Source organism: Nipponia nippon, unplaced genomic scaffold (genome assembly GCF_047370975.1).
Source record: "Nipponia nippon isolate SJK-2023a ecotype South Korea unplaced genomic scaffold, ASM4737097v1 scaffold_5, whole genome shotgun sequence".
In the NCBI taxonomy this organism is placed as follows: domain Eukaryota; kingdom Metazoa; phylum Chordata; class Aves; order Pelecaniformes; family Threskiornithidae; genus Nipponia; species Nipponia nippon.
In genome coordinates this window covers 82,380,708-82,636,104 of record NW_028262369.1, presented here as the reverse complement: position 1 = coordinate 82,636,104, position 255,397 = coordinate 82,380,708, and the positions used below count along the sequence as shown (strand labels likewise).

At 62.6% G+C, this 255,397-nt stretch overlaps 13 protein-coding genes across 35 annotated transcripts; 7 read left to right on the top strand and 6 right to left on the bottom strand.

Moving 5' to 3' along the window:
* The first annotated feature begins 6,168 nt into the window (after positions 1 to 6,168).
* On the top strand, positions 6,169 to 11,882 carry DES (desmin). Its single transcript, XM_009462121.2, has 9 exons — positions 6,169 to 6,809; positions 8,587 to 8,647; positions 8,850 to 8,945; positions 9,034 to 9,195; positions 9,287 to 9,412; positions 10,136 to 10,356; positions 10,490 to 10,539; positions 10,714 to 10,796; positions 10,946 to 11,882. The coding sequence occupies exons 1-9, from the start codon at positions 6,256 to 6,258 to the stop codon at positions 10,985 to 10,987; spliced, it is 1,395 nt and encodes a 464-aa protein (XP_009460396.1). The 5' UTR covers positions 6,169 to 6,255; the 3' UTR covers positions 10,988 to 11,882.
* A 2,072-nt stretch (positions 11,883 to 13,954) lies between these two features.
* On the top strand, positions 13,955 to 53,922 carry SPEG (striated muscle enriched protein kinase). 4 transcript variants are annotated; one of them, XM_087731914.1, is made up of 43 exons: positions 13,955 to 14,841; positions 26,143 to 26,182; positions 27,510 to 27,544; positions 27,978 to 28,067; positions 28,317 to 28,512; positions 29,823 to 31,354; positions 32,377 to 32,520; positions 33,212 to 33,394; positions 35,026 to 35,240; positions 35,518 to 35,606; positions 35,807 to 35,988; positions 38,075 to 38,335; positions 39,632 to 39,790; positions 39,928 to 40,117; positions 40,264 to 40,493; positions 40,672 to 40,791; positions 41,172 to 41,276; positions 41,388 to 41,594; positions 41,722 to 41,845; positions 42,242 to 42,414; positions 43,207 to 43,319; positions 43,530 to 43,698; positions 43,782 to 43,875; positions 44,238 to 44,438; positions 44,600 to 44,660; positions 44,842 to 44,919; positions 45,079 to 45,251; positions 45,357 to 45,383; positions 45,624 to 45,776; positions 45,991 to 46,033; positions 46,129 to 46,197; positions 46,354 to 48,544; positions 48,656 to 48,808; positions 48,881 to 48,997; positions 49,081 to 49,248; positions 49,523 to 49,645; positions 49,838 to 50,002; positions 50,194 to 50,878; positions 50,969 to 51,208; positions 51,281 to 51,504; positions 51,898 to 51,973; positions 52,225 to 52,374; positions 52,623 to 53,922. In XM_087731914.1, exons 1-43 carry the CDS (start codon positions 14,433 to 14,435, stop codon positions 52,828 to 52,830), a joined length of 10,365 nt encoding a protein of 3,454 aa, XP_087588040.1. In that variant the 5' UTR covers positions 13,955 to 14,432; the 3' UTR covers positions 52,831 to 53,922. The 4 variants fall into 4 exon arrangements, with proteins under 4 accessions (XP_087588040.1, XP_087588038.1, XP_087588039.1 ...); XM_087731912.1 differs by having other exon boundaries at positions 28,317 to 28,698; XM_087731915.1 differs by lacking the exon at positions 13,955 to 14,841 and adding an exon at positions 22,469 to 22,743 and having other exon boundaries at positions 27,515 to 27,544; positions 28,317 to 28,698.
* Positions 53,923 to 54,562: 640 nt separating this feature from the next.
* GMPPA (GDP-mannose pyrophosphorylase A) lies at positions 54,563 to 59,458 on the top strand. 3 transcript variants are annotated; one of them, XM_087734115.1, is made up of 13 exons: positions 54,563 to 54,706; positions 54,782 to 54,879; positions 54,954 to 55,057; positions 55,441 to 55,633; positions 55,804 to 55,863; positions 55,996 to 56,126; positions 56,263 to 56,277; positions 56,897 to 57,031; positions 57,188 to 57,285; positions 57,441 to 57,487; positions 57,584 to 57,676; positions 57,768 to 57,936; positions 58,027 to 59,458. In XM_087734115.1, exons 1-13 carry the CDS (start codon positions 54,577 to 54,579, stop codon positions 58,125 to 58,127), a joined length of 1,374 nt encoding a protein of 457 aa, XP_087590241.1. In that variant the 5' UTR covers positions 54,563 to 54,576; the 3' UTR covers positions 58,128 to 59,458. The 3 variants fall into 3 exon arrangements, with proteins under 3 accessions (XP_087590241.1, XP_087590242.1, XP_087590243.1); XM_087734116.1 differs by lacking the exon at positions 56,263 to 56,277; XM_087734117.1 differs by lacking the exon at positions 54,782 to 54,879 and having other exon boundaries at positions 54,594 to 54,706.
* A 711-nt stretch (positions 59,459 to 60,169) lies between these two features.
* LOC104010086 (rac GTPase-activating protein 1) lies at positions 60,170 to 65,055 on the bottom strand. Of its 2 annotated transcripts, none has more exons than XM_087732595.1 (16): positions 64,913 to 65,055; positions 64,584 to 64,786; positions 64,363 to 64,499; positions 64,091 to 64,169; positions 63,833 to 63,886; positions 63,132 to 63,209; positions 62,671 to 62,794; positions 62,259 to 62,401; positions 61,888 to 62,049; positions 61,647 to 61,742; positions 61,374 to 61,575; positions 61,189 to 61,294; positions 60,917 to 61,049; positions 60,739 to 60,841; positions 60,506 to 60,623; positions 60,170 to 60,431 (listed from the first exon to the last, which is right to left on the bottom strand). In XM_087732595.1, the coding sequence occupies exons 1-16, from the start codon at positions 64,995 to 64,997 to the stop codon at positions 60,380 to 60,382; spliced, it is 1,875 nt and encodes a 624-aa protein (XP_087588721.1). In that variant the 5' UTR covers positions 64,998 to 65,055; the 3' UTR covers positions 60,170 to 60,379. The 2 variants fall into 2 exon arrangements, with proteins under 2 accessions (XP_087588721.1, XP_087588722.1); XM_087732596.1 differs by having other exon boundaries at positions 62,671 to 62,791.
* A 44,041-nt stretch (positions 65,056 to 109,096) lies between these two features.
* On the top strand, positions 109,097 to 138,471 carry ASIC4 (acid sensing ion channel subunit family member 4). Of its 2 annotated transcripts, none has more exons than XM_087733673.1 (10): positions 109,097 to 110,326; positions 133,245 to 133,389; positions 133,561 to 133,688; positions 133,779 to 133,938; positions 134,383 to 134,439; positions 134,537 to 134,690; positions 135,087 to 135,178; positions 135,501 to 135,580; positions 135,926 to 136,030; positions 136,302 to 138,471. In XM_087733673.1, exons 1-10 carry the CDS (start codon positions 109,751 to 109,753, stop codon positions 136,419 to 136,421), a joined length of 1,617 nt encoding a protein of 538 aa, XP_087589799.1. In that variant the 5' UTR covers positions 109,097 to 109,750; the 3' UTR covers positions 136,422 to 138,471. The 2 variants fall into 2 exon arrangements, with proteins under 2 accessions (XP_087589799.1, XP_087589798.1); XM_087733672.1 differs by lacking the exon at positions 109,097 to 110,326 and adding an exon at positions 132,407 to 133,003.
* Positions 138,472 to 144,021: 5,550 nt separating this feature from the next.
* CHPF (chondroitin polymerizing factor) lies at positions 144,022 to 149,820 on the bottom strand. Its single transcript, XM_087731916.1, has 4 exons — positions 149,451 to 149,820; positions 147,349 to 147,913; positions 146,971 to 147,153; positions 144,022 to 146,480 (listed from the first exon to the last, which is right to left on the bottom strand). The coding sequence occupies exons 1-4, from the start codon at positions 149,759 to 149,761 to the stop codon at positions 145,218 to 145,220; spliced, it is 2,322 nt and encodes a 773-aa protein (XP_087588042.1). The 5' UTR covers positions 149,762 to 149,820; the 3' UTR covers positions 144,022 to 145,217.
* A 2,833-nt stretch (positions 149,821 to 152,653) lies between these two features.
* TMEM198 (transmembrane protein 198) lies at positions 152,654 to 156,722 on the top strand. 4 transcript variants are annotated; one of them, XM_087734027.1, is made up of 5 exons: positions 152,654 to 152,692; positions 154,745 to 154,998; positions 155,106 to 155,681; positions 155,905 to 156,113; positions 156,575 to 156,722. In XM_087734027.1, the coding sequence occupies exons 2-5, from the start codon at positions 154,809 to 154,811 to the stop codon at positions 156,719 to 156,721; spliced, it is 1,122 nt and encodes a 373-aa protein (XP_087590153.1). In that variant the 5' UTR covers positions 152,654 to 152,692; positions 154,745 to 154,808; the 3' UTR covers position 156,722. The 4 variants fall into 4 exon arrangements, with proteins under 4 accessions (XP_087590153.1, XP_087590154.1, XP_087590152.1 ...); XM_087734028.1 differs by lacking the exon at positions 152,654 to 152,692 and adding an exon at positions 153,182 to 154,129; XM_087734026.1 differs by lacking the exon at positions 152,654 to 152,692 and having other exon boundaries at positions 153,182 to 154,998.
* Positions 156,723 to 158,152: 1,430 nt separating this feature from the next.
* On the bottom strand, positions 158,153 to 174,762 carry OBSL1 (obscurin like cytoskeletal adaptor 1). Of its 4 annotated transcripts, XM_087733999.1 has the most exons (27): positions 174,653 to 174,762; positions 172,340 to 173,437; positions 171,301 to 171,570; positions 170,826 to 171,086; positions 170,180 to 170,485; positions 169,769 to 170,053; positions 169,392 to 169,667; positions 168,983 to 169,255; positions 166,416 to 166,688; positions 165,768 to 166,043; positions 165,414 to 165,686; positions 164,799 to 165,074; positions 164,293 to 164,568; positions 163,928 to 164,203; positions 163,381 to 163,662; positions 162,319 to 162,594; positions 161,906 to 162,181; positions 161,555 to 161,821; positions 161,125 to 161,394; positions 160,776 to 161,042; positions 160,232 to 160,498; positions 159,753 to 159,865; positions 159,437 to 159,590; positions 159,174 to 159,335; positions 158,920 to 159,024; positions 158,524 to 158,790; positions 158,153 to 158,280 (listed from the first exon to the last, which is right to left on the bottom strand). In XM_087733999.1, the coding sequence occupies exons 2-27, from the start codon at positions 173,376 to 173,378 to the stop codon at positions 158,273 to 158,275; spliced, it is 7,074 nt and encodes a 2,357-aa protein (XP_087590125.1). In that variant the 5' UTR covers positions 173,379 to 173,437; positions 174,653 to 174,762; the 3' UTR covers positions 158,153 to 158,272. The 4 variants fall into 4 exon arrangements, with proteins under 4 accessions (XP_087590125.1, XP_087590128.1, XP_087590126.1 ...); XM_087734002.1 differs by lacking the exon at positions 165,414 to 165,686; XM_087734000.1 differs by lacking the exon at positions 158,153 to 158,280 and having other exon boundaries at positions 158,525 to 158,790; positions 159,174 to 159,312.
* Positions 174,763 to 176,016: 1,254 nt separating this feature from the next.
* On the top strand, positions 176,017 to 178,387 carry INHA (inhibin subunit alpha). The gene is made up of 2 exons (XM_009462115.2): positions 176,017 to 176,442; positions 177,128 to 178,387. The coding sequence occupies exons 1-2, from the start codon at positions 176,076 to 176,078 to the stop codon at positions 177,859 to 177,861; spliced, it is 1,101 nt and encodes a 366-aa protein (XP_009460390.1). The 5' UTR covers positions 176,017 to 176,075; the 3' UTR covers positions 177,862 to 178,387.
* Positions 178,388 to 179,651: 1,264 nt separating this feature from the next.
* Positions 179,652 to 183,638, bottom strand: LOC104010083 (gap junction gamma-1 protein). Its single transcript, XM_087734035.1, has 3 exons — positions 183,516 to 183,638; positions 180,031 to 181,238; positions 179,652 to 179,902 (listed from the first exon to the last, which is right to left on the bottom strand). Exons 2-3 carry the CDS (start codon positions 181,211 to 181,213, stop codon positions 179,895 to 179,897), a joined length of 1,191 nt encoding a protein of 396 aa, XP_087590161.1. The 5' UTR covers positions 181,214 to 181,238; positions 183,516 to 183,638; the 3' UTR covers positions 179,652 to 179,894.
* A 6,528-nt stretch (positions 183,639 to 190,166) lies between these two features.
* STK11IP (serine/threonine kinase 11 interacting protein) lies at positions 190,167 to 210,026 on the bottom strand. 4 transcript variants are annotated; one of them, XM_087734015.1, is made up of 24 exons: positions 209,773 to 210,026; positions 209,475 to 209,621; positions 207,291 to 207,365; positions 206,884 to 206,979; positions 205,857 to 205,964; positions 205,578 to 205,649; positions 204,459 to 204,588; positions 204,172 to 204,275; positions 203,442 to 203,531; positions 202,320 to 202,361; positions 201,650 to 201,841; positions 201,259 to 201,340; positions 200,785 to 201,150; positions 200,413 to 200,603; positions 199,354 to 199,464; positions 198,361 to 198,556; positions 196,372 to 196,866; positions 194,784 to 194,899; positions 194,496 to 194,593; positions 194,126 to 194,304; positions 193,804 to 193,888; positions 193,237 to 193,319; positions 191,479 to 191,705; positions 190,167 to 191,154 (listed from the first exon to the last, which is right to left on the bottom strand). In XM_087734015.1, exons 1-24 carry the CDS (start codon positions 210,004 to 210,006, stop codon positions 191,014 to 191,016), a joined length of 3,660 nt encoding a protein of 1,219 aa, XP_087590141.1. In that variant the 5' UTR covers positions 210,007 to 210,026; the 3' UTR covers positions 190,167 to 191,013. The 4 variants fall into 4 exon arrangements, with proteins under 4 accessions (XP_087590141.1, XP_087590142.1, XP_087590143.1 ...); XM_087734016.1 differs by having other exon boundaries at positions 201,645 to 201,812; positions 209,773 to 210,025; XM_087734017.1 differs by having other exon boundaries at positions 209,475 to 209,677; positions 209,773 to 209,972.
* A 38-nt stretch (positions 210,027 to 210,064) lies between these two features.
* On the top strand, positions 210,065 to 245,134 carry SLC4A3 (solute carrier family 4 member 3). 7 transcript variants are annotated; one of them, XM_087734009.1, is made up of 23 exons: positions 210,065 to 210,121; positions 215,581 to 215,721; positions 216,945 to 217,101; positions 220,576 to 220,910; positions 221,371 to 221,513; positions 222,101 to 222,312; positions 228,259 to 228,410; positions 229,045 to 229,225; positions 229,778 to 229,913; positions 230,017 to 230,191; positions 230,606 to 230,705; positions 232,520 to 232,704; positions 234,822 to 235,035; positions 235,344 to 235,565; positions 235,896 to 236,044; positions 237,472 to 237,666; positions 238,114 to 238,320; positions 238,938 to 239,027; positions 240,611 to 240,777; positions 241,177 to 241,430; positions 241,766 to 241,935; positions 242,417 to 242,590; positions 243,350 to 245,134. In XM_087734009.1, exons 2-23 carry the CDS (start codon positions 215,668 to 215,670, stop codon positions 243,425 to 243,427), a joined length of 3,750 nt encoding a protein of 1,249 aa, XP_087590135.1. In that variant the 5' UTR covers positions 210,065 to 210,121; positions 215,581 to 215,667; the 3' UTR covers positions 243,428 to 245,134. The 7 variants fall into 7 exon arrangements, with proteins under 7 accessions (XP_087590135.1, XP_087590136.1, XP_087590137.1 ...); XM_087734010.1 differs by lacking the exon at positions 210,065 to 210,121 and adding an exon at positions 210,232 to 210,323 and having other exon boundaries at positions 230,609 to 230,705; XM_087734011.1 differs by lacking the exon at positions 210,065 to 210,121 and adding an exon at positions 210,232 to 210,323 and having other exon boundaries at positions 235,956 to 236,044.
* A 561-nt stretch (positions 245,135 to 245,695) lies between these two features.
* Positions 245,696 to 247,315, bottom strand: LOC148052362 (uncharacterized). Its single transcript, XM_087731500.1, has 2 exons — positions 246,212 to 247,315; positions 245,696 to 245,869 (listed from the first exon to the last, which is right to left on the bottom strand). The coding sequence occupies exons 1-2, from the start codon at positions 247,313 to 247,315 to the stop codon at positions 245,696 to 245,698; spliced, it is 1,278 nt and encodes a 425-aa protein (XP_087587626.1).
* Between the last annotated feature and the right edge of the window lie 8,082 nt (positions 247,316 to 255,397).

Sequence of the window (255,397 nt, the reverse complement as noted above, 5' to 3'; positions counted from 1 at the left end):
TGTGGGCTGGGTGGGTGGAAGCTGGGCACAGCCGGGAGAGGCTGGGGTGGGAGCCGAGGGGCAGGGACAGGCTCCCCAGGGATGGCCACCCAGTGCTGCCCCGGGGTGCCCTAACTCTGGGCACCGGGTGAGTAGGGGGTGCCCCAAAACGGCTTGGCCCACCCGCAGCTGTCCCTGCGCTGCCCAGGGGTGCAAGCACACAGGGGAACATGCACGCTTCCCAAAGGCTGGGTGCCTTTGGGGCGAGTTGCTGGCGTAAGCCAAGTTGCAGCCCCCCCATCCTTGCTGCTCCCCCGCCTTGGCACTGCTCGGCCCTCACGGAAAACAAGGCAGAAGCCCTTGGTGCCACGTTGGGGACCGATGCTCCTGAGTGATGCGGGAGTTGGCACGGCGGCAGGGCAGCACCCCAGCTGCCTGCCAGCCCCAGCAGGGGCACAGCCTGGGCACATCTAGGGGACAGGATCCCTGGGTCTCACACGGATCAGGGTGGCTCCTGCCCTTGGCTGTGTCCCCTGCATGGGCTGGGTGCGGCAGTGGGGTTTTGAGTTTCCATCAGCGCTCGTGCATCGTTTTCCAGGAGGATCCTGTGTCTTCCCGGCAATGGGTGTGCAGCCTTAGGAGGGACGTGGCAGCCTGTGAGTGCAGCATGGGGCCCAGGTGCTCGGTGCCAGCCAGATTCCCAGCTCCTGAGTCACCAGTGTGGGCACCCTGTTAGTCAGAGATGCTGTCCGTGTCCTGGGGACTGGAAACTGGCGGTCCTGTTGCCCCGACCCTGGGACCTGCCGTGCCGGGAGCTCACGACAGCTCTGGATTTACGGTCCCAGCCCCCAGCACCTGCCTCTCCCCCCCGCAAAAGGGAACGAGCACCCCCACCGCCTGGCACCCCGCAGGCAGACAGCTGGAGGGTCTCTATGTCAACCACACCAAAACACAGGGCCAGCGCCCCGCCGAGATGAGAGCAGGCTGGGAGCAGGCACCCAGCACCCCAGCCCGGAGCTGGGCCACGCACGGCCCCTGCCCAGCGCCCTCCTGCCGAAGGGACATGGGTGCCAGGCAGCCGTCCCCCCACTCCTCCTGTCAGCATCGCCCCCCGCTGCTGCAGGCACCCCAGGGCCGGGTGCTGCTGGGTGGTCCCCAGGCCATGCCATTTGGGGACATTTGCAGCATGAGTGCCTGGAGCCCGTGGCCCCTCCAAGCCTGGATCGGGTGGGTACCCATCAGACGCGGGTGCCCGGGGCAGATGGGTCCCGGTGGGGTGGGTGCGGGAGCAGGGGGTGCCCGGATCCGGGGCGGCCGGAGCGGGGGGTGAGTGGCAGGGCCGGGTGTGGCCCTTGCCCAGCCCCGCAGGCGCGAGCAAAGGGCAGCGCCTTGGCATGCCGCAGCTATTCCCGGAGCAGCGGGGGCTTCCAGAAAAAGCTCCTGCTGGCTATTTCCGGGTGGGCTCTGACTCACCCCTGGCTGGATGCCGGGGGCTGCACAGCACCTGCCGCGGCCGCCCCCCACCCTGTCACTGCACTCCTGGGAAGGCACTGCTCCCGTCCCCATCCCTCTCTGCCCCACAGACCCCCCAGTGTAGCAGGGAGCCCCCAAAACGGCACCAGCTCCTCCTTGGGGTGCTTGCACGCGTGTGCCCAGGGGTGGCTGGCAGGGGCAGGACCGGTGGGGACAGGGCACTGTGCCCCTTCCCGCGTCCCCTGGCAGCCCAGGGTGGGGTGCTGTGCAGGCTTTGCTCCGGGAAGCGTTCCCTGGGGTGGTGGGTGGCTCTGGGGATGAGCAGCCAGAGCTGAGCCCTGCTGGAAGGGGTTAATGGAGAAATGGCCCAGGGCAGAGCCTGTAAACACAGCGGAGCTCCAGGAAGTGCCGCCTCCTTCTCCCGCTGCCCGCCAAGCTGCCTGGATCCCCTCCCTGCCCGCCCTGCCAGGATGAGCGCAGGGATGGCACCCATCGTCCCCCCCCATCCCGGCCCACGTGTCTGAGCATGGGAAAGTGAAATCATTGCCCGGGCATTGCTGGAGGCTGAGCGAATGGCCACCATGCCTTACATGAGCCGCCAGTGATGCAGCGGGTAACCGCTACCTCATCTCACTGGTATGGGTGATGCTGTCGAGGCCTGCGGGAGGGCAGACAGACACCCCAGCATCCTTGTGCACCACGAGGGTGGCCAGTCATCCCTACGTCCACATGGACCATGAGGGCAGCTGGGCACCCCCAGCATCCCTGTGGCTACTGGGGCAGGTGAACGTCCCCATGGACCACGAGGGCAGGTGGACATCCTCAGCCTGCCCCTGGGCTGTGGGGATGGGTGAACACCCTCAGCATCCCCACAGATTGCAGGGATAGCTGGAGATGAGTGATGGGGGCAGGTATACGCCTCGAGCATCCACATGGAAACAGACGTAGCTGGTCTTCTCCAGCATCTACATGGCGCTGGGGGCAACAGTTCACCCCAGCATCCTCATGGACCACAGATGCAACAACTCACCCTGAGGACCTACATAGACCCAGGGGGCCAAGCAAACACACCCCAGCATCCATACAGGTTATGGGGGATAGCTGGACACCCCCAGCATCCACGCATGCCACGGGGCAGCCAGACACCCCCAGCATCCCTGTGCCGCTCGGAGACAGGCCAGCATCCCCAGCATCTCCATCACCTGGGGACACAGGGGTGGGGACCAGGGGCAGCCAGACGGGCTGTGCGCCCACACTGCTGGCCCTGAGCCCTGGGGTGGGCGAAGGCATGGGGGCAGCTGGGGTGAGCAGCAGGTGGGGGCTGCAGCCTGTAGGGCACCCACCAGTTCCTGGGACCCCAGCGGGCCAGGCTGGGCTGCAGTCCAGGCAGGGAAGGAGAACTATCTCCTATTTAGACAATAGCACGCACCCTGAGTCCGTCAGCGCCGGGGAATGGGCCGCATGGTCCTTCCCTCTTAGGGTAAAGGCGCCTGGGAGGCTCATGGCTGTAAAAGGAGCGGGATGGAGGGAGACGGCCAGGGGCCAGGAGGGAGGGGGATGGACACCCTCACTGCTTCATTCCCATCCCTCCGCTCACCCCTGAGCCCAGGCCAGGCGTGAGCGGGGCGTGGGGGCCCCGGTGGCAGGGTACGGGGCTGAGGAAGGGCTGGCACCCCATCCCCACATCCTGCCCGGCTCCAAGCCCCAAGACGCCCGCAGTCTGGGGAGGCTGTGCCCGGCTCCCGGGGCGGCTTAAATCCTGGGGGAGCAGTGGGGAGGGAGGGCCGGGGAGGAGGGGCGGCCGCAGGATGCAGCTGGCTTTGCTCACAGGGATGTCATGACCGGAGGGAGTTGTTTGACGTTCCAGCTCCCGACGCCTTCCCGGCAGTCCCAGGACCTGGCGGGAGCTGGGGTTGGGCCAGTGTGGGGGCTTGGGAGCCGCTTCCCAGGCTCCGTCGGTCTGGGTCAGCCTGGCCTGGGACAGAGCCGCAGGGAGGCTGGACAGGACAAGAGGCACCCGTGCACTGCTGCTCTCCGCAGCCTCCTCGCTTTTGCTGGCAGGGACTGCTCGGGGCCACGTCCCTGGGATGGGACTCTGGCAGGGTCCTTGGGTCCTGCTCTTCACCCCCTGCTTCCCGTGCCGCCGGGTCCCGCATGCAGACGGGGCTTTCCTAGGAGGCTGTGGAAAGTCCAAGGCGTCCATCCACCCTCTGCCAGACACGGGGCCCCTGCCTGCACAGAGCCATCCCGGAAGGCTGTCACAGCGGCTGAGGAAAGGCCACTTGAAACAGTTTGTCCTAGAGTGGGGTCAGGAGGATGCTCCTGGTTAACCCCTCTGAGCCGCTTCCTCTCCTAGCTGCAGTGCCCAAGAGTGCATTTCCCCTCCCCGGGGCACCCCAACCCTGCACCTCCCTGCTCAGTGGGATGGGGATGGGGACAAGGCTGGCCAGGACTCTGGGGGGGTTGCATCACTGCAGCCCTACCTGAAGCACTAGGGCAGGGTGCTGAGCACCGCTGGGCATGCCACCCCTGGGGGCCCATCATCCCCACACCCCAGCTAGCATGGCAGTGGGATGGGGTCACGGAAAGGGACGGCTGAACAGTACGGTTGGCACTGTGCTGGCCCCGACCCCTGGGGTCCCCCACGCTGCCGTGGGGACCCACCTGCCCTTCTGCACCCCAGCCAAGGGCTGGCATGCCACCCTGCCGGCACTCATGGGGCAGGCAAGGCACACGTGCAGGGCTCAGGGATGCGCTGGGTGCGCTCGGAGCAGGGCCAGGAGGAAGGATGCTGTCTGTTTTTCCATCTTCTCTCCCCCCACACCCCACAAGCCCCCCTTCCATCCTTCCCCCTGCGCTGGGATGAAACAACCCCATCTGGAAATACCTTCCCTTTTAAAGGCAGGCTCCTCCAGGCAGCGTGCGCCCTCCGGGAAGCCGCTGCATTACGCTGCATCCAGGCGGCTGGGAAGGGCTCCAAGGATGGGGGGCTTTGGAGCACCAGCCTGGATACACAGCATCGAGCCTCTGCCCACCTGCATGGCCACAGGGCCCAGATCTTTGCTGCCCCCCCCCCCCCCAAGTGGCAAGGGAATGGCAGGGAGCAGGCAGAAGTGCCTCCCAAAGCCGGGGCAGTTGAGGATGCTGCTGTGACCAAGCCCAAGCCTTTGCTGTGCCGGTGCCATCAGGGGCGAGCCCTGGCACCGCTTGGCATCTGCGTTGCAGCCAAGGGGACGGGAGGTGCGGGGCCAGGCAGGGCTGAGCACTGCTCCTGCTGCTGAGTCACCCGGTGCCCGGTGGCATGACAGTCCCCTCTGCCAGGGCCCCCAGGGGCAGAGGCACTGGGGCTGTGCCAGCTGATGTCAGCCAAAACAGCCCGGCTTGGGCAGGGCTGAGGGTCACCAGGTGTGCTGGTGGGCCTGGGGAGGACGGGGTGCTGCCCAGGCGAGGGGGACCCCCCTGAGGGCGTCCCCCAGCACAGCCCCCCTCCATCAGAATGTCCTCTTTAGCTGGCATGGGTTTGTGCGTGGTCCCGGGGGTCCCTGCCCTGGCCCACTGCTTGTCCAGGAGGTGAGAATCTGCAGTGGGGGTCCTGGGGTGAACTGGGATATTCCCCATTGTGGGAAGTTTTGGGGAGCTGGTCTGGGCTTTCTGCTCCCCAAAGTATTGCCAGGCCAAGGGGGAGGCTGAGGAGACAGGGCAGAGCCTGCAGCACCCCGGGATGACCTGGGGACCTTGTCCTGCTCTCGGGGTGATGGGGACCAGGTAGGGGCTGGGGCTGCTCCGGGCGGGGTCCCTGTCCAGCTGTGCTCTCTGTACGCCTGGTGCAAGAAGGGTTAACAGGGTGCCTCCCCCGGCTATAAATACCATGTATGTCCCACGCGTATGAGCTGGGGAGGCTATTTTGGTTGGGTGCCTGCTGCTTCAGGAATGTGCCTGAGCGAGGACCTGGGGGGTGACGTCACCGGGACCGCTCCGGACCCAGCACCTGCTCGGGGTCACTCAGCAGCACCCCAAAACCACCCAGCTCCGGGCTGGCTCTCAGCCCCCCGAATCAGAAAGGGGGGTTTGGGTGGTGGGTCAGCACAAGCACACTCAGGGCAGGGGTCCCCCCCACATCACCCCCTCCCGAAGGCCCTTCCTTGCCCCCTCTCTGGGTCAGGGGGCTGGAGGCTGGCCCCACATGGAGAGCTGAGCCTGGTGCTCTTGCCGTGAGGTGGGTCAAGGCACCATCGGGGACATTTTGGGGTGCTCAAGGCCAATTTGGGGACTGTGGCCACCAGGCATGGGATCTGGCTCAAGGAAGGGTGAGTGAGGGTGTGAAGGGCTGAGTCCCCTTCTTTTGCCCCTGGTGTCAGCCCTGGCTGTCTGTCTGTCCAGGCCCCCCGTGGGTGGCACTGCACCCTGATGGGGGTCTGGGCAGTGCTGGGGGGTTCACCACCAGCATGGCCCCCTTCGTCCCTTCACACCCCCAGGGATGGGGCAGTGCGGTGGGGACCGGGGGGGAGGCTGATACACCGGTGGGGTCTGGGGGTGCCCGGGGTTCCACAGGCATTGTCATCATCCGCCCGGGTGTCCGCAGCCCAGCAGTGCGGGCAGGTGAGGGGTGGTGGGCGGGGGCTGGCAGCCGTCCCCCCCGCAGCAGCATCCCCCAGCTGCCCGGCAGCAGGAGGGGCGAGTGATGTCAGCAGGATACAAATAGCGGCAGCGCGGGTCCCCTCCCGACGCCTCGCCGAGCTGCCGGCCGCTCGCCAGCCCCGCCGCCTGCTCCCTGCTCCGGCCTCGCCACCCCACGCCGCCGCCATGAGCCAGTCCTACTCCTCCAGCCAGCGGGTCTCTTCCTACCGCCGCACCTTCGGCGGTGGATCCCCGGTCTTCTCCCGCGCCTCCTTCGGGGGCAAGGGCAGCAGCGGCAGCTCTGTCACCTCCCGCGTCTACCAGGTGTCCCGCACCTCAGCCGTCCCCAGCCTGTCCAGCTTCCGCACCACTCGCGTGACGCCCCTGCGCTCCTACCAAAGTGCCTACCAAGGTGCCGGCGAGCTGCTGGACTTCAGCCTGGCCGATGCCATGAACCAGGAGTTCCTCCAGACCCGCACTAATGAGAAAGTGGAGCTGCAGGAGCTCAACGACCGCTTTGCCAACTACATTGAGAAGGTGCGCTTCTTGGAGCAGCAGAATGCCCTCATGGTGGCCGAGGTGAACCGCCTGCGGGGCAAGGAGCCCACCCGTGTGGCCGAGATGTACGAGGAGGAGCTGCGGGAGCTCCGGCGTCAGGTGGACCTGCTCACCAACCAGCGGGCTCGTGTTGAAGTCGAGCGCGACAACCTGCTGGATGACCTGCAGAAGCTCAAGCAGAGGTGAGGAGGGGCCCCAACGTGCCCCTGTGGGTGTCCATCCCTGCATCTCCATCCCTAGGGATGGGCAGTGGCAGAGCTTGCCCTGGCAGCCCCTTGGGTGCTCACTGCTGTCCTTGTGCCCCATGCTCGGTACTCATTGTGTCCCCACTCCTCTGTCCCGCTCACCCTGTCCCCTGGGGTGGGAGAGCACCCCGGTCATGCCTTTTGCTGGGTGCACCCACCTGCAGGGCATTTTGGACAGTGCCAGGTCCTGGCATGGTGGCTATGAGTTTTGGGAGGGAGAAGGGCACCCGTGACCCAGTATACCACTGCTGGGTGCTCCCCGACCTACGGTGTGGGGCAGGTGGGGGGCAGCTGGCCCAGTGGCATGGGGCAGGGTGAGGGAGGTGCCCACAGCCTGGGTATCTCAGCAGGGCACTCCGGACGGCCGCTGCCAGCCCTTGCCAGGCACCCAGGCAGCACCCAGTGGGCAGGGCGGCTTCAGCAGCAGGGGTGTCCCCTGCACCCTCCCTTGCAGCGGGGCCGAGGCTGGGCTGTGATGCCATGGGACCCCAGAGCTGGGGGGCTGGAGTGCCCCCCGCCCCGGGGTCCCCATCCCAGCTCACGCTGGGGAGGGCTGGCCAGCCCATGGGTGCACTGAGCCTTGCAGGATGGACAGACGGACAGAGCCAGCCAGGCAGGCGGAAGCGGGGGGGAGGATGACCGGGGTGGGGGGGCGGGAGGGGTGCTCCGCCAGCTCCGGAGGCGAAGGAGGGAGAGGAGGAAGCGGACACACTTCCGCAGGCCAGGGATGCTCCAGGCCTGCTGTGGGTGTCCATGGCGCCCTGGGAGCAGCGGGGACCCCCAAGGATGCCACGGGCCTCGCTGGTGGCGGGGAGGGGGCTGGGGCCAGGGGGGAATAGCCAGAGGGGCGGCTGGGCTGAGTGACCCCCCAGGACTGACCAGCGTGGTGGCACCCGGCAGCAGCAGCGGATGCTCGGTGAGAGCTGCTTGTTCTGATGCTGGTCTGTGCCTTCCCTCCTGGCCTCTGTGCCCCGGGGACGCTGAGTCCCCATCTCCTGGGGGTGACACAGCCTGCTGCCTCCCCCTCGCAGCCCCAGCCTCTGCCCCAGGCGGCCAGCACTGGGGTGCCGGTGGGGCAGAGCCCCTGATGCTGGGAGGCTGAGGGATGGCGGCACAGAGGACCCCTGAATGTCAGGGGAGGAGCAGGGCGCAGAACAAACGGGTGTCAGGTTCCCATCGCCCCGTGTGCCAGCACCGCCTGGGCACCTCCTTCTCTTCCCCGCCGCCTTCGCCTGACCAGCAGCCCGTGGCACTGCCCTCTCCCCTGGCACAGCCCAGCTCCCCAGCCCTGACCTTGGGCTCACACCCCAGCAGTCCCCGCTCCATACCCCCATCCCACAGCACTGCTGAGACCCGCCTGTCCTCCTGCTGTCCCCAGGACAGCTCAGCCAGTGGCCATCCCTTGGGCCCCCGTGCCGGATCCTGCACCCCGTCCCCCCGGCTGCTGGCCACTCTGCCCTATAAGGGCCGGGGCAGCGCGCGTGGCACTGAGCTGACCTCATGCCTTTGTGCTCTCTCTGGCGTTGACTATAATAGGGAATGGGAGGAAGAGCCCCTGGCCCCACGCCAGCCTTCCCGCTGCCCGCTGGGAATGCAGGACAATCTGCCGTCTTTCCACCGGGCCATGCTGGGCTCAGGGACAGCAAGGGGGGACATCGCTGCCGGGGGACGGGGCTCCCTCTGGGTGTCCCTGACCTCCCCTCTCTGCCCTCAGGCTGCAAGAGGAGATCCAGCTGAAGGAGGAGGCTGAGAACAACCTGGCTGCTTTCAGAGCCGTGAGTACCTGCCCCACCATGCGGCGTGGGACCCCCGCCTCCCCTCCCACCCCCATCTCCACCTGGCAGCCCGGCCCCAGCACCGGGGCATGGCCCTTGGCACAGCTTTGCACCCTCCAGCCCCAACGCGTGGTCCCTGCGCTCCCCCCATGCCCCCAGGGGTGATCACCCCCCCACTGCCCCTCACTCTGTGTCCCCCCAGGACGTGGACGCGGCCACGCTGGCACGCATTGACCTGGAAAGACGCATCGAGTCCCTGCAGGAGGAGATCGCCTTCCTCAAGAAGGTGCACGAAGAGGTAGGTGGAGGGCGGCCCCATTTCCCACGGGCACCCGTGGGGCCAGGCGATGGAGCGGGTGCCCTGAGGTGTTGCCTTGTCCCTTCAGGAAATCCGGGAGCTGCAGGCTCAGCTACAGGAGCAGCACATCCAGGTGGAGATGGACATCTCCAAGCCTGACCTGACGGCTGCACTGCGGGACATCCGTGCCCAGTACGAGAGCATCGCTGCCAAGAACATTGCCGAGGCTGAGGAGTGGTATAAGTCCAAGGTGTGGGAGGCGGCAGGCTCCAGGCTGGCCCTGGCGTGGTGTGTCCCGGCCGTCCCAGTGGCCATGCCCGCTGACCCTGGCCTCTCCCCAGGTGTCTGACCTGACACAGGCGGCCAACAAGAACAACGATGCGCTGCGGCAGGCGAAACAGGAGATGCTGGAGTACCGGCACCAGATCCAGTCCTATACCTGCGAGATTGATGCCCTCAAGGGCACGGTGAGCCATGGGCAGCGTCAGGGAGACCCCCAGCCTCCATGCAAGGACCCACTGCTTCAGGACTGCTTGGAGACCTCTGGGACATCTCTGGGTTGGGGGGCTCTTCCCAGCTCTCTGAGTTGCTGCCATGGGGGGACTCGTCCCTGAGATTTGGGCCGTGCCTCCCCCAGCAGCAGTCTGGGCCTCTGCAGGGTGTTTTGGCAGAGCCCCCGGGGTCAAGGCGCAGATTGGAAAAGGTGCCCCAGCCCGGGAGGCTCCAGGCAGGCGGGCGCAGTGCTCAGGGTGTCTGGTTGCAGGCTGGGAAGGTGGTTGCAAACAAACAGGGCACCACAGTCCCACTTCAGCATGGTCACGGTTACAGGAACCAGCCAGCAGCCACCAGTTTGGCAGTGCCACCCCCGGGCAGCCGTCCGGTGCTCCCGTGCCTCTCCGCGCCCTCCTGCTGGGGTAGGATGGCTTTGCTGGGGGCCTGGGTAGGTGGGCAGAGGGTGCTGGGGTTGTCCAGCACCTGCCCAGCTTGCCCTCACCAGACCCTGCTGCCCAGCGCTGGGCAGATGGAGGGTGACGGCTGCCCACCATGGTCCCACGTCAGCTGGACCCAGCTCAGGGCTGACCATGGCCCTTGCCAGGTCCCTAGGACCCCCTCAGCACCCCCAGCTGCCACCCCATGTGCCCCCTGACCCCTCCGGGTCTCCCCCTTGCTGAACCCCCCTGTCCCCCCAGAACGACTCGCTGGTGCGCCAGATGCGGGAGATGGAGGAGCGCTTCGCGGGGGAGGCCAGCGGGTACCAGGACACCATCGCCCGGCTGGAGGAGGAGATCCGGCACCTGAAGGACGAGATGGCCCGGCACCTGCGTGAGTACCAGGACCTGCTCAACGTCAAGATGGCCCTAGACGTGGAGATCGCCACATACCGCAAGCTGCTGGAGGGCGAGGAAAACCGGTGAGCGGCAGGGGGGCAGGATGAGGTGGGGGGACCAGCAGGGTCAGCTGTTTTTTGGGGCTCCCACCCCATGAGCAGCTGCCTGAGGGCTGGGGCTGGCTGGTGCTGAGCTCTCCCCTCTGTGTCCCCGCAGGATCAGCATCCCCATGCACCAGACCTTCGCCTCCGCACTCAATTTCCGAGGTGAGCATCACCCCATGAGGAGGGGGGCCTGGGACGAGTCCCTGGAGGTCCCCAGGGTGGGGGCAAATCTCCTTCCTGGGGGGCTGCAGCCAGGCAGGCAGGTTGGGGACCCACGGATGTGCCCCCATGCCACACGTCCCCACGGTCCCATCCCCTGTGTCCTCCCGCCTGCAGAGACCAGCCCAGAGCAGCGCGGCTCCGAGGTGCACACCAAAAAGACCGTGATGATCAAAACCATCGAAACCCGCGACGGGGAGGTGAGCGCAGGGCAGCACCGGGGGTTGGTGGGGAGGCAGGGGGGGCCGAGCACGGTGCCGGTCCCCATGCTCGGGGCTCCGGTGCTGGCATGGCATGGGGCTCCGGTGCTGGTGCAGCATGGCATCTCACGGTGCCTCTCTCCGGGCAGGTGGTGAGCGAGGCGACCCAGCAGCAGCATGAAGTACTGTAGAGGAGGCTGCTCTGGCAGCCCACTGGCACCTTCTGTCCCTGCCTCCGTCCTGCCGCCAAGCCCCCCTCCTGTCCCCCACCTCGCCCCCCGGCACTGCCCAAGGGGTCCCCCCCGCGCAGCCACCTCTGGGCCCCCCGCAACCCCCGGGCTCTCTCCTTCAGCTTCGGAAGGCTCGCTCTGCTTTTGCAGCTTTGCAGCGGCAATGCCAGCGTCAGGATCAGGCCCGGGCCGGGGGGGTGGCAGGAGGGAGGGAGGGGACAGGCAGGAGGGGCTGGGGGGAGCAGGTGGTGGCCTGGGCCAGCTCCCCGGAGAGCCGGACGGTCCCAGCAGCGGGTTCTGGATCCCCCCGCAGACCCCTCCCCGCGCCGGGCACGGGCTCGGGGTTCGTCCTGCGGGAGCAGGGACCCGTCACCCCCACACCGGCACCGCCAGCCTCCCCGCAGCTGGCACTTCTCCGGGTGCACGGTGGCGATGCCGGGGATGGGGAGAAGCGGGGTCCGGGCTGAGCCCCCCCCCATTCTCCGCCTGGCTCGGAGCCAGGGTGCTCCCAACCTGCATCCCCCCCCCGGCCCGGGGGGGCTGGGGCCTTGCTCTCCCCCCGGCCCGAGAGGCAGCCCCATGGGGCAGAGGAGGGCAGCGCCCGTCCCCCCCATTGCGGGGACCCCCAGCAGCAGGAGGCTGCGCGGGGCCAGGCTCGTGAGCCGAGAGGGTACCCGTAGGTGGACACAGGAGAGAGGAGGAGTGAGTGAGTGGGAGAGAGGGGGGAGAGAAGGAGAGGAGCCAGAGAGAGGCCCGGGGGCCAGGGCAGGCGTCCCCACCCCTCGCCCCACCGCACCCCCACCCTACCGCGTCTACGTGACTCTTCAGGCGGCTGAAATAAACAGCGGAGCATCAACCCCTTCCTCCTGGCGCATCTCTGGGGCAGGGATGGGATGGGGTGGTGGGGAGGCGGCACCCGGGGGGGCATCGCACGGGCGAGGGTGGATGGGGGGGCCAGCAGCCCCCCGAGCCGTCTTATCCCTAGGCTGCTGGTCCCCCCAAAACATGTGTGTCCCTCACACTGAAGGTGCCCCAGAGCACTTTGCTGCCTGTGGTGGTGGGTTTCCCAGTTGCGCTGGGTGGGGGAGCCCTGCTGGGGCTGGGGGCAGTGTGAGCAGGTTTGGAGGGGCTCTGGGTGACCGTCCCTTGTCCCCCCCATCCACCCAGGGCCTCACACCATGGCCCGGGTGGCTCTCAGCCCCACAGCCGCCCCCTTTCTGCCCTCACCCGGGCCAGCCCTGCCTCAGACCCACACCTGCCTGGGACCTCGCCAACCCTCCCCGCCATTGCCACCGACCTGCAAGCAGAGCCCCCCTCATCCCAAATCCACCTCCTCCCCGGCACCCCACAGGCATCAGCCCCACCACCCCACACCTGCCCCTGCCCCAGGCTCAACCTCCAGCCTCAACCTGCCCCCTACGCCCTCTCCCCCCAACACATGTGCCCCCCTCCCTGTGGTCAGGGTGTGGGGGTCTTGGCTTCAGCTCCTTCACCCCAGTGATGGGGGATGCAGCCGGGGAACCCAGAGTCGAGCATCCCACGGGGGAGAGAGATTCAGGGCTGCTCTGCCCCGGGAGGTGTTGGAGGGTCCGCACCCCGCTGCCAGGCAGCAGAGCCCTGGGAGGGCAGTGGGCTTGGCAGGAGGTGGCATTTTTAGGAGCAAGGCAGGTGCTGCTGCAAGCAATGGGGACGGGGCTGGGGGGTCCCTGATGGAGAGGCCAGCATGGCGAACCCCAGTTTTGGCTGCGGGACCGGCCAGGGCCCGGAGGGGCGGGGGTGTTGGATCTCAAGGGCTGTCTCCAGCAGGTGGCCCTGTGACATCGAGGACAGTCCCCAGGGCTTGCCCTGGGGAGGGACAACACCTCCCTCCCTGCCCCACCCAGGCTGGCTGGGCCAGGGCTCTGCCCCTGGGACTGGGGGGGACAGGCAGGGCACAGAGCAGCCCTTTGCCCGCAGGGCAGCACAGGCAGGGAAGAGCCCCCCAAGCCTCTCATGGGCTTCTCCCCCAGCCCCCAGAGACCCTGGGGCTTGCTCAGCTGCTCTGCAGCCTGGCTGTGGGTCTAGCAGGGCATGCCGCTCCCGCCTGCCCCAGCCACCCAAGCCGGAGGGATCCTGGGATCTTCTCCTCGCCGGTGATGCTCCACTGATGCAGGCACCCTTGGGCCAAAGCCGGTGGAGCTGGTCTGCAGCCGGGAAGCAGCGTGCCGTGTCGGGAGCTGGTCTGCAGCCGGGAAGCAGCGTGCTGTGTCGCTTGCGTTCTGCTCACCCAGATTTACAGCCCCCGGCGAGGGCGGCCAGGGCCAGGTGCCGAGACGTGTGCCATCGCGCTGGGAGCCGGGGAAGCCCTGCCTTGCCCGGGGGTGGCGAGGCAGCATGAGGCACAGGCGGTCCCTGGTCATTCGCTGCGTGGAGCGCAGTGTGTGGGAGCTCTCATGGGGCACCCCAAACCCAAACAGCAGGGTGCTCCTGCTCCAAGCAGGGCTTGAATGGGTGGCTGGCTGGGACCCACACTGCCCAGGGCAGTGAGGCAAGGTGCTCGGTGAGAGAAATGAGGTTTCGCTGTGTTTGGATTTGGGGTAAGCAGGGATGCAGGGGTCCCTCCCCCTGCTGCCTGCCTGGGATGGGGCAAAGGGGCCCTGCGGGGCTGGCTCCTGCCCGGGGTCTCGCGTTGCAGGAAGCATGACGGTGTCCTTTCCCTCCACATGCCACCAGGGTCTCTCTGTCCCGATCCGGTGTCACTGCCAGAGAAGGGGAAGGGGGGGAGGAAGGTTGGGTCCCCCCCGAGCCTCGCTGCTAATATGGAAAGGTGCTGGCCCCTTTCTATCTTTGCAAGCGGAGCTGGGCTGCAGGACCGGGGCGGCGGGCGCGGAGAGGGGGAGCCCGGCCAAGGAATGTGACATATCAGAGGCAGCTGCCACTTCGGGAGAGGGGGCAGAGGGAGCGCAGCTCGCCAGGGGCCGCGCAGGACAGGACGGGCGAGGGGGGGGACGCCACGGCCCCAGCGCCGGGACGGCTCAGCGAGCGGCCGGCACCCGCGGGACTCACACCCAGGCCGGCGGAGGAGCAGGTGCCGAGGCGCTGGGCAGGCTCAGGGTCGAAGCGGAGCATGGGGTGTGGGTGCCGCACTGCACCGGGCGCTCGGTGAGTGGTGGCTCGGCAAGCAGCAACCCGAGCCCCTGCCTAAAAATAGCCCCTCGCTTGCCCACGGCGCTGCGACCTTCGGGGCTGCAGCCGGCGGGGGGGAGGCACCGAACCGGACAGCACCTGGACCGGGGGGCCACCTCTGCCCCAGCACACCTGGCAGGCACCCAGCACCCCCGGGCTGCGGGCAGGGGAAGAAGAGGGTCACGGTGCTGCCGGCCCGGGGCGGCGAGTGTCGCGGGCGTGGGCAGGGGAGCTACAGACCATGCACCGAGCACAGGGACGCGGCGGCACGAGTAGGGCCGGTGGGGAGCCACGAGCAGCCCCGCCGAGCCCTGGCATCCCCCCGAAGCGCGCCAAGGTCACGGCGGAGCCGGGGGCACCCGAGGAGGGCCCAGCTCGCCCGGTGGCACCATTTTTTGCACGGAAGCTGAAGAATGCGGCAATCGGCACTGGCTGCGACATCCGGCTGCGGGTGGTGGCAGTGGGCAACCCCCAGCCCAGCCTCCGCTGGTACCGAAACGAGGAGCTGCTGGCCCCACGTGAGGAGGAGTACGGGACCCTCTGGATCCGGGATAGCAAGAAGGAAGATGCCGGCGTGTACACCTGCATCGCTGAGAACGAGCGGGGAGAGGCCATGACCAGCGCCGTGCTGGCCATCATTGACATGGAAGGTAAGGGCGGCGTGGCCACTGGCACGGCTGTGCCGGCACAGCCGTGGGCACGGGTTTGCTGAGGATGGCAGCAGTGCTTTGCAGGCTCCCACTGCAGCGCATGCATGGCACCAGCCAGGGCTCGGCTTTGCTGCGCGTGCCCCACTGCAGGCTGGGGTGCCCGGTGCTGGCAGTGCCGGGGCAGCTCTCTGGCCTGGAGCAAGCATGTGGCTGCAGCACCCACTGCCAGGCCAGGCAGGGTGCCAGGGCCGGGCATGGAGGTGTCAGGAGCATGTGATGCCAAGCCTGCTTGGGGCAGGAGGAGAGAGACAGAAAGAGATGGGGCTTGGGTGCACGGCACCAATGGTACCACCCTCCGCCACCGCCGACACGGTCCCCGGTACCCCCCGGTGCCCCTGCACAAGCCACCCCCGGGCACCAGTTGCCCGTGGGCAGAGCTGCCCCTGGCATCACCATCACAGCTGTGCCAGGCACTGGGGCTGCACTGGGAGAACTGGGACCAGTGGGAGGAGCCTAACACTGCTGGAGGTGGGGCTGTCAAGTGGGTGGAGCCAATGCCCTGAAGTGGGCGTGGCCTGATGGTTAATTAGCAGGGGTGGAACCAGCTTTTGCTGGCCCCTTAGAGCCCTATGGCAGCCCCTCTGCTCATCGCCGCTGGGTGCAGCAGCCGGGCATGCTGCTCTGGTGCACAGGGAGTGCATGGGGGCTGCTGTGGGTCCTTGCATGGGTCAGCCTCATCCTGCAGAGGGGCTAGGCAGGTTTGGGGCCACCTCCCTAGGGCATTGCAGACCTGGGTGTTGGGGAGCGTGTGGTGCTGGCTGGTGACACTGGTCAAAGATGCAAGCTGTGCTGTCTGTGTGGGGACAGCGAGGGCAGGGAGCGAGGGAGGCGGTGCTGAGCCCCGAAGCTCCAGGGAAGGAGCTGCACCTGGGGCTTTGCAGCAGGAGAGGCATGCTGGAGATGCTGCGCCTTGAGGGGGGGACTGGGTGGCAGTGGGGGGCAGAAGGACCCTTTGCAGTGCTGAAGGGGAGCAATGGAGGAAGAGGAGGTGTTGCTCTGTGTGAGCTGGGAGGCTGGAGGAGTGGTGTTTGGAGGGTGGAGGAAGGTGCATGTGGTGCTCGTGGGCCTGGTGGGGGGAGAGGGGGAGCAGAGAAGTGTGCAGGAGGGGTCCTGCCCTGCAGCGGGTCTGCGCGGGGTCACTGTGCATTGCACCTTTGGGGACCATGGCACTGTGCAGTCGGATGCATGGCGCTGAGTGTACAGAGAGAGTGGGAGACGTGCACTGCCCCACAGGGCGAGAGCAGCCTGTCCTGTGGGGCTGAGGGCAGGGGGAGACCCTGTTCTCACACTCCAGTGTGCAGCAGCACCTGTCCATGGCACCGCCGGCCCGCGCCCCCCGCCTCTGCCCAGCGGTGCAGCACCGCCTGATTTCCCCAGGTGCCCGTTCCTGTAGTGCTGACGCACTCGTCCCTGCTCCCGATTCCCAGCTGCCGGCCCTCGCTGCTGCCTTTCTGGAGCAACTGAGGGAGGGACGGAGCAACCAGAATTGCCTAATGCTCAGGGTGAATGTCACCCTGCCCCGGGCATTCCTCCTGGCAGGTGCTTGGCCATGGGTGCACCGCCATCGAGCAAAAAGCCGGTCCCAGACAGAGGTGCCTCGGGAGCCACCCAGGCTCCAGGGCACCAGGCTGGGCGACGAGCGTGGCAGCCCCTGGTGTGGCTTTGCCCTTGCCCCAGGGCAGAATGATTTCTGCAGTGTGCAGCAGCAGTGCACAGGGAGCACCGTGTCCTGCTGGGTGCTGGAGAAGGGTGCTGGTGTGGAGGTGATGGGATGTGGTGGGGGGTCCAGCCCTACCGCCTGGCCCCGTTGCAGGGCTCTGGTTGTTCAGTGTTGTTACCCCGAGGCCATTTTCTCCATGCTGGCAGCTGAGCGGTGAGACAGGTCATCGTGCGAAATGGAGGAGCCGTGCCACTGCTCTGCACCCGCCTGCCCTGATACCCTGCCAGGACGTGTGCTGTGGCTCGCCAGCCTCCAGCATGGAGTCCCTGGCTGCTCAGGGGCAACCCGTGCTCCCTGCCGAGACTCAGCTTTCCAGGGACCATGGAAGTGCCACTGGTGTCTGTGTCGTCCCTGTGCCAGGCAGGAACACCCCATCCTTGCTCCCTGGGGAGCCCTGTGAGCTGGGTCATCGGCCAGTTACAGGGCAAGGGGGATGTGTGCAAGGTCCCCGGGCAGGATAAGGTCTTTCTCTGGGCTCGGGGTCCCGGCCCCCAGTGTCTGGAGGTATTGGGGTGCCCTTGCTCCGCTTGCCTCTGACGGGTCATGGTCTCCGGTGGGCCCAGAGCCCGGTCCTCCACCTTCTCTCCCCGGCGCACGGGCCAGGCTGCAGCTCTCTGTGGGGCCAGCATCAGCTCTTCCCAAGGTGGCTCAGGTCGCTGCTGGTGGGGTGGGGGGACTCTGTGCTGCCCAGCTCCACGCTCGGCCCCGGCAGCTCCTCCTGCTCCAGCTCAGCATTCCCCCTTGCTCGCACGAGCCCGATTTAGCTCCTCTAATCCCTTGCCCTGAATCTGTCGCTCCATCCCACTAATGATTTTCTCCTGCTCTTCTCCCAGGTCCCCCGAGTGCGTCAGTGCCTGGTGTGGGGAGCGGGGAGAGCACATGTGGGTCTGGCCAGGCAGCCGGGCGCAGAGGCTCCCAGGGGCACGCCGTCCCTGCTGTGTCCCACCGCTCTGCCCCTCTCCTGCTGCAGGTTCTCCCTTGTGCCCTGCTCCACGGGAGCAGGTGGGGTGCATTGGCCCTTCTCACACCAGCACCAGGCTGGTCCAGGGGCTTCCCAGGTCCATCCAGGGACCCTCCAGACCCTCCCAGCCAGCCCTGGTCCCCACCACGTCTCCATCGCCCCCAGGCTCGCTAAAGCCTGTATCACCTCTCAGCTGCATCTCCTGAATTTTTTCCCCGTAAACCAGATTAAATCACCTCTTAAGAACCCGAGCTAATCTCCTTTTAGAGCCCAGCCCTCCCTCGCAGTGCCAGTGCTGCCTGATCCTCCCCGCAGGGTCTGCTTCTTGTTTCAAGGTTGGATGTGTCCGTCTTAGGCTCCCAGTGCAGGGTCTTGCTCCGCTCGCCTCCACCTGCACTCAGCAATCAAACCGTCTTGGAACCTTTCCTCTGCCCAGGGAACAGCCTGCACCCGCCTGGATTTGAGGGCAGGGAAGGGGGCAGGAGCTGCCTGTGCGTGGTGGCCCTGCAGGGCCCCTTCCCGTCCGGCCCAGAGTTACAGCGGGGCAGCGTGGGCGTGCTTTTGCAGCTGGTGGTGCACGGCGATGGCAATGGCACCCTGGTGGGTATGGCTGCGCTGACAGTGTTCCTGGTGGCTCAGCACCTCTGTCCATTTATCTCAGTGCCTAATTTTAGTCCCTTGCTTTGCAGCACCATGCCCATATTTAATGCCAACTGCCCCTTCCCTCTGGAGCCCCTGCCAGCCCTGCTCAGGGACTGAGCGGGACCTAAAGCCTCCCTTTGCCACCTCCTCCCTCCTGTGGGACTCTCTGGGGCTGTCTCAGTTTCCCCTTGCTGCCTCTGGCTGCCCCCCAGCCCCGGGGCACAGCAGCATCTTGGAGGAGCTTGGGATGCAGCAAGGCTGCCATGCCCCACCGTGGGGTGGGCACCGTGCCTGGCTGTGCCACCCCGGGTGCTGGTCTTAGCTGATGCAGGGACAGGTCCCTGGGGCTGGGCAGTGCAGGGGGGACGGGGCTGGACCTGGCCCTCAGGATGCCCGCAGCCAGCAGGGCCGGCGGGTGGGCTGGCTGTGCAGCCACCAGTCCCCAAGCCCAGCCATGCACCCTGGGGCTGTGTCCGTTCCTTGGCCCTGAGGGTGGCACCGGGGCCAGCCCACGGGCAGCTGCCGGGGACCCGAGCTCCCAGCTCTGCCCCCAGACACCTGGGCAGGGGGCTGGCGTGGTGGCCACGCGTAGCGGGCCCCCGTCCCGGGGCGCTGCAGACCGGGAGGGCTGCTCCCTGGTGAGCGGAGCGGTGGGTGCAGCTGTCCAGTCAGTCACCTCCACCCCTGCCCTCTCGCCTGCTGCCCAGGGGGCTATTTTTGCTGAGGAATGTGCCGTCCCCTCGGATTCTGGCGGGCTGCAGGGCTTGTGTTACAGGCGAGAGGCTGGGACCCAGGCCTGCAGGCGGGTAAATATAGCACCGCCGCTTGGGGCTGCGTGATGGGGCGACAGCCTCTTTCTCCTCCTGGGGCTGCCCAGCGCTCCCCGTGCCCCTTCTGCCTCCCGACACCGGGTTGCTGGCTTGTGCCCGGGCACGGTGGCACCGGGAAGGGGCTAGCTGCTTCTGCCCTGCTGCCTGCACTCTTGTCTGCTTCCCCCTCACCCTCTGCTTGCAGCCCCTCAGCCCCAGGCAGGGGGGATGCTGGGAGCGGGGCTGGCAGGGCAGGGACAAAATGCCTCCTGCCATCCTGCTCCGTGCCCAGGCACCTGGAGCCAAGGTCACATTGCTGTCCTGTGTCCCCGCGTCCTCCACCTGCAGTGGGCACTGTGTGCCTGGGCATCCTTCTAGTGATGGCAAGGGGAGGTGATGCTGGGGAGGGCACCTGGGGTGTCCCTGGCCCTCGGGAGAGGGGTCACAGCAGCGCATTGCTCTTCCCCAGGGCCAGAAAGCTGCTGTGGTGCTCCCCTGCCCTGTGACGAGGGCCATCCCGCTGCATTTATTTCCCCCTGGGGACAGGGCTGGGGATGGTCCCTGCCTACCCAGGCTCCCAGTGCATCCCCACCTCCCGCAGACCGTCCCCAGCAGCTCCAAGGAGGCACAAACACATGAAAGATTCATGCCCAGACCTCCTCCTACCCGAGACGGCTGCATGCACCCGCCGCCATCAATTATTCAAGCACCGAGACAAGGGGGCTGATGGCCAGGGCCGGGTGGCCGGTGCCCAGCCGGTGCTGATGTGCAGGGGCAGGATCTGTGCAGAGCTGCCAGGGAGGCCCAGCACGGTGTGGGGAGCCGCTGCTCTCTGAGCACCAGAATTGATGCTGCATTTTGAGGCAGTGTTTGCTATCTGCTTTGCTCGGGGCCGGTGTGTGTCCAGCAGGCGAAGCTGGAGCTGGGTGGCAATGGGCCCACCTGCTCCAGCTCTGCCCCTTGTCCATGCCACTGCGACGCTGGCCCCCGTCCCCTGCCCCGTGTCGCTGTCCTGCAGAGGAGTAGGGCAGTGCCAGGGCTGCCCCCGGGCTAGGGCAGGGCAGAGGGGCCGCCCTGGGTGCAGGCTGCCCTCACCTCCCACCAGGCACCTGCAAGGACTCTGGCTTTGCCCTTGCAGGGGGATTTGCAGGTGCCGCTGCCTCTGGAGAGGACTTTTGGGCCCCGCAGCAGGCGCAGCCCCTCAGAAGTGACCCAGCTGCTCCCAGGGTGCAGCATCTCTAGGGCAGCGCAGAACCGCCCCTGGGGCTTTTGCTGAGGGATGGCTGAGCGGCAGAGCCACAGTCGCAGGGAAAGGCTGTGTGCCCGGCCAGCCGGGAGCCATGGCTGATGGGGCAGCAGACGTGGCAGTCAGGGGATACCCAAATGACTGCATTTTGGCAGGGCACATGTGGTCCCTCCCTGGGGCCAGCGCTGGGGCTGTCTCTGCAGGTGCTGTAGTGGCAGCACCCTTGCCCTGGCACCACCGCGTGCCAAGCCCAAGCCTTGGTGCTCCTTCCTGGCATCCCTGATCAGGCTTTTGTCCCACTTGAGTGTGAAAAAAAGGCACGGGCTGTGCAGGTCTGCGGCAGGACCATAGGCATGCATAGCCTGGGTGACAGCACCTGGCAGGGAGACCCTGGGTGCAGGGACCCTGGCAGACATGAGCCCCACAGCCCACCCCTTTACCCAGCCCTGGCTCAGGGGTACCCACCTCTGTCCCCACCCAGGACTGGGGGGCCCAGCAGAGTCCTCTGGCTCTGACAGGAGATTCCCTTAGTGCCAGCTCTGGCATTCGTGGGACCCGCCTGACGTGCGGGGTCTCCACGGAAACCCCGCAGCATCACTCGAATTGTGGGACTGTCAGAAATGTTGTATAAACAGCTCCTTTTGTACTGGGTAATTTGCAAGTTATTATGGAGCCATGAAAAGCCTCACGTTGGGAGTCATGGGCTGGGAGGGGAAGCAGAGAAAAGCTGCTGGAGCTGCCAAGCTTCGTGGGGAGCGTGATGCCTGTGTGCAGCCCCGCGTGGGGCGGCCAGCTCCCCAGGGGACAGGTGAGCAGCATGGGGACAAGCGCTGGGTGGGGAGGCCTCCAGCAGCGTCCCCACGGATGCTCTGCAGTGGGAGTGGGCAGTGCGGACAGCCGGTGGGGCTGGGACCTTGGCAGCTTCTCCAGGAGCCTGGAAAGGGGGCTGATGGGTGCTGCGGGCCTCCACGGCTTGGTGAGCTGGTGATGCAGGGCACCGAGAGCTGTGGGGGGCACGGCAGGCAGGAAAGACCCCGCTGAGGCTGTGGGGCTGGGACTGCCCCTCCGGCTTATTTGCAGTGTCACCCAGGGAACAGGGACAGGCCAGCAGGGCTGGGGACACTCGGCTGTGGAGGGCATGCTGGGGTTGTGCCAGCACCCCAGGAGCACTAGTAGGTCGTAATGGCCCTGACCAGCCCCACCAGGGACCCCCACCCACAGCTTCTGCCCACACCCCGGGAGCCCCATCGCAGCTCAGTCCTGGACACCCAGTCCTGACCTGGGCTGTGCCGCGGGTCCTCGCCCCAGCACGAGGGGAGGTCTTGGCTGTGTCACGCAACATGGACGGGGACGATGGCCTACCTCGCCAGGTCAAGCTTGCATCCCCACCAGCCACAAAGCAGTGATGCTAGCCCAGGGCTGAGCAGTCCAGCCCTGCCATCCCGCGTGGGTCTGAGGCACCTGCGGAGCAGGGTGCAAGGTCTGCCTTACAGCACTGGGTGCCTGGGGCTGGAGGCTGTGTGGTTCGCAAGGGGGGCTCATGTGGTGGCATGGGCAGTGCCGGGGGGCTGCTGTGAAGGACTGTGCCCATATTAGCTCTCATTTGCATGCAGGCGGGTCAGCGGTGCTGGGACACACACCCGTGTCTTGGTAAGGGGACCTTTCTGCATCGCCGATGGCTGGAGGATGTGGGGGACTGAGCGGAGGCTGGCAGAGTGCTGGTGAGCCTGGATTTTGGCTGGGCAGTGCCATGGCACGCTGCGTCTGTGCTGCTGCGTGCAGGGCTGTGGCGGTGGAGCTGCCCTGGTTGGGGGGCACTTCGGGGGCGGTGAGCGGAGGACAGGGTGCGCAGCGCTGGCGTGGTGTGTTGTGTTATTCCTGTCCCCGTCGGGGTGCGTGTGGGAGCCGCGGTGCTGAGCACGGGAGAGAAGAGCAGCCCCTGCCCCGGGCGGCGGGGCAGGACGGACCGGTGGCAGGGGGCAGCGGTGCAGCCGCATTGCTGGGCCGGGGGCTCGGGCCCCTGGGTGCCGTGGAGCCAAAGCCAGCGGGGGGGAGGACGTGTGCCCGCCCCAGCCGCGGCCCCCCCCGCCCCGCGGCTGCCCTCGCCCCCCGCCACCTGTGCCCTGCCCGTCCCCCGCCGCTGTCACTGTGTGCCAGGGCTGGCGGGGAGGCGGAGGCGGAGGCAGGCGGGGGAAGGATGGAGGGAGGAGCACTCCAGTGATGCTTCATGCTCACAGCTCCAGCCCTCCCGGGAGCCCAACCTGGCGAGCCCCTTCCTCTCCCTCCGCCGTCCCCGGCTGCCGGCGGCGGAGGATGCTCGGAGCATCGCTCGCCCCCCCGGCGTGCTGACAGCGGGGACCCCGCCGGGAGCGGGCTGGCGTCCTGCCGGGCCTGAGCCGGTGTGACCGGGCCAGCGGGGCTCTGCAGAAGCATGAAGAAGATCTGGGTGAAGAAGCGTTTCCAGGTAAGGGCTCCGGGCTGCCGCGCCGGGGGTTGCCGGGAGGAGGGGGCAGTGCCGGGGAGCGGGAGCGCATCGGGATGGGGATGGGGATGGGGATGGGAATGGGAATGGGGATGGGGATGGGGATGGGGATAGGGATGGGCATGGGGATGGGGATAGGGATGGGCATGGGGATGGAGATGGGGATGGGGATGGGGATGGGGATGAGGATGAGGATGAGGGTGTTCCTCCGGCCCTGCCGCTGCCACCCGGGGCTCCCCAGGGCTTCTCCCATCGCCGGCTCCAGCCCCGCTTGCAGAGCCGCCAGCTGCCTGCCTGTCCTCGCCAGCCCGGGCAGGAGGGGCAGAGGGCAGGTGCTCAGCACCGCCTGTGCCAGCAGCAGGGCTGGGACCCCCGCCGGGGGCTTCCCCCCATGCCACAGCCTCCTCCCTCTGCCCTCTGGAGCCGGGGCAGCAAATGGAGGCTGCTTCATGGCTCCCTCCAGCCCCGCTGCCGGTGGTCACAGAGCTGGAGACAAGGCTTTGCCTGCGTCATCCCCTCCGCGTCAGGAGCATGGCTGGCACAGGCACAGCTCCTCCGCGGGCCCCGCCGCACGCTCCGCTGCCGAGCAAGGAACAAGGACGTCACTTGGCCTCGGCGGGGAGTGGAGGATGGGGGGCATCCTTCCAGGAAGCCCCCTGCCCCTGGCTCCCCCGGGGTGCACAAGCCCACCCCGTTGCTCCACCCAGCGCGGGCACGTAGTCTCGCTGCTGTCACCCTGCCTGGTGGCCCAGCAGGGGCTGGGGAGGGGCTGTCACCCACAGCCCCTTCCCAGGGGTGTGGGATATGCCGGGGGACACAGGTCCCCAGGGAGGCTGGGAGCCAGGCGGGGGGGTCCCTCTGGGGCAGGGTGGGTGGTGCTGCCTGGCTGCCCCATCTGCCCTTGGGGGCAGCAAGCCCAGGGGCTTGCCCGTGTGGTGGGGCAGGGTCCTGCTCCACTGGCTGAGCATGGGGGTATGGGGACACCCACAGCCTCTGTCCTTCCACACCAGGCAAGCCACCCACTGCCTCCCCACCTCAGCCTGTCCCTGCTCCCTGTCTGCCTGTCTTTGCACCAGTGGCACCAGAGCCATGTGGTGCTGGGCTCCACGTGCCAGGCGGTGGCAGGCAGCACGGGCTGTGCTCTGCGGCCCCAGGAGCCCCTTCTACCCCCTGACTCCCCTTGGCCCCATGGCCATGGCTAGGGATGCCCCGTGCCAGGCCCAGGGCCAGTGCAGGACCCTGGCCCAGGCAGGGTGGATCTGTGCCTGGCACGGGGAAAGGAGGCAGCGCCAGCTCTCACCCGGCTGCCCCATGGCGCTGATCCCAGCCAGCCCTTCTCCCCACCCTGGGCTGGGTGGGCACAGAGCAGGCTCCTGGCACTCCCCCACTCCTTTTCCCAGGGTGCAAATGAAATCCCAGGCAGGGAGCACAAACCCTGCTCTCCGGCTGGCCCCTTCGCCCAGGCCCTAGCCCCACAGTGAGCCCCAAGGTGCTCCTGCCCCCTTTCCACCTTCTTGCTCGGGGGGGACCCTGCATCACTTGCTCGCTGCCGAGCAGTGGGGGGGTGCTGCGCCCGAGGTGGGTCTGGGCTGCAGGGTGCCCCAATCCCACGGGGACCTGTTGCAGGGCAGAGGGGAGGGGGCTCAGCCACCCCATAGCTCTGGGCGATGGAGCCCAGCCCAGGCCCACTGGGTGCTGCCACCATATTTGATGGGGAGCTGATGGCGCCAGTCCCTGGGGAAGCCACAAGAGCACCCGATAATGGCACTCAATTGCATTTTCATTTTTTAATGGGGGAATTATCCGCCGATGGTGCAGTTAATCACTCATCTATCTTTCCCTGGCCTGGAAGACGGGCTGCCAGCCAGAACGAGCACAGTCAGCCGAGGAGGGGAGGTGAAGCCTGGCTCAGCCTGAATACAAATGTGTCTCGTGCAGCCGCTGCCCTCTGGCCAGCACTGCATGCAGGCAGGGGGCACACGGGAGACCCCGAGTGCTGCCCACAAGCAGGGGCTGCCGCTGCAGTGGCAGCGGCTTTGAGGTGTGTGAAATAAGCCTGCTGCCCTTCCAAGGGCAACTAACTGCTGGCCATGCCTGGCTGGCTGTCCCCGGGGTTGGCTGTCCCCAGGGCTGGCTGTCCCTGGGGGCCGTCTGTCTGTGACCCTGCCTGGGAGCTGTGGGGAGGCAGGAGGGCCTGGCAGAGTGAAGGGCTTCAAGAAAGCTGGGTTGTCCAGCCCTGGGCTCCACGCTGGGGAGACAGGGCATGGGGTGTCAATGTCCTGGGGAGACCCCGTCACCCAGACTGGCTGGGAAGGATGCTCAGTCCTGGCAGCCCAACCCTGCCTGTCTGCACCCTGCATCCCCGCTCCTGCCTGCCTTGGAGATCACCCCATCCCTCAGCTTCCCTGGGAGATGGCGGCGACGCACGCCAGGCCTGGCAGCCGGCTCGCCCTCGGCTGGTCCCTCCCTTGGCAAGTGGGTGCCTGGCCCTGGGCTGCGGCGCAGAGGGCAGCCGAGCTGGCAGCGAGCTCCCAGCGCCTCCACCCCGTGCTCAGGTCCTGCCTGCCTGCCCAGACAGTGTGGGTGAGCGTGGCTCCCACGCCTCCAGCCCCACGCAGACGGGCTGGTCCCATGCTGCTTGTGCCAGGCAGCCTCTCTCGCAGCTGGCATGGCCTCCGCCGGGGATGGGGGATGCTGTCCCCGTGCTGGGCCGGTGCCCGTGGCGGTGTCTGGGCCAGTGCCTGGAAGATGCTTTGCTGGCCCGGTCCCCATGCTGGCGCGGGAGGTGGCTTTGAAGGGGCTGCGGAGCATTTGGGCACCCGCCCAGGCAAAGACCTTGCTGCAGGCGGTGCTGGCTGCAGGCAGCAGTGCCGGGGCAGTTGTGCTGCCCAGGGCTGTTGCTCCCCGGGCACGGGCAGCAGCATAGGGCTGGGGTGCATGGTATCACCCACTGGGCACGGGCAGTGGCGCAGGGCTGGGGTGCACAGTGCCATCACCAAGGGATATGTGTGCATGTGAGTGTGTGTGTGCACGGCTGGGCATGTGCTACACGTGTCCACCTACACCCATCCACGGCTGTGAGCGCGGGGGTGTGTGCCTGGGAGTGTGTGCCGGTGGGTACCCCGGGGGCGTGTGCCTGTGGGTACCCCGTGGGCGTGCAGCCGGGGGTATGTGTGTGAGCGGTGCTGGGTGTGCCCTGCCAGCAGGAGGGTGTGAGCGGCACCACGCGTGCTGTGCCGGTGTGTGAGCAATTGTGGGTGTGAGCGGTGCCCTGATGGGATGGATGGGCGCGGGTATGCTGTGCCAGCAGCGTGCGTGCACGCGTGAGCAGGCGCGTGGCACCGTGCCGTGGGTAACGCTCTCTTCTCTTTTCCTTTGCAGAAGACCGGCCACTCGCGGCGCTTCGGGCGCTTCACGCATGGTGCGTTGAGTTACCAGGACCCGGCTCCCCCCGCCGCCCTGAGCGCGCTGGGATGGGGTCCAGCCCCACCGCCATGCCCAGGGGGGCAGCGAGCAGAGGCTGGGCAGGGATGGGCTGCAGCTTGCCAGCCCCAAAACAGGGTCCCGGTCAGCCAGGGACTCCCGGTGTCCCCCACGAGGCCAGGCTCCTCCTGGCCCCGCAGCTCTGGTTCCTTGGGGACTGCCAGGCTGTCATGGCCGGGCTGGGGAGCCTGGTATGGTGGAGTGCATGGGGCAGCTGGCAGTGTGCCGGGCTGCGGAGGGGTGGCTTGGAGTAGGGGGGGGCAGCATGGCCCCCCATCACCCTGTGGCAGTGCAGCGGAGGGGAGCAGTGGTGGGGCAGGGGACGTGTTCCTTGCCACAGGGGTCTGTTGCGGCAGCTTGCGAGGGCTTGAGCAGTGGTGGGAAGGAAAGGTTGGCCCTCCCTGGCTGCATGACTTCGGCTTTCCTGGGTGTTAGGTGTTAGGGTGGCACTGATCTGGCCTGCCTGCGTCCTGCCCGTGGGGGGGCTCTCACTGATGCTCTACCCCGAGCATCCCTGCTTTATCAACTGGGGCTGTGCTCTGGGGCATGGCTGTATCGCGCAGCACTTGCCACCGGTGGGGTAGGAGATGCACGTGTATGTGCCAGAGGGAGGGTGCTTGCACATGGACACACATGTCCGCGTGCCCCAGCACCTCCAGGAGCACCCAGCTGGGGCACAGGCTGGGGGGTCTGGCCTCAAGCTGCAGTGCCCCGCAGAGCACGGGGATGTGCAGGTGCTGCGGCGGTGAGGCCAGCCCATGGAGCAGCTCCGGGGACAGGAGGTGACTGTCCTGCAAGCAGGATGTGGCCGTGGCACGTGGAGGGGATGGTGCTGTGCACTGTGCAGGCAGGACAGTCTGTGTGCAAGGAGGGTCTGTGTGCAGTGCCAGAGCGGCGTGCGGTGAACATGGGGGCAGAGTGGAGAGGCGGTGGGGAAGTCTGGGGGAGCCAGACATGTTTCCATGCCCCATGGGCACCTGGCACCTGCCATGGGGCCGGGCAGGGCATGGTGTGCCCCTCGTGGGATCCTGAGATGGGCAAACGCCCAGTCCTGGCCCCATCCTCGGACCCGAAGCCCGTCACAGGGTGCCAGGCTCTCCGAGCCGGGACAGCCCACCCAGGCGCTGCCCTGGCAGGTCCCTGCCCCATGGCAGCGCGGGGAGATGCTGGGGACAAGGTGCCTCCCTGCTGTCCCCCGCGTCTCCGCAGGCCGGGCCGATAACCGGGTGTTGATGTCTCTCTCTCTCTTGCTGCCCCTATGGAAGCGAAGTTTTCCGCTCCTGCAGGAAACAAAGCTACGGTAGGAAGACCCCCGCCCGATGCCAGCCCCATCCCTAGAGCGGGCCCTGTGCCCCAGCCTGCCACCCTGCCCCATCGCTGCCATCATCCCCCTGCCCTGCCTCCCTGTCCCCACACCACCTCCGCCAGCCGCATTCCCACTGCCGGCACCGTCTTCCTCCCATCATCTAACAGCGCTCCTGCCCGCTTTGCCTGCCTTCCCCTGCCTGCCCTTGCCCTGATGGACTTTCCCACCCCTGGTCCTGCCTTTCCCTGCTGGCAGCTTATCCCTGCAGGTCACGGTCATGCCCCCCGCCCCGGCGCTGCCTCCTCCCGGAGCTGCCTGGGCACTGCTCTCCTGCCTCTGGAGCCGGTGGGTCTGCAAGGGGCAGTGCCAGCCTGGCCTGCTGTCCCCGTGTCCCCTCACCCCCTGTTCTCCCCCCACCCCTCCCCAGACTCGGAGACGGGCGAGGATGAGCCCAGCGATCCCCAGGTGACGCAGCGCAGCGAGCTCCAGGATGAGACGGCCTTCAGCACCCCCACGGGTGAGCAGGGGACACCCGGCTGGCACCGAGCCTCGGCACCAACTGCCGCGCACAGCCCCCCCACAAGGGCTCTGCTGGCCCAGCTTTGGGGGTCTCCATGGGAGGGGGGGACTGTGGTCCACCCATGCAAAGGGGAGAGGGCTCGGGGCAGCCTGCTTGGGACACCCCATGGCAGCTCAGCCCTCTTCGAGTAGGGTGCTGGGCTTGTCCCTGTGGGCACCTGGTGTCGGCTCACCCCTCTCCTTCCAGGTGGGTCTGACACTCTCGTGGACGCCTCCATGAACACAACGCCGACCTCGGTGCTGGCCCTGTCGCAGGCAGAGGAGCGCTCCAGCTGGTCAGGCAGCCAGCAGACCGTGGTGGAGAAGGAGACGGACGCCAGCCTCCCCGCACGGGGACCCTACCTTCGTCCTGCTGCCTGGCAGCAGCCGCAGGGAACCCCAAGGCAAGCAAACGCGCCGACTCCGCGCGGCGCCGAGGTCCGGCACCTGGGCGTGGAGCCACTGGTGCGGGCATCACGGGCTAATCTGGTGGGCACGAGCTGGGGGTCGGAGGATAGCCTTTCAGTGGCCAGCGACCCCTATGGCAGCGCCTTCAGCCTGTACCGAGGACGGGCGCTCTCGCTCCACGTGTAAGTAGCAGGGGGAAGCGTGCGGAGGGGACATCTCGCTGGGGCCATCTCCTTCCAACCCCCGCAGCCATCTTCTCCCCTCCGCCTGGGCTTTCTTTGCCTTCGCCATGCCCGGATGAGGAATGGGCGCTCTGAGCAGTAGGCAGCCTATTCCCGGTGAGGAGGTGGGAGCAACCTGGGCCAGGGGGGTACAGGCCCTTGGGTAAGGGGGGGACATGTGGAGTGGGGTCCCTTTCTGCTGTGGCCAGGTTGGGGCTGGGGGTAACCCCTGCACCGCTGCACGAGCTGCAGCATCCCACCCGCAGGCTGTGCCGTGGGTGTTCCCCCATCCCACCCAGCCCCAGGGGCTCTGCGTGGCCCGGGGGGTGGGGACCTGGGGGTTCAGTACAGCCTGGGACACCCGCTGGCAAGGCACTGCCACCTGCAGTCCCCACCGCACAGGGGTGGCAGCAGGGGCCAGGGACATGCTGCCTCCCCAGGACCTGCTGACTTGCTCAGAGCCCCCGTTCCTCCCTGCCACCTGCGATGCCCATCCCCTCAGGCCTGCTCCTTCAGCCTCCATCCCACCCCTTTTTTTGTTCGAGGCTGCTTTTTCCACCAGAACCTCATCTCCACCTTATGATTTCTGCACCACGAACGCCGAGCCCCCCTGGGGGCAGTGGGGTGGGGGGACGTGCCTGCAGCAGCATGTGTGGGGAGGGGGGCTTGTATCCTCGGGGACCCCCTCCGCCTGGCGGAAGAGCTCGCCTGTGCCACGCTGCCCCAGCACGCCAGGACACCCTGGCAAACTGGGGCACTCCCTGGCCCTCGGTCCTGTCTGCATGGCGGCCCTGGGGAGGGGACTCGCTGGGTATCCCAGCATCATGGGGTACCCCTGGGCAAGGGGACACCGCTGTGTCACAGCAGCCCAGGGCTCTCATCCAACCCAGCTGGCTCCTGGTGGTCTCCAGGTGGCTGGATTCACTTGCCGGGACCCCTTGAGGCTCCCTGGTCCTGGGGCTGCCCTGGCTCCCTGCCCCCCTTGCCGTGCCCCATTGGGCACCGTGGTGCGGGCTGGGAGCAGGGATGCAGCCAGGCGGTGAGGGTGGGCTCTGAACCGTGCTCCTCTGTCTCTCCCCTTGCAGCAGCATCCCCCAGGGGGGCTACCGGAGAGATGACACCCACAGCGGCCCTGTCTCTCCGAAGCCCGGTGCTGAGCCCCCAAGGTCCCCCGCTGCCCTGCCACTGACTGCCAAGCCACCCATCCTCCGCTCGCCATCTCCCCGCGCCGGCCCGTGCCTGCCGGCGCCCGCCGGCGCCGCGTCCCAGCCTGCCGCCCGTGGCCCTGGCGTCCCCTCCTTCACGCCTGTGACCCCCCGCAAGAAGTCCTCGGTGCCGGCAGAGTACCAGGACACCGTCCCCGAGGAGTACGAGGAGAAGATCAAGAAGCCCAAGTCCTCGGGGTACTCACAGGGCAGCACGCAAGAGTCCCGTCCCGCGACACCAATGAGCGACGCCTCCGGCCGCATCTCCGTCCGGGCATCCCCCAAGCTGGTGCGTGCCGGCTCCAAGATCTTCGAGAGACTGCAGTACTTCGAGGAGCGGCGGAGGAGCCTGGAGCAGGCAGACAGCCCCTTCCCCGCACACCCCTGCCTGCCCTTGCGCAAGACGCGTTCCTTCGACCAGCCCGGCTCCAGCTCCCGCCGTGCCAGCACGCTGGGCGGCTCGCGGGAGGACGTGCGGGAAGGCGGCCGTTGGGAGTCAGGCAGCACGGCAGCATGCCGGCGTTTGGCCTTCCGGCAGAAAGCCGCATCCTTCGACGAGCGGGGCAAGTTCGCCGGCCGTGTCTACGCCATCGAGCACAAGTTTGCAGAGGAGCTGACCCGCATCAAGCGGACGGTCTCCAAGCAGCAGCTGCGGCGCTCCCAGGAGCTGTGCAAAGCCGGGCTGCCCCCGGCCCCCTCGCCCCCGGCGGCCAGCGAGCCCACCGCCCCCCGTGCCCCCCGCACCCCTTCCTCACAGGGCGCCGGTGGGCGCAAGGTGCTGCTGCCGAAGACCTTCCCGCCGGCGGAGAGCACGCATGTCATCCAGCACCTGGCACTTTCCAGCGTGGCGCTGGTGGGACCTGATGGGGACCTGGAGCTGGGGGGGCAGCGCGGCAGGAAAGCCCCGGCGCGGGGTGGCGTGGTGGCTGGTCAGCCCAACGAGGCGGAGGATGCGGGCGCCAGGAAGGGTCCGCAGCAAGAAGGCACTGGGGAAGTGAAGAAGAAGGAGCAGTGGCCGTTAGCGCAAGCCACCCCACAGGGACGGGCAGCCCTTTCGCAGGCGGGTCCCGCCGAAGGCAGCCCGTGCCCGGACGGGGGCCCCGCCAGTGGAGCCCGTGCCCCTGGGGCAGTGAGCGAAGCCCTGGCCGCCCGGCTGGCCGTGCCCCACGGGCTGTACCGGCGGCCAGAGGCGCCCGTGGAGGTGCGGTTCCTGCCCTGGGCGAAGCCAGGGATGGAGCAGGAGGCTCGCCTGGAGAGGAGCTGGGCAGGGCAGCATGGCGTGGGCAGGGAGGTGGAGAGAAGGCAGATGAAAGTGTCGGAGAAGAAAGAGAGTGGCCGGACGGCTCAAGAAGGCAGGAGCATGCGGAGCAAGGGGAAGGGGCGGCGAGCCAGGCCCACCTCTCCGGAGCTAGGTAGGGGCAGGGCTTTCTGCCCTCCTGCGGGCACAGAGCTGGCCCAGCCAGCCCCTGAGTGGGATGGGGGACCTCCAGCCTGCCCCTGGGAGGCGTGGGGAGCCCAGGCTGTGCCAGAGAGCACAGGGATGGGGTGGGGGGACACAGCTCTGGAGGCTGAGGATGTTGGCACCAACCAGTCCCATAAGACAGACCAGCCTGGGTACCAGTTTGCTGGGCCTTGAGGTCATGACACTTGCTGATGTCTCCGTCCCTCCTGCCTGGCATGGGAAGGATGCAGGGTGCTGACCTCTGGCATCCAGCCCTGGCTGGTCCCAGCCCCGCTGGGGCACAGGGCACCCATTGCAGCTTGTCCCGGCTGGACCGTGCTCAGTGCTCCGGGCAGGGCGTGCAGCCCAAGCGTCCCCAGGGGATGCTGCGGTGGCTTGGCCAGGGGAGAGGTGCCCGGCACATCCCAGCACGCAGAGGTGAGACCAGACTGCATTCGGGCTGGGAGCTCCTTCCAGGCTCCGCTCTGGCCGGAGCGGTGTCAGGCCCATGTGCCTGAGGTTCCTGGCGCAGCCCCAGGACTCTTGCCCATGTGCTGGGGCCATGGGAGGGGAGGGAGCTGGGAGGCCGATGCCGATGTGGCAGGGCAGAGCAGCCAGCACCCCGTGGGGGGCGGGGGGGAGCTCGGAGCGGCGGCTGCAATGGGCTGTACAACCCTCCTCCTTCCACATCCCGCTGTCGCCTCATCCCTTACGCTGTACGGGGATGTACAGCAGGCTGTACGCTCCCTGCCCCGTGGTCCCCTGCCTCGTCCCGCTGCAGGTACTGTGCTGTAGTGGCCCCTGATGTGGCCCTTTCCTCTACTGCACGGCCTGGGGACCTGCTAATGCCCCAGCGAGGGTGAGGGGCATGTGGTGGCAGGGATGGGCAGAGGGCTGCGGGGCCCCTGCTCTGCCTGCACGCAGCCTGGCATGGCACAGGACCCGCTTGCTTCACCCCGCTGACAGCCACGGGGTCCATCTCTCCCTGTCCAGAGTCCTCTGACGACTCCTACGTCTCAGCGGGTGAAGACCCCCTGGAAGCCCCCATCTTTGAGATCCCCATCCAGGACATGGCGGTGGCCGTGGGGGCGGAGGTGCTGCTCAAGTGCATTGTCACAGCCAACCCCCAGCCAGAAGGTGAGCAACCGCAGGGCTGGGGGGGTCGGGGGGTGCGAGCGTGGCAGAGGGGCTCTCTGCATGTCTGCGTCCCACCCGCTGAGCCGTCCCTACCCGAGCTGTGCAGAGTGGGACACACTGCCCCAGGCTGGGTGTCTCAGGGAGGTGATGTGCCCGCCCCGGGAGCACCCTTTTCACCCTGCCTCTCCCCAGGCAGGAGAGAAGTGCTTGGGCAGGGTGCGGGCAGGGTGTCCGCCGTTCCCCCGCGCTGGTCTGGGCTGTTGGGAGAGCGGGAGCGGGGCCGCAGAGCGCTGTGCAGGCAGGGCCGGGTGATGCTCTGGGCTGCTGTTGGGTATCCCGGGGGCAGAGCCCCAGCGCCCGACGCAGGGCTGATGGGCTGCGGGCATGCTGTAGCCAGGACGTGGGCAGGGACAGCTGGGCAGCCAGAGCCGGTGCCAGCCGCCGGGGCCGGGCAGAAGCGAAGCGGCCTCGATTCCCTCCTCCAGCCTCCACTGGAGGGCAGGAGGATGCCAGGAATCCGGCAGGAGCCAGGCTCTCTCCGTCAGAGGCCGTGGGAACCCGGGGCTGCTCCCCATGGCAAAGGGGTCCCCACGCCAGGCAAGGGAGCACTTGGCCTCACCGGGACCCTGCACAGGCCCCGGGGGGAGCTTGGGCTCTCCTGCCCACGAGTGACCCTCGCCTCTGCCGGCAGTGTCCTGGAGGAAGGACGGGGTCCCGCTGCGGAGCAGCACGACGCGGCCCATCAAGGCGGAGGGCGAGCGTCATACCCTGCTGGTCAGGAGTGCCCGGGTAGCCGACGCTGGCCTCTACACCGTCACCGCGGCCAACGAGGTGGGAGCGACCTGCTGCAGTGCCATCCTCAGCGTGCGGCCCGGTGAGTGCCGGCGGCCTGGCGGTGGGAGCGTGGCCGGCGGTGGGAGGGCCAGCGCCGCGGCAGGCTGGCTGCCAGCTCGGCCGCTGCTGTCACTGGGAAGAAACCGGCTTCCTTACCCTACAAGGCTCTGTCTGAACCAAAGCAGCTGACGTGCTCCCGGCAAGCACGGAGGGATCCTGCCGTGGGGGGGAGCGGGGTCAGGCTGTGAGCATCTCCAGGTGCCCAGCAAGTAGCCCAGTGTCTGGCCTCCCCCACACCTGCCCCGCTAGCCATGGGGATACCCCAGCCTGCCCTTCAACCCACAAACCGTGGGGGTATACCCCTGCCTCCAGCCTGCAAACCATGGGGACACCCCTGCCTGCTCTCCACCCTGCAAATTGTGGGGCTACCTCTGCTCTCCAACCTGCTAGCTATGGGGATACCGCTGCCCCACAAGCTATTAGCTGTGGGGACACCAGCCTGCCCACCAAGCTGCTAGCCGGGGGGGTAGCCAGCCTGCCCTCCACCCTGCTGGCCGTGGGGCACCCACCCCGCCGCAGCCCCACGGCGCTCCCCATCCCCAGAGCGTCCCTGGGGAGCGTGCAGAGCCTCAGAGCTGCCCGGGGGGCTGGAAGCACCCAAAAAACCCCACCCGCTGCGTGGCTCAGCGGGGCCGCACGCCCAGGGGCAGCAGCGGCCGGGCAGGGCCGGCCCGGGTCAGGGCGGCGGGGGGCCGGGAAGGGGCCCGGCAGCCCCCGGCCCCGCGGCGGGCCCTCCCCCGCGCTGCTGGCCCAGCCCCGGGGGCCGGGCGGCGCTGGGGCGGGGAGGGCTCAGCGGGCCGGCGGCGCCGGGGGCTGGAGGCGCGCCCGGTACCGCCGCACGGGCCCCGGTAGCGGCGGCGGCGGCTCGGCGGTGCGGTGCGGCGCGGCGCGGCTCGGCCCGGGGCGGGGGCTGCCGGGGCCGCGCCCCGCGGTGAGTGCGGGGGGCGGCGGGGGGATGCGGGAGGGCGCGCGGGGGGCAGCCGGGGGTGGGCTCTCCGCCGCGGGGCTGCCCGCGGGCACGGCGGGGGCGCGGGGGGGGCGCAGCTCTCGGCCTGCACCGGGCAGCCCGCCCGCCTCCCCCGGGGAGGGGGGGTGAGGGAGCTCCGGCAGCCGGGCTGGAGCGGGGCCAGCGCCCCCAGCGCGGCGGCCGGGCTCTGCCCGCACCCCTCGCCGCTCCCCGCCTCGCACAGCCGGCCCCCGGGTGGGCTCCCCACGCAGGCGGGCCCGGTCCCCCGGGGAGCGGGCAGGCGGGCGGGGGAGCGCAGCTGCCAATGTCACCTTCAGCCCTCGCCGGCTCGGGGCAGGGGCAGCCATCCCGGGAATCCGGGCGGCTTAAGGATGGGAGCGCGGGCTGCTGCGCAAGAGCCACTTGAGCCCTGCTGTCGCCTTGCGGGATATCGCGTCCCCTTATCGTCCCGTGGAGTGCTTCTCACCCCCTCCCCCTGCGCGGCCCCCGCACCCCTTCGCTGCTGGCTGCTGCCGAGCTGGGATGTGGCCTGGGATGGGTGTCCCCGGGCACCCCTGGGGTGCAGGGTGGTGGGGAGGGGTGTCCTGACCCGCCTGCCCGGCTCTGACTGCTGCCAGCTCCTTACCCAGCCTCTCCTTTGCTAGCCCCCCCCGCCGTGGAGCGGCATGGGAGCTTGGCACCCCCTCTCGGCCAGGCCAGCCCCATCACCTCGGACGAGGAGTACCTGAGCCCCCTGGAAGAGTTCCCCGAGTCCGGCACCCCCCAGCACCGACCGGCCATGAAGCTGCAACCTAGAGCCGAGCATGGGGCTGCCCACGGCTCTCCGGAGAGCACCTTCAAGGCTGCACCCACCTTTGAGGTGAGCCGACACCCCCCCCGGGCCCTGGCAGAGGGGGAGCAGTGCCCATGACCACAGCCCAGTGGTGGTCCCCGGTGCCAGGAGGTGCCGGATCAGGCCTTCCTGCCCCCTGATCTGGGGTGCTCCTGGCACCTGGGCAGCTTCCACCCCACCAGCTCCCCTGGTACTGCAGGGCTGCTGTCATGCTGGGTGACACATAGCCCTGGGTGCAGAGGTGGGGTTGCATGGGCCTGGGTGCAGGCGGGTGCTCGCTGCTCTCTGACCCCTGCTTCTCCAGGTGTCCCTGTCGGACCAGTCGGTGCTGGAGGGGCAGGATGTCAGCATGAGCGTCCGCGTCCGTGGGGAGCCCAAGCCCATCATATACTGGTGAGTCCTGGTGCTTGCTGGGTCACAGCTGGGCAGGGAAGGAGGGGACAGGCATGGTGACCTCCCCATTTGGGGATGGCCAGCTCAGAGCTCTGATGCTGAGCAGGGTTGGGTTTGGAGGAGCGGGGTCTTTTGGGGACAGCCAGGCTGGGCATGCAGGGCCAGGCGTGACCATGCCGCTGTGCCCATGTCCCGAGCAGGCTGAGAAACCGGCAGCCGGTGAAGTACGGCCGTCGGCACCACGCAGAGGAGGTGGAGGGGGCACGGGGGCTCTTCACGCTGCACATCCTGGCGGCGGAGCGCACCGACACCGGCTTCTACACCTGCAAGGCCGTCAATGAGTACGGCACCAAGCAGTGTGAGGCCAAGCTGGAGGTCAGAGGTAAAGCTCCCCGAATGCGTCCTCGCTGGCCCCAAGGGGCCAGCTGGCTCCAGTGCCCTGCATGAGCTGTGTGGGGAAGGGGCCACTGCAGACCCCTCCTTGGCGGTGCTGTGGGAGAAGGGGGCGAGCCACCCTGCCCTTCCCTGCCGCAGCGCAGGTGGGTGCAAGCTGGGAGCAGGAAAGTGGAGCTGCGTGCCTGGGGCTGCCCTGCTGCCCCGTCCAGATGTGTGGCCCCATGGCCCTGGGTCCCACTGCCCAGCTGTGCCAGGGCCCCCGCTGGCCGGACCCAGAGCCTGCTGCTCCCCGCAGCCCAGCTTCACCCCACATCCCTCTGCCCCCCCACGTGCCCACTGCTGGGGCTGGGTGCTGCCCGTGCGCAGGGAGGGCTTTTGCCCTTGGTGGCCCTGCAGGGGACATGTCCCCCCACCATGCCGTGCTGACAGCTCCCTCCCTCCCTGTCCCAGGCAGCCTGCAAGCTGTGTGCCAGGCATAGGGCAGCCTGGAGAGGTCCCCCTGACCCGTTTCCAGCAATAGCCCATATGCATGGGACTGGGCTGTCCAGCCCCCTTCCCTTGCCGTCCCTCCCCAGCCCTGCTGTGGTCCTCCTAGGACCCCAATATATACGTGCAAATGTGGGGGGGCTTGGGACTGATAGCCAGGCTCTGCCTGGCATCCCCCGAGGCCAGGGAAGGAGCCTGCGGGGACGAGTGATGCTGCCTCCCTCCTCTTGTCCTTCGCTGTGTGTGCCCTGCTCCCCCCAGCCCTCCCCGCTGACGGCTGCCTGAGCCCCCTGGGCTGCACCCATCCCGCCCCGGCCTTGGCTGCACTGCTTGTACCCTGCTAGGATCCCGCTCCCAGCCTCCAGCAAAGCGCAGCGGCACGGGGGTGGGAGCGGGAGCCAGCCCCATGCCCCACGGCCGGCAGGAGCTGGGCTGCAGGGGCGACGGCCCAAGCCCCGGCCCCTCTCCGGGGGCTCGGTGGGTGGCTTCACGCCTTGGTGCACACTCACACCCCTCGTGCCGGCGCTGGTGTATGCGTGCGTGCGTGCGTGCCGGCCCCGTCGCTGCTGCACTAACCCTTCCGCTTGCTGACTGCGGTTTTTGTCTGTACGCAGGGGGAGTACGATAAGGGGGTGCATCTCTCAGAGCCGCGGCCACGGGGCTCTTAGTTGGACACCTCTTAGGCAGTGGACCTCACCTTGTGTTATTACCTTCTGCTCCATCCGCCGCCTCGTCCTGGACGCACCGCGGGGATGCGCGGGCCCTCGACTGCGGGCAGGGGCTCGCCGGATAGCTGGGGGAGGCATAACCAAGGCAGGGCGGGGGGAGCAGCGGGGAGCACCAGGCACCCCCTCAGCCGGGCCAGGGCGGCCGTATGATGCTGTCTTGTCTCTTGCTCCGCCCGTTTGTCCCTGTCTGCGTGTCCTGCTGCTCCTCTCCTTGCTGCCCAGGGAAGGGGAGCAGGGAGCTGAGCCCACGGTCGCTGCCGTGCCGGCCGGGGCTGTAGGGAAGGGGCTGCGGTGTGGTGGCAGCTCTGCAATGGTCACCTTGGAGCGTGGGGGATAGGAGACCCCGGGGACCCCCATGGGGGAGCACCCTGCCCCAGCTGCAGGGCGGGAGGGAGAGCATTGGCCCCTTTGGCTTCGTGGCGGCCACCCAGGTACTGTCCGGGCCACCGCGAGATGTCCCTCGCAGCCCCAGGGCTCGGGGTCCGCCCAAGAACCCTCTGGCTCTGGGTCTCTTCTCCCCGGGGAGGGGGCTTGGTGGGAGGGTGGGCTGCGAGGCCGTGACCCTTTTTTTTTGTAGTTCTAATAAAATCTGTTTGGTAAAGCGCTGTGTGGTGTGTTCCTGGCACGGACACCTCCCCTCACCCCCGGCCCCCTCCCTGGCTCAGCTCTGCTTTCCACATCTCGACCCCCTCCTGCCCTTCCCTGCTGCACTCCCTGCCCGCCGCACCGGGCCCCCTCCCCGCATGCCCCCCTTTCCCCGCACGTTCCCCCTCTCCATCCCCGCCACCTCTCATGGTTGCTTTTCAGTTGCTGAGACGCGTCTCTCTTTCTTTCTCTCTCTCCCCCCTTCCCGGGCAGCTCGCCCCGAGTGCCAGTCCCTGGCCATCGTGGTTCCCCTGCAGGACGTGGTGGTCGGGGCGGGGGAGCTGGCACTCTTTGAGTGCCTGGTGGCTGGCCCTCCAGACATGGACGTGGACTGGCTATCCCGGGGCCGGCTGCTCCAGCCCGCCCTGCTCAAATGCAAGATGCATTTTGACGGGCGCAAGTGCAAGCTGCTGCTCACCTCTGTGCATGAGGACGACAGCGGGATCTACACCTGCAAGCTCAGCACCGCCAAAGGTAAGAGGCGGTCACGCAGCTCCCCGGGGGGGGTCTCGCTCGGGGCTTGGCCATAACGAGGTGCTGGGGACGGACAGTCCCCCCCTGCCCATGGGTTTGGGGCTCTGGTCCCCCCGGGATGTCACTGTGAGTGCTGGAGGTGGGGGCCACGGGGACAGGGAGTGGTTGCTGCCCCAGGAGCTGGGAGCTTTCCCCGGCTGGGAAACCTGGTGTGCATCAGTCCCGGGGCTACAGTACCCTGAGCCCTGCAGCCCCGTCCCATCCCACTCAGCTCCTCCGCTGGCGTGCCTGCAGCCCCAGAAATGTAGGGAGATGCATTTGCACAGTGGCTGCACCAGCTGGATGCAGCCCTGGAGCCCAGGTCTCCCTGTCCCCTGGCTCCAGAGCCTCCGGGCACCTGGCTCTGGTACCGACCTCTCTGCTGGCCTGGGAGGTGGCAGGGGCAACGGGCAGGGGGTCAGGGCCACCCAGCCTCTCCCACCAAACCATCACTGGTGGCAGCTGAGGAAGAGCAGCAGGACCTGGCATCTGTCCCATGGCTCCAACATCCCCCTGTGCCTGTGCATGCTGCACACAGCCTCTGTCCCCCGCAGCGGCGCAGGGACAAGGGTCCCTTTCCCATTCCCCAGCCCGTCTGGGCAGCCCCTCGGCAGTAACCCAGGCTGTGGTGAGTGCAGGCGGCAGCGGCCTTCCCAGCACCCTGCAGCTGGTGCCCGTGCGTCCCTCCATGGAGGAGGCTGTATGGCTGCGGGGATTTGAGGGCAGCAGCAGTTTTGGGGGCAGGGAGGTGAGGCTGTGCCTGAGCATGGTGTCAATGGGTGGGTGACGACACCATCGTTGCAAAGTGGTCCCAGCTGCAAAGCCTCTCACCTGGAGCACCCAGCCTGCGCCTATCCCCATGCTGCCCCTGGGTGCTGCATGTGCTGGCGCTGCCTGCTTCAGCATCACTGCCCTGTCCCCAGGGGGCTAGGCCAGCTGTGATCCCCTGTGCTACGGGGGGACAGGGCATCCTCTGGCCCCACCTTGCTGCTGCCATCTGTGCTGCTGTGAGGGGAGGAAAGAGGCACCCTGCCGCCAGCAGAGCCCCAGCCCTGGGCACTGGGACCTTGCACACACTTGTGCTCCCCCTGCCCCGTGCAGGGATGGAGCCTGGCACCCAGCACACCCGGGCTCAGCCCCAACGTTGGCTACAACCACGTCGGCTGCTGGGGCTGTAGCCGGGGGGGTCGCAGGCTGCCTCCTGCCCTGCACACACGCAGGCCGTGCAGGGCTCATCCCTACCCACTCTCCTTGCAGACGAGCTGACCTGCAGCGCCCGGCTGACGGTGCAGCCCTCCGTGCAGCCGCTCTTCACCCGCAAGCTGGAGGACGTGGACGTGGTGGAAGGGCGAACGGCGCGTTTCGACTGCATGATCAGTGGGACTCCCCCTCCGACGGTCACCTGGACCCATTTTGGTAACCCCCAAGCCCAGAGAGCTTGACCAGGGCCCTGCAGGGAGACCTCTCCCCATCCCCTTGAGGGCTGCACCCAAGGACTCGTGCCCAGCCCAGGAGGGGTGCTGATGCTGATGCTGGTGTGTGACTCTGTGCAGGCCAGCCGGTGCAGGAGGGGGAGAACATGCGGATTCAGCGGGACAGGGGGCTGCACTCACTGGTCATCGTGCACGTGGGCAGCGAGGACGAGGGGCAGTATGCGGTGACTGCCAGGAATGCCCACGGCCATGTGGAGTGCTCTGCCGAGCTCTACGTGGAGGAGCCGCGGCCGTCTGCTGCCTCCCAGAGGTAAGAGTTGGGGGTCTCCGGGATCTGCATCCCCCCTGCTTGCTCCCCCCTGGGATTTGGGGGACAATGGGCTTGTGCAAAGCCTGGAGTTGGGGCTGGGCTGGGGTCACTGTGCTCCCGCTGTAAGCGTGTGTGGGCTCTTGCAGCTCCAAGCTGGAGAAGATGCCATCCATCCCGGAGGAGCCGGAGCAGGCGGAGACGGAGGCAGAGTGCTTCACCATGCCCGATTTCCTGAAGCCGCTGCACAACCTGGACGTGGTGGAGTCGAAGGAGGCTGTGCTGGAGTGCCAAGTGGCCGGGCTGCCCTACCCCTCCATCACCTGGTTCCACAACGGCTCCCGCATCGACAGCACTGATGACCGCAAGATGATGCAGTGTAGGGCTCCCTGCTGCCCTCCCTGCCCCCTTGGGGTCCCTCCACCCGGGGCAGAGGAAAGGGGGAACACCCCGGGAGGAGGCATCACCCCCCAGACCTTCATGCCCCATGAGGCAGGGAGGGGAGCTCTACGCACATGGCTGGCGGGGTCTTACCCGTGTCCCCCGTTCCCCCTCAGATAAGGATGTCCATCGCCTGGTATTCACGGCCGTCAGCCACGCGCATGCTGGTGTCTATAAAAGCGTCATTGCCAACAAAGTGGGGAAGGCCACGTGCTACGCACACCTCTACGTCACCGGTAAGTGGCAGCACCGGGGATGTGCAGCCACTTGCTGCCACCCTGCCAGGCTGTGCCCTGGGGCTTGGGGTTGGTGGCCTTGTAGCGAGGTCCTAGGGTGACAGGATCACAGGGCAGTTCAGGCTGGAGGGGACCTCAGGAGATCTCTAATCCAATCTAAAAGCAGGGTCAGCTGTGCAGTCCTCACCTTGCGGGGTCAGGACCCATCCCTGGACCCCCAGGTCCCACATGGGACTTGCTGGCAGCCCCCGCCAGGGAACCAGTGAGGGTGGCTGGCGCCGTCCCTCTCCTCCAGCCCATGTCTCCCGGGGCGTAAGGCAGATGCCCCGAGGAGCTGTGGCAGTGGCTGTGCTCACACCCCTGCCCACCTCCACACGCAGACGTGGTGCCGACCCCCCCGGACGGGCCCCCCACTGTGGCCTCGGTGACCGGCAGAGCCATCACGCTGACCTGGAACAAGCCCAAGTGGCTGGACACTGCCATAGGTGAGGGGGCCAGGGCTGGGCAGGGGCTGGGCAGGGCGTGGGCAATGCTGTGATGGAGTGCGTGGGCCAGCCCAATGCCGGGGGCTCTGCACCGACCCTCTCCCCCTGCAGACCCCAAGTCGGTGACCTACCTGGTGCAAATGCAAGTGCTGGGCACGACGCAGTGGCTGGTGCTGGTGGCCGGCGTGCGGGACACCACTTACACGGTGCATGGGCTGACCAAGGGTGCCCAGTACCTCTTCCGTGTCATCACCGCCACCCCCAAGACCAACAGCAAGCCCTCCCCGCCTGTGGGGCCCGTGCAGCTCCTGGACCGGGGTGAGAGGGGCAGTGGGGAGGGGACAGGTGGCTGGGGTGGAGGGGCTTCTGTCCCCGGTGGGGTGGTAAGATGGCCAGGGCTGGGCAGCATGGGGTCCGGAGGTGGTGTTGATGATGCCTGTCGCAGGTCCCTACCTGGAAGAGGCCCCAGTCATCCTGGACAAGCCAGATGTGTTGTACGTGGTGGAGGGTCAGCCAGCCTCCATTACCATCACCATCAACCACGTGGAGGCCACCGTCACCTGGAAGAGGTAGGACGTGGTGCTGTGCCCGTTGCCTGCCCCATGCACAAAGAGGGGCTCCTGCACCAGCTCCTCGTGCAGCCCGTGGCGGGTGGGGGGTCCTTCCCTGGGGCTGGGCTGGGCGTGCACCCAAGGGTGATGTCCAGGGCTGTGCAGAGCTGCATGAGGGGGCCTTTTTTTGGGGGGGGGGTGCTGTCTGTGGGGTGCTAAGGGTTGAGAGCCGTTCAGGAGGCAGAGCTAGCAATGGGGTCTGAGCTGTTTGTGGGGGCTGCAGGGTGGGAGCTGGGGCCGGGGCTGTCTGCGGGTCAGGAGGTGGCCATGGGGCTGTGGGGTGGGAGCTATGGATGGGGCAGTGGGTCTGGGGCTGCCTGTGGGGCTGTGATGTGGCAGCTGGTGTGCCCGCAGGGGCGGGCAGGTGCTGGGGGAGCAGGAGGGCATGTGCGAGGTGACGATGCCGGACGACGACCAACACTGCCTGCGGCTGCTTCACGTGGGCCGGGGGGCCGCGGGGCCGCTGGCCTGCGAGGTGAGCAACCGCCACGGCACTGCCCGCTGCACCCTCCGCCTCCGCCTCGCAGGTAGGTGCCCCCGCGCTGGGGGGCTGTGCCCCTCTGCCGGGGGGTGGCATTGCCCTACGGTGCTCCAAGCCTGTGTGCCATGGGGAGGGAGGGGACATTGCCCTGCAGGGTGGCACTGCTCCACAGTGCCCCATACCCATGTGCCATGGGGGCACTGCCGCATAGCATAGCACTGGCCCTCAGTGCTCGATTCTCCTGTGCCATGGGAATGCTGCTCTATAGGGTGTCAATGCCCCATGGGGCTGAAAACCCCTGAGCCACGTGTTGGTACTGCTGCCCAGTGTCCTGTACCCATATCTGACTTGGGTAGAAGTGTCCCACGTGCCCCGTGACTATGTGCATGGGGTGGCACTGCCCCATGGTGTCCCTCAGCCATGTGCCATGGGTGGCACTGCTGCAGGGTGTCCCATACCTGTGTATAATGGGGTGGCACTGCCCACAGCGCCCTATGGCCAAGAGCTGTGGGGGACACCTCCACAATGCCCCACAGAGGTGTCACGGGTGGCACTGCCCTACAGTACCCCACATCCATATATAATGGGGAGATGCAACCCCACAGTGCCCCATGCCCATGTGCCATGAGTGGCACTGCCCCACGGTGCCCCACACCAATGGTGGCCTGCCCCGTAGCATCGCGCTCCCGTGTGCATTGGGGTGGTGCTGCCCCATGGTGCTCCATGCCCCTGTACTGTGGGCTGGCACCTCCTCGCAGTGCCCCACAGCCATACACCCCGTGCCAGTGGCATGGGGGTGGCACTGCCCCGTGGTGCCCCATGCCCCGTCTCTTGGCAGAGGCACCACGCTTTGAGTCCATCATGGAGGACATCGATGCCCAGGAAGGGGAGACGCCGCGCTTTGCTGTGGTGGTGGAGGGGAAGCCGCTGCCGGACATCATGTGGTACAAGGTGGGCTGGGACCCCCCACTCCCTTCCTGACCCACAGGCCCCCCAGACCCACACTCTCCACTGCCTCACCTGGGTCACTGTGTTGGGGCTTTGGGGCTGCGTTCACCCCCGGTGATGCAGGATGCACCCCATGCCCCATCCATCGGGAAAGGGTGGCGGGAGCTGGTCAGGGACGGGATGGGACCCCCCTGATGCCCCTGCCACCCCCAGGACGGGGAGCTGCTGGAGGAGAGCAGCCACCTGAGCTTCGTGTACGAGGACAACGAGTGCTCGCTGGTGGTGCTGGGCGCCACCGAACCCGACAGCGGCGTCTACACCTGCACGGCCAAGAACCTGGCCGGGGAGGTCTCCTGCAAGGCAGAGCTGGTGGTGCGGGCAGGTACGGCCAGCCAGCCCCCTGGCCCAGCAGGGCAGAGCCTGGGTGCCCGGCTTGCCCCCCGCCAGCGCCTTTCCTTCCCCCAGCCCAGCCCCCTGCCGATGCCGCCATGGAGGAGGAGGCACTGCACAAGGCGCGACGCCTGACTGACTACTACGACGTGCACGAGGAGATTGGGAGGTATGGGGCCACCGGGATGGTGGGCAACAGGGCAGCCTGGGCACCACAGGGACAGGGGTGCTGGAGCCAGGCTGCACCCCGGGGCTCTGTCCCTCAGGACTGAGCTCCGTGGTACGCCAAATCCTGATGTGCTGGGGCTGCTCTCGGCCATCGTTGGATGCCCCGGTGCTGGCTCGGGGTGGGGAGCTGGGGCAGCCGGAGCAATGCCAGGCCTGAGGTCTCTCCATGGGTGGTCCTGGAGGACTGCCGGGGCTGTGGGCAGCTCCTTGCAGAGCGGGTGCCTGCCCCAGCTGCTCGGGGAAGGGGAGGTCTCCTGCTCCCCCACCTTCTCATCCCCCCTTGCCCCCATTGCTGCGTTGCAGAGGGGCTTTCTCCTACCTGCGGAGGGTGACGGAGAAGAGCAGCCGGCTGGACTTTGCCGCCAAGTTCGTCCCTGGGAGGACCAAGGCCAAGCAGTCGGCACGCCGGGAGCTGCACATCCTCTCGCAGCTGGACCATGAGCGCATCGTCTTCTTCCACGACGCCTTTGAGAAGAAGAATGCCGTCATCATGGTCATGGAGCTGTATCCTCTGGGCACTGCTCTGGGAGCAGGCGGCCTGGGGGATGAGGGGAGGCTTTTGCAGGGGATGGGTGGGCAGAGCGGGTGCAGAGGAGCTGGGTGCCTAGGAGGGTGCAGGGCACGGCGGGGGCATGGAGTTTCTGTGCTCCTTGACCGGGACCCAGCTGCGCCAAGGAAGAGCTGCTGGACAGGATGGCGAGGAAGCCCTCGGTGTGCGAGTCCGAGGTGGGTGAACCTTGGGGAGCAAAGTGATGGGGGAGGGAGGGAGCCTGGGGACACCGGGGTCTATCCCAACCCAGGGACGTGCAACACTTATTGTATCAGGCTACAAAGGGGGCTACAGCCCATGCCCTCCTCTGCCCAGGGCCATACTCGGGGTGCCCACCCTCCCTCTGCTCTCTCGCAGGTCCGGTCCTACATGCGGCAGGTCCTGGAGGGGATCTGCTACCTGCACCAGCACAGCGTCCTGCACCTGGACATCAAAGTGAGTGCGGGGCTCTCCCGCTCCCTCCTGCCCCATGCCCACATGGACGGGCTCCTGCCGCGCTGCGGGGGGCTCGGTCCTGCTGATGGGGGACATCCCTTCCCTGCGGGGAGCCCCTGCCTCCTGCCAAGCTCCCCTCCGCCCCGCGCTGTCCTGTAGCCAGAAAACCTCCTGATGGCGGATTCGAGCAGCGAGCAGGTCCGGATCTGCGACTTCGGCAATGCACAGGAGCTGACCCCCGAGGAGCCGCAGTACTGCAAGTATGGCACCCCCGAATTCGTGGGCCCCGAGATCGTCAACCAGAGCCCCGTCTCCAGCGTCACCGACATCTGGTAAGGGCAGCCGTGGGGCGGACTGTGGGCTCCCCACGATGCCGGGAGGGACGGGGCACCCCGGAGGGCTCGTGCTGTACAGTAACCGCGCTCTTCCCTCTGCAGGCCCGTGGGGGTCATCGCCTACCTCTGGTAAGTGCCCCGCTGGGCCCTCATGGGAGGGACCCCCTTCCTGCCCCCTTGCCGTTGCAGTTCTGGGGCTGCGGCCATGCACATCGCTCCTTGCAGACTCAGCCTACTCCCTGGCTGCTCCTGCCTCTGCCCTCCCTGTGGCACCCGGGCTGGGGTCAGGGGTCCTGTCCTCAGTCCCCCGTACTTGCCATGCTGTTCCCCATGCCCCCTGGCCCGATGACAGTGTCCCCTCCTTGGCAGCCTGACGGGGATCTCCCCCTTCGTGGGGGAGAACGACAAGACGACGTTGATGAACATCCGCAACTACAACGTGGCCTTCGAGGAGAGGATGTTCCAGGGGCTCACCCGGGAAGCCAAGGGCTTTGTCATCAAAGTGCTGGTCAATGACAGGCTGTGAGTGCCACGGGGTCCCCAGCCCCCACCCCTCTGGCATGAGCCTTGTGCTCAAGGGAGGGTGGGGACCCCCGTGCATCGGGGTCCCCGAGGGCAGGCTGGCTGCACAGCCCTGCCGGGGTGCAGCACGGGCAGCCAGACCCTCCTGCCCTTCCACGGGCTGGCCAAAGCCCCCCAGCCCAGGTAGTTCTCACCCAGCGGTGTTGGTTCACAGGAGACCCAATGCGGAGCAGACCCTGGAGCATCCCTGGTTCAAGGTGAGCCTGGACAGGGACCCAGCGCCTGACGGCAGCGGGGTTCTCCTGAGCCTGCTGTAGGCTCCGTGGGACACCGCTGTCCCCTCGCCCTGCAGACGCTGGCCAAGGGGAAGGTCATCAGCACCGACCACCTAAAGCTCTTCCTCTCCCGTCGGAAATGGCAGGTGAAGGCAGGAGCTGGGGCAGGAGGGGGGCGGGCGGAGCTGTGTGCTGGGCAGGATGGGGTGACATGCCCTGGGCAGGATGGGGTGATGTGCACTGGGTAGGATGATGCCATGCAGCCTGCGTGGGCCTGATCCAGCCCTCTCCGCCGGCTGCAGCGCTCGCAGATCAGCTACAAGTGCAACATGGTGCTGCGGCCGATCCCGGAGCTGCTGGAGGACACGTCCAACCACCTCTCCATCGCCGTGCCCCGGCACCTCAAGGAGTCGCCGGCACTGTCATCCTCCTCGGACTCGGACGACCTGGACGAGCTGCCCTTCATCCCCATGCCGCACCAGGTGGAGTTCTCCGGCTCCCGCATGTCGCTCAATGAGATCCCCACAGATGACGAGGCCATGGGGACACCTGAGGGGCCGCGGTTGGAGGCGGTCACGCCGGGGGACGTCTCCGCCATGGAGTGGCAGAGTCAGGGTATGGGGAAGCCCGGGGTGGCCCTGGGAAAGCGGCCAAGGGGCACCGGGCCACGGCGGCCATGCGTGGAGGCAGAGGCACCTGGCTCCTCCGATGAAGAAGCCCCCGAAGCCCAGAGGCGGCCGGAGTACCCCCGCAAAGCCATGAGGAAGGGGTCCAGCCTGGAGTCCCCGGGGAGCGCCCGGCGGGGAGAGCTGAAGAGGGGCGGCTCGGCTGACAGTGCCCTGCTGCTCCACCAGCCCCCGGGGACCGAGGAGGGGGCTGAGGTGGGCCGGGACCCCCGCCGGGCCCTGGCCAAGGCGGCCTCCATGGAGCTGCCGCGGCGGAAGGGGACCTGGGGGGAGGACGATCACACCCAGCGCCTGGAGCTGATGCGCCAGCGGCTGCTGCGGGGCGGCCCCGGGGACGGCAAGGTCAGCGGCCTGCGGGGTCCCCTCCTGGAGACCCTGGGGGTCGGTCCTGACAAGAAGGTCCCGCGGCCGACCCGGTTGGAGCCACCGGTGCCAGCAGTGCCACGGCTGGTGCGGGCAGCCTCCAGCGAGGCCACCTCACCGCGCCTCCTCCCCACTGAGCACCGGCTGCAGAAGAGCAGCTCCTTCAGCCACGGGGACGCCGAGCCCGTTGTCCGGCACCGCCGCTCTGGCGCGCCCCTGGAGATCCCGGTGGCCCACCTGGAGGCCCAGCGGCTCAAGGAATCCCCATCACTCTCGGCCCTCTCTGATGCCCGGCCTCCAGTACCACCAGACGCCCCCGGCCCGCCGACACCCTCCGTGGTGGAGACCGCTGTCCCCCGAGCTCCCGCTGCCAGGGCTGCCCTGGGGAGCAGGCGCATCCCTGAGGAGCGCAGCCAGCCCGGGGCCAGCATGGCCGCCACCACCATGGGGAAGAAGCCCACAGCTGGGGGGCAGGAGGAAAAGACGCCCACCAAGGCCGCTGGAGCCAGCGGGGAGGGGGCTGCCAGGATGGGAGCACCCACCACACCACAGCCCCTGGCTCCCAGCACCCAAGCCCCCAAAACGTCTTCCTACGCCAAGGTCATGCAAGCCATGGGAGCTGTGCGAGGCGGGGAGCCAGCCACCGAGGAAGCCCCCCGGTCCCCGCCGGCCACCCCCACTGAGCCTCCCCCAGCAGCACCAGCACCAGCACCGGCATCGAGGAGGGAGGCGAAACCCGATGGCTCCTCCAGCTCCCTGCTCATCCAGGACATCGACTCGGAGGAGGTCTTCGAGGCCAAGTTCAAGCGGGGCCGGGAGTCATCGCTCAGCCGGGGGCTGAAGCTCCTCACCCGCTCCCGCTCTGAGGACCGGCACCTGGCTGGCCCCCCAGCCACCGACGAGGGCATCTACCGTCCCACACCGGCTGGTGTGCCCTTGGAGCTGCGCAGGGACCGGCCCACCGGGCTGGCAGCCAAGTCCATGTCGGTGCAGGACCTGCACGAGGTTGAAAAGGACAGGGGCTTCCTCCGGAGGATGTCCGTGCTCCTCAAGCGGACCCCGCCTGCCGAGAGGAAGAAGAGCAGGGGGCAGGATGGAGGCAGTGAGACCCCAACCAGCGGCCGCCGCTTCTCCTGGAGCCTGGCCCTGGGTGGCTCCAAGGAGCGGAGGGACTCGGAGAGCCTCAAGTCGGAGCCAGTGGGTGGTGGGGAGAGCGATTCGCCAGTGGTGGCCGTGCGGAGGAAGATCAGTGCCACGATGGAGCGGGTCTCTGCCCGGCTGCGCAGCCTGTCGGACGAGCGGCCGGAGGGCGAGGGGCCCGGGGAGCTCCGCCGTGCCAGCTCCGAGGGGGAGAGCCTGCGGCCAGGGCCTCCGCCAGTGCCTGCACCCTCCTCTGAGTCCCTGCGCTCAGAGGGAAGCACCCGCTCCTCCGTCTCCACCAAAGGTGAGCGGCAAGGGGGGGTTCCACTGGCACCCCGTGGCCCAGCCGCCCTGGGTGCAGCGGGCTCAGCCACCCTGGCTTGGCCCCGCTCTCAGCTGCCCCGGGTGCCCGCAGGTGGGGGTGAGAGCCAGAAGCGGTCCCGCTGGGAGCGTTGGGGTCTCTCGCGGAGCAAGAAGGAGAAGGTGGCCTCCCAGCCCAGCATACCCTCCAGCCTGCTGCGGGAGGAGGGACCTGCTGCCGGCCGGCCACACGCGCCCAGTGAGTCGGGTAGGTGCAGCCCCGGGACAGGGTGGCAAGTGCCCGTCGCTGCCCCAGCCTGACCCCCGCTCTGCTTTCCAGATTTCCCCCCTGTTTTCCACATCAAGCTGAAGGACCAGGTGCTGCTGGAGGGCGAGGCGCTGACCCTCTGCTGCCTGCCCGCCGGCAGCCCGACCCCCAGGATCATCTGGATGAAAGGTGGGGGGCTGCCTGTGCTGCCTCGGTGGGTGAGCGCCAGGGCAGGCACTGTAGCATCCCTCACCTCTGCTCCCCCCCCACAGACAAGAGGTCCCTGCAGCCGGACAGTGCACTGAACGTCGTCTCCTGCAAGGACGGCCGGCAGATGCTCACCATCACCAAGGTGTCCAGGAAGGATGCGGGGCTGTACGAGTGTGCAGCCGCCAACGCCCTGGGCACGGCCATCAGCTCCTGCACGCTAGCTGTGGCACGTAAGGATGCGAGGGAGGGACCTCAGGGGACAGAGGTGCTGTCCCACGGGGGGAGAGCATGTGCCAGGCATGCACCCCGGGGCTGGGGACCGGTTGGAGCAGGTCACTCGATCTCCACATCTGCAAGAGACTGGAACTTCTGAGGGGGGACAGGCTGGTTTTACCCGGGCACCTCCAGCATGTCCAAGCCCACTTGTGCTGTCCTCACCCTGCAGCAGCTCTGCCCTGCCCCTGGCTGAGCACCCAGCCCACCCAGATGTCTGTCCCCTCGCAGGGCTGCCCGGGCGGCCGGGCACACCGGAGATCCCCCAGAAGTACAAGAACACGGTGCTGGTGCTGTGGAAGCCTGCGGAGAGCAAAGCCCCCTGCACCTACACGCTGGAGCGCAGGCTGGATGGTACGTGGGGCTGCCTCCCATTCCCCAGGAGCTGCATCCAGAAAGATGGGCTCACACAGGGACACCAAGCCAGGACAAAAGTTCCCAATGTCCTTGCTGTCCCCTGGGGCTTGGCAGGGTCCTGGGTGGGGGATGGAGGGCTGCCCCCTGCCCGCGGTCTGCCCTCATCTCACCTTGCCCCTGTGCCGGCAGGAGAGCACGAGTGGAAGATCGTCAGCACCGGCATTGCCGACTGCTACTTCAACGTGACGGAGCTGCCCCCCAGGAGCACCGCCAGGTTTCGGGTGGCCTGCGTCAACAAGGCCGGGCAGGGGCCCTACAGCACCCCCTCGGGGAAGGTGCACCTCGATGCCGCAGGTGAGCGAGCCCTGTCCCATGGGGTGTGGGGCAGCCGTGGGGCCAGCTGTGGGGCTGAGCCCTCTGGGATGCTCTGGGGGTCCTCGAGTCCCAGGGGATCTTCACTCCAGGGGTTTGGGGAACAGGGTGCTGCTTGCACCCCGTTCCTGGCTTACCCACGCCTGGCTCATACCTCCCTTTGCTCCTTGCAGATGCCCGAGCTGCCTCAGCCAAGGACATCGCTGTCCCTATCCCCGTCCCCATCCCCGAGAAGGTGGCTTCCAGCCGGTCAACCCAGACACCCGTGGGGCAGCTGGAGCCACCGGCTATGGGAGCCACCCCCACCACGCCACCCCGCAAGCAGAAGGGAGTGGTGCAGAAGGCAGATGGGGCGGTGGAGGCGGACGCCCCCCCCGGGGTCCTCCAGCCCCCTGTGCCCCACGAGGAGGGGCCACGGCCGGACCCCGAGCTCCCGCCTGACATCACCATCTGCGTGCCCCCGGAGCTGATGTTCACCCCGCCTCGGACTGTCACCTCGCCCCCCACAGACACCCCCGCCCGGGGCTCCCCTGTGCCCCCCACGGACACATCCCCCCCACCTCGGTCTCCATCCCCTTCCAAGTTCTCCCCTGTTTCCCCAGTGTCAACCACCCCCGGCTCAGCCCCCACGCTATCTCCCACCCCCAATGCTGCACCTGCGCGGAAGATGCCCCCCTACATGGTCACCTCCTTCGTCTCCATGCCCCCCACGTCGTCCTCCCCGCAGGAGCCCCCCGTCACTGCCCCATCCTCCAAGGAGCCCCCGGCTGAGAGTGGGACCCCGGGGGCAAAGGACAGCACTGCGCTGCGGCAGGGCGTCCCCCAAAAGCCATACACCTTCTTGGATGAGAAGGCGAGGTGAGGAGCAGTGGGATGAGATGCTCTGCTGGGGGTGTCACCCCCGCAGCACCCCACGCTGGGGATGCTGAGCGCTGCCCTGTGCCGCAGGGGCCGTTTTGGGGTGATCCGTCTGTGCAAGGAGAATGCCACAGGGAAGCACTTCATGGCCAAGATCGTGCCCTACGAGGCGGAGAGGAAGCAGAGCGTGCTGCAAGAGTATGAGATCCTCAAGGCACTGCACCACGAGCGCATCATGGCCCTGCACGAGGCGTACATCACCCCCCGCTACCTGGTGCTCATCTGTGAGAACTGTGCCGGCAAGGAGATCCTCTACAGCATCGTGGACAGGTATGGGTGGGCGTGGGGCTGCTGGCAACGGCCGCTGGCACGGGGCCACCTGCTGATGTCATTTACCCCCAGGTTTCGCTACTCGGAGGACGATGTGGTGAGCTACGTGCTGCAGCTCCTGCAGGGCCTCGAGTACCTGCACGGCCGCCGCATCGTGCATCTCGACATCAAGCCGGACAACGTTGTCGTCTCGGGCATGAACGCCCTCAAGATCATTGATTTCGGCAGCGCCCAGACCTACAACCCCCTCGTGCTGCGGCAGCTGGGGCGGCGCGTTGGCACCCTGGAGTACATGTGTGAGTGGGGCACTGGGCGTGCGGTGGCATTAAGACAGGGACGGGGCATGCTTGTGCCTGAGGGGGGCTTGGGACTGGGAGGGGGAGCTGAGGTGTCCTCAGGGAAGCTGGGGGGTCTTTGGGGCGCTGGGGGCATCTACTGAGGGTTTCTGTAGGATTGCTGGGCTCAGTGGGAGAGCTTGGGTGCTGTGGAGCAGTTGGGGTATCCTTGGAGGTGCTGGGCTCTGTCAGGGTATTAGGGTGTCAAGGAGGGGTGCTGGAGGGTGCAATGGTGGGGTGCTGGGGATGCTGTGAGTGCTGGAGGTGCTGGGGGTGTGGCAGGTGCTAGCAATGCTGTGGGTGCTGGGGCTGGGCCCCCCAGTGCATATGACAGCCCTGCTCTCCTGCCCGCAGCGCCAGAGGTGGTGAAGGGTGACCCGGTGGGCTCTGCAGCAGATGTCTGGGGCGTTGGCGTCCTCACCTACATCATGTAAGAGAAGGAGCTGGGGGCACGAGCACCCTGAGGTGTAGTCAGCCCTACCCAGGGCTCAGTACCACGGGGGACAGCAGGCTGGTGGGGGGTGGGGGGTGCTGTAGCCCTGCAGACCCTTCCCAGCTGGACACAGGGATCGAGGCCCTGGGCAGCTGTGGCTGTTCCAAACCAGGGATGGGTGGGTAGGGGGTCCTGGGTGCCCTCCCACCACTGACCCCCAGCCCCTGCCACCCCCTTCGCCCTCACAGGCTCAGCGGGCGGTCACCGTTCTTTGAACTGGACCCCATCGAGACGGAGAACCGCATCCTGGCAGGGCGCTTTGATGCATTCAAGCTGTACCCCAATGTCTCACAGAGTGCTGCCCTCTTCATCCGCAAGGTCCTCGCCGTCCACCCCTGGTGAGTGCCCAGCCCAGGCAGGGACAATACGTGGCCCTGGACTGCGACCATGACCGGGCCAGGCGGGCAGCTCCCTACCCCACAGGGACCCTCCAGGCATCATCAGTGGGACCCTGGGGTCCATCCCTGTTCCTGGAGAGGGCTGGGACCCCCTGCGTGTTGCAGGGCAGGGGTGGTGGCCAGGTTTGGGGGGGTGCAGCGGCGGTGGGCACCCCGCGGACCCTGACTCGGCACCGCCCCTGCCCCAGGAGCCGCCCCACGGTGAAGGACTGCTTTGCCAACGCCTGGCTCCAGGACGCCTACCTGATGAAGCTGCGCCGCCAGACCCTGACCTTCACCACCAACCGCCTCAAGGAGTTCCTGGTGGAGCACCAGCGGCGCCGCGGTGAAGCCGTCACCAAGCACAAGGTCTTACTCCGCTCCTACCAGGGCGGCCAGCCGCCAGGGCCGCAGTAGCCAGTGCCGCGGCCGCGAGGGGCCGAGGAGCCAGAGGAACATTCCAGGGGCCGCGGGACGGGGCGGCCGAGGAAGAGCCAGGACACGCCGGGATGAGCCCATGGACCTCATGTGCTGCTGCTGGGGATGCTGGCGGCCGGCATCTCATTTTAACGGTGCTGAGGGAGAGAGGAGGTGCTGCCCCAGCCGGCCCAGCCGTAGGGTCCGGCAGCGGGCAGGCGATGGGAAGCCTTGCTGGGAGGAACGGAGAATGTGGCAGAGGGTTGAGGGAAGGATGGGATGGGGATGGGGGGGCCAAGGGAAGGCCCAGAGAGGAGCGGGAGAGCCGCCAGCACACCGGCCAGCCCTGGCCACATGGGTCCCGTCAGCCGTGTGCCTTACGCCGCAGCCTGCAGCTGCCCCCAGCCACGGCGCGGGGGTCCCTGCGCTCCCCCCGGTTTGCACGCCAGCACCCGAGGACTGCGGCTGCTCCAGCGGTTCCTGCAGAGAGGGGCCTGCTCACAGTCCCCCGCCAGCCGGCACAGCCCCGGTCCTCACGGCTGGGAGCAGGGGCCGCCAGCCCCCCGCCTTCCGCTCCTCCCAGCCCCGATCCTGGCAAGCGGGTTTGCAGCCCAGGACCGACGCCGGTGCCTTCCCTGGGGCCGTCGGCTGCTCCCCAAACCGGGGCGGCCGGGGCGGGGGGGAGCAGGGGGGCACCCATGTGCCATGCACACCTCCTGCGCCTGCTCAGGCCCACGCTGCTCACGCTCCACCCGCCCGGCTCCGGCCCTCGCCCCGCCGCCCGCCCGCCTCTCCCCGGCGTCCCCCCGCGCCCCTCGGTGCCACGGCACAGCCGAGCCCCGCGCCCCCTCCCCGGCTGGCGGCAGGGCGCTGCGGCGTGGCCGGGGTGCCCTGGGCAGGGGGACGGGGGCAGCGGCTGGGCACCCGCCTTCCAGATGCTGCTGTAGCGATTAGGGCTTTATTTATTGACTTTGGGGAGAGGGCCTCTGCCCGTCCCCGTCCCCTCCTCTCTGCCGGGCTCCGGAGTCGCCAACGTCCCCGTGGTTTGGAGCAAGCAACGTGCCAGAGCAGCAATAAAGACCCTGAGCAGCCGCTCCCGTCTCCGTGCCTCGCTGGGAGGGGACGGGGAGGCTGGGGCAGGCGCCTCGGGAGGGTCCTGTCCCCAAATCCAGGCACCCGAAGCCAGGAAGGCTTCCAGGAAGGCTGGGAAGGGTGTGGGAAACTCGGGGGGAAGGAGCCAGGAGAGCTGCGAAGCGCCGGGGCGGGCGGCTGACGGGGCGCTCACGTCATGGAGCGAAAATACCGGCTGCCAGAGGGCCCGGCGGTGGCACGCTCCCCACACACCCCTATCCACGCACACGTACCACGCACACCCCCCCCGCACACCCACACACATACACACCCACACCCTCCCACACCCCCACGCACACAACCCCCCCCACGCACACCCATACCCCCCCACACCCACACCCCCCCGACACCTCACACCACCCACCCCCTCACACCCACCCACACAACCCCCCCCCCCACACACACCCACCCACCCCCCCACACCCGCCCCCCCCCGCCCCGCCTCGCGGCGCTGCTGCAGCCGCCCCCGTGCGGCCCAGCGTGCACGCGCCCGCCCGTGCCAACGGCCCCGGCCCCGCACGCCCAGGGGCGGGCACGCGCAGGCGCCGCTCCCGCCTCCCGCCGCTGCGGCGCCCCCTGGCGGTCGGCGGGCAGCACCGCCCGGCGCGATGACGCATGAGGGGGGCGAGGGAGCTGCGCGCTGACGTGTCGCAGCCACGTGTGCGGAAGCGGCGGCGGGGCCGGGGCCGGAGCGGAGCCGCGATGCCGCTGAAGGCGGTGATCCTCATCGGGGGCCCGCAGAAGGGTAAGTAAGTGCGCCGGGCCCGCGGGGACGCCCCGCCGGCTTCGGGCCCCGCCGACCCCGCTCTGCTCCCGCCAGGGACCCGGTTCCGGCCGCTGTCCTTCGAGGTGCCCAAGCCGCTCTTCCCCGTGGCCGGGGTGCCCATGGTGCAGCACCACATCGAGGCCTGCGCCAAGGTACGGGAGGGCCGGGGCTGGGGCGGGCCGAGGTCGCGCTCCCCACGCTGCCCCATCCCTCCCTCCCTCCCCAGGTGCCCGGCATGAAGGAGATCCTGCTGATGGGCTTCTACCAGCCCCACGAAGCCCTCAGCCGCTTCTTGGTGTCGGCGCAGCAGGAGTTCAAGATCCCCATCAGGTGGGCAGGAGCCCCCCCGCCCCCGGGGTACCCACGGTGGCACAGCCCCGCTCCGTCCCGCACCCGCCTTCCCCGGGCTGCAGCCCCCAGCCAGGGCCTGGGCCTCGGGCAGGTGGGCCCTGTCCCGGCGTGGATGGGCACAGCTAGCCTCCCGCGTTAGTTCTGCCAAATCTCCTTGCCCCGGGCCCTGCCTGAGCTGGTTCCTGCTCCAAAGGTGCTTCTCCAGCCCAGCTCCAAGCTGCCACTGCCTCCTTCCCCTCTGCCAACATCCACGTGAGCCCCGCTGCTGCCTGGTCGCTCCAGCCCTTCCCTGCCCTGCTGCCGGGCAGTGCCGCCAGACCCCCGCTTCCCTAAGACCTCACTTTTCCCTGCTTGGCTTGCAGGTATCTCCAGGAGTATGCAGCGCTGGGTACGGGTGGTGGCATCTATCACTTCCGAGACCAGATCCTGTCGGGTGGTGCTGACGCCTTCTTTGTCCTCAACGCGGACGTGTGCTCAGAGTTCCCCTTGCAGGAGATGCTGGAGTTCCGGCAGCAGCACGGGGACGCGCACAGCTTTGTCATTCTGGGTACCACAGTGAGTGGCAGTGCTGGGGAGCAGAGGAGCAGCAGTGTGCTGCTGTGGGCTTGTCGAGAAGCCAGTAGCTGCGGCGGTAGATGGGTCGCTGGGTGCGAGCTCTGGGTCTCACCTGCTCTGCATCCACCTGCCTGCTGCTCCACCGTGGCTAACACATCCTTGCTCCACAGGCCAACAGGACGCAGGCGCTGAATTACGGCTGTATCGTGGCGAATGCGGACACGCAGGAGGTACTGAAGGGCCTCGGGGAGCCGGGCACAGCGTGGGCAGTGGGTGCCATGTGTTCCTAGCGTGCCACAGAGGGTGTGACGCTGGCCACAGGGACTGCACCCCGGGACTCACATCTCTTCCCTCGCCTCCAGGTCCAGCACTATGTGGAGAAGCCCAGCACGTTTGTCAGTGAGATCATTAACTGTGGCATCTACCTGTTCACACCTGCCATCTTCCAGCACATTGGCGAGGTCTTCCAGAGGAACCAGCAGGAGCTAGTGCTGTGAGTGCCTCTCTCTGCCCCGGGTCCCTCCCACCCCACTGTTTCCTGGGGCTGCAGCGGCACGCTCATCCTCCATTCTTTCTCTATCTTCTTTCCTCCTCTGCCATCACTCACTTGTTTCCTGGTCCTGCACAAGCTGTCCTTACCTTGGGTAAGTCTCCCTCTGCATCTGCACTGGCTGCTCTCTGGGCTGGATCGTCCCTGGCAGTAATGCATGCTTTCCTCCCTGCTCCAGGCTGCTCTGCAAGGCTGCTCTTTCCTCTGCTCCCCTCCTGGCCTGCTTGAGACTCCCCCTCTCCCTTCCTCTCCTCCCACCCCATCTTCATTGAGCTCTGGACAAGGGGCTGAGCAAGCCTTTCACCTAGGAACGCTCTGCTCCCACCTCCAGCTCTCTGAAGCAGTAGCCTGTCACCTGGCATCTCCACCACCACCCAAGCAAAAATCCAGCTGTGCAGGGCTCTGGAGCGGGGGCAGGATCATAGGATCCATTGCTCTTACACCCACCTGGACTGGGTGGGGCTCTTGCACCATCAGCTTCTGGCTAAGAGCTTGTTTCAGCTGGCAGAGCCCCATCCCTCTGCTGCTCTGGGGCTCAGCGGGGCTGGGCAGGCCTAGCCTGGCAGCTGGGGCTGTCCCCACCTTTGGGGAGAAGTGCATGGCTAGGAAGGAGTCCAGGATCACCAGAGCCCCCAGATTTGGGGAGGGTAGCTGCTGGGTCCCTGGCTGAGGCTGCGATGGGGGTGGGTGTCTAACGGGCCTCTCGCTTGCAGAGAGGAGAGCTCCAATGGCTGGCAGCGTGCAGAAGTGATCCGGCTGGAGCAGGACGTTTTCACGGCCTTGGCTGGGAGCGGCAAACTCTATGTCTACAAAACTGATGGCTTCTGGAGCCAGATCAAATCAGCAGGGTAAGGGCTGGGGCATCGAGCGGTCCGTACCAGAGATAGGAGAGGAGGGTGCCCAGGCAGGGCCCTGTGGGTGAGTGGGGAGTGCTGAGTTCAGACCCTCCTCTGCCCTAGCAGTGCTGGAAAGGTAATGACAATCGTTTGCTTTTCCTCCCCCAGCTCTGCTATCTATGCCAGCCGCCTTTACCTGAACCAGTACAGCAAAAGCCACCCCGAGAGGCTGGCCCAGAACAAGCCCGGAGGCCCTGTCATCCGAGGTACCCCTCTGACACCCCCCACTGCCTTGGGGGCTGCCCACGTGGGGACAGGGCTGCCTTGGGAGGAAGTGGGACCCCCGGGCAGGACGTCCCCGATCCAAGAGGCAGGTGCTCCTGCTAGCTGCCTCTCCTGACTCGGCTGCCTTGTGTTGCAGGGAACGTGTACATCCACCCAACGGCCTCCATCGACAGCACAGCAGTGGTGAGTGCAGACCCTGGGGACTCTGCAGCAGGGTGATGCTTGGGGGTGCTGAGGGTGCCCTTGTCCTGACCTTATCGTCTTCCTCTGTCCTAACAGCTGGGCCCTAACGTCTCCATTGGGGAGGGGGTGACGGTGGGAGCTGGCGTGCGTGTGCGAGAGTCCATCGTCCTGCATGGTGCCTCACTCCATGTAAGCAGGGTTTGCCCGAGGGTGCGGGTGTCAGCCCCTACCCCTTGCAGGGAGGCAGCAGCACCCTTCATCCCCCTCTCCTTTGCCCCAGGACCACACCTGTGTCCTCAATACCATTGTGGGCTGGGACAGCACCATTGGGCGCTGGGCCCGGGTTGAAGGAACGCCCAGTGACCCCAACCCCAACGATCCCTATGCCAAGATCGACAGCGAGACCCTCTTCCGGGACGGGCGCCTCACGCCATCCATCACAATCCTGGGTATGTCCTACCCGCACCCAGCTGCCCCGGCCCTGTGCAGTGGGGCAGAGTCTCTCCCCTCCTGCTCACCCACCCATACTCTCCCCGCAGGCTGCAGTGTCACCATCCCCGCTGAGGTCGTTATTCTCAACTCCATCGTCCTTCCTCACAAGGAGCTGAGCCGCAGCTACAAGAACCAGATTATCCTGTGAGTCAACTGCCCACTGGGTTGCAGCGGGGGGCCAGTGCCAGCCCCCCACTCCCTGCTGTGCCCCACAGCAAGAGCCTGTGCTGGGGCTTCACCTCCTGGGAGGTTCCCAGCGCCCCCAAGAGGGGTAGGTGCAGGCCAGGAGCCCTGCAAGTGCCTGACTCCTACTCCAGACAGACATTAAAGCTGGTGAGCATCAGCCTTGCGTGCTGCTTCTCTTGCAGCCCAGGGACCAGCCCTGGGGCAGGGTGAAGGCTTCAGGGACAGCACATGGCCCTTGCAGCAGGCTGCGTGCCTGTGCAGAGCCCTGGGCTGAGGCTGTTGAGGGAGTGCTTGCTGCCTGCAGCATCTCGTGGAGGTCCTGAGCTTTGGGTGTTTCTCCACCCAAGGGCACTACCAGCACAGTCTCGCCACCCCTCACTGGGCTCTCCCTGCTCTGCAAAAGTTGCTGTCAGCAGCTCCCTGGAAGGGCTTGACCCATCTCAGAGGCTAGGGAGCTTTGAATACGCCTGTCCTGCATAGGCAACTCGCCCTGCAGGAGCCGGTTGTGAGGATCCCAATTTCAGCAGCGTGATTGCAACAGCCTGAGCTGGGCTCCTGCCTACCACTGGGAAAACAGAGCAGCACCAAGCTGTCCTAAGGGCACTGGCACAGGAGGGCTGGGTTGGGCAGGCAGGCTGCTGGCCCTGGAGGGAGCTGCAAAAGCACCCCTTCCCCAGCACCCCTGAGGGCCCAGTATGAGCCAGGAAAGCTGCCAGCCCTGCCGAGCCTGCTCCCATCAGGCTGAGACCTGCACAGGCTGCCTAGGCAGGGCTTACAGTGCCGGCAGCAGGCCCCTGCCACCCCGGTGGGCTAACAGCGTCCCCTGCCCCAGCATGGCTGTAGCTTGGGGGGGCTCTCTGCATGTCTTCCCTCGCACCCAGCCCTGTCTGCAGGGCACCAGAGCAATCAACTTACATGTGTGCAGGTAGCAGAGATCTACCACCCTGCTGTGTCTGAAAAAACCCTGTTTTTATTGAAGGCAGCTCCCTGCTGATCCTGGCACAGTCTATGATAACCAATGCTGCCCTTTATCCACTTACCTCCCTCTCTTCTCCTCTGGTTTTGGAGCTCTGTGCTAAAGCCCTGCACTCTGCCGGGGGCCCAATCACGCCTCTTGCCTTCAGTGAGGCACTGCATTAGGGATTCTCCATCCATCCGGTAGCACCCCAGTTTGATTTGCAGTAAATCCTTGCTCCCAGCTCTGTGCCTTCCTGTGCCAGTTCCCCTGTGGTCCTGGGCAGGGATTAGCTGTTCCCTGGCTTTAAGCACATTAAACTCCTTCAGTTTCGCCTCTGCCTTGGATGTGCTAATTTCCTTGCCCGCTGGTGAACACCCCTGTGCTGGGGGAAACTGCACCAAAGTACTTGCTTTCAGGATCGTACATGAATTTTCTCCCGTGTCCCACATCTGGCCTGGGTTTTAGTACGGACAAAGGTTTCTCAGCCCTGTTGTGCAAGGCCCCTTTTCCCAAAGCTCCCCTTGTCATGGCTGTCCTTTGTGCAGAGTTATCAGGGGGGACAAGCCCTTCCTGGGCCCTTGCTCCATTACAGCCTCCGCCAGCTTCCCCCTCTTGGAGGGAATGCGAGCTGTGCATCCCAACCCTCCTTGGGCTTTACAGCTCCCGCCCAGGGGCTGGAGGGTAGGAAGGAGTTAAAGGGGCCTCTGCTGAGGTGCCAGGAAGTCTGGAAATGCTTTAAGGTTGTCCTGCCCTCAGCAGCAGCTCCTCTGATTACTTGAGGCCAACATCTGGGCTGAAAGGGGGGGGCCTCTCATATCCTGGGTTCCAGGGCAGGGAGAGGAGGGCTTCAGCTAGGGCAGGAGGGGGCCCTCCCTGCCCAGCAAAAGCAGGGGTTTTGGGGAGCACTGCTCACCCTTGCTGTTCGTACAGCTCCTGCCTGCTGCCCAGCCAGGCTCTGTCATGGCAGTGAGCCCCAAACCCTGGCACCTGACAGCAGCAGGGAGGAACAGACAGCAGCCACAGCCAGGCTTGTTTTGCTGCAAACATTTAATACAAACCAGGTCCTAAGTACAGTGCTGGGGCAGCGTCCCCGCCACCGCAGCCGAGCTGAGCCAGCCCTGCTCCCCAGTCCCCAGGGAAGCAGAGCAGGGCTTGGAGCCCTGCACCACCAGCCCACAGGCAGCTGCCTGGTGCCGCAGGCTTCGTTCCTCCTCTGGTGCCAGCTCTGTGCCCTCTGAGAGAGCCACTGCCGCAGGCTACACCGGAGAAGGGAAGAACCGACCCACCTTCCTCGGGGCCGGCCCCTGCCTGCGTGGGGAGAGATGAGTCAGGGGTGCAAAGCGATCTCCCCTGGGCCCCCCACCCACGGCAGCAGCACTCACTGGGGCCGGGCAGCTGTGCCCACGCAGCTCCGCAGGGTGCTGGGGAGGCAGCAGGTGCCAGCTGGGCTCAGCTGGCCTGGCTTGGGCTCTGGGGAGGCGATGGGGCGGAAGAACAGCTCTGTGGGACAGAGGAGGGGGATGGTCATCGCACCCCAGCCCAGCCACAGGCACCCAGGACCCTTCAGCAGCCACAGGGCAAGGGCAGGGAGGGGGCTGGGGCTCCTGTGCCTCACCACGTTCGCCCCCCGGGGCTGGTGTCGGCACCAGGTTCTCCTGCTCCATCCCCACGAAGGCTCTCCAGAAGTCGGGCGGCAGTGAGAGGAGCCGAGCCACCACCTGGGCAGGGAGGGATGGAGGATGGGGATGCCAGCAGCACCCGGGGTACACCCCACACCTTGGGGACCCACTCACCTTGCACTGCCGCGGTGTGTCCTCCATGATGGCGAGCGGTGTGGGGTTGGCTGAGCTGTGTCCCACCAGTGTGGGACCAAACACGCGGGACAGGTTGAGGATGTCCATCTTGCAGTCGGGGCTGCGTGACACCCTGCGAGGGGCAATGGACAGTTTGAGTGTGCTGCTGGACCAAGGGGCCCCTCATCCTCAGCTCGGCTTCCCAGCTCTGGGCGGAGAGCCAGGAGATAGGGACAGACCCACGGGAGCCCGTGCCAGGGCAAGCCCCTCACCTGAGCAGGTGCAGCATGAGGAAGGCCAGGGTGTCCCTGTTGGCCGGGGGCAGCTTGCTTACCACGTGGCGCAGGGCTGTGCCGCAGGCTGCATCGTCCGGGATATCTGCAGCAGCACCGCAGACAGACCTGTTAGGGGAGGAGCAGCCCCTTCCCACTCCCCCGGGCTCGGGACCCCCGCTCACCAGCAGCCCGCAGGAAGGCAGGGTGGAGGCTGAAGGTGACCAGCGGCTCCTTGAGCCCCCGCAGAAAATCCTTGAGCACTCCGCACACCACATGGATGTCAGCCACACTGCCGAGGGCGGGCAGTGCACCTCTGGCCCGCAGCAGCCTCCGCTTCCACTCCCGCACCAGCTGCTCCGCACCCGGCACCCGGTACAGCCCTGTCTGGGGCGTAGGGAGAGGGGCTCAGCCCCCGGGGACCGCAGCATCGCCACCCCCACCGCCCCGGCCCCTACCTCCGTCAAGCCTCGCGTCTCCACCTCGGTCACACACTGCACCACCAGCGCGGGCACCAGGGGCGGCGTGGCGGGGGCGAAGTCAGCCAGCATGCCCTGGGGAGGAAAACGCCAATCCGCTCTGCGCCCGCCGCCCGGCCCTGCAGCCGGGGCGGCCAGAGCCCCAGCATCCTGGGGCCGATAGCCTGGCAGCCCCACCAGGACATGGAGGAGCCCCCAAAAACCGCTGTGCCTCCCTCACCTCGCGGGGCCAGGCGTGGTGATGAGGCCGGGGCGTGCAGGGGCTGGGGCACTGCTCCCGGCACTTGGGGTGCAGCAGCAGCTGGCACTGGCGGCACTTGACGGCAGCTTTCCCGAAGCGAATGCGGGAGCCGCAGACGCTGCATGGCTCAGGGCGGATCACCTGGAGAGGGGGAACAGTCAGGGCCCCCCCTTCCTGCAGGTACCCAGTACCGCTCCGTCATCCCGCCCAAACCAGCCCCCACCACCTTCATCCATTCCCCATACAAGTAGAGCTGGGATGGGGGGAATGGAGGAGAGCTTTACCCCCTGCCCAGACCCACTCCCTTCTCCACAGCAGCCAAGAGGAGGGAGAGAGGCTGGGGCACCCACCGTTTTGGAGGTGAACTGGTGCTGGAGTGGCGGGAGGCCCCGTGGAGGCGAGGGGAACAGGGCTGGCACTGGCTGCCCCACGGAGCCGCCCTCGGTGTGGCTCTCCTGCCCCAGGACACGGCAGCTCGGATCCTCGGTCGGCTCTGCAGAGAGAGGAGGCAGTGGAAGAGGCCCCGAAAAGCCAACTGCCCCAGCTCCTGGCTGGGATGTGGGGAGGCTTCCCACATCCCAGGGAGCCCCTGCAGCATCGCAGCTGCCCTGGGACAGTGGCATTTAGCATGCCCAGACAACCCCAGTACCCCCATGGTGGGGACAAGCATCCCCCAGCAGATCCCCTCCCTCCCCCATGACAGCAGCACCCTGAGGCTGGTCCCACACCACCATGAGCCCCCTCCCCAGCCCTTCCCATGACCTGCACGCGTGGAGACACGGTGTCCCTGGCGAGAATGGCGTTGTGGCACTAAAGCAGCGGGCAGGAGGCTGCCAGCAGGGCCCGGGACCTCATCAGGAGGGGGCACGGGGGGAACACTCGCCTGCTGAGATGGGGGACAGTGAGAATGAGCCTGGCTGCAGCTCCATGGTTCTCCCAATGTCTCTCCATGAGCTCTGCTCTGCCTGCTCCGCATCCCTGCGGTCCTGCACAGCCCGGGATGCTGTCACCATGGGTAGAGGGGGGATACAGGCTGCGGGGCACTGGTCCAGCACAGCCAGGGATACAGTCCCCACTGGGACCAGGGGGATACAGGCTGCAGGGCACAGGCACCCAGAGGGGACAGCTGAGCACCCCCAAGACCCCACAGCACCCACAGGACCAAAGGTTTCAGTGTTGCCTTCTGGCAACACCCTGCCCAGGGCACTGGGGTCCCTACTCACGGCGTTGTGGGGTGCCACAGAAGACCGGTGCCGCTTCGCCACCACTACAGGGCCGATCTGAGGGGCCAGGGACACACGCTGTGGACAAAGAAAATGGGGTGAAGGGTAGGCAGCGACCCCCTCCCTGACTCTGTCCCCCCACCCCAGAGCACCCAAGCCAAGCGGTCTCAGCCCCACAGAAGGTCCCAGTCTCACCCTGCCCCCCAGCATTGCCTGCCCCACACCAGGCACCCTGGGGACCCATGGGCACCCAGGCCCCCCATCTGGGTCAGAGCCAGCCCTGGGGCTGGGGTGGCCAGGCCAGGCCTGCAATGCAGAGGTGTGAGCGGAGCGGGGTGCAGGATGCCTGCACGTGGGGATGAATTATTGAGGAGCCCGGCTGGGCCACGGTGGAGGGTAATGGAGTTTCTATTGATCGCGGGAGGTTTGCTGAGAGATGACGCTCCCAGCCCAGCATCAATAAATTAAACCCCCTGCCAGTCTCCTTGCAGCCTCCCATGTGGGGATGGAGAAGTATCTCGGTGCCCTAATCCTGCGTGGCCCAGGGCGAGCACCCCAGCCCAGGCTGCTGACCTGTGTGGGCAGAGGGTCCCATGGGCACAGTGCAGGAGCAGAGCCGAGGGATCCTCACCCACACAGGGGCACAGACCCCACCCCAGCACCAGCCGCCAGGGCTGCACATCCCAGCATCTCCCTCATACCTGCCTCTCCTGGGCTTTGCGCTTCAGGGTCCGCACCACCGTCATATCGACATCCTGAAAGGCAGTGGGGAGGCCGGGGGCTGGCAGGGCTGCATGGGGCCAGGGGCACCCCCAGCATCCGTGCTCCAGCTCCGATGGCAACCTGCCCCCACCCATGGACATGCAAAGGGGCTGCCCCACTGAGGGAGTGGAGCAAAACCAGCCCCTCGCTGCTGGGGAGAAGCCAAACCCTGGGACTTGCAGCGGGTCGCTCCTTACCACATCATCCTCAGTGCGGTCATAGCTGATGTCTGAGTGGGACAGGAGGGACTGGCACGACTCATCCACCGCAGATGACCTGCGGAGCGAGCTGGGGGTCAGCCCGGCTAGGGCAAACCCCCCTGGCCAGCACCTACTCCTGGGAGCCTAGAGCTGACACCTCTGCGGAGCCCAGCCAGCCCCTTGAGCCCAGCAGAGGTGAGGGGCGGAGGGGCACAGCTGAGCCCAGGGCTGCCCGAGGGGCTGGGGTGAGGACCATCAGCCCTGCTCACCTCCTGCCCGGCGTCAGGGCCGCCCCGAGGCGCCGGCCGGCCAGGGCGCTGAGGACAGAGCGCTGCTCCCCGCTCAGCACCCCGCTGCCCCACGGCTCCCGCATCAGGGACTCGAAGACCAGCTGAAGTTTGCGCTCCTGCAAGCAAAACGGGGTGGCAGTGAGCGGGCTGGGGTCCCTGCAGCCAGCCCCGTGGGGTACGCCTGCGGCCAGCCCTCAGACCTGCTTCTCCAGCTCAGCCTCCGCCCGGTGCCGCTTCTTCATCTCCACCTCCACCTGGTTGCGGGCATGCTTGAGCTTCACCTCCAGCGCTGCCCGCTCGGCCTCCACGCGGGCCAGCTGCTCGCGGGCCCGTCGCCCGTCCTGCTCCAGGCGGCGGCATCTCTGGCGCGTCGCCTCGAAGCACTGAGCGATCTGGATGTAGTCTGGGGGGCAACACAAGCGAGCGGCCGGGCGGGATGGGGGGCCGGCCCCCGGCTCCCCCAGCCCCCGCTGGCAGCAGGGCCGGGGGGTCCCGGGGTGCCCCAGGCCGAGGGGCTGCGAGCACCCACCTTCCTCCACGCTGCCGCCGAGCTCCAGCAGCTGCAGCGCCCGCTCCAGCCGGGCCAGGAGCCGCCCGCAGCGCTGCCGCAGCATCCCGCCGCCCCGGGACGGGGCGGGACCCCCCGCAGCCCCCCGCAAGGGGGGAGGCAGCACGGCCCCCCCTTCCCACCCCTCCCGGGGACCCCCCCGCAGCTCCCGCCCCGCGCTCTCCCCCCACCGCCGCGGCTCCGCCGTGCGCTCCCGGGTCGGCGCAGGCTCCAGGGGCGAGGGGCCCCTCCCGGCCGGCCTATGTGGGCCGGGGGCCGGGGTGGAGCCCGGCCCGACTCCGCCTCCGCCTCCCGCCGCCACCGGGGCCCGGCCCGACGGCCCGACGGCTCCCAACGAGGGGGGAGCCCTCCCGGGACCCTTGGGCGTGGGGTGCCCCGGGTGCTGGCTGCAGGGCGAGTGCAGGAGGAGGGTGCTGGGTGGGGGTCACCTTTTGGGGTGGGGTGCCCTGGCAGCGGGGGTGCCAGATGGGAGCGCTTGAGGGGTGCGGGTGCAGCGGGTGCGGGGTGCCTTGGGGATGCAGGGGCGTCGGGCGGGAGCACCGGGAGGGGTGGGAAGGGGGGGCCCAGCGCCCCCTCCGCTTCCCGAGAGCGGCGCGGGTGGGAGCCAGAGCAGCCGCTGTCCTTGTCCGCTGTCCTCCACCGCTGCGCCCCGCATACCAAGCGGCTGGCGGCTGCCCGCGGCGGTGGGGACCCCCGGCACCGGGGCTCCCGGCCGGGGCCGTGTCCTGCAGATGGAGCCACCTCCCCGCCTCAAAGCCCGGCCGCTGCCCGCCGCTGCGGGGGGGCCGTGCCCCGCGGGGTCCCCTGCCCAGGGGCTCCCGGCCCAGCCCCGGGGCCCCTCTCCCTGCCGCGGCCCCCAGGTCCTGGTGGCCCTGCGTCCCCGCGGGGGCTCCGGGCGGGTTTGCGGGGGGTCCCGGTGAGCGGCAGCTCCCCCTCCTCGATGCCTGTCCCGACCTGCTGCGAATACCGGGAATAGCAGCAGGGCTGGCGGCAGGGCTGGGCGTGCAAGCCCCTGCACACACACCCCCACACCTGCACACACATACACACTCGCAGGCCCCTCGCCTGCCTCTGACCTAGAGAAGGGGTTTTTGCACCCCATGGGCACATGGCAGTGTCCCCCCAGCACCCCGGTGCCTCTCGGGGGCAGCTGCAGGTTCAGCTGTGCCAGTCCCACACAGGGCCCAGGCAGTGACAAACCTTGCATGGGGGAGCACCCCCACATCCCAGGGAGGTGCCTGAGGTTCTTGGTGAGAGAATAGCCTGGGCTTATCCTGGGCGATAGGGTCTGGGCGGCACAGACCCCACCCCGAGGGCTGAGGCTCGTCAGGGTCATTGCGAGGATGTGCAGTGCTGGGGACACCGGCTGGGATGCTGCCTGATGGGGTGCTGATGCCCTGGGCCCCAGGCAGTCCCAAGGCAGGGTGCCCCTTGGGGACATTGCCCGGCAGGGTGCTGGGACGGGCTGGAAGCACCCCGGTGGGGCTGAGCTCTGTGTTGTGCTGGTGCACGGGGAGCAGAGGGTGTTTCTCAGAGAAGCTCCTTCCTCTCAAGGTTGAATATGAGTCAGGTTTTGGAGCGACTTTAATTACTGCTGGATCGATAGGCTCGGCACGGCCAAGCAAAATCCAATCACAGCCCTGGGGTCCTGCCTGCTCGGCCCTCCGCTGCCTGCTCAGCCCTCGCTGCCTGCTCAGCCCTTGCTGCCTGCTCAGCCCTCCCTGCTCAGCCCTCCCTGCCTGCTCAGCCCTCCCTGCCTGCTCGCCTCTGGGGAGGCACACACTCCCTGCCTGCGGGTCAGCCCGGCGCCTGTCAGCCCAGCACCCAGCCCCAGGAGGTGGGATCCCATCCTGCACATGGAGCCAGCATCCCGCTTGCTCAGCCCTAGCAGGGGCCACACATCCCCTGGGGCAGGGAAGCAGATGGAGATGCCTCCAGCCTTGCAGGACACAGCCAGTGCTGCCCGGGGGACCCCACGCACCCCTGAGCCCCTTCTCTCACCGGTTGCATGGAGCAGGTTTGTGGCTCCTGAACCCCCCCTGCACCCTGGGCACAAGCCTGGGAGCCCCCAGGAGGGCAGAGTCACCCTGGCATCAGGTGGGCAGCCCCTCTCATGCCCAGGGATGGGTGGGGGGCACTTGCCACTCACTCTGTGCTCCCCCCTGCCTGCTCCCCCCTTCCCAAGCCACCCCAGCTTGGCTAGGCGCTGCATAAATAGCTGTTTGTGTCTCTGCTCGGCCCCTGCGTGGGAAATAATATCGGTTGATGGAACATAATGCCCTGCTTCACATGTTCAATTTTATCATTTTCCGAGGCAGGCAATCTTCGTTTAAAGCTGAATGGGCTGGGGAATGTTAATGAAGCACCGGCGCTGCTCTGCACCGCGCTTTATCTCTTCAAGAATAATTTGGGTGAGCTTGGAAATAGAGTTCCCAGTCCCAATTCAAGCGGCGGCAGCACCACGCCGATAAAAGTGTAATTCCTGGCCAGCGCGTGGCCCTGAATACATGACAACTTAACCCTTGGGGCCCCGCTGGGATGATGCTGCCCGCAGCTGCCTGCCTGCATTGGGCCCGGTTGCCCTGCGTGTCCAGCACCAGCCTGGGTGCTCAGCCCAGGCAGGATGGGGTCTATCACTCTTGCTCGCCAGGACCGTGGAGTGAGGCGTGCAGCCCGCGGAGGAGAGATAAGAGGGCAGGAGCAGAGCTGGAGGAAATCAGTCTCCCTGGACAGACAGGACCCCACAGGCGGATCTGCAGCAGCGCCAGCCTGCAGGGTGACCAGGGAGGGGGGCTCTGCCGGGAGAGGGATGCCCCAGATCCAGGGATGCCCGGGCACTGGGGTTGGGGAGGGATGGAGAGGTGAGGAGCCTGGGAAAGGTGCAGGGGCTGGGCTGGGGAAGCTGACTGAAGGGAGAGGGCAGGGGAGATGGGTCGAAGGGAGCAGCCCCACACATGAGCATCCCACCCCAGAGAGACCAGCAGAGCAGGGCAGGCGCTCACAGGCCGAGGGCACATGCCTGCCCCGGTGGCTGAGTGAGGGGCTCTCCCAGGAAGGGCCCTGGGCCCCGCTGCTGACTGCGGGAAGCAAGGTGAATTTGCAGGAGGTGTTTGCTGGTCCATGGAAGGAGAAATGCAGGTTAGCAGGAGCAGCAGCTTGGACCCCAAGGAGAAAGCCTTCGGTGGTCTGCCTGGTCCTGCTGAGCCCAGCCATGGGGCTGGCTCCAGCTCCCACCAGCCATGCTCTGGCAGCGGGTCCCTGCACAGGGCGACCCTTGGGTGCTGCCCTCCCCGTCCTGTGTACAGCTCCCTCAGGCTCCAGACGCAGCAGACGGCTGTGCCCGGGGCAGAGCAGCACCCTCCAAGTGATGGTCCCCACATCCTGGACCATCCCACCCTGAAGATGCTGGGCAGGGGACGCCTTGGCCCAGCGAGGGGTCAGCAGAGCCCCTCAAGCACCAGCCTGGGCCCCCTCCAGCAGGATGGCAAGTGAGTGCTGGGATGGACCCTTCCCCTGGGAATGAGCAGGGTGGGCAGGTTTCCAGCACCGTTAATCAGGGCTGCGAGAGCTGGGATTAATGTGTACTCCAAGGCTCTCCAGTCCCAGCTGTGATCCAGCCCTCTGCTCTCAGCCAGAGCCGCCTCCACACGCTGAATTATCAGCCTGAGTAATTAAGTGGAGAGCTTTGTTTTAATGCAGACATCTGATGCCTTCGCACCGAGGAGCACAACAACTGTCGCGGGTGTTTATGCTCCGTGCAACACATCTGGCTCACAGGGAGAAAATCCATCTCTGCTGCTGTGCAAGATTAAAGGGAACGCGGCCCGGGTGCGGAGAGAGGAAGGACAGCTCGGCAGCCAGCGTGGCGGGCAGGATTCGGCCCCGAGCATCGCCCCGCCAGCTCCTTGAACCCCGCCGGCAAGAGGCTGTGGTCTAGGGCTGCCCGGCAAAGCACCCATCCCCTCCGCTCCTCAGCGCACAAGGCAGCACAACGCGTTGAGAGATGAGGGCTAATTACGGGCTCAGAGATAAACGGAAATAGGGCAAAATAAAACATGCGTTTATCAGAGGTAGATGGTGCCTGGCTCACCTGATACCTGCTGCTGATAAGAGAGCTGGCTTTCGGGGGAGGAGGGATGTAGATCTCAAACCAGCCGCTGTGCCACGGAGAAAATTGTTGCTTTGCACAGATTAAGGGATTAGCACCAGTGCGAGGCGCTGGAAAGAGGCTGGTGCGGGAAGGAGCCAGGCTGCGTGGAGAGAGGAGATAGCGGGAAGGGAAGAGGCTGCTGCTGGGACCCCTGCGGATGCGCCTCATTTAATAGCTTCCTCTGTCACCCTGAAAGTGGGGGGTTTGGGGAGATCCGCTGATGCCACAAAAACACAGGTCTTTTCTCTCCGCTCGGCCCCCGAACCACTGGTGCTTTGCTCATCACACCCACTTGGGATGTCTGGATGGTCTCACAGATATTTAGTCTCTTTTTTATGGAGCAGCTTGGCTGGCCAGGCACCGGGGTGAGCTGTGCCTTCGCAAGCCCCTTCTCCACCCGCTTGCCCTGGCGTCTTGCGCCTCCCCGGGACCCCATCACTTTGTGAGCGCTGGCAGCAGCAGGACTCCCTCGCTCGCTGCCCCATAGCAGGGTTGTTTCCGTGAGAGAGCCTGCCATTGCCTCCGGCACCTCCAGCCCCGGCTCCTCGGCACCGCCGGGACAGGGGAAGGGCTGCCGGGGCCGAAGGGGATGGCAAGAGGGGACTCCTGGGTGAGGGGAAAGGCAGATCCAGCCGGGAATGTAACTGCTGCGTGCGGTGCTCCCAGCGTGAGCATCAAAGGAACCCTGTCAGGAGAAACTGTTTTCAAGGAGAAACGCTCCAGGTGGTTTCCAGCAAAGCCCACGCTCTGGGCTGCTCCCCCGCTGAGAAAAACATGTCAAAATTTGGCCTGGGACCTCTGACCCTGCGCTGATCTGGCCGAGGAGCAAATGCCATTATGGTTGAGTGAAGCCGCCTTGCGGAGGCTCGTCTGGCTCATCCGGCTCCCCGCGGCGTTGGGCAGCCAGGGCTGGCACAGCTCTGCTCCCTGGCAGGGCTGCCCATAGGGACTGGGTGCTGGGAGACGCTGCTCCTGGGCATAGGGACACTCGAGGGCCTTTGGCAAAATCTGGTGACAGAAATGGAGCTGGGGAAATTTGGACAAGCAGCGCAAAACCAGCCGGCTCTCAGGCAGCCCAGAGTAATTTGAGACTGGGAAATTCGAGCTGAAGCAGCAGGGGCCGCGCAGCCACCTCCAGGCAAGCAGGCTGATTTATTGCCTGTACCAAGCCGAAATTGCCGCCCATGCTGGGCAGAAAGGCAGGACCAGATCCCCCGCCTGGAGACGTTCATGGCAGAAGATCAGAAACACCATGCAAAGGAGACACATGGGAACAGCTTGAGACATCCCAGCCAGTCGTGCCTGGCTGGGCATGACCGCTGCCCACGCTCGATGCCGCTTCCCAGCCAGAGCTCTGCAGGCAGAGCCCACGGCAGGAGCAGAAGCACCCTGAAGCTGCAGGATGGCCCTGGGCACATGGAGGTGGTGGCCCTGAATGGGTGCAGCGGGGGCACTGGGCTGGCTACGGGCACTGTCTGATGAGGACTGGGCATGGGGCTGCATCCAACAGCTGGTCCAGATGTGACCCCAGTGCTTCTGGCACAGCCGCCGCAGGAGCCAGGGTACAGAGCAGGAGCTGCGGTATGTTCACCTGGAGTGAGAGAAGAGGGGCTGCCCCCGCCGGCGCTGCCCACGCTGGTGTCACTCGATGCCACCACATGCTCCGGGGCTGCCCCGTCCCCCTCACCTCCCGACGGTGCACCCAGCCCAGGCTGGGGATGGCTGTCCCTGGCAACTGGAATGAATTCCCTGAGATGCTATATCAAATGCTTTAATAAAAGCCTGATATATCACACCTCTTGTCTCCTCTCCATCGATTCATTTAGCAATTTTACCCAAAAAAGGCAATCAAGTCGGACTGGGCAGATTTATTCTGTGTGAGCTCTGAGCATATCTTTATTGCTCCCCGTTCCCTTGCCCTCGAGGTCCTCAGAAGCATTTTTCTCTTAATATTTGTTCTATTATTTTACTAGGGATGAAGCTCTGTTGATGGGCAGTAATTGCCTGGACTGCCCTGCCTTTCTGTGATAAAGATTGGTACCTTACTGGTGGCTGCCTCTCGCTACCCTGCTCTCCTGTCCTTCCTTGGCAACATTATTGACTAGGAAAGTTCATTAACAAGCCCCGTAATGACTGCAGCCGCACCAGCCCAGCCCACGACGCTAACCTCTCCTGTGGTTTCCCTTGGTGCCTGCTTGCACGAGGAGACGTCGCAGGATGTTTTCTGCACCTCCGGAGCTGCGTGGGTGCCTGAGCCACTTCTAAAACCCTGCTGACTCCCCTCGCTAGTGGATGCTGTCCCTGCATCGGCTCTCATCCTCCCTGGTTTTGGGGACCAACCCCTCTGGGCAGGCTGTGTTGGCCAGGCAGTGCAGGGGAGGTCTAAGTCACCAGTGGTGGAGAGATTTTGGGGGGTCCTGGGAGCATCCCTGAAGCCGCCTGGCCCCCCGGCAATGTTTGGCTCCCCTGCACCGGTGTTTGCTCTGCTGCCTGCCGTCCCAGCGCCGGCAGCCTCGCGAGCCAGGCTGGCGCTGAGCCAAGCATGATGCCGGGATTAGGCACTGCCTCCTACAAATGAGCTGTTAATTATCATAATCTGGTAATTGAGAAAAATCTAATTATGCAAAGCTAATGGATTTAGAGCTGTGCTGGGGAGCACAGGCCAGGGGAGCGCAGCTGGGCAGGGCCAGCATCATGGGCCGGTGGCTGCAGACACCGCAGGGCCTTGCAGCACCTTTTGCTCCACTCTGGGGCCCCGCTGGGCGCCCGACCAGGTCCGAGCATCTGCAGGAGAGAGCCCAGCCCTCTCACCCCTCTCCAGCCCCACGGGGCCTGGGCACCACCTCCTCCGTGTGCCTGGGCATCCTCGCCTCTTATTTTCCCACCTTCCCTCCTGGGAGGTTCCTGCGCCCAGTGTGGGGAGCAGTGTGGGGAACGCAGCCCCCGCTCCCAGCTTGGGCATCCTCCCTGATCCTGACCTGTCCTCCCTGGCCCCACGGGTGTGGTTCTGCTCTGCGTCTCCGCTCTGCTTCCACTGCCAGCAAAACAGCACTGCGGGATCTGCCCAGGTGGGTGCACGGGTGGCGAGCCTGATTGGGAAAGGCAATGTCTTTTACTAGACCAGCTGAGATGGTTCAGAAAGGGAGATAAGCTTTTGGGCACATGGGTGCTTCTCAGTGCTTGCAAGCAACTGTTTTCCTCAGCTATATCGCTGGCCTCATAAAAGATTTTTGCCTCTTCCTGCACACCTTGAGGGCGAGGGATGCTGAGCTGTGCCAGCCCCAGCACCACACCAGAGCTCCTGGCCTCGAGGTAGTGCCACGTCGGAGAGCATGGCAGCATCCCCGTGGTGGCATGCAGGTGGTACCAGCACCCGGCGCTCCCCTGGGGTCTGTGTCACTGCCCCCCGAACGCCCTGCCACCCCCCACCCTCGCCCTGTGCTCACAGGAGTCTGACCCCTCACAGCTTTTGGGGAGCCCAGAGGAGGTGCTTGAGCCCAAGGGTGCATGAGCTGTGACAAGAGTGACGCTCAGCACCTCGGCTCATTGGCCAGCCCGATGTCTCGGAGCTGTGCTCCTGCAAGGCTGGTGCAGAGCTTGGGGTCCCCCCACATCCCCGCGGCCAAAGAGCCATTGTCCCCCAAGATGCACCTGCCCACTCACCTTTCAACATTCAAGAAGTGATTGGACAACGCCCTCAGACATATGGTATGATTTTTGGGGTTGTTCTATGCAGAGACAGGAGTTGGACTCGAAGATCCTTGTGGGTCCCTTCCAACTCAGGATATTCTATGATTCTATGATTTCCTGCGCCCGGGGCCATGCAGCCCTGCCCAGACGGCTCCTATATGCCTGGCAGGGGGATGTGAGGAGTTTGCCCACCTCTCCCTCCCTGGGGAGCCCACTCTAAGTGCACAGAGATGGTGGAAGTGAGCAGGACTCCAGCTAATTGCCTACACCCCCGGGGGACAGGCAGTGAGAGTGCCCTGAGCTTTCCGGGATGTTTCAGCCTCTGGCTCCGGTTCCTGCAGGATGCGGCGGTCACTAAGTACTGTGGTCTCAGCACTTAGCGAGCTTCCCGCTCGGGGCAGGGTGCGGGCAGCACCACGCCGCACCGGTCCCGCCCCGGCACTGGCGCACGCTGCCTGCCGCACAGCCTGCCCGCCCGTCACCGTGCCGGCCATCCACTCCTCAAACCTCCTCCAGTGCCTTGGGCTCAGTGCGGAGAGGCAGAGCCGGGCGGCAGCATGTGGCTGGAGGAAGCCCGGAGGCCCCCCCCAAGCCCCTGGGGTCCCCCCCGGCCCTCGGCAGCCCTTCCCACGGGGGGCTGCCCCACCGGGCACCCAGCATGCGATGCCCCGGCCCCGCAGCAGCGCCCGTGCAGCCTGGAGGAGTTTGCCGTCCGTTCCACGCTCCATGGCATCCAGCACATCTTCCGGCACCAGCGCTACACCGCCCGCAACCTGCTGTGGCTGCTGGCCTTCCTGGGCTCACTGGCCCTCCTCATCCACGTCTATGCCAAGTGCGTGGGCTTGTACTTCCAGTACCCCCACAGCACCCAGCTGGAAGAGGAGATGGCACGCAGCAAGATCTTCCCCGCCGTCACGCTATGCAACCTCAACCCCGCCCGTTTCTCACAGCTCTCTGGCCACGACCTGTACTGGGCAGGGGAGATGCTGGGTCTCCTGGATGGGGCTGGCCGGCCCCTGGTGCTGGAGAGGGCGGAGAGGAGCAGGCTGGAGGCTCTGCTGGGCACGCTAGCCATGAACGAGGAGGAGAAGAGGCGCCCCTTCGACCTGGAGGAGTTTTATGGGCGCGTGGGCCACCAGCTGGACCTGGGCGAGATGCTTGTCCACTGCATGTTCAGCGGTGAGGAGTGCAATGACAGCGACTTCCAGACGGTGAGTGCCCAGTGGCAGGACGTCCCGGGGGGCAGGGAGGACTGGGCATGGCCCCTGTGCCGGCACCGGCAGCTCTGGGCACTGCTGGGGTGATGACAAGGGGATCCTAGCCCCCAGTGACCGGGGATCAGGGAAAGGGAAAGCTGCTAGGGGCCAGTTTTTGCAGGCTGTGAGGCTGCCTGGTTTGATGTGGGATTTGTCGGGGCTGGGGCAGAGCCCCGTGCAGAGCAGGGGTGCGCTGGGCTGGGCTGGGCATGCTCCAGCGGGGCTTGTGCCGTGAAGCTGGGCTGAGAGGCACAGGGAAAGGACGGGTTGGGGAGCCCAGCCCTGGGACTCGCCCCAGCTGGCTCACTCCCAGCAGAGGCAGGCTGTGACCTGCAGCCTTGCTCCAGCCCGGCCGGGAAGCCTGGCTCCTTACCCCTCCCGCAGGCTCCGGGGAGAGCCGGGCTCCCGAAGGCTTGTGGAGGGAGGGAAGGCAAATCCCTGCCTGGAGGGCTTTGCAAGGGCACATCCCGTCCTAACAGAGCAGGGGCCAGGGGATGGGCTGCATCCAAGCAACAGCATAAGTGAGCAGAGGGAGGTACAATCCTGCCCTCCCAGCCAGCATGGCGAGATGCCTGCGGGCACCGGCACAGGGAGGTGGCTGAGCTCTCTAGCATTATCGGAGCCGGAAGAATTACAAAAGCTCATGAAAGTCCCAGGGATGGATGCCACACAAGTGCCCTTGCCTCAGATGCTCTGCACAGGTTTGCATGACCCCAGCTCAGCCAAGGATGAGGGAGAGTGGTGGGTGGCTTGTGGGGAGCCTGCAGCCTCCCTCGGGCACCGAGTGGGTGCCCACCGCCGTCGTGCTGGGCTCTCATGGCTGGTAGCCTCTGCTGGCTTGGCAGATGCAGAGCTGCGAGTCGGGAGGGTCCCTAATTTAGCGTGACGGCTCTGCTCATTGCACTAATGAGAACAAAGCGGGGCTGCCGTGCTGGGCCCTGCGACCAGGTGTCAGGCAGCTGGCGGGAGGCACAGCCGCGTGCCAGGAGAGCGCCGCCGGCAAGGGGGGACCCGCAGCCGCCTATGCGGGCCAGCTCATGCAGGGCCGTGGCCACAGCCGGGCTCCTGCCACCGTGTCACCCTCCATTGTCTCCCCAGGGGCCGCGGAGACCGTGGTGCCCATGCAGGCGCTGCAGGGCTTGGGTGCATGTCGTCCTGGTGCGCCAGAGCCAGGCGGGCATTGCGCGGGGATGCAGGCAGGGCGGAAGCGATGCCCGGGGTTGCAGGCAGGGCAGAGGCGATGGCCAAGAGGGAGCCACCTTCTCCCTCCTCTCCTCTTTGCTCCTGAGTCAACAGCTGAGGATTACAGGGCTGTAAACAAGGGGATCAATGGTGCTGATGGGAACATTTCCTGGTAATAGCTCCGGCCTGTAAAACACAGAGCAGGGGGAGGAAGGGGAGGCTCTGCTCTCACAGCTGTTAACCCTTCCCACCCGCAGCCATGTGCTGGCTTCTTGGTGGCGAGGGCTTGGGCTTGGGCTTGCTGGGGCTGGGCTGGGTGCCCCAGGCCAGGTGAGGGCTGGGTGCTGCTGTGCCCCAGGGACACGAGTGCCAACGGCTCCAGGGCTATTGGTCACCCTAGAGACCTGGGTGACCAGCTGCAGGCCAGACTGCTGTGCCTTGGCTTGGGCAAGCACCCTGAGCCGCTGGGCATGCAGCAAGGTCAATGTCTGCTCAGTGGTAGGATGCCAAGCCAGCGATGCCGGAGGAGGCGTTTTGACCTCTGTGGCTGCGGGGCAGCTGGCCTGTGCTGCTCAGAGATGGCTGTGAATAGGCAAGTGTCATCCTAGGGAGGAGCTGCCAGCACCGATGGGAAACGTTAATGCCATCTTAGAAGGATGCTCAGCCCTGGTCCGTGGTGCATGGGAAGATAGGAGCTGCTGCGGGCAGATGGAGAGGTGGGAACAGCTGCTGCAGCATCCCCTGGCTCCTGAGTGGGGCAGAGCGTGCCGCCAGCCCTTCCCAGCAGCCCGAGCTGCAGGGCTTCGGGCACGTGAAGATGCTTCTTTCTGCTGGTTGCAGGGGAGGACACCCAGGCGAGCAGAGAGGGGTTTCCTTCACCTTTCTCGCATCTCTACTGGGGATCCTAGCCCTGCCTGTTCTTGTCACTACCATCCCCCTGGGAGGAATGCGTCCCCGAGCAGGCTCCATGCTCGGGCACCGGCCCTGCCCCAAGCTCACCCCCCGGCCCATGCCACAGCTGCCCACCTCGCTGCCAGCCACCTTGCTGCTCACCTCCACGTACAGGCAGCCCTGAGAACGCCACAGTCCCGGCACACACGGCTGGCTGTCCCGTCGCCCTGCCATCAATGCCTGCGTGCGCCTGCACGTGCCCCTGCCTTGGCAGGACTCCCCAGGGCGCTGCCCTGCACACACACGGCTGCACCACTGCATGTCACACTGTCCCTACAGCCTGAGCAGGACAGCAGGCGGTGAGTGCCTGGCACTCGAGCAGATGCCTGCATCCCTCAGTGGGCACGGCCTGGCCACGGTGCCCTCCACCCGCCCTGCCTGGGGCTAGCAGGTAAATGTCAGCCTATTTTTATCTGCTCCCCCACGGGGCGGCTGTTCCTTCCATTCAGATGAGCAGATGTACCTCGATTTCCCATCCCGCTGGGGAGCAGCGTTAATCTCCCTGAAATTCACCTTCCCTGCTTCCAGAGCTGCCCTCCCTGGGGCTGGGCAGCAGGGGATCATGGATTAATCCTCCCAAAATGAGACAGGCTGCGGCAGGCTCTCGGTGTCACAGCTCGGCGGCTCCCGAGAGCATCACCTGTGGGTGGGGAAGGCCAGCTCCCCCCTCCAGGCTGGCAGGGGCTGCCTCCTGCCTGCGGCTCAGCCAGGCTGCACGGGGCCAGGCTGGCTGCGGAGGACGGAGAAGACAGTAGGGTGGAGCGGGGATGTGCCACGGGGTTTGCTCGGTGCTGGCTTACTGTGGGACTGGAGACACGGGGCTTGGAGGATGACCCAGGCAGCATTGAACAGCATCAGTGCAATGTGTACAGCACAGGTAATGGGGCTGCAGCTGAAACACCCCCAGCAGGCCCTGTCTCATATAATTATACCTGTTTCCAGTGGTTTTCCTGGTGAGCGCAGTCCATGGCACTGCCGAGGGGCTGGTGTGGCGGCCACGGCCGTGCGCTGAGTGATGGTGTGTGTAATAGCAGGGCTGGCGGGTAATAGCAGCCTTGGAGTCCATCAACAACCCCACTCCCTGATGGATGTCGCCCTCCCCTCTCCTGGCACAGCCTGCGATTAGTTACAGCAACGCCTGCCGCTCTCCGGCACCGGTAGCGCCGGGGCTTTAGGCAGGACCAGGGATTGCTGTCCAGGTCATCCTGGCACCCTCGCCTTCGCTCCCACCTTCGTGCCTCAGACGAGAGCAGATATTTTAACGTTCTGTTATTAGTTTTACCCCCTTAAATTATTGATCCGAATTTACAGCCAGAGCTGCCAGTTTAATGACAAGCTTTCTCAGGAATCAGCCTGGGATCCTGCACAGAAGATTGGGGGCAGAGGGGAGGATGGGAGCGAGAGACAGCCAGGCTGGGGGCACGGCGCAGGGCTGGGCATGGGAGGCAGCACGGTGTGGGGCTCCCCGGCTACCCCGTTCACCTCCCGCCTCTGCTGAGCTGTCTCAGGATGATGCTCTCATGATTTCCTCCATGAACACCGAGCCCAGGCCCTTTCTTCCCGGCTGGCAGGTGCCAGCAAGCCCTGGGCAGCCAGCAGGGACAGCACTGCTATCTCTGCCGCCCAGCCGCTGCCTGGCTGCTCTCACCCTGCGGGAGCATCTGTGCTCGAACTAACCTCCGTGAATTATTTAAAGCATCCCTGGGTCCCATGAGAAGATGATAACGTCGGAACCGGGGGTGGATGGGGAGCTGGGGGTGCGGAGTGGCTGGTGGGGAGCTGCTCCTGCCCACGCTCGGGGTCTGTGCCACCCCTTGGATGGGTCCCTCTGCAGCCGGACTGGCCTTGGGGACAGGGCTGACCCCTCCAGAGGAGCCGGCATGGGGCTGCAACCCTGGAGCTGGCAGGGGGGATGTGCCCGATACAGGAGAGGAGCGTGTTGCCCCTCCTGTGAGCACCCAGGATTGTCCCCAAGGGTGCAGGCAGGCAGGCTGCGCTGGCAGGCAGGGAGCTGAGGCAGGCAGAGGTGACAGGGCCAGGCAAGGTGCCCTGGCGCGGGGGTGGCACAGCGGCAGGGAGGGCGGGAGGGGCACGCAGGTGGGGAGCCCTGGGCCCTCTTGACGCTGATTGCGGATCTGCCTGGCAGGGGATGCGGAACCTGCCGAAATAGCGGATTTAATTATCTCCGCGGAGCAGCGGGAAACCAGCAAGCGGGGAGGGGGTGCGAGTACACAGGGCTGGGGTGTCTCGGAGGGGGGGCAGCGAGGGCTTGATCTAGCAGGGCTGTGCCCCCCACAGCCTCCAGCCCCACGGCAGCCACCCACCGCTCCCATGCCAAGAGCCCCCCTCCTGCCTCCCCTCCAGGAGAGGCACAGCCTCACGTTGTGGAGCAGCCCCCCCAGTCAGGGTCCCCATGCGGTGCTGGGGACCCCCTCAGCTGTGCAGCCCCCTGCAGCCCCCTCCCCAGCCCCAGCCCCTGCTCAGTATGCTGCACGCTCCCTCTGGGCACTGGGCAGGAACTCTTCATTTCACACATCGTTTCCTGCTGCTGCTGCAGAGCCACCCGCAGTCCCATCCCCGTCCCCCCTCGGCTGCCCCCCGTCCCCATCCCCTGGGCATCAGCCCCTCGGCTGGCCCCGGGACTGCTTGGTGCACCCTGCCATCCATGAGCCCTTGGCACTGCCTGTAGCCATCACACCCTGTCCCTTGGGCACCGTCCCTTTGTCACCACCTGCCATCCCCGTACGCTCAGCACTAATCCCTGGCGCCATGCCCCATCCCCTCTGTGCTGTCACCTTATCACTGCCTGCCACCCCCTGCCCTCAGCTGTGCTCCTCCCACCTCCCCCCTCTCTTTGCCAAGGGGTGCTCCCCACTGCCAACCCAGCCAAACCGCCCCTGATCGCTCTGCTCTGAGCCCCGGCCGGGGAAAACACTACTCTTCTCCTGAGAGATGGCCCCTCGCATCCCGTTTCCCCTGGCCTCTGTTCATTCCTCATCAGAGGGGTTTCTGGTGTCCCACATCCCACCTGCCAGGTCCCATCCTTGGGGTTTTACAGCACCTACCAACACCGGCACTGGCCTGGCCCAGCTTGGGTTCCCCTGGCACAGCCCCGGCAGCCAGCCTGCGCTGCCCCTGCTCTGCTGCCAGCCTTGCCCCGCTGCCCAGGTCCTTCCAACACAGCCCCTTCCCAACACCCCAGGGGCTCCAGCTCCCTTGCACACACTGAGAGCAACTGGGACTCCCGCTAGACCGGAGCCTGCTGCTGGGCTTTCTCGGTGCTGGCTGCGGGGAACCCTGCGAGGTGCAGCCACTGGGACCCCCAGTCAGGGGCAGGGTGGGCAGGCAGCGACACGGGGACTCTGCAGGTGGCACCTGATACAAGATGTGGGCCAAAGACAGGGCTGCAAGGGAGCCTGGGGAGCAGGGTCCCCACCAGCCAGCATGGACCTGGGGTGCTCCTTATTGCCCCAGCTGCTGCAGCACAGAGGGGTGCCCGGCCCCAGGTGTCCCCAGGTCTGGAAGAGTTAACAGGCAGGGCTGGCTTGCCCGACTCACCACGCAGGAGGGGCTGGAAGGTGAGGGAGCAGCAGGAGCAACCAGGAGTGATCAATACCGTGTGCTGGAGCCGCGCGCAAATCGCAGCTCGGAGCCATAAATCTCCTTCCCGTCACAGGCGATGAGGATGAGAGGGGAGCTTATCTCCCGGCTGCGGCGCTGCCAGCCACTCCTCCTACACGCGCCCGGCTGCGTGCCACCGTGGGACCGCGCCAAGCCGGCCGGGAGCTGCAGCCTCCCGCCTCGCTGGGCGCCCCGTGGCTTCTGCAGGGTGGGTGGTGGGTCAGTGGTGGGGAGGCTGGCAGCTCCCGGGCACAGGTAGCGCCGGGCTGCATCCGCAGGGAGCGGCTTTGTGGGAGCAGGTGTGCAGGTTTGGCCAAGGGCTGGAGGCCGGGGTGATGGGCTGGCTCTGGGCGAGACATCCCAGCCCTGCTGAAGCCGCCCTGGCTCTCCGTCCGCTCCTGCCAGCCGCCTGGGATGACTCACCCAGGGCGAGTGAGTCACCTGCCAGCCCCCGCCCCAGACCCGGCCACCTTGGCGGCAGGGCTGGGCCGCAGCAGCATCCGCTGCTCTTCCTCACCCACCCGCTCTTCCTCACCCTCCCCTCGGCACAGCAGTGGGGCTGTCGCTGCTCAGCTTTCTGCAAGGAAAGAGCAGTGTGGGGGACGTCCAAGGGCTTGGGGATGAACAGACAGCACCAGGGACTCGGCAGGGTTCCCAAGAGTGACTCCAGTGCTCTGCGTGTCCCTTCCCGAGCCAGATGCCGGCTGACCCCCATTGGAGCACTGAATGCTTCAGGCAGGCTCGGACCACGGACACGTGGCAAGCAGCCTGCCGCTGGCGTCTGGCCGGGATCAATTTAATCCATCCAACCTGAGGAAATTCAGCTCAGCCAGTTCTGGAAAGCACCAGCGCCTGGAGCAGCAGGCAGGCAGGCAGGCAGGCAGGCAGGCGGGCAGGCAGGCAGGCAGGCGGGCAGGCTGTGCTCGCCACCCCATCCGACGGCCCTGGCCAGCCTCCAGCTGCCCCGGTACAGCATGGCTGGTCACTCGCTGGAGTTGAGGTGGGGCCAGGGCTGCTCTGGCTGCATCCAGCTCACCGCCGGCTCTGTGCCAGCATGCTGCTGCCCAGAGCATCCCCCAGCTGAGCCAGCCGATGTCCCTGTGCCCAGAGGAGGGCACACATGCTGCTGCTTGCACCACTGCACGTGAGTCCAGGGGCTCCTGCCAGACAAAGCCCAGCCCTGTGCAGGCAGCACTGGGCAGTGGTGCCCTGGCCAGGGGACGACCAGGACTCATCACTGGGCGCTGCCCGGACCCAAGCAGGAGGGAGTCCTGGCTGCCAAGGGCTGGCAGCTGCCGCCATCATGCCCGAGAGCCCGGGCTGGCATGGGTGATGTGTCACTAGCCTAGTGTGGCATCAGCCATGAGCTGAGCCCCTGAAGCAGGCAGGGGTGGATGCCAGGACCCTGTGCCTCCCCAGGATCTCCCAACCAAGCCTGCACAGGAGCAAAGGCTGTGCAGTCAGCAGCTGAGCCAGGACTGATATATTGATCCGGCATCCATAGGGGCGGGAGCTGGGAGGGGCTCAGGCTTTGATCAGCCTCCCGCAGATGAGCAGACATCAAAGGCTGGTGCGTGGGCAGCGGTGGCCTCCCTCTGGGACAGCGGGGAAATCTGGCTGCTGTCCTGCTGGGCACGGCCTGGGCTGGGGGCCCGGATGCCCACAAGGAGCTGGGGCTGGGCTTGGGCAGAACTGGCACCCCCACCCTTTCTGGTGGCGCTGGGGAGGGGAAAGGGCTGGCAGGGGCCAGGGCATCCCTGGATGAAGCTTATCCCCAGGGAGACATGGGTGCCACAAAGATGGGCAGTCAGGCTCCCTCTCCATGCTGCCGGCACTGGGCCATCCGCCATCCCCAGGAGAAGCAGCAGACCAGGCTGCAGCTGCATCCCAGGGGATGACGGGCAGTGGCGTGGGGCAGCGTGGGCCCCATGGCTGTGCCCAGCTCTGCCCCAAAGGTGGAAGATTGGGAGAGGTGAAGGGAGCAGGGCAGATGTTAGTGCAGCTGCTAAGCAGGGGTGACAGGTGGGATAAACGAGCCCGGGCTCTCCAGGGGCCAGTAAATTAGAATCAATAGGAAGCAGGAATCATTTATTTGTTTGATATCGCCTGTTAATTAACTGGGCTGATGTGTGTGATGGGGAGCGGCAGGAACCCCTCCACCTGCTCAGCTGGTGCCAATACATGGGGGCTGGGAATGGCGTGGGGGAGTCCCGTCCCCACCAGCGCAGCATCTGTCCCCGCTCTCAGCAGTGGGGTGGGACGGGGACAGGAGGGGACGGCATGCAAGAGGTCCCTGCAATGGGGCGCAGAAGGGCACAAGGCGGGGAAGGGGCATGCACGGGGACGCCGTGTGGCTGGGGGGCCAGCAGTGTGCATGGTCCCCTGGCTCAGCATCTCCTCCCTGCCCGGGGAGCCTATGGAGAGCAGGGGCTTGGGGCTGCAGGGAATGCCAGACCTTGGCTCCTGCAGCTCCCTGGCTGCTGCGGCACTGGCATGCGCCACGTGCATGCTCTGCCAGCCGAGTGTGCCTCAGACCAGGGCCACCTCTGCGGGCTGCCTCCACCTCCTCCCACATCTGCCCTGTCCCCAGAGCAGCTGGTGGCTGCCCCGGCAGGGCGGCTGGCTGGGTGCTCGCGCACGTGTCACCCGTGCTCCCGGCACATGTCCTTGGCCCTGCCTCGTCTGCGTCGTGCCGGGCTCGCACACGTCCTTGGCAGCTCCGGCGGGCGCAGCTAGCTGGAGATGCATCCCAAGGCAGCGGCGCTCTCACTGGGGTGCAGGCGAAGAGCTGTACCTGGGCCCCTGCCAGCGGGGTGCTGTGCTGCCCCGGCTCCACAGCCCTGCCTCAGCCCCCCGGCCCCAGGCAGCACCATCACATCCCTCTGTTTTTTTTTTAAAGAATAACATTTCTGCTAAATACTTTAATCAGATTAGTAGCAGTGTGTCTGCAGTGCTGTTAAATCAATGCTCCCCAACACATCTCGGCAGCTAGAAATCAATTACTGTTTAAGCTGTGCCTTGGTCCCTGGCCTGCGATCAATATGGGAGATGTATTACTCTCCCAGAGTCTTTCCCACTAAAAACCTTTCATTTGTATAACAGGAGCTCAGGCAAAGTGCCGATGCCCTCCCCTCCCACCTGCTCCCCGGGGACCAGGCAGCCCCATCCCAGTCCCATGTTGGGCGGCTGCTGGGGGTTACCTCGCTCGGGGGCTGTGTGCCACTAGGTTACGACAGCCCCTGCTCCACGGGGAGATATGCAAGACTGGGCCAGCACGAAGGGGTCCCCCACACACTGGGGTGGCAGGTTAGAGACCCAGGGGCAGGAGTGCCTGGAGCCCCTGGGGTTGCCTGGCCCCTGCTGCAGCGTGGCTGGATCCCCTGCCTGCCCCAATGCCTGCTGCCCTGGCTTCTGCCCATCACTGCGTCCCCCACCAGGGCACTGCCAGACCCAGGCACCCCACAAGGAGGGTACCACCACTCCCCCTCGTGCCCCTGCCCCAGAGCTTTGCCCCTCTGCAGCACCCTTTCCCCACAGGGCTTTTTCCCCCCTCCTCCATCCTTGTCCCATAATTTGGAGAGTGAGCTCCATTATTCATGATAACGATCTTTAATTAGCTGTGAATATTAATGACTTACTCTGTAATTAATCATGCTTTGCATGCTGGGGAGGGGGTAGCTCCCACCACCACCATGGCTAAGTATGGGTAGGGAACCCGCTCCAGCGGTGGGGGCAGCCCCGGGGTCCCACCCCACCCCATCCCAGGTGAGATGCGGGGCTGGGGGAGGCTGCGTGGGGTGCTGAGCTGAGACCCTGCATGTGGGGCAGGTGCCACCACCCTGTCCTACTGCTTTGGGGTCAGCACCCCCACCCACCCCATGTGATGAGGGGGAGAAACTGGCCCTCCATAAACACACTGGCAGCTTCCCAGCTGGGGATCCAGCCTCCTGCCCCCAGGTCCAGGCTGAGGGGTGCTGTGAGGCACAGCAGGGTGCTGCTCTCCCCCTGCTCCCTGCCCTGGTCCTGCTTTAAGAGCTGGGAGCAACCTGGGCTGTGCTGGGGTCATATCCCCCCACCCAGCTCCTGGCAGTGCCTGGTGAGGGATGAAAAGTGGCTTTCAAGGCATCACGTCCTCTTCTCCAGCAGGCTCCAGGCTGGGTCCTGCCCGGAGGCTACCAGGCCAAAGCACCCGCCTGCGCAGGGCAGGTCTGCATTTGCCGAATCCCAGTCTCACCCCTACGCAGCTGCGGTGCCCTGCCTGAAGCAGGCAGGCATCATCCTGCCCGCAGCTCCCTGCACTTGCTGCCGATCTGCCTGGCGCATCGTCTCTCGGCTCCTGCTGGCAGGGAATTTGCGTAGTCCCAAATCCTGCCTGGTCACCCCAAATGTGGCTCTCACCTTCCCTGCAACGAGGGGAAACTGAGGCACTGGGGCTGGCAGTGCAGGGAGAGCCCCTACACTGGTCTCACGTGCCTGTTCCCATCCTGACACAACAGGGACGTCCCAGGTGCCGGGTGGGAGTGCCAGGGTTGGGTGCCCTGGCTGCCCCGGCGGCGTGTGGTGAGCGGAGGCGCCCGCTGCCCGCTGGAGACCCCCGCCTGCCCCCGCCAAGCACTCCCCCGAGGGCAGAGTTTGCTTAAACAGAGACAGATTTAACTATTTCCATTACAGCTAAATGATGAGGCCCATAAACTTTATGGCTCCGTGCGCGCGAGAGCGGCTCTAACGGCCTTCGCCATCTGGAGGAGACGGCTCCGTGGGGGACTCGCCGCCCGCCTGCCCGCCTGCCGCCAGGACCTGTGCGCCGAGCCAGCACCTTCCCGGCACCAGCAGCGGCGCGGGGCTGCCAGCACCTGCGGGTGGTACGATGCCGCTGGCTCTCCGTGCGGGGCTGGCTGTGTTTGACCCCGATGTGATCCTGCTGTGGAGCAGATGCGCTGGATGCAGAGGTGGCCCGGCTAATACTAGCGCTTGTGGGGGTCCGCAGCCCTGCCTGCGCCCACACTGCAGTGGGGTGATGGGAGGGCACCCCTGAGTGCCTCTTCCTACCATCCTCTGCTCCACTGCTCTGCAGGGGTGGGCTGGGGGTAGGTACTCGCTTTGGTCCTGCCTGTGCCTCCAAATGCTGTGGCCTCCAGCACGGTCCCCGCCACTTCTCTGCCGGTGCTGTGCTGCAGGATCCGTCCCTGGCGGGAGCAGGCAGGCTGCCCAGCGAGGCCGTGCTCTGCACGCCCGACCGCCCCTGAATAGCCCCGGCCTGATGCCTGCTGGCTGCTGATTGTGGCAGGGACGCAGGGGGGGCCATGGGGTGCCAGCACCAATTAGCCCCTACAAAGGGCTGCTGGTGGTATCGCTGCGGTCCAGGCAGGGTGCTGCGGGCATGGCCCTCTCCTCTGGAGGGGTGGAGGGATGGACGGGTGCAGGTGAGGACACACAAACCATCGCCTCCGTGCTGCTCACCCCTGATTTTTGTGGCTCTTATGGCAGCACCTCCATGGCACAGAGCATCACCCCATGATCGTGGGCCAGGCTTGCTATGGGGGAGCAGGAGCAATGGGAACATGGCTGCATGGCCACCGCCGGCCAGGGCAGGAGGGCTCTGGGGCTGCTAGCAGCTGGCCCCCGCGCTGTGAGTGAGGGCTGCTGGCATGGTGCTGCAGCAGAGGATTAGGTTTGGTGCAGGGGAGCTAGGCGAGATGCTTTGAAGTCTCATGAATATGAATCAGTGGCTTGGGGCGGGAGCGGAGGGTCTACGGCTAATCTCTCTCTTGCCATGGTGACAGGTGTGACAAACAGCGTGGGGGCTGGCAGGCAAGGGCAGGGGGCAGGCAGGGGACAAGGGATGGGGCTGCCCTGCTGACACGAAGGGCAGCGCTGGCGAAGGGGGGCAGGTGGCTGGGGTGTGCTGGGGTGCTGCACCCGGGGCTCTGCAGTGCACCCCGGGGAGCCTCCTCCATCCTCGCACCCGCCCCAGCTCCCTGTCCCCTCACCCCGGCAGGTTGCTGTCCCCAGGGATGCTGGCACCCCTCCAGGCTGCGGACCCCAGGGCAGAGGCGGTGGCGCGGGTACTGGCAGTGGCCGGCTGGCACAGTACGGAGGGTGCCCGAGCTTGCCACCAGCGGCCAGGCAGGGAGTGCAACAGATGCAGGATGGAGCCCCTCGGGGCCAGCCGTGCGGGCAGCAGGCAGCCGCCTCAGCTCAGCCCTGCTGGGTGCTTGGGCAGGGGTGCAGGTACAGCTGGGGCTGGGGGGGCCACAGGTGGGGAAGGGACCCACCCTTGTCCCCAGCTCATCCCACCACCAGCCCAGCCCCCATATGAGCTGTTAGAGCCCCCACGGGTCCTGGACAGCTCGCATCGATCCAGGCCCCGGTGCCATCTGCTCGGCGGTGCTGTGGCCCTGCCTGCTGTACCCCGGGCTCCATGGAGATGTCATGTTTGGGTCCGCTCCTCCTGTGACAGCCTGAAGCCCTTGGTGCTCTCCTAGGAGACAGTAACTAGAGCGGACGCTTGCTTCTAGCAGGACGTGACTGGGGCTTGCAGAAGAGTCTCAGAGATCAATTTGGAGGTTGTTTTGATGCTCTCCTGGTTGCAGGATGGTGGCGGCAGCTGCTTGCTCAGCCCAGGGGACCGTGCGTGGACAAGCACTGGCTGGCAATGCACGGTGGGGCTCAGCGAAACTGTTTGGGCTCGTATGAGCCACAGGGCAGGCTGTCAGCTTCACAGCCCCATGAAGGCTTCAGATGCTGGCAACGAAGCTGCTGTTTGCTCCAAGAGGTGTCTGGAGCTGGCCTTTCCCTTCCAGCACCCATGGCCTGGGATGCTGTGCCTCCGGGCTGGGGCAGAGCGGTGAGCAGGGGATGCCATCCTGGTCCTGAGCGCTTGCTGGAGGACAAGGAGGGGAGAGCGAGGGCTGGAGCGACATCACGGCAGGAAGACAGACAAATGCAGAGCAGATGTTTAATTATCAGCACAGTGTTCTTGGATCCCTGGAAATCTCTGCATCCAAATGTAGACGTTTTACGAGAGCATACGCTTCTGCTGAGAGCTGGAGCCGTAACAGAGTGCGCACAAGCCGGCCGCCCCACCTTCCAATGGACCCTGTATCGCTGGGGCTGGTGCGGTTTGACTCTGCTGGGGATAGGGCACCTGTGGGGCTGGAGCTGGGCTGCAGAGAGCCACCAGGAACCACGTGCGGCTCTCAGGGACAGAGCTCTGCCGCGGGCTTGCAGCCCCAGAGGCACAGCCCTCCGTCCATCCTGCCGCATCCCGCTCTGCAAGGACTCGCTGGGATGCAACGGCTGGCCCTGGCACCCTGCCGGGAGCCTGGCCAAGCACAGGGGCAGGCCAGGGCTGGAAACTGCCGCCTTCTTATGCCCATCACCTCTCACAGCCAGTCCTTACTGGCCCAGGCAACTTGTAGACATTTCTTAAAGTCCTTTGAGACCTTTGAGGTCTCTGTTTTACACTGTAAGAATTGCTGGGTGTAGGTGTGTGTGTCATCCCTGCGGACAGGCTGTCTCTCCTGTATCTCACATCCCTCCCGTGGCCCTTGGCTGCTCTCCGGCACGCCTGGAGCAGGTGGAGGGCTCTGTTGTCAGCAGAGCAGGAGTTGAGGGAGGCACAGGCAGGGCAGGCAGCAGAGCCACCCAGGGCTCTGGGCTGGCCCGAGCTTTGCACACCGCTTGCCTCTTGGCTGCTGGAGGAGTTGGAAAGGCTGCCTGCCCTGCTGCGGGCCATGTGCCGCTGTAGGTCGCTTGAGACAGGCATGTCCCTCCAGACACCCCAGCTTGAGGCTGCAGCCAGACGTGGGGCTTGTCTCCAGCCCAGAGCCCAGTGGCGTGTCTCTGTAGTAGCATCAGCCGGGCAAGGGCTGGCTGAGGGCAGCCCCGGTCTCCCTGCCTGGGCACGCGGGCATGGCAAACCCAGCTGGGCCAAATAAAGGAGTCAGCAAGAAGAAACAAATACAGGCTGGTTCTCACCCACAGGCAGGAGTTAGGGGCACTGGGGCAGAAAGCGTTGAAGACCCCTCTCTGGCATCACCGCAAGAGACCTCTGCAGCCCGGGGGAGCCCCCCCCAGGGCTTTGCCGCAGGAGCGGGTTCGGCACAGGGGCACTGGGCTTCCCTGAGTGCCCCCCGCCAGCCCCGCAGAGCTGCTGGAAAGATGCCGGTGCTGAGGGAGGGATTTCCAACGGTACATCAGGGATGCCGGCGGTCTCTCCCCAGCGTGACCGGCTCATCCCTGGCAGCCCAGCCTGCCTTCCCTGCTCTGCAGTCGCCGCGTCCCCTGAGGCTGTAAACATTTTGGATTCCCTGACTCGCCTGCTCAGGCACCTTGCAGATTCAGGGCATGTTGCTGTCTTAAAACCTATCAGGTTTCCTGTCACCTCCCAGGGCCCATGAATCTGCGGGCTGGTGGTGGAGCTGGGACTGAAATGACCCTGCGGGGGAGCAGCTCTGCGCACCCCTCGCACCACCTCCAGCTCCCAATGCGGCTCCTCAGCCCACAGGTTTATAATTGCCCCCAACCCACGGGAAACTGCTCCATCCCCACAGCGGGGAGAGCAGTCCCCAGCATGCTGAAACCGGCTGCTCTTCCCCAGCTCAGCTGGAGCTTCCAGGGACATCCCCGGCATCAGGTACCACCTCCAGACGTGGCTGGTGCCATGCCCTGGCTGCCAGCTCTGCCGGCAGGCTCAGAGCTAGGGCAGGCAAAGGGCCCATCACTCCTGCCAGACTAATAATCCAGGACTTAGAGGCCGGGACATTTTTCTTGCCACTGTCACACCACTTGGACATGCTGGCTGTGTCCCTGCCCCTGGGGAGGGGGGAATTAGCGATGCCATGATTGCCGGACCCCCACTGGGCAGCGGAGAACACGGGCTACATGCACAGCCGACAACCCCAAACCCTCATAAATCTCCCTCGCATGGCCCATGGCTCACCTAAGTAGATTTGATTTGTCAAATATTAAAATTAATTTAGGATTGAGAGGTGGCCTGTGTGCGCGCTCTGCTCTCCTGCCTTCCCCCCGCCGCCACCTCTGCTCCTGCCCAATGCATCATCCCCAGCCCCGCGCTTTCGCCCCAGCTGGGGTGCCGGGAGCCGGGATAAATCATCCTGCCGCCGCGCTCAAAGACGAGCCAATTGCTTGCTCGGCGGCAGGGGATCGCAGGGGAAATCACACCGCGTGCCGCCCGCTCCGTGCCGGGGGCGGGGGAGACGCCACGCTTAGGCAGAGATTTATTTATTTGATTTTACTGGGCTGGGATTTTTTTTTTTTTTCATCTCTCAAACGCTCGCCAGGGAATTGCAGCCCCTGGAATATTAATGCCACGCTGGACGCCAGCTCGTTAAAATGTCACCTGGCTGTAATTTCTCCTGCGCTTATTATTCCCCTGGGACCACAAGCTCCCATCCCTCCCTGCCCGCGGCGGTCCCGGCACGCGGGGCAGCCCTGCCCGTCCCCTTTGCCGCAGCACGAGCGCTGCTCCATCGCATCACCCGAAATGTTCCTGGCCCTCTTCCACCACCGCAGCAGTGGGCTGCACCGCCTCCGGCATCTCCTGCTGAGCCGAACCCTGGGGACCGATGCTGGGAGAGCCCCGTGCCACGGGCCAGCACCAGCGTGGTGCAAACCCAGCCTGGCCAGCATGAGGATTGAGGGGTGCCGGCGCGGGCAGGGGTGGGCCAGGCAGGGGGTCAGGCAGCGGGCAGTGCCGGCGCGGGCTGGGGGCAGGGTGGCACGGGGAACAGCTGCCTTAAGGAAACTTTGGCTCAGTTCCTGCAAATTAATGTTTTTTTCCCAAACAGTTTCCCGGCGCTAAGCGCGACGCGGGGAGCAATTATCTTTAGTGTCGATGTTATTACCATAAAAATTGCATTGAGGACTTTTCTCCTCCGATTAGAAAGTTAACGATCATCACTGCCTTCATTGTTCCCCGCACCGTGCTTGCTCTAATAAAGAGTCTGTGCACTTTACTTTTCACTTAGCATGAAAATTACCCAGCTGCTGCTGCGTGCGCCTGTGCAGCCCCCGCGCTCGCCTCCCAGTGACGGGCCCCTGGCAGGTACCGGTGGGGAGCAGCCGCCGGCACGCCGGGGACAGCCGGACTGACCTTCGACCTTCGGGCTTCCCCGCATGGTGGGGGCCGGGGGTCGGCTTAGGGCGGGGGATGCCATGGGAGCACCTGAGGGATGCTTTTCCATGCGCTCTCCTCCAGGGATGTGCCATCAGCAGTCACTGCCCATGCCCATCTGCTGGGGATCCCCGGCCCCCCAAAACCCAAATCCGCTGGGGATCACCCTTGCTCCCCTCGCTGAGGGCTTGGAGTCACTGGGATGGGTCCAACCTTGCTGTGGTCGCTGTGTGCTCTCCCCGGCACCCAGCATGAGCCTCTGCCACAGCTCTCCATCCACAGCCAAGCCAGGGGTCCCTCCTGGCCACAATCCTGTTACCCCTCGTGGGCCGGGGGTGCGGGGTGAGCCCTGCCGCTCCCAGCTGCTTGCCTGCCCCAGCACGCAGGCAGCACTGCATCGCTGCTCGCAGCGAGCCAGCACCGTGCCTGCCTGTGGGCATCCAGGCTCCGGCATTCGCCATCCATCCCACCGGCTGTGATTTTCACAGGGAATATTTGTATCATTTTGCTCAATACCAGCGTAGCTCTTTAAATTCTCCAAGTGCTGTAAAAATCTTAGCTAATCTTCAGAGAGGTTTTTTTTTCTGAAGCTCTTCATTACTCCCTAATTGTTCAAACTTCTCTTCTTTTCCTTCTGATTAAAAGCAGATTTTAAAAGTGCAGTTCAGTTTCTCAGCTATTTTCAAGTCAAATGGATTCCATCCCCCTCTCCATGTATTAATAACCTGTTCTCGTGCATCCCCCAGTGAGCCAGTAAAAGCCCTTCTGAGCAGAGACAAGGTGACAGCAGCGCTCCGGAGGGAGCGATTGGAAGGGGGTTACAGCTTGGAGGGAGAGAGATCCATCCATCGAGCTATCTATCATCCACCCCGCTATCATCCATCTACCAGAGAAATAACATTTGCAATTCCGCTTTAGCTCTTCCTAATAATCATTAATATTTTTTTTTAACGTTCCCAACCAGTAGCAGGAGGAGACGCGGGGGTTTGGGGCAGCGCCGCGGGGTTTGGGGAGGGGGTGGGAGCGGAGGAGGGTACGGTGGGGTACTGGGAGGGGTGCAGAGGCTGGTGTGTCTGTAGGCTGGTGTGTGGGATGGCTGTAATGCCGGGAAGCTGGATGAGGGGAAAGCAGGAGAACCCAGCACTGGTCCCCAGCACATCCCGCAGCAGGAGGGAGCGCGGGCCGGGCTGGAGAAGCATCTTTCCAAAGGGATTGCAGGATGCGGGGACTCTGGGGGTGAAGTGCAGGTGTGGTGGTGTCCTGGGCTCTGCTCCTGCTTGGCAGGGTGAGCCTCGTGCCAGTCCTGGGTGGTCACAGACAGCACCCAAAGGCGCAGCGTGCATCATCCTCTCACAGTCCCCTGGGACCGGTCCCAAGGACCCCCGCTCCCTCTGGCTCCTAACGCCGGACCCCCCTGCAGAGCCGTGGCCCCCAGCCCGGCTGGCCTGCCACAGGAGACAGGGCAGTGATGGATTGCAGCACTTACACATCTTCCCAAGGAGGAAATGCCAGGTCCTGCAGGGCTCTGTCAGCTGTCGGCAGGACCGCGGCCCGGATGCCAATTTCTGATGAGTGACGCAGAAGGAAGGAGGGGGAATCCCAGGTGCCACTGCCCAGCCCGAGTGCTTCTTCCCTCTCTGGGACACCTTCGCTCCTTTTAGTTACCACCACACAACCCGCCTCGGGCAGGGGCAAAGGCCCCGTAAAGCACCTGCACTCATCTGGAGGTGCTGGGAGGAGACCCCAGCACAGCCCAGGGGATGAGCCGCCACAGCTGATGGTCCTGCTCTCCACTGGGCTTCAGACCTGCCCTGAGGTTGGTTTGCACCAGCCACTTGCTCCTCTTAGACCATCATCCCCCAGTGCCAGTGATGATAAAAGTGTTAGAGCTTGTGAGCCACCTTTTTGGTCACCAGGGTCCCTCAGACCCAGTCTAAGACACGCCTCTGCAGCTCTGAGCTTCGGTGTCCTCCTGGACGGGCATGCGGGAGCCCTGCACCCCCAGTCACGTCCGTGGCAAGTCCAAGATGTCCCCTGTGCCCCACTGGAGAGATCTCCTCTTCAAAGGTCTCCTCATCCCTCTGGAAGGCTCAGGCCACCCCTCACGCTTCCCAGGGAGCAGTGTGGGACAACCCCAGGAAGCCAATGGGGCCGGGAGGTGGCAGAGCCAGGGGAGGTACCAGGGGCTGGCACCGGCACCTGGGGGAGGCTGCAGGCAGGGTCCCCCATGCCAGGCTCAAACCTTTAGGAGATGCCAGCAGGCTCGTGGCTGTGGCTATGTCATGGGTGGACCGATGCTGGTGGCCCAGGCACAGGGAGAGCCGCTGTGTGCCGGGGTGCCGGCGTCCCCTCGGCTGGCCTATCCCGGCAGATGGCAGCAGGGACGCGCCACAGCCTGGTAGCGCATGGGGACCTGCCTCGCGCCCCGACCTTGGAATAATCTTCAGTAGGATTAAGAGCTTAAACGTATCCGTGTAATTGCCAGGCCCCTGCTGAGCTGGAGAGAGTGTGAGTGCCAGCACAGGGAGGCAGTGCCCAGGCGTGCCTGCTGCTGCTGCCACCACCGTGGGCACCGCTGGGAGCCACCACCCTGAGCATGATGGACGGTGCAGGCGGGCAGCTCAAGAGGAGAGGGCGCTTGGTGTGGACAAAGGAGGACACCAAGTGTGCAGAGCCCTGGGTGAGCTGCCCACACCTCCCCAGCATGGCCTCAGCCCTGCAACGCCATGCAGGGTGCTCCTGGGCACCTCTCCAGCCACCCTTCCAGGCACCCCTCTGGGCACCCCTCTGGCACCCACCAGCCTTGCACCCAGGGAAGGACGCAGGGCTGCTCCTGTACGTGCCTTGAGGAATAAGGAGGGCTCAGCCAGGACGCCGGCGGCCGGGGGAGCGTGTGTGTCCTGCCGGTCTGAGCCTGCCTGGGCGGATGATCCGGAAGGACTCATTCCTCTGCCCGGGAGGAGTGGGGCGTGTGGCTGGCAGTGTCTGGATCTGTAGGGTGCTCAGTGTGGGTTTTCAGCACCCATCAGCAACCAGAAGACATTCAGGGTTGGCAGAGGTGCCAGGGGGTTTCAGACACCCCCGAGGAGCACCCAGGTGCTGGGCTAGGGGCACCCGGGGCACCCAGGGTACCAGCGTGGCCCCTGCCCAGCCGTGCCGGGGGGTGCCAGCACCCTGGTCCCGGCCTGTCCGGCTGGCACAGGGCTTGGCACAGAGCGGGGAGCTGCCATCCCAGCCCCCTCCCTATCTGCCTAATGGTCCCTGACATTTAAATGAGATTTAGTGCTCAGCCCGATGCTGAATATTCATGAGCCCATGCGGCCCTGACAGCCCGGCTGGGGCTGCTCTCATGATTAATAATTTGTTTTTCCCTTTACTGTAAACCTCACCTGCACTCGCTGCTTGCTCCGGCTCCGCCAGCCCTGTCGCTGCTGGGGAGCACCCATACTCTTGCCCAGGGGGTCCTTCACCTCCCTGCCTGATGTGGGGCACCCACTGCGGGGCCCAGCAGCCCCCCAGGGACCCAACCAGGGGGTAAGCGGCACTGGCCAAGCACCAGGAAACCTCTTCATTGCTCCAAGTGGGCCAAGCCCTGGGCAAGGGGAGTAAGCATCCTGCCTGCTCCTGCCCACTCCTGCCTGCGGAGGCAGCCCCGGATACCTGCCCTCCGCAAAGGAGCCCTGGGGATCCTGCGTGGGCCACCCCAGGGATGGGTCTGCTGCCCACAGCAATGCTGTCCCTTGCCCCCTCCCTGTGCCCTGGGCTGGGTGCAGGCATAAGCCTGTGGCGGTGGGTCCTGGGGTAATTCCAGTTGCCCCCAAATAGAGACACCCTGGAGAGATGCAACCAAGTCCTCCTGCTGCTTGCATGCTGGGCTCCATCTCCATTGGCACCAGCCCAGACGGTGCCGAGGCTGCCGGGCTCTCCCAGGCGGACAGGCAGTGGGTAGGCAGCCTCCAGCTGCAGCACAGCCCGCAGCCCATGAGCCCAGCATCCGGGACCTGCTTTTGGTGCTATTTGCCTGGTTTGTGGCAGGTGCAGATGCTCCCACTGCAAATCTAGCATAGAAGTGCCCAGCCCCGCCTCGGACACCCTGCCCTCCCTTGCGTCCGTCCCCAAGGTCACTGGTCCCAGGACCCTTGCTTCCCATCTTTCTGCCTGCTGGCTGCGGTGTGGAGGTGTGTGCCATGGCACAGCCGAGCAGGACCAGCCCCAGGGACATCCCATGGGACCTGGAGGGAGCCGGGGGGCCAGGCTGCCATCTCCCCTCCGGCTCAGCAGCTTGGCTCCAGCAGCTCTGCGCAAATTGCATAAATATTCATGGCGAACCGAAGGAAATGTGACTGTCCCGGCTGATTACATGCGCCCATCCTGAAGGCTGCGGCTGCTCCCCAGGTACTGCTGGTCGAGCGCCTGCCGCATGGCGAGAGGCGGCGGGGGCACCCCGTGCTGCCCACCTGCAGCATGGCACTGGCACGAAGCTGCTGAGACCGCGCACAGGGCTGGAACAAGGGCTGCGGGCTGGGGACATGCTCATCCTCACCCCTTCCACAAGCTCAAGCCAAGGATGAGGCTTTTCCAGAGAAGGTCCCGAGACACCCAGGGCTTTTCTGGAATGCCCCACCAGCCTCGCTACCGGGCTCAGGGACGGTCCTGAGCGCAGCCCTGGGATGCCTGCTCCCTGGTGACATGTCACACCCACTTTGGTGACCGTGGCACATTCAGTGCTGCCTCCGCTCCCGAGTGCTTTGGGCAAACGTGGGCAGGGAGCGGGACACAGCTGCTGGGAGGAGCCCTGGGAGGCAGCCCGGCTGGGATCCCTGCACACTGCAGAGATTAATCCCCCGCAGACCTGAGCAAGGTGCTGGGCTAATAGCCTGATTTATTCCTTCCCGTCTCTCTGGAGCACGCGAGGTTCCCCACTGTGTCCTGAACGACCTCAGGCATAATACCATGCACAATCCTATTAACGCCGCCCTGCCACGCGCTCCCTGCTTAGCGCCGCCACTTGCCAATGCAATTTCCCCATGATATATGGGAAAAATAATTGAACTATATTTGAAAATATATTGAGAATTACGGCTCGCACCCGGCGGGATTTATAGGGGCCATATTTCACAAAACCACAGTCCCGCACACCGAGGCGCCCAGTTCTCCCAGGGAACCGGAGGAGAGACCTGTGATCACGGCGGGTGATGCACGGGGCCAGGCAGTGGGGAAACTGGTCCCACCACACTCGTGGGGCTCAGTGCCTGCCCACGGGAGTCGGTGCAGGGCACAAGGGACAGCCCTGTGCCCTGGGAGCAGGTTAGGGGTGCCACGGGAACAGGCATTGGGCGCAGCAGGCACGGAGCACCCAGCTGTGCCGGGAGCTGAGGCGGCAGCTGCAGCCGCGGGTGCAGCCATGTGGGCACGGCTGCTGCCAGCCAGAGCCGGGCTGAGCTTAATCACCTCCCGGCGGGAGGGAGGAAACGCTCCTGGCATCACGCTGCCTGCTCAGCTGCACGGCTCTGCTCACCATGCCAGGTGGACAGTTAGCCGGGTGCTGGCATCCCCTGGCCTGCCGCAGCGTGCCCCCTCAAGGGGCTGGTGGCTCCCCGGCCAGGCCAAACCTGGAGGTTTGGGAAGGGAGGCAGGGAAGGGGCCAAGGGCTCTGTGCAGAGCTTCGAGACCTGCAACCCCCCACAGCCACCTCTCTAACCCCTCTGGCCCTGACACTGCCCTACCTGCAGAGCGGGATTTCCCTGTCTGGCTCTGGATGCCCGATGCAGTGACAGTGGCTTGGTGCCCAGGGGACACGTCCCTTCCCTCCTCATCCCCAGCCCTGCCTCCCACCCACCCGCCCTGCTCCCTGTCCACATGCCCCAGGCACCCCTGCCCCAGCCCTGCCGGCCCGGGTTGCCATGCTGGGCACGTCCTCAGCACCGTGGGTGCTGCCGGCACAGGTGCCGCGGGGAACATTAATCTTTAATTTCCTGTCAAAGCCTCTCGCCGGAGGGAGCAGCGCCTGGCACGGGGGCACAGCAGATGCCTGCTGCAATCGGGGGGCCAGCAGGCAGGCTGCCCTGGGGCATGGGGGGCTCAGCTGGGGCACCCAGCCCTCCGCCGCATCCCGCAGCTGCGCAGCTCCATGCCTGAGGCGAGCAGTGGAGCGGCGGTGGCAGATGTGTGCCTGCCCACAGGGAGGAAGAGGACGGAGGCAGTGATGCTGCCCAGATGAAGAAGCTCCCCCAGGGCCGCCGGCTGCCTGGGCTGAGCAGGGAGCTGATGCGGGGGGAGCCCACCCTCTCCCTGGCCCTGCCTGACCCGACTGCCCTCGTAGCCGCCCCTGCAAGGGGAGCAGGCAGGGATGGGGCGTCTTTGTGAGCAGCTCCCAGGACCGCGGGGCCGGAGACCCTTCATCCCTGCGGCCCATTAAAGGGATCCCAGGGCATCGCTGTCTGGAGGAAACTCCCGGCGTGCCCTGGGGAAGGGGAGCTATAAATAGCCTCCCGGCGCAGGGCGGAGGGGACTGTTTGGGAAACCGCTTTGTGATCAGGACAAAGAAGAGGCGTCTTTGCACTTGCTCTTCATTAGCTGCCTTCCTCTGGCTGGCCGGGCCAGGATGCGCTCGCATCGAACGACAGCAGGATGTAGCTGCCGGTGTCAAGGACGCGAACAATAAGGGCTTTAAATAGCAGCGCTGCCTTTGAAACCCGCTCGCCTGCGCCGCAGACAGAGCCCGGGAAAATTGTGTGGCGCGAGAAGACGGGGGATGTGGAGTGAGGGTGCCCTCGCCCCCGGGAAGGGTCCCCCCAGTGCCACGGCTGCTGCCTGTGGGCAGGCGGTGCTGTGGCCGGGACACAGGGATCCCTGCCCAGGAGCGGTCTGGGATGCCCAGGCAGATCCATCCTGGCCCCTCCAGCAGCTCCCGGAGCAGCAGAGTTCAAAGCTCCCCCTGTACGATCCCCTGCAGCCCTGGGTGTGCAGTTAATTAGCAGCACCTCCCTGCGCTGCCAGAAAAGTGCCCCTTGGTTGCTGTCTGCTTTCCTCTCCCTCTGGCTCCAGGGCTCTCATCTCTTCCCGCCTTCCTCCAGGAGATGAAAGCCCCACGGGGGCTGCCAGCGGTCGCGCCCCAGTGCTGGGCACAGAGGCATCTCTTCACCTCCACCAGGATGAGCCAAACAGCCAAGCGGCGTCCGGAGGTGCCGGCAGGGATTTGGTGGCACATGAGATGGGGACAGAAGGTGCTCTGCTGTCTCGGGGAGTCCAGCTCCAAGCTGTGCTGGTGCAGGAGGGTCCCAGCCCTGGGTCGGACACGGGGTTGGGCACCTGGGAGCTGCACATCAGGCTGATGGAGAGAGATGGGAGCCGGCAAGCCATGTGTGGGCACGTGCGTGTGCACGGGGGGGCCCGGCTGCGCGTATTAGCGGGCCCTTAAATCAACATAGCACTTCAGACAGGAAGGAAATAGGCTTTGCCGACGGCAGGAGAGGCACTTGCTTTGTGCACATTACAGAACATCAGGAAAATGTCAAATTTACATAAAAATGATACAAACTCATTGGAAGAAACATGCATCCAATTATCGGCCCCAGCGCTGGCACGGCTCCGCAGCCAGAGGCTGGCCGGCCGGCTGGTTGCAAGGGACCCAGCCCCAGGGCACGCATTTCATCTCTGGGTGTTTAACATCAAAGCAACAAACAGCTCCAGCTCTGCTGTCCGCCCTGCTCGCCCACTCGCTCCCGCCGGCTGCCACGCAGCCCGGGCACACCGGGTGCAGGGCAGGGGTGGCAGTGCCTGGCTGTGGCTGGGTGGGGGTTTGGTCCTGCTTCTGCCAGGGCATGGTGGGGACGGGGCCATGCAGCTGCAGCATCCCTGTACAGCAGGGGCGTTGGGGGAAGGTGGGGGCACCGCTGAGCAGCCCGGAGTAGCAGGGATGGAGAGCTTGCTTATGCAAAACCCCTCGAAGATTTTGCTGGCGTCAGGGTGGGACCCTGTTCCTGGCTCTGTGCCAGGCTGTCCCAGTGGCCCCTTCCCTCCCTCCTGCTCCCGCCCTTCCCAGAGAACAGCCACCGGCATCCTCACAGCTGGGAGAAGCCACATCTGACACGTCCCTCCTGCTGTAGCCCCACAGCTGGGCAGCGTGGGCTGGGCACGACAGCCTGCATATTTGCCCTGGGGCTGAGGGTACCCAGGGGGACAGGGGCTGGACATGGGGACACGGGCAGGGGTGTCCCCAGTGGGTGTCCTCCAGCCATGCCCGCTCCCTGCCTGTGCTGGCATCCCACCCCACTACCCAGGATTGACGGCCCGTCCTGCGGCCCCTTCCCGGCACACTGAACGCTACGTTTCTATCCCTGCCGCCCACCGGGATTGATGTCTCACTGAGCGCAGGCAGGGCCATAATTCACGCCCAGGAGCTGGGCTCTCAGCTCGTTACTCACTGGGCACCGTCACCACGTGAGTTACGGCTCTGCCTCGTGCCGGGACACCTCAGCCATGAGGGATCAGCGTGTGGGGGGACACAGCTGAGGTGGGGCTGGGATGGGAGACAAACCTCTCTGAGCATCCCATGGGCTGGCAACCCCAGCGCACCCACGTGCGACCCGCCGGCCGCCTCCATCCCTGGCAGCGGGGCAGGAGGTGGGCACACGTGGGCCCCGAGGAGGGGTGCTGGGGTCCCGGCCAGGGGCGGAGGGTGGCACCGCAGCCGGGATTCCCCGCACCGCACCCACCGGCTGGTGCCCAGGCTGTGGTGTGGCGGGGAGGCTGATGAGCTGTTAATTACAGGTGCTGCTTGGCTGGTGCAGCGCGTCTCTGCTGTTCGGCTGGCAGAGCTGTGCGGCGGGTGACACACTCCATGATAAATTGATATCCCGTTTAGCATCAATTTTCCCTTCTCTGGTGGCAGACAGCTGTGCTAATGGGATGGGACAAGTGAAAATGAAATAACAGGCCCTGAGCACACCGGCACGCGCCGCACCACTGGCCTTCCTGCACAGCTGTCGTTCCCCGAGAGACAGGCGGGACCCCACGCACCCCACGGTGGGGGAGCCGTGGGGCTGGCAGCCTGCAGGCAGGGCTGCTGTGTGCCGGCTGCACGCGGCTTGCCGGGTTGCTGTTGCACACCCAGGACAGGTTTGTGACACGCAGTGTGGCAGGGCTTGGTGCCACCACCAAGCCCGGTGCTTGCAGAGCACGCAGTGCTGGGGGGGAGCTGCTCGTTGCAGTGGGCTTTGAGGCGGGCGTTGGAAGAGGGCTGGTTGCAGCGTGCCCAGCTCTCAGTGGTCAGCGCGGGGGTGCCTGGTGTCTGCATCTGTTTGGTGTTTGCAATGCATTTAGAGGGTGGTGCCTTGGCACGTTTCCTATTTAGAGCGCAGCACACAACAAGGAGACAGAGAAGCATTTGGTTGGCATTCAGTGCCCATGCTATGTTGGGTATTTGCAACACACACAATGCCCGAGCTGATGTGTGCAGCACCCCCAGTTCCCGCGCCAGGTTTGGTGTATGCAGTAGCCCGTGGCACTCTGTACCCACACTCGTAGAGCTCTTTTTGGGGCACTCAGCACCAGCCACACTCTTGTTATCAGGAGCATATTTGTCCAATTGGTGCCTGCAGTGTGTTTGCAGTCATGGTGTGTGTAGTGCTTGATGCCCACGGTTTGATTGATAATTGCAGAGTGCTCAGCACTTAATACCTGTGGCATCGTTGTTATTTGCACAGTGCTCGCACTCAGCGTCGGCAGTGCTTGGCACACATGGTGTGCTCGGCGTGTGGGGCCCACCGCCACTGGTGTCTACAGTACCTTCAGCGTTTGGTGTCAGCTGTGATTTCATGTTTGCCAAGCACTCAGCAATCTCTGCAGGCACCGTTTCGTATTCAAGGTGTGCCCGGCGCCTATTAGATTTGGCATTTGCAGTGTAGTCAGTGCTCGTGCCGCCCTGCTCTCTGCGGTGTGCTCAGTGTTTTGGTCCCCGTGGTGTGATCAGTGTTCACAGCGGACTTCTGGCACTGTGGCCGGTGCTCGGTGCCAGAGCTGCGTGCAGCGCTTGCGGTGGGCTCAGCCTGCGGCGCCCGCGGTGTGCTCCCGCTGCCTATGCGCTCCCCGCTCGCTCCCGCAGGTGTGTGTGCTTGCTGCTTGCCTTGCATCCAGCCCACAGCACCTGACGCACTGCTCGCTTGCTGTGTACTTTGCGATCGCATCCCATGGTGTGGTCGGTACAAGCTTCCTGATGCTTTTGCTATTTACAGAGCTTGTTGCACAGTGTTGGTGGTGTTTCTGCTATTTAGCCTGTGCTTGGTGCCAGATGCCAGCCCGCTTTGGAACGGCAGCATGCTCTGTGTGCGCTGCTAGCTCAGGCGCTCGCATTAGCAGTGCCATCAGCCCATGCTTTCCCTGCCGAGGCTCGCTCGGCAGCGCACTCAGCAGTCACAGCCTGCCGTACATCCCATGTTCACAGCGCAGCTTTCAGTGCCCGTGGCACACGTGGCACTGTCGGTGCCCTCAGTGCTCGGCGTCAGCCACCTGTTTGCAGGGAGCTGGCACTTGGTGCCTGAAGGCATTACATTTGCAACGGCTCAGCTCACGTTTGGGATCGACGCTTCCAGGATGCTCAGCAGTCAGATGCTTTCCCTATTCACAGCGTGCTCAGGATGAAGCCCAGCGAGGTGTTAGGCATTTGCAGCATGTTCCACGCTTGGTGCCAGCAGCGTGCCCGGGTTTTGCAGCACACGGGGTGCTGAAGGCACCCGGCTCCGCAGTGCCTGGCACGGCACATGCGGCGTGTTTGCTGTTAGCCATGTGCTCCGCAGCAGGCAGTACCCGCCATGCTGCTCAGCGCTCGTGGCCCATGCTGGGGCTGATTGATGCGGTGTGCTTGGCAGCCAGCTGTGCACTGTGTCCATGGTGCGCTCAGCCCCAGGGCCCGCCGCTGGGCTGGATCCCAGCCCCAGGAGCTGGGCTGTGGAGCTTGCATCGGGACTTCCCAGCGGCCTCCTCCAAATCCCTGCTCCCCCCTTTAGTCCGGCCACCACCTCTCTGCCAGCCGCTGAGGGGCAGGGGCAGACCTGGGCTTGGCTCCCAACCCCTTTGCCCAGCAGCCCGGAGAGGGCAGGCGGGGTGCCCCCACCGCACATGCCATTGGTGGGGCCATGGCATTAAGGTTGAGGTTTTAATCACACAGATGTCAGGAAATGGGGAGCGATGGTTCCCATGGTAACGCTAACTCTGCCCCTTGCCCGCGGCATGGCGGCTGTGCATGCACTGGGCCGTCATGGGCACCATGTTGCTGAGCTACGGCTGCTCGGGGACCCATAACTTCCAATCTCCTGACTTGGGTGCATTTAAAACCTCAGCCCTATTGCTGTGCTGAGGCAGCTCTGCTGGCAGTTTATGGCTCTGTTGGTTTTAGGAAAGGCAAACAGGAGGCAGGAGCCGCCTGGGCGAAGTGCTGCAGATGGGGCAGGAGGAGCAGTCCAAGGCTGGGAGGAGTGGGAGGGTGCTGCCTGGGCACTGGGTGCCGGTGGCTGCAGGGGACAGTGCAGGACAGGGCCAGCCAAGCGTGAGGGAGCAGCTGAACGATGTCTCTCGGAGCATGAAGAATGGATCCGCACGCTCCGCTGGCTGGGTAGGCTCCCATCCGGCTCCTCACATCCCTTAGGGCGAGGACCAAGATGGAGGAGCCCTGGCCGGTGGGTACGAGCCCTGCTGCCCAGCGTGAGTGCTGCTGGGATGCCAGCGCAAGCATCACCTGCACCCTGCACTGGGCTGCTCGCACGCTGCACCTCTCCAGAGGCACCCAGAGAGCCTGGTGATGGGCTCCCCATCACTGTTGTGCTGGGCTCCAGCCCTGGGGCATCCATCGCCCTTCTGCTCCCATGCCAGCGCAGGACAGACCTGCTCCCTGGGGCAGGATCAGGGCTGTTCGGGGTGGGATGGGGCTCTCATCCTCCCTGTGCACCATGGCAAGGTTGCATCCAGCTGTGCCATATCTCTCTGGTGTGGCAAAGCTCTGGGCATGTCCCCTTGGCTATGAGATGCCCTCCCAGCTGTGCCAGCTGTGCCCATACAGCTGTGTTCAGCAGCACCCCTACCTGTGCATGCAGCTGTGCACGCCAGCATGCCAGCCCTGATGGGTGTGCACCAGGGTTGGCACTGTCAAGGCAGGACAGGGACACCCGGCAGGTACTCGGGGTTGCACACAGTGGCTGGTGCTCACCCCAGCAGGGAGCCCAGTGCCATGAGGGCCTCCCACTACTGGGAGCAGGGTGGTCCCCCAGGCTCAGCCCAGTTCATCCATCCAAGCATCCATGAGTCAGAAACTGACGGTAGGCTGCCTTAGGGGCTCATGCTTCTCCCAACTCCTTTTCCCCTGGAGGTCTCCTGGCCTGCCTTATGATCAGGGAGGACTGTGGCCAACGTGGGCTGCCCACCTTCCAGTCACCTTTGCTCGGTTGTCGCCTGGGAGGAAGCAAAGCAGGGAGGGTGCCCTGCTCACAGCAGGGCCAGGGGAGGCTTGACCATCTCCTGCAGCACTGGCTGGAGCATCTCCCAGCCTCAATCCTGCCCTCCCTGCGTAACTGCTGCAGCTCCCATAATGTATTCATCCCAGGGTGCCCCGGTACAGCTGCAATATCATTATTGGAGTTTATTACACCATTAGCTTTAAAGTTTTATAAACCACCAGGCAGGTGACAAGTGGCGGGGGGGGGCTCATGCTGCAGGCAGGGGGGCTGTGCAGGGATAGCGCTGGGGACCATCCCAGCAGGGTGCTGAGCCCAGTTTCCCCACCATTGCCGGTGATTTCGCCAGTGGTGCAAACCCAGCGGCATCCCAGGCACGTGCCCTGCTGCCGAGCTGCTCGGAACAGCGCAGCCACGTGCCAGCCTGCCCGGCTGCCCTGCTCAAGATGGCAGAGAGCAGGGATGATCAACCAGCTGCAGCAGTAAAAGGCTATAAAACCAAACGAGTATCTCTGCATGCAGCAGCGATGGCTCCCGGGACGCTCTCCCCTTCCTAACAGCGGCGAGAGCAGGAGGCACTGCGTTCACCCCAGTGCCCTGCACTCAGAGCGGGCGCTCCTGCTGCCACGCAGCCACTCTCCGGTCACGTCTGCGACAGCCTTTGCAGCCGCGGGGGATGCTCTGAGGGCGGCAAGGCCGTTTCCTCCACTCCTCCCGCCCAGGACCGGAGGGCCGCATTAGCCGAGCCTGACCTCCTGCCGGTCATGGGCCAGCAAGCACCGCTGGACCTGGAGCCTGGAGAGCGGTGCTGGGCTGGGCATCCTCCCGGGCACGCTGAATACCCTCCGTGCTGAAACATGTGCCCATCCCGCTGGGAAGGGGGCTCTGCTTTGCTCTTCTCCACGGATTTGGGAGGCTTTTAGATGTGTTTTCTCTCAGTGAGGATGTTTGTGTGGTGCAATCAAGTGGCTGGCTCTGTTTGGGGGCGGTTTGTACTGACAGGGTCAGAGCAGAACACGGATAGGGGATGCTGGTCACTGCTGCTCCTCTTGCTTTCAGCCCAGCAGAGCCGGGGCGGTGCAGGTCCGTGGCACGTTGGGTGTCTCCGATGGATACCAGGAGCGGGGGCTGCTGTGCACGAGTGGGCAGCCCACAGCAGCCGCTGCCTGCTGCCTCTCCCCGGACACACGGAGAGGGGCTGGCTGGGATGGGCGCACAGCTGAGCATCGCTGCGTGGAGGAAGTCAGGAGGGCAACCAGCAAGGTCTCAGCTGCTCCCTGGGGTTAAATACCATGGAATCATCCTAGGCCCAGCACAGACCCTTTTCTCATTATCCCATTGAGAGTCCATGGGATCTAACCCAGCTCTGATGTGGGCAGACATTGTCCTCTCAGCCATCGCAGATGTTCCTACACCCAGATCCTACTGAAACCCACACCTTAAATTCCTGGAGGCAGTACCCCAAAAGCCGCATAAACCCAGCATTGTTTTTCTGGCAACAGCAAAAGGTGTCCAGGGCACCTTGTGTGAGCTCGCGCACACAGCTTACAAAAGAGACTTCGTAATTGAAGTTTTGCGCTTAATGAAGGAATAAATTGAATGGGAGTGTTGTCCTTAATTGGGGTGTTGCATTAATTAAGGTATTGCACTTAATTGGGGTAAAGTGTTTAATAAGGTATTGTGTTTAATGGGGGTAGTTTACGTAAATGGGGTCAGTGCGTTAATGGGGTGCTGCATCGCCGATGCATCTGCCGGCCCTGGCAGACGGTGTCATCTGCCGCTGCGGGCTAAACCGGGGAGCGGCTCCCCCCACGTGGGGGAGCCCAGCCCAGCCACCGCCTGTCCGGGGGACCGGGGCCACCAGCGAGGCTGGTCTGTGCCGCTGGAGCTGCCGTCCTCCCCATCCCAGCACCATGCAGCTGGTAACGGTGTTCATAGCAATGGCTGTGTTCCCTGCCCTGGTGTGTACGGCTCCCTCCCGCCATTCCCAGCCCCGCTGCTCCCCATGGGCACAGGAGGATGGTGCAAAGGTTTCGGTGAGTGGGGTGCAAGCAGCATTACCGCTCCCATGGCTGCCCCGTGGCCAGCTCCACGGCAGGCAATGATGCCCGTCATGCTCATAACACCATCACCAGCCCTGCTCTCCCGTAATTGGAGTGGATGTCTTGTCATCCCACATCTCCCCACAGCTGAGGTGCTGGCCACCCTCGCCGTGGAGCCCGACCTGCCAGGCAGGCACCGGCAGTGTGACGGGGAGGCCAGGGAAAGAGGCTGTGCTTGTTAAGCCGATGTGTTTGCAAGGGTCTCGGAGGATCCGACCGGCATGAGGCAGAGCCGAGCGCTGTGGCCAGCTGAGCTCCGCAGTCATGTTTCCTTCAATTAGATCAAAATTAATGATCGCCCCAGATCCACTTCCCTCTGGGTGCGGGGCTGCAGCCAGCGCCGGCTCCAGAGTGTGTGGAGCTGGCGAGGAAGACGTGGCAGCCGGCTCACAGGCTTGGGCTGGCGGCAGAAGCACCCAGCAAGCAGGATCCGGGTCCCGGCCAGCTTGGACCAGGAGGGCATCAGGTGGGGGCTGCCTGCTGGCAGTCTCCCCTCGGGCAGGTCCCTGCTGCCTGCCCGGCGCTGTAACCATCCCATCACCTGTGTCCCCCACCCTCCCGGGCTGCCCCCGCCGCAGCACCCTTCGGTGCCCCTGGGCTGATCCCCTGTGCCCACACCAATGAGCCTCAGCCCTGCAGGGTGGCCGGGAGGGTGGGCTCACCGCAGCGGTACAGCACCGGTGCCAGAGCGTGGTGGGAGGTCAGGCGCTGGTAGAGCAGACAGTCGATCCATCAGCTCCGTGGCAAGATAGAAAAATCTCCACCAAACCCTCACCCTGAGAATAGAAACTGTGTCTGTGTCTTGGGGGGATGAGTCATCACGAGGGTGCTGGAGGGCACCACGGTGGGATCAGTCCCACCAAGAACCCCTCCAGGCTGTGGGCTAGCTTCTCCTGTGTGGAGGCTCCACCTAACCCCTGCTGTCTTCTGCAGTGTGTCAGGGCCCTGATGCTCTAGAAAGCCCCCTCCTGTTCTCACAGCAGTTATTTTGTCTACGGATGCAGCCTTTTAGCCTCCTCTGCTCTCGCCCAAACCCCCAGTGCCTCCAGCCGGTCTCCAGCACTGCTCTCTGTTATTGCTATCCTCTCTACTCTTTCCAATTAGTCTGGATTTTTCTTGACGTTTCGTCCTGGACCAGGCACAGGGCTCCCGCCGAGGCCTCGCCGCCAGCAAGCGCTTCAGATGCCTTGCGAATGATGCTCCTCACACAGCCTTGAGCAATGTCCTCCTTTCTGCCGAGCTCAGTGCAGTTACAGGGCAGCCAGACATCCCATATTACACTGGCAGATCCCATATCCCAAATGAACAAGGCTTCTCCCGTTTTTTCCTAGCTCCCGGCTGCTTTTCCAAGCAGCTGTCTGGCTGCTGGGCATCTGGAAACGCAGCTTGTGCACACACGGATAACTGCACCTGCACAGCGCGTGCTGCCCGGGGGGGTCCGACACTCTGCACGCCTTGTTTATCCGCCTGGGACTGTCCTGGGTGTCGATGTTAAACTCGGACAAGCCAATGCTGCTGCCCGCTGCAAAGCCAGGGCTCTGCCCTGCCCTCCTGCCTGCTGGGCAGCCTTGCCCTCTGGCTGCTCACCCTCCGCTCGCTGGGCAGATTTGCTTCCCGCCCCAGCCCAGCTCTTGGCGCTTGTCCTTTTGAATTGTATCTGATTGTTTTCAGGCCATTTCTCCGATTTGTCAACATCATTTCGAATTCCAGTCCTGTCTTCCCCAGCGCTCGCAGCCTTCCCCCGTCATCTGAGCACAGCGCGTGGGCCCTGAGCCAAGCCCCTGCCACTCAGCATCCCCCCGGGGTGGGGGATGCGGGGGCAAGCAGGGGGGACCCCCCTTTCCCGATCTGCTGGCAAGCCCTTGGCTGGCTCTCCCATCCTGTTGGCTCGCTTGTGCGGTGGCTAGTGAAGTTGGCACTCCGGAGCCCAGGGCATCGGGCTTCTCCTGGCTGTTAGCATCGAACCCAAGGGCTGGATGTGGGAGCATCAGTGGGCACACAGGCTATGCAGCTGCTCGTGGCCGGGTGGAGGGGCAGACAAGCCCCACTGCATGCCACAGAGTCCCTCCTCGTGGCCTCGTGCCCCCCATGCGCAGGTGTGCCCTGCTCAGCCACAGGTGGGAGGCTCTGGTGCAGAACTGTGAGCCGCAGATGTGCTGCCAAGTGGCAGCACTGGCCATTCCCAGCTGCTGCCGCGCTCGCCGCCTTGTCTGGTCCCAGGAGAAAACAGTCCCTGAGCCCTGCTGCCTCCCCCCCCAGCCGTGCTGCTTCCCCACTCCCTGCACCTCCAGCCCAGCATCTCTCCAGGCGTGTCCTCTCCCTGGGTGCCGGTGGTGGCGAAGCCACAGCCCTCCCCACTCCACTGCAGGAGGCCTTCAGCCGCAGCTGGGGATGGGGCTTGTGCCTTGGGTGCTACTCACTTAGGCAGAGCTTGATCCCAGCCCAGCCTGGCTGCACTTCAGCCCTGTGCCTCAGGTCATCCGGCAAGGGGATGAGCCCCCAGCACCCCTCTGCCCTTGTCGGGTGGCCAGGCAGGACCAGGGCACAGCAGGGGAGGAGAGGCAGGAGAGGAGGGAGGAGAGGACATCTCTTTGGCCGCACAGGAGAGGACCATGCTGTGGGGAGGGTGCTGAGAGGTGTCCCCAGCCCAGGTAGCAGTTGCTAGCGGAGCAGAAGATGCTTAGAGAGAGCAGGGGTCTGTGGTCCCTGTGGTGTGGGGGCCAGGGCTGTGCAGGGAGCCGAGAGACAGTCCCGATCGCGTGCCACGACTGTCCAGCACACAGAGGACATCAGGCTCCTGCTGCTCTCACACTCACACAGCTCGGTTTGCCCTGTGCCTCAGGGTCTGCGCTTACAGGGCAGACCTGCCGGGCAGATCCTCCGTGCCCTCGCACCCCTCGCCACCATGGCACTGAGAGACGCAGGCAGGGATTGCTCACCAGGCTCTGCAGAAGAAAGACCAAATGCCAGCCACTGCCTTGCACTGCAGAACCTCCTCGCCACAGGATCAGGCCCTTGCTGCCCACAGTCTTTGCAGGGCCAAGCAGCCCCTGCAGGGCCAAGCATCCCTGTGGAAGCAGCTTGTGGCTTGTGGCTGTGTGGCTGGGGCCACCCGTGGTGGCGGCGGCGCTTGAGTCACCGGCCCAGCCTGCTCCCCACCATGCCTCTCCGAGCTGGGGATGCGGGGCTGGCACGTGCACACCGCATCCCCTGGGCAGGGTGAAGCGGGCGGCTGGGGCTGTGTGTGCTCCCTGCCGGAGGCAGCCTATCATGCTGTATTGACCCGCACAGCGGCAGGAACATGTGTGCCATGCACAGATCGATGGGAAGATTGAAGATGTGTGTGCACTTGCCGGACGACTGGGGAAAGCTTTGCCGTTGGCATCGGCAGCGCAGTGAAGGTCATGCTGACCTGCGGCGCAGTCCCCAGGGAGAGGCGAGGCCTCTTGTCGAGCTCATGGGCGGCTGTCTCATCACTTGTCCTCCGGGGACCCCGGCTTCCCAGCCAGGCACGCACCTCTCCAGCAGAACCATGTCTCCTGGGGGGGGTACCCGGTGCTGGGCTTGTTCTGGAGGCAGGGAGCTGGTGTTTTCCCCACTGCCGTGCCACTAGGCAGGGTCGCAGAGGGTTGCTTGACTTGTGGGTGAGGGGTCCGGCTCAGCCTTTCTAGCAGAGCTAGACCTCCATCACTGGCTGGGGAAACTGAGGCAGGAAGCTGGGAGAGATCGTGACTTGCTGGCAGAAGGTGCTCTGCACGGGGAGCAGCCAGCCCCAGGCGCGCGTGGCTCTGTGGCTGGTGCCGCAGGGTGACCCCACCACCTCATCACAGCTCTGACCCCGCCGAGCGACGCAGGCAGAGCCCCCGCTGCGGGCAGGATGGGGCAGGAGGATGCCCTGCTGCCCCCGCTGCCTCTGGGGCAGCGCTGCCACGGGAGCCGGGTCCTGCGTGGGGCTGTGCCCAGGGACAGAGCGTGCAGTGGAGGGAGCAGAGCCAGACCCGAGGAGGGGCAAGGGCTCTGCAGGGTGGGAGAGGGCGAGGGAGACCCCGGCTCAGCCTTTCTAACAGAGCCGGTCACCGCCCGCGGTGACCCCGCTTCTCCAGCGGGGAAGGGGGCGGCGGACACGGGGGTGGGTGGCGGTGCTGCCGCCCTCCCGGCTCCGGGGCAGCGGGGAGCGGGGACGGGCGGGGAGGCGCACCCCCGGCGCCCCGTCTTCAGCCCCGCTCCGGCGGCGGCTTGCCGGCCGGGGCTCGGCGGGACCGGGACCGGGACCGGCGGGGCTCGGCGCTCGCCGACGTGGGGCGCGGCGGGCCGTGGCAGGGAGGCGGTTAACGGCCAGGGAGCCGCCGAGGCAGGAGGAGTCCGCAGGCGGGCGAGCAGGAGGGGGCCGCCGGGCGAGCTGCCCGCAGGCTCGCCGCCCCCGCCGAGCCGCGCCGAGCCGCGCTCTGCCCCGGGGCGCAGGGGCCGGCGGGGCACGGCGGGGCGAGGCGGCGAGCGCGGCGGCGGCGGCGGCGGCGGGGGGCAGGCTCCGTGCCCCGCCCGCCTCGGCGCGGCACGGCACGGCACGGCGCGGCGCGGCGCGGCGCGGCGCGGCATCGCACGGCGCGGCGCGGTGTGGAGCGGCTCGGCGCGGCATCGCAGGGCACGGCGCGGCTCGGCGCGGCGCGGCGCGGCTCGGTTCCGCTCGGCACGGCACGGCTCGGCACGGCTCCGGCAGCTCCCGAGCCATTCAAACAAGTGGCTCCGGCAGCACTTCGGAGCCGGGGCTGGGGAGAGGGCGCAGCGCGGCTCCCTGCCCCGGAGGCGCCGGGCCCTTCACACTGCCTCTTTTCTCTGGCGCTCGCTCTTTATTTGACGATGAAATAATGTTGACATGTCTTGAATTATTAAGTATTCCCTGGATTTTATTAGCACATGATGCCTAAATGCTGCCTGTGTCTGCTGGGGTCTTAACCAGAGAGGAGCGAAGGAGAGAGGCAGAGAGACAGAGCGAGGGAGAGGAGAGAGAGGGGTTTTGGACAGCTGTATTTGTGCTGATAAGCGAAGGCACAAGGAGACGATCGACTAGTGAGGCAAGAGGGAAGCGGCGGCTCGGAGCTGCTGAGAGGGGCTGCGCTTCCCTCCCGAGACGGCTCGGCCCTCCCGGCGCCGTGCTGGGGCTTGGGGGGGACCCGAGCCCCTTCCCAGCGCCTGGCCGGGCTCTCAGCCGGTGCCCGTGCCAGGGTGCAGCTCGCTGGCTGGGCACACCGGCCGCGCGGGGCAGATGCCGATTGAGATCGTGTGTAAAATCAAATTTGCCGAGGAGGATGAGAAGCAGAAGGAGAAAGAAGAAGGGGATAAGGAGAGCCTGATTGAGGAGCCCGCCCGGCCCCGCTCCCGGGACCTGGCCGCCTTCGCCAGCACCAGCACGCTGCACGGCCTGGGACACATCTGCAGGTCGGGGCGGCTGGGCGTGCGCCAGACCCTCTGGGCGTTTGCCTTCCTGGCCTCGCTCGCCTTCTTCCTCTACCAGGCGGCCAAGTCGGCACTGCTCTACCTGGAGCACCCCCACGTCATGGCCCTGGACGAGGAGGCCATCCGTGAGATGGTCTTCCCCGCCATCACCATCTGCAACATCAACCGCTACCGCCACTCGGCACTCACCGACGCTGACATCTTCCACTTGGCCAACATGACTGGGCTGCCCCCCAAGGACCGGGATGGCCACAAGGCCACGGACCTGCTCTACCCTGACCCCGACATGGCCGACATTGTCAACCGCACCGGCCACCAGCTTGACGACATGCTCAAGAGCTGCAACTTCAGCGGCGAGAACTGCTCCTCCCGCGATTTCACTGTGGTGAGTGCACGCCTGGCTCAGCTTCCCCGGGGGCCCCCGCCAGCGCCGGGGGCTCCCACCCTGCCGCACCTCGCCGGAGCAGGGCTCCCTGGCTCGCTCCGGCTGCTGAAGTTTGCATCTCTGTCTGTTTGAGTTTCCCTCCAATTTTCACATGGAGAGAGAGAGAGGATCCTCCGTGGGAGCTCTCGGTAGGGCTCTGCGCCGCAGGAGCAGGCTGCCGGCAGGTCCGTGCCGGAGGGGCTCGCAGGCAGGAGCCAGGGCGGGGGGAGCGGGGCTCAGCGGTCCCCGGGGTGGGTGTGCAGTGGGCAGGGGGAAAGTGGTGGTGTAGAGCCCCGCTCCAGCCTGCCCTTCCCCCTGGGCTGATGTGCTGTGTCGCAGGGTGCTTTGCACAGCGAGAGTGGATGGGGGGGTGCTGAGACCCCTTTGCACATAGGGGAGCCCTCCTGCGTTTGGGGGGGATTGGCGCTGGGATGCATGTGAATCACGGAGGCTGCCAGCATTGCATACGCGTGTGTGTGCACACAGACACACCGAGCGGTGCCACTCCCGAGGCATGGCTATGGCCAGGCGAGCGGGGGGCTGCCCGCTCGCTGCCTGCGGCTTGCGAGCAGGGCCTCTTCCCAGCGGCGTCCTGCCTGCCCAGGCAGCGAGCTCCCGGCCGGGCGCCACCGGCGTGCAGCTCTTGCTAATATTGAGCCTGGAATCACAAATCCCCGCTGTGGTTTGGGAAAATAAATGTGCTGAATGGGCGGAATACCTGATGGGACCCTTTTCAGACCGTAATGACTCTGGAAATGAGCCGCTGCTCTCCTACGGCTGCCAGGGGCTACTGCTCGGCTGGCTCGCTGCGCTCCCAGGAGCAGTGCTGCCAGCCGGAGCCCGCTCCGTGCTGGAGAGGGAGATGCGATGCCATGGGCTGTGCGGGATGTTGGGGGGGGGGGGGGGGAGACGAGGCTCCGTGGGGCTGGAAATGGCTGATGCAGCATGTCCTGTTTCACTTCATGCCCATCGGTACGCCTGCTCGCTGTGCAGGGTGATGCTGTCCCTGGGAAAGCGCAGTTTTGGGGGGCCTGCCCTGTGCGGGGGGGTGGTGTGGGGCACTGCGGTGGATTGGGAAGGAGCAGGGGCAGTGGGAGAGCAGCCCCACTCCTCCCGGGGTTTTGCTGGGCTCTGTGCCTGCTCTACACCGGCTGCCTGAGTTTGCTGGGGAGAAGTGCGGTTCAGCAGGGCTGGGAGCAGGGAGCTCTGGTGCCGGACAGTCCTGCACATGGCTCGGCCACGCTGGCTCCAGCCCCGGGGTCCTCCTGGGGGATCCTGCACAGCTTTGGCTTGCGGGGGAGGCAGTGAGCCCAGTGCTGTGCCGGGCAGCGGCACGGCATGGCAATGGGATTTGGCGTGTGCTGAGCCATGCTGCGAGGCTGGCAGGGCAGAGCTCAGGCGGATGGAGCTGGGTACAAGCTTCCCGCAGCGTGGACACGGTGTGTGGCGTGCGCCGTGCTGTGTGGCAGCAGAGGGTGACTGCCAGGACAGTCATCGGGACCCGGTTCCTCAGTGGGTGGCTGCACAGGACCAGCTGGCCTGCCTGCCTCAGCTGCCTACGGGTCTGCCCTGGGGATGCCCGGGCAGCCGGGCTCCGGTGTACCGGCGCTGTGCACTGGAGCAGGTTTCAGGCATGAGGATGGTTAGTGCCAGCTGACTCCTGGCCACTGACCCAAGGAAGGGGAGCCCAGGGCTTCTGCAGCCTCCACCCCCCTGTCCCCAGCTCAGCCCTCCAGCCTGGCCTTTGAGGCATCAGCAGAAAGGGGTGCCCCCATCACCTCTCACTTGCCTGGAGCAAAGGGGTGAACGTAGGGCAGCAGAGGCTGCAGGGCATGGGTGTGGGGAGGGATGGGGGCAGATGTGACCTCCCTCTGCTGCATACCGTGTCCCAAAGCCTTGCCAGGCAGCAGTGGGACCTATCGAGGCATCACATCATTTGCAGCTGGAGCCTCCTACTCCCATTCCCCGAGCTGAATCGGTCCCTCGTGCTTCCTCCTGGGAACGATTCAAACACAGCGCAAGCTGCTTGGCAGGCAGGTTGAGTCCCAGCTGTGATGTGTGGGCTTGGGCGCTCCCGTGCCTCCCAGCTGTGGCCCCAACGCAGGGGCACCCGGGCTGCCCTGCACCCAGCTGTCATGTGGCAGGGAGCTCCAGGCTTCATCGGTCCCAGTCCTGGGGCCCCATGTGTGCCTTTATGTTCGGAGAGCTCTTGTACCCCTGCTGCAGTGGGTGGATACGTGAGTCGCAGCATGTCCCAGCAGTGATGGAGGGCTCCCAGGCTGCAGCACATCCCAGTGGGGCAAGTGGCCTGGGGTCCCAGGACGCCCAGCCCATAACGAGCAGCCCCTGGAGCAGAGGTCACGTCCCGAGGGATGCTGGAGAAGGAAAAGAGCTTTTCCTGCAGCCGTGCTTGCAGGAGTCCTTCCTTCCCTCTGGGCACGAGGTGGACTTCATCCAGAGGCTGGAAGTTTTACGGCACGAGGGTGGCCAAGCCGTGGGGCCGCTGCCGGCCAGCTGCCTGATCGGGAGCAGGAGCAGCGCCGAGGCTGGAGCATGTCCCCTCGCACTGCCGCTTGCAGCCTGTGCTCACATGGTAAATAACTCGTGCGGATCCTTTAAGTAAGAGCCGCGAGTGGTAAATTATCTTCTCCTATTTAACGTCACAAATCCACATTCTTTATGGGATAGCAAATTAAGAAACTATGGGGGAAAAAAATCCCCAGCGTAAGCATCTTCCGTGTAATAAAGCCCGGCTGGGTTGTAAATCTCCCCACGCGGCAGGGACAGCCCTGAGCTGCAGCAAGGCTCCCCTGCAGCCCTGCTGACAAATGTGCCCCCTGCGTCGGCTGCCGGAGGGTTGTGCCAGAGCCCCGGCGAAGCCTCTTCCGACCCCTCGAAGCCGTGCCGTGCTCTGCAGCCCCCCGATCCCTGCTCTGCTCGGGGGTGCAGGGCTGGGCTGCCCCTGCCCGGTGCCCACCAGCACGCTGCCCGGCGCCTGGGGGAGGGCGGTGGGTGCGGAGCCCTGCCGGCTGGGTGAGCACAGCTGCGGTGCTGAGGGCGTGAAGCATGCGGTGCCGGTGCGGGAAATCAATAGCGCTCTTTACGTGCCATTAAGCAGGAGGTTGGGAAGCGTCCCCACGGGGCTGGGGCTCTTCTATGGCAGGTGGTTTGCGCCTGCCCTTGCCACCATGGCTGGCACCCCGGTATGGCCACAACCTGAGGCTGGTGCTGGCCACGTCAGGGGTGGGGGGCACTGTGGGAAGGGAGAACGGTGCTTTGGGGACAGGGGGGATGGGCAGCTGGGGTGGGCAGGGGTCTGGGGGTCACAGGAGGAGGTGCGTGGAGATGGTCCCCCCGGCTGGCAGCAGCATCCCGCCTGCTCGCCGGCAGTGTCTGCGGCAGGAGGCTCCGCTCATGGCCGGGCGGGAGCTGGGTGCCTTTTTCAAAACCACATCCCCTGTCAAAAGCCTTTTGTTTCTGATCTGTAGCTGCCGAAGCCAGTCCTGCCAGGGCTGGAGGCTGGAGGGGAGTGGCGAGGTTGCTGAGAGCTGGCAGCATCTCTCAGAGCTGGCACTGGCCCCGGGTCTTCAGGCAGGGTCTCCCGCCTGCCCCAGACATGGGTGGTGCAGGGGGTCTCCCCGGCACCCCATGCAGACCCTAGTGGGGGGGAAGCCGAGACAGGGAGAGCATCCTTGGCTGCACCCCACATGCACCCCAAGAGATCCTGCGTGGAGGCAGCAGGCTGTCGCCCCTGCCTCCTCCCAGCAAGGCTCTGCCTCCACCCCCCCTGCAACCCGTGCCGCTCCCGATGCGGGGACTCTCTCTGACCTTTCTGCCAGAACTGTACTTAATAAATGTCACATTTTCAGCCTATTTTTACGCTGGGTAAAAGAGCTGGACTCGTTGCTCCTCACCTGCCCTGCCCCACCTGATGCCTGCTCAGCCCCCAGCATTCACCCACCCCGTTTCCCTCTCCCCCTCCCTGCGAGCAGGGGGCTCGCCGGGTACCCCTCAGCCGCTCACTGGGCTCCAGGCACTGCAGGACCTGCCTTGGCCAGGGCACAGAGGGGCTTGGCGCCAGGCAGTGCCCTAAGGGTCCCAACGCAGCGTCATCCCTGCTGGAGGGTGGCATGGCTGTGGCTGTGGTGGGTGTCCTGCCCATGGCAGGGGCTGGCTGGGCTGAGGCTGGCAGTGTTGGCACCCAGGACAGCCTGGAGCATCCCTCGCCAATCCCATGCCTGTGAGCTGCCCAGCCATGCCCATCTGGGTCACTGTGCTCTCTGCTCACCGGATCCATGTCCTGCATCTCCAGCCCAGTGCCTGAGACACCTCCCCAGGGGCTCGCAGCCCATCCGGAGCCCCCCATCCTCGCCGCCCTGCCGCTGTGCTTGTGTGTCCCCAGATCTGTGTCCCAGGTGGTGCAGACATGCCGAGGGTTGGTCGTGCTCCCGTCCAGAGTGGTGGCAGCGGCAGCTCCGGTAGTTACACATGAGCCGCCCGGGCACGGCTCGAGGCACTGTTTGTGCCAGAAAACAGGGGACTTCAATGCAATTCGTTGCCATTTAATTTTACACAATTCCTGCTGCTTAATCCACTGAGAAATGCTAATTTATACAATTCACGTCTAAAAATAAATGTCAGTCCAGCAGCTCCCAGCAGCGGGTAGCTGCTCCCACCAGCCCCCGCCAGAGCCTTGCGTGGGGACCCCAGCGCGGAGCCCAGCCCGCTCCCAGCCAGCCGGGCTGCTGCTCCTCGCCCCACGGTGCCTGGGCTGCGGCAGCACATGGGTGGATATGGGGGTGATGAGGATTTGGGGTACCGAGGTGGGACAGTGAGGGGCTGGCTGAATTTAGGGGTGTCACCACAAAGCCCCTCAGCATGGTGGGTCTCAGGGCAGCGTGGCAAGGGGACACTGGGTGTTCTGGCAATCCGGCTGTCTTTTGGATGACTGGGGAGGTGTGAGTAGCATGGGGCTCCTGAGGTGTCTGTGGGACCCCGTCTGCCCTGTGGTTTCCCCCAGGAAAGACAAGCTCAGCCCCACGTTCAGCTGCACCCCGGGCTGTGGCTGGGGGTGCACAGGGCAAAGGGCTGGTGTGGGGCCACCTGGGCTGCATGTGGAGGGTCCAGCTGTGGGTCAGGGCAGCCTCCGCCTGGCTGGCAGGTATTAATTGGTCACAAAGTGCCATTAATGAATGTGAGAGCGGAGGGAAGTGCGCATCCCGCCTGCCTGGGGAGCGGGGATGCATCATTAGGTCCCTAAGGAGGCTGCTCTGCAGGGGACAGGGAGGGGGTCGGATCCTGCGGGGAAGTGGGCCCGTGGCTGGGAAGAGCCCGTGCTCAGCTCCCCAGACCCCCTGGCTCTTGCCCCAGTACATCTCCATACCCCGCTGTCCTCCTCCCCAACCCCACCAGCCCTTACACCTCGCCCCCATCGCCTCCCCTCTCCCACCCCTTTGCTGGGCAGACCCCATGCCACCCCCATTCGAGTGGGGTGGCACCGGCACCAGCAACGACACCGATGAGTGGGTGCCGGAGCAGCGGGGTAAGCAGGGAGGGCCGTAGCCATGGGTGCTGGCTCCCCACAGGTGGGGGCCGAGGCGGGGAGCAGGGGGGTGCGGAGGCGACGCGGCGGGGGAGCGGAGATGCTGGAGGAGCCGGCGGCTTTCCCACCGTCTCCCTGATTGAGATCGGATCACTGTGAGCATAAAAAAGCTCTCTTCATAATTATATTTAATGAATTGACTTTAAAAGCTCTTACGCTCTTATCTGGGTAATTTAATATCACACACTTAATAAGCCTGTCTCCGATACAGGGGGGAGCCAGCGGCCAGGACGCCCGCGCCTGGTGTGGCTCCCCAGGGACATGGGACGTGCCATGAGGCCGATCCCACATGCTGGGCTGGGTGGATCAGGAGCACTGCCATCCCCCGGGGCCAGGGCACTCGTGGGGGTCTGTGGAGCGGTGCCCCCCCAGTGCTGCTGGCTGCAGAGTGGGGTGGGCACCTCGGGCAGCTGTGGGAAGGATGGGGCCAGGGCACCCATGGGGGATTGGCCCCGGGAGTGGGTGCTTGCTGGTGCATGGGGCTGCAGGGCTGTGGGGCCATGGGACGGTGGGGACACAGGGCTGTGGGGCTGATGGGGTGCAGGGTGACTGGCTGGGGTGGGGGGTGTTCGTGGGGTGCATTGTGGCTGGCTGGGCATGGGGGCTCTGGGCATGGGGCAGTGCTGGCTGGGGTGCAGGTGCCCTGTGCTGGCATCGTGGTTGGATGCCATGTGGCACTGTGGCTGGCAGGGCATTGCCGTGACCCTGTCCTTGGTGCCAGTGTCACCCGTGGCAGGGGTCCCACAGCCAAGCAGCACTGGGGGCAGCCACGGGGCAGAGTGCACTGCGGGTCCCAGTGCCACGATGCTGTTGGCTCCCTGTGTCCCTCTGGCTCAGGCCACCTGCCCACCTGGGGTAGCCACGGGGTGGCACAGGGGTAAATGAAGGCTTGTCACCACGATCTCTGCAGTTCTGCCCCCCCAACTCCTGCGCTGCCAAGCCAGGGTGCTGGCTGCCTCCCTGCAGGCAGGCATTGCTGCAGCCCCGGCACGAGTCCCGGCCCCCCCATGACCCATTGGTGCGTGCACGCGGACGCCTGCGGCAAGCCGGAGGGGCAGGCTCTGCCATATGGAGCTGGGGGGCCCCAGGGACCACAGGAGCCTGTGTGCAGGCTGGGACTGGGACCTGTGCCCTGTGGCCGTGGGGGCAGCCACCAGCATCCCCTGCACCAGGCGCTCCCTGGGCAGCGGGGTGGAAAGCCACCAGTCGGGCTCGTGTCCCCTGCATGTCAGGGCCAGAGCTGCTGGGAGCCCGTCAGTCCCCCCAGCCTGGCACCATGTCCCCAGTCACTGCGCTTTTGGGTCCCTGATTCCCACGTGATGGAGGATGGAGTGGCACCTCCCAGCATCCCTGCCTGTGCTGCCCCAGGACTCGCAGCAGGGACAGGGAGGGTGACAAGGACAGGGTGTGTGACACTGGCCTGCGGCCAGCCATCCCCCAGCGCTGGGGTGCCTGGCAGTGCCGGCTGCCATGCCGGCACTCGGTGCCAAGGCCAGGCAGGCTGGAGGGAGGCGCGTGCCAAGGCGGCGGGGCGGGGGACGAGGACACAGCTGCCACCTGGCCCTGCGGGGGGGATGGGGCAGCCCCGGGCGGCGTGGGGACCCCGGGCTCCCCGCCGGCGGCGTGGGGCACGGGGCAGCTGTGGCGGGTCTCCCTCTGTGGGGGAGTGCCTGGAGCAGGAGGTTTACGGAACTGCACTAAGTGACGCAAATGGTTTGAAGCCCATAAAGAGAGACGGTTTTATGTAAGACGACTATATAAAGCTCTGCTGTTCTGCCATTGATGAGATATAGGCCTTTATTTATAGAAGGCAATGTTTGCGGTGCGAGCGCTGAAAGCCAGCCAGGGACCCGCAGATAGGGCGTCGAGTCATTTCACATGCAGCTGCCGTCGACACTGTTCACACATTAAAGAAAAAAATTAGCAAGTTTGCAGCCAGTCAGGTGGAAAAAACAATAATTGTCGAAAACCGTATTTCCCCCTTTTTCCAATAACAAATAGCTGGAACGCTGCTGGGGAGGCTTGGGCTTGCGCCGGCCAGGCTGGGGGATGGAGCAGGCAGGGGGAGACAGCCAGGGGTGGGAGGAGAGCCCAGGCAGGGGATGCCAGGGCTGCTGCCAGCACCCAGGGGGCTGGCAGGGGGTGGATGCCCCTGCCTGGGCATTTGTATGTCCAGGACTGGAATAACAGGGCCTGTGGGCAGGGACGATGGTGCCGGCAGAGCAGCATGGCCATGTGCATGCTGGGGGCTGGGGAGGGGGGGGCAAACATCAGGAGCATATGGCTGAAGGTGCTTGCTGCACAGGAGGCTGCGGACCAAGCCCCTCTGGGTTTTCCTGCCTGGCCCAGCATTGCCTCTCCCCGCCTGTGCACACAGGGGTGCTCTGAGGTTATTTCTTTGCCAGATGTGGCTGGGTTTTTACTGGAGAGCAAGCAGCGAGTCCCTGTGGTCAGAGCGCCCTGCCAAATTTTGTTTCATGCACGAAAGGAGGAAAAACTTCTTATGATTAATTGTGCAATAGGGGAGAACATGCATCTCTCTAACCTGCTCCTTGCCAGTCGCTGGTCTTCTCTCCCAGGTGCTGCCCTGCCACGGAGCCGGGGAGGAGGCAGCGAGCTCATTCCCAGGGCACGTTCCCTGCATGGGCTGCACCATAGCCAGGGTGCGAGGGCAGGAGGGTGCCAGCACCTCTGCCACATCCTAACTCTGCAAGGGCTGTGAAGGGGAGGAAAGGCAGCCAGGGCTTCACAGCAGGGGAGCAGAGTCAGGCTTGTGCTTGAGCAGCCTCCCTGCAGCTCCCCGCGCTGTTCTGCGGGCGGCTGTCCCCTGCTTATGCTGCAAAACCTTCCCTCTGTGCTCTGAGCCGTGCCCCGGTGTGCTGCGCCAGCAGCAGTTACAGGCAGGGTGCTGCGGCCCTGTCCGCCTGCCGCTGCATCGCCGTGCCCGCAGCACACGGGAGGTGAGGAGGGCCCTGCCGCTGAGCCGGGGCACATGGCACCGTGCTGCCGGTCTGGGGTGCGGGGGCTGGACCGGCACCCCGACCCGCTGGGACTCAGGGCTCCCGCATACGTCTGCCCTGTCCCCGGGAGACATCGCTGCCTGCATGACAGGTCCTCCCCAGCCACCCTGGAGGAGGCACCCCCAGCTCGCCATGCCCCTCTCCGGGCGCAGATGCAAGCCGGAGCGCGCTTTGCACCTGAACAGCTGTTAAGCGCCGGCTAAGCTCAACAGGTTTTCTTCCAGCAGAACAAAAGGTTCCCTCCTGATTGCAGCGCCGGGAAGGCGAGCACAGGAGGATGGAGGGAGGGAGGCAGGCAGGGAAGCCAGGGTAGCTGGGAGGACCTGTGGGTGCTGTGTCCCAGTGGCACGGGGGTTGGGGGCCCCTCTCTGTCGGGGAGCTCAGCTGGGCTGGAGAGCCGGGCTGGCCTCTGCCACGGTGGCTGGGCAGGCAGGGAGCAGGGGCTGGGGGCACCCACTGGCCTGCTGCCGGCCACCAGCCCCTGGGATGTGCGAGGCGGGAGGGGAGAGGAGGCACACGCCTCGTCAGAGCAGAGACCCTGATTAATCACTAACTGCCGGCCCTCCAGCCAGCAGCTCATTAGCAGTTTAATTCCCGGTGCCCAACGCAATGGAGGGCTACGTGGCTCTGATTGAGCCGACCGTGCTTGTCTGGGCAGCTGCAATCAGGCCGCAGCCCCCGCCCCGGTCACAGGCACAATTAGTGGCCGTGTCTGCCGTGCCCTGCGGTGGGCTGGGCAGCGGATGCTGCAGGTACTGTGGGTGATGCAAGGGCTGCAGGTGCTGCAGATGCTGCAGGTGCTGTGGGTGATGCAGGCGCTGTGGGTGCTGCGGTCAGGCACGGATGAAGCACATAGGTGACAGTGGCTGTGGAGGGCTGGTGGGCAGCCCTGGGGGCAGGAGACGTTCCTGTGTCTCCTCCTGTATCCGGCTCTACCCCAGCTGTGCCCGGAGCATCGCGGTCCCCGCAGTGTCACAGGGCCAGGAGCAGCTGTCAGTGGTGTCAGCAGCCACAGCGAGGGGATCTCTCACCAGCCTGTCATCCCTGGGGGGCCGTGGCACCCTGCACATCCCCATGCTGTCCCGTCCCTCTGCCACCTGCACCTGCACCCACAGGGTGGCAAAGGGAGGGCTGCGGGTGGTACCCGTGTCCCTGCCTGCACCCTGGTGTTCGGTGTCCCTGCCACCACCCGAGGCTCTTTCCTGCCCGGGCCAGGGCTCAGCCTGGGGGACCCCTCCGGGGATGGGCTGGGGGTGCTCACCTGGACCAGGGGAGCAGGGCAGGGGCAGGAGGGAGCTGGGTGCCCCAGGACAGCAGGCACCGGCCGTGGATGCTGCCCGTGGACCTCGTACCCCATCCTGGGCGTGCAGAGGGGGGCACCGCCGTGCCTCCCAGCTGCAGGATGGTGTTTGCAGATCAGCTGCCCCCCTTTGCCCTCCAAACCCTGCTGTGCCCTTCACTCCCGAGCTGCCATCCCCGCAATTTTTCACACCCCGAGGAGGGAGGGAGGGACCACGCGGCAGAGGGAAGCATCTCCATCTGTCTTCAATGCTCCGGCGGCTGGAGTGGGGCAGGGCGAGGGCCTGCGGGCGTCCCCACTGTGAGGGGCGGTGAGGCGAGGAGGGATGGGGTGCACGTGGGGGCAAGCGGGGAGCCATGCTGGGGCTGTGACCCCCACAGAGGAGGCATGGCTGGCACAGCATCTGCTGCTGCTGCCCCTGGGAAGGGCACGGAGCCGCCTGCCTTCCCAGGCAGCGCAGGACCAAGGGCACTATGCAAATCCTGCCAAGATTGATGCAAGTATTAATTATGTCCCGGACAGGCAGGTGCTGGATGCCGCGGCTGCTCGCACAGGAGAGACGGGTTTGCACTGGCAGTGTGTCCCCTACGCATGTCCCCTGGGTCTCCAGCCTGCTTCCATCACCCCACTGTGCACCACGCTGTGCCATGCCAGGCCAGCCCTGCTCTCCCAGCCCTGTGGCACTGCCCAGCTCGGGGGGCGAAGCCGTCACCGAGCGGGGAGGCGAACAGACCGAGGCAGGAGCAGCGCGAGCGCTGTCAAGCAGCCTGGCGTGCCCAGCTCTGAGGTCCTGCTAATCAGAGAGTGTCTGCAATTACATGTGCTAATTACGGGCAGAGGTTCACAGCGATTCCTGCCCTGCCGGCACAGCGCCGGTCGCACCAGGGCGCGTTGCTCCTGCGAAGGACAGGAGCGGATAACCGGGGCTGCTCAGCTGGCTCTCCCTGCCCAGGCACAGTGTATCGCAGCCCTGCCCAGCTCCATCCCATCCTATCCCTATCCCATCCTATCCGCATCCCATCTCAATCCACATCCCATCCCCATCCTATCTCAGTCTCCATCCCATCCCAATCCACATCCCATCCCCATCCTATCTCAGTCTCCATCCCATCCCGTACTGGACATGGGTCCAACGTGCGCGGTGCCGTCCTCGGAGCCCCTGCACGCGCGGCTGTGAGAGCTGCTCCGTCCCCAGGCGCCTGGCTGATCACATCTCAGTGGAGTTGGTTTTCAGAGGGAGTTTTTCTGGCTCTGGCCCCCCTGCGCTGCGGCCGCTCTGACATCCTGTTTCCTTATCACCTGACATGACCTTAATTAACTCCCTGGTCTGATAACTCTCTGGGCTTCTCCTCCAGGAGCTGTATCTCGGCATCGTGTCCTGCCTCACCTGCGCAGGGACTGCTGCACAGACTGCACAGGCAGCCTGGAGCAAGGGAGGGAGGGGGCTGCATGGTGCAGGCAGGGCTGGGCAGGGATAGCTGGGGACACTGGGGTGACATGGAAGGGATGGGGCAGATCCGCCCGCCCGGGCAGATTGAAATGCCAGCACCGATGACTTTTGTAGCCACTTTATCTCCCGCACTCGGCAAATATTGGCAGAGGGGAGATGATTCAATAGCGAGGTTTGCAGATGGGAATCTCGGTGTGTAATCCCTCCAGCTCCGTACCATGCAGCAGCTTGGCTGCCTCTGCTCCAGCCGCCACTCGCTGAGGCCAAGCCTGGCACAGGCACAGCCCGGGGCCAGCAGGGCTACTCCCAGCACCTCCTCCCCACGGACTGGTTCCCAGCACGGCACTGGTCTGAGCTTCGCTGTGTTGCAGCTCGCGTCTCATCCTCCGGCACAGGCGGCTCAGGCCCTGGAGCAGGGTCCCTGCTCGTGGGTCCTGTCACTCAAATGCCACCAGACCTGTAGGCAGCTCTGCCCTGGCAGCATCCGGGGTGACGCCATGAGCCCTGCAAAAAGCAAAGGATGCAAAATGCTCTCAGCCGGTCTCCTCCCAGCTCGCAGCCACACACCCCTCATCCACACAGCTCCTAGTCCCCAAAACCTTAGTCCTGCTTGTCTCAGGGGCTCAGCTCCTGTCCCCAGGCCCCCAGCCCAGGCAGAGGGTAGGATGGGAGACCAGTTGTTCCTGGGGCATCTGTGGGCAGGGTGCAGTTTGTCCCCTCTGCTAACGCTGCCTGCAGACACAGTGGGAATTGCATTTTCCTGAAGCTGGGCATGCAGTGGAGACCATGGGCATTATGGAAAGTGTGTACTGATACTGCTGCTCACAGCACATGGTGTATGGGCTGCTGCAGGCAGCACACGGTCCTGGGAATGTGGTGCTGGCTCCGAGCAGGGGGAAGGGGAGACGGTCTGAAGGACAGAGGAGATGGGAGCTGCCAGTGCTGCTCCCCAGTGTGTGGGAGGCAGAGGGGGCATGAGCAGGGGGAAGGAGTCCCCCAGCTGTAGGGGCAGGTTGTCCCATCCCATCCCTGCCAGGACATGTCCCTGCTCCCACAGCAGGCCCCGGGAGCTGGGAGGAGCCAGGGGGGACTGGGGTGCTCCTGCAGATGCTGAGGACCAGCACGAGGACAATGTGGCCCAAGCATCCAGGAGGGGCAGGCACCCCAGGAGTCCTGAGCTCCCCCCAGCCCATTGCTGCCTGCAAGGCAAGCAGAGGATGGGGATACAGGGATACAGGGATACAGGGGTACAGGGGTACAGGGATACAGGCCACAGGGTTGTCCCTGCCCGCTGGTGCCTACGCCTCCTCCCCTGCCTGGCAGCCCCAAGGAGGGAGCCCCTGCCAGTGCTGGGGCGCAGGGGCTCTGTTGATCATCCCCTCCGCTCGGGAGCACGCGGGCTGGGGAAAGCCAGCCCCTATCATGTTTGTTCCATTGATTTAGCGCCGCAGAGAGGGTTTAATCAGCCTTTAGCCTGCACGCTCCAGCATTAAGAACAAATCCATTAGCCACGAGATAACCACAAAGGGTTGCACGGAGGCTGGATGAGGTCCCAGCGCCTTCAAGATGCAAATTGGCAATCAAAGATCAAAGCCGCGCAGCTCCCTAATCTCTACTAAAAGGGCTCAGCTATTAACGAGCCCTTTCCTGCTGGGCTGTGATCACCCCACTTCACTCGGGCTCCCCAATGTGTTGGCAGGTTACACCACCACCCCGACCAGCCCCCGGCCCCCGCGGCCACCCGAGCTGGCCCTCGGGAGGGGGGTGCAGCCAGGGCTCGGGCTGTTTGTTTGTGTGTTGTTTCCTTGGGTTCTGACATGCTGGGGTCAAATCCGTGTTGGCGGAGAGAGTGGAGCCCCCAGCATTGTCGGGGGGTCAGCGGCTGGAGGGGAGAAGGGGAAAAGGCAGGAGCTGGGATGGAGCAGGGCCGTGGAGGAGCTGTGCAGGGCTTATGCAGTGACTTTGGGGACAGGGCGGGGATGCTGGCAGGCGGCTCCCCCTCCCGCTGCTCAGGGATTTAGCCTGGTTCAGGCCCTGCCTGGCTGCACCAGGTGGCTCAGGGCAATCCCTGCCAGCCCCAGGGAAATCAGTGCTGGGGAGCGTGGCAGGGGGGCAGGCAGCAGGGCGTGGGTGAGGGGCCAGGACAGAGCAGGGTGCCTTGGGGCCAAATTCCCCTTTTTGGGGTATTCCTGTCCACCCCAGTCACCCTGGGGCAGGGCGTGCACAAGGCCCCAGCTCCCACAGCCGCCCTGCCGGCTCCTGTGCAGTGCTGGGGTCAGGCTGCAGGTTGCGGGGCTTCCCCCCGCTCTCTGCCCGGCCGTGCTGCCTGCGGTGGCTCCATGCACGGCCACCCCGGCAGCCCCGCGAGTCCCGCACCATGCAGGAGAGCTGTGAAGCCGCCGAGCTGTGACAGGAGCCGCACTGCCAGCACTGTCAGCAAAACTCTGGCAGCACAGATGTGTGCTCTGCTCAGCCTGATCCGGCTCAGGGACCAGCATCCCACTGCACCCCGCTGCGATGGTGAGAGGATGGGTGAGGCACCCTGGGACAGGTGAGCAGGGGACCCATCAGCCCTGGCAGCGGGGAGCAGAGGGACGTGCCTGGCTCTCCTCCCATCCAGGGACCCGCTCTGCCGGGTGCCACTCGGCGAGGTGCTGCTCTTGGCTCTCACAGCACCCCCGGGCAGGCAGCACAGCCTTGCAAGAGGAGCAGGCAGTGAGGCGCTGGCAGCACCTCAGCCAGGGTGACAATAAATCTTATCAGTGTAAATCCATCTGTAGGCAGCAGGATAACCCCTGTGACAACCTGGCTAGCACTGAGGCTTCATCTGCACCGTGTCAGTGCTGCGGATTTACAGATAAATGCCATGGCTGGAGGGACCGTGTCTGTGCCGGCACCTGCCGGCTCCCGGGAGGCAGCCCCCCTCCTGCCCGCCCCTGCCCTGCGGCTGCAGGAGCTGCCGGGGCCAGGCCAGGGGTGACCCAGCGACATTGGCCATGGCATGGCCAGTGGGATGAGCAGACAGCAGAGCTGGTCTGGCACCCGGCAGGGGAGCACCTGGGTGGGTGAGGATGGAGGGAGGGGGACATGCAGGGTGAGGTGGCATTGCCCTGCCTGCTGTCCTGGCCCTGCTGTGTCCTACATGCACCGTCCCACGGAGCCCTGCATCCTCCATCCACCCATGGGGGCACAGGCATCGCACAGGCTGGACCACCAGAGCACGTGTGCGGGGGCAAAGACCAGGAAATGTGTGTGTGACACTGGCAGTGTGTCCCCACGGCTGTGTGACGGCGCCAGGCGTGAGCAGTGCCATGTGTGAGACAGCACACGCTCGATGGGTGCAGTCTGTGTGTACATCCCTGGGGGGGGGCTCTGTGTGTCCCCCCGTGCAGCCGCCCCGCTCCGGCTGGGCAGCGGGGGGGATGCGTGCGTGCCAGGCGTGGGGTGCCGGCGTGTGCCTGCTGGCGCAGCGGGCCTGGTGGAGGCTGCCGAGCGAGGCGGGCTGGCAGCAGCCGCTGCCCCAGGCCAACGCTCCCCAGCTCAGCTCTTACATCTCCTGGCGGCGCAGCCCGCGCAGCCGTGGGAGCAGTAATGAGATGGAGCAGCAGAAGGACGGCGAGATAAGGCTGCCTGCGCTGCCCCAGCAGATTAAACGCTGGGATTAAGCAGGCGGTGCCAGCTCTGCTGCCTTTTTATCTCGCTGCTTCTCCCCTCTTATTCTCCCTCAGTCGATAGTGAACGGTCTCTGAGCTGTCAGCAAAGGAAATTGCTTGTTAACCCTTTGGGGACGGGCAGCGCAGCACTCCCTGCACTGGTGCTTTCAAAGAGAAGCGGTCCCCAGGGACGGTGCTGCCTGGAGAGCAGCGGGGACTGCGGTGCTGCGCGCTCCCTCCCTGCAGTGCCCCAGCACACGAAGGGGAGCGAGGCAGGGCCAGTGGCACCCGGGATCTGGTGCCATCTCTCAGCCAAAAGCCACCAGCATCCAACCAGCATCGTGCAGAGGCGCTGCTGTACCTGCAGGGCTGGGGTCCCTGCGGGGTGACAGCAGAGAGCAGAGGCTGCCTGAGCTCCGCAAAGGAGCCCCGGGGACCCTGCGTACCCCACTTTCGGGTATCCTTGATGTTCCCTGCTTTCTCCAGCCTGCAGGATGGGTGGGCTTAGTGCTACATCTCTGCTTGAAACCACAGGGCTGGGGAATCCTTCCCTGGTCCTGGGGCCAAGTGGCACAGCTGTGTCTGCACAGCACCATGCATGGCGCTGGGTCTCCTCCAGCTGCCAAGAGGAGCCCACTACCCAAAACCATAATTATTGCTCTGTCTGTGTGTGCATGTTTTGTTGGGTTTGCAGCAGCAAGGCTGGGCTGCAGCCCATCCCAGCGCTTATCCGTAGCGTGCTGTGCTGCATGCTCGGGGGCAGCGCGCTCGGCGTGGGGGGTGTCTAAGGATGGGAAGCCGGCTGGAGAGTGCCGGAGGGGTGCACTGAGCAATGGCAGGATTGCCGCTCGGCACAGTCCAAATGCGGGCCAGGGAGCATCTTAGCAGCTCAGTGAGCTCGCTCTGGCGTGTTTGGGGGTGCAGCTTTGGTGCACCTTTCCCCTGGGGACCCTGAGCTCCTCCTGACTCTGCCCCATGGCTTTCCCCATCTCCCTCCCAGGGGTTGCAGGAGGCAAAAACATGGGGCAGAAACCTCCTGCAACCCTAGCACCTGACCCTCGTGCTACCAGAGTAGGTAGGCAGCACGCTTAGCATCTCGGAGAGGCTTGCTGGCTGCTGGCAGGCTGAAGTGGGCTTCCCCAGCTCATGCTCCCCTGCCTCTCTGCACCCCTGCCCTGTGCTGCAGCATGCCTTCCCCCTCCGCCAGCAGCCCCGGCGCTTCATCTTCTGCAATTCCCTTGGTGTTGGTTCCTTCACCTGCCCAGGTGACCCTTTTGGTGGATGCTTTAAAGTGCTTAGTGCAAGCAAATCTTATGAAACCACAAGCTGCCGGGAGATCTGCAGGGAGCAGGTTAGCCCCGGCCGGGGCAGCGGTCCCGACCTGGCTGGGATGCTGCCCCACGGCTGCTGTGGGATGGAGGGAGCAGAGTCACGCATCTGCGTGGGCCAGGGACCTCAGCGGAGCAGCGTGTGAGCCCTGGGTAGCCGAGGCTGAGGAAGCTGCCGGGGAGCTGGAGCAGATGCCGAGCCGGGCTGCACAGGCAAGCAGAGCCTGAAACGAGAGAGGAAACCAAGAGCGATTGGCACGTGCGGGCTGGCAGGCTGGAGGCTGCGAGGGGATGGGATTGCTGTTTATAAATACATCAAGGGAGTAAACACAAGGGAGGGAAGAGAGCTATTTAAGCTAAGGGACAATGCTGGCACGAGAACAAATGGTACAAACTGGCCGTGAATAAATTTAGGTTGGAAATGAGGAGCTGAGTGAGATTCTGGGACGAATTCCCCCCAAGAGCAGTGGGAGGGGAAAGCACAACTTTACGATGGCACTTGTTTTGCTATCAGAGGCAGCTGTGTGCTGCCATGCCTGCGCAGCAGGGCCGAGAGGTGAGGACCTGGGGTCCCCAGCCCCTCACCTCTGTGTCACAGCCACCCTGGCTCTGTCTGGCACTGGCAGTACAGTCCCCTCCGGCTCCTGGCTTGGCCGGTGCAGGACTCCTGAGGTGAGGGCTTGCAGGGAGAGCTCCTTCCCTGGCATGCAAGTTTGCGTGTGCTGTCACAGATGCTGCTCCTGAAAGCAGGGTGGTGCCAATGTCCCCCTGCCTTACTGATGTCACTGGCAGCACTGGGGCAGATGCACTGGGAAGGTGTCCTGGCCCGTGCATGCAGTGCATTCCTCTGCCATGCATTGCATCCCTGTGCTCCCAACCTGCTAGGAGCAGGGAGCCCTGGTCTGGATCCTACCCACTCCCGGGGACACTGCACTGCACGCTGGCCCCAGTGCGGCAGCCTAGTGGTGTCCTGCTCACCGTGCCTGGTGCCGGGGCTCGGGTGCCTCCCGCCACTCTGCCCGGCTGGCGGCGCAGCTCACGGCACAGCTGAACACTTGGTATTCCGGCCGCGAGCCTGCTTGGCACGAGAGGGGCTCTGCCAGCCCCACGCGCCCACGTCTCCGCTGCTGGCTCAGGCCTGGCCAAGGGGGCTCAGCTGGCATGGGCTGGCCTGTGGCACAGAGAGAGGCACATCTGCCATAGCAGGAGGGGTCCCGGCCCCTCCGGGATGTGCCTGCAGCATCCCCTGGCCCCGCTGCCACCCCACTGCTCTCCCTTCTCCTGGGGAAGTGGGTTGGGGTGCTGCGGAGGATGCTCCAGAGCTTGGCCCTTTGCAGCCCTGCTCAGCCCTACCCCCATGAGCAGGGCTGCATCCCGGCGGAGCGATCCCAGCAGCTCTGCGTGGGGCAGGTGGCTGTGCCGAGGGGCTGCCGGTGTGGGGGATGGTTGTACCGCTGCTGGAGCTGGGGTTGAGCCAAACTGGCACCGTTCCCCAACCCCTCCTGGGAGCAGGGAAGGGAAATGGTGCGACCATGCGTGAGAGGGGACGTTTGCAGAGGTGAAAACATCCCACTGGCTCAGAAAATTGCTGCAGAATCGGGCTTGAAATGAGTTGAAATTGCTGAATCCAAGCGGATCTCATATCCCGGGCAGTTGCAATGCTGGCATCAGTGCTGTGGCTTCCCTCCCAAGGCACCCAGGCGGGGCCTGGCCGCACTGCGCGGGGGGAGCGGGCTGCTGGGGATGTGGCAGGGGGCTCTGGCAGAGCCAGGCGGGGGGCAGAAGCAGAGCGGGGGGCAGCATGCATGGGCATGCTCTTGTCCCAGCTCTGCCAGTGTCGTCCCAGTTTGGCCCCAGCTCCTGCACCATGTCTCCTGGCCAGGGGCATCCCTGTGCCTCCAGCTGCCTGCACTCACTCAGGAAGCAGCATTTCCAGTTTTGGAGGTTGCTTTCCTTTATACCACAGCCCTGCCCATGCTGATTTGCTCTCTGGGCTGGGGTACCTGGAGATCACCCTCAAGGTTACCCCTGTACTGGCATCCACGCCAAGCCCAGGGTGAGCAGCATGCTGGTGTCTTCCCATCCCTGTCCCCATCCCCATCCCGCCCCAGTGATGACTGGTCTCAGGGGTGTCTCTATGCTGGGATGCTCGCTTCCGCATGGTATGCCCATACCCAGGGCCTGCCTGCCAGCTGCATGTCCCAGCGGGGATGTGGGAGCAGGGCTGGGTGTCCTGGGCATGCAGGAGCAGGACCCGCCAGCACTGCACGTGCCGCAGCTCGTTTCCCTTGCATGCAAACGTTTGGCTGGAAGCTTAGTGCGGCCTCTTGTCTCCTCGGAGCAATCAGGATTTGTCGCTGCTTGCAATGTTTAACGTCGTCTTCCAGAGGCTAAATACCATGGGGAGCCGTGTAAGCTGCGGAAATACCTGCGTGAGCTGGGATCAGCCGGAGGCTGGCACAGTGGTCTGGCAGAGGCAGGGATGGGGGACCGGGAGAGCATGGGGCTGGTCCTCGTGCCCCGAGTGCTTGTGGGTGGGCTGGCATGAGCTGAGGTGAGGATGCTGGGGGCCAGCACCTTGCTCCCATGGGGCTCCCCACAGCAGGGGGGCAGAACGGTGAGCCCCAGGGGGGTGGACGGGACTTGGGGGCCCCCAGAGTTGTGTGGGGTGGGGAGGGGGATGCCAGGCCCCCAGCGATCTCTGGCTGGGATCTGCCTGCCAAGGCACAAGCAGCTATTTCTGTCAAGGTCAGCGTGTCTCCACGGCAGAGAGCAGGGAAATGAGGAATCATGTTGAGAAATTACCTCCCTAATGGGGTCTCCCCTGCACGTGAGCATGGCGCGGGGATGCCGGCGTGCGGCAGCTGAGCGGGGAGACCAGCACGCAGTGCGGGAATCCTGCCACCCCGGCCCCAAGGCTGCAGCACCCATGGGTGCCTGGCAAGCGGAGCAGGGTGCTCCAGGCACTGTCCCCAGCTGGACACATGTGCTCCAGCCCTGCAAGGCACTTTTCTGGGTCAGCTGCAGGGAGAAAAATCATGTTCCTGGTGCAGGCAGGCTCTCCTCTGCCCTTCCTCCTCCTCCTCCTCCTCACGCGCTCCCTGTTATCTAATCGGGTTTGTCATGCTGGAAAGGCAAAGCCCTTCAGGACTGTGCTGTGCTCTCGCCAGCGTGATTTCACAGCTGGCCTCAGCACCCTGGCAGCCAACAAGTGAGTAACTCAGCTGGGCGCCACGGGCACCCCTGCCCTCCCCACATGCCCCTGCAGCTGTGCCCGCCTGCCTGGGGCTGCAGGGGACGGGAGACAAGGCCACTGCCACCACTGGATCTTCTCCTCCAGCCCTGCCCAACACTGGTCCCTGTCCCCGAGCCGTTTGTCCCCACGTGCCCCAGCCTCTGCATCCTATCCCCATCCCTCGCCTGGCTCCAGGGTGATTGCGATGCTGCCTGGAGATGTCTGAACCGACACGAGATGGAAGCGTTCAGAGAAATGACATTTCCTCCAGCCTGGGAAGCTCATCCTCCGTTTAAAGAAAACTAATATAAAAGCTGCCCTGGTGTGCAAGGGGCTGATGGTATCAGGCTGGCAGCCTCCGGCTCTTGGAGCCACAATAAATCTCAGCAAGCAGCCGAGCCAGCTCGAGCAGCCCCACGCAGACGCGCCGGCACGGTGGCAGGGGGGCCCAGCCGTGTCCCGGGGATGGCGCAGGGACACGCAGGCTGGAGGGGACAGCTTGGGGTGGGGTGGGGTGACCCGCTGGGCTGGTCCCGAGGGTGCAGGGAGCTGGGAGCCCGCGGCGGTGCCTCTGCCCACACCGGCGTTGTGCCGTGGCGGGGACGGTGCCAGGCCCGGTGCCAGCTCTGGGGCGTGGGGCCATGTGGGCGGCCAGGGCTGCTCCCCAGCCTTGCCTTCACGTCCCCAGCGAGCTGAGCTCTGCCCCGGGGGAAGCACCGTGACCCCGCAAGAGCCCTTGCTCTTCCAGCGAAGCAACCAGCAGCGCAGGCACCCCGCGGCGGGCGGGATGGCGGCCGCCCTCCCCCGGGGCGCACCGTGCCGTGGGGCCGGCCGCTTCCCGCCGCCGCGCCGGGCCGGGCCGGGCGCAGGGGCGCCGGGGCGGGCGGGAAGGCGGCCGATGGGGCCGGCGCTGCGCGGCCCGGGCGGCCGGAACGCGGGGCCCTGCTGCCCCCTGCCGGAGCCCGGCCCCGCCGGGACGCGCACCCGCCGCCCGCCCGGCGCCTGCCGGCAGCCGGGGCGCGGGGCCGGGGCTGGCACCCTGCGTGCCCCGGGGCTGGCACCCTGCGTGCCCCGGGGCTGGCACCCTGCGTGCCCCGGGGCTGGGCGGGCGATGGAGACGGGGTGGGAGGGAGGCGCCCTGCCGCCCCTGGCACCGGCGGCGCTGCCTCCGCTCACCCGCCTTGGTGCCCCTCCCGTTCCCTGAGGCCAAACCCTGCTCCTGACCTGCCGGGCATCCTCCTGCGCCAGTCAGCCTGGATCCTGGCCGGGTCCCCGGGACGGCTGCAGAGTCACGCCGCGCTCAGGCGGCAAGGCTGGCAGCGTGGATGGTGCTGGGAGTCACTGCTAAGGCGAGCAGGAGCTCCCCTCTTTCCAGTCCCCCCTTTCACCGCGGCCCTCCTCCTGCCCGGCTGCCATGGAGCAGCAGGGATGCTGCCCTTCACAGGGGGCATGGCAGCCCTGGCTCGTCCTGGGGCTGCAGAGGCTACGGGACCCCCCCCAGGGCCAGCCCGCTCCTCGGCAGGGCTGGTGCCGAAGGCGGGTGCCTGGGAGCGGCGGCAGCGGGAGATGAGAGGCTGCCGGGGAGTGCGGTGCTGAGCTTTGAAGGCACCCTGACAGGCTGTCGGGCCCTGCCAGCCGCACTGACAGCCTGCTGCAGAGGCACCCCCCTGCCGCCGTGCTCTGATCACAGCCTCACCGTCACTTCAAAGCGCCCGCCGGGCTCAGGTGGGCTCCCACGCAGCCTCCCGCCCCACGGCTCTACTTCTCCTGCCCCACAGCCCTGCTTTGCACACCCCACAGGGCCCAAATCCACTGGGGTCCCCAGCTCCAGGGTGGGGGATACCAGGGTACAGCATTGGGGACCAAGGTACCCATGTGGTGCCAAGCAGCGCTGGCAGGAGGTGATGGCCCCCTGGGCCTGGCACTGTCCTGCCTCTGTGGGGCAGGGCCCCCAGCCCCCAGCCCCAGAACAGCTGTGGCTGGGGACTCTGGGGGTCCACGCAGGGATCCAGGGGGGCTGCAGTGCCAGGGCAGGGGACAACGGGGACGAGCTGGGGTGCAGCATCCCTAGGCAAAGGGCTCACACAGCGTAGCTGGGACAGGGCATCACTGTCCAGACACGGGTGCCCACCATGCTGGGGTACTGCGTGCTGCTAGTTCACCCTGCCTGGGGTAACGCCACACACCCCCCCGTCCCAGCCCGGCTCGGGGAGGAATTTTCCATTCCCGAATGGAGGTTGGGGGAAGGCGTGTGTTTGCAACAGCCCCCTCCTCTCCCTCCCCTCGCCCGTCACCGGAGCAGCTTGGGAAGGCGCTTGCCACGTTCGTCTCCAGGAAGGTGCGGAGCAAAAGCCTCCTGGGAGGGAGAGCTCCTTGGAGCGGACCGGGGACCCCAGGCAGCCTCGGGGGCAGCCTGCACCCCACTTTCCAGAGGAGCCGCCCTGCCTGCAGCCATGCCGCTGTCCCTTGCCTGCTGCCAGGACGGGGAAGCCCTGGCAGCAGCTCAGGATGGCAGCGCTGCCCAGCTCACCGTCGGCGTCCTGCGAGCCACCAGGATCCCCGGGCTGCACTACATGTGCACCCGGCCGCAGTCCCGCCTGCGCCGCCTGCTCTGGAGCCTGGCCTTCCTGGCCTCCGCCGGGCTGCTGGCCACCGGCGCCACCGACCGCCTGCACCACCTGCTCTCGCGCCCCGTGCACACCCGGGCGCGCCTCGCCTGGGCCCCCCAGCTCCGCTTCCCGGCCGTCACCCTCTGCAATCCCAACCGGGCACGCTTCCTGCGCCTCACCAAGCCCGACCTCTACGCGGTGGGGCAGTGGCTGGGGCTGGCCCAGGAGAACCGCTCGCTGGTGCCCGAGATGCTGGCCGTGCTGGGGGAGGACCAGCGCGCGTGGCTGACGCGTCTCGCCAACTACTCGCGCTTCTTGCCGCCTCGCCGCTCCGAGCGCACCATGCAGAGCTTCTTCCACCGCCTGGGCCACCAGATTGAGGACATGCTGGTGGAGTGCCGCTTTCAGGGAGAGCGCTGCGGCCCCCAGCACTTTGCTCCTGTGAGTCCCCTCCTGGCAGGGGCAGGACAGCTGGGCTGCCCCATGGGTGCTGGCAGCGATGGCCCTCCAGCAAGGGCAGAGGGGTGGCAGCGGGGGGTGGGGGGAAGGCTTAGATGAGCCCTTGCAAGGGCCGTGCACCTCCATGGGATTGGAAAAGGGTCCCTGGACGTCATTCAGCTTGCAGAACACCCTGCCAGATCCCTGACTGCTCCCTCATCCCCCCTGCTTTCTCCATCCCCAGGTCTACACACGCTATGGTAAGTGCTACACCTTCAATGGGGACCGGAGGAACCCACGAGTGACCCGCCAGGGTGGCATGGGCAACGGGCTGGAGATCATGCTGGACATCCAGCAGGAAGAGTACCTGCCCATCTGGAGAGAGACCAGTGAGTGGGGCCGTGGCGCGGGCAGGGCATGGGCGAGGAGGGAGGGCTGCTGGGCAAGCAGGGCACCCTGGGGGGGCTATGGGGCAAGCAGGGAACTGGAGGGGTGCTGGGCCCCAGGGTGCAGGTGCTGGGTGGGTGCAGGCGTGCAGCCCCTCTGTCCTTTCCCTGCAGACGAGACGTCATTTGAAGCTGGCATCCGGGTCCAGATCCACAGCCAGGACGAGCCACCCTACATCCATCAGCTGGGCTTCGGTGTCTCGCCCGGTTTCCAGACCTTCGTGTCCTGCCAGGAGCAGCGGGTAAGGCAGGATGCCCCACAGCCCCTGGGAGGTGCCCGCAGGCACACACCCTGGCACAGCCCTGCAGCGATGCCCCTCTCCCCCTGGCAGCTCACCTACCTGCCGCAGCCGTGGGGGAACTGCCGGGCCAGCGTGCAGGGGGAGCAGACGCTGCCCGGCTACGACACCTACAGCATCGCCGCCTGCCGCCTGCAGTGCGAGAAGGAGGCTGTGGTGCAGAGCTGCCACTGCCGCATGGTCCACATGCCAGGTGAGGGGTGGGCATGACGGCGTGGGGGCACCCCGCTGCCCCGATGGTCCCGCCCGGGGCTGCCCCGGCCCCCTACAGCCTGCACCTGAAGATCACCCCTGCCCCGTTCCTCTGCACTCAAGTGTCCCCACCACCACATCTTTCTCCACTTGAGAGTCCCTCCTGCCCCATCCCTCTGCACCCAGGAACCACCGATCCTCTCTGCACGCCGGGTCAGCCCCTGTCCTACCCTCCTTACACCTCCGGTCAGCCCCTTCCCCGCCTGCCTTACATCCAGGGGCCACCCCTGCCCCAGCCAACCTGCACCCAAGAGCCACCCGTCCCCATCCCCTCTGCACCCAGGGGCCACCCCTGCCCCACTGCCTTGAGGGGAGCGAGTCGAAGGCAGGGGGCAGAAGCAGGCCAGACTCCCACCCTCCCAACCAACCAGCTGCTTCTCTGCAGGCAACGAGTCCATCTGCTCCCCCAACGTGTACATCGAGTGTGCCGACCACACGCTGGGTAGGTGCGGCGGCAGGCGGGTGGCTGGTGGCCGGCCGGGTGCCCTCGGGGTGGGGGCCAGGGGGGTGCAGCCAGGCCAACGGGTGCGTGCCCCCAGACGCAGCGGTGGAGGACAGCCAGGAGCGCTGCAGCTGCCCCACGCCGTGCAACCTGACACGCTACGGCAAGGAGATCTCCATGGTGCGCATCCCCAACAAGGGCTCGGCGCGCTACCTCGCCCGCAAGTACAACAAGAACGAGACCTACATCCGGTGAGCTGGCAGTGCTGGGGTGTGCTGGGGCGGTGGGCAGGGGGCTGGGGACCTGGGGGACCCCCACACCACTCCTGGCAGTGTGAGGGGAGGAGGCCCTGGCACATGCGGTACCTGCAGCATCCTCTGCCCAGGGGTGGCTGCGAGTAGAACATCTCCCCAACCCATCCATGTCCTCCCAGCCCTCTTGCCAGCATCTCCCCACCTCACAGTCCCTCCCGACCTGGGACATGCCCCTTCCATGTCCCCACCCCACCAGCCTGAATAATTCACCGGGGCCCTGGGAGCATCTGGGAGCTGAGGGGCTAGGGGACAGGGTCACGAGGTTTGGGGGGCAGTGGGGGTGGGAGGGCCAGTGACCATCCCTCCTTGCTGAGCACTGTGGTGTCCCCACAGGGAGAACTTCCTGGTGCTGGACATATTCTTTGAGGCGCTCAACTACGAGGCCATTGAGCAGAAGAAAGCTTACGACCTTGCTGGGCTTCTCGGTGACTCCCCCCACCTTCCCCTGGGACCCTGAGGCGCGGAGCTCTGGGTCCCAGCCCAGGAGGGTATAGGGCTGGCTGGGGAGGGACCACATGGGGCGGGAGCTGGCCACAGCCTGGCTGAAGGGTGGCATGCTGCTGGCCGTCCCCTGTGCCACATGTCCCCTGCTCCTTCCGTCCTGCCGCCCCTGCTCCAGTGACCATGCTGTCCCCCTCTGTCCGGCAGCCCTGGCACTGCCCGCAGCCCCGCTGGCCCACCCTGGGCTCCCAGCGGGCTGCACAGCAGCTCCCAGTGACCATCTCTCCCCCTCCTCCTCCTCCCCAGGGGACATCGGGGGACAGATGGGCCTGTTCATCGGTGCCAGCATCCTCACCATCCTGGAGATCTTGGACTATGTCTATGAGGTGCGCTGAGGCCTCGGGGCTGTGGCTCGGCAGTGGGAGCAGGGCCATTGCACGCAGGAGAGGTGCAGAGCAGGGGCCGGGCTCCCCAGGGAGGGGGTACTGTGTGTGGCCACCCCAGAGGGCTACCTACAGCCCCCAAATCGGGGAACTCCCAGCAGGAGGCAGTGGGAGGAGGGCGGGTTCCCCAGCATCACTCGGTGATCTGAGGACAGGGAGGGTGGCAGGCAGAGGTGCTGTCCCCACTGTCAGCCCCGTGTCCCCTGGGCAGGCAGGGGAGCAGGAGGCAGGTCCATGCAGACCGGGGTGCCCACACACAGGGTGCTGACCCCCTCCATCTGCACCCAGGTGATCCGGGACAGGGTGAGCCGGGTCCTGCACCGCTCCAAACCGCCCCTGAAGAAGCCCTCGGGCAGCATCGCCACGCTGGGACTGGAGGAGCTCAAGGACCAGGTACCCCGTGGGCAGGGGCTGCCAGGGGGCTGCAAGGACAGGGCCTGGGCAGCGTCCACCCCTGCCCCAGGAGGAAGGGACATTGTCCCAAGAGTGAGGGACAGCGCGGCTCCGCGTTTGGTGACCTCAGGCTGCAGAGCTGGGGCAGCCCCGGGGTGGCAGGGAGCTGAGTGCCCCAGGGAGTCTCCTGGGGACAGGCTATGCTGGGTGGGTGGGTGGGAGACATGGTGAATGGGGTCTGCGCCCACCCCACTGACTGCCATCCCCGCAGAGCCCCTGCGAGACGCTGGGCCGGCACGTGGAGGGTGCCTACAACGCGGGCATCCTGCCCAACCACCACCACCGCCACCACTACCCTCACCAGGGCGTCTTCGAGGACTTCGCCTGCTAGGCCAGCTCGGGACTGGGGGGGGGCAGCCCCCTGCCACCCCCCTCCCCACCGTCCACATGGAGAGGGACTGCAGCATTGGGCGCAGTGGGCACAGGCCCCTGCCTCCCCCACCCCACTGCTGGGACCAGCCATGCCGTTCGCCCCCCTGGCAATGCCACCGGAGCTGCCGCGGCACCGACACCAGAGTGGTCCCCCAGCCCTTTTGCCTGTCGCCTCCGCTTGCCCCCAGCACACGGGCTCGACCCCGTCTCAAGCACACGGCGTGGAGGGGGATGGGCACACTGGGGGGGCTGGGGGGAGCAGTGGGGTGCAGAGCAGAGGGGCCCTGGCGATGCAGAGCATGCAGGGGGTAAGCTGGGGTTCCTGCGAGCCCCTCCAAGCACTCCCCTGCTGACCCCTCCTGGGTGGGGGTCTCTGCCCTGCATGGTTCCCCCCCAGGAGAGAGACGTGCCTGGAACAGCTTGTCCCCACCCCAGGGACCACCGCCCCCCCACCTTCCTGCTGCAGGGCAGGGCAGCATTGCAGGGCACCCCTCTGAGCCGCACGGCCCCCTGGCCAGCCCAGGGACACCCCACCTGCAGTCACACCTGCATGGCACCACCCTGACCCCCAGCACCACCACCACTGTGACACCCCCCAAACATCTGCCCGCCCTTCCCCAGCCTCATGCAGCCTGCCAGGGCTGCAGCCCCCCTGTCACTGTTCCCAGGCAGACCCCTGCACTGTGACCCCCCCACACTCCAGTGTTGGCCCCCGATAGCTCCCAGGCACTGCAAACCTACTGCCTTCCCCCTCTCCTGTCCCTAGTCCACCGTGACCCCCAGCCCTCCCCATCCTCTCCTTGCCCAGGTGTTGCCCAAAGCGGCTCATCCCTTGGTGCAGCCGCCGGGCACAGCCCAGGCAGCGCAGGGGGGTCCTGCCCTCGCTCCCCTGCCTGTTGCCGCTCTTTTGCACCGTGCACGTACCCCTTGCCATGCTCCCAGCCCCCGGGTGCTGAGCACCCGCTGTGCCTCCCCCAGACTGTACACAGTTAGGAGGGTGCCCCGTGCCCAGCACCGCCCGGACAGCCACAGCCCAACCCGCCAGCCGGAGCCTCAGCCAGGACTGGCACTCACAGCCCTCCTGCCTGCCCCGAGATGGCAAGCCCCATGGCAGGACCCACGGCAGGACCCACAGTGCTCCCCCTGTCCTGTCGGACATTGCCTCCTCCCCCTCCACTGCAGCAGACACCAGCGCAGGGCAAACTGCCCCAAAATATCTCAGGGGGGGGGCGGGCTGGCAAAGCCCCCCTTGACACACACATGCGGCAGAGAGGGGGACCCCAGGGCAGGAATTTGGGACCTCTAGGGGAGGCTGGGGTTGAGCCAGATGGCCCCTGGCCCTGCTGGTTTGGTCCCCATCCCCGGTGCCCGCAGACAGAACATGGCCATGCCACGCCATGGCCAAAGCCATAGATGCAGGAGGAACCATCATCCTTGCAGCCCCGAAGGCCCCACACATGGGAGACACAGGACAGGGACTGGAGCACCAGCCTGGTGACGTGCCCGGCAGCCCTGGCTTTGGCTGTGCGTGGCCCAATGGCCCCCCACAACATGCACCCATGTGGAAACATGTTCCCTGCTGGTGCAAGCAGCTGGCTGCGTGGTGTCCCGTGTCCCCGTGCATGGGGGGGACACACAGCAAGCCTCCCGGCAGGGCAGAGACAGCAGTGCTCCCCAGGGAGCCCCTCCAGAGCACCCCGTGCCAGCTCCCCATAGGGTCCCCCCACACCCACCTGCGAGCAGGAGTGTCCCCGGAGGGGTGCCACGTGTTAGCCCAGGGCTGTGCCACGGCCGTGCCAGCCAGCCCTACACCAAGGTTCTCCTGTGGCGGGCAGGGGGTGCAGGATGCGGCTCCCTCCCTGCCGGCGGGAGCAGCGAGCCCCGAGCGGGGTGGGCACGGGCACCACAGCGAGAGGGCTGGCACAAGTGCCCTCGTGCTGGTAAACGTGAGAGATGTGCGTCACTGTTTTATAAATGTACAAAATCTCCCTAATAAAGAGGCACAAGTAGGTCCGGAGCCACCTGCAAGGGCTGGGGGCATCAGGCAGGGCTGGGAGGGGCAGAGAGGTGGGGGAGCTGGTCCCACCCCGGGGGGAGGTGGTGGTAGGACCCAGGGAGCACTTTACAGCCCTGCACCCATGTGCTGGGCACCCCGAGAGCCAGCATGCCGGGTCGCCCCAAGGCGAGCATCTCTGCATCGCTGCCCGCAGGGAGCTTTGCCCGCTGTCCGGCTCTTTGAGCCCTGGCTTGTGGCAGAGGTGCGGCGATTGCTGGCTGCGCGTCAGCAGTGGGAACTGCCAGCACCGTACCCTGGCCCTCGAATTGCTCCCCTGGGCAGAGTGGGCACCCCACCAGCGCCCCATTGGGCTGTATCAGCCCTGAGCAGGCGGTGCGGTGGGGAGGATGGGCTCCTGCACCCCCCCGGGGGCTGCTGCAAGGTGGGAGGCAGATTGGGAGGGCAGAAACATGGGCTGGGGGTGCTTTGGGGGGTGGTCCACAGATGCCCCATGCCAGAGTGGCGCCCTGCACCCCTGCCAACACCCAGTATCCCATGCAGGACCCGCTTGCCCATGGCGTGCCCCCCCCCCCCAGTACCCACAGCCCCTCTGCTCCCACACCTCTTACCAGCGCCAGGCACAGCGCCTACCAGTTAAAGGCCAGTGCTGACACTGGCACTGCCCTGCACGGGATCACCAGCACGGTGCCAGCAGCTGCCGGCTCCTCCGGCACCCGCTGTGGGCCATGAGCCCCGTCCCCCTGGGGGGTTACGGCGCAGGTGAGATGCCAGGGCTACCATCAGCTGTCACACAGCGGGACCTCCAGCAGGACCCCTATGGGTGTCGTGGGCAAGGGGTGCAGGGTGAAACTGAAACGGGGGAGGTGGAGGATGGGTGGGGGCGGAGGGGGGCCCTGCTGGGGCCAGGCCCTGGGGCTGTCCGCAGCAGAGGTGCTGCTCCAGCTCCTGCCTCCTCTGCACCCTGCTCCATCCGCCCCGGCCACCCTGCGGCACAGAGAGAGGGGACAAAGCAGGAGACAGGAGCTGGCCTCATGGTGGAGGCTGCCAGCACTGGGTACAGCAGGTTTCCCTCTAAACCAGCAAGGGCTGAAGATGCCCAGGTTAACTGGGTGCAGCTGGACCCCACCCCACAGCTCACACCATGCCCTGCCCTTAGGTTGGGTCCTAAAGGGAAAAGTGGAGAAATAGCTTCATCCGCCACATCTTTCATCACCTGGTAAGAGGATCAGGTCCCTTTGGGGTCCCTTGGGATGAGGCTGTCCCTGCCACCGGGTCCTGACCCATCTGCCCCTCCGGGATCCCCTGCCACGAAGCCACCTTCATCCGCACCAAGGCTGTGACCAGGAGCTTCTGCTGACTCCTGTCCCGCAGCGAAGAGGTGTCGGAGCAGCTGAGGAGGAGAGCAGGACCGCATGGCGCTGGGGGTGCTGGAGGACATGCTGAGGAAGGACCAGGTCCTGATAAAAAACCTGAAGGACATGGTGGTGCTGGCGGGGAGGGCAGGGGAGCGAGGGCTGGGTGCAGCGCTGTGCCATGCTCACCGAGATGCTGCTCTGGTGCCTCATCTCCCAGCTTTGGCAAGCAGCTTTCCAGAAAAAAACCCCACAAAGCCAGATTCTATGCCTATGAGAAAATAAAGGTGATTTTGGAGGAGCAGGAGTGTGGCGTGGCCAAAGGAAAGGCTGAGCCTTGTGGATGGCCCGTCCCAGCTCCCCAAGGCTGCCAGCAAAGTGGCCTCAGGACAGGTCCCGGGACCCCTGTAGTGGTGACCTAGCGAAGATTTGACATAAAGTTATTTTTATCTGTTGCTGTCAGCACCTCTGTTCTTTAATTTGGTAACTTCCCGGTGGCACCTGGAGGTGACACCTCCTGTAGAGTCTCCCACCACCTCCAAACAGGACGGGCAGGTGAGGTGACCCCCGTGTCCCCCCTGCCTGCGCTGTGCCTGATGTCCCAGTGCAGATGGTGCTGGGCCGAGGAGGACCAGCGGGACGACCCAGATTTAGCATCCCAGGGCCAGCCCCAACCCCATCGCTGTGGCCCCTGGGTGCCCCCACCCACGCTGTGCCCGCCCAAGGGCCACAGGGGGTCCGGTCCTCTCCAGGGATGGGGCCACTGCCACCTGGGGCTTGCCAGGCTGCAAAGTGATGACAGTCCAGCCCAGCGCTGCTTGAATCACCTGTAATGAGCCACACGAAATAGCTGGGGCATAATTAGAAGGGGATCCACTATAGTGAAACAGGCCCTTAATTTTAACGAGCGCAGCCCTCTGGACAAATGCCAGGCACCCAACCGCGGCAGGACCGGCTGCACTGGCAATGGCTCCTGTCACCGTGGAGGTGACAACCCCGGCAGACTCAGCTCCTGCGGGATGTGGTGCCAGCCCTGGGGAGGGGACACCAGTATAGAGCAGCCGGTGAGGATCCCTTCTGCCCACGGGACAGGCATCTCCTAGGCACTTCCCACCGTACCTCCACTGCCACACACCGCAATTCCTGCTGTTCCCAGGGAAAAGCTATGTTTCAAAGAAAACAAATCATATGGCTTGGGAGTGGAGGGGCTTGAAGTGAGCCCTGGAGAGCAATAGGACATGTGGCCTCACTGCCGTCACCTCCGCCCCATCGCCTCCTGCCCGGAGATGCCGGTGGCGACAGGCAATACCTGGAGAAAGGAGCGACCCTCAGCATCTCCTGATGACCTGAGCATGCCAAGCTTGCTGATTTGCTCCTGGCTGTTTTCCCAGAACCCCTTTGCTGGGAAAATGAACTGGTGGTGCCCATTGGTGGGGCCAGGCAGGGGACACACAGCCCTTGCTTTCCAGCACTCGGCCCTTGACAGCAGGCTGGAAAAACCAAGGAGGCAATTAAAATCAAAATCCAACCGAGCTGCCTGCATCTCCCCCCAGCCCCGGAGCTTCGGGCTCCTGCAGTCTGCCTGCCCTGGGGCTGTGTGCCCCTGGAGGGGATGCTCCTGTGCAAGGAAACCCGTGCAGGCAGGCCTGCACCTACAGCTAACAGCTGTTTCCCTTTTCATCGAAAGGCTCTGATTTCCCAGAGCTTGGCCAGAAAAAACCCTGGCCAAAGCTCCCTTCACCCTCCAGAGGGGCTCGGCAGTGCGTTGGGCTGTGACCCAGGGCATTGGGCGCAGGCAAAGCCCGGCATCTCCCTGCCTGCTCCTCCTTAAGCAGCGCAGCTTCTCCTGCCTTTGCTTGCGGCCAGGAGGAAATGTTTGCCAGGGCTGGGTCCCGCTCTGCAACTGGCGGAGCCGCTCCTGTGGGACAGGCAGCGAGGCACCGCTGGCCCCTTCCCAAGGAAAGCAGAGGGACGAAAGGACACTGCACTCCCCCTTGCCCCCCAGCCCTCTCCTGGCACTGCCTTGCCCCTACATCCTCCCAAAGGTCAGCCATCAAGATGATTACCATCAACGGGGCTGAAGTACCCCTGCGGCAGGGCTTAGTGCAGGCAGAAGTGACCCAAGCAAGGCGAGAGAAGCAGGCTTTGCCTTCCCCACTTGCAGGCTCACTGCTGCATTTGCAAAGAGGCACCTGCATGACCACACTGGGGGAACAAACGGGGAGGGCAGAACAGCAGAACAGCAGCTTGGGTTTTCCCCAGTTTAAGTCCCTCTCCCTGCCACAGTGCAGGAAGGAGAAGGGGGCAGGTGCCCACCCAGCCCCGGTGCACCCAGCCAGCCCCTCTCGTGCTTCGGAGTGCTCTGAACCAGCCCTTCACACCCTCTTCCAAAAAACTCCCCAAGAGGAACTTGCACTGCTCTTGAAGGCTGTGGTGAGCCAGTAATGCTTTTTAGAAAATTTTCTCGAGGGAAGCAGAAGTCTAGGGGCAGCAGACACGTGCTTTCTCCTGCCCCGTTGGGAAAATTGCCCTTTCACCGCTCTGCCTCTGCAACCGCGTCTGTGCAAAAATCGGCACGTTTTATGGAAGCACTGGTCAAACCTGAACAGGGGTTGCAGAAAGTCCCTGTCTGCTCAGCCGCCCACGTCAGCACCCAGGGCCACTCTTCCCTGCCTCTTTCAAGGGTGTCACCGTCCCAGTCCGGCGCCCTGCCTGCGCCTGCCAGCCCTGCCCAGGCAAGAGGGGGCTTTCAGAGCGTTGCAATGCTGCAAATAGCTTGGCAAACACCAAAGCGGCTTCAAACGCTGCCAGCTCCCCTGTAAAAGGGAGCAATAACTGTGCTGGGAGCACCCCGGGGACTGTCATTTGCTCGTCACGGGGAGCTTCGTTGGTGTTGATAGTGCAGAACGTTAGGTATGCAAATAGCTCTAACTCCGTCTGGGCAAACAGCAAAGAGGAGACAAGAGCAACTCTAGCTAGACCATCTTGCGACAATTAAATGATAAATCAGCATTTCTTTTCGCAGCCAACCTGATTTGAAGCCAGTTTGCTTTATTGCCATTTGGATGCTCTTCTAACACCTAATCACATCCCAGTCCTAGGTCTGCTTTTCAGAGGAGAAATGTATCTGTACCGCACCTGCATCCGCCTCGCTCCCTCTGTCCCAGATTCGCATTTAAAGGGAATTAAGGATGCGCTCAGGGAAGATCAAAGGTAGAAATACTCAGAGCAAGCTAACGGTTATCGTCTGAAATATAATAAAATTATACTTAAACCTATATGAATGAGGTACCTTTGGGGAAAGCGTGACACACAGCCCAGGGGCTTTCCGTGAGTTTTGCCAAGCACTAACAGCCTGGTTAACTAATAGTGAGTAGGTTTAGTTAATTTTCTTGGGGATGTCTCTTTGATACGGGTGTCTCGTGAACAAGTAAAATGTGATGACCAAAGGACTGGTGGGAAGAGCACACAGAGCCGTGAAAATCATGCCTCGAGCAGGCAGTGTGGGCAGGGGACACTGTCCCAGCTTCTCATACTGCAAATAGGAGCTGCAGGTGGCGAGACAGTCTGGGGCAGGACCACGGTGCTCTGCTCGACCCAGCACCATGGCAGCGGGGAACTGGAAACCACAAGAAGCTGAGAAGCCCTGAGATGCAAAACAGCCTGAAAAAGGGTGAAACTAACCCAGAGAGTAACAATTCATCAGTAGTCCAGTAGTAAGGATTCAACACAGTGCTCAAATGCGGTTTCTGGCCCAGGAGCTTCCTCTGGAGCTGATCCAGATGCTGGAGGGCAGAGCTCACCCCTAATGAGCCAGGGGTCCCCCAGTACTCGCATACAGCCCACGACGGCTGTCATGGGGACAGCACGTGTGGGAGGACACGCGGCTGCACCAGCCCCTCACTGCGGTGCTTTGCCACCCACAGCCAGGGCTGAGGAGGGCTGGAAACTCTGTCAGCAGGAAAGACAAGGCATTGCCCAGAGCTCAGCACACTGCACAGGGGCAACGGGGCTTCCTGTGGCAAGGGGCTCAGCATCCTGCTGCACCACCAGCAACTGGTAGCAAGTGGTGACAGCAGGATGGCCCCAGGGACAGTGGGCACAAGAGGAGGTGCAGGACTCTTGCTGTGAGCCCCCAGGGGTTCAAGCTGGTATTTCCAAGTGTCTGCTTGGCCTGGTGTCTGCCAGCCTGTCCCTAAGCTGATGGGCTCCCCCTGGCCTCACTACGGAGAGGCAGTCATCTCCCAGCTCAGGTAAAGCATGCTGCAGGCAGTTTGGGGAATGCAGCAGCCCTTCGAGAAAGCAGTCCAAGCAGCTGTAGCAAGGTTTTATAGAAGCAGCCAGCACCTACCGCCACACAGACGCCCAGTGGGACGCCAAGAGAAGAATCAGCCAGACCCACCAGTTCGTCTCTCTGTTTTATTACTGTAAACACACCCCCCCCTCCTCTCCCCACTATTAAATACAAACCAGGAGCAGAGAGAGGCTCCTCAGTCGCTTTCTCCTTAGGAGATGCGCAGCCAAACCTTCTGCCGTGCCCACCAAGCTGGGCACCGGGTCCTCCACCCCTGAGGGCGGCCCCGCAGCGGGGAGGGCTCCCACCTCTGTCAGGAGGCTCTCATCCGAGGGCTGCGACCTCCGACGTCCTACTGATACTGCGAAGGCCGAAGCGGCCTGGGTCACGGTTCCCATGGGGAGCAGCTCACGGTACGTGAATACAGCAGGATCTCCTCTGGCACCCCCTGTGCCCACCAGCTCCGGGGGCCAGGACCCCCCACCCTGACTCACCAGGAGTGCTCCGGGTCATTGCCAAGTGGCAAAACCCCAAAACCAACCTCTTATTGCTCTTTTGGGGTGGGACATGCCCCATCCCACTGTCCCTGCAAGACCGGGCCAATGCACCGAAGGAGCAATGGGCACAGCCCTGTCCCAGGGCGCTGGGGGAACCGCATGGGATCGCCCCCAGCCCCATGGCAGTTACAGCCCCACAGCAGGGGGACCTTGGGCTCTGCGTGCCCCCGGTGAGGGGGGACAGCAAGGGACAGGGCAGCCCATCACCTCCCTGCTGGGCAGCAGGAGCAGGATGGAGGGATGGGGCTGGTAGCCAGCAGCTCTGGGATAAGGAGCTGGGCGTTCTGGCTTGCAGCTCGGCGACTCCGACCCCACCTCGCCCTGGGGTCTGCACAGCCACGGCTGCTCTGGAAGGACCCAGGCAACCCAGGCTGGCAGACCCCGGCCTGGGCAGTCCCAGCAGGGCAAGTCACGAGCTCGGGCACTGGCGATCCCTGCAGCCGCTGGGAAGAGGAAGACAGATTTGGGCAGCAGAAAAGGTGAGGTGGGCAGGCAGGCATGGCAGGGCAGGGCCAGCCCCTCCGCGCCCCAGGGTTCAGGTGCTGTTACCCTGCTCCTGCTCAAAAAGCACCATGGCCAGCTGGGAGCGAGAGCCTACACCCTCCAGGCTGCTCTGCACACAGCGGTGGTAGATCTCCTCACTGAGCCGCGGGTTGCAGGCCTGGTGCCGGTAGCGCTGCAGCAGGGCAGGCTCCACGGCCCGGAAGACGTGGAGGTTGGAGTACTTGATGAACATGTCGTAGATGTCCAGGGTCTCCAGGATGTCCTCGTTCTCCTGTACGTCGCCTGCCATGCGGGTGCGTGCTGCCATGTAGTCGGCGTTGTAGAAGCAGGCTTCGTGGAAGACATCGCGGTCGAAGTGCCCCGCGTCCCGCAGCAGGTCCAGCGTGGCAGGTGGCACCTGGTTGTGGTAAGCGATGGCAGGGTTGTAGCCCTGGAAGTGGATGGGGAAGAAGACCTGCCAGTTATTGATGGTGTTCATCCGGCAGCGGTTCAGGAAGTCAACTGTGACCTCTGTCCCCACACCAGCCACAAAGAAAAGCGTGTCCACGGGATGCTTCTTGGAGATGATGTCCATGACCTTGATTTGGGAGGGTGCATCCGTCTTGACGCTGATCCATGGGATCTTCACCTCTGCATACTTGCGCTCGTACTCGGTGATCTGGGCCTTCACAGGGGCGAAGATGTCATTCTGGGTGACCTGCTGGGCCTCAAAGGGGTCATAGATGAAGAGAAAGGTGAGCACCGCGTTCTCGCTGCTCTCAAAGGCGGCTGCCGCATAAGCCTCCAAAAAACGGGTAGCGTGGTCCCGGTCGTGGGCCGTCAGTGGCAGGATGACGTTGATGCGGCTGGCCTCCGTCACATAGGGCATGGGGATGATCTCCACCTCGCTGAGGGGCCGCACCAGGTGCACACGCTTGGTGACGGAGCGGCTGTGCCCCTTCTGGGTGACCACCTCCACCTGGAGGTCCAGCGTGTACTCCATGCCGCGCGTGGGGTCAAAGCGCCGGTACCCGTTCACCAACTGCTGCTTGCGGACGTGGAGCACCGGCTGGTACTTGCGGTTCAGCTCCTCCATGGCCGTAGCCACCACATCGGCCACGTCTGTCAGGTCCGCGCCACGCAGCTCGCACTTGGGGGAGCCATCCACGCAGGCGTAGACCTGCTCCTCCGTGAAGTAGTCCCAGCGCAGCACCTCGAAGCGGGTTTTGGGCTGGAAGGGGGGTGGGATGCCAACGGGCCATGTGGCACTGTGGTCCCCGTCGGCGGACAGGCTGCTGGCATTCTGGATCTCTAGCTGCAAGAGGAAAGACAGAGGAGTGAGAGCCAAGGCAGGCGCAGGTAGGCCTTCCAGCTCTGGCTGTAAGCAAGCTGACTCCCGATCCTCAGAGGTCAGCCACCCCTAGCCCAAAGAGTGGTGCAAGAACAACTCTGCCTTCAGCCTGACTCCTGTCCAGTGCCTCAGGTTTCCCTGAACAGCACCCTGAATGTGGCACGCCACCTCCATTGGCACGATCCGTGCCCTCTACCACCCTGCTCGGTCTTTGCTGGCGGACCTCAGCACCCTTCTGGCTCCATCACTGCAGCTCCAGGACCCATTCGGGTCCAAAGCTGCTCTCCAGCCAGCACCACTGCCCCTGCAGCCACACCAGCTCGGCTGATCCTGTCCCACAGCAGGTTCAGCTGAGAAACCCTCTTATTAGAGTGGAGAGGTGACACAGAGTGACCAGAAAGCCCACAGGGATGACAGGAGGAGCCCAGACCCTCCCAGCCAAGCCAGGTCTCACCTGGAGCTGCTGGATCTCCTGGTACGTCCTCTCCAGCTCCACCTGCGCAAAGTACTTGTGCAGCCGGTACATCTGGAGGGGATCCAGCACGGGATGGACAGTGAAGGCGCTCTGGAAACGGAGGTCGGTCTCCCGCTCGGGGTCCACGTTCTTCCCCAGCTCAAAGTAGTGGTAACGCAGGCCCTGCGCCAGCCAGGAGAGACAGGTCATGGCCGGCCCTATCCCATGCGCCCACCCCACCGGCAGCCAGCATAGCAAGCTCAAAGGACGATAGAGCACAAGGGCTGGTCCCCCAGGCCCCAGGAGCCCCTGAGAAGGCAGTGAAACACACTGGGCCAGGATCAGTCTCCTGGAGGCCATCTCCACCGCAGGACCTACCTCGTGCTCCTCGGCACAGTTGACAGCTGTGTAGTCAATGATGCAGCGGCCCAGCCACTCATCAGGCCGGGCGCTGAGGATGTCGTTGCGGCAGCTCTCCAGGTGCTGCTGCAGGAGCAGGAGGAGGCTGCGGGACAGCAGGTAGCCAAAACCCCCATAGCAGTAGCGTCCCTCGGTGTCCCCACCGATGAACTCCTCAGGGCGACCCAGGTAGAGGTGGGTGTCGATGCTGAGGTGTGCGACCAGGCGGCTGATGCGGTGTGCCTCCGTGTAGGTATCGTCCTGCACCAGGAAGAACCAGTCGAAGTCGTTCACATAGTGGTCCAGAAGGTACCTGACGGTCTGGTACATGTTCCAGATGGGCCGCTCGTCACTGTGCGTCACCACCGTCATGCCATGGGGCACCTTGCGGCCCCGTGTGCCTGTGAAGTACACCAGGCGCTCCAGGCGGTGGGCCAGCGTGCGGTTGACAGCCACCCCCAGTGTGTTCAGCGTGTTCTTGGAGGTCAGCACACCCACGAAGAGCCGCTGCCGCATCCCCAGCTCCGTGCTGATGTACCGGGTCCTGCAGAAGGGAGAGAACGTCTGGACCTGGGGCACTGCACCCCACCTCGGCCTGCACCCTCTCCGTCCACCGTTTCTCTGCAGGAACTGCTCCCAGGCTTCAACCACACATGCAAGACATCACCCCAGCAGCACCGGCAGCCACTGTGCCTGGGCCAGAGGCACAGCACAGCGCTCTGCTGAGGTTCCCCCCAACCTGAGACCATGGGGGACCCTCACTTCCCGTCAGCCAGCCAGCCCGGCTCAAACCAGAGGCTCACAAAAGGCTGAGCACAGCTAAAAGAGGGAAACAGGGCTGCATGCCCCGGCTCTAGCGGGGACACGACCCCCCAGGCACCCCACCATGCTGCCAGCCCCTGCTCTCAAATGGGCAGAAAAGCCCATACTGCCCTCCCCGGGGAAGCCAGGCCCCACTGCGGGGGCTGAAGCCAGCATGGGGCAGGCTGCATCCCCCTCCCTGCCACGGCCCCCAGCTGCCCCACTCACAATGACTTGCAGGTTCAATTCTCCCAGCCCGGCGCAGCAGCAGGAAGCGATCCCCCCCCGCCCCGGCCCCCAGCCGCCTCCTGGCACACACTGGCCCCATTCAGCCCCCTCCATCCGCCCACCGCCTCGCTGGGACAAGGAGGCCCTTTCACTGCCTGCTCCCTGTCATCCCAGGGCCACCGGGACGGGCTGCAGCCAGCCCCGGAGCAGAGCTGGAGTTTGCAGTGTTGGGTGGAGACGTGCCACCGCGGGAGGGGTCCCTGCTAGGGCAGAGCAGGGCAGGAGAGGGGCCGGGGCAGGGTGCCCGGCAGCACGTGCTGCAGCGGGCAACCTTTGCACAGCAGGCAGCAGCGTGGGCAGGAGGCTCTTCCGGGCGCTGCCGAGGCAAGCAGGGGCAGGGGGGTAAGGAGAAGCGGAGGGGGGCAAAAGGGAAGAAGGGAAGCAGCAGGGAAAGGCACTTGCAGGGAGAAAAATCTGGCTGTAGCCCTGGGTGGCCACAGAGAGGGGGAAAGCACATAGTAGGAGTGGGGTCACCTGTAAAGCTCCCTAGAACTAGCCTGCTGGGCAGGCAGGGGCAGACAGCCCCCCAGCACCAGCCCGGCAGGCAGACAGGGACGGGGGGGGTAAGGAGGAGGGCAAAAGGGAAGCAGCAGGGAAAGGCACTTGCAGTGAGAAAAATCTGGCTGCAGCCCTGGGTGGCTGCAGGGGAGGGGGGGGAAAGTACATTGTGGGGTCATCTGTAAAGCCCCTCAGCACCAGCCCAGCAGGCAGGGGCAGGCAGGCAGGCAGCCCCCCAGCACCAGCCCAGCAGGCAGCCCCAGCACAGCCTGGTGGGCAGGCAGGCAGCCCCCAGCACCAGCCCGGCGGCAGGCAGGGGCGGGCAGGCAGGCAGCCCCCAGCACCAGCCCGGCAGACTCACGCCCACACTCGGGCACCCCAGGGCTCGGCCGCAGCTACTCCCATCTAAAGCCCGGCGAGCGCCGCCGGCCCCTCCCCCGCCGGTGCCGCGGGGCCCAGCTCCCCCCGGCCCGGCCCGCCCCGGCCCCCCGCACCTGACGGCCTTCTTGGCGGCCCTGCCGGGGCTGGGCGGGCGGTAGGGCACGACGCGGGGCTCCCAGCTGTCGGCGCCCAGCCCGGCGGGCACGGCGTTGGGCCTGCGCGCCGCGTTGCCGTTGGCGTTACCGGGGCCGGCGGGCGGCGCGGGGCCGCCGTCGAGGCGCGGGCGGGCGGCGGGGCGCGGCGGCGGCCCGCAGGGCTCCTCCACCCAGGTGACGCTGAGCAGGCTGAGGGTGAAGCCCAGCGAGACGCCGATGGCCACCGGCCCGGCGGGCCGCAGCACGGACAGCACCAGCGACAGCCGCATGGCCGGGACGGGACCGCGGACGGGACCGGGGGCGGCTCCGGCTGCCGCTGCCGCTGGCGGCGCCGCCGTCCGACGTGTCACCCCCTGGCCCCGCCCCGCCGCGCGTCACGGCGGGCGGCCCGCCCCTGCCAATGGGCCGCGCTCCCACCGCCGCGTCACGGGGCGGGGCCGGGGGGCGGGGACGGCGTGGGGGCGGGACGGGGTTGCTAGGAGACGGCGCGGCCGGCCCCCCCCGCCCCTCGCCCAGCCGCCCCGGGAGCCGCCGCCGCGGGGCTGCCCGCGACCGGCCGGGCCGCGGCGCTCCCCCCCCCGGCCCCCGGCGCTGCGGGGCGGCAGGGCGGCGGCCCCCGGCCCCGGCTGCCCGCTCAGAAGGCGCGGTTGCCCCTCCCCGGGCCAGCCCGACCCGCGACGCCGGTGAATTCCCGGTGGTCTTGAAGCGCCATGTTCCCCCTGCCCGGGGAGCGTGGGCAGCGGCGCCGGACTCGGCCCGGGCGTCCCCGGGAGGTGACCGGCAGTCCCGGCGGGTGGGGTGGGCGGGTGTGAGGCCGGGAGCGGGACGGACGGACGGACGGACGGATGGCGGGCTGCAGAAGGCGGCAGGGCACGCCAGCCGCCCCGGGAGCAGGCCTGCAGGAGGGCAAGCGGCGGCTGGCAGGCCTTGGGACGGGGCAGCAAACCCTCCCGGGGCAGGAGGAGGGCGGGCAGGGCAGCGGGAGACCCCGGCGGCAGCACCGGGGACCCCTCGGCGGCTGCGGGTGAGAACGGGACCAAAGAGGTGGGCTCTCCGTCCCGCGTCCCGCTGCGAGCTGTCTGCGGCCGGAGCCGCCGTCCCACCGGAGAGCACCCGGGCAGACAGAGCCGGAGGAACCAGCTCGGGGCAGAGCCTGCCGCAGGCACGGAGCCTCTGGCACGGGAACGATGCAGCCGCAAGGCCAGCAGCCCTACACGGCCGCTCGGCGCCAGGCATTACTGAATATGAACAAGGAGGACCTGGCCTGTCCGCCCGTTCCCAGCCCGTGGCTCCGCTTCCAGCAGCCTCGCCGCCGTCGGGGCTCTCAGGAGCCCTTGGATTTACTCCGGCTGGTGTGGAGCCCCTCCCGCCCTCCCCATGAAACACATCCCGCCTGCCCCGGGGAGCGCCGGCGGCCGCGGAGCAGCGCAGGGCACCCAGGGCAGGCAGGAGCCCGCTCCGCTCCAGGGCCTCTTTCATTTTCCAGAACAAAGCAGCCTGTTTTCATCAGGAAGCGGTTGGCAGCATCCCCCCCCCCTCCAGAGATACGGGACCATCATCCAAGCTCGGCTCATTTTCATAGGCCTTTTTCTCCTGAATAGGCCAAGACAAGCAATAGGCAAAGGCGGTCACGTGGACGGCAGTTTAATGAAGAACATATAAAAACTAGAAACAGAGGGAACACGACGGGACAAGGAGATGCCAGAAGGGAAAAGATGCAGAAGAAATGAGCAGAGATTTTTCCATGGGCAAAGGCCAAAAAGCAGGCAGGATCATAAACAACAAAAGCCGCCTGTTTTCTGTACACAGAAAAACATGTTAGAAATACACATATTTCATTGCCTTTGTAGGTTGGAATGTTTCATATTGGTCACCTTATACAAACCTAGATGATTTTGCATGAGTGCTAAGAGAGGTTTCATTCTGAAATAACCCTGTTGATCTGAGCTTGTCGTTAGATAGAGGTGCAGATCGGAGAAAGTACTGAAGTTTTCAGAAATAAGACTCAGCTCAGGAAAACTGCATGGAGATGAAGCCGTGGGCAGAGCAGTCACCTCCCCAGGGCTGGCCAGGGCAGTGGCCGAGCCCAGGGCCCCCGTGCCTGGCCCTGCAGGGGAAGCAGCCGGTGGGCACGGCGCCGTTCCTCTGGCAGCCCCTTCGCAGCCCCCCGCCAGCTGCAGCTCCCGCCTTTGTCTCTCCAGCGTTGGCGTGGGGCTGGGAAGGGGCTGCCAGGGGAATGGCCGCCGCTGCCAAGAGGCTTCTCCCTGCCAGGATTTCCCGGGGGTCTCTGGGCGCCGCAACCGGGAGGTGCCAGCTCCAGGGAGCTCTGCAGAGCGCCGTGTCCTCCCACCTACCCGCCGCGCCTGCGTCTCCCAGCTGCTCGCAGGGGCGGGCAGCCCCTATGGGTGCCCCCTACGTGCGCGTCTGCCTGCTCCGAGCGTGGGGGCTGCGGTCCCCGTGGCCCCGGCACAGGCCCCGGGCAAAGCCTGCATCCCTCTGCATGCTCTGTCGGGTGTGCACCGGCAGCGCAACCCTGTGCACACCTGGCACGAGGCTCTCCTGCGGTTTTCGCACCCACACCCCTGCACCCCGTACCGCTCCGTCCCCCCCGCACTGTGCCCTGGGGCCTGCAGCCCTTGCAGCCACTGCACGCGGAGCGCGCCGAGCGCGTTGCACGGCCTGGTGCACGCTGTGCCACGCTGCACGTGTGGCCTTGTCTTGAACTCTCCGGTGCACGGCCTGGTGCACGCCCTGCCGCCCTGGTGCGCGCCTCCGTGCACGCGCTGCTGCACGGCCTGGTGCACACCCCAACGCTCGCACCTGCGCACACCCCGATGTTCGCCCCAACACACACCTGTGCACATCCCAACACTCACACCGGCGCACACCCCAGCGCTCACAATGGCGCGCACCCCAACGCACACCCGTGCACACCCCAACGCACACCCGTACACGTGCCGGTGCACACCCCACCGCACGCCCCGGTGTAAGCCCCGCCCCCGGAGAAGCCCCGCCCCCTCCCCGGGAGGCCCCGCCCCCCACCCGGCCCCGCCCCCCGCGGCCGGCGCGGTGACGTCAGGCGGAGCTGTCCGCTCAGCACCGCGCGGCGGGCCGCGCCGCCAGCATGCGCGGGGGCCGGGGCCGGGGCCGGGAGCGCCGGGCGCCGCGGGGCCGCTGCCGCGGCGGGGCCGGGAGCGCAGGTGGGAGCGGGCGGGGCGGGGCGGGCCCGCGGGGGCGGGGGGCAGCACGTGGGGGTCCGGCAGGCGGAGGGGGGGGGGGGGGCTTCCCTCGGGGGAGGGGCTCGGGCACCGGGCTCCCGGCCCCCCGCCGCCCGCGGGAAGGAGCGCCGTGCCCGCGGTGGGCAGCGCGGGGCGCGGCGGGGCGCCCCCGGGACCCCCGCCCCGAACAAAGAGAGGGGCGGAGCGGCCCCGCGCCCCGGCGGCCCTTGCGGCCGTCGCTTAGCAACGCCGCGCCCGCCCCGCCGGCCCGGGGCCCGGCAGCCCGGCGGGGGGCAGCGGGGACGGACCGGGGCGGGGGGGGGCCGGGCCCCGAGCGCTGCCCCCGGGCCCTCGCCCACGCTGTGGCCCACGGGGCGGGGAGGGGAGGGCGGGGGGCCCGGGGCAGGCCGCGGCGGGGAGCCCGGGGCGGCGGGGAGGGCGGCAGCAGGTGGGCAAGCCCCGGCGCCAATGAGCAGGCGCTGGGCTCCCCTAGCAACAGTGCCCGCGCCAATGGGCGCCGGCAGCTGCCTGCAACGCTGCCTGCAACCCTGCCTGCAACCCCGCCGGAGATGGGTTTTCCCAGGCGACCCTTCCCCGCTGCCCTGGCCCCGGCCTGGCCTGGGCTGAGGGGCAGAGAGCAGCACCTCCCTGTCCTCCCTCTGCTCTGCCGTGCCGTGCCGTGCCGTGCCCACGCCAGCCAGCCGGCCGTGCCATGCCCCATCCCCGGCCCCCCGGGCACAGCCGGCCGGCAGAACCCTGCTTTCACCCCGGACAGCATCGCCCGTCCCCGCCGGGGCAGCCAGGGCCGGCGCCTCGCTCCCGGGCTCCGCGGTTGAAGTCCAATCCTGCTTAGTATCCCTCGGGGCTCGGGCAGGGGCCCAGCGCTCGGCTGCCCGCTCCCTGCCCGCCCGCTTCCCCGGGATTAGGCACCACGCTCGGCTTCCCCGGGGGATTTGCCCTGGCTGCTGTTGCCTTCCCCAGCCGGAGGGAGGGAAGGAGGCCGGCGGCGGGGGGAGAGGGTGCCGGTGGGGCCCGGCCCGGGCAGCAGCAAGGTGCTGGGCAATGGAGAGACGTGGCTGCAGCCTCTGCCCTCTTCCCTGCCCCTTCCCGGTGCTCTGGTTTTTTGAGTCGTCCTGAGCTGACTGCTTTAACGTGGCACTTGGAAAGCCTGGCGCTGGCGCGGGGACAACCGGTGACAATAAACCCATCCTAAACCAACCGAGCCCGGAAAGGCGCCAAGGGAGCAAAGGGATGCTGGAACTGGCTCCGGGTGGGAGTGGGCAGACGGCTGCTGTAATTAGGTTTAAGCTGGAGCTGGATCAGTCTTTGCGGGGGATTATGACCCCTCCGTCTGCGTAGGCACTGCGGGGGGCCCAGCGGCCGCCTGCTCAGCATCCCGGCACGGCCACGGCGTTACGGGTGAGCCCTCGGGTAAGGGGCAGCGCCAGCCAGGGCCGGTCCCCCTCCGGCCCCGTGGGTCGGCGTGGGAGGGCTGGATCCAGCACGGGGGCCTGCTTTGTTTTTACAAGGACGCTAGGAGCTGGAGCAGGGATGAAAAATAGCCAGAAATATGATTAGAGGATTGGAGAAAATGCCTTGGAGTACAAGCTTTAAGAGCTCAATCTGTTTAGCCTATAAAAATAGAAGACTGAGGGGTGACTTAATTACTGAGCATAATTACTTCACAGGCAGAAAATACCAGGTAGTGGAAGTCTCCCTTTAATCGGGCAGGGAAAGGGCGCCGGCGAGCCAGGGGCAGGAAATGGAAGCCGCAGACAAATTACAAAGCACCGCGTCCCGGCAGCGAAGCTCCCCGGGGGTGAAGACAGGCTCCCCGGGGACAGCACAGCCACCCTCTGGGTGACGGTCTGTGCCCCCCCAGCCCGCGCAGATGAGGCTGTTCCCCCATTCCCTTCCTTCCCACCTGGGTAGCGAGGGGCCGGAGCGGGTTTTTTGGCGGCTGGGTGCCGAGTGGTGGGCATTGCAGTCGGGCATGTGCCGGCGGTGCCTCCATCCCCCTTCTCTCTCTCTCAGCATCTGGGGCGGGTGCCGGGGCGCAGCTTTGCCGGCGAGCCATGGGGCAGGAGTGGAGACTTTGATGCCTCTCCCGGGAGTCCCCAGAGCCATGACTGCAACCGTGCAGACCCTGCGGTTCAAGCTGCTGCCGCATGAGCCAGGCCAGGAGTGGGGGCACAGCTGCCAGCAGGAAATCGAGCGTCGCTACCAGGTGGTGCCCTCGGTGGTGTGTGCCATGTGCTGCCTCTTCGGCATCATCTACTGCTTCTTCGGTGAGTGAGGCCAGCCCGGTGGCTGGTGGGGCAAGTGGGGAGAAGGGCAGCAGGGAGCCGGGGGGGTGCTGGCCATCCACCCCCTGACTGTGGTGGTCTCTCCACAGGCTACCGCTGCTTCAAGGCCGTCATGTTCCTGACAGGGCTGATGTTTGGCTCCATCATCATCTTCATGCTGTGCTACAAGGAGCGGGTGCTGGACACGCAGCTGAGTGTGGAGGCGTCAGTGGGCATCGGCCTGGGCATCGGGGTCCTGTGCGGGCTGGTCACCATGCTGGTGCGCAGCGTCGGCCTCTTCATGGTGGGGCTGCTCCTGGGGCTGCTGCTGGCGGTGGCCACGCTGGTGGTGATGGAGCAGTTCTACCACCCGCCAACGGTGTGGATCCCCATCGCACTGCTCCTGGGTGTGGGGATGCTCTTCGCTGTCCTCACCCTGCAGTGGCAGCGCTTCTTCACCACCCTCTCCACCGCCGTCTTTGGCAGCGCCATCATGACTGTCACCGTCGACTACTTCATCGAGCTCTTCCTCCTGGTACAGTACATTTATGAGCGCATCAAGGTGGCCCCCGCTCGCCCTGTGTGCTGGTACAGCTGGGTCATCCTGGGCGTCTGGCCGCTCCTCACCACCCTGGGCGTCCTGGTCCAGTGGAAGGTCACGGCCGAGGGCTACTCCCACACCGAAGGTGCGTGGAGGCTGGAGGAGATGGACGTGGCGTGGGGTGGGTGCAGGAGCTGGGGGGCTGGGGTGGGGATTCCCAGCACCTGGTTTGCATGCACAGTTTGGGGCTCTGCAGGGACGTGGCACGGCAAGGGGAGGCCTGGGTGTGCAAAGCTGGGGCTGGCTTGCATGCAGGGGGGGTGGTTTTGGGGTGCTCCTTGGTGCTCATGGACCTCTCTGCCCTGCAGTGATCATCAGCCGGCAGCAGCGCCGCGTGCAGCTGATGCGCATCAAGCAGCGGGAGGACCGAAAGGAGAAGAAGAAGAAGCGGAGACCCCACCACCCGCCGCCCCACCAGCACAAAGCCCACCCGCCCGAGCCCGCCTACCGCCGCAAGCCCAACCCTGTGCGCCGCTTCGATGGGGACGTGCTCTCCCCCGTGAGTCCCGCGCCCAGGGTAGAGATCTCCCCCGGCCTCCACGGCCCTTCCTTCTCCATGTGGGTGGGCTGGGGCGCAGAGAGGGGAGAGGTGCCCGGGTGCCAGCTGGCATCCGAGCTCCTCAAGGGAAAAGGCCAGGGCATCCCAGGGACCAGGCAGCTCAGGAGGCGCTGAGCTGGGACGTGCCCACCATGGAGCGCTTCAGCCTTTGCAAGCAAATGTAAACCGGTAGCCAAAAGTGCTGCGGCTGCAGTAGGAACAGGCGGTGGGCAAGGTGCGAAGCATGTGCCCAGGGAAGGGACGGGGCTGTGCACCCTGCTGCGGCCAGCCCCTGGGGGGTCCGAGTGCTGGGGTAGGTGGGTGGGATTGCACAGGGCAGGTTCTGAGGGGCTGCCACAGAGCTTAGGGTGGAGTGGGGTGGAATGGAGTGGGCCAGGAGCAGAGCCCCCCTCACTTTCTGTCCCCCCTCTCTCAAGCAGAGCTACATCCAGAGTTTCCGAGAGCGGCAGACGGGGCCATCCCTGAACAGTCTCATTGCCAGCTCCCATGCCGTGGTGGACCTGGACTATGACTGCAGCTCCACCGTGCCCCTCACCACGGGCTCCGGCCCCGCCGTGCGGGTATAAGCCAACCCAGTGACCTCAAGCGACACCAGCACCCCAGCCTGCTCCGACAGACCCCCTGGGACAGGCGGGGCTGTGCCCTCGGCTCTGGGCAGCCACGTGTGCCTCGGGGCTGTGGATGGACACCCTTCCCGGGGATGCGTGGGACTTGGCTGGGTGAGCCCCGGCTGCCCACGGGGCCTGGAGGTGCTGGGGGAACCCTCCGGCAGGGACTCAGCCCAAGGACCGGGGACACCAGCACCCATGGACGTGTGGCGCGAGCGACTCTGCTGGGGTGGGGGGTCCCTGAGCCCTCGCTGCTGCGTGTTTCCCCATGGCTTGGGCACGCGCATCCTGCATCCCAACATCTCCGTCCCCTTGTTTGAGCCTCCCCTTCCCTGAGAGCAGCTCCCCACGCCTGCCCCCACCCCATCGCACCCCCCCAGCAACTCCCCAAGTGCCTGTGCCCCACATCCCTTCTTCAAAGAGCAGGTCCCCCAGCCCTTGCCCCCCTCCAGGGACTCCTCTGAGCATGTGCGCCCTGTCCTACCCTGGCCCTGAGAGCAGCTCCCAGGCAGCGCTTCCCAAAACCTGCCTCCTCAGAAGGTCCCCTGCCCTAGACACCTTCCCTGCCCCCCAGAGCGGCTCGCCTCCCCCCTTTTCCCGAGCTGGACTGGGATAGTCCTGCGGCAGAGGCTGCCAGGGCCAGGCGAGTCCCATGAGGATGCTGCCCTGGGGTGATGCCACGTGCATCCCCTCAAAACGTTTTGACAGGAGACAGGACATTGGATCCAGCCTTTGGGCAGAGGCTGGGCTGCTTCAGGGACACGGGGACCCCCGTGGCGTCAGAGGCCATCGCTGTTTTGCTGGCGACTGGATTTTGTAGTGGCCAGGGGGGGCCCTGGGGTCAGGCTGAGCCTCCGGCCGGGGCAGGGCAGGGCAGGAGCCCCTGCCCAGAGCACCGCTGCAGGCAGAGGCTCCCGCCTTGTATATATTTCTCTTGCTGTGATTTGTATTAATTTATTACGGAGTGAGCCAGGACTTCCTCACGGCCAGGCAGGCAGGATGGTGGCAAGACTGGACCGGGGTGCCCCCCTGCTTTGGGACACCCCCCCCCAGCCCAGCCCGGCCAGCCCCGCTGTCCCGGGAACTGCATGTTTCTGCCAGGCGACCCTGTCCCCGCAGCGCCGCGACCCTGTCCCCCTTTTCAGTCTCTTTTGTAAATGTGCCAAACACTGCTGAGGCCATGGCCGCACAGTAAAGAGCCTTTCGGAGCCCGGCGTGTGGGGCCAGGGGCTGTGCTGGGGGGCAGAGGCGTGGGGGGACCCCGAGGGCCGGGCTCCCTGGGGATGCTGGGTGGGGCGCAGAGCGATGCCTTCTCCTAACGGGACCCCGGCTCGCTGGGGTGGAAGAAGCCATGTCAGAAAAAAACACTGTTTAATGCAGAGCCCTGAGGCCAGAGCAGGCTGGGGGTAGTGTCTGTGTGTCCGTACATCCTGGGGGAAGCGTGACCCCATCTCCCAGCAGCGGCGTCTGTCCATCTGCGTGCAGCCCCTGAGCACCGCATCCTGGCTCCTAGCTCCCTGCAGGGACAGTGGGAGTCAGGGAGAGCTGCAGCATCCCCGGAGCTGGCGGGGCACCCAAAAGGGGGGTCCCAGCCAAGGGGGGCACAGACCCCTGGTCCCATATCCAGCCTGCTCTCCCCACCCCAGCGCTCAGACCCTTGCAAGCAGTGGGGCATGGGGACGGGGCCCCCGATGTCCCTCTGGTGTGAGGCACGGTGGCACCACCAGCCCCCGGTGGTGCCCCCCCGGGTGCCTCCTCACCCTCCACGAGGAGCCGGGCAGTGGAGCGGTCGTCGAAGGCATCGCAGGTGTACGAGTCCTCGTCCTCTGGGCCCACGCGGTGGATGATGAGCGTGCGGTAGCAGTCCAGGTTGCAGATCTCATACTTGTCACCAGCGAAGATCTCGGTGTCCCCGCGGAGCCAGCGCACCCGGCCCCGGGCGTGGGACACGGTGCACTCCAGCGTCGCCTTGTGCCGTGCCAGCACTGTCTTGTCCCGCAGCGGCTTCACGATCCGGATGGGCAGCGCTGGCGGGTGGGGGGGAGCCGTCAGCATCGCGGGGCGAGCAGACTCCCCTGGGGACCCCACGAGCCAACCCTGGTGCACCCCAGCGCTGGTGCCGGAGCCTGGCCAGCCCTCACACCCCACTCCAGTACCTTCCACCCGCAGGCTGGCCTCCGAGACGACCATCCCGGCCGCGAAGCGGATGAGTCCCGCATCCTCTGGACGCACGGCACAGAGCAGCAGGAAATGCCGGGTCCCTGGGGAGGAGGAGGCTGGCTCAAAGGGTCGGTGACGGGCACCCACGGCAGGCAGGAGGCACGCATTCCCCTTGCCCACACAAACTCCCCTTGCTTGAATTCGCCCCCTCCCACCCCCAAACTGGGTGCGGGATCACCCTCAGCCCCACCTTCTTGCCGTATCTTCACTGTGCTGGAGACCTTGATTTTCTCCCCATCTCGGAACCACTCGCCCTTCACGTCCCCGTGCGACGCCTCGCAGGTGAAGACGGCGTTGTCGCCCTCCCGCACCTGGGCGTCCTGCAGGTCCTGCACAATGCAGACCTGGCGCTCTGCGGGCGAGGGGCAGGGTGCCAGGGTGGCCAAGGGCGAGGGGGAGCGGGTGGCGCAGGGTTTGGGGGTGCGCATACCCCCGGGAGGGGGGCAGCCGTACCCTGGACGTGCAGCGTGGCAGAGGCCCGGCAGTCGCCCGCGTCGCAGGTGTAGGTGCCGGCGTCGGCCAGCTCGCAGCGGCTCAGCTGCAGGACGCGGCGCCGACCCGCCGAGTAGATGCGGCAGTTGGGCCCCGGCTGCAGCTCCTGCCCGTCCTGCCCGGGGAGCGCGCTCAGGGGTGCAAGCAGGCAGCACCCCGCTGCTTTGCCTTTCCCTCCCCTGCCAGCAGCCCTGGCAGGGAGGGCAGCGGCCAGAGGGCAAAGCAGGGAGGAGGACGTAGCTGGGTGCTGCTGGAGGGGAGCAGGGCAAACCCTCACCTTGAACCACTTCACCTCCGCACTGGGGCGAGACAGCTCGCACTCGAAGATAGCGACCCCCGTCTCTGGGACCCCCAGGTCCCGTGGGACCCTCACTAACGTAACTGGAGGCTCTGAGGGGAGAGGACACAGGGCAGGAAGGTTTGGTAGGGGAAAGACATGGGCTTGGGACTGTGGTGATGGGGAGCTGTGCCCAGGGCACCTCAGCATGGGGTGAGAGTGGCACTTCCTGGGGCACCACCATGGGCAAGCACTCATCACTGGTGTCCCAGCTGGCTCCAGACCCAGACCCTGGCCAGGGTGTCCCCACTGCTGAGCTCACTTCTCCTCCCTGGGGACAGGGGGACATCTGCCAACATGTGCCCGGAGTGGCCCAGCTCAGCCCTGGCATCTCCCCTGGGACTGAACAGCTGCAGGACGGGCAGCACCGGTGCCACGCACCCCTCCCCCCCCCTCCGAGCCTGGCCCAGTGACCGTACCCCTCACAAGCAGGCGGGCACTGCAGCGCAGCGTGTCAGCGGTGAAGGTGATGGTGCCCGAGTCCTCCAGCGCCAGCCCCTCCAGCGTCAGGCTGTGCCTGCAGCCTGTGGCACTGATCTGGCACATGCCGCTGGGCTTCACCCGGATGCCATCCCGCGTCCAGACCCCGGGCACGCCAGGGTGAGACAGCTCTAGGTGGAAGGTGGCCGTCTCCTTCTCAAAGGTCTCCACGTCTGCCAGCGGTGTCCGGATCGACACCTTCTGGGCTGCAAGGGACCCGTGTCCATGAGCGGACAGAAACCCAGGCTGCCCAGTCTGTGCTTGCTGGACTGATCCCCTAAATCCAGCCCTTCTCACCAGGCGCGCACCCCTGCCCATGCCTGACCCCCACGCTCACCTCCCTGCTTGATCACCCCTTTCAGCCAAATACCAGCTCTGCCCACGCTGCCTCCTCCAGCCTGCAGCATCCTTGCAGCAGGCTGGTGCTCTCCCCATTCCCGTCCCTGTCTCCATCCCCGTCCCTGTCCCCAGCGCAGTACTCACGCTCCACGCAGAGCCTGGCCTGCGTGCGGTCGTGCAGGCTCTCGCAGCGGTAGGTGCCGCGGTCGGCAGGGTCGAGGCAGCGAATGGTGAGGGTGCGCCAGCACCCTGACTCCTGCATCTGGTACTTGCTGCCCGGCTGGAGGAGGACGCCCTGCTTCAGCCACTGCACCTCGGCGGCCTCATGGCTCACCTCCACCTCCAGGCACGCGTCCCCCTGCTCCTCTGCCACCACGTCCTGCAGCTTCCGCACAAACAGCACCTGCGCCTCTGCACGGCCCATGCGCCGGGTCAGCGTCTGGCCCTGGGGCTGTGCCCTGGGCTGTGCCCCAGCCGGCTCCTTCCCCCTCACCTTGCACGCTCAGCCGGGCCCTGCTCACCAGCCCCTCGGCGTTGGCCGTCACGGTGGCCGCATCCCCTGGCTGGCACTGCCGGAGGGTGAGGCTGTGGCACAGTCCGCTCCTCGTCACCAGCAGCCGCTCGCCGGGGACCACGGGTTGGCCGTTCAGCTGCCAGGTCACAGCCACGTCCTCGGGGGACACCAGGCACTTGAAGGTGGCATCGTCCCCCTCCAGCACTGTCAGGCTCTGAAGCTCTGTGATGATCTCCACCACCCTGGGGACTACAGCCAGGGTGTCAGGGCACAGCATCGGGGACCCCCGCGTCCTGCAGAGCCACTGAGCATCCCCACACCCTGCTGCCATCACCATGCCCAGCTTCCCCACCACCCCCCGTGGCACAGGGGTCCCCAGGGTGGCAGCCAAGCCTCGGGCACAGCTCACCCTGCACTGTCAGCGTCGCCAGCGTCCGGTCGTCATTGGACTCGCAGCAGTACTCGCCGGCGTCCTTGGGCTCCACACGGCTCAGCACCAGTGAGCGCTCTCGCCCCTCCGCCATCATCTGCCGGCGGGGGCCAGGCGCCAGCGCCCGCCCATCCTTCCGCCACACCACATCACCCCGCGCCTTGCAGAGCTCGCACCACAGCACCACCCGCTCGCCCTGCCGTGCACGCACGTCCGACAGCCCACGCAGGAACTTCACTTGCAGCTCTGCACAGCCAAACCCCCTGTGTCGGCACTTGTCGCTGCCACGGGGGGGTCCCCGCGTGCCCCCACTGCCCTCCTGTCACCCACCTCGGACGCTCACGTCGAACTGCATCTGGTCGTGGGGGGAGAGGCAAGTGTAGACGCCGGCGTCCTCCTTGGCCACGTTGTGAAGGACGAGGCTGTGCACGCGGCCGTCCCGCCGCAGCTCGCAGCGCTCACCGGTCACCGCCGCCTGCCGTGGGCCCAGCCAGGTGACATCGGCTCGCTCCGTGGAGGCGACAGCGGAGAGCACGGCACTGCCGCCCTCCAGCACCAGCAGCTTCTCCTGCTGCTCCCGCTTGTTCACGAACAGCACGGGTGCCTCTGTGCCGGGGGAGCACCGGGCTTAGCCATGCCCCCGCCGGTGGCACTGGCATGGGATGGGGGCACGAAGCATCCCGGTGCGGGGCAGGGGACTGCTCCTGCCCCCTGGCATGGGTGAGGGACACCTCCAGGCTCACCTTTCACGTGCAGCGTGAAATGCACCTCATCATCACCGGCATCGCAGAGGAAGATGCCACTGTCATCCAGCTCCACTTGCTTGATGGTGAGGCTGCGTGCAGCACCCTCGCTGCACACCAGCAGCCGCCCGCCCGAGCGCAGTGTCTGTCCGTCCTTCTGCCACTGCACTGTTGCTGTCTCCGGGGACAGCCGGGCCACCAGTGTCACACTGTCCCCTTCCAGCACCTCCAGTGGGCTCTGCGCCTCCTCCTTGTTGACAACACGCACGGGCTGGGCTGGGGGGTGCAGGGGACAAGGCAGGGCTCAGGGGTGTTCCCGCAGTGTGGGGCAGCACAGGAATGGGACCGCTGGGAGTGGAGAGGTGGCAATGCCCACAGTGTGTCATCATGGGGCAGGAGGGGTGGGGGGCTGATGGGTGCATCCAGCTGTGGGATGCTGTGGGTGGCTGGGGGTTGCTGTGGGGCTGGCTGGGGGTGATGGTGGGACCAGCCGGGGGTCCCGGTGGGATAGCTGTGCAGGCTGGTGGAGTCTGGCAGCCCAGGGTCTCCTCAAGGAAGGAGCCCCAGGCAGGGATGGCGGCAAAGCCCATCACTCCTGCATCCCTCCCTGCACAGGCAGCTCAGCTGCCACATTGGGGCTGTTAATTTCAGTGTTCCCCCCGTCCCCAGCACCTTGCTGGGGAGCCAGGACACCTGCCTGTGCCAGGTCCTCTCCCATCCTGCCCAGCTCTCCATCCCCAGCCGATAAGGGTCCGGGCTGAGCTCAGCCCTTGGCAGCCGAAGCAGGAGGAGCGGCGCCTGGGACCCAGCCAAGGCTAAATTTAACCAGCCCCTGGCTGGGGGAGGCGGGAGGGATGCGTCTCGCCACGACCCTGACGTGTCCCTTTCTGACCAACGGCTCCTGTGGGGTTGGGGACAGGGCTTCTACCCTCCCCTGCCACACTGCTGCCCTGGCCTCTGCTATCAGTGGGGTCACAGAGGCGTCCCCTCCCCTCACCCAGGGCTGTGGCATGATCCCACTGTGCTGGGGGTCCCCAGGGCACCAAGCTCCTGCCAGCTCACCTGACACCTCCACGCTTATCACCATGCGGTCGCTAGCAGCGTCGCAGACGTAGCACCCTGAGTCACCGGGCTGCGCCCCACAGATGGTGAGCTGCTGCAGCACCCCACGGGCTTCGACCTGCACCCGCTCACCCGGCTGCACCTCCTGGCCGTCCCGGAGCCAGCGCACGGTGGCATCAGGCCGGGAGAGCTCACAAGCCAGCACCAGGTCCTCCCCGGCCACCAGGCAGTGATGCTCCATGGCGCCCGTGCTGCCCACAATGGTCACTGGTGGCTCTGGGACTGGAGAGATGGGCTGTCACCATAGGAGCAGCAGCCTGTGCCGGGTGCTGCAATGGCCAGATCCTGTCTGGACCTCCTCTGGCGCAGCTGGGCAGCGCAGGGGTTTCCACAGAGCCCCCACATGGGTGCAGCCCGCTCCCTGTGTCCCCCACCCCAGCCTCCCCATGCTCGCTGCCACCCAGCTCAGCCCCACAGCCCTGCAGCAGCCAGGGACCCACCTTGGTCCTCACCCTGCCAGCTGTCCCCCCCGGGACCTCCTGCTCACCTTCCACGGTGACGAAGAAGACGATGCTGTCGTCGCCAGTGTCGCAGAGATACTCCCCCGCATCCCTGCCTGTGGCACCCAGGACAACGAGGGAGCGGCGTGCCCCATCCTCCTCCAGCCGCACGCGCCCTGTGTCCTGCAACTTCTCCCCATCCTTGTACCACTTCACCTCCCCGTGGGCATGTGAGAGGTGCACCTCCAGCACCAGGTCCTCCATGGCCCGGCAGTGCCGGCGGGTCGGCAGGACGTCCCTCTCCAGGATCCTGACCAGTGGGTCTGCAGCACCCAACACCAACAGAGCTGGGGTCTCTGGGGTCCGTGCACCCAGCACCCCCTACCAGGCTCTCTCCCAGCCTCTTGCTCACCCAACACTTGGACGGTGAAGGTCACTGTGTCATCGGCGGTGTCGCAGACGTATTTTCCAGAGTGCTCGGCTCGGGCCGCGGGGATGAGCAGGCGGCGGTGGGCACCCTCCTCCTCCAGGACCAGGCTGCCCCCAGCCTCCAGCCTGACGCCCTCCTTGGCCCAGCGCACAGGTGCATCTGCGCGGGACAGCTCACAGCCCAGCGTCACCGTCTCCCCCGGGGACACCGTCACGACAGGCAAAGGTCTGCAGGGCTGCAGAATCCTCACTGGCGGCTCTGCAAGGATGGCGTGGCCATGATGCAAAGCAGCACAGGCACAACGCGGCCCCGGGGATGCCTCTTCTGCCAGCCCCAGGCATGCACTCACACTGGGTGGCCCAGCACCCGGGGGGTGGGTGCCCACTGGCTCCATCAATACAAAGGAGCTGCTGCCCCTTGCCCAGACTGGGAAAGACCCCACAGCCGGAGTCCCATCAGCACCTCCCTGCTTGCAGGTCCCCACTGACCTGACACCTTGACATCGAAGGAGACGGCCTCATCCTTGCTCTCGCAAATGTACTCGCCCACGTCTTCCGCGCTGCTCCTGGGGATGAGGAGGCAGCGCCAAGCCCCCTCCGCCAGCAGCAGCAGGTTGTCAGTCTCATCCACCTCCAACCCATCCTTGAACCAGCGCACGGGAGCATCTGGCACAGAGATCTCGCACCGCAGCTCCACGCGCTCCGGCGCCTGCACCAGCAGCTCCAGTGAACGCTGTGGTGGGTGCAGGATCCTCACTGCTGGCTCTGCCAAGGACACGGAGGCAGGGTGTGAGACCTGCCCTCTGCACCGCTCCTGGCTCTGCTGTCCCTGCTTACTCATACCTGCATCCCTGCCCCCGTGGGGCTGTGCAGGTGCTACAGCCTCTCGCCCCAGTGCAAAGGGGCAGGACCTGCTCAGGGGCAGGGCGGCAGGCACACGGTGCCAGGCCAGCACCGCTGGAGGGGGGCAGCCACCAGCCCCTGGGCGATGCAGCCGCATCACCTCCTCTGCGATGCTCAGGGCAGGCAGCAGCACTGGGGACCCCATGGCACAGAGCCGGGGCAGTGCTGTCCTTCCCAGGACATCCCTGTTGTGCCACCAACCTGCCACCAAGACGTGGTAGGAGACAGACGCATCCCCGGCATTGCAGATGAACTCCCCCGTGTCCTGTGGCCGGGCGCAGGGCAGCACCAGCTGGCACCGCAGCCCTTCCTGCTCCAGCACCAGGCTCTTGCCCGCCTCCACCTCCTCCCTGTCCTTGTACCAGTGCACGGGGGCTGCCGGGCGGGACAGCTGGCACCACAGCTCCACGCGCTGCCCGGCCACATAGGCGTGGGGGCCCTCCTTGTTGGAGCTGATGATCCTCACCGGCGTGTCTACCGGGGGACACATGGGGGGACTCAGCTGTGGTGGCAGGAAAGCCCCGCAGGAGGACGGGCACCCGCTGGGCATCTCACCGATCACGGTCACCCTGAAGTTGGCGGCATCGTTCCCGGCATCGCAGGTGTACATCCCCGAGTCAGACGGCACAGCTGTGGGGATGTGCAGCCTCCGTGAGCATCCCTCTGAGCAGATAGCCAGGACCTTGGTTGGGACCACAGCCTCGCCATCCTTCAGCCAGTGGATGGGGGCATCCGGAGGGGACACCTGGCACTCCAGCAGCACAGGCAGCCCTGCCAGCACCTCCCAGAGCTGCTGTGCCTCGGGCACCGGGGTGATGTGGACCTGCGGGGCTGAGAGGACCAAGACCTTGTGTCACTTCGCCTCCATCATATCTGCCCTGGGGCCAGCGGCCAGGGTTGTCCCAGCCCTTCGGCACTGGCAGTGGAAAGCCGAGGAAGCACCAGGGCTGGGGTGTGTGGTGGCGTAACCCATGGGCAGGCAGCATGGCTGTGCCCTGGGGTGCAGAGGGCTCTGGGAGGAGATGGAGCAGCTGACCTGCCCCTGCCTGCATCCCCCTCTGGCCCGGGGGCACGGGCAAGGAGCAGCTCACAAGGAGCCGAGGAGCAGCCGAGATGCTGCAGCCACCGGTGGGACGGCAGCATGAGCAGGGAGCCAGGGCAGAGGGAGAGGGGGAGAGGGCCGTAGCTGTGCATCGCACCCACCTGCCACAGTGACGGTGTAGAAGACAGAGTCCCCGCCAGCGTCACAGACAAACTCCCCTGTGTCCTGTGGCTGGGCACAGGGCAGCACCAGCCGGTGCCGCGGCCCCTCCTGCTCCAGCACCAGGCTCTCGCCTGCCTCCACCTCCTCCCCATCCTTGTACCAGCGCACGGGGGCCGCCGGGCGGGACAGCTGGCACCACAGCTCCACGCGCTGCCCGGCCACGTAGGCGTGGGGGGCCTCCTCGTTGGAGCTGACGATCCTCACCGGTGCCTCTGCCAGGGAGAGACATGGGGCTCAGCCAGGATGTAAAGACCAGAGCGGGTGATGGTGGCAGTCACAGCCCTGTGTGGAGCAATGGCTTCACAAGCTCGTTGGGTTTAAGGCTGGAAGGTACCACCTCACCCACATCCTGCACAGCACAAGTGGCCACTTGGGGCCACTGGGGCCACTGGAGGCCACTGGGTCCCCCCCGGTGCTTCTGTCTCGGCTCAGCCCTTGACATTTGCTGATACTGTGGCACAGGTGTGTGGCTCGCTTGTGGCCAGTGTCCCCATCCCTCCTGCTCACCGCGACCCAGGACATCATGCCAGATGGCAGTGCTTGCTGAACGCCACCATTAATGGATTACACATGAAACGTGTGCCACTGCTCACATCTCCCTGCTGACTTGAGTGGGGCCTCTAAAGCCAGAGGGGCTCCCAGTACAAGCATGAAGTGACCAGCCCCCCTCTCTCCCGGAAGGTCAGGATGTGGCCCCTGCCTGCAGCATCCCATGCCACCTCCCAGCCACACGCATTGCAGCAGGCTGTAGCCCAGACTGTGCCATGGTGCTCAGCCAGCCCATGGCTCTGGGTGGGCACGGGGTATAGCCAGCACGAGAGCACGCTGGTGGCTGAGCAGCGACCTGCCCTTCTCACGGCCCGCAGCTGCCCCGTGCTGGGCGTCCGGGCTGCAAACTTCCCAGGCAGTTTCCAGCCACGATGCCCAGGCTCAGCAGCACACCGCAGCCCCGCAGTGCATGGGAGCGGTGCGGCGCCAGTTTGCAGCATTCAACCTGCACCACGCTGAGCCTGCATCCGCCCGGCTCCCTGATTAAATGCTCGGTGGCTGCCTGTCTCCTTAGACCTGCTAAAAGCAATCATGTCACTGAAGTGCAGCTGGAGATGTTGAACAGCACTAAAGCAAGGAGAGGGCGATGTGCCAGCCTTCGGTGGGCAGCACTGCTCAGGCCCCTGCCCTGCTGCTGGCTCCGAGGGAGCCCTGGTACTCAGCAGCTGCTGGAAAACCCAGAGGTGTGCGGGGGTGGCCGGGCTTGAGGCAGGCGGGCTCTGTGCCACAGCAGCCCCTGAGGGATAGCTGGGATGCCTCAGGGAAACCCAAGCGTGCCATGGCAGCGGCAGCGCTGCTTGCAGCAGCCAGCCTGGCACTTGTGCCAGAGGGGTGCCAGCCTGAGCCTCCTGGCACCTGCAGTTGAGACCCACCGGTGACAGCGATGGCTGAATCCTGATTGAACCGAGCTAGCCTCTCTAAGACCCTTCCATCTAAGTTATGCAAAGCCGCTCAGCTGAAAGGCTGAGCTTCAGCAGATGGTGTTTCCACCTCCCACCCCAGGGAAGCCGAGCTCTCCATGCCCCGCACCCCCGCGGGGCAGACGATGCCTCCTGCCTCTGCCCAGAGCACACACTGCCTGTCCTTCCCGCTGGCGATTTTGCCTTTGTCACACTAAAATCCTCCCTTCTTCACCCTCCCGGCAGTCACCACTTCACTGGCTCTTCCAGGATCTCTCATCACTCATCCCATCTTCACTCCTACATCCTCTGCCATCAACTTCGGCACTTTGCCACCTATTAACACCATGGAGAGGTTTTACTGCTGCGGTCACGGAGCCTTTTAACTGGGCTTTAGCTCTGCCCCCAGTCACCTTCCTGTGGTTGCAGGATTGTGTTTCGGGGCCAGCAAGGGGAAGTCTTTCACTTGCTTTCAGTTTTCATTATCCTCTGCCAGCCCGCGACGCCAGCAGCCACTCCATGGCCGGGGCAGCCGCTGCAGGACACCGGCCCCCGCTCGCACCCAGCAACCACCACCCAATTGTCAGTATCCAGGCAACTGCTAATTTTCAGGTCAGCAATTAACACCGTCCATCAGAGCGATGTCCGACCGCGAGTCACCCCACGCCAGGTGCCGGGCGCTCATACCCACTATTTTTAGGAACTCAGAGGAGGGCTTGTTTACTGGCCATGGGAGAGGTCCAGCAAACACCCCAGCGTGGAGGTGCTGGGTGACAGCCCTTGGGCGCCCCAGCATTTCAGACCAGCACAGCGAGCTGTCCCCTTTGCCAGTCAGTCTGGGTGGTTTTACAGACCAGAGCTGCCGCAAAGACCCCGCCTGCCCGACCTCCTGGAGAGGACCCAGCAAGAGCATCTCTGATGAGCATCCCCGATGAGCATCCCCAAGCCCAGAGTAGCAAGTGACAGTGACACCAACAGCGGCACATGCTGTGGCACCCTGCACCACCAAAGAAAACCCCCAGGATGTGACCTCACCAGCCTGTCTGCATCGCACCCACCTGCCACAGTGACGGTGTAGAAGACAGAGTCTCCGCCGGCGTCACAGACGAACTCCCCCGTGTCCTGTGGCTGGGCACAGGGCAGCACCAGCCGGTGCCGCGGCCCCTCCTGCTCCAGCACCAGGCTCTCGCCTGCCTCCACCTCCTCCCCGTCCTTGTACCAGCGCACGGGGGCCGCCGGGCGGGACAGCTGGCACCACAGCTCCACGCGCTGCCCGGCCACGTAGGCGTGGGGGGCCTCCTCGTTGGAGCTGACGATCCTCACCGGTGCCTCTGCCGGGGATAATGTAGGGCTCAGCACAGGCACCCGTCTGACAGCAGCTTTCAGCCCCATCATGGGGGCAAGAAGAGGGGCAGGAGCACTGTCAGGAGCCGGGGTCCAGGCTCCTGCACGCAGTCCTCAGCTCACCGGTCACGGTCACCACAAAGCTCACGGCATCATCCCCGGCGTCACAGGTGTACGTGCCGGTGTCCGAGGGACCTGCCGAGCGCAGGAGCAGCCTCCGCACGCAGCCCTCTGCCTGCACCGCGATAACGTCGTCCAGGGGTACAGCCTCACCGTCCTTCAGCCAGCGGACGGGGGCACCCGGGGGGGACACCTGGCACTCCAGCAGCACGGGCAGCCCCGATGGCACCTCCTGGAGCCGCTCGGCCCCAGGCACCGGGCTGATGCGGACCTGTGGGGCTGAGAAAGACATTGTAGATGATTGTTAAGAAGCATCCTCCAGCATGAGAGCCCCTGCTGCTCTTCTCCCGGCAGGACCCCAGGGCAAGCGCCCCGCTCACCTTGCACATGCAGCGTGGCCGAGTCCCGCACACTGCCGGACACGAAGGTGACCTGGGCCCCGCTGTCGGCCAGCCGCACTCCCTCGATCAGTAGTAAGTGCTCCATCCCGTGGCGCCGCACGCTGCACTGGCCGCCCGCCTCCTCCTCCTCCTCCTCGCCTAGCCTGGCACCATCGAGGAACCAGGTGCCATGCACCGTGGCCGACAGCTCCAGGGAGAACCGGGCGTCCTCGCCATCCCGCACCCACACATCCTGCAGACCCCTCTCCACGCGAGCTGCCGGGGCTGGAGCATGGCCAGACTCAGCCATGGTGGCACCGGCCAGCAGTGTGCCATGGCACGACATCCCGCATGGCCCCTGGGGAGAGCTGGGTCCTGGGGGGGGATGGGACGCCAGCTCAGCACCCTCACCGAGATGCACGGAGCCGGGGAACTCCACGGGGGAGCTCTGGCCGTGCTCGTTGGCGGCGCAGACACGGAAGCAGTAGTCGGCTTCGCAGGGCACGCTGTCGCCCAGCACCCGCACGTGGCCAGGCAGGTCGGTGGCGAGGCACTGCACCCACTCGCCCCCCGCCGCCTCCCGCCGCTCCAGCAGGTAGCGGCTGGGGGGGCGGAGGTGGGCGTCGGGCGCAGGGCACCACATCAGCAGGGCCGTGTTACTTTCTGCCACGCTCATCTCGGCTGCCACCGGCGCGCTCGGGGGGTCACGCTTCACACCTGCAAGCCACAGCCCGTGTTGCCTGCTTGGGGACGGCAGTGAGGCTCCCAGTGGGGCGGCAGAAGGGCTGAGGGGGGCTACACAGCCTGCTTCTCTGGGGATCCTCTCTCTGATGGAGAGGATGGAGAGGATGGTTTTGCTCCCGTGTAGTATGGTGCTGCTCTGTGACTGTCAGAGAGGCTGGGGCCCTGGAGCCCTGCTAAAAGCCCCCTTCCCCAAAAAGCCATCGCAGCATCATGTCCCCAGTGTAGTGGGTGCCCATCCCATCTCTCCCCCATGTCAGCCCCCTGTGAATGGGCAGGACTGAGGACGCGGGGCCCCTCTGAGCCTGGGGCTTACACTTGACCCGGAGCTGGGAGGACGTTTGCGACTCCCCGATGGCGAAGGAGATGATGCCCGCGTCCTGGCGGGTGACGTGCACCAGCACCAGGAGGTGTGTCCTGCCGAAGCTCTTCAGCACGGTGCGGGGTGACTCCCGCAGCTGCAGCCCGTCCCGGCTCCAGCAGATCCCCTCCAACGCCTCCTGCGTCTCCACGCAGAAAACCGCGTTCTCCCCCTCCATCACGTCCAGCTTCCGCGGCAGCCGCTTTGTGATCACCCCTACAAGAAGAGATGTGTGAGGGCTGGGGAGGGATGCTGGGGAGTCAGCTGGGCTCCCTGGTGTGAGAGAGAGGAGGAGGAGGAGGTCGAGAAAGGGCAGCAGGAGCAGGCGCCACAGCCAAACACTGGGAAGGTAGATGCAGGGGGCAGTGGGGAGCCTGGCAAGGAGGGGGATAGGAAGGCAAAACCATGCCACTGGAGACCTGCCCCCCACCTCGGACGGAGACCTCGGCAATGCTGCGCCCCTTGTCCTTCATCTGGCAGAGGTAGATGCCGTCGTCATCAGTGCGGGCGTCGCGGATGGTCAGGCGCCGCAGCACGCCTCGCTCCTCCATCACATACTTGTGGCTGGGCTGCAGCTCCCTGTCCTCCAGGTACCAGGAGGTGGGGATGGTCTCCAGCGGCACCTGGCACTCCAGCACAGCGTCCTCCCGCTCTGCCACCTCCACATCTGCCAGCTGCACCTGGAACCGCAGCCGGTGCTCTGCCGCCAGGAGAGACGGGTGCTGAGGGCGCGTGGGGCACAGCACCTGCCAGCAGCCCTTTGCTCGGGGCTCTCCCAGCTCACAAACAGCGCCGAGCCCTTGGCCCTTCTCTGCCCCTCCCCTCTTTGGCCCTTGTGGGACAGGCACTGCCCCAAGAAGCACATCCCCCAGAGCAGGGGGAACCAGGGCACGGGCTGGGGACACCCAGCGGTGCCCCCAGCATCTCAGCAGGAAGTTTTGGGGGACGCAGGAGTGTGCACGCCAGCACGTTGCAGCAGGCATCTCAGCGGAGGGGAGCAGTGGGGTGCAGGCGGGGGATGCACCAGGTGCCGGGTCACCCCAGCAGCAGGCTGTCCCCAGCTGGCAGGGTGGCACTGGGGGACAGGGCTGCTGCCAGTTCAGATGCTTGGAGCCGTGCCCTGCAGGGCTGCCTGCCAAAACCACTCAGCACTTCCAAGGGAATTTGTCACCAGGCACTGTCCCCCCTTCCTGCTCGTGGTTGTACACCTGCAGCCCTCCAGAGATGCCACCTCTCTGCTTGCAAGGAGGGAGGGGCACGGAGCAAGGGACAGGACACTGGGGGAGCCCAGCATTCCCTGCTTCCACCCTGCAGCTCTATCTGGAGGAGCGTGGGGTGACCCCGGCTGTACAGGGCAGGAGAGAGCCCAGGGATGCTGGACTCACACACAGATGCATCCCTGCAAGATGAGAAGCCCTGGACCCCCCCAGCGCCCGTCCGCCCCTGACAGCGCTTGGCCATGCTCCTACCTTTCACCTTGAGCTGAACCGCGCTGAGGGTCTGGCCAGCAGTGTTGGACGCGGTGCAGACATACAGCCCCTGGTCCTGGGGTTTGCAGTACAGCACCTTGAGGATGAAGTAGCCCTCCCGGTCCTCGTAGATGAGGTGCCTGCGGCTGGGGGCGAGGGGCTCACCATCCTTCTGCCAGATGATCTCTGGCTTGGGCTTGCCAGTGACATAGCAGCGAAACTTGGCGTGCTTCCCTGCACTCACGGCGAATGCCTTGGCCGCCGGCGACCTGGCCGGCACTGTGCCATTGGGCACTCCGATCTCCAGTCCCGCGTGCCGTCCCGCCACGTGCCGCTGCCGCCGCTGTTGCCGCTCCACCAGCGGCTCAGGGCCATCAGCAGGAGAGCCATTGGTGAGCCCATCCGGCGGTGCCCGGGGTTCGACCAGGAGCACGGCAGCAGCCAGGGCCTCCTGGGAGCCGCTGCGTGCACGGCACACGTACACCCCTGCGTCCGGTGGCCGGGCACCGAACAGCTTCAGGAAGTGCCAGTCCTCCGGCTCCTGCCCCACCGCGAAGTGGCTGCTCTCAAAGAGGTCGGAGAGCTTGCGCCCATCCTTCTCCCACTCCAGCACCAGGCAGGGCTGCCCGGACACCCTGCAGGCGAACATCACATCCTCCCCCCGGCACACCCGTGTGGACGAGGGGGCAACGAGGAAGGTGAGCACCTCACCATCTGAGCATCCCTCTTCCCGGGGCTCCCCCACCTCCACCTTGAGCGTGGCAGCAGCGTAGGTCTCGCCAACACTGTTCTTGGCCTTGCAGACGTAGAGCCCGCTGTCCTGGGGGGTGGCATGGGACACCAGCAGGCTGTACAGATCCCCCTTGGCCTCGACATGGAAGCGGCCCGAGGGCTCGATCGGGGTCTTGTCTTTCTCCCAGAGGATGCTTGGCCGGGGGTCACCTGTGATCTGGCAGCTCAGGACCGCGTCAGCACCACTTTGTACCGTGAAGGCACGTGGATAGGCCAGGAACCTGGGGGCTCCCCCAAACCCATCCATCGCCACCTTCCCAGGCTCACGGCAGGCGGCTGGCCAGGGCAGCAGCAGGGATCATCAGCCTGGGGGGATGCACAGACCAACAGGGATGGCGGCTCAGGCTTCGGCAAAGGGACTGGTGTGGAGCACCGCTGAGAGGGACCCACGCCCGGAGTGAAGCCCCCAGCACCGAGCCCATGCCGCAGGAGCATCACCCTTGCTCTGAGCATCCCCCCCCCCACTGGGTATGCTCCTGTCTCAGCCCGAATCACCCATTTCCCAGCCCAACAGCAATAGCAGAGGTGACAAAAGGGGCTCTTTGCACCGCAAGAGGTTGGGGTGCCTACAACCCAGGCTGCCTGCCCCAGGGTCGCAGAGGGGACCCCAGCTCGGGGGCAGGGGACCCCTGCCTAGATGGGGAGTGCGGGCAGCTGCTCACTGGGTGCTGGGGATGGGGATGGCGGAGGCAGGATGGCCCCAGCCCACCCCTTCCCCACCCGCGGGGCATTCCTGCAGTATCGGGTGGTGGCAGAGCCGCATTCCTGCAGCATCTGGGCTGGCTCAGCAGGCAGGTGCTGATATGGGACTGTTGCCGGATCCAGGCGCTTCCTCCCAAGCTCAGAGGGGCAAGGGACCCCCCTGCACCCAGAGGTCTCCTGCAGGACCCTGCCCTGGGGCAAAGCAGGGCTCTGCCAGGAGCAGGTCCGTCTCCAGAGCGTGGTCCCACAGGCAGGATCCAGCCCTTGGGTATTGAAAGCCCCAGCTGGAAATAATCAGTCGCTCAAGCCCCAGGGGGCAGAGGGAAGGCCTGGGGGACAGCTCCTGCTTTTGGAGGGCACTGCCTCCATCCCCAGCACTGCAGGTAACTGTGCCCATTGCAACGGGAAGGAGCGGAGCAGGGTGCTCCGTGCCTCCCCTGGGTGAGCACACCCCAGCCTCTGCCCGCACGATGGCCAGGGCTAGGGCAGAGGCGTCTCTGCCTCCCTCGGGCAGGGGGAAGAGAAAGCAAAATACTCCCTGAATGAGCCAGAGGGGATGGTGGGAGAGGGCCGGTCCCCAGGGAGTGGAAGGGATCAGGGCCAGCTCCTCCCAGACCCCTACCCCTGGGATGGTGCATCCATTCAGAGCCATGTCCCCGGCCACATGCTCCCCAGACCCATGGGCCGCCCCACAGCAGCTCCTGCAGACACGCACAGCCTCAGTGGCTCAGCCACCCTACTGCCCCTTCAACCACCCCCTTCCCCGATCGCCCTGCCCCATGCAGCCCCACAGCCCAGTCCCCTGCCCCAGGCACACACCTCGCTTCGCCGCCTCTCCCCTGTGTCTCCCAGTGCCAGCACCAGCTCCTGCCGCTTGCCCCAGCTCCGCTCCCGGGTGTCAGCGCGCAGGGACCAAACGTTACAAATGCCTGCAGCTGCTGTCCCCAAAAATACCTTCTGATGACACGCTGGGTTGATAAGGCTGAGCCTGCTCCATTCAGCGCCTCGCCGGGGCAGGGCTGGCCTATGTATAGCGGCCTGGTGGGAGCCACCCAGCCCGGAGTAGGCAGGCAGCACTCCACCGCCGGAGATCTGCCATGCCGCAAACCCGGCCCTGCCTCGGTGCCGGGTCAGCCTGCAGCAGGAGGCAACACACCGCACGGGGTGCACAGCACGGGGTGTATGGCACGGGACACCAGGCTGCAGTAGGACGGGACATGCCACACAGGACATGCTGCACAGGGTGGGACGCGCAGCACCAGATGCTGTGTGAGATGCCAGGCTGCAGGGGATGGGATGTGCCGCACGGGCCACGCTGTGTGGGATGCTGGGCTGCAGGAGGAGCGGAGGGGTGCAGAGGCTGCCCACCACCCCGCAGGCAGGGCTGCTGGATGGGGGACGCCTGGCACTGTCCCCACAGGCAGCGGCAGGAGGAAGGGCAGGACACGCTGGGTCCCCTCACAGCCTGCGCCCCTCCTGCCCCAGGAGCCAGACTTCGGCCAGCCAGCCCCAACAGCACTACAGCACCCTTCTCCCAGCGCTGCTGCGGGGTCTCCAGCTGGCCTGGCCCTGCCTCACCTTTCCTCCTCCTTCTCTTCTCCTGAAGCTTGTCCAGCCTTTCCCAGCCCCAGGCAGCATGGGGACGTCTTGCCATCCCTCCTGCTTCACATCCCCAGGATCTCACCAGCCTCCAGCCTGCCCCGGAAATGCCACAGCCCCCCATCCCCCAGCTTGCCCTCCTCATGTCCCAGCTGCCCTGTGACCCTGGGGTGTCCCAGCCATCCCCGGCAGGAGGGTGCCCAGTCTGCTACCCCTAACATGCCCCCCCACACTGGGGTCTCGCAGGGATCTGGACCCCATCACGTCCCTGCCCAGATGTCCCTGCTGTGCACAGCTGCTGCCACCTCCCACTGTCCCCCCAGAAGCTCCAAATCTGCAGCTCCTCCAGCACAGGGGACACGCAGCACTGGCAGCTGCAAAGTTTGCCCGGGGTGCCCCCTCCGTCCCTGCCAGTGCAGGACAACCTTCCTGGCAGCACCCTGCCTGCAGCCCAGTCTCCCCAGCCCCACGCACCCACGGCCCCTGCCAGCATCCCCCCCCCGCGCCCCCCTGCCCGGGCGCCGTCCCCCCCCAGACCACACTGTCCTTGCAGTCCTCACATTCCAGACGTCTCAGTGCTTTCGCTGCCCAGAGATAATATTCACGGCGAGCAGACGTTTGCGTCAGTGTCAGATAGGTCTCAATGCCACCCTGCCCGGGGGGGAGCGCAGCGGGCAGACGGGCCAGGCAGGCAGGCAGGAGCCCGCGGCAGAGCCTCCTGAGCCACCGGCCCACTGTGCGCCCCACGGTCATGCTGCTCCTCCTGCACCTGCTGCCTGCCATGCTGCCCACCGCCGCCCTGGCCGGCTGCACCGGGGCTGGTGCCGATCGGCAGCTCATCCTGGCTAAGGTGCGGGCTCGGGTGCTGGAGCATCTCAGCCCCCCGCTTCTCCAGGAGGAGCCCCAGAAGGAAGCAAGGAGGGTGCACCGGAGAGATGTCCTTGAAAACACCGAAGTCGAGCCCGAGGAGCTGGAGGACACCTCCCAGGTGATCCTCTTCCCTTCCACAGGTGAGAACGCCCTGGCAGGATGGAGAGGGCAGAGGGGTGAAGCAGGGTGGGGGCTTGGACAGTGGGGATGCAGCAGGGTGGAGGGCTGCGGGGGGGGTCCGTGGGAGAAGAGAAAGAGGGGACGCCAGCCTGGGGCACGGGCAAGGTGTGGTGGAGAGCTGGGAGGTGGAAAGGGATGGCAGGCAGGGACAAGCAGAGCAGCCCAGGATGCAGTCAAGGAGAGGGGCAGGTGGCACAAGAGGGTGCCGAGAGGCTGGGGAACTGCTGGGCCACGTGGGATGCAGAGAGATGGGGAGGGCTGAAGAGGAGGCAGGGTGTGATAGGGTGGGATGCTAGGGAATGGGGCAGGGCACTAGGGAACGGGATGGGATACTAAGGGACAGGGCCGGATGCTGTGGGACGGAGCAGGATGACCGGCTATGGGGCAGGACACTGGGAGATGGGGCAGGACGCTGGGGGATGGGGGCAGCAGTAACAGACCAGCCTAGGGCACAGCAGGGCTCAGCTGCAGGGCGCAGTGCAGCGGCTGCTGCATAGCACTAGACCTCAGCTCCCCCGCACCCTGACGCAGCCCACACCAGCAGCCAGGCGCCCTGCCAGCACCCTGAGGACCCTCTACAACACCCCACCTCCCACCTGGCGTCGGGTTTGGGTGCGCACCCTGAGCATCTTTCTCCCCCTGCAGATGTGCCCTGCGAGCCCACGCAGCCGGACAAGCTGCTGGAGGAAGAAGGGATTTTCACCTACCTCTTCCAGCCCTCGGCGCACACCCTGAGCCGCGCAGTGACCTCCGCCCAGCTCTGGTTTTACACTGGCCCCTCAGCCGCCCCCAACCACTCGGCCCCTGACGTGCTGACCCTGTCGCCGCAGGGCCGCGTGCCGGTGACGGCCACGGTGGTGCAGACGCCCGAGCACTGGACAGTGTTTCACTTCGCCCCAGCGCTGCTGCCCCAGCTCTCGCAGCCACTCTTCGTGCTCCTGGTGCGCTGCCCCAGCTGCCCCTGCCTAGCTGAGGGGGATAAGATGCCCTTCTTGGTGGCCACCACCCGGGCCAAGGGCAGCGAGAGGGCTCGCCGCTCTGCCATGCCCTGGTCCCCGGCCGCCCTGAGCCTGCTGCAGCGCCCGTCCGAGGACCTGGCTGCCCACACCAACTGCCGCCGGGCTTCCCTCAACATCTCCTTCGAGGAGCTGGGCTGGGACAAGTGGATCGTGCATCCCAGCAGCTTTGTTTTCCACTACTGCCACGGGAGCTGTGCCGAGGGCCATGGGCTCAGCCACCGCCTGGGCGTGCAGCTCTGCTGTGCCGCGCTGCCCGGCACCATGCGCTCCCTCCGCGTCCGCACCACCTCCGACGGCGGGTACTCCTTCAAGTATGAGACGGTGCCCAACATCCTGGCCCAGGACTGCACCTGCGTCTAGGGCAGCCTACAGCCTGGCCCCAGACCATGATCCCGCCCAGGAGTCGCTCGCCCAGGGGACCCCCAGCCCCACGCCGTGGCTGTGCCACCCTCCTTTGCACAAGCCGGAGTTTTGGGCTGCCCCGGGTACGGTCACGCTGCCAGACGTGCCCTGGGACTGGTCCCAGCCCGGAGCAAGCTGGGACAGGGACAGGCACAGCCTCTAGCAGAGGCACCAACCCCTTGCCAAAGCCATCCTGCTGCCTGCAACCAGCTCAGACCTAGTTTCTCCCCACCTCTCTCAATTTTCCCTCCCCCAAAAAGACTGGGGTCCCACTCCTGCTGCGGAGTGCAACAGCCTCCCCATGCCAGGGCCAGGCTGCCAGGGCAGGGATCGGGATGTGCCAAGGGCAAGCCCACGCCAGGACCTCGCACTGGTGGTGGGGCTGGTGGCACGCATGGCGCTGCAAGCGAGCCCTCTCCTGGCAGCACAGCCTGTTGGAAAAATTAATGGGATGAGTGAAATAAACCTGTTCTCTTTACCAAAACAGCCTGGAAATGCCAGCTTCCATCAGAGGCAGCCACAGAGGAGACACGTGGCTGTGTGGCGGGATGCGAGCTCCCCCGGGGGCTTTTGGCTGGAGGAGGGAGGGGATGGGTAAGCACTGGATGCGTACAGCTCTGACCTGGGGTCCCAGAGAGGGGACTGCGGTGTGCTGGCCAAAATCGGCTCGGCGTGGCTGGGTTTGATCTGGCCCCGGGGCAGGGGAGCGCAGGGCAGGGCAGCATCCCTTCTGCTCCCGGCTTTAGCGGGATGGGGAGGCACAGAGAAGCCCCTCACCAGGCCCCTGGCCAGGGACAGGACCACACAGGAATGCGGCCGGAGCAATCCCGCTCTGCCGGGCCGATGGAGGCTGCCCTGGCCGCAGCCGCCTCCGCACGCACGGCAGGAACGGCTGAGTCACCGGGGCGAGCGGGGAGGCCCCAGGGCAGGCGGCGCTGCCCCCCCAGCCCAGCTGCGCAGGATTCCCTTCCCACCCCTTCCTCCCGAAGGACCGGATGCAGCAGCTCAGTACAAAACGTCTCCAGCCTTTACTAATATAGATATATAAAAAAAAAAGAAGAAAAAAAAAAAACAGTGACAATCATTTCCGAGTAAAAAACAACGCTACAAAAATCCCTGTGTGACCCAGGCTGAGATGATGAGAAATGCCCTGCTGGCTCCCGGCAGAGCCTGGCTCAGGGCACCGCGTCCCCCCACCATGGGACCAGGGCCCGGCCCCGCAGAGGGGGTCCTGGCCCCATGGCCAGAGCAGGAGGGGATGGGCTTTGGTCCAAGGGCGGCCGGCCGGGAGCGGGGCGGAGGCGGCAGGAAGGACAGCCCCTGCCCTCTGCACAGACATTTCCAAGCAGGCCAGCCCCACGGCTCGCACCCCGTGCCAGGACGCCGCGCAGCGCGGCCCCCCCAGCACTTCCCGGCAGTGGCGCCACCAGGACCCCTTCCATCCCCTCCGCTTCAAGCGCAATGCCAGCCCATGGTTCGGCCCAGCCAGCCAGACCCCCAGCCTCGGCTCCCCTAAACCTCCATGCCACAGGGGCAATACCGGCATCGCCAGCACGGTCCGCACATGCACAGCACCGGCCAGCGCAGCGGCGGGCGGCAGCGGGCACGGGAGGGCATGGGGAGGCGTGAGGAGAAGATGCTGTGGGAAACGGGTGCGGGAGGAGGAAAAGGGGGTGAAACGGGAGCGGGGGGGAGGGGGGGGTGGGTGCAGGCCCAGAGCAGAGATTGGGAGCCAAGTATAAAAATGCCAGGGTGCACACGCTGACAAGTTTATAAAAACGTACAAAAATAAGATATTCCCTTTTTGAAAATTAAGTAGGAATGTTCCCCAACGCCCCCATCCCCACCACTGCCCACCGGGACAGAGCTGCCTGGCCAACCCCGCCGGGCAGGCACGCGTGACCCTCTGCCCCGCGCTCCTGGCAGGCTGCCCGTCCCGCGGTGGCGGCAGCAGCCGCTCCGGCAGACACCGCCGTCGTCCCTGGTGGCACTCACAGCCCTGTGGGGAAAGAGAGGCAGGTTAGCACCCGCCCCGGGAGGAATGGCATCCCCTCCCCGGGGGAGCCCGGGGGCAGCCCCCCATACCCCCACCCAAGTCGGCCAGATCCGTCCCCCTCCCCTGCTCACCCGTGGTCCTCTCGCAGGCGGCGGTCCCCTTCTCGTGGGCGAGGTTGAGGCGGTTCTGCTCGGCGGCGATGCCGTTGGCCTCAGGGCTGCTGCTGCGGGCAGGGCTGGGGGGGCGCGGGGGGGGCTGGAGGTGGAAGGCCACCTCCAGGTGCTCCTGGGCCAGGCGCAGGTGCTCGCGCAGCCGGTCCAGCTCGTGTGCTGGGGGAGCCCCGGCCAGGGCGAAGTGCCCCGTCGCCGCCACCTGGGCCAGGCTCTCCCGGTAGTCCAGCTTGCCATCAGGCAGCGGGGCTCGCAGCGGCTCCTTCTTCAGTGAGTGGTAGGTGGGGGGTGCGCCGGGGGCTTTCTTGGGGTACTGTGGCGCGGGGCTGCCGCCAGCTGGGAGCGGGGGGCTGTCGGGCTGGTTCAGGGCGTCCCGGATGCGCCCCACGCCGAGGTGCACGAGCTCGCAGAGGTTGAGGAAGAGGCAGAGCCCGCTGACGGCGTACATGATGAGGAGGAAGATGGTCTTCTCAGTGGGGCGGGAGACGAAGCAGTCGACGGTGTGCGGGCAGGGGCTGCGGCTGCAGACGTAGGAGGGGCTCACCTCGAAGCGGTACAGCAGGTACTGCCCGAAGAGGAAAGCTGTCTCCAGCAGCGAGCGGCACAGCAAGTGCAGGACGTAGGCACGCATCAGCCCATCCTGCTTGATGCGGCGCCGGCCATCGTGCTTCTCTCCACCCTCTGGGCTCTTCTCCTTCTCCACCTCGATCTCCTCAAAGATCATGGGGTCTTCTTCGTTATCGTCCTCTGCCTCCTCGTAGTCCCGCCCGGCTCCCCGGCGCACCACCGGCATGCGTTCCCGCCGGGCTGCCAGTGCCCGGCGCCGTGAGGACTCAGGCATGCGGGCAATGCGGTGCATGGCGAATCCCAGGTAGAGCACCGACGGCGTGGCCACCATGATGATCTGGAAGATCCAGAAGCGGACATGGGAGAGCGGGGCAAAGGCGTCGTAGCAGACGTTCTCGCAGCCCGGCTGCTGTGTGTTGCAGACGAACTTGCTCTGCTCGTCGTAGTAGATGGACTCGCCCCCCACGGCCGTCAGCACGATGCGGAAGACAATGAGGACAGTCAGCCAGATCTTGCCCACGAAGGTCGAGTGGTTGTTGATCTCCTCCAGGAGCCGCGTCAGGAAACTCCAGCTCATCCTGGCCAGGCAGTTGGCTCAAACCCTGCAGGGAAGGAGCAAAGCAATCAGGCACTGAGCAAATCCACATGCACCTCACCGGGCCCCCCCAAATCACCAGCCACCACCCCAGCTCTGCCTCTCTCCCTCTCATAGCACCGACATCCCTTCCCTTACCACAAACACAGCCCTGTGCGGGCAGTCATCTCCCCAGAACCCCGTCCCCTGGCCAGCGCTGCCTCCCAGTGCTCCCGTCCACACCCTCCTCCAGCCCCACCACCAGCCAGGTGGGTGGAGGGGACCCAGGGAGCAGGGGCAAGGCTGGGACGTCCCTGTCCCCTGCAGGACTCATCTGGGGGAAGAGTCAGCACAGCCACAGCCAGGGTAAACACAGCAGCACGGGGCAGTGCCAGCTGGGGAGGGCGAGGGACAGGCAGGGGACAGAACCACCTCCTCCACCCCCGGTGCCACGGCACCCGTCTGCCACCTGGACTTGGGCAGGTCCCCAATCGGCACCATGCCCTGCGCCAGCACCCACACCCTCCCACGGGGGTCCATGGGCCCCTGGAGGAAGGCAACACACAGGCAGCACGGCAGCCCCTCTGGCCCATTACGGCTGCCAGCCCCGAGCCCCGGCCAAGGGGGCTCCCCTGAGCAGCATCCCCCACCACGTACACACAAGCCAGGTCCTCTGCACCCCGCAGAGCTCTCCCTCAAGGGCCGGGAGAGATGCAGCATCACTCTGCCCCACCAAACCTCCACGCTGTGCCCACCCTCCTGTGGGACCCACACCCCCCAAGCCCGCGGTGGCCGGTGCTCAGAGCACCCAGCAGCCCGATGGCAAGGGCTGGTGGGGGAAGCGGAGCAGGAAGGAGAACGATGGCAAGGGACAGTGTGGAGTAGCCAAGGAATTGCACAAAGTCCCAGTGAAGCAGCTGACACCAGAGGTCGGGAAGGAAATTACGAGGACCGTGCCGCAGCTCCCGGCCAAAGGAGAAGACACAAGAGGAGACACCCCACCACCACCCCTGGTTTCGGCAGCTTGCGCAGGAGCTGATGCAAGGGCGGCAGGTGGCAGGGCTGCCCGGGGCGAGCAGAAGCGATGTGTCCCCATGGAGCCCCAGCCTTACCCACGCCTGGCCTGCCCTCCAGCCAGCCCTGTCCCATCGCCTCCGGCCAGGGCACGTCCCTGCGGACGATGGCTCCCGCTGCACTCACGCCACTATTGTCCAGAATAAGAGGATCTTTTTGGCTCAGCTCAGCCTGCCTCCCGAGCAACCTCGCCTAAACAGAAAAGCCGCCCCCAGCACAAGCACCCACGCCCAGGACTCACTCCCGCTGATGGCCTGGTGCTCGGCACAGCCTGCTGAGCTGTGGGAAGTGGCACGAGCTGGCACCAGGGACCCAAACCCAGCCCATCAAGGCCACCATCCTCCTGTGGTTGAGCACCCTGCAAGGTCTCGCCGCAGCCCCATGTCCCCGGCGTGTGGCCCTCTCCCCCAGGACCCCACTGTAAGGATGCTTTGTGTCTGTCTGCAGTTAGCCCTTGCCTGGCAGCAGCGCGTCGCTCTGGCCCCAGGGTGAGGGGCTGGGGCAGCGGACATGACCTGGGGACCAGGCAGGAGCGCAGCCCCCGGAGCTGGTAAGCCCAGGGAAAGCGAAAGCACACACGTGGGCACTGCCATGGTGGCCAAGGACAGGTGACACAGGGACGGACCACAGCGTGGGTCAGGAGCTGCAGTGGGCACGGCCGAGGCAGAAGAGAGCTCCCCGCACCCTTTGCCCGGGCCCAGGGCCGGCAGCCAGAGCCCAGCTCTCTGCCGAGGGGGCCAAGCCACCCACCGCCTCCCGGCCACGCCGTCAGTCAGGACCAGCAGCACGTGCCTTGGCCAGGCCCCACACGTACGGCCCCAGCCCTACCGACCCCAGGTCCCCCTGCCCGGGACCTCCGGGACCCCCTACCCCAGCCTGCCCTGCCCAGGGACCCCGTCTCCCCGACCCACATCGGATCGGGGCCCCCCGCGCCCCAGCACCGGGCAGCCCACCCGGGGCTCGCCAGCCCCTGCCTGCCCAGAGACCCCTGTCCCGCTGACCCCCGCCAGCCCGCGCTGGGACCCACTGACCCCCGCCGGCCTGGGGACCCAGCCCCCCAGCCCCAGCCCTGCCGGGGCCCCCAGCCCACCCCGAGCCCCCCCGCCTGCGGCCCCCAGCCTCCCTGACCGCAGCCCCCCGCCCACGCCCGGGGCTCCCGCCCCACGCCCTCCCGGGGTACCGACGCCCGCCCCAGCCCCAGCGACGCCCGCAGCCCCCCGGCCCCACTCACGGTGCGCCGGGACGAGCGGCTCCCGCCGGCAGCGGCGGACAAAGCGGCGGGGCGGCGCGCCGCCGCCTCCCGCCTAACAAAGGGGCCCGGGGCCGCCCCGCCCCGCGCCCGCCCGCCGGTGCGCACCGACCGCCCCGCACCGACCGGCGGCGTCCCCCGGCTGACTCAGCCCCCGGGCGGGGCGCTGCCGCCCCCGGGCCCCGGCCCCGGCCCCCGCCCGCGGCTCGGCGGGCCGCGCAGGGCTGCGCCCAGGGGCCGGCCCCGGCGGCCCCATCCAGCCCCCGGTGGGCCGGCTCCCCCCGCCGCCCCTCGCCCCCGGTTGCTCGCTGGCTGCCGGGGCGCCGCCCCCGCCGAGGTGCGAGGCTGAGGCGGCCTGCGCGCCGCAGGGAAAGGCTCCGAGCCCCGGGCCCAGCAGCAGCCTCGGGGGCCCTGGCTCGGCCCGCGGGGCGTTCAGGGACGAGCAGCACCTTCCGAAGGAGCACCCGGGAGCCGGGCCGCAGCCGGAGAGGTGGGAGCCGGCGCTCCGGCCGTGAGACTCACCTGCACAATAACCTCCCGCCCCCCTAACACCGAATTCTTCCTCTCCCAGCGAAGAGAAAGAGAGAGGATGGAAGAAAGGAGGGACCTGGTGGCACCAGAGGACAGGTGGTCCCAGACACGTGGGGAACGTGGAGCAAAATGTGCCTGTGTGGTGGGAACGTGCTTCGAATCTTTTGAAACCTGTGCTGCTTCTCGTGCCCTGGGCCAGGTCCCTGCAGCAGGACCAGGGCTGAGCCTGCAGCATCTCCAGATGTGCCCTTAGAGAGTCACCGCTGCTCGTCCTGGGCAGTAGCACTGCTGTCCCGAGGCCAGCGTGATGGCAGCGGTGGCTTTGAGTCACCACCCTGGAGCCGTGGGCTATCCCTCCACAAGAACACCCCGGCCACTCGCTTTCTGCACTGCTAAAATTGGCTCTGGGGGTTTTTGTCAGGGCTGAGTCCCCGCGCTGGGCCAACCATACCCGCGACGTCCTGGCCGGAGCACCCCATCCTTGTGCCCTTGTGTGGGGACGTGGAGGGACGCCGGGCTGCCTTGTGCAACCCAATGTAGCGGGGGTGGAGCTGGTGTCTGCGTAAGCACTGAAACACGTGCTCCCTCCTGCGGAAGGGTTTCCGTGAGCAGGCTGCAGGAGGGCTGAGGCCGGCCGCTGGGGCAAGGGGCAGGGTGGGAAGCGTGGCCACCGCATCCGGTGTGGGTTTTTGGTTATTCTGGGCCCACTGAGTAATGGCAGCCCTGCCGCTTCCCCTGACGCTTCCCTAAGTCAGCAAGAGCCACCACGGCGCTGCACCCGCGCCGGCACGGCCCAGGCAAAGGCTCGGTGCTCTCTTGCGGGAGGGCAACTGGAGCCCCCCGAGCAGTGTGCTGCACCCTGGCACGGGCGCAGGTGTGTGCACAAAAGGAAGGGGGAAAAAGGGCCCCGCTTCGAGCTCTCTCGCTCAGTCCTTCCTTCCCCGCTGCTCATGGACAGGTCCTTCCCAGGTAACAGCTTCAGCCGCGTGGAGGGAGAGCTGCAGCAGAAGGAGGAGGATTTGACCTGGCCATGAAGAAACACTTTCTGTTGAATCCCACCCCCACGCACCCAACTGCGGCATTAATATTTCTGGAAGGGGAAATGCCTGTTGCAGATCCAGCAACAGATGCTCTGGGAGCCACCCCTGGGCACAGTCTCCATCCCAGGCCCAGAGCAACAGGAGGAGGTGGATGCAGGGAGACAGCAAGACGAGCACAGAAACTGAAGCTTTTGGAAGGATGCGGGGAAGCATTCAGGGCCAGGGAGGGAGCCTGGGGCTGCAGCCAGGTGGCACCCACAGTGTGGCACAGGGAGGTGGGAGCAGAGCAAGGGGCTGCCAGCACGAGGGCTGCATCCCGGCGGGCTGGGGAAGACCAGCAGCACACAGCTTACATTGAACCTCCTGCTCATGCCAGGTGGTTAAAGTGGCTTGGGGTTTTCTTTCCCCGTAGTTACCACTAGTTTTCAAGCACTTCCAGGTCTCACCTCCAGCATGGCTTCATGCCCAGGCAGCCGAGCAGTTTGCCAGGGGTAAGGCACCTACGTGACCCTTTGACTCTGGTGCTCAGCACGTTAAGAACAAGCCCCTGTAGCAGCCTCACGTTAAACTGGAGAGCATGACCCACTGAGGCACTGCAAACCGAGGCCGTTGCACCCAGAACGAAGCCGCTTGTTGGTCGGGGGCCAGGCACAGCTGCCACAGCGGCAGCATTTTTGCACAGCACAGCTCAGCCCACGCCTGGGCTGCGGGGCAGAGCTTGCCTCGGGAGGCCAGGCCTAGAGGCTGGTCTCAGACGCCATCCATGGGCAGGCGTTACTGTGCTTGCCAGCACCCGGCCACTGGCATCAGAGCTCTCCCGTTTTCCCAGCGATGGTGACCTGCATGTCCCTGGGCTCTACCCTCATCTTGAGCTTGCAACACCCAAGTGCCTGCAGGGGCATCACCCTTTCAGCCTGGGGCGGAGGGAAAACCCACAACAGCCAGGAAAGGAAGGCGGTGGGCGAAGGGTGTTGCCCACCCTCATCAGCTGAGGCTGACAGAGCCCGGGGCCATCATGGGCAGGAAGGACGTGCAAGACCAGCAGTCTTGCGGGGTCCAGCTCAGAGATGAGCTTTGCAGAGGAAACAGGAGCACCGTCACCAACCACAAAAACCAGGATCAGCTCCAAACCATTAAGTCTGTGGGGCAGAGCCCGGAGCTAGAGCGAGTGCATGGCGCATGGCAGGGCGGCTGCATGGCCCGGCGAGGGCAAGGGGAGCCGGTAATCGAGGAGATATGGCTGAGGGGGAGAGTAAGCAGAGGGATAAGAAGAACATCCACTCTGGGACAAACGCTACAGCTCAGGAGGGATGCAGCAAGAGCTGCCACAAGCAGCCCCTGCTCGCTGCTCAGCCACAGCGCAGCGATGGAGGCACCCTGAGGGACTCCACCGCCGCACCCTGCCTCGGCTGCCGGACACGGGATGCCGGGGAGGGCACGGGGCCCAGTCTGGCTCTCATTAGCAGCCTCAGTTCCTGCTCTAATCAACAGGGCAGGACGGGCTGGGCCCTGCTACGACTGCCTCTGCTTCCGGGAATGGCGGCAGCGCAGCAGATGGCGGGGCCAGGCGCCCAGGTGTGTTTGCTGCCGGGCGGCGTGGACCCTGCCCGGCCGGTGCTCAGCAGCGGGATGAGGAAGGGGCGAGCGGGCTCCACCCTGCCCACGCTGGGCCACGGGCAGGCAGAGCTGCAGGTGGGCAGCGCAAGTCCTCGGCAGCAAACACGCTTTTCCCAGATTAAACAACTCAGCTGGCACTGGGATGGGGAGCGGACAGGTCTATTGGGGACTGTTTGTCCTGACACAGGACAGCTCACAACTAGCTTAATAACCTTCTTCTAACAGGCAGAGGCATGCCCCGTCGCAGGAGCGCAAAGGGCAATGGCCATCCCCTTTAACACAAGCCGAGAGAAGGCTGGGATGGCTTCAAAATAAAGCCCCCTTCCCTTTCCCCCCTGCTTGATTAAGAAGCACAGTGAGGGGTACATGGCACAGCCCCTGCTCATCTCCCTCCTGGGAGGGTCTCCTTCCCGGTTCCTCGGTGCTGACTTCTGCCGGCACCCCGGTACCACACGTGGCACTCAAGCCCAGCCTGTGCTCGCTGCTCTTCCCCTGCCCGCCAAGCTGGAGGGCAGCCCAAAGGGAAGGGGTTTACACAGCCCCCGGCCATTGCTCTGTACCTGGGTAAGGAGCGTTTGCACCCACGGGAGGGTTGAAGCTGGCCAGGCAGGTCTGCGAGCCGCAGGGAACACATGCCCTTTGCTGCTATATCTCCAGTTCCCTGGAGATAAGGGCAGCAGGGATGTTCTGCTAGAAGTAAATGACCAGTCCCTCCAGTCACCCAGTTTGATTAGAAACAAGGCTTCGTTAGTTAGACATAGTGCAAGGGGGCTGACAGCTAACCCACAGGCTATGTATGCTCAAGGCAGTACTGGTTTAGAGGGCAGAGACACAGAGTAGGAAGCACTGAAATAGCCAAACCCGTGACTGAAGCATCATTTTCATCGATGAGTTGAACAGCAAAGTAAGGCAGGGCTGGTACGTGCCCACGGAAAAGCAGTGGTAGCTTCAGGTTCATGGCAATGGCCAGCCTGAAGCCTGAGCCTGCAGCTGCCCGGGGCTGCCTGCCTCAAGAGCCCTGTGGCCACCCCAGGCCTAGGCATCCCTCCAGCTGCACACACCTCGAGAAGAGCCTGCTCCAGGCAGGTGCTGGCAGAAAAATGCTGAGATTCAGACCAGCCTTGCTCCATGCTGGCAGCTGAGCGCTGGAGCCAAGCGCGCCCAGAAAAGGAGAGGGGAAGGAGGGGGGAAATCGAGAATGTCTAAGAACACAGCTGGAGGTCTGCATGCTCAGAGCTGAGACATCTGCAGCTGGTTCAACAGATGTCACACCTTTCCACAAACCCTGGCTCTCCTGTGCATTCCCTATTCCTCCACAGACCTCAGTCGGGGCTGCCTACGGTGCGGGAGTGGAGGAGTGTCAGGGAAGCCCTTGCACACACCCAGCTGATGCAATGAGGCCAGTTAATCCTACCACTGTGCCTGGTGCGAGGAGCCCCACAGCAAAGCATTCATGATCACAAATTAACCATAAAGGGGTTAACCTGGTAACAACCAGGACAAAACCCTAAAGGAAAACAAAGCAAGTGTTTCATTAAGAGGCAGGAGACAGGTTGTGGCAGCACATGTGAGCTTCCCTGTCAGCAGCAGGAGGAATGCAGAAGAGCAGGGACCCTTTAACGGGACCAAGAGGGTAGTGCTGAGCTGAGGGCACAGACCTGCAGAGGCATGGCAAGGAGCAGAAGCAAACGAGTATTCACTTCTGCAGTCAAAACTGGGAAGAGCTTGAGAAAAGCTACGGACAGGCACAGAGCAGAAACCTTTGGTTCTGGCAGTCCACGCTTTGTCAGGCCCCTCAACACATACCCAGACACTGGCATGGCAGAGCAAAGGTGCAGCTTGGCTAAGATGGAAAAAGCAAGCTCCAGGGATAGGCTTTCTCAGGGGATCAGCTTACGCAGAAGAGACATCAACGAGCTGGTCCAATAACTCCAATTTTTACTCTTATCCCTTGTGAAAAACGCAGCTACAGAAGGTGAAGACAGCACTTACGCAAGCTCCTTAAATGGCAACATGAAGACAGAAAACCCTTACTGGTCTTTACTGGCTCAGCTCGCTCCGACTCCTTCCCCTGGACAAAGTGCTAGGTGCTGGCAGAGCTTCCACTGAGCTCACTCCCGCTTGCGATCCGAGATCGCTCCAAAGGAATGGAGAGCAGCAGCCATATGCCCATTTAGGAAGAGGGGAGAAAGTGGAATGCGTTGTGACATCTGCCTCAAGACAGTATAGATCTTGTCAATCAAGTCTATAGAAGGCTAGATAAAAATATCGGCCACTGCAGGCCTTCAGCAACTCAACTGCTTCTGGAAGTGACAGGAGAAAGTCTAACAGTATAACGATGCCAAGAAAGCATCCAACTGTGCGCTGCGAGGCAGCCTTCAGACCGCTACAAAGTATGGAAACTGAACTTCCCGCTCTCCTAAGGCTATAAGGATGGCATGGCCGGGTTTGAGCAGGAAGAGAAGCTTTATCTCATCTGTCCAGGTGAGGCTGGAGCAGCGGGATGTGAGGGGACCCAGTCACTCCTGTTTTCTAGATGAAAGAAGCTGAAGCCACAGGCACCAGCTTAGGGTACGTGGAAGGTTTGGATGTCAGAGACTGTTGCAAAGAGCTGCAGTGCTCAGTATCCAAGGGAAACAGGCATCAGGTCACTGAATGGCAAGTACCTATCTTTAAAGAAATCAAGATCACCTCGCCGTAAAACAGACGTTTTGTCACTAAGGATTCAGCAGTCGGAAAACTTGCTGTGAAACTGGGCATGGAAGACTCAAAGCAAGACAGAGACACTGCTCTGGGAAAAGCAACCATCAGTACAGGACCGCACTTGGGGTATCAGATCCCACCTGGCAGCACCTTAATGTAACAGGCCCATTTCTGCCCACGCCAACAGGGAGCTTCAACTGCATCGCAACACCACACACAGCATCTCTGCTTGCTCCTCACTGGGCAGGGTGCAGAGCCCTGAGATAAGCAAGCCCAGGCCAGGCAGCAGCATTTTTTCAGGTGCATTTAACTCTGTGCAGGAAAGGTTGAGACAAGGTAAAGCCTGGCACAGGGAAAAACCTGGGGGCAGGTACTCCCACCTCCCCAGCCACAGCAGCTCCTGTGAGAGGCATGCCTCTGAGCGCCTGTACAGCCAGGAAGCAACTTGCTGGGGCTGGAAGCCCACAAGATGCTCATCTGAGGGCAGCTGTCACAGGAGAACAAGTACCTGCTGTCAGTCTAATACTGTTTGGGCCTTGTTCCTTGGTTGCTGCTTGGGAGCCAGGCAGGTGGAGAAGGTTAATCTAGCAGCCCATCAGCACCCACCCTGAACAGGAGGGGGAGAATGGCTCGAGCTCTGTGAGATGCTGGGGAACCCCTGAGGCTGCTGCAAAGCTAGTACCCAAGACCTTACAAAGACACTACAGCAGTGCAAGAGGATGAAACAAGGAAAACGTGACAATTCAATAAATATAAGCTTTTATTACAATAGAAAATAGTAAAACTCATGTTAAAATAGACTCTTGCTTTTGGACTGCTCAGAAAAGCCTAAGCCTCACTTTTACCTGCCAGTGCCCACCAGGGTCCCGACCCCTAAGTGACGAGCAACACATTTCTGGGCTAAGAGCCTCAGAGCTCCTCCCTCCCCGGTGACAGTGAAAGACTACAGCAGCAGACTGAGCCATGCCTCGCCAGGCAGGCAGGTAAAGGCTCTCTGCGGGGTTATTGGTACAACACGCCTCATCCCCTTGTGCAATCAGGCTCCTGTTTGAAGCAGGCAGCTTTAGGGAAGCCGTGGACATGAGGGAGGGGGAGGAAAAGAAAAAAAAAAAAAATCAGTAGCAGATAATGGCATCTGTTCTGAGACAGCTCAGAAGGCATCAGATATATACCTGCTAGAAAGACCACAGCACCCAGCTGCCTCTGGCCTGCTGTTTGCCTAGTACCACTGCATGTCCCATTGAACATGCTCTGGCCTGGCTCCCCTCTTCCTTCAGGGACACTCTATACAACCCTGAAGCAGACCAGCAGACACTGCCAAGTTAAAACTTGGTGTAGCTTATGCAGTATTACAGGGAACACCCTCCACCTTCGCCTTCCACGGCCAGCCCAGTGCAAGCGAGTGACTGTGCAGTCTGGACCATCATGTGCTCCCCTCCTCCTCATCAAAAAGGGCCAGGGGCAACAGTAGAGTAGAAAGCAGAGGCCACAGGACAGCAAGGTCAGATGGGAGTGGGAGACGCTTGTGCACCATTGCCAGCACAGCAGCACTCTTGACTCCAACTCCCACCCGCCTACAGCCGGTGAGCTCACTCGAGTCCCTCGTACACAGCCTTCCGTAGCTCGATCGAGAACATCTCCTCCCAGGGCCCGCGGATCCACTCCACCAGCTCTCCCAGGAGCTCAGGGCACTCTGTGCGGATGTGCCAAGTGCTCTCCACCTTCAGCACCTGGGAGGGAGGAAAGAGAGGGAGGTGGATGAGCAGGGCCTAGCCTCAAAGGCACTGATCAGCCCTGAGCCGCTATTCCCCAGCGCAGCTGCCAGCTCCTCCCAGTCCCTAAGCGACATCCTCCTCCATCTCTGCTGCCAGCCGTGCAAGTGTCCCTGCATGACTTTTGTACAGCAGCGATTCGCTGTGCTCCCCCGCCCCTGTGGTGCAAGGCCCTAGGTTAGGATGGGAGATGACAGCCCCAAGACACTCTTGGCAGGAACAGGATCTGAGCACAATCCGGCCCCCAGCAGCCTGCGTGCCCCATGACCGCCTCCTGGTTACCTCATCATAAAGCATCAGCTTGATGTCACAAGGACAGAGGCGATAGGTTATGACATTGCTAATACTGCTGATCGGCTGCTTCTCCTTCAACTGGACGTTGCTCCTAGCAGGCGTTTCTGCCTCATGGTCTTCATCCAAGGAGGGCTGCACCTGCCACTGGTGATTCTCCTCCAGCAGAAACAGCATGCTTCGGGTGCTCAGCAGGGTCACAGGGAAAGCAGATGCCCCTAAAAGGATATGAGGGAATAGGAGAGGCTTTGCTGAGAGCCTGAGTCACCACAGAACCAGCTTTGCTTTCCATTCCTCCCCTAGGGAAATCCTTTCCAGCAACAGTAACTGGGTGAACAGCCTTATCCAGCTTCTGACTGAAGAGGGGGGAGCAGGGTAGCTGTATGTGGCTGGGCTTGACCAGCTTATCCAAGCTCATTGCAGGAGCACGCATATGAAAGACCACCGCCCAGCAAGCCTTCTCCAGCCTACGTCCTCATGTGAGGCGGGAAAAGACACTTGAATCCTTTGACCTCTTAAACAACACTTTACTACTCCTTAGTTAAAAGTCAGCAGCTCCACCTAAAAGGCCACCTTTTTTGGCCTGAATTCATCTGGCTGCAGATATCTGATGGCTGGAACAGAGAGCACACACATAAAGTTTAACACCAAGTTGGGATACATCATAAGTATGGCAGGAAGCAAAGTAGTTTTGATAAACTGTAGGGAGCACAAATATCATCCAGCTCGTTTCAGTGGATGCAAAAGAAAAATCACTAGAACTTGGGAATAAGTCAGATGCACAGAAATAGGGAACCACTAGCAGAACTGGCTGAGGTCACAGGGGATCACAAGCTGCTACAGCAATATGTTGCTTTTCTTGTCACATCTTGCTCTTGGGAATTAGTAGGAATATCAGAAATGAGATGTTTAATTAGTCCTGCCTACTTGGCAGTGAGGCCTCAGCTGGAACTGTGTCCGGTTTTGGGCACCATACTCTAAAAAAGGAGAAAAACTGTAGCGTAAGAAAAACACACTTTAAGTTCTCCCTCCTACAGGCCCTTTGCTCAGCTTGAGGAGACCAGTAAACATACTTCCCACAGATTCCTTCTCATTCTCGTTCTCTCATACCTCCCCAATGGCCAATGGTGAAGGAGGATGCAAGAGCAGTTAACAAATTGGTCAGAATGTGATTAACTAGGTTGATTTTTTTCAGTGTCCCAAGCTAAGAAGACACTGGAATTGTTCAGTGAAGACTCAAACCTTTAGGAAATATTTAGCACATTTGGCCCTCAGCAAGCCCTGGGACACAACTTGGAAGGCTCCAGCAGGCTGCTCCTCTCCTACCGTCTCAAGTTCTAGACACCTGCTTCTGTTCTCCCAAACCAAGGGGCCTTTCAGCTCCTCACACAAACCAGCTGTGTGTATAACCCCTCAGCTTTCCCTCAGCTCAGGGCAACAATCCAGCCCTTAGATCATTTCCAGCTTCTCAGAAGCCATTCTGAGTTGTCACCAATCCTGGTGTGCAAGACCAACTGCTCCCTAGAGCCTGGACTTCCACATCAAAAAGGGCTGGGAGACTTGCTGGATATATAGGAAGAAGCATGCTACATGTCTCAGCACTTAAAAAAAAAGCAGCCCTCACCAATGCCCCTGCCCCATGTCTGCTGCAATGGCCCAGCTCTGTTCCCACAGACAGTACACTAAAACACAAGCATGTAAGCAGGCAGCAGAAGGCGTGGGACACCTGGCCACTGAGATCTCCTGTACCTTGGATCAGGTAGGCCAGCAGGTAGAAGAAACAAGTGTCATTTGCAGCTGCAGAATCTGTGGCCTTGGAGTCCAGTAGAGGCCTAGAGGAGATACAACAGCAGGCTGGTCAAGGAATCACTGTTTCCAGTCTAGGCTTGCTGTGAGCTAGCTACTGTTCACTGTCCTCTTGAGGATGGGAGGGACCCTTCCCTTCCAGATGTTGCAAAATTTCTCCTGTTACTCTGCCCACCACCTTGCCAGCTAGGAACCAAATGCTTCTTGCAAAGGAAGAGGCAACTCTATGCCTCCCCCTTCTCCTCCCTCCATTATATTCTGTCCAGGCTCTTCCAGGAGAGCTGGAGTTGCCCAGCTTGGCTCAGTCCATGACACCCCTTTGCCTGCTCACCCCCTGTGCAGCAGGCACCTGAGCCAGCAGCCTTAAACCTGTAACATAGGCCTGGCTGCCACTCCAGTGGTGCCTCCTCGTTTGCTGCCCTGTTTTGAGCACTATGCTTCTCAGGCACTGCTGGACAAGCAGACATCCTCTTCTATCCGAAACCCCAGCCTTTCAGAGGCTGTTCTTACCATAGCCAATGTTGTGGATTCATTTCCACAGTGGGGATTTCCTTCACCTTACTCCTGTGCTTAGCAGGCAGCTCTTGCATGAGATCTAAAGAGGGGGAGAAGGCAGACGTCTTTTATCGCAAGCCCAAGGGCAGTACATAACAGCTCAGGATGGTTCTCTAGTCTACAGAGAGGCACTGGAAGTTATGAAGCCAGTGGGGTTCTCCCCCAGCTTTTTTCTGAGATGGCAAGAAGTGAATTTCCAACATACATCAAACTACAGCTCTCCCAGAGCAAATCTTCCAAATCCTCTCCCCCTCCCCCGCTACACCGCTACTCTTACATGTCAGGGTCTGCAGGAACTGGTCACAGCAGCTTTGGTTCCGGATCAGCAGATTGTAGGAGGCTTTTGGGTTCTCAAACTCCATTCGCAAGCTCTGGTGGCCGAGTCCCACTTCCAGATGGGAAATATCAGACAGGTAGTGAGAGTCATTCTTCTTCAGCCAGTCTGCAGGTTGTCCCCTAATCACAGAGCACAGCCCTCAGCTGCAGCAGGCTGCCCCATCTCCTCTCCCACATCAGACTGCAGCAGGGGGGTTTGCCAGAAGAGCCTTTGCATGTCACCACGCCTCCAGGGCAGGGCTAGCACAGCCTGGCACTACCCAGCACGCACAGCCTTGCTGCAGGGTCTCACTTGCCACCATTCTCCTCACCTGATAACCCCAGTGACTTCCAGCACATAAATCTTGAGGTCAGAGGCAACCAGGATTGAGAGGAACTCCCCTTGTCGGCCAAACTTCACCATGACCACCTAGAGCACAGAAAGGGTGGGTCACAGCACTGGCCTGCCCTTGCCAGCCCACCCATGGAAAGAGCCGACCCAAACACACTTCAGCTCCCTTCACACCTCACAGTCTCTGGGATGCCACCCCAGAGCAGAACTTGCAGGGTGGCTAGAAGGATAGCCAAGGAGCTGCAGGAGTGGTGCTGCAGGAGCTCACCTTGAGGAAGCACTGGAACTCCTCAGTGTTCTCCTCAAAAACCTCCATATCCAGGTACAGCTTCAGGCGATGATCCACAGAACGGAAGTCCCTCGTGTTCAGGATGCCGTTTACAGCTGAGGAGAGCAAAGGGTAGGACTGACACTCTGCCCGCTGACCAGATGCTGCCCAGTCATGCAGACTGGCACCAGGGCAGCAGTGTCACCCCCTCTGCACACCTGCTTCCATCAAGTGTCTCCTCAAGACAAAGGGCCAAAGCCAGGGCTTTCCAGGCCACAGGTCTCATGAGGGGACTCCATCACTCCAGCACTTGCTTTTTCAGATATACAAAGCTTTGGTCTAACCCATCTTCAATGTATGCTCAGCTTAGTCACAGGAGGACACTGCTTTGCTACCAGATTTGGCAGGAGAGCAATTGTTTATCACAAAGCCAGAGAGCTATTTCTCATTTCAGCTGATGTCAGCTCAGGTCAACTTTTTAAACTCTGACTTTGACCATAGTAAGGCTAAAGGGGACTGAGGAAGACCAATAAAACTGCTTAAGTACAGAACTAGGTTTGTCATGCAATTGTATAAATTATTTGGTCATACAATAGCCACGAAGTACACACTTCCCAGCGGAGCTTGTTCTCCACCAGAAACACTAATCAACTTCTCCTCAGCAGGAACTTTTTCATGGGCTCAGTTTTAAATTGGGACCGTGCGATTTGTCCCAAAACAAGAGACTGCTTTATTTCTCACACTACAAGTGTACAAGACTGAACATGGCAATCCTAAACACTGGTCCTATACCAACTCCTCTTCAGAGGCACAGCAGCCTTGAAAGTCTGGGGGACATCTCTATAGATCAATAAGCTGATGGGTTTGAAAATCAGGACTAGACTACGGTTGCAGTAGAGTAACTTGGTGGGCTGGACCAGATAACTGAAGTTGGGAAGGAGCTATGGAGGTTATTCTGCACATCACAAGGTGATGCCTGAGCAAAGGCAGTCTGCTACATCAGAAATCCAAGGCCCTTCACAAAAAGCATTTGTGGATCTCCTAGTAATGGCTGTCTTGCACGACAGCCCTCACACTATCAGCACACAGTCTCTTCTTTTGGACAGGTTTTGTCATCTGAGTCTCACAAAGACCACTGAGGAAAGCACAAGTAACTGTAGATCCACTAACCAGAGCCTCCAACAAACACACTAGCTTCACACTGCACTTAAGTCAGAGAATAAAGACAGAGAAATTGTGCATACCATTCTCCAAAGGTAATGCTCCAGCTGGCAGCTCACTGGTACCACAGGAACCCAGTGTGCTTGTAACTGAGCAGTGCAGCTCCCAGAACAAGACCCTGTTACTCAGAGTCTGAGCTATGCTAGGGATTAGGAGCTGACTCAGTTTTCCCTGCCTTCAGGCATGAAGACGGAACAGAGAGGGGAATGAAAAACTCTGCTCACAAGAACCATGGGCACTGCTGCTCGTGCTTGATGACCCCCCTTCCCCATTAAGCAGGAGGCAGCGCACCCTGCAAGCACCAGTGACAAAGCCCAACGCCAAGCTGTGCACACCCCTAAACCCTGCACAGCTCCTACATACTCACAGGGACTGAGATTCCATGTTTCCTCGGACTCAGAGTTCAAAGAGACCTGGGAAGGAGTGGGCCCACGAGAAATGCTGTAACGGTAGCTCCCCATCAAGCTGCCCCCATTGGTGTCTGTGTGGTTGACGGACAAGTACTGGCTCTTCACGCCCAGCTCCTTCTTCCCGCAGCCCCCATCTGAACTGCGGGAGCTGGAATGGAGAGTGCCATCGTGCTCGCCACTCAGCTCCGGGGTCCTGGTGCTGTTGCTGGTATCCATCTCCGAGCTGTCCTCCCCGCCGATGTAGAACTTCCCACTCTCACTGGCCAAGGCAGGTGCTTCCTCTGGGCCCTCCTGCTGGCTGCCTCCCTCCAGGACAGAGTCTGACAGGTCCTCACTCGTGCTATCAGGGCCAGGTGGCAAAGGTGTGCTGGAGCACACCTCTGAAGGCAGGATGACCACATGGTCACTGGAACAACTGGGACAGGCTATGGGCTCACCAGCTGCTGCAGCATCTGTGGAAGATTTTGTCAGGGATAACGAAAAAGCAGAAGAGCTCCCCCCCCCCCAAGATTTTACTTTTTTTTTTCCCCCTCTGCAAACCAGAAACCATCCCTTTCAAAACAGACAATAGTTATAGTCCAACTTGAGCAGCTTGTTGAGCAACTCTGTTCAGAATCATATCCTACACACCTCGCCTCGCAAATCAATGAGAAATTCTGGATCAGTGCCAACACCCACCTGAAATAGCTCTGTTCAGATTTAGGGTGACAAGCGTGTGCTGTAGTTGCAACTGAAACTACATCAGGGCTTTGGCTGATGACTTTCCTCCACTTCATGTCCACAAGTGCTCACATAGCCTTTGAAGCCCAAGCTCATGGCCAGCCAGTCCAACCTGCCTTAGCCACCTTCCATCCCCAGCTTGGTTTATCCTCCAGCCAGCCAAACCACAAGCATGCCGTGTCCCTTCTCCAGCTGTCCTCATCCTTCCTGACCTCAATTCCCAGTGATGCTCCCTTCACCACAGCAGACTCCCAATACCCTGGCGGGGGGGGGGGGGGGGGGGAGAAAGTGTCCCAGGGTGGAGGAAAGTGCTGTAGCCAGGACAGCACTTCTGTCCTCACTGAAGTACTTTAATCCCAGGATACTTCATCAAACGAGCAGCATCTTCCAAGCTAAGGCTGAGCACTCCCCACTTCAAATATAAACTGAGCTTTGAAAAACTCAGCAATCAGAAGATGCCTATTCAGCACTAGCCATGTCTCAGCCAAAATACCACATCTAGTTTCAGACACCCAAAGAAAAATGTGGACAAATGGGAAAGAGTACAAAGGAGACCAGCAAGAATAACTGCATTGTATGAGATATGACTGACAAGCAAATTATCTAGGGAGTTGAGCTTATTTAGTCTAGAGGACAGAAGACAGGACTAGTCGTGGGGGGAGAACAATGGCCCTCAAGTACAAAGAAAGGAATAAATCATTCCCCATAAGGGAAGCAAGAGTGGGCTTAAGATCACAGCCAGGGAGACTTGGGTTAGGGTTCCGGTTGTTTTTCTGACATCTAATAGCCAAAGATTTACCTGAAATACTGGAGCAGATTCCCCAGAAGCCTCTGTTAGCAAAAGCCCTTTAGCACAAATTAGTCTCTGTAGCAGAACTGACCATGGCTTCAACAGGGCAAGAGACTACACGACCTTTAAAGCCTCTCCCAGACCTCAGTGGACCATCTGCAGTTTCCAGCACCCCTATGTTCTCCCAGACTCCAGGCCACCCACAAGGGTGCTGTTTGCTTAACCTTAAAACAGCGGCTTATTCCTGCTAGTGAACAAGGCAGGCTCTTCCCAATCCAAGTGGGCAAAGTGACAGTACATCCCACAACAGGTTTTAATTCCAGTACAGCCAAGGCATCACCCTCTCCTATACATTCCATGCTCTGCACCACAGCTGCCATTCTGGCAGTCTGCCTGGGCATTAGCAAGCATCCTTTTTCTGGGCACTACATCCTACCTTGACTTGAGGCAACTAAGGTCTCCAGGATTTTGGCATCTCCAATGTCTGAAGGATAGGGACCTTGATGCCAGTGAGCCAGGGACTGGGAAAACTCCTGCTTGCATTTCAGGCACTGGAGCTTCATGGATCCCTTCTCCTGGTCCTGATTTCGCCGATTCTCCTCAACAGCTGGGGATAACACTTCAAGGACACACTAGAAGTAGCAGCACAGGGAAAAGAGTGCTAGCAGGCAGCTATAACTATCCTAATAACAGCAAGCCTCTGACATCAACAAATCTCCTCACATGCCTCATTACAGCATTTCAAAGTGCAAAGGGTGCAGGGCCATTTCCCAGCTAACAGAGAACAACAGCCAGTCTGTGCAAGACTTGCCAAGGACACAGAGCTTCACTGCAGAAGACCAAGAGAACCTGGTTTTGCAGGTCTGTGCCTTGTGTCTACATATTGACAGGCTCTCCCTGGAACCCTGGTCTCAAAGGCCCCATCTATTTGTGCCTTCTCTGTAATAACTTGTTTAAATGTACTTAAACAACAGCACCTCGAGAAAAATACTTGGATTTGAGACCAGAGTCCCTGCTCCCCAGACCACAGCTGCCATAGCACTGACACTTCAGAGGACTAAGTACAGGCTACCGTGTCACTCAGCACCCAGGAAACATTATGTTGCACACGCACAACAAGTAAGGATCACTACCTTGACTACTAACTTTTCTCCCCAAAAGGGAGAAAACTGCAAGGCTTTCTCCTGGAGAGCACCCTTTATGCTCCAGGATGCACGGGCCACTGCCTGTGGCCATGCTCACAGGGACCTCCACAGGTCATTTGTGCAGCAGGATAGAAATCCTGAGCTTACAAGCCAGACATGGGCTGCCACAGGGCAGCAGATGCACGTATGCTCTGAGAACAGGGGCCCTGCGCTGGCTGGAAGAATTTGGTGTCTTCAAGTAACACTGTCCCCCTCCCCAGGCTTCCCCCTCTAGCCTCCCCTACCTGTAGACACTGCTCTGGGCAGTCGTCAAGCACCACATATTTGCGCTTCTGCCGGTCCTTGCGAATGTAGCTGAAGTGCAATGTGAGGACAGGGAAAACTCGCTCCAGTTCCTGCAGGAGACAGAAAACACCAGTTCCAGAAAGAGGGAGCAGCATCCAGTATACAGGCTACATTTGTTTGCAACTGGCTGAAATGTGGCCACACAAGCACTTAATTTAGTAAGCCTTGAGTAGCCCTCCATAGCTGGCAGCTTTTGGAAGCCTGGTAAAATGGGCATAAATAAATAAATAAAAAATAAAGCTCATTAGTGCTGAGGACAACAGTAAGTTTCAAGGCCCAGAACAAAGCATTTCAAACAAAACACCTTTTCACAAAGGTATTTCAGAAGAATAATAAGCCACAAACATTCAAGAGGTACAAAGGCAGGAAGAAAAAATGAGGTGGAGCTTTTGGGGAAAACAGTATTAGAGAAGCCTGTGAACGTGTCCATGCACACACTGAATGTTGAAATCCTACCACAAGGAAAAAGAGATTTCCAAACTCCTATTCTAAAGAACCACAAAAGCAAAATAGGGCTGGTAGTGCTAAAGCACGCACCTAGAGCGGATGGAAAACCGCCCACTGAGCTACCAGTAGCTTTCTAAACATCACACTAGGCTCAGTGCTGCACTGTCTAAGAAAAAGTGCAATCCACATACAGTCCTCCAAGGCCAGGGTGACGTCCCAGTGAGGAACGGATGGGAAAGAGGTCTCCATTTCATTTAGGCTCCTCTTGAGAAGTCTCTCATTCCTGCACACTGGAACAAGTCCAGCCATTTTGTTTTTAACTCCAGCTTTGGAACAGAACTGGTGCTGGCTTCTGCAGCATTATCACAGGTACTCTAAGCAATACAGATGCTGTTAGATACACATGCATTGGGTGGAAGAGATGCTCAAGCAATCAGGCTTTGCAGGAGCTAGGAAAAGACCTGCAGGGTACTCCGACAGAAGCCCAAATCCAGAACGCTGGCCCACACAGGGAGTAAGATGCCAAAGGATCACACAGAGGCATAACTCACCATCCTCTTCCAGTTCATCTCGGAGGTCTCCACCTTCTGCAGACATTTCAGCTCCAGTTTGTGGAGGACTCTGGCAGCCTTCAGTTCCACCTCAATCACATGCTTAGCTGTGACTCGCAGAAAGATCCAGTCTGGCTCTGGGTCCCCTTCACCTTCTATTTGGCTCACCAGCACTGGCTGGCAAAGGTCCACTACCAAACAAGACACAGTACAGGTCAGTACACACAGCAGGCCTTCAGGCCTGCTTGGCCCAAGTCCTTAGAATTCTCACAATACTGAGCAGCACGATAAACCTTCAGGGATATCACACTTGATCCATCTATTCTATCGTCACCCAAGCCCTCAAAACCAGCAGTGAAAGGACCTGTTTACCTTCTGGCTTCTCCTCTTCTTCCTCCCCCAGCATTAGCTCATCTGCCTCCTCTTCTCCTCTCTGTTGTCCTTCCACAGGCTCATCCAGCTGTACTTCAGGCTCTTCCTCCTTCTCGGTATCATCCACAGGAGGAGAGGATTCTTTCTGGGATACCTGGGGTTTTCCTTGCTCTGGGTCAGAGCTCTCACTCTGCAAGTCCATTGCAGCAGATCTGCCTGCGATCTCATCTGCAGAACGGCTACGGCAGATGACAGGTACTTGGTCGTGATCCTCCAGGTGTCTCTTGTACTGCAGCCAGTCAACACCAAAGCGATCTCTGAAGCTGTCCAAGCGCTTCATCTCCTTCTGGTGCTGTAGGACCAGGCCTGCAGAGAGAGAACTTGGGAAGTACGAAAATAGTCACCATGCCAGAGCACTCCTCTGACTGTGGGCAGTTCAGCTGCTGTGTTACTGAGGAAGAAGACAAGCCTCACCAGCAGAGAGAGGTAAAGCCTGGGGCTCATGCTCTGTGTCACTGGGCTCCGAAATGCTCGCTCTGCGCACTTTGACTTTTCCCTGGAACAAACAAGACAAGAACAGTTGGGAGGCACCAGAGCAACCAAAACAGCATCTGATGAAGGGCTCTGCCAAGCTGAAGGGTTCATAGCTGTTACAATGCAGAAGCACACCACAAAACATTTATCGCAGTATATCAAGACTGACGTGAAGTCCAGCCCCTTCCTAACACACAGCAGCGTAGAGGCTCACTACCACACAGTCAGTACAAGACCACATCCCAGTGCACGTGGCTTTCACGGTGAGGCAGCCCCTTCACCCAACATGCCAGCTACATGCTTAAGAAGCTGTCTCAGTCCCAGACCTTGCTTTTCTTCCGAGGGAGCCTGACAGCCACATTCTCCGCTGGCGACTGACTGTCGCTGAAGTCTGCAGCACAGGAACTGTCCAGAGCACTGCGGTCCAGTGCAGTCTTCTCTGAGGTAGAAGTGTGGATGGACTGTGACACACTTTGCACAAGTCTTGGAAGGTGCTAAAGCCAAAAGAAGAGAATGCTGCCTGCTGAGTGCAAAGGAGAGACAAGGTAACCAAGCCACAGCTCAGGCTGACAACTTCCCTGCCCCTCATCCCAAAGTTTCACCATCGCAGTTGAAGTGGTGACAACAGCTCCTGCCTGGTTGACTGGATTGTTTACCATGACCACTTTGATTCAACTCAATCTCTGCCTTTCTTAAAAACAGCAGATGGGAAACCGATAACTGTTTGCTTTGCTGACATGTAATTAAAGTGTCAAGTACCAGATAGTACCTGAAGAGGAAACAGGCAAGGCTCCAAGTTCTGCAAGGCTACGTGGGACAGAATAAGTTACACTGGCCAGTCCCAACAATTACTAAGAATCAGCATGGACTGAGCCAAAATGAACCGCATCAAAGAGTCAAGGCAGCCCATACAGATTTAATGGGACATGTGACAATACAAAAACCTGTCAGAGTTCCCACTCCCAAAGCCAGTAAGATCAGTTTACAGCAATTGTACTTACCAATAGGTCAGAGGAAGAGAGTGGCTCCCCATCCAAGAGGAACTGTAATTAGAGACCCATTTGCAGTCAGATTCCATTTGGCTGGCGCATACTCAAGACAACATCTGCTGACTCCTATTCCCCTTCAGGCCACCCTAGGGTTGGGATCCCTGGCACAAAACTGCAAAGACTACCAGAAACAACCCTGTTCCTGCCTATCCATCACTCCTTTAGTTGTAGCTACCTGACCTAATGGCATATAAGGCCAGAAGGGACCACTGTGGTTTTCCTGTTTACAGACTTTACGACTCCCAGAAACGTATCCAAGACAGTTCACGGAAGAGATACAATAGATTATTCTGCAACAACTCACAAATTGTTTTGAGAGGTACTCACTTTCACCTCAAAGCTTGTACCGTACTTCTAGCCTGAGTCTACCTAGCTTCCAGTAACTTGAGCTCAGTGAAAGCTTGTTCCAAGATGCAGTTTGAAGACAATGAATCCAGTCATTTGCCACTAATATAAGGGGCAGACCAGCTCTGGAACACCTCTGACCCTTAGCAAGCACGCTTACTTTGCTGAATTGCCAGAACATTGTCTTTGCTGGCTTCTTTATTTAAAAATCAGATTACCAAGAATTGACCTAACCACCAGAGTGAAAGGGGAACAGTGATGACACCTAGCTGAGAGTAGAGTGATGGGGAGAAAGAAAGAGGCGGCCACGGCTGCCAAAGGAGTATGTAATTAGGCAAGGTGGGCCAAGATGGGGAGTTCCTTCTTTGTAGAGTCCAGCTACGTAGTCACTATCTAGCAGGAACAGAGTAAAGTTTTGGGACCATCAGTGAGCAAAACTGATGAAATAGACAGTGAAGACGTATTAAGATCTGAGGTCTTGCAAACCTGAGATCAATGTTCAACTCTATCTGCCCTGGCCAGCACGCCACATAAAAATTTAAGGATCAACTACTCTACCTGAAAAAAAAAAAAAACCCAAAACAAAACCCTCCACAAAACAATCACCACTGTTACACCACTGTAATAAACTTTCAGGTTTATGAAATTCTTTCCCCTCATTTGCCCCTGAGTGTCAGAACACCCTATGTCTTCAACAACAGCGGCAGAAGGCACGTGGCTAATACTCACATGGGAGGAGGCTGCCCTGGGAGACAGGTGTACAAGGGTTGCAGATCGGTGGTTTTGGTGGAACCATAATGGGTTTCCCTCTAAATGCAGCTGGGTGGGGGAAATAGAGAAATTGTTACTAGAAGCAATATTCTATACCCCGACCTAATCTGCCTGCAGGCTCCAGGCTTTCTCTCTGCCTCAGGAAACATCCTTGCAGTGGAACGGTGATCAAGCCAGGAAAGGACTAAGCTTTTACAATCCTTCCTGAAATTTATTTGGCAAATATAGAAGGAAATTAAAGTACTTCCTACTCATGCTCCTAAAGCATTAGGAGCTTTTTCAGTACTGACTCTGAGAAGTGTTGAGAGAACAGTCCTTTGCAGGCTATCTTCCTTCACAAGCACTATAGTGAGTGCAGTTATCCTTCTTCAGAGTTCTCTGAACACACAAATCCACAAGAGGATTAGGGGAGGATCTCTACTGAAACTGACAGTGTTAAAATTGAAAAGGGGGAGCAAGGAGGTGGGGATGAATACATGGGAAAAGGTTAGCTTGAGCAGGGGTCACTGAAAATAAAGGCTGAAATACAGGTGTCTCTCCAAGGCTCCCCCATCAGCTTCCTGCATTAAAATAAATGTCCAAGAGTCAAATTGATCTTTCAAAACTCTCTTCTTACCACACAGTCTCCACATTGCATGCCCTAACTGTGACATCTCTAATCTACCAACCCATTGGGCTTTGTGCTTACTTTTTTTACACAGTGCAGAGTGGACAATGGTGCCAGCTGGTCATGTTCCAGCAACAGGTTATAGGCCACATCCAGGTGCTGCAGATTCACTAGCTGTTCAACCCCTGCAAACAAAGCAAGAAGCCATCAGCATGCTAAAAGGTATAACTTAGAAACCTCCCATCTACCCCTCTCCCCCAGAATTGAACCCTAGCAAAAATAGCTGTGCCCAAGATTTCAAGTTCTGTTCCTCTTGAGGAAGAGAGAAAAGCCTCAAACTCAGAAATGCTCCTCCCTTGTGGGCTCACCATTAATGCTGTCAAGCTCATTGTTGCGCAGGATCAGAGTCACCAGCTTGGATCGGCTGAAGATGCCAAGGTTTGGCACCTTGGACAGGAAGTTATAAGCCAGATTGAGGTACTCTAGTTCTGTAAGGGTCTGTTCAGAGAGAAGAGCAGCACCGGATCAATTGAGACCTTAGCTCAAAGCCTGACCCTGAACTCAAGACAGGGCACTAGCCCCTACCATTTTTTCCATCCCACCAAGGTCAACCAACAAGTGAGTTTCTTAAGACTATTTCTGCAGCAAGACTTGGACATTCACATTTGGAGTGGTTTGTCTAGGGGTTCTCAGCATGACCTAACTGCTTTACAAAATTCGCTAGGAGCAGCTTTCTCCTTCCTCATCAACTTCAATGGAGCACGGGAAGGGACTGGACCCCCCGCCTCAGCAAAAGGACTGAAATACCAAAAGAAGGCCTTTCTTACCTTTGCAAAGATGATGGTGAATGATATATTGTGAGCCCCACCAACTCCATGAAAGCTGTTTCATAGCTTCTTTTAAAAGAAGCAGATCTACCCCAGCAGAGCATAGATTTCATTGCCATTCCCCAGAGACGCACATGCCCCTGTAATGAACTACCACCTTTCTAAAGTAACTGACAGGAGATTTCTGAGAGTGAGACAGAAATGCTGCTGGCAGTCTGAACAAACCAAACAGACAGTCTCTACAGCCCCATGCCTGGCTACATAATTCCCACCTGCTGCACAGATTACAGCAAAGTCTGGGCCACAATGGAGTGTGCACTGCATGTGCAACTGTACGTACAGTGTACGCTGTATGTATTGCTGTATTTACCACTCGGCCACACTGGAGTGCCAAGTGATACAGTGATAGATACAGCTAACTTTCCTGTCTTAGAGGGGATGAGGAACACTGCCTTCTCTGCCTCAGTGGCACAGGGGCTGCACATACAGGACAACAGTTTCAAGGCTGCAAGCACTAGGTCTAAATCACATGCCTGCTGGGCCACATCTACAATTGGTTTTGTTATACTTCACCTAGCAGGCACATGGTCAATGATTACAGCACTTTAGCAGTGTCCTCTCCATACGAGGAAACTCCGGTGCTCAGCCCAAGATACTCACCGTTAAATAGTGCTCACAATCCTGGATCTTATTGTGACTCAAATCCAAGACTCTCAGAGCATTCAGTAATTGCTGAAGGACAAAAAGATGCTAGATCAGATCCTACAAGTGTCTCTATTGCAGCATGGAAACCCTGTCCTGCTGGGAGAGGCCAGCAAAATTAACACCGCCCACTCCCTCTCACCCAGACCAAGCAGCATCAGTAAAGGAATGCCCAGTTCTTGGCTGTGATCATCTCCTCTCTTCCCCTCAGTCATGCAGGAAGGATGCCCCACTCACCAGCGAGTCATCCAACGCAGTGATTGAGTTATAGCTGAAGTTCACAGTCTGCAATTCCAACCACGGGAGAGCACAGCTCAGATCTCCACCACATGCTGAAATGATTTCCTAGGAAGAAGTGAGGAGCCATTCTTTGGTGAGTACTAGCTGTTCAGTAACAGCAGATGAACACAGGAAAACAGCTAGTCTAGAACAAGGCTGGCATATTGTGCTTTACAGACCCTGCCTTGCCTAGAGTGGCAATGAGTTTTATGTCACTAATTCAAGTATTTGGAGGTGGTGGGAATTCCATGGCTAGTTATTTAGCAAGAAGGGGAGATGCTGTTGCTTCCTACACTTGAGTAGCAATAGTTAACCTAACATGTTACAATTTGTAGGCTCCGAACGCTAAGCGCAAAGATTCATGCCAACAAAACCTTTTTCAGACCTCCACCAAAGCAGAAGTAAGATACACATACCCTGGCCAAACAGCCTGTGCTCTGGCGGACAACAGAAGCTCTCAAATCACTCCCTACCAGCAGCCCCTGCTCCCCAGCAGCCCACGGCTAGTGCAGCCCACGCTACTCAGGTCTCCCCAGCTGGAGCTTGCCTTCATGTCTCAGAAAGCTGCTGGGCACCCGTGCAGATAAGACACGGGGGCACAGCATTCCCTCTGACAATCAGCTCTAATTTAAGTCTGCTGAGGTACAATGAAATAAATGTCGATCGGCTGCAGGCCTTTGAACGTGGAAACAGCCAGACACACAGAACAGTCAGACCTAGCTGATACGAATATTGGCCGGAGCCAGAAATTCTCAAGCAGCTAAAAAGGAGACTACAGAGCACACATGTATCCAGCCAGGGAATACATGAACACTATTTTGAGTCAGGAGTACGACCACAGAACGGGGAAGGGAGAAAAAGCCATATACAACATGGACTGATAAGATAGTTAACAGTCTCCTACATCTTCCCTGTGTGAAGGGATATAGGATCAAGACAGCCTTTCTCCTGCAATTTTCCCCACGAGCTGTGTAGAGACACTCACCTCCACTGTACTGATACATTTGCAACAGGTTAGAGATTCCAGTTGAGAATAGACAAATCGCAGTCCCCGCAGGCAGTGTGGAGGGACAGACCTCAACTGCAGCAGTGATGAGAAAGTAAGGACAATAACCATCAAAATATTACAGTGTAAGAGCAGCTGCCATCCCAGGTCCATCTCTGCAAGGGATCTCCCATTTCCCTGCTGGAACCTCCCTCCCCAACGCTCCAGCCTTTGCTCATATCCGAGCTTCACCCCAAGCAAGTGTTGCAGGAGTTTAGACTTAGCCTTCTAGGGGAGCCCCAAAAGCCTACCCAGTTTTTAGGAGTAGAGGCATTCTGCAGCCACAAAACTAAGTCGAGAAAAGCCAAACAGCAAGACTCAAAGCCAGTTCTGCCTCCTGTACTTACTTCCAGATGCCGGAGGGACTTGAAAGGGAAAATCTTCACAGCAGATTGCAAAACACAGTTTGGAACATGAATGAGCTAGAGAAATCAGAAAAGAAGTCTCATGTCAAGCTCAATTTGTGCTGCAATACCCTCCCAATGCACCGACTCCAGCACCTTGAACGGGCCCCCCCTCCAGCTCGGGTGTTCACTAACAAGCTCTCCCCCGATGCTGGTATCGGCACTGTCTCCTGGCCCCATAGTTCAACAGAGGTCAAAGAGAAAAGCATGTTAGGTAGCACAGGACCACGGTCTGCCAGACCATAGAACTCCTTTTCTTCTCCCGGGCCATGTGGCTTCACCACTTTCAGAATCACAGGGAGGTCTGACAGCTGGATTCCTCACCAGCCACCACTAACAAATCTACTAAATAAAGACAAATCTAACTGCTGGAGCTATGTTTATCGAGCAACTGAGCTGAACTAGCACACTGGTGGGAGGCATGCATGTGCATTTCACTAAAACAGGCCAAATAAGGCAAATCACAAGCAGATACAATGGAGAACAGAGCTGGTCTCCAAGACACTGTTAGCATTAGACTGAGGTACCTGCAAACCTCCTCTTTGCATTCTGTAGTGGAGCCACAGGCTCCTTCACCACAGGGGAGTTAGGCTGTGTTCACGTACCACAAAGCAGCTTATTAAATCCAGCTTCTTATGCTTTCTATGGGCAGTACATAAACAGTATTTCAAAGTGAGTAATGAAGTAGTTAACGCTTCCACTGCAGACACCAGAGTACAACTGGAGAGGCCACCCCTGCCAGCTACGTCCATGTTCACGCAGACCATCTCTGTCAGCTACGTCCACGCAGAAGTGACTCATCAAGTGCAGAACAGACATCCCAAGGCCTCGTCACCACTACTGCTTCCACAGTAACAGCCCTGGCGGCGATGAATCACTGCCCACTGCCTGCCAGCACTAATGCTGCATGTTGAACAGGACCGTTTGTAGGGGAAGCTTCCACTGGGAAGCTCTGATGATCAGTTTTAGCAAAGTTTATTTCAGATGCCATCCTTGCTCTGTGTCCTGACCGTCTCCTCCCCCTCCACTGTCTTAAGAATCTGATCAGGCTGATATAAATTATTAGTTTCTCCAAGTAGGTCAGTTACCGCAGCACAATGGGTATCTTCCCCTTCTTTACAGGCTTGTTACAGAAAGAGCCCATTTTTTGGTTAACACAAGCACTCACCACAACATCCTCCTGACTGCAGCATCCCTCCCTGCCTCCTCCTGCCAGGGGACACGTGTTTCTCCACAGGCTCTGGGCCCTACTCCAGTCTCCACCCTCAGCACACTGTTACAAAACCCTCCCAACAACATTCAGATAATGTCTCCGATCCGTCTCATGTGGAAAACACTTTTAAAGACATTGCAGGTCGTAGTGCTCAGCCACAACACCTCCTGAGCACCACTGTGGAACCTAAGAACAGCTGCTAATTCCCCTTTCGGGCCCATTTCACATGTGCTACCCTCCTAGCAGTGCCCCAGTGCCAAGTATAATCATGTGCAGCCGCCTTTCAAAAAGCCCTCCGAAGAATCCCTAGCTCTGTACTCTTATCTTTATTAGAGCCTTCTTAAAATTAACGAGGCCACGTTACTAGCAACGTCCCATGCTGTGAAACAGATCAACCAGAACCACTGCCCAGGCAGGAGCCTGTAAAACTCAGAAATATGAAGCAGAAGGTCTCAGACTGGTGGGTGTATGCAACATCTGACCGCTCTGCTCAAATACCCTGGCTCTGCTGCCTCATGAAGATCAATCATCACTCAGGGAGCACTCAGCTGTGCTCAGCTGCCAGATACTGCCTGAATTGCTCAAGCATTTCAGGAAATAATCATTTTCCCAACAACATCAACACCTTACCAAGGTCAGAACACAATTAACCCCCGCCGCCCCTGTTTTTAACTCTGAAAGACTTTCCGCTGAGTTGCACGGCTGATCCTAGATGAAGTAGCTGCACGCTATCACGCTGAACTACGACTCCATGCAACAGCCCTGCCAGGACGACCCGACCCACGTAGCATGCACGTAAGACGGGGCCAATGGGCACCACAGGAGGCCACTCCGAAGCAGGCAGCTGTGCCTGCCGCCTCCGCTGGCCGGCCTTGCCGTACCCGCCACATCCCCGGCCACGGTAGGTAACGGACCTTGAGGGAATGAGTCTTCTGCAGGACGTCGAAGAGGAACTGCGCCTGGAGGATGGCGGCGGTCTCGGCGGGGTGCGAGGGCAGGGCCACGAAGCCCCGGTTCTGGTTGCGGGAGCCCAGGTGCTGCTCGAAGACCTGCGTGAGGTGCTGCAGGGTGGGGGTGAGCAGCGTCAGCGTGCTGGAGCCGTCCAGGACGAGGTCCCCTGCAGGGAAGGGGAAGGGCGGGCCGGGCCGTGAGCGCTGCTGCCCCCACACCGGGGCCTTCGCTCCGGCCGGGCCCGCGGCGGCCGCCACTCACCCGCGTCATGCAGCAGCCGCGCCAGACCGTGCACCAGCGTCTCCGGCGCCGCCGCCATCTGCAGTGGAGGGGAGGCGGAGGCCGAGGTGACCGGCACGGCACGGCACGGCACGGCACGGCCCGCGCCGCCGCCGGCCCCTCGCACTTCCGCGTTACCACAGAGACGCGCCCTTCCGCCTCACCAGCAAGGCGGCCGCCGCGGCTAGAGCGCCGCCGCTTACATCCGGTTGCCATGGAGCCCGCCCCAGCGTCCCCCTCCCGCCCGGCGGGGCCCGCGCCCCCCGGCCCCCGCCCCGCCGCCCCGCGCCGCCGGGGGAGCGCCCCGCGCCGCCGCCCCGCAGCCCCGCCGGTAAGCGGGGGCGGCCCGGGAGGGGCGGCGGCGAGCGGGGCGGCGGGCCCGCACCGCGCCCTGCGCAGGGCCGGCGGGAGGCCGGGGCCGCAGCGCCGCCCGCCGCCGGCGCGGTGCGGCGCGGCACGTGTCGGGCGGAGCGCGGTGGCGGGGCCGGGGCGCGGCGCGGCGGCGGGCGGCTCTCCTTCCACGGCGGTGCGAGGTACGGGCCGGGCGGGGGCTGGGGGGGCGGGCCCCGGCGCTGCCCCGGCCGCAGCAGCCCGCGGACCCCGCGGACACGCGTGGCGGGCGCCGCTGCCCCGCAGAGCCCGGGCAGCCCGGCCGGCCGGCCCCGTGTGCGGGGGGGCGGGGGGGGGGGGGACTCCGGTGCGGCGCGGTGCACGGCGCGGTGCAGGTCGCTGCAGGGTGGGTGGCACGGCACGGCACGGCGCGGTGCAGGGCGCTGCATGGTGCATGGCGCGGCATGGGACGGCACGGTGCAGGGTGGTGCACGGCATGGGGCACGGTGCATGGGCGCAGCGCGGTCCCGGGCACGGCACGGTGCTGGGCGCTGCACGGCGTGGTGTGCAGCGCGGTGTGGTGCGGCGCGCCGCACCGTACGGGTTGCATGGCACGGCACGGCACGGTACATGGTGCAGTGCATCCCCAGCGCCTGCCTAAGTCCCTTCGTCCCCCCAGCTGTACGTGTGTCTGTCAGAGCCATCCGTACGTCCAGTGGAGAGGTGTCTCCTTGTCACTGTCTGGTGCTGGTACTTCGTTCTGGAGTGGGTTTTGCTCCCGTGTGTTGGTGTTGGCGTATGTGTCTTGTCGGCCGTGCGAGCTCCGTCCCGTCCGGTAGCTCTGTGAAGGGCCTGTGAAGGGAGAGCCGGGGAACGGAGCAGGTGCTTCAGAAGTGAATGGCCGCGGTGGTTTATCCAGGCTAGTTCAGTAAGGTATAGGGTTCACTGAAATATTTAAGCCTTATAAAATACTTCCGTACTCTTAGTTTCAGCGTAGCCATGTGGCAGAGAGATCCGCAGGTTAAACCCTTCATGCCTGAAAACTTTGTGTGTTTACAGTCTTATGTGTTGCCTTTTCATTCTGGTGTGTGTGTGTCCCCATTCCTCTGCCATGGCAGGGGAGAAGTAGGGGCTGCACACTCCCGTTCCATTCGGCTTCGAGGCTGTGACTGTCACAGCAGCATCTGAACGCTTCGGTGTACGCAGCAGCACCCCTCCTGCTCCTCTCCACCATGGACAGGCTCATCAGTATGTCTCCTCCGTAAAATCTTCCCAGGCCTCTAATCCTTCTCCTTTTTGAGCTCTCTTGTCCACGTCTATCAGCCAGAGTCTCTTCTCCTCCTCTATCCCCAAACCAGCTTTGCCCCTGTGGCTTTATCCCTATCTTAACATCCACTCCTTGTCTAGACGCTCCATGGCTAAATTATTCTCAGCCCGATGGCCGGGGATTAGGGAAGAGCTGAGGAGATGGATGGGGGGCCTGATGGCTGTCTCTGTGCAGCCCCTTGCCCACAGAGCTGGGGCAATCTGCTGTAGCCCTCCCAGCTCATCTTTATTGCAAAGGGACAGCGTGAACTGCTCGCCGCTGCCCCTCGAAGACATGCCAGATGCATTTTGCTCAGCGAGACAGGAAAGCTCCTGCACTGGCACTGTGAAGCAGCCTTTGAGGGTCAGGGGAAGCCTGAGTCCCGGGGGAAGCTGGAGTCCCTGCTAGCAACATGTGGGAGATGCCGTAGCTGCCAGCATCACAGTGGCATGCCTGCTCGCTTTCCTTTGGTGTTCGTTTAGCCTAGATGGTTGGTACGAGGTACAGTGATTTAGGTGAGCCAGTTTTGTTTACTGATGCGCTTGCAGAGAGAGCAGGGAGGTGTAAGCGTGCACAGGTCGGCAGGCTGTGGATTTTTCTGGCCTCCCTTCAAATCTGGCCTGCTAGCATGATGCTTCTATTACTGAAAATTACTTGTAGCGGGAATGCTGAATCACGTACTCCCAACAAGCAGGAGATGCAGTAGGATGAAGGTATCATTCATTCAGTTTTCTTTACTGGGTTTTTTTTCTTCCCTTTTTGTCTTGCGTTCTTCTTATGGCAGCCCAGGCAGTGATGCCGGCAGGCTGGGTGCTTCAGCATGATGCTCATTAGCAGAATTCTCCCTGATATTAATTTTAAGTTCTCTTTTAAATTTTAACCCATTTCTAAGTCTCTTTGTGCAGGGCCGCCTGAGAAAAGAAAAATCTTTAGTTGTGTTTTACACCCTTGAGATCTTTCCAGACTGCTGGCTTGTCCCCTCCCCATCTTAGTCATCCCATATTGCGCTAGACAAATTTAGCTCCTAACCTTTCCTTATAAATCAATCCCTCTGGCCTACTGGCAATTTTTTGTTGCTCTTCTCTGAACTCCGTCTGCTGTGGGTAATAGAAAAGCCAGGCCTGATCCGAGTAGGTGTCCATCCAGCCTTTCTCCGAGAGGTTGCACCAGGTTGCACAGAGTAAGGGGCAAGTGGCCTCTAGTGGCCAGCCGTCAATTAATGCACTGAAAGGGAGCACCAGTGCTCCCAGGCCATGAGCTCTCCCTTCTCCAGAAGGCAGGAGAGCTGGAAGGGTTGGGACAGGAGAATGCGCCTCCCATCCTTGCCCCTCTCTCGGCCCCAAAGCAGCAGACCCCTCTGGCAGCTCTGCCCCCGACCCCGCCGGCTCGGAGAGCCCACGCATCCCCTCCTGCTTTTGCAGGGTGGTGAGCGGGGGATTGACGGAAACCCCGTGAGCACCTCACAGTCCCTCTGAAATTTCAAAGCAAGTCCCAAGGGCTCTCTTACTCTACTGCTAGTACAACTGTCTTGCTTTTAGCTGTTCAGCAGCGTCATTAGAGTGACATATTTTCAGCATATTTCAGAATACGCTGCTTCGGTGGGTAAAGAAAGATTAAGTGCTGGATTTTCCCTCCCTTTTAACTTTATTTAGGCAGTCAGGCTGTAGTTTTAAACTCAGTGTAACATCTTGCAAAGCTGGAGCCAGCAGAGTTCGTTGCATCCAGCAGTTCTCCTGGCCATGGATTTCCTCTCACCCGGAGCACGAATGCCTCTGCGAGCCTCTGCCTAGCCGCAGACAAACCTGAGCTTGACCTGAAACAAAGCATATTGTTTCACAGCATTGCTGATAGTTTGCAGTTTCCTTTGGAGGCCCCACAAGGCACATTAGTGGCAGGGAGGTGGAGCTGAGCAATAGCATTTTTTTTGTTATATTACCTTTACCGTTTCTCTAGTTTTTAGGGGTTCTGCCACTACAGGAGCTGCCGTCCAAAGCCTCATCGTCATTTTACTCCCTGAAGTAGTAGTGCTTGCAACACATTTTTGCAGGCAGTCTGTGGCTGTGGATGTTATGTTCCTTACAAATACCCTAATCGTTTCTTTAACAGTCGTGATGCCGTGGCCCTGCAGGGCTGCAGAGCCAGGTTCCCCCACCAGCTCTTCCCGCTGGAATAAAGCATTCCCTGCCTTCAGTTTCAAATGCACTGCTGTTTGCTTTCATGGAATGATACCCTGTTCTTGAATTAAATGTGAAAGGAAATAAAAGCCGTGTATTACCCTTTTCTCTATCATGTCTCCTACTAAAAAGCAGCTCAGTCTCTGCTTACAGATGATTTCCAGACCTTTCTCCTTTTTTCTGCTTTCTCTCTCAGAAGCCTTTTGCTCTCTCTTTCTTGGAAAACAGAGTGAAGTTGAATATTACAGCTTAAGATCTACAGAGTGGATTGGGTATTTTCATTCTTTTCTGTCCTGTTCCTTATGGCCTGGACTCTGCATTTGCTTTTTAGACATCTGTCTTGGCAGCATATTTCTCTTGGGCTGTTCAGGTCTCATCAAGGGATTCAATTACTGAAGAGTTCAATGAGGTGCTTTTGAGGGGTTTCTTCCATTAACTTTTCCCTTCTTCCTGGTAATTAGGAGGGTGGACCAAGGGAGCACGCTTCATCAGTGGTCAGATTAGCTCCTCAAAAACTTGCCTTACAGATGGCCCCGGGATTTTTGGTCTGAATAAGCTAGATGTGTGCCTTCAGGTAGGCAGAGTAGGCAGAGGCCGTAGTAGCACCTTCTGGAGATCTTCAAAGATAGAGGGAGGGATAATGAAGTGTTACCCTTAGACCATCTGGTTTAGTGGCCTGTCTTGAACAGTGGCCCATACTAGGTACTTCAGATAAGACAGTAAGAAACCCCCCAGCAGATCACCAGGATATAACCTATAATAATTCTTCCAAAGCTTTCATAGCTAGAGAATGGCTTATTCTGAAAGATGGGTTTCACTTCCCTTAATTTTCTTTGTTATAAATATGACAACTTGTTACCCAGAGAGATGGCCAAGCTATCCTCTGACTTTGCAATTTTGTCCTCCTTGATGACATCAATGAAAAAAATGTTTTCTTTTGCCAGTTTTGAATTAATTTGTATTCTACCCTTGTAGTTTTAATGAATGTCCCTTTTATTGTGCTGTGAGATGAGAACACTTTCCTTATCCCGGTGCCCAAAGCACTGTGCATGTGCTTACATCTTCTTTCCTTCTCCGTATGAATTCAGATGAGTTTTTGGAGGTTGGTATCTTCCCAGTACCAGTCTCTGTGCCATCTCCAGCTCTTCCTGGGGTGCAGCCCATGCTGAGCCCAGCCTGTGCTGTTGCTGTAGATGATGTGACTACAGCTGTTTCTCTGTTAGTCTCCATCCCACTCCTCGTGAACCGTGGCACCTCACTGCCTTCACTTGCAGTTGCATATTGAACAGAGCGCTCCCTTGGGCTGCTTGTGGGGTCTTCTGCGTCCCTCAGCCACGCCGGTGCAGACAGGGCACAGATCTGCAGTCTGAAGGTTGCCCTCTTTCCCTGTAACATGTGTTGTTTCGTGTTTGGTGTTTGAATGCTGAACTGTTTGTCCGTGTGCCATCTCTCTGGCCTGCACAGATCTCTCTGAGGTTCCTCCTGGCCATTTTGGGGTCTGCCCAATTAAAGCTAGGTGGCACAGGATCGCTCCACTGCCTGTTCCTGGCATGCCTTCCCAGCACCCAATCTCTCCAACTTTATCCTTCCCCGGCGGTCAGTCACGCCCCAGCTTTGCACAGATGTCCTGGCGGAGAGGTGGCTGAGCAGGAAGCCTTTCCTTCTCTTGCACAGCCCATGCAGGAGCCACGCACAGCCGCTGTCTCGGTCGGCCCCTGCACCCTCTGAGCAGCAGGTCGTTCAGAGGAGGCCAGGGTCCCTCTTGCCTTTGAACTGTTGGAGACTATGCACAAAGCAGCACGGGCTGGGCCATTCTCGCTGCCTCGCTGCAGCGTGCCGGGGGACAGCCCTGTCCTGGTGATGCTGGGGAGGTTCCCTGAGGGCCGGTGAGGTGACCTCCCTGGGTTAGGAGCCAGGGGGGTTGAGGGCAGTGGCCAGCAGTCTCCCACGACATTCCCTTGTCCTGCCCTCTCTCCACAGGTTATGCCACTCTCCAGGTTTGCTGGGTGCCTGCCGGTGAAAGAGAAGGGTTGATATTTTGCCCAGGCCCTTAGGTCCTGAACCAAAATGGCAGCTGGAGAGTCCCCTCCCGTAGGAGATGTCTTCATCGACCTGCAGCAGGTGAGGTGGGAATCCAGCAGCAGCGGGGCCGTCTCTTCCCCGGGAACCACGCTCCTGCCAGGCTGAGTGCGGGACCTGGGTCCTGTCAGCCTGCTGCAGTAGGAGACACAGCCTCTGTTCCCTGGGGACAGGTCCGCACGAAGGGTGCCCCAAGGCTGCCCACCAGCCCACATCCACTCTCCATGCAGACAGCAAAGTGTGGTCCAGAAAAGGCCAGAGGTTGCTCTGTGGGGTCTCTGTGCCTTCATATGCCGTTGGGAGGGGTAGGCAAGCAGCAGGAGGAGCTGGGCAGCTTGCAATTAGACTCTCCCCATTTAGGCTGAGCTTGGGACACCCATGCTAAGGTGAGAGGGGAAGCAGTCTCACCCACAGATACAAAGCCACTCCCGGGGCACAGCTGGGAACAGCTGGGGGATGCCGGGAGAGGTACAACTCGGCTAAAGCCGCCTTGCTCCCTCTTTCCGCCCAGCACAGACAGATTTGTCACAGTTGGGCCTCCCTGTTTCCATGGAAACACGGGAGTCCACAACAGCTCCGCGCTGGCATTTCGGCTATATTGACGGAAAATTTTACCAGCTGCAGCTGCTCGGGAGGCAGAAAGGACAGGAGTCACCTGGCGATGCTCTTCTCGGAGTGTCTCCACCAGCAAAAAGCAGAGAAGCACCTACAGCCTGAAACAGGAGGAAAACAGGCAGAAAAGCCTGAAGAAGGCATGCCAAGGGGAACGGGGTCCCCTAGGAGTGTGGAGGGGAGGTGGGAAGGCACAGGGTGGTCACTGACCCAAGGGCAGCTCACCAGAGCAGGGTTGCTATTTCCCAGGGGGAAATATGGAGGAGGTGGCAGGGAGGGACGGCAGACCGGGCAAAGGGAAGGCCAGAGGACAGGACTTAGACGTGAGGAGAGAGAAATGCCAGCTAAACAGAAGCTATGCATCTCCACTGGTAGGAAAGACGGGCACTGACATAGCCCCTTGATACCTCCACTCAGGGAAGGTGTGGAGGACCGCTGAGGTATCTCTGCAGAGTACGGCTTGGAGGCTTGCTGATCTGTTCTGGCTCTTGGTTTTGAGCGGAGCTGTGCCTCTAAGTGAGAAACTGTGCCCCAGCCCTGTCGTGTGGAGCCTGCTGCTCCTCAGCAAGCCCAGCACCATCTGCAGGGCAGGAGGATCCAGGTGACTGTAGGGGTCTGCAGTGTTTGATTCTTGTCTGGCGATTTCTGTGCAGGGCAGAGATCGCGCAGAGAAAGCCTCTCCTGGTGCCGAGGACGATGAGGACTTGGATAAGACTTTGTCAATCGAGAGATTTGGGGACCTGATAAGCAAATCAGCATCAAGCAATCTGGAGAAGCAGAGACGCAGCTACAGTGAGAGAGATTTTGAATGTATGTAGGTTTGAACTGTTGTACCTACTTCCACTCTCGCTGCCAACCCTTGCTCAGCCCCACGTGCTCTGCAGCCTTGTGCCGGGACCCTGCAGATCGTGTTAACCTGCCGTTCGCTTCCTCCCTTCAGAGTGTTCCCGAAGTGCTACGTACACCCAGTTTAGCACCAGTGCCCATGGCCTCTTCCCAGTCTGTTCCCTGTTTTCCCTGTCCCCGCAGGCATAGCTACTGCCCAGCCCATGCAGCAGCATAGCTCAGCCCAGGGCATTCGCTCACCTCCTCACCCAGCGTCGGGGACCTCTGCAGCCACTTCCCCCAGGTTGAAATTTCCAGTTTGAAACTATTTTTCTTCCATATGGCTGCAAAGAAACATCCAAATATGGACAGAAGCCAGGCTGTCCTCCCCAGTCTGAAAGCAGATGGCTCCAGTCAGACTTGCGTGTGTATTTCTAAATAGCAACCACGAAACCATCAGGCTTATCTGCTCAAAGAAAGGATTGCAAAATAAAAATGGGGTGTGAATTTAAGATGCTGTAGCTATCTCACCTGAACTCCTCTGATCAGCATATTTATTCCTCTAACTGCCCTTCCATGATGAAGGCAACCAGTCTGCCCAAACTCACTTTGACTGCAAAATGAGAGTGTGCCCACAAGAGTGGCCATAAGCTATTGCCTGGTGTAGGTGGGTTGCGTTAGCTTGTAGTAACAGCAGTGAAAGGGAAGAAGAGGCCGCCGGCCAGCAGCCTGCTTGTGTGGCAGACAAGTAGCAATGGTTGGGAGAGTTTCCCACTCCCTGGCTCTCCACAGTCAGATATTGCTTATTTTCCAGCTTAGCTTTGACGAGATACAGCCTCGGGAACATTATGTTCCAAGTACCTCACCAGGCTGTTTTCTGCTTGGCCACTCATTTCCAATGGCTGTTGTAAAAAGTCTTCTGGTAAAAGCCTATTACTGTAGTGCACCCCAGCTGCTCCTTTCTGCTTGTGTCATTTCTCTACAGAGGCTCCATTCAAATAACACATTCCACCTGAGCACACAGTCACTCGCGCACATGGCTGCAAGGTGCTACTAGCTTTGCTGTGGGTTGAATACCTGTCCTGTGCTGGTAGGACTTACCTGCTCAGAAGCTCTGCCTGTGTGCACAGGTGTGTGGGTTGGCTTGGAGGACACGGACAGTCTGCTTGAGCATGCATGGCAGAAGCTTCTTTGAAAATTTGACTAGAGATTTGTACTGTTTCGGGGGTTTTTTTTCTTCTTAATAGGAGAGTCCTTCTTTCTTTGTCAGAATCAAGCTTGTTTTCCTCTGAGCTCCTGATGTATCCCTGTTGTCTAGGACTATGTCAGCCCTGGTTATCAGAAGTTTTATGCAGTTCATACTTACAAAGCTGGAAGATCTGGTTAGGTCATTAGATTTTGAAAGATAACATACCAGCCCATGGAGGTGAATGCCCTCTGGGTTTAGAAATGTTTCCTGCCCTATTCAAAGCCAGGAATTCCTAATATGTAGGCTCTTCTTTCTGGGCTCCCTATCCAAATTACTTTTTCATATCTCTTGTATCAAGTTCACTGAGAAGTGTAATCAAACATCTAGGACACTGGTTTGGCAATAACTTTCCGTACAGGCAGGCAGTGCAAGGAAGGGAGCAGGGAAGGAGGGCAGGGGCTGGGCACACAGGAGTTGCAGGAGGATGGGGAGGAAGAAGAGGGAGGCATGAAGCCTTTTGTGTTTGGGAGAGGTATGTTTTTCCCACCTCCAGGCCACCTCTGTGGAGACATGATCAGTTGACACAAGGAGTGCAGAGTGCAGGGGTGAAGAGCGGTGCTCCCCTCTTCTGTGCCAGATCAGCTACTTACCATCACTGCCCTTCCCTGCAGCCCAAGGCTTTGGTTTCATTCTGATCTAAAATGTAAACGTTTCTGTCTTGGGCTGATGTGAACAAGCCAGAAGGGAAAGATGGGCTACGTCCTCATGAGCAGCTTTGTGCTGTAGAAGGAGCAACGAGTGTCCAGTTGAGGCCTTCCTTGCTTCTTCTTACATGAGAAATTAATGCCTGACCTATCCGTGGCATGCAGAGCAGTGCTACGGGAGTGCAGCAGCGGGGCAGGAGGGCCTTTCTGCCAAAACCTGCGAGTGAAATAGGGTACATCTAGTTAAGTCAAAGAACTAGAGAACACTTTGGAGGAAGAAGTGTTTATAAAGAGCCCAAACTCTTTCCAATTTGCAGATGTCCGACCATTCCCAGTCTCCTCTAATCTTGCCACAAGCCTCTCCTGCTGAACCAAGGGGTTGTGTGAAATATTCCTGCTGTTCCCAAGGGGGGAAACAAGGGAGAAAAGACTTGAGAAACCAAAGGAAAGGAAACATGACAGCAGAACAATGAACCTGCCTGGCTCTCCCAGGGAGAAGGTTACAGCTTCCATTGAAAATGTCCTTTGAAGGTAGTTTTCACTATAAACAGATTTTGCTGCCATGTCACAGGAAAGCTGGGAAGGAACCAAATCAAAACAGACTGGAAACAATTCCTCAGGAAGAGCTGCTGAGCAAAGCCCCCTTGCGAAGTGGCTGGTGCCCCCGCGATTTCAGCTGCTCCGGGTGCAGCCCCAGGATCTGTGCATCCTGCAGACCGTCTATGGCAGGCTTTGTGCCTGCAGATAGACCTGGCAGAAATGGCTTTCCTCTCTCTTGCAGGGGGGTGCTGAGCTTACCCTGTTCCCTGCGTGGTGCATTATGGTTGGTTTTGAGTGAAGGCTCAGAAATGCCATTAATTTCTTCTCACTCTGTAATTCCCACGACACCCAGGTCAAGCCTGTATGAATTTCTCTTTGTAGATTAGTTGAAAGAAAAGTCCTTCTGCCCTGTTTTTTACCCTGGTTTTTAAAAGACAGCCTCCTAATTGAACCTGCATTTCAGAGGCTGGTAGGCACAAGCCTTTACAGTACCTGGGATGTGGACTTAGGCTGCATCTGCACTAAAAGGCTTGGTCTGTGGTTCCTGTGGGTATGCAGGAGGGTCTTTCTGTCAAAGCCTTGGGGGATAAATAAGGCGCATCTATTTAACTCAAAGAACACTTCACAGGAAAGAAATGTTTGTAAAAGGCCCAAAACATGTTTGTTTGAGAATGTGAGAAACATTTCCCCATGTTTAGGAAAGGGATGGTGCCTCTGGCAGGCCACCGCAGCTCTGCGTAGCCATGCGAATGGCTTTTGGCAGCACTGGGAGAGGAGTCCTGCCTTCCCCAGGGCAGTGGAGCTGCGTTGGGGTGATTTGGCACTGCATGGGCGCTGCCTCCCCAGCCACCCCAGGCTGGACACAGCCTGCCGCATCACTGAAAGAGCTTTGCTATGTCCCTGCGGGCTGGTGGCTCTCCTTGCCCTTCCTGGCCCTTGATCTCCAGACCATGCTGTTTCCTGGAGGGGCGCCTGGCAGGTTCCTCCCAGCCTCTTCCTGCCCCTGACTCTCTTTTTCTCTCTCAGTCCACCGCCGAACCTCGCACCACATCCATCATCCCCTTTCCACTCACCTCCCTTCTGCCCTCAAGTTCCAAAAGAGGCCCCCCCGTGCCAGCAGGAGGAAAAAAAGGAGGAGGAAAAAGAAGAAAACCTCAGTACCCCCCTCGGAGGTGACCCCCACCATCCAGGAAGAGGACGAGGAGGGGGGAGAAGAGGAGGAAGACGAGGAAGAAGAAGAAGAGGAAGAAGGAGAGTCTGAGGCAGAAGAGGCCCAGGAGAAAGAGATCCCTGCAGAGTCTGAGGGTGAAGCTCTTGGGAAGGACACGTCCCCTAAGCTGGAGCCCCCAAGCAAACCAAAGGCAAGGCTAGGGCATCCCTACCTGGACAGGGCTCGGAGGCTGGGGGGAGGTGGAGAGAGGGTTGCTGCTGGGAGGGTGCGAGGGTGTATGGTCATGGCAGTGTGCTGCTCAGGGGGAAGAGGTTGTAGCTGTGCAATATTGTGGGAAGAGTGGTTTTGTCCCTGCCTAGCAGAGATGGGCACTGGAGGACAGCGATAGATATAGCCATTGCTTGGGGTGGATGCTGCGGAGGGTGTGCGTGACCATGTGTAAGATCCATGGGGGAAGATCAGTGTGGCTGTTCTTAGGGTGTATAGGATATGGGGGGGCTCAGTAGGGCCAGTCTCAGGGTATGGGGCACATGGGGGAAGTCGGTGTGGCCCGTTCTAGGAGCTGGGGACACGCAGAGGATCTGCACATCAGGGACTGGGGCGAAGGCTGCCTGCCCTGGCTCTTGCTGTCAGGACTGTCGTCTCTGCAGTTCACCATCGGCAGCGATGAGGAGGAGTCCGGCAGCGCTCTGGCCCCTGCGCAGTTCCACGTGGAGGAGGAGTGTGGCATCCTGTCCCCTGTGCCACGCTTTGCCGACCTGCTGCAGGACAAGGGCCCTGCCTCCCTCCGCAGGTAGGAGAGCAGTGCTGAGCTGCCTGCCCCTCTCCCTGGCTTGGGGTCGCTGCACAGACCCTGTCCCTGGGGGTGGCGGCTGTGCCCAGCCTGAACTCACCTGCTGAACCAGACGGGGACAATGGGGCCCAGAGGGAGAGTGGCTGTGAGCAACAGGGCTGCTCCCCAGTGGGACAGTCACTCCCTGGGACTCCTGTGACCTCCTTGGGCCTGTGGGATCTCCAGGGTGCAGGTTTGGGGGCACTGGGCTGGGCGCGTGGAGTGCCCTGCCTCCCAGCTAACTTGCAGTGTAGTGCTGACCTGTGGGCTAGGAAGCCCCAGGGGGCTCGGGCGAGTCAGGGGACCACGAGGCCGTTGACTGAGAGGTGGGTCCCCAACACTGACCACAAGCTGATCCCACTCTGCGGTGGGGGAAAGGAGGAGCAGAAGGGGCAACCTTTAGGTATTGGGACTGGTGACTCCTGGCTGTCCTCCTCCTCAGGGACCTGTTGGTGTGGGCTGGGCCGAGGGACCTCAGCCCCTGAGAGGGGCTAGTGCCCATCCCCACTTGCTTCATTTGCTACCATCAGTCTTTTTGGTTCCCACAGCCTCCCCGGGCCTCGGGAACGTCTCTCTCGTGGGTGGGAGAAGCGCAAACCCTGGGGCCAGGTGGCGAGCGGACAACGGGTTACCTACGACTTGAAGGAGAGGATGTGCATCGGCAGCATGACCACGCTGGAAAGCGCAGCGTACCAGCGCGTCCCCACGGACGAGGCCGAGGCCCAGATGCTTGCATCTGCTGACTTGGACGGCATGAAAAGTGAGGCTTTGCGACACTACCTACACTACTTGTGTGCGCGTCCCTGTGCTTCTCCCTGCTTTGCCCTCTTCCCTAGCAGCTCCAGGCATGGTCTTCAGCCTGCTGCAGGACCTCATCCTCACCTCCCTGTCCCCCAGCCCCTGTTGTTCCAGCCCTGGCTCTCCTCTGTCAGCTTTGCAGTGTCCACAGCACCAGTCCCCGTGTTTCCAGCACCTCTACTCACACCCACCCCACGGGTGCTTGCTCCTCCACCTGCCCCACTGCCCTCTACAGTTCGGGGCTCCCTGCGTTTCCCTGAGACCCAGCTCCCTCCTCTCCTGACACACTTTCCCAGCGATCAGCCCTCTGTGCGACATGCCAGCTCTGGCATCTCAGAAAAGCTGAGGTGAGGAGCCTCCCCTCTCCTCCACTCTCCTGGCAGAGAGGCAGCTGGCCCCTCCGGAGCGCCTCGGAGGGGGACTGCCCCTGTGCGCGGCTCGAGGGCAGACAGAAGAGACGTCATGGAAATGCACGCTCCGGGCCCCAGGACATGGAGAATTCAATAGGTTGCTCTGCAGGCTGGAGAGGGAGGGAGACACCAGAGGGGAGCGAGGGAGAGAAGCGGTGCTGCACACACAGCCTGGCTGTCCCCGGGCCACGGGCGCCAGGTCCCTGGGCAGCCGGCACGAGACCCCGCGGCAGAGCGAGGATCCTGCTCCTGAGGAGCTGGTGGGGCAGCCCCCCACGGAAGCATCCCCAGGTGGAGCCAGCCTTCCCAGGACCTCGTCAGTCCCCAGGGGCTGCTGCAGCCGGTACCTTCATGCCCTGTGAGGAGGAGAGCGAGGCACCGGGGCTGGCCCCGGGGCTGCAGTGAAGCCCCCCAGGGGCAGCTTGCTTTCCGCACGTCAGCCTGGCTACCCCGGCCCCTCCTCTGAAGGTGAGTGGCTCATGGCGCCTGACCCCTGACCTTCGCAAGGACAAAATGACAACCCTTCGAGAGAGAGAGGAAGCAGCAAAGGAATCCGAGGGGGGCAGCAGCCCGGAGGTAGCAATAAGCACCTGCATTCGCAACTCGCTCGGCTATGAAGACTTTGATGAATTTGCCTTCAATTTTGAAGACTATGATTTATGGGAGGCCATCAGAAACCATCTGGGCTACCCAGGCAGGGAGCCCACCTGTAAGTACCGGAGCAGTGACCCCACGGTTGCATAGATCAGAGCCCCCAGCTAAAGTCCGTATCCCCCACCCTGTGTTTGCTGTCTGCACTCTCTCCGTGTCGGGTTGGTCTCCTGGTTTAGAGGAGGTATGGTCTGCCGCACTGTGTGCCTGGGGACACCGGAGGAGCTGTCTGGTGTCTGTGTGTTTGTCCGAGGTCTTTGTATAGATCTGTGTCATAGTGCTGAGGTGCTTCCCTGTGTGTGTCTCGCTCGAGCAGTTCTGGAGGCAGCTGCATCTTGCTGTTTGTGCTTATCAGGATGTGGCCCGTGCCGTGGCCACAGAAAAAGCCGCTGCTCCGAGGTGTGTATAAGGACAGAGACATTTCCCTTTCCATCTGTGGCACAAGGTGACAGTGTGCTGCTGGTCTGTTTGCTGGAATTCGAGCTGAGCTGCAGATCCAACAGCAGCAGTGGGTATCAGGTTCTCGGCTCTCCACCGTAGCCTAATGCCCGGAGAAAAAAATAACCTAGTCCCTGTGTCTGCAGGCTTGAGCATGGCTGTGAAATTAGCTAACGGCAGGCTGGCCAGGGTGCCTGGAAGGGGGAAAAGAGGAAGGAAGTGAGAGTGGGAAAAGCAGGGAATAAGAATAGGAATCCCGAGAGTGAAGATTGTCTTTCTGTTCTCCACATCTGTTTCCGTACCCACACATCTCTTGAGCTGGGTCTCTGGGCCATCCCAGGGACCGCGCAGAAACCAGAGCCTCGCTCCTGCCTCGCCCAAGCGGTCCTTCCTCGGCAGGTGGTGGTCACTCACAGTTAAAAGGTGGCTTTGCTTGTCACTTTGGGAGTGACGCTGTTCATATCTGTAGCTCTGTGACAGCTGCCCAAATGACCTCATCTGGATCAAGGTCTAATTTTTCAAGGGATTTCAGGGGTGTACACGGGAGGGTGGTGTGGCCCCAGAACTAGCCCGCTTACCGGCTTTGCATGCAGGAGTGGTGAGGCAGAGTGCTTGCAACAGGGACTCGGGATGCCTTGGTTCAGTTTCTGGCTCTGCTACAGCTTCTCTGTGTGATCTCAGGCAAAACACTTAATGTCCCCTGCCTCCCAGTCCCAGCATCATGTTCTCTTTCTCAGCCTTCGGGGAAGAAATGTCTGTCTGTGCGTTTCTGTAGGGACCAGCAAGTGGGGATTTGCTTCTGGCTGGGTCTGCTACTTGCTACTGTAAATTGATGGACAGTATAATAGCAGCAAAGTTCAAAATAGAAACCCGGAGCAAATTGGCTCCATCAGCTGTCCTGAGCTGAGCAAACTGTACATTAAAAGTGTGAGAAATTGCCCCAAGTTCACCCGGGAAAGGATGGCTATTCTTGGGAAGGTAGAAGGGGCAGATCACTTCTGCAAGGTGTGATATGTATCACTTATAAAGTGGGGAAATTTGGCTTGCTAGCAGTTAACACATTCATTGATTGCCACAGCTAATACTGCAGGTGCTTGAAATGGGAGGTACTGTACAGTCAACTCAGTTATTTCTGCACAATGAATCCACACTGTGGACTAATCCTGCGGAGAGATATGGCAGAGACAGAGATGGGAGAGACACCAGAGTCAGTTCTGTGCAGAGCCAGCTCACATCCAGCCAGTGCCACTTCCTCAGCTACTTACTCCATGGGAGTACCTCTTCCAGGAGCAACTCAGATCCGGAGGAAATTAACAGCTTTTGAGCCCAGTAGAGTCCTTGTTGGACCCGAGCTGGTCTCCTTGCTCTCCTTTTAGTGTTCAGAGCATGGGGAGTGCTGTGCAGGCACACCTGGATGGCAGCAGGGATGAGCTGGGGTCCAGCTGTCCCTATCACATTGAACTCAGCATCAGCCAGGAGAGACTTGGGTGCTGGGCAGGGCAGTAGCTTTTTCCAGAAGCCAGCATAGGGTTATGACTTACTGTATGTTGATTTGCATTTTGTTTAGTCTACCTTTAAATATTGCAAGAGATGGGGTTTCAGTCTTTTTGTTCTTGCTATAACTTAACCATTGGGGTACGTGGGAAGTGTGCGCCATCCCTGTGATGCCGGGCTAGCAAGTTGCTCTCTAGTACTGGTACAGCTACTTCGATGCTTCTTTCTGGGCTTCCTGCTTGTGGACAGAGGGCAATGAAAGGAGGCAAGCAGGAGCTAACACATGAATCGAAGGCAATCGCCCGCTGAGTTGGACTGACTAGCACAGGCACTCTGGGGGAAGACTTTAACCAGTGCAAAGTCATATTTGTCATCTTCAGATTTAAGCTGGCAGAAGAGGAACTTGGTCATCCCAAGAAATCTGACTGATGGAAGCCAACGTGGCAAGAAGACCTTCTGAAGGAGACTGTAGGAGATGCTGTGTGGGAGGGTGACATAACAGTTCGTTGTAGTGGAGCCACCATAGGAATCACACTCTGTCCTCAGGCATCGTCACTGTCTCACGCTCTGCTCCTGGGGAGCACTGGAGAGGAGGTACAGCAAGAGCTGTCGTTGGCTGCTTCATCTCACCCCAGGGAGTTTGGCTTCAAGCAAGGAGGGCAGAGCTATGCCCTGGGCACATCACCCTTTGGTGTCAGTCCAAAATCCTGTCCTGAGTAAGGACCCCAGACTTAGGTGCTCACTTGAGCTTGACTTTCATTTGGGGGAAGCACCAATCCGACGGGATGGAGAAAAGCTCTCCGTAGAGCAGTCTGGAGCACCTCAGCTGGCCTCAGCTTGGGACTCCCAAAGCCAGTGGCCTCTTCCAAAATTAAGTCCATGTGTCCACCCTGCTCCTATGAGTTGTCTCCCCCAGGTGGCGTCTCAGTGGCCACAAGCACTGCCAAGGGACAGCAGCAAAGTGGATTGCTCCTTTCTTCTGTAGGGCTCTGGAGATGTGCCTTCACCGACTTGCTCTGAGCCTGCAGCACTCCGGCTCCTGTCCCTGTCAGCAAGTGTGGGAGTCGCTGGAGATGCTGGCAGGAAACTTGGCTCTTTTCATTTTGTCTGTCCTCCAGCCATTTGGTGGCTGAGGCTGAACGCCTGTGTGTGCTTTCTAGGGCTGTTGCTGAAGAGCACTGCGTGGAAGGTTGGCATCGCCACGGGGGAGGCTTGCCATGCTCTGGGTGAGCGCTCTGTCTTGCTGGGCAGAGCGTCCTCTGGCCCTGTTCTTCTAGGGACATGGTGAGAATGAGTCCCAGGGTGCATGGGAGAATGAGAAGCTGCAGGGATTGGAGCAAAGGTGCTAGATAGCAAGATCATCTGCCTATTTGTTTATGCACGAATCCACACCAAGTGTGATGAAGTGGATGCCGTGCATGCAGGAATTGAGAAATCCATGCAAAAGTCCGAGGAAGCCCCACACGTGCCTGGCTGCCAGAAACGTTTGTAGCGGTGGGCAGTTATTGGCTCCTATCGACATTGCAGTGCAGTAAGTGGAGCAGGGAGGAGTCCAGCTGTCAGCAGGACATGCATCAGCAGGGCAACCAATGGGGGAAAATGCCCTGAGGCTCAGTATTGATTCATTTTATATTTAATTTAGCGACCCAGATTTCCAAGGAGCAAGGCCATGGTATGCCTGGCCTGATGCTGGGCTGTGTCTTTCCATGCCTGAGATGCATGGATATTTTCCTGCAACATCAAAGAGACCATTTGGCCATCAAGCCCAGTGCTTTTCGCTACCTCTCATGCCCTGAGAGCTGCAAGTCTTGAAGGCAAGTGCAGAAAGGTACATGGAGAGTGAATGTTCATCCCAGCCAACGGAGAGCTGCCCTTGGTCCCCCAGGGAGAAGACATTGGCCTTACCTTACAAGCAAGGCCAGCAAGCCTTGATGGACTGAAGCTGAGCAAAAGCCCTGACTCTGTGGTCTACCTTGGGGAGCCAGCCTGGAGCTGGGCTCTGAGGCTTTCCCCATCACCACAGGCTGTCTCTGCTGAGGAAGATATATTTACTGTCTCTGGATAGTGTCCAGGGAAGCTACTCTCCATGGCAGGCTGTTGCCCAGGTGCTGTTTCTCTGGCATTGCAAAAGGGGCTGGCACGATTGTGGCCAGGTTTTGTGGGTGCTGGCTAGCCAAAAGCACTGGTAGCTCGGTGGTGGGTCTGTAATGCAACCTCAACAGCCTCTCTGGAGGCTTCAGGAGGCTTTGATTCAGCCAGCCGAACTGTGTAATGCAGACCTTTCAGAAGGTATTACAGTGGCACTGCGGATCATCTAGAAACAGCGATGGCTGAGTTAACTGCCCAGCCTCCATGCCAGCCCCGGTCTGCACTGTTATCCTACAGTCTCATTGCACAATTAAATAAAACCGTCATTGATATTTCCTTGTGTTTCCCAGATCAGCAGCTAAATATCCTTCCCCTTCACTGCCCTTTATGCTTGCTGAGCACCAGGCCTTCCTCCAGTGAGAGAAATGAGCCCCAGCCGGGTGCCTGCCTGTGCTGTCTGGGTGCAGAGCTTTGCAGGCAAGGCTTCAGCTTGCTTTTTGTTGAGGGAGTGTAGGAAGGGTTCCTGCCCCACTTATTCAGGTACCATGAATAAAAGCTTTTGCAATGATGCTCCAGTGTATGCACAGCCTGGGAGGAAGCCTTCTTCTTGAAGGAATTAGCTGTCAGATGTCTGGAAGAGCTGAAAGTAGGCAGATGAGGCAGGAAGGATCTTCAAAGGTCTGGAGGATGATGGTGAGTGCTCCAGCTGCCAGGGCTTTGCTAGTGTTAAGCTAATGAGAGAAGGGTGGGCTTGGATGTGTTTCCCTGCCAGACAGTCTGTTTCCACTGACACACTGGTGCTCTTTTTCCCTTTCCCATGTCTTCAGGCCACCGTTTTGAAGATAACCCTGGTGTGAGGAGGCATCTGATGAAAAAACCATCTCGGAGTCAGATCACCAGGACAAGCAAAAAATTAGCATCAACTCCATCTGTGAAGAAAAAGAAGAAGAAGAAGAAGTTGGATAGAAAGCCCCATGAGGTATCCATGTGCTGTCCTCCCACACTTCTTCAGAAGCCATAAATCAGGACTAGAAACAGGCACTTTATAAAAAGTGATAAATGTGGTTTCAATATAATTAATTCTTTACATGACCTTGGGAGTGACATTTCAAGCTCTTATCCATTATCATGAGGGCTGAAAATACACTTTTTTCAATAAAAGCAGAGATTTCTCCAAAATCCCAAAGCTTCAACCTTAGGAAAGATGTTAAAAAGTCACAGAAATGGTAGTGCTGTTGTGGCAGCACAGTAACATCACCATCTCTGGTAAGTGTGGGAAATTTAGGGGGAAACCAAGAAGCAGGCAGAGGACAAAATGGTCACAGTTTGGTAGAGGGGTGCAGCATTGCATGATTTTCTCTCCTCTGCCCTCGCCGTCTGACTTGGAGCTTTCTGGTGCTTCATGCGCTGATGGAAGCTCCTGCCATGCTGCCAGTGATATTTGTTCTGTCTGCTTCTGTTCACCAAACCTCTGGTTCACTAAGGCAGGTTTGCTCAGGCAGTGTTTTAGACCAAGTGGTACCTCGAGAACAAACATGAGGCTTTGCATGTATTGTTTGATAGAGCTGTATGCATCAGGGGAAGTCTCACATCCTTGCTGTAATTCACACTAGGTGTTTGTGGAGCTGAACGAGCTGGTGGTGGATAAGAATCAAGAGATGCACTGGAGGGAGACGGCCCGCTGGATCAAGTTTGAGGAGGATGTGGAGGAGGACACAGCAAGGTGGGGGAAACCCCACGTGGCTTCACTGTCCTTCCGCAGCCTGTTGGAGCTCAGGAAGACGATTGCCCACGGTGAGTCAGGAACCATGGGCCAGGGTTTATGTCTTGCTCTAGGACAGGTTTTGCTGGACAGCTTCTGTCACTGTTTGGCCCCTCTCTGGAGACGCTCCAACAGTGTCCGTGTCCAGGCTCCATGTAGGGTCTGCAGAGACAGACCGTCCTGCAACCTGTTTGCCAGGGTTTGCATTAGCCCAAGGGTGCCTGTGTTCGTTCCTTGCTCTGCTTTGCTGCTCTCAGGCACGTGGCAGCTGTGACACCCAGCTGTGCCTGGGCCTGCAGGTCTTTGACCCATCTTTGGTGTGAACGGTCAAGTTCAGTCAGGGTGGGAGACCAAAACGAGAGGGAGGTACCAGAGCTACTAGTGTGTCTTGGAGCTTTTGGGTTCTCTTGGGACAAGGGTTTACACAGAGGACATGGGACACCTGGACTTGGGCCATTTCTCAAGTGAGAGAATCTGTACCCCAACAAAGTCTGGCTCCTGGTGGGACAGCTGTGTCCCCAGAGCATGTGTGTGGCGGGGAGTGCTGCACACTAGGAGCAGGGCTCTTCCCCTCCTGCTGGCAGGTGCCGTCCTCCTTGACCTGGAGCAGACCACACTGCCCGGCATCGCTCACCTCATGGTGGAGACCATGATCATCTCTGACCAGATCAGAGCAGAGGACCGAGCCAACGTGCTGCGTGCCCTGCTGCTGAAGCACAGGTGGGTGGTACGTGGTCGAGGGCTGCTGGGGCTCAGGGGTTGTCTGCGAGCCCCAGGCAGCACGGAAGGCGGCTCCCCTCATGGCTGCTGCTCTCCCCCTCAGCCACCCCAATGATGAGAAGGAGGGCTTCTTCCCGAGGAACCACTCCAGCTCCAGCATGAACTCTATCGTGGGGAACCACCACCACAACCACACCACCGACACCTGCATGCCCCTTATGGGGGAAGAGCGCATCGAGATGGCCGACCCCAAGGCCCATGAGACCGAGTGCAAGGAGGTGAGGGTGACATGGGTGGTTACTGCTTCTTTTTCCACACCCTGGGGACAACTGTTGGCCGGCGGCAGCCCTTGGCACCCACCTCTGGACTCCTTCATGGGGGGCCTTGTACTTGCCAGGGCTGAGCTCCCCTGGATCACCTGGAGCGCTGGAAATCAGGTCACTGCATTATGATTTCAGGACCTAATTTTAGCCTCACGCTGTATGCAAATGTCTGCTTGAGCATGCAATGGCAGCAACAGCCCTGGCGCTTGCAGGGTGGCCGTTTGCTGTGAGGGTGCCTTGCCTGTGAAGCAGGGTATCAGGCTCGCAGCCGAGGCAAGCCCGGCTGCAGATATGCCAGTGCGGTGCAGGGCTGTATAGGGAGACCAAGGCACAGTAACTCCATCCTTACTTGTTTGTATTCTTCCCCAGCAGAAAAACCCACATCTCCATAACTCTGAGGGCCACCGTAAATACCTGAAGCTGATGGAGAAGATCCCTGAAGATGCAGAGGCCACAGTGGTCCTTGTGGGTAAGAGGCAGCATGTGGAGTCCCGAGGCAGCATGTGGAGTCCCGAGGCAGCATGTGGAGTCCCCTGACACCAAAAGAGACCAGTTCAGATCCTGGTCTGGCTCCAGCTGTCTGTGCCCTCCCTCCTGAGGGGTATTTGGTCATCTTGTACATGTTCTCCCAAAGGAGAGCCTTGTACGCTCTCTCCTTTGGTGACAACGCATGTTTTGTTTGTCTGTGGTAAATGTAAGGGGTGCCTAGGTAGTTTGTTTCCTAAATTAAGAGGTTGATGGACACTGCTGCTGGGAGCTGGGGCCCAGCTTAGAGGAGAAAGTTCCGCCAGGCTCACCAGAACATCCCATTTTGCAGCTCAGAAGTGGGTAAGTGGTGCCTGAGGGACTGATGGCCAGGCACTGACTGCTATCGGGCCTCGTGCTGTACTCTGACCAGCACTGCTCTCTGTCTGGCCTTTTCACACCTCGCCAGCAGCTAGGTCCTGCCCCTGGCCAGTGTTTGTTGCTGGTTGTGTGTGCCAGGGAGCTTTGAGTTTATGGAAGCAGGGCCTCATGGGTAGCAAGGTCTTGGGTATTGGCCATAGCACTGCCAGGAGATATTTATTTCTCTGTACAAGAGGGCTGTGAGCAGGCAGGCTCAAGCATCAGTGGGCTTGGTGCCTTCTGATCACAAGAGTAGTCCTTCTCAGCACTTTGCTGGCATTAACATCTCAGCAAACGTAGCTATACTACAAGCAAAGTAAATGTCATTGCTTATCCAGTAGATGAAAAGCTCAGGCAGAGAGGCTTGGCAGCTCAACCAAGCTGATGCTTAACCACAATGAGTCCAAATCAGCTTCATAAACACATTTTGAATACTCAGATAACTAAACACTGGCCATTTCTGAGGTAAGACTGTGTCTTGGGATCCGCTTGGCCACTCGGATGGCCCAGATTTGCCAGTCTAACACAGAACACAGCTCTTTGCTGGATGCAGATGGCAGAAAGATCAGTAATAATGCCAGAGAAATACAAGTATTCAATAAACATTTGTGTTCGATATGGGAAGGAAGTGGCTGGTGTGCCGAAGGATGCGGGAGTATTTCCCAATCTGTTAGGAACCGAGGAGGCTGCCAAGCATTGATGAGATGCAGACATTGTAAAACAAACTGTGCAGTTTGCACCTATGAGTCTTTAGAGAACTGGCTCATTTTCGTCTGAAAAAAAAAATGTCTAGGAATACAGGGAACATATGAGAAAAACAGAAGAAAGCTCATAGCATCAGTGCTCAAGAAGGGAAGTACAGTGATCCAGTACCCATAGGTTGTTTAACCTGACATCCTTCCCAGCCAACATAATGGCAGAGCTAATATGGGATTCAATTAATAAAGAGCTAAAGGATAAGAATGTAATTATTGCCAAGCAGTGAGGTTTATGGGAAATAGGTCATGTCAAGCAAACCTGATTTCATTCTTTGATGAGATTAGAAGTTTGATAAAAGTAACATGTAAGAGACTTCCTTCCATAAGGCAGCGGCTTAGCGGAAACCAACCTTCTGGTTTAAAATTAGCCCCTTATTGTGTAAGTAGAGCCCATCTGTCGGAGATTAAGAAGGGGCTAACTGGGAAGCTAAAGAAAGTAGCACTGCTTGGGAATGATCAGTGAACAGGGGACTTGGAGCAGTCCTCGGCATGAAGCTCAATGCTGTGTCAGTGGTCTGGAGACGAGTACCCGACTGCAGGGCTCGTGGGAACCCCCAAAATCCCTGTTTCCACTGTTAAAGGCAGCCTAGTACAGCTCACCCCGATGATTAACTCTGCTCAAAATATTGCCTCCTGGTAGGTTGCGTGCAGTTCCTGGAGCAGCCAACTATGGCCTTTGTCCGACTAAATGAGGCCGTCTTCCTGGAATCTGTCTTGGAGGTCCCGATTCCTGTCAGATTCATCTTTGTGCTGCTGGGACCAAGCCAGGCCAACATGGACTACCATGAAATTGGCCGCTCAATCTCCACCCTCATGTCCGACAAGGTGAGGAGCTGACAGGCGGTGATGCTGGCACAGGCGAGGGAGCTTCGGTAGCTCCTCACAAGTCAGTCCTGGGACGAGAGTGCTGAGAGATGCTGTGCAAAGACCCAGATGGGGCAGGCAGGCATGAGCACCTGCGATTTTTAAGAGCAGCCTGGCTCGACCAAGGTAGGATGCTCCAGTACGGAGGCAAGAGTAGGATAGATGCTTGGCTGGGACAGAGAGTGCTAGGCTGGGTGAAGAAAGGGGCTGTACGTAAAAGCAGGAGCAAAGGACTGCCCAAGGTTAGAGGAGTTGTGTTCAGTTGATGTTTCACAGAGGGGAGGGGAGGCCGAGTGGGGACTGTGACCATGATGCCTGGCCCAGGCCACAGTGACAAAAAGACCCAGCAATGCCTGGGGACTGTTGTCAGGTGTTTGGATGAAGCTTTCTAGCTGAGTCCCGTGGCTGGGGCATCCATGCAGAGGAGCACATCCATGCAGGAGGAGAGATGAGGAGGCAGGAAGGTGTTTCTGCCAAGCATGTGTACTGCTAGAAGTCCTCCATCTGGCTGGATGGCAGGAAAGTTAAATTTCATTATCCTGGTAAGGAATTAGAGGCAAAGACGAGACAATCTGAACATCTGCTGCATAAATCCAGGACAAGAGAATCCGAAGTTCACAGAGTCCTCCTGGCTGGTGCCATGTAACTATAACCAAGTAACAAACCTGCCTGTCCTGCCACCAGTGCACAACTCTCCCTGAACTGGGGACTAAAAGATCCACTCAGAGCAGGTGGGTTGTGGGCAACAAGGGCTCCCAGCTGAAAGATCCCTTCCCAGGAGTTGCACAGGGCTCAGCTGAGACCATGTTTTTAGCTAGAAGAGGTGAGGTGCCATATTTCAGCTTCAGCGCTGCATTTGTGGGCTGATCTTGCCTGTTGGAGCCTCTGCTCCTCTGTTGCTGGAAGAGGGGAGCCAGCTGCCGCAGCCGGGGCTGCCCGTAGCAAGGTTACGCAGTGGCTGGCGCCATGAAGAGAGTACGGTGTCATTTACAGTTTGAAGCTGTGGCTCCAGGGAGTCTGTGTGCTGCAGGGACCTTAGCTGTCCCCTGCCTGCTTTACAGGCTGTTCACTTGTTCATATTCCTCCAGCCCTTTCTCTGCAGGCATGTTCCAGAGCCAATGCAGCACTTCTGTCCATTTGCCAGCACCTCCCTGCCTATCTGCAGTAGAGTTGTCCCCTCGTGGTCTCCTTGGAGTCCTTCCTTGTCATCTTGCCCTTGCTGTCAGGAATATCTCCCCTTTTCTGCCTGGTTTCCCTTGCATGGCTTCCCTCATGCTGTAGACTCCTATTTTCCCTCCCTCTCCCATGTGGAGACTCCCAAGAGTCTCTTATGCTCCCTGCTCAGGTCCTGGTTCTTGTGCTTTATCTGTGGTGCTTTAGGGCTCCACCAGCTTGTCCCTCAAAACGAACCCAAGACCAGACTAGAAGGACATCAGTCTGTTGCAGAGTCCTAATTTTGAGCTGCAGGGACAGGGAAAGTCTTTCATCTCTATGGTGCCTGGCTTCTGGTCCATCTCTGAGCTGGGCTCTGAACAAGAGCCCTGCAGGACCGAGCAATGTCATGCAGAGCTTGTAAGGAGAAGGATCTTGGCCTGATGCAGCCACAGCGCTCTGGTATGAAGAGAGGCACAGGATGGCCAGGTGTAGCATCTAGCCTAGGGAATAAGAGGCACCAGGCTAGCTGGGAAGCACAGATCTGGTTTTGATTGATGGAGAGGTCCCATGACCACCCTGTGGTCTGGCAGAGCGTGCAGCTGGCAGAGATGCTGCAGGAGCATGATCTTGGGCAAGAGCAGTGGGGCTTGGGGGAGAAAAGCAGGAGCAAGGAGGTCACTGGAAAGGATGGATAGAGAAGAGAGGAGAGACATGGGATTAAGTGAGGGGCATTGGGTAGCAGGACAGGTAGGAGGGATTCAGGAGTGTGGGTCACAGAGTGGCCATAGTGAAACAAGTAGTGGGTCGAGGGAGCGGAATGTTACTGTACGGTCACAGCAAGCATTGTGTGTCCAGGCTGTAGGTAGCTGGGTGCAGTCTTGGTCTGAGCCTTCTCCCTCTCTCTTTTTCCCGGCTCCTCTCAGCACTTCCATGAGGCTGCATACATGGCAGATGACCGTCAAGACCTTCTCAACGCAATCAACGAGTTCTTGGACTGCAGCATTGTCATCCCCCCGTCAGAGGTGGAGGGGAAAGACTTGCTCAAATCCATTGCCACCTTCCAGAAGTTGCTGCTGAGGAAGAGGAAGGAGAGGGAGCAGAAGTCCATGAAGGAGGGGGCTGTCCAGGAAGCCAAAGGTCTCTCCACTCATATTTGGGCAAAAGAGTTTGTGCCTAGTGCCCAGCATGCCCCAGTGGGCCCTCCCCTCACAGAGCCCGGCAGAGGGGTGAGCAGGGCCTGGCTCCTGCGGTGGGCAGTGGGGAGCGGGGCAAGGGGAGGCAGGGCAGTGGCTGGGGGCAGCTGGAGGCAGTGGGATGTGCAGTCGCAGGGGGACCACCAGGTTAGCGCCGCTGGAGGAAGGTCTCCATGGGGTACGGGGGAGAGGGACAGCCCAAGGGTGGACCTGCGTTCCCCTGCTCAAGCCCTGCTCTCTGTACATCCCCAGAGCTGTGTGAAGTGAAAGCTGAGGAAGAAGAGGAGGAAGCTGAGGACGACCCTTTGAAGCGGACCGGGATATTTTTTGGAGGTCTGGTTCGGGACATAAAGCGCAGGTACCCCAAATACCTCAGTGACATCAGAGACGCCTTGCACAGCCAGTGTCTCGCGGCCGTTCTCTTCATCTACTTTGCTGCTCTCTCTCCTGCCATCACCTTCGGGGGACTCCTAGGTAATGGGCCTGCTTTCTGGTCTGCTCTTTACACGCTGGGACACTGGCTGTGTCTGTGTGATGCTGTGCTGGGGTGGGCCTTGCTGCTGCTCGCTCGGGGAGAGCGGCAGCGCTGCGCCTCGGCTGCTGCCTTGTCCCCTCCCTGCCGCTTGGCCTCTCCAGCCTCGGCTCCCCGGGCTCCCTCTGTGCTCCCTGCCCAAGGCAGGGGACCTCTGACTGATGGGATGGGGACCTGCCTCCTCCGTCTGGAGCTGTGTCTGCAGCCTGTCCGCCTGTGGTGACGGTGCCTGTGTCTGGGCTATAACACTCACACGTTTTTCTCTTTCCCAGGAGAGAAAACTGAGGGTCTCATGGGGGTCTCCGAGCTGATAATCTCCACCTCGGTTTTAGGGATCCTCTTCTCCCTGCTCGGAGCCCAGCCGCTCCTGGTCATTGGCTTCTCAGGGCCTCTGCTGGTGTTTGAAGAAGCTTTTTACAAGGTACTTGTGAGGCAGCGTCCATGCTTGGCACCTGCTCGCTCTGCCCTTGCACTGGAGAGGGCAGCCGGCATTTCTCAGTTCTCCAAAGGGTCTTTGGTGGTGTGGACTCCTTGGGTCCTGCCAGGCTGCCCTCAGCTCAGCCAGGGCTGGCCCTGGCTCTGCTGACCCTTTGCAGGTCACGCCTGGGACTTCTGCCTCCTGTTGCTGTATTCTGTGGGCTGACCCCCTTGAGGTGTGACACTGATAACAGCCCTTCTCTACCTGCTGACTGTGAGGGGAGCATTGTCCCCCAGACCTGTGCTGCAGCCCATCCTGGCACAATGAGCACTTGTAGCTGCATCCTAACATATTGGTCCTTAATACCTTCTTGTTCTTGGGGCTTCCTTTGAAGACCATTTCACAACTTTTACCTGTGTCCAGGTTTCCTTGTATGGGAATCCACCAGTGTTCAGTGTACCACCCATCTGGGATGTCCCACGTACATTACTCCCACCTCTCAGGATGAGCCCAAGGGCGTGTGCAGAGACATCCTGGCCAGCCGGGGTGGACATGCTTCTTTCTCAAGTAGCATGACCTCTTCACTGTTAAAAGCATCCCTGTGTCACTGTACCTCCAAGCAGTGGGTCTAATCCTTCTCCTTTTTTCTGATTCCGAGCATGTCTGGGCTTTTAAAGCATGGTTTTTCCTACAGCTAGATTTTCACCTTGGTGTGTCAAGAGTTTGGAGCTGGTGATGCCATTGCACAGTGGGAGTTTCTCTGCTCTCCTGTGGCCGCACTTCTCACTGACTGCTTTTGCTTTGCCCAGTCATTGTGTACAAAGGTGTACCTCTGCCCTGTGTGAGGGCACTGTCTGTGGTGGTACCGAGGAAGGCTGCAAAGGGAGGCATGTGGTTTGTGCTGGAAGTGGTTGGTGTTGCTGTGTGTGGATGAGCAGAGGCAGTGGAGATGGTCTGTTCTGTGGTTCTTTCTTGCGTACGCTGTGTGTGTACGCAAGGTGCTGGCTGGGATCCTGCCCCAGCTAACATAGCCTTTATGCAGCAGGACGTAGCAAGCTGCTCAGGCTCTCCTTTGTGGGGAACAGGCTTGTGCTGTTGAGTGCATGGAGCAGTGGAGAGCTGTGTTTGAGTAATGCCACCTCCATATGGGTGGGATGGGGAACGTCATGCATGGGATGGCTTCAAGCAGAGAGTGAAGGAGGTACTGTTACAAAGACGAGCGGTAAAGACCTGCTTGGTGTGAGCTGGCTGGTGTTAATGCAAAGTCTGTAACTTTACCTGTGACTCCAGCCCTGAATTCACTGTCTCTATGCTGGATACCCGAGCTGATGTAGATGCTTTTTTCCAGGAGAGTCTTTGATCTTAACGGGGAGCAGATGTGGGAGGCAGCCTGAGGAGCCATGAGTAATTCCTTCCCCTTTCCCTTTCAGTTCTGCCAGACACAAGGCATAGAGTACCTGACAGGCAGAGTGTGGATTGGTTTGTGGCTCATTGTCTTCATCTTCATTATCGTGGCTGCTGAGGGAAGCTTCTTGGTGCGCTACATCTCGCCCTTCACCCAGGAGATCTTTGCTTTCCTCATCTCCCTCATCTTTATCTACGAGACCTTCTACAAACTATACAAGGTGAACCTTCCCCAGGGAGATGGGCTGCCGCACCTCTCGAGCCCCCAGGAACCTGTTGCTTTAGCGTACAGGAGGCAGGGGAACAGGGCCAGCTCAGCCACAGCTGTCCTAGGCGTTCTGCAGAGCAGTTCTTTGCTGGCCTCTCATGCCCCAGCCCAACTGGCCCCTGTGCCACCACAGAGGCTGGCAGGATGAGCCCTAACGTCTGTCTCCCCTTCTCTTCCTGCAGGAGGCATTAAAGAGGGGCCACTTTTCTCTCCCCAGCCCTCTCCAGCTGGGTAGGTTGCGAGGCGAAGTGACAGATGCTGGGATTGTCCGCGCCCACCATCTACCACCCTCACCTCTCCACAGAGCAGGACACCTCCGCTTCCCCCTGCCCCCAGTAGTGACAGTGCCCCCTGCCCCTCCTTGCGGTGACAGTGCCTGCTGCTTCTCTCACCTGCCCAGGTGTTTGCAGAACATCCTCTGCTGAAGTTCTACCCACCGAGCGTGCAGAGTGGCCTGAATGCCAGCATGCTCTCTGCGGATGCGATGTCATTGGGAATCAGGATGCAGCCCAACACTGCTCTCCTCTCCCTCATCCTCATGCTAGGCACCTTCTTCATTGCCTTCTTTATGCGCAAGTTCAAGAACAGCCGTTTCTTAGGAGGAAAGGTAAGAAGTTTGTGGGACCCAGATGTTAAGGAAAAGGGACGTGCCAAACAAATAATGCTTCTTGCTACAGACCTTTGTTCTCCAGAGTGTTTGGACAGCCCCCCAAAGAAACACCAGCAATCCCTTAAATGCCATGCAGAAGGGCTGGCAGCCTGACCTAGGTTGCAGACCAGAGCTGGCTGTTGATGATGGTATCTGCACTGTCCTGCTCCAGTGAGCTTTGCTGAAAAGCCCTCTGGACCTTGGGAGAGCTCCTTTGGCTGGATGCAAGTCTGTTAAACTAGAATATAGGAGGAAGAGCTTACACCTTGTTCCCTTTGGACATCTCTGTACATGCAGGGCATCTGTGTAATACCTGGAGCACCATCCGAATAGGGCAGTAGGAGCAATTACCCAGTCACTTAGGAGTGGCTGGAGGACTGTGTGTTATGTGGGCAGTGGGATGCGCAGCCCCATGGGTCAGGGCTGGGTTCCCTCGCCCTGCTCATCAGCAGTGCTCAGGTTTGCAGCGGTGCTTGGCCCCATCTGGGGCTTCGCTTTCCCGCAGGCTCCCTGTAGCAGGGTGGGTGCACGGAGCCGGTCCGTACCCTTTGCCAGCAAGGGTGTTTGTTCTGCAGGCTCGGCGGATCATCGGAGACTTCGGGATCCCTATCTCGATCCTGGTCATGGTGCTGGTGGATTACACCATCACTGACACATACACGCAGGTAGGTGCCAGCGCTGCTCTCGGAGCCCCTCCTGCAGCCCAGCAGCAATCCCTGTGGCACTGCAGCCTGCTCTTGTGCAACAGGGGATTTGTATTTCCTGCCTCTTTAGTCATAAGAGCACAAAGCAAACAGAGACGCTCCCCTCGTCCTCACTCCCGCGCTGAAGGGAAGCTCCAAGGGTCTTTCTGAGACTGAGACCAGAGCTACAGGGGCTGGAGTGCCCCGGTATCCCTCTGGTATTCCAGCTGTTAGTAGGGGAGGCTTTAGGGGACTGGAGAGATTCAGTGCAGTTAATTCCTTGTTTGCAACTCTAAAAACTTGCTGTCAATCAACAAGACATAAACTGGTTATGCACACTGATGGGGGTGGCATATAGAGCGGTTTCAGTGGGATACTTGTCTTGGTACTTAACATATACTCTCCTTGATGATAGGCTACTAAATATTTTGATCACTTTATCTCAAACACAATGATCTCTTTCCGAGTTTATGCACAAACTTAAATGTTATCAAACCAACCCATCTCATGGGTTTCCTTTTTTTCCCCCTTTTTTAGTAGATGTGTAGTTATATCTTTGTTTTGGTATTTTTTTTCAACTAACATTGGGGAGAGGGTGAAAGGTAGTTCCTGTTCAGCATGCAAGCTTTTTATCAAGACAGCCCAAGGCTTAACGGAATCCAAATGCATTTTTATGCATTTAAATTTCCATGAAAAATCTGGTTTTATCAGACATTAGTAAAATCATGCACTTTGTTACATCCTTTTCATACCCTTCTACACTTCTACAATTAATATCAAAAGCATTATCATTTCAGTATTAACTCAGCATATGTACAAAGCTTTCTGAGAGAACGGTACTTAGTTACACAGCTTAGCTCAAGTACAAGCATTCCAGGAATATTATTCATACTTATGCTGATTAACATAAATGCAAATCATAAACTCTCCCTGCAGTGCTCACGCAGGCAGATAGCAAGAACTGCTGTAGAGCAGCGCAGAGCCGAGAGTTCAAATGCTGGTAAACGCAGGGTCGGGACGATGTGCAGCTAGGAGTCTGTGTGGTCTCTGATGAGAGCACAAACATGATATTCCCTCTGAACGTGATCAGAGTGAGGTCATTTCCAGAGAATGTGGCCACTTCTGGGGTCCACACTGCAAAAACAATACTGAAAAATGTCTCAGAAGAGGCTTGGAAAGTCTGGAAAGCCACCTCAGAGAAGGGTAGGCAGTTCAGGACACTTGATTTGTCCAAGCAGAGGTCAAGGAGCATTTTAACCATGGTCTGCAAGCACTGACATGGGGGTGAGGTTCCTGAGGGAAGATATTTCCTTGGTCTCTTGGACAAAAACCAAGGGAATTCCAGTAGCTGAAAGGAAATGAGACAGGCCTGTGTTAGGGGACATGGGATTTTTTGCACTGAAGGGGATTATCCATGAGAAAGTCCTGCTCGGATCAGGGTGGCTGTCCCATCATCTGAGGCATTCAGACCAGGGAGACCAGGAGGATCAAGGCTGGTCTGGTGTGAGGCTGTGGGCACGTGCGTATCGATGAGTAACTGCTGGGTTTTGCGGCTACACCCCCAGAAGCTGAATGTCCCCTCTGGCCTGTCGGTCACATCTCCTCACAAGCGTGGCTGGTTCATTCACCCCATGGGCAGCAGTGGGACCTTTCCAATGTGGATGATGTTTGCCTCTGCCATCCCTGCCCTCCTGGTCTTCATTCTTATCTTCATGGAGACACAGATCACTACGTGAGTACCTCCCCTTCCAACGCCAACCATCACCAACCCCTGGGCAGGCAAAGCCGGGATGGGTGCTGGTGCCATTCGTCTGGAGATGCACTTGGCATCCCAGCAGGACAGCAAGGGCACGATCCTGGCCATTTCAGACTGTACCTTCTTGAGTTCTCCCATCGTCTCTTGGCTCCCCTCCTGGCATACAGTGTGGTGGAGACCTGCCTCAGCCAAGCACAGGAGGAAACCTCTAACTTGAGGTTGACAGCCACCATCCCTCTCTTCAGCCATCTCCTTGTCCCCATGTGTGCTCTCTCCAGTGACCATTGTCCCCAGCCGCACTGCTGTCCCTGGGCACTGGGCTGGGCCTGGCACTGACCTGGGCTCGGCACTGACCGGGGCTCTTTTTCCTGCCAGGCTGATTGTGAGCAAGAAGGAGAGGAAGCTGCTGAAAGGCTCTGGCTTCCACCTGGACCTGCTGCTCATTGGCACTATGGGGGGCCTTTGCGCACTCTTTGGGCTGCCCTGGCTGACGGCGGCAACGGTGCGCTCCGTCACCCATGTCAATGCCCTGACAGTCATGAGCAAGGCCATCGCACCAGGAGAGAAGCCCAAGATCGAGGAGGTGAAGGAGCAGCGTGTGACCGGAGTGCTTATTGCTGCCCTCGTCGGTGAGCCTCTGCTTGGGTGAAGGAGTGAGGGGGGAGATCAGGGTCGACCACTTGAATCTCCTGGCAGCATCCCTGCCCCATGGGGCAGCCTGCGCTCTGCCTGCTTGCTGCAGGACTGCCCCCACCTACACTCAGCTCTCCTCTGGCAGGCTTTGGTACCCCCCCATGGTCAGTCCATCTCTGCAGCCCTTCCAGCTAGACCTCTCTTGAGCTTCCTTTCCCTTGCACCCTGGGACAGACAGGGAGGAGGTGGGAGAGGGAGGGAGGCCAAGGTGTCTTGCGGAGGGGCTGGTGTGGGTGTGGGGCACACCATGCCCTGAGCTCTGTCTGTGCAGGTCTGTCCATTGTGATGGGGAACATGCTGCGGCAGATCCCGCTGGCTGTGCTCTTCGGCATCTTCCTCTACATGGGGGTTACGTCGCTCACTGGCATCCAGCTCTACGAGCGGCTGCTCCTGATCTTCATGCCATCCAAGCACCACCCTGACCACATCTATGTTGTCAAGGTGAGCGAAGGCAGGTTGCGAGGAACCAGGTAATGAGGAGCAGAGGAAGAAGAGGCAGGTGAGGGGAGGATGGTGCTTTGCTAGAGTGATGCTTGGCTTGGTGACCCCCCTTGGCTGCAAGTTTGTCCCGAGAAGTAAGTGCAAGCCATGCACAGGGGCGATGGAACACTAGGATAGCATGCTGATAGGCTGCACACGGGAGCATATTGCCAGGATATTGTACAGACAGACAGTTTATAGGAGTGATGCATTGCTTGAGCGAGTGTAGGGACACTGCACTGCCAGGTGGGTATGCTGCTAGGTCGCACAGAGGCTGATGTGTTATGGAGTTCTGCCTTGCTGTAGAGTACAGGCAGGTAGAGCGTGCAGCAGCGTTGCATTACTGTACTATGTTATGCAGAAGGGTTATGTTATGCCAGTTGGGTCTTCATTAATCTGTGTGGAAGGATAATGTGTTCTTAGACTGGATTTACCTCCCTAGGTGAAGACCTGGAGAATGAATCTCTTCACCTGCATTCAACTGGCCTGCATTGTGCTGCTCTGGGTGGTGAAATCTACGGTGGCATCCCTGGCCTTCCCCTTTGTCCTGATCATGACAGTGCCATTGCGACGCTTCGTGCTGCCCCACTTCTTCCACGACAGGGAGCTCAAAGCGGTAAGCAGATAACTGTCTTCGCAGTCTAGCTTGCAACACTGGAGTGAGGTTGAGGAGATTTGGCAGACTGAAAGGCTGGGAGATCCTGGGCCGGCCAAGCCTTGGCTTTCCCTGCTGTTGTCTGGGGGTCTTTGTTCAACAGCGATAGGTGGGAGGATGGCTTCCTCAGAGCTTGTAGCCCTGGGAGTGCAGTGTGGGATGGATGGGCACCCTAGGGCAAGGAGACAGAGGATCCTCCCACGCAGAGGCCTGGAATAAGGGTTTCCTCTTGCATCCTCCTCCCCATTTGTGGCTCATTCATCAAGAGACACCCCATTTCCCCACTGAGACAGCAGCAAGGACAGCCCAGCAGCACACCAGAGCCTGTGGCTGCTTGGCACAGGAGCACGTAACCACAGTGCCAGGGTGCCGGCAACTCCTTGAGTGCTGGCAGCTCCTCTGCTGCTGCCAACATCCTGAGCTGCTGTTGGAGCGCAGCCTGCAGGGGAGGAGGGAGGAGCTGCTCTGCTGGACCAAAGCCCCAGCGATGGGGCACTGTCAAACAGGAACACTTACAGGAAAGGGCATCAGGCTGGAGATGCATAGACAGGCATGAGGGGCAAAAAAAGGAGCCTGTTGGGAGGGGAAGGAGCAAGAGCTTTGCTCTTCCCAGCACAGCCCAGCTGGCTGGCTCTCTGCGTGCTGATCCCTTCAGGCCAGGCTTGACCCTGCACTGGGGGTGGCTGTGGCCTTCAGAGCCTGGTCTCTGCCTCTCCCCAGTTGGACTCGGAGGATGCAGAACCGAACTTCGATGAGGACGGCCGGGATGAGTACAACGAGCTGCACATGCCTGTGTGAGCTGGGAGCTGCCCTCCCCACTCATGGGACAGGCCGCTCACGCCTGCTCGTCCCTCCCAAGGACTAACTGGAGACTTGCCGTGAGTCACGCGATCTCTTGCCTGGACCAACGAATGGCTGTTCCATAGCCCAGCAGCAGGCAGCCCCGGCTCCTGCTGCCCCATCGCTCGCTCAGCAGAGGCTGTGAGTCTCTCTCCTCTTGGACCTGGTGGGCTGAGAGATGTCTCTCACATCCCGAAGCTGCGTGGGTTCTGAGTGCCCGTGGGTCAGGGGTCTGCCCCCTCCCTGCTGGAGGCAGCCTGTGCCTGGTCTCCAGGTGGTGAACGGGAGCCATGCCAGCTGGTGCCACTCTGTCCCCCTCCGCGACCATGAAGCTTGGGTGTCTCAGAACCATGTGCCACCGAGCAGTCACAGGATGGGCTGGATGCTGCCTGTGGATGGCCAGTGGGCTTCTCCCAGGCCAGCAGCCTCCTTGCTTGGCTGGCGGATGCCTTGCTCCTGCTCCCTCTGCCCCCTTCCAGGAGTGCTCATGCTGGGCCTGTGCCACAGCCCCTGGCCCACAAGGCTGCTGCAGCCTGGCAGATGGGCAAGGAGGGACCAGCACCCTGGCCCTGTCCTCCAGACCATCATCTGTCCAGTCACCCTCCCACAGGACTGTTTTCAGCTCTCGCTCAGCGTGGGGGAGGCTGTTTGCTTTCAATTTTCCCAACCCTCTTCCCAAAGGAAAACCGCACAGGGAGGGGAGGCTGGGGACAAGCAGGTATCCTGAAGCCTCGAGTGCCTGCCCTCTTGTGGGTACTAAGAGGAGTCCTGTGCCATTCTGCACCTTCACAAAGGTTGCAGGGGTAAAAACCTCATCACAGGGCTGCATCCCAGTTCCTGATCCCCAAGTTCCTGTCCCTGAGAACAAACCGGATTTAAGAAGCTATACAAGAGATGTAGTGCTGGAGCTCAAAACAGTCCTTTGGGTCCCCTCCCTTTCCCTGTGCAGTGATCCGCTGGGTCTGCCTCCCTGCAGCCCTACAAGGAAGTCACTGAAACCCCCAGCCCCAACTCTGCTGCCATATCAGGGTGACCTTTCACGTCCAGGGGTGCCCTCCAAGTGGGAAGGAGCAGCATTCAGTGTGCCCAGCACTCGGCCCCCGTCACCTCTGGGCAGCTCCGAACACCTTTCTGCCTGGCAGGGCTGTCCGCTGGGGTCTCCCCAGCCCAGCAGCCCCCGGTCAGAGCTGCCTCAGAAACTGCTGATGGTGCCCTTGCTGCCCACGGCGGCTCTGAGGGTGGTGCCAGAGGAGATGGGCACCCCAGCCTCTCCCTGATGTCAGAGCCGGAGCGGCCTTGTGGAGGAGGCTGGGATGCTTGCTTCAGCATTGGATTTGGGACAAGCTGCTGCCCCGGTTCCCACTTATCAGCCTGGCTCCTGCGAGAGATGGTGGGTGCTTCATTACCGGGAGGGTCCGACGCCTTCCCCGGAAGGCTGCAGAAATATCCCACCAGAGAGAGAAACCTCGCCCCACGGCAGGTTCCTGCCCCACAGCCTGGCCCCCCACAGGGCCTGGGGCAGAGAGACGAGTGTCTCTGTGTGTCTGTGGCCGTGTGTGTCCTGTCCTCCCCGTGTAGTGTAGGAGGTCTGTTGTCGCTGTGCATTGTGACTCCTCTGACTGTAGTGGAAACAGCTACACCAATAAATTCTTCACAGGAACCGCGTCTGACTCTCTACTTTGTTTGTTCATTGGCAATAAATTAAATTGATTGAAATTCCATGACACAAAACTGTTTCTTGCCCACAACAGCAGCCAGCGAGGGAGCAAGCCCCAGCTGGAGTGGGGACTGTCACATTGTCACCTTGTCACCCCTACCAGCACGGAGGTGGGCTTTCCATCACCGAGCAGGCTGGTTACTGTGGGCCCAGCTGGAGCCCCCATGCTGGCTGCTGGAAACAGGAGGCTGAGGCCCATATTTAACCAGAAACGCGTATTCATGCCTGCGTACGTCCATGCACGCACGCGTGTGCCTGTGTGCTCTGCAGCTCTCGGTGCCCATCTCCTTACCCAGCCTGTAGCCACACACCGAACGGCAGGGTCACACGCTGAGCATGGAGGAAAATTAAACACATTCCCTCCATGCTTTCTTCCCAGACAGGAGCCGAGCCAGGTCCCCGTGAGCTGCTGGCTGCCTGCAGCCCACGTGGTGATGGGTTGGATGTCCTCCAGTCGTGCTTTCCTGGGTGCTGCTGCTGGGAGTAGGCGGTGGTCCCACCTCCCGTGGTCAGGGTCGCTGGCTGCTCCTGGGGCTGGCCGCTGCCATGGGGCACGTGGCAGAGGGCTGAGCCTGCCCAGGCGCAGGGGTGGTGGCTGTCCCGCTTCTGAGCCGGGCCCGCTGTGGGGCAGGCAGTGACTGGCCTCGCAGCATCCTCTCCAGGTCCTGGCAGCGCTGCTGAACCTGCGGGAGAGGAGGCAGTGCAGGTGCCCGGCTCCTGAGCATCCAGGTGGGCTGGATGGGAGCATCCATGAATGTTTCCCGCAGGCTGTTCCGCCACGTTGGGAAACACTCCCCCTCCCATTCCCCTCTCCGCAGCTCTCCTTCCTCACACCTGAATGTCCAGGGCTGCCCAGTGGGCCATCAGTTTGGACTGGAGAGGCCATGGCTCTACCCAGTCCCACAAGATCCATGTCTCCACCTGGACGTCCAGCCCTTTCCATGCAGCTCCCCTGCCCACGGCAGTGCCCCAGATCTCACCCTGGGACATGGGGCAGGGAGCGCAAGCAGAGCCGCACCCCTTACCGCATCGATCCTCCGGACGAGGATGGGCCTGACCTCCAGCTCCAGCAGCCAGTCGGCCTCCAGGATGCTGTGGTGGTACTCCTCCAGCTCCAGGCTCTTCTGCAGCTCCTCAGCCAGGACAGCCTGGTGCTGGCAACCTCCCGTACCCGCACCCAGGCTCTGCTGGGGCCAGGCCAGCTCCATCCCCTCGTCCCGCTGCTGCAGGCGTAGGATGCGGATGCGCCGGGCAACATGACAGACCTGGGCACGCAGGGCGGCCGCCCGCTCCCCGCGGTGCAGTAGGGCCAGCAGCTCCTCCCGGCTCTCCCGCAGCCGCGCTCGCAGCATCGCGGCGCTGCCACCTGCACCCGAGGGCCGCGGTGGGACCAAGATGTCAGGCAAGCCCAGGGGGGAGCTGGGCTGCTGGGGGGCCTTGCCGCACAGTGGGGGCTGCACAGCGCTGGGAGCCAGCCCTGCTCTGCCCTGCACTGGTGGCTGCTGTGGCCATGATGGTGATGGTGGCAGAGAGAGGCTGTACCTGCTGCGATGGAGACGGACCCACCGCTGGGCAAGCTCCGCTGTGGCCAAGCTCTGGTGAAAGACATCGGGGACCAGCCGCAAGACCTTCACAAAAGGCCCCACGCCGATGAAGCCACGCAGGTCACGCAGGCTCCAGGGGCTGAAGACCCGCTCACTGAGGGGCCCCCCCTGCAGCAGCAGCCCCCAGTTACGCCGGTGGGTGAAGAGCTGTGCGGCCAGGCATGGGATGGATGCTGGGGGGGACCGCCGAGTGGGGTGGGCAGCCGGCTCCTCGTGCATGTACAAGCTCTCGCAGAGTGGGACCACCACCCTGGCGTCAAACCTCTCCTTCAGCGTGCTCAGGTGCTGCAGGTAAGAGGCCAGCCAGCCCACGTAGCTGGCCACATCAGGGCTGGCGGAGCTGGGCCGGCACTGGGCGAGCCTCTGCAGGTGCTGCCAGCTCTCCACCTGCCCCGAGGGGCTCCGCGGCAGCACCAGCAGCAGCACGTGGTACAGGCTGCGCAGGTCAAAGCCCTGCCGGCACCGCTGCACGTGCCTCACGAAGGCGCTGATCTCCCCTTCGAGAGCAGAGTAGAGGGCCTCCATGGGCGGCCACGGGGATAGAGAGGAGGCAGCCGGGATCGCAGGTCACCCACGCAGTCCTGGGCTCTGGATGTGCTGGAAAATGCGGCACACCAGGATGCAAAGCACGGGCTGGTGCACACAGGATTGCTGCGGGGGCTCTGGTTTGGTCATGCGTGTGGACTCAGCCAGCAGACGGTGCTCCAAAGGCTGGCGAGCTGCTTTGACACATGGGACGTCTGGCCAGCTTGGATGAGTCAGTCCTGGTTTCTCTGCTGGAGAGGAGATGGCAGGTGGGCGGGAAGGAGGGCAAGAGGGATGGGCTGGGGCGGGAGGAGTGAGGGAGCTGTAAGGGGTGAGCTCAGAGGGGTGCCCCCACTTCTGTGGAACCAGAGAAGGGAGAGGCTGCCGGCTGCTGCCACACCAGGGAGCACGCTGGACTGCAAAATGCTGCTGCAGTGCAGGGAGAGGAGCGAAGAGGCTGCCTGCAGCCCCAGGGGATGCAGGGTGCGGGGAGGACAGCCTGGGTGCCGGGGCCCCCCAGCTGCCCTGGGGCACGCTCTGGGACGGGGCAAGCGTCCTCCTGCTCCCTAGAAGGGGACTCGGTGGTGCCGGACCAGATCTGCACTCCGACCAGCAGCTTCTCCCACGTCTTTGCTGTTTGAGAAGAGATTTATCTTTACAAGAGTAAGCAGCTACCCTTGCCTATCTGGAAAACTAAAAATAGGAGGTCTGTTCCCAAAACTATCAAGTGCATTATTTTAAACCATTGTGTGTTTAGGCCAACTATTTGGGTTTCTGTTTCTGCCACCCGGGTTCAAGTACGTTCAAGCTATCTTCTCCAGCTATTTTTATTCTCCGCAGCCAGGAGGGGCTGGCACATCTCTCTTGTGAGATACCACTGGCACCCGTTCACACGGCTGTGTGGCTGGGAAGTTAAGGAAATTGCTGGCTAAAACCATCCTCACGACAAAACTGGGAACCAGTGCCACTGGCAAAGTTTCCCCTTTCCCCTGTATATCCTGGAAGTCCTTGCCTGGGCTATGCTGTCTGCTATCCAGGAACTCAAACTTCATAAAAGTAAATTAAAAAATCCTTTTTCCTCTTCCCGGTGAGGAGGGGGTTGCGAGCCCAGCACCTGGAGGGCAGGTAAAAATGGCAGGAGGCAGGAGCAGGGCAGGTTCCTTGCACCGCGGGCTGGAGGGGGCGAGGGCGACTTCGGTTGCATTTGCCTTCCCCAAGTGCCTGCAAGTGGGTTTGTTTAAGTGTGAGTTGCAGCAGTTTGGGGGGAGCAGAGCTGATGCTGAGGAGGAAGATGCCTGCACGTGAAGCCCCAGAGACCGGCTGAAGATTGGCCCAAGCTCACGGGTGCCGGGGTCCGGCTCGCTGTTGCAGATGCTGAGGACTGCCAGCGAGTACTGGCGAGCACCGGTGACCTGGCACGTCCCTGCCGCGGCACCAGCCCCACGCTCTCTCCCCCCTTCTGCCCTCCATCCACCTCCCCTCTGCGTCGCTCGAAAGAAGGGACTCACCAGCCCCAGGAGAGGCACCGGGGAGAGGAGAAAGGGCTGAGCTGGGCCCTGCTGCCTGCCAGGGGAGGAACCTGCCCTCCTCAGGCACGGACACAAACCTTCCTCCCCATGGGAACGACAGGTTCGGACCTGTCCCTCACACCGGAGCCAGCCTTTGCCGGAGCTGGTTGCTGGCCCTGCGGGCATTGCCATGGAGCTACAGGGGAGAGATGCAGCTTTCTCCAGCCCCTCTCCCTTGCACAGGGCTTTGCAAAGGACACTTTTCTCACAGGGATGCCTGGATCCTGGGCATGGGACACGGGCTTGGATAGCACATTTCTTCAATACAAGTGAGTACAACTATTCATGGCCCTGAATTTGTCCCAAAGGTTTGTCTGGCTTTGGCAAGGAGGCTCCTTAGCCTCGGGCAGTTTGCTGCCTGCCCTCTGCCTTGTGTTGCTGCCCCGTCTGTCTCCCCCACTGTATCATCCTTCCCAGGGCTCTTCAGCCCTCCAGCTCCCTGAGGTGCCTGTGCTGGGACTGCTCCCCAAAGGGACTCTTAGGAGAAGTAAACGGTCTCTCAAGGGAGTGAGAATGGGAAATGGGAGAAAACCCATTTCTGTTAGAAACCTCTGATGGGGACAGCATCCCTGGAAACAGGGGTCTGACCCCAACAGTTCCCCTGCCACCTCCACCTGGCTGCCCGTGGGAGCGGCAGCCTTTACCACAATGTTTCAGCCTGCTCAGTGAGCAAGTCCTGCCTGCTCGGAGAGCTGGCCAGGGCTGTGCCCAGCCCTCCTGCCTGGCGCTGGGACCCCGTGGGGAGGGAGCCAGGGGCTCCGGGTGGGAGCTCTTTGCTGGGCACAGCACTGGGACACTGCTCCTGTGCCTGTACAAGGTCCCCTGTCTGGGTGCACGCTTTTGGCTGGGGTGCGCCTACCCGTGAGCCACCGTGTCTCGCTGTGCAGAGGTGGCTCACATGAGCTTCCCTGCAGAGAGGGGCAATGCTGCTGTAAGGTCAGGATGGGGAAGGCTCAGCCTGAGCTCTGAAATGTGGCTGCCAAAGCTTTTCCCTGCAGGGAGCAGCAGGGAGGTGGGCTGGCACCCATGGGTGTCCTGCCTTGCTCAGAGGGGGCCACGTAGGAGCCAGAGCAAGGAAAAGCGCTGAGCTCCAGCGCTGCACAGCATCCCCCATCGCTCCTGCCATGTTGCTCTGCAACCTCCTGAGCCACGGGCTGCCAGATGTGACCTTGCTGCTAAGCAGGATGGACAAGTCTGCTTTGTAGACTTCTGCAGAGAGGGGGGGCCTTGCGGTCCCTGCTGTGGGAGCCCAGCTGGATGATTGCCGTCATCTATCAGCCCAGTGTCCCTGGAGGATGTCCCCCCTCCAGCACGCAGGGCGCAGCAATGTCACCGGAGCTGGGAGAGGCTGGGGAGCAGCCAGCTCCTGCTGTGACAGGCTCTCGTCCCCAGCAAGGACAGACGGCCAGATGCTGGGGCCGGCTCCTGGTGCTCTGAACTGGGGCTGCACTTGCTTTTCAGCCCTGAAACGGACCTCGAAACCAGGCGCTCTGGCAAACAGGAGGTGTTGGCACAGCCTCGCTTGCTCCCTGCGTTTGCTAACCCAGTAGCCCAGCGTTGCAGGTTGCCTCCTGAGGACTTACAAGGGACACATACACCAAAACAGGGCAGAGATTGGCATCATTTTGGCTGCAGGTGCACAGCAAGGAGAAGAGCTCTCTCCTTTAGCATAGAAATGATTTTGCAGGCTGAAGCCACAGGCGAGATCAGGAAGAGGAGATGCATTGAGCTCCGGCTACCAGCACCCATCAGCGGACCTTGGCCACAGCCAGGGGTAGTGATATGACACTGTTTAACCTCCTTGCTTGCTTGCTGGGTTTGTCGTGCAGCCGGAGACAAAGACAGAGAGCTAGCCATGTCTGGTAAAACAGCCCAGTCTGGGAAGCGACTGCACCACAGCTGGCTGACACACTTTCTACAGCGTGAATCCCGCAGTAATGGTATCTGTGAGCAAAGCCCTGCTTGTACACTCAGTTAAGCAGAATCCGTAAGGCTGTTTGTAACAGAGCCATCTGTGACCTCCGCAGCATCACACCATTAATAGCAAGGCTTGGTCTGGGTCAAACAAAAGCAGGGCAGGCTTAATAGGAGAGGAAATTAGGTGGATGTGCTTGGCTGGCCTCATCCCCGCATGTTCCTACTGTAATTATAGCCTTGTGCAGCTCAGCTCTCTCATTCAGTGATCTTGCTGCCAGGACTGCATTTCTCATGACCGAGGTGTAGAAGCCGCACACGGATATGTTTTGGCCCCAAGCAAACCTGCGGCAGCACAAAGGGAGCAGTGGCAGGGAACCTCAGCTCGCCGCTGCTGGGAGATGGATGTGTGGCCTGGGATGTGGCAGGGAAAGGAGGGAAGGGTTGGGCTGGGGGAACAGGACTGGGACCCCTATCTGCAGAGAAAGCTGGAGATACCTGATTATGGGTTTGGTTCATCCAGCACGGCCAAGTGCAGATGGGGCTGGTAGAAATCACAGCTAGCACTGGCCCCAGTGGTGCAGCTCAGGAGGATGCTTCAGAGGCCAAGTGGTGGCACGCGGTGACAGCGGGGTGGACGTTCCCAGCATCCACCGTCTGGGCCCATCTGCTCCAGCTCTCTGCTCTTGTGCTCAGGCTGCAAATGAAGAAGACATCCTGTTTTCCTGATCTATGGAGAAAGGGCAGCCCTGGAGGGCATTCCTGCCCCTGCATGGGATAAAAAGCTTTTCCTGCTGTGGTCAGAGTATGCAGCCGCCCTTGGCCTGGGCTCTGCAGCCTGCAAAGGCAGCACGCTGCACTGCGGTGCGATGGGCTCGCTGCTGATGGTGGCTGAAGTGAGAGGGGAACCAGGGGGATGCCCAGGACAGGTAAACACCCCCCCACCCCGCACTGTCCCCCCTTGCAAGGAGGGCTCCCCCTCACACTCCTGCTCTCTGGGGGAGCAGGTGTCACGGTGCTTGGTGTGACCCTCTGAAAGCCTCTCCAGGAGGCCTTAATCACATTCCTCTGCAGCAGGGACACATCTGGTACAAACACAATCCTGTCCCCAAGGAGCCTGGGCTAATTCCTGCTGCAGAGCCCCAGAGCAGCCCCGGGCAGGGAGAGCTTCAGTGCAGCTTTCATCGCTACAATCTTCACCTTCAGGGACGGGGTTGCCTTGCGAGCAGCGGGGCAGGAGGGGATGTCCACAGCTTCGTGCTGAGTTGGGGCAGTCCGGGCCTAAGCTGGCCTGGCCAGACCCTGCCCCGGTCTGAGCTGTGGCTGGGCTCCCCGCAGGCTGGGAATGGGAGAAGGGAGGAACTGCCCTTTTTTTAAGCCGATTTCAAGCAATTGTGAAACTGGAGTGGGAAGGGGGCCAGGGCTGCAGGGACAGCACGTGCCCTGCTGTGCGTCCCCTTCCCCTCACACACGCGCGGTCTGCGGCAGGAGAGTGCCTGGGTGTCTGGTGCTCTGCCACGGTCGGGCCACTCCCGCAAAGGGACACGCTTGATTTTTGGCCACTGCTTTTCAGTAGTTCTCCCCCTTTTTGAGAACACGCTCCTGGCTGCCCTGTGCTTTGGGCAAGGGGGGATTTGGTGGCCCTGGCAAAGCAGCAGGGCCTGCCAGCAGAGGCTGCAATGGTGGCGATGCACGGCAGAGCCTGGGTGCCTTCCTACTGCATCCGTGCCCTCCTGTGCCCCCGGCTGGGTCCAAGGTATCCTGCCTGTGCTGCCGGCTCTCCCGAGTGAGATCATCCCAGGCATGACGGCAGAGGAAATCAGTTCCCCACCCTACGAGCGTGGCTCCGACGAGCCACTGGGGAGGTGGCACCCGTGGCTGAGGTGTCACTGCTCGTTCCCTCGCAGGCGATGGGAGAACAAGCCTGGCAGATGCTCACCGCCCGCAGTGGGGGCACGCTGGCCTGCCCGCCTCCCAGCCGTGTGCCAGACCCGTGGCAGAGGAGGAAATTAGGATATTGTCTGGTGTCCAGGAAGGATTCCTGCCTCGGCTTGTTCCTGCCAGTCCTCCGCCGACCTTCCCTCGGTGTGGAAAGCCCAGCAGGAAGCTGACTCACTGTCTGCTGCCGCCACGGCTGGGTGCGGGGCTCTGCTGCCTGCAGCACTGAGGGCTGCTCCTTTCACAGATGCAGGAATAGCTCATCACCCAGACCCCCCGGCACCCGCCTGCCCTGGCTCTCCTCTGCCAGCGCCCAGCTCTCTGCCGACAAGCAGAGAACAGCAGCCATGGCACACTGGTTTCTGTGCCATCTGCAGCTGGGCTGGCGGGAGGGCTGGGAGCTCGCCGGGTTGCCGGCATCACTGCCGAACATGCGGGCAGTGCCGCTGCACCAGGCTGTGGGGCAGGAGGCAGCCCCGAGGTGGGGAGGGGGGCTGAGGGGCTGGAGAGGGGTCCCGGGCTTGTCCTGCGCAATGGGGCCCGTGCCAGCCCTTGCTGACTGCTTCGTGTTCATCACGTCGCTGGTGTGGCAGCCAGCCCCGGAGCTGCCGGGGTGGCAGAGGTGCGGTGCCAGACACGTGGTGGTGGCAGCATCCGGGTGGCCAGTGATGGCGAGCCAGCACTTGCCTACTTATCAAAGCTCTGCGAAGAAGCAGCTGGTTGTAGCCATTCCTTCCGGGTGAGCAGCTCCTAAAGAGATGTAGGAGACAGTTCAGACATCCCTGTTTCCATTCCATCATTCCCTATGAATGTAGGACTAGAGATTTAATCCTGTTACAGAAAGCAGCAAATATCAGGCATAAGTTCCTTATCAAGATTCTTGCCACCTTTCCTACCAGGCTGAAGGAGAAAAGGGCTGACAGCATCAGTCACTGCTGCTGCATTTAGGGAATCCAACATTTATTGCCTGGATAGTTTAGAAAGCTACTTTGTTCTGAGGACCGGGTCAAGCTACCTTCTTCTTCCCTCTTAGAAGGTGTCACTTGACAGTAGTGTTAATACTAAAAACCTGGTCTTTTGAACGGTTGGTTCCTTGCCTTTCCCTGGGCTTTCCAAGCCCTGTTAGCCCCCTGCCTCAAAGCTGCAGGGAGGTCTGTCAGGCTGGGACAGCGACCGGTCCCTCACAGCCCAGCAATACGAGTGCTGTGTCACTGTCACCGTGCTGAAAACTGCAGCAGTTACGGGCTTAGAAATTTTTTCCACGGTATGCGTGGAAACACAACCTTGCAGCACCCTCTGGGAGCTGATGAACAGGAAAGGGAAAGAGAAAGGGAGCCCGCAGGGACCCTGGCCTGGGAAACAAGGGTAAGGCCCCGAGTTTATGATGAGTGCATTCGGGTTGCTTGGTGTGTTTGTTGGGAACAGGTTTGCTGCTAGCTTGCCACTTCATTGTCAGATCTCCCTTGACATGCAGCTGTGAGGGTCATGCCTTGATGGGCAACCCACCCCTGGATGACAGGAACCATGGCCAAAGTTTCTCCATGGAGAACTCCGGGAGGGGACACCTGGTGCTGGAGATGCCTGCCGGTGGAGACCCTTGGCAGGCAGGCAGAAGAGGTAAAGGAGAGGTGTGCTCCGCAGCTTTCCCATGGCTGTGAGGAGCTCCGTGGCCCCCTGGTGACCAGCCAGAAGGGAGAAGCTGAACAGCCCAAATGGCCTGCAGAAGCAGCAGCAGCAGCGGAGGAGGAACTGCCCTCCGGCGGGGAGAAGGCTGGCTGCGGCAGAAACAGCCGGGCGACAAACACAGGGCTGAGAGGGGACTGTCAAGGACAATTCAGTGTTGAGTGGATCTAATCCCCTTCACTAACAGGGTAATTGGCCTTGCGGATAGAAGTATTAGATGCGAGATAAGGATTGTAGTTACGCTTCTGGCACCGTCTTGCACGATGTTTTCCTAAGACAGGGAAAGTGGTTTAGGTTAAGCTAATTCAGCACAAGTACAAAAGAGGTTGGATAGCCATGCCCGGGGTGGCTCTCAGTGACTTGATATCAAAATGGAAGGACATGGGACAGTGACATGTCCCCATTAAGAAACCTTACCAAAAGGTCCAGATAGTGAAGGTGGAAGAGGCTGCTGGGGGTGGTCGTCCCAGGCATCCGTTGCAGTGGCCTAGGTGTGACTCTGTCTTGTGGCAGAGGTTGGACAAGATACTGCCACCTCCCTCAGAACCCCGTGTCTTTTAAATAGCTCAAAAAGCACATTATTCACCAAAAAAAAAAAAAATCTAATCCCAAAAACTTCATGTCCCCCCCCCCCTTTGTTTGATCTCCTCCTTTCTTTCAGAATAAGGAAATGATTTCTTACTACCGCAAGAAATACTCCCCATGGCACAGGTGCTCATGGACTGTGATCTGGCCACACTTTTTGGACAAACTTCACCCAGCCTGTTGCTCTATGCTAGCTGTTCCAGATCTGAGAGATACAATTTTGAAGCGCTGTCAGGATTCCTGCTGACGGTCTCTCTTGCAGTACCGTGCCAGGCTGACCTGCTGACGGGACGCTGAACCCAAAAATGTTTGCTATTCCAGACGACATCAGTTGTCCTCCCACCCGCCACGCCTGGCTGCTATGGCTGTATACAGGTGGTCCCTCCCCCCCGCT

Bases quoted from the DNA above. Each gene is read 5' to 3' on its own strand.
- SPEG (XM_087731912.1), top strand. From the start codon at position 14,433: ATGCACCGAGCACAGGGACGCGGCGGCACGAGTAGGGCCGGTGGGGAG. The intron at 31,355-32,376 runs GTAGGGGCAGGG...CTCCCTGTCCAG, and splicing joins GCCCACCTCTCCGGAGCTAG to AGTCCTCTGACGACTCCTAC. The intron at 50,003-50,193 runs GTGAGCGAGCCC...TGCTCCTTGCAG, and splicing joins GGTGCACCTCGATGCCGCAG to ATGCCCGAGCTGCCTCAGCC.
- CHPF (XM_087731916.1), bottom strand. From the start codon at position 149,761: ATGCGGCTGTCGCTGGTGCTGTCCGTGCTGCGGCCCGCCGGGCCGGTG. The intron at 147,154-147,348 runs GTAGGTCCTGCG...TGGCTGGCGCAG, and splicing joins ACTGTGCCGAGGAGCACGAG to GGCCTGCGTTACCACTACTT. The intron at 146,481-146,970 runs GTGAGACCTGGC...TTCCTCTTGCAG, and splicing joins AGGAGATCCAGCAGCTCCAG to CTAGAGATCCAGAATGCCAG.
- OBSL1 (XM_087733999.1), bottom strand. From the start codon at position 173,378: ATGGATGGGTTTGGGGGAGCCCCCAGGTTCCTGGCCTATCCACGTGCC. The intron at 166,689-168,982 runs GTGGGTGCGATG...TCTCCCTGGCAG, and splicing joins CTACACCGTCACTGTGGCAG to AGGCACCGGTGAGGATCGTC. The intron at 164,204-164,292 runs GTGAGCAAGAGG...TGGGTGCTGCAG, and splicing joins CTTCACCGTCCAAGTGTTGG to ACCCACTGGTCAGGATCCTG.
- SLC4A3 (XM_087734009.1), top strand. From the start codon at position 215,668: ATGGCAGCTGGAGAGTCCCCTCCCGTAGGAGATGTCTTCATCGACCTG. The intron at 229,914-230,016 runs GTGGGTGGTACG...TCTCCCCCTCAG, and splicing joins GCCCTGCTGCTGAAGCACAG to CCACCCCAATGATGAGAAGG. The intron at 232,705-234,821 runs GTGAGGAGCTGA...GGCTCCTCTCAG, and splicing joins CCACCCTCATGTCCGACAAG to CACTTCCATGAGGCTGCATA.
- LOC104010086 (XM_087732595.1), bottom strand. From the start codon at position 64,997: ATGCTGCGGCAGCGCTGCGGGCGGCTCCTGGCCCGGCTGGAGCGGGCG. The intron at 64,500-64,583 runs GTCTGAGGGCTG...TTTTGCTTGCAG, and splicing joins AGGCTGAGCTGGAGAAGCAG to GAGCGCAAACTTCAGCTGGT. The intron at 63,210-63,832 runs GTATGAGGGAGA...CTTTGTCCACAG, and splicing joins GCAAAGCCCAGGAGAGGCAG to CGTGTGTCCCTGGCCCCTCA.
- DES (XM_009462121.2), top strand. From the start codon at position 6,256: ATGAGCCAGTCCTACTCCTCCAGCCAGCGGGTCTCTTCCTACCGCCGC. The intron at 9,196-9,286 runs GTGTGGGAGGCG...GCCTCTCCCCAG, and splicing joins AGGAGTGGTATAAGTCCAAG to GTGTCTGACCTGACACAGGC. The intron at 10,357-10,489 runs GTGAGCGGCAGG...GTGTCCCCGCAG, and splicing joins CTGGAGGGCGAGGAAAACCG to GATCAGCATCCCCATGCACC.
- LOC148052362 (XM_087731500.1), bottom strand. From the start codon at position 247,315: ATGGAGGCCCTCTACTCTGCTCTCGAAGGGGAGATCAGCGCCTTCGTG. The intron at 245,870-246,211 runs GTAAGGGGTGCG...CCTCTCCCGCAG, and splicing joins TCGTCCGGAGGATCGATGCG to GTTCAGCAGCGCTGCCAGGA.
- GMPPA (XM_087734115.1), top strand. From the start codon at position 54,577: ATGAGGGGGGCGAGGGAGCTGCGCGCTGACGTGTCGCAGCCACGTGTG. The intron at 55,864-55,995 runs GTACTGAAGGGC...CCTCGCCTCCAG, and splicing joins CGAATGCGGACACGCAGGAG to GTCCAGCACTATGTGGAGAA. The intron at 57,286-57,440 runs GTACCCCTCTGA...CTTGTGTTGCAG, and splicing joins CGGAGGCCCTGTCATCCGAG to GGAACGTGTACATCCACCCA.
- ASIC4 (XM_087733672.1), top strand. From the start codon at position 132,407: ATGCCGCTGTCCCTTGCCTGCTGCCAGGACGGGGAAGCCCTGGCAGCA. The intron at 133,689-133,778 runs GTAAGGCAGGAT...TCCCCCTGGCAG, and splicing joins TGTCCTGCCAGGAGCAGCGG to CTCACCTACCTGCCGCAGCC. The intron at 135,179-135,500 runs GTGACTCCCCCC...CCTCCTCCCCAG, and splicing joins CGACCTTGCTGGGCTTCTCG to GGGACATCGGGGGACAGATG.
- INHA (XM_009462115.2), top strand. From the start codon at position 176,076: ATGCCACCCTGCCCGGGGGGGAGCGCAGCGGGCAGACGGGCCAGGCAG. The intron at 176,443-177,127 runs GTGAGAACGCCC...CTCCCCCTGCAG, and splicing joins GATCCTCTTCCCTTCCACAG to ATGTGCCCTGCGAGCCCACG.
- TMEM198 (XM_087734026.1), top strand. From the start codon at position 154,602: ATGAGGCTGTTCCCCCATTCCCTTCCTTCCCACCTGGGTAGCGAGGGG. The intron at 155,682-155,904 runs GTGCGTGGAGGC...TCTGCCCTGCAG, and splicing joins GGGCTACTCCCACACCGAAG to TGATCATCAGCCGGCAGCAG. The intron at 156,114-156,574 runs GTAGAGATCTCC...TCTCTCAAGCAG, and splicing joins CCGTGAGTCCCGCGCCCAGG to AGCTACATCCAGAGTTTCCG.
- LOC104010083 (XM_087734035.1), bottom strand. From the start codon at position 181,213: ATGAGCTGGAGTTTCCTGACGCGGCTCCTGGAGGAGATCAACAACCAC.
- STK11IP (XM_087734015.1), bottom strand. From the start codon at position 210,006: ATGGCAACCGGATGTAAGCGGCGGCGCTCTAGCCGCGGCGGCCGCCTT. The intron at 207,366-209,474 runs GTCCGTTACCTA...TGATTTCTCTAG, and splicing joins AGAAGACTCATTCCCTCAAG to CTCATTCATGTTCCAAACTG. The intron at 205,965-206,883 runs GTGAGTGTCTCT...ACTTCTTCCTAG, and splicing joins AATGTATCAGTACAGTGGAG to GAAATCATTTCAGCATGTGG.